Raw genomic sequence first — 288358 nt, 5'->3', positions numbered from 1 at the left:
TTTCAAAGAAAGAAAAACTGGTGTGAAGAAATGTCCCATAAAATGTAAATTTAATGGGTGGTATGCCCCCTCGAGAGATGGGCCGAAAATTTTTGAAAAATCGGGCGATCTCTCGAAAAAGAATGAAAATTGGCGAGGTGATAGAAGAGAAGAAGTTAGGTATACTGGTTAAAAATAGAAGAAATCGGGGGAAACATGGAGAAATGGGGGGCTCGGGAAGTTCACGGGGACCACGGCGATGAGCGGGGCGAAGTTACGGTGACGGCGGGGGGTATAAATGGGGTGAAAGGGGGTAAAATAGGATCATTTGTGACCGCGACCAGTTGAAAACTATAGCTCTGACAGTGACATTTGGAGGAGCAAGGAGGAGCGACGATGCCGTTTCCGATCACCGAGCACCGATTTGAGCGAGTCCGCCGGTACCAGCGCCCAGCCGACTATGGACCAGCGGTACGCAAATTCGAAAACTCACTTTTTATGCATTTTTGGTATGTTTTTAGCTAAGTCCAAGTCAAGTCGGAGCAAGAGCGCTGGAACTATGTTTTTAGCACTTTTGCTCCATAAATTAGCGCTATTGTGCCGCAATAGCGCTTTTGTAGGCTAGTTGTAGCGCTTTTGCATAAATTTAGCGCTTTTGCAAGCAAGTTTGAGCGCTTTTGATAAATTAGCGCTACGGTAGGGTCAATTGAGCGCTATTGATGTGTAATAGCGCTATTGTAGAGTGTTTTTAGCGCCTTTGTTTTTGTAGCGCTATGGTGTAGCTAATTGAGCGCTATTGTCTTTTAATAGCGCTATTGTGGAGTGGTTTTAGCGCTTTCGTTTTTGTAGCGCTATTGGAGGGTTGTTTGAGCGCTATTGATGTTGTTGTAGCGCTATTGCTTTAGGATACAAGATGCCCCAGTTTCGGACAAAATAAGATTCCGGATGCCTAACGATTGATGGATGGTGAGGTGAAGTGGGAGTTGTTTTGAACCATAGCAGCCCGATGAGACTTAGGTCATTTGTTAGGAGAAATGTCTGTTGAAGTCTAGGCGGCCATGATTGCTTACCTATTGAGACTCGAAGATACTTGATCAAAGTATCTGATGATAGTCTAGGTTTAAACTTAAGAAAGTTTGATAATAAAACAACTGATGGTGGTTTGATGAATGTCTATGTGCAGGAGGATCTACGCGTGTTGCAGTTACGCAAGCGCCACCCGGCGACACAGGGGTTGCGAGATCGTTTGACTCAGATCGAGATAGATTGTATTGCGGCTACTGGGCTCTATGAGGTGATGCATATGCCCGTGATTCGGATGAATCACGGCCTGATTACAGCTTTAGCAGAGCGATGGCATAGTGAGACATGCACGTTCCATCTAGCTCAGGGCGAGATGACGGTGACTTTGGAGGACGTGTGGCGTATTCTTCGGATTCCGATTCGAGGGCAGCTGGTGACGTATGATCGATCCTGGGGGACAGTGTCTTGCCAGAGGATTTTTGATGAGGACGTATTCATTGATGATGGGTCGATTGCCTGGGAGGATATAGCGGCACTATATGAGCCCCTTCCAGCAGTTTTGTCAGGGATCGTGGGAGGGCTTCTGTGTCCAGACAGGCGGTCACATGGATTGGCGGTCGGATGGGGACAGGTGATTGAGATGATGGTGACAGAGGGGACCCGATATGCCTGGGGGCCGTGCGTGCTAGCGCACATGTACCAGGAGCTGCACGAGGTAGTGTACCGGGGGAGAGGTTCGCTTGCAGTAGGCATGACGCTGCTGCATGTGTGGGCATGGGAGCACTTACCTGTGACTCGACCAGTGAGTCTGAGATTCCGAGCTGTAGACCAGCCCTATATGTTCATGTATAGTGGTATGATGAGCCAGCCCCACTTGGGGAAGCTAGAGTGGTGGAGGCGAGCATTAGATGACCTAGATGCAGTGATCTGGCGGCCATACTTGGAGTGTGAGCCATGGGAGGATGATGCGGAGGCACTACCTTATGTCTTCATGACCCGATTCCTCATTGGGAGGACCTCTTATCATGTAGAGAGACAGGTGCCAGGACGGGTTAGGAGGCAGTTTGGACGGCAGCAGGGTCTGCCGAGCGGATCGGGAGAGTATGCTCGAGTGATTCGAGAGCGGTATGCATGGGGTCCAGTGCTACCGTATGATCAGGCATTGGCAGAGTTCCGGACATTGCAGGCGAGGCCATGGGATCTACGACCAAGGGTTGTTGATGTAGGGGTTACAGCAGAGTATACCCAGTATCGGGCGGCGCACCCGATCCGACGGATATCAGATCCAGCGGAGCCGATCCTAGCATTTGAGGATGAGAGGGGACGGGGACGGAGAGGAGGGCGAGGAGGTGGTGGTGGTGGAGGAGGTGGAGGAGGAGGAGGAGGAGGAGGAGGTGGAGGAGGAGGAGGTGGAGGTTTGGGGATGCCGAGGCAGCGGAGAGGGAGAGGGGGATTACCACTGCAGATATCACAGGGTCCTTTGATGCAGGGAGGAGTGCAGCTGAGTGGGAGGGGGATGGAGAGAGAGATCCCGATGGATAGAGGTGCAGGAGAGGGTGGTGCAGGGGAGTGTGGTGCAGAGGAGTGTGGTGCAGAGGAGGGACCTAGTGGAGGGGGTGATACAGGTGCAGCAGCCATGGATATAGGGGAGTGTGGTGCAGGGGATCTGCGGGAGCATATGATAGGTTATTTGCAGACCCGGGTAGAGAGATTAGAGGCGGAGGTAGCAGCTAGAGATGTGCAGCTATTTGCACGTGAGTCAGAGCTGACGGTGGTGCTGCGGGAGAGAGATACTGCGGTGGAGAGTTTAGCGGAGCTGCAGGAGAGAGTCCGGACTGGTGCGCAGGGGCCTTCAGGGGAGGTTATGAGAGAGATACGGCGAGCACAGGCGGAGATAGAGTACTGGCGGGGGTTATATGAGCAGGTGGTACCGATTAGCCAGCGAGCTCTCAGTTACTCACAAATGCGGCAGGCCAGATCCGAGCGATCACAGAGGATGCAGAGCAGTGGGGGAGTGATGGGTCCTTTGCGGCAGGATAGATCAGGAGATGCAGGGGGGAGTGGGGGTTCGATGAGGCCTCCATGGAGAGATGGATCAGGTGGTGCCGGTACCAGCGGTGGAGTAGGTAGGGGTGGGGCAGGTACAGCATCTGGCCAGAGCGGCATCTGAGAGAGCATTTTTGCATACATGTGTTGTGTCATTGTCTATGTTTTGGACTGTATCTTGGATGGCTCTTGGTAGCCGATTTTGTAGACTTCATTGTACTCTGATATATGAGTTGATATATATGAGGGGATCCCATATTGTGATGATTATGCATGTGATGATGTCTGGATGTTTATGCATGTTTGTGATTTATTGCTTTGATGTGTATGTGTTTATGGATGCATTTGATGAGATGTTTCTTTTATGCATGTTTTTATGATGATTTATGATGTGAGATACTGACATATGAATGCAGGTTTGATATGATTTTATGATGAGTTATGATGTGAGATACTGACATATGAATGCAGGATGATATGTTCTTGAGTTATGTAATGCTTTATGCATGGAATGCCATGATGATAATATGTGTATGCTGGATTTTATGAACAGGATTTTGATGGTTTCTTATTGCAATGTAATGATGAGATGATTCATGTGATGATGTCAATGCAATGGTTAGATGAATGATTTTATGTATGGATATGCATCTAGATGTGTTTAGATGAATGTAATACGGATAAACAAAATGTTTTAAGTGTAAATGTTTATATGATAATGTGGTAAATGAATGCAGATGGATAGACAAATGTAAAGTACAAATGTTTATATGATGATATTAAAATGAATGTAGATGAATAAACAAATGTAAGGTACAAGTGTTTATATGATGATTTTAAAATGAATGTAGATGAAATAAATGTAAGGTACAAGTGTTTATATGATGATATGAAAATGAATGTAGATGAAATAAACAAATGTAAAGTACAAATGTTTATATGATAATGCCTAAATGAATGAGTCTAAATGTGTTTTAAATATGTTGGTAAGTGCAAATGATAATGGGATGATATGATAACTAATGGGGATAATAACTGCACCTTAATGTAATGATAATAAATGCAATGTAAATGAATCCTAAAATGAACATTTATAAGATACTTAATAATAAATGAATGCATCTTTTATCTATAAAGAAATGAATGCAAAGGATAAATGATGAAAAGTTTAATAAAATGATAATGGATAATTGATATAAGATGAATGCTTATTAAATGATTTAACACAATCAAAGACAATTTAATCCCATGAATGGATCTAATTATTGATGATTGATGCAATGATGAAAATGATTTTACTACAACTAATGTCAATAATGAACTTATATGCAATGTTTATGTGTAAAAATGACATGAATGGACGTAATGCAAGATGCACCGAAATGCAAGGATGATATGATTATGAGGAATGCAAGGTTGTTTTAAGACTTTGCATAATGCATTGATGATGTATCAGAGTACTCGGTCGTGAGTGTATCCAAGACCAGTTTTTATTAGTCATTTTTGCATGTAAAAGCCTACATATGAATGAATGAGTGGATGGGTGATATGCAACGGAATGCAAGATATAAACAGATGAGGTGAAATGATGATCCATAGTGCTCTATTTTCATCATTGAGCTTTAAAATGTTGGAAGAGAATACAAGCATCTTGACACAATGATTCAAGATGACCTGAGTATTTCTTTCATGGATTTTAATATAGCAAGTTAATACAAACGACTTGATATAAGGGTCAAGTCGACCAGAGTATTGCTTGCGGAACAGACAAGGATTATCTCCTTTCGTGCATGACTTGGATCGTCCTCCTTGATCTTAGGCTGATCAGATCCTGAGACAAGTGCATACCGTACTAAGAGATAAAACCTTTATCCAATTTGGAGGAAGAGGAATCAAAGGATGAGCATTGTACCTGCAACCAAACAGTATATATGCATAAAGAATAAAGAATATGGATCCTTGGTAATGGTTCATGTCCATATGGTCGAGGTATACGCTGTAGTCAGCAAGCCGTAGTGATCTATGACTGCATTTTGCATAAGATCACGTAGCTTAGTGAACTTCCCACGTAGACACCATTAGTACATGCCCCAGAACTTCATCGGAAATAATGCGCAAACGATACAAAACAATGCTGAAAAGATCCCGATACCGATAAACAAACGATTGTACTCACAAATCAACCAAGTATTTGATAGCTTAACAGAATTTTCTTGTCAAAGAAAACGTCGTCTTGTCTTTGTTTTGGTAAGGAAGGATGCATCCTTGGTTAAAGACAGGTTTGGATTGTTGATGTCGATTGTTTTGGTTGAGTGATAAGTGGTCATTGTGTGAGTAGTTTGTCAATGTTTGTTTTGCATCTGATCGGATGAATATGTACAAGGTGTTGCCATGTTTTTGTGTGATTTTCGATGGGTTTTTCGATGTTTTTGGATTTTGTGTAATAGTTTTTGAATGTTTTTGGATTTTGTGAGTCATTTTTGAATGTTTTTGATATTTTCTGAAGATTGCCTAAATGAAGAGCATAATGATGTATAATACAATGTAGAATCCACTTCCATCACTAGGGTAAGGGTATTGCCCCCAGTTTGTAGACCTGACTATGAAAAGGTGGGATGCTAGACGCATGGAATACTTTCTTAATTGTAGATCAAATAACGAGCCATGGTTGGGATGGATGGATGGGTGTGTGCATGAATGTGATCGCAACGAGCCTGAAAGATACTGGAGCCATTGCCTTTACGAGTGGCACCTGTTTGCCAGGTTTTCACCATCGCACTTACCCAAGGTGCCACCGGAGTGGTTGTTCACCGTTTGGATGCATGATTTTTCTTTACTTTTTGGAATGTTTTTGTATTTTCTTCAGGACATTTTCTGAATGTTTTTTGGTATTTTCTTGATATGTAGGGGAGCCTGATGCTCTGTACACCTTAGGTATAAAACCGTTTGAGGTGCATGATATTGATTGGATCTGCGAGTGGTTCTCCATCTGATGTGGCCAACTGATATGCCCCGGACCCGAATACAGCAGTGACAACATATGGGCCTAGCCAGTTTGATTCAAACTTGCCTTGATGTTCTCTGTTTGGTTGGTTGCGAGGATTCTCTCGTAGAACAAGATCACCTACCTCAAATGTACGAGATCTAACTCAGTGATTGTAGCTTCTACTCATGCGCTGCTGATAGGCTTTGAGGTGATTGTATGCAGTTTGTCGCTTCTCATCTAGTAACTCTAAGTCCTGAAGACGGGATACTCTATATGCTTCATCATCAATGAGATTGTGCAAGGAAACTCGTAGTGATGGTATCTCGACCTCAATAGGTAAGATAGCTTCTGCACCATAGACCAATGAATAAGGAGTTGCACCTGTAGGGGTTCGAATGCTAGTTCGATATGCCCATAATGCTGGATTCAATTGAACATGCCAATCACGGCCCGCATCATTGACTGTCTTCTTTAGGATTCTCAATATGTTTTTATTGGACGCTTCGGCCTGACCATTGCCTTGTGGATAATAGGGAGTGGAAAAGCGGTGTTGGATATGAAATTTCTCACAAAGCTCACGGACATCCTGATTTTTGAAAGGAAGACCGTTATCTGTGACGATGGACATGGGTACACCATACCGGCAGATGATGTAGTTGAGGATGAATGAGGCGATCTGCTTGCCGGTGACTTGGGTAAGTGGAACAGCTTCGATCCACTTGGTGAAATATTCGGTGGCGGTAATAATGAATTTATGGCCATTGGATGAAGATGGATGAATCTTACCCACAAGGTCAAGGCCCCATTGACAAAAAGGCCATGTTGTTGTGATTGGTTGCAGTTCCTGTGCTGGTGCATGTATCAGGTCACCGTGAACTTGACATTTCTTGCATTTCCTGACAAAGTAGTAGGAATCCTTTTCCATAGATGGCCAATAGTATCCAGCTCGCAGTAGTTTCTTGGCGAGTGACGGACCACTTGAGTGAGTCCCGCAAATTCCTTCATGTACCTCTTCCAAAGCCTTTGTTATCTCATCTTGTTCCAAACATCGAAGGAGAGTACCATCAAGACTACGTCGGTATAGGGTTTCGGCAATAATGGTATATCGAGCAGTTTGGCGAATGAAGGTTTTTCGTTGGTTATTTGATTGGTTGGGAGGAAGGGTGTGATCGCGGAGATAGGTGTAGAACTCACCGTACCATGGGGATTCAGAACCAACAAGGCGACATATCATTTCAGATTCAGGGATATCATAAGCGGGAATCCAAAGCTGTTCTACCAAGAACTCGTAGCGTGTTGAATTCTGTGGAAGATCTAAGAGAGATGCGATAGTAGCCATAGCGTCAGCAGCTCGATTCTGATCTCTTAGTATCTGCTCAAAGGTGATAGTAGTAAATGATGTCTTTAGAGTGTCCACCATTTGCTTGTATGGCATGAGTTTATCATCTTTGGTCTGATATTCATCAGTTGCCTTTCGAATGACCAGTTGTGAGTCGCCATATACTTGCAGTTCTTGTAATTTCCATTGTATGGCTAATCTGAGTCCTGTGATCAAGGCCTCATACTCTGCTATGTTGTTTGTGCATGGAAATGTGAGCCTGTAAGACTTCGGGATGCTATCACCTTGAGGTGTGATAAACAGAATGCCTGCCCCCGAGCCATGCCTAGTGTATGAACCATCAAAATATAGTTTCCATGGCTGTGCTGTTGTGATCATGAATATCTCTTCATCTGGAAAATTGGAAATGAGAGGATGATCGCCTATGAGAGGTGCATCGGCCAACTGATCTGCAATAACCTGACCTTTGATAGCTTTACGGTCCACATACTCAATGTCGAATTCACTTAGAATCATTACCCATTTGGCCAAACGACCTGTCAATGCTGCTTTGCTGAGTAAGTACTTGAGTGGATCAATCTTTGCAATGAGTTGTACCTTGTGTGTTAACAGATAGTGTCGCAATTTAGTGGCTGCCAAGATTACTGCTAGGCAAGCTCGCTCAATAGGTGTGTAATTGAGTTCATAGCCCACCAGTGTGCGAGAGATATAGTAAATAGCACACTCTTTACCTTCTGCATTATGTTGTGCCAGTAGCACACCCAGTGTTGTACTTGTTGCTGAGATATAGAGCAATAATGGTCTACTTGGATCTGGTGGCATCAGCAATGGTGGATTCATGAGATAGTCTTTAAGCGCCTGAAATGCTTGCTGGCATTTGTCATCCCACTGAAAGCGGATGTTCTTGTGTAGCAAGTGTGTGAATGGGTGACACTTATCGGCCAATTGTGCAATGAATCTTCGGATGGATTGAAGCCGTCCTTGTAGTGTCCTTAGCTGACTGATATTCTTTGGAGGTGGCATGTCCATGATTGCTTTTACCTTTGCTGGGTCGACCTCAATACCTTTTCTTGAGACAATGTATCCTAGAAGCTTCCCGGAGGTCACTCCAAAGACACATTTCTTTGGGTTGAGTCGAACATGGTATTGTTCCAGTCTATCAAAGATTCTCTCCAAGATGTGGAGATGTCCTTCTCTAGTAAGTGATTTTGCTAGTAAATCATCCACATAATCTTCCATCATAGTATGCATCATGTCATGGAAGATGGTGGTCATTGCTCTTTGATAGGTTGCTCCTGCATTCTTTAGACCGAAAGGCATTACATTCCAGCAGTATGTGCCCCATGGACATGTGAAGGCTGTCTTATGTTGGTCCTCTGGTGCGATCTTTATTTGATTGTATCCTGAAAAGCCATCCATGAGTGAAAGCATGGCATGTCCTGCTGTCAAATCTACTATGATGTCGATATTTGGTAGAGGGAAGTCATCCTTAGGACATGCCTTATTCAGATCTCTGAAGTCTGTACAAATGCGGATGCCCCCTTTTGGTTTGCCAACTGGTACAATGTTGGAGATCCATTCTGCATAATCAATTGGTCTAATGAAACCAACATCCAGGAGTTTCTTGAGTTCTGTTTTGACTAGCACGGCAATCTGAGGATGCATCTTACGAAGCTTTTGTTTGATAGGTTTGGCTCCTTTTGCTACTGTGAGATGATGTATGACTAAATCAGGATCAAGCCCAGGCATGTCTGCATATGACCATGCAAAGTTGATCTGGCGTTGTTGGAAGAACTCTATAAATTGAGGTTGTTCCTCTGGAGTGAGAAGAGATGCCAGATGTATGATATGAGGGTTTTTAGGAGTCCCCACATTGTATTCTTTAGTCTCCTCAATGAGAATCGTCGATCGTTCCTGTTGTGTACTAGCAGGGAGAATGTCAAACCCTTCATCCTCAGGCGCCTCAGAGAGGTTTTCACCGTTGGATACGCTCTTTCTTTTTACTTTTGTTGGATCAAACAGTGCCACAGTGTGGTTTTCACTGGAAGATCCATGTTTTAATATTATATTTTTGCAGCTGAAGGGTTTGGCATCCGCTCCGAAGTATGCTGCGCTATTAAGTTGAATGGCGAATCTAGCTTTGTGATCCCCGCTTGGTAGATTATCCCTTAATTCCAAAAATTCAATGATAGCCTCATCGTTTTGGAAGAGGTCAAGACATGGGGGATTTGGTTGGTTCCATTCGATAAGTTCAGGGTGTATAATAGGCATTACTTCATCGATTAGATTAAGTGCGGGTGATGTATCAGTGAGGGTTAAGACGGTGTGGTGAAGGTCGTTGATGGTACTCTCCCTGTCAGAATCAGGCGTAGGATGAGACGTAGGGTCTGTGGAAGATGTTTCCAGCTCAGGTACCCAAGTGGTCTTTATCTGTGCTTCTCCGTAAACAGGAATGTCTTTGCTTGGCGGAGGTGGTGATGTGTCTTCCTCATCTGAAGTGTTAAGTTGCACTGAATCGAATTCCCACTCATGTGAGTCGGTCTCTGAATCACTCTCCAGCATCCGATTGCTATACCATACTGGGATGTCTTTGGAATTAAATACGGCAGGCGTGATTGGTTTATGTACTTTTGTGGTGATCGATGCTGCAGGAACCATGATGTGGTTTAATGGATTTGTCATTGGAAGTATTGGTAGTGTTGCCTCAATGGCTTCTGTTGGAACTACTGGTGCCATAGATGCTGCCGCGGAGTCTGATACAGTTGTTGCTGCTATTGGTGTTATTGATGGGATTACTGGTGCGATTGGTGGTATGTTTGGCACTGGTGATGGTTGCGGTGGGTTTGTGAGCCTCGATGGGGCAGTGGCAATATTGCTTGATGGTGCTTTGATTATGAAAGGTGTCCTCTTTGCAGTAGGCGGGCAAAATGGTTTGCTAGGTTTTCCTTTAAATCTGAGTTTAGGAAGGATCTCTTTTTCAAAGCCTAGGCCTGTATTACCTTTGGGCTTGAACTCTGGCAGCAGCGGTTCATGTCATCCTTGTTTGCAGTATCCCAAAGCACTCTGACCATCATACCCCATTCTTTGCATAATGAGGAGGCCTTTGCCATATTGTTCCGTAGGAAGTGTAACTCGCGGTATGTCGGTGGTGATGGGATCCTTATAGATCCAGTCCGCTAGGTCCTCATCTTGTGTTTCTTCCTCTTGACTCTTTCCAAGGATGAAAGGCGTTAAGGCACATGCTGGCGTGATTAGTGGTTGCTGGAGCAACTGCTGTGGTTTACCATGTGTTCTAGGAGAAGTGGGCATTTGTCCCACACAAAAGAGCTGACTCAAGTTGTATTCTCCAGGACCTTCCTCTGCTACTTTCATTTTAAGCTTTTCTTGCTTGGGTATAGGGGTGTTCAAACTGGCAAGAGAGGCGGGATTTACATATGATGTGGAGGAAATGGCTTCCCTATTATTAGGAACAGTAATCTCTGGTTGATGGCTGATATTATGGCAAAATGCAAAAGGATTTGCATCACCCAGGATTGTGATCTCTGCACCATTATGTGGGAACTTGATACATTGATGGTAGGTAGATGGAACGGCTTGCATGGCATGTATCCAAGGTCTTCCTAATAATAGATTATATGGCAGAGGAAGGTCCAGAACCTGACAAGTGATGTGCTTTACCACGGGGCCTACTCGGATTGGTAGTACCACAGCTCCTTTAGATGAACGCTCTGCATCATCATAGGCCTTGATGGTGATCTTCTTGCGAGGATCCACTGATTCTACTGCATAGCCCAATGCTGTGACCAACTGTAGTGTGCAAATGTTTAGGCCTGCCCCATTATCAATCAAGACTCGCTTGATCCTGTGTTGGTTGACAAAGCCTTCAATGTGGAGTCAGGCGTTATGAGGTTGTTGGAAAGAAGAGTTGTCACTTTCGGAAAAAGTGAGACAAGGTGATGACTTTAGACTTCCAACCATGGCTTGAAATTGGTCCGTGTTCAGGTTTGCAGGGACTGACGCCTCTTGGAGTGCTTGATCCAAGATTGTTTTATGAGAGGGTGACAGACGTAAAAGCTCCAAGATGGATATAAGCGCAGGGGTTTTGTCTAATTGTTCCACAAGATTGTACTGCTTTGGGATGGAGGTAGTGCCTTGTGGAGCTGCCTTTATGGTGACCTTGCCACGACGTGTAACAACATTGCAATTTGAGGTGGGATTTTTGAAGGTGATAGTTGCAATTTGTTCACTGGCATCATACAGGTGATTGACAGTGTAATTATACGCAGCTTGCGTATAATCTGTGGTATCAGGACCTCGTCTGGACGTGGAAGGACCCCTTTGATCTTGTGATGGAAGTGGATTCTTGAACATTTGATGATCATTATTGGTCGTTTTCGGATCATGTCCTTCAATCTCAATTTCTCCTCGATCAATAAGATCTTGAATGAGATCTTTCAATCGGTGACAATTACTTGTCTTGTGTCCTCTTCCTTGATGAAACTCACAGTGTTCAGTATCTCGCCACCACGCTGGTTTGACCTGAGGTTCATAGTTGGATAGCTTAGGTAGAGTGATCAAATTCTGAGAAATGAGTTGTCACATCACTGTTTCAATGGGTTACCCTAAGGGAGTGTATGTGCGTTTTTGTTTTTGTGGACGAGGTCTTGGTTCATCTTGAGATGTGATGCGACCTTGATTAGGAAGCCCATTTGTGTTATTTTGAGGTGGAGGATTTTGTCCTGCAAATCGAACCACAGGTTGTGCATTTTGGACAGTCCGAGCATCCACAACTCCATCGTTAACGATATTCTTATTCTTGTTCCAGAAGTTCGGTTTATCACTATTGAAACGCGGGCGAGGACCATCTTTGGTTTCATTAAAGATTTTGATGAGTCCTTTTTTGATGAGTGCCCGTTCACATTTTATACCCTTGGTGATCATATCGTTAAAAGAATCTGTATCTTTGACATCCAGGTGAAATTCCATTTCTTCGTTTAAGTTGGAAATGAAAATTTCCACTAGTTCTCGTTCAGGTAACTGAAGAGAACGTCTGCTAGACATTTGGCGCCATCGTTGCAGGAATACTGAGAATAATTCACCTGGTTTTTGTTTGGTGTTGCATAGATCAGCCATGGTGATGTCGCGTTCAATATTATAAGAGTAATGAGATAGGAACTTCTGGATGAGTTCCTCAAATGTTCTTATGCCACCTGGTAGTCGGGAAAACCATGATGTGGTTGTTCCTCCCAAGCTTTGGGGAAAAAGGCGCATTAAGTATGTGTCCTCATAAGCTACTTCAAGACAAGCAGAATGAAATTCTCGGACATGATCGCGGGGATCTCCCTTTCCTCTATATTTTTTGAATTTTGGTGTTTCGAACCCACGTGGAAAGGGTGGCATATAAAGATTCCTGTCAAACGGATAGGGACAGATGTCGTTAAGTGAGAATTGATTGGTTTTAACACCACTATGAAGTTGCTGGGCGAGATTCTCAACTTGTTGCCGCAACATCTCTATTTCATTAGGAGGAGGAGGTGGTGGGTTACCTCGAGGGATGTTATATCTGATGTGATCTCTACGCCTTTCCTCCTCATGGCGACTTTGTCTTTCTGATGCTTGTCTTAATTGGGCAAGATCAAAGTCTGAGGGGAGTTTGGCTCCTTCTTGAGCCAGTCTTAAGAAGTGAGCATCCGCATTGCTCCTTAGTATTTCATCGAATAATCTATTAAAATGAGGGTTATGCTGAACCCTTTCGATTGTTGAAGGAGTGGGTGTACTTGGGTTTTCATCATTCCCAGTTCCTCCAAGTGCTTCTTGAAATTCATTGAGGTTGTCCTCTTCTTCCTCAATTTCCATTTCTCGTTGCCTTGATCGTGATCGGGTTTGAGCCATTTTGTTTACAAGTTTTGTTTGAAGTTGATTGAAGATGATGATGAGTGGTGATGAAATGCAAGATTGATTGGTTGGTGATTTGTGTTGTATGGGGATCTCTAGCACTTTTAAGGTAGATGTAACCGAAATTCCTTTCTTTGAATTGCTTGTTTGTTTGATAAGTTTGGATGTGATAAGGTGTAGAGAAATCTGAGATGTGTTACAGATTTTGACTACCTAGCAATGAGAGGATTCACTCATGAACTAGTTTTAACCTGCGTAGATGTGTCTCTTAGGATGAGCTTATCCTAGATGTAGAAACAATCTAAAAGTGATGTGATGTGTTTGATTTCAAGCAATATCTAAAAAGGGATCTTGGGACAAGAACCTCTGAATGTTTTGAGAGTTTTGGGATGGATTGATGATGAAGTGATGATGTATGAGTGAGATGATGGATGAAAATGTTTTCAACTTCAATAAAAACTCTGTGTCACAAATGGGACAAACTCTGTTTCTTCCCTTTCAGGCGTTGGTGGCACTTCTCGGGCTGTGTTGTAGGTGATACAGATGTTTGGGAAGAAGTTGGGATCAATCTTTCCTCCTTGATTTTTGTGATAACTCAGAGCTCTATATTGCATAAAAGCTCTGCGGTTTAATGATTCAGAATCAAATTCGTTTGTTTTACCTTGAAGGTATAGACGCATGCGATGTAGAAAGACTCTATGTGAGACAAAGATTTGTCTATTGAGATAGAAAAATTTCCTCCTTTTGATTAAAGCCTTTGAGCTTAGTGGTCTCCTTTTCAAGGTGATACTCTGATGACACTTCTTCTTTCGCAAGATGTGAAGAATGGTCATAAATTTTTGACTCTTTGTTTGTTTGCACTTTGTTTTTGGTATTTTTGGTTGTGTTGACAGATGTTGGATGAATACTTTGTTTTTGGGATTGATTTTCTGATTTTTCTTTGACAAGAAAACAAAGCAAGCACACAAACACAAAATTGTAGCCTCAAAGGCACAAATGAGTATGGGTCTAGATCAACCCAATTCTTGGACTTGTTTTTGACCCTTCCTTTAGATTTATTTTAAGATGTATTTCCAAAGCCTGAAGTCGGCTCAATTTGCACTAGGTCTGTAAAACGAACACACTTCAAACACTTTTTATCCCTATGGTCAAATGGCCAGTTGTGATAAATTTAGCCCACATCTTGATATTTCTTCGACTTTGGTACTACATACCTTATGAATCCCGCCGTGGCAGGTAAGGATGTGATATACTAAGTCTTGCACGAGCATAACAAATAGATGATCCCTATGATGGGGGAGTCACCACTTTTATCAAGCCACAAGTGACTTTTCAAAAAGCTATGTTTCTACTCAAGGAAATATGTATGGTGAGTATCTTGGGAGCAAAACCTTCTATGCTCTTGCACTAAATTATACCTCAAATATTCTCAATCAATAGAACAGGTGGGCTACTACTTAAGAGTGTTTAGTCATGTTCGATGGCTTTGGACATAAGTTCATTCTGCAATGACTCACTTAAGAGCCTTGTAACTGGTGGTGGGGCCCATTTGTCCTTTCGGCCAGTTACACTGTAGGAACAGCTATACCCAAGGCTACAGCTTTCGCTCTCACCTGATTTCTATAGCGGCTCGAAGGATTTACCGCTCGAGGTCGTTCCCAAGAGTATCGATCCCTTGGCAAGCCTCTCTTAAAAAGATAAAATTTTGAGCGTTACTAACACTTTTCTCTTGCACCTAGGACCACGAGAGCCAAGGGAGAGGATAGTGTGTGTTAGAAGTAGGACCACTCGACTGACTTTTTGTGCACAAGCGTGCCAAACACGTAAAACACTTGTTCCTTTTAATCCAGCATTTGCAAATGTGATCTAACTATTTGGAGATGTTGCTCCAACAGCCATGGTGTTCTTTTTAACTTCAAATCAATATGTTTTGTAATCTAGAAGTTGAAAGTCCTGGTCAACTTAATGAAAAACACGATTGCATGAAGGAAAATTTGTTTTTGCCAAAATGAAGACAAGTGGATTGTTCTTTTTACTGCACCAAAAATTTGAAGTGTGGATTGTGATTTTTAAGTCCCAATTGATGCAAGCAAATGGAATTGTTGGGTTTTAAGCACCAAGTAAAGTGTGTTTCCTAACTTGCAAGAAAATAAATGTTTGAATTTTGTTGTTCTTTTTACCTTGCAAATAAAGAAAGATGAATTTTGTTTTAAGCACCAAAAACAAATTTGAGGTTCATTTTATGCACTCCAAAATGAGATGTGAGGTTTATTTTAACTTATGCAATAAAGGAAAAAATGAATTCTTTTTAGCCAACTTTTTAAAGAAAGTAAAAAGAAAGATTTTTTTAGAGCATCTACTAACTCCTTTCCCTGCACACAAAAAGATTAGAACCTGCACCTGGTAAATAGTCAAAGCGTTAGTGTGGGCTTACACAAGCCTAAATGCTGGTTTTGGGTTACAAAGCGAATTGGACAACATTCTGTCGCAATAGCGCTATTCTGCTTTTTTTTACAAAAGCGCTAATTAATACAATAGCGCTAGTCTGCGGTCGCAGAAGCGCTATTTTACACAGTAGCGCTGAAATAATAGAAAAATCCGGAAAGTCAAAAGCGCTAAAATAGTTGCAATAGCGCTAGAACTGTGACAAAGGCGCCAGAATGAAATCAATAGCGCTAAAACTTTTTCATTAGCGCTATTATATGGACAATAGCGCTAAAAGAAAATGTTGCAATAGCGCTAGAACGTGTTCAATAGCGCCGAAGCGCGACCTGTGTGGCAGTTTCAACAAGCAAAAATGTTAATTTTCAAAAACAACTATCAGAAGGTTGCGTGTTCGATTCACGTCGGGTTCACCAAATGATGCCCTCCTAAATGGCACAATGTTAGTCTAAGATCAAACAACATAAAAACACACAAGATGTTAGAGTTAGTCAATCGAAAACTAATCTAAAAAGGCATACCAAAAGAGAGACTAAAAGCATGCAAGCATATTTAACTATCAAAGCAAACATGATGAGGCATCTCCAAATACCTCCTAACATACTCCTAGCTTCTTCTCCCTTGTTCCTCTCCTCTCCAAGTTCCAAAATAGTGTAGCTCTCAGCAGCTTTTTGCACTATGGATGCTTATGGAGGATTGAGATTTATAGAATAGCTCTAAACATGAAATAAAAAGCTATTTTTATGCTAAAATGATGTGTTTTAACCAAAAAGACAATATTTAGTTATGCTATGCTAAATGCTCTCTAAAATGGCTATAGTCTAAATGCTTACAAGTTTTCAGGATCTGGATTATGAAGGAATGGGCTCTATTTATAGGAAAAATGGAGCAATGGATGGTTGAGATTGAGTAATCTCAACAAGGGTCAGGATTGAATGATTTCAAATCCATGTGAGGGCTTTCAACCCAATCCCAAGATGACAAGTGTCAATGTGAGATAGGTTGAGAGGAGAGGGAATAAGCATTAAATGCCTAACATGACTCTGGGATTTTAGAGTCAAGGTTGGTTGAATGAATAAACTCTTTATTCAAAGAATAAAGCTTTTATCCAATGGATAAAATCTTGTGCAAATGTGAAATGGATGAATATGGTCAAACAATAAATGTTTGGGGAGACAAGATTGAAATAACCATAAATGGTTATGTAAGAGCCATAAATGGTCATGTAAGAGCCATTAGTGGTCTTGGAAGACTTTGGAGGTTAATTTGTTGAACACACAAAGCATTAAATGCTTTTCAAAGACTTTGGAGTCTTTGAGAAGTGACTCCATTTTGCTTAGGAATGTGACAATAATTAGGGGATGGATTAGGCTAATCAGGAAGGGGTTAGAAGAATCTAGAAGGGGATTAGATTTTGCAAGTGGATTTGGTGGGTGAGGGAAAATAAGATTTTATTAAAATAAAAATTCATTTATTTCAATAAATATGTACAAGTTGCATTTGTAGGAAAATGCAAGTGGGGTGGGGATAATGATTTAAATAAATGTTTTATTTAATTTATTTAAAAGAGGAATAGGGGGATTTAATTAAATAAATAGATTTTATTTATTTAATTGATTTGTATTTGGTTTAATGAATTAATTAAAATAAATTGAATAATTTATTTAATTAATAGAAGAATGTTTAGGGATGAATTAATTAAATATTAATTTAATTAATTGATGGCTTAGTGGATTTTTAATCAAATAAATACAAAATATTCATTTAATTAAAATGGACAGATTTATGTGACTACAAATCCTATTTTGAAAGATAAGATAATTAAATTGGAAAAAGTAATTCAATGCATACTCGAAAGGAATCCCGTATGAATTCGCTTGACTTCCTGAGGCTTTAAGCCAAATTCCGAGGCGGAATTCAAGCTTGTATTATGTTATTTAATTACTCCTAAGGACGGCGACCTCGGTGCACTTATGTTAAAAGAGTGTCATACTTAGTGAGTGGCTCAGGACCCGAATGGTCCCAATGAGTCTAAGTCTCTGGCCAGAGCACCTCCTATCCCGATTGGATAGATGCCCACCTCGTATGGGTAGATGCCTATCCCGTATTGGATAGATGAAATCTTATGTCCCGTATGGACAAATGCCTAACCCGTATGGTTAGATGCTCATCCCGGATGGATGAATGCCTAATCCAAATGGATGGATGCCCAGAGTATGCAATTGAATCAAACACAATGATTAAATTTTTTTTTAAAAAAAGAATGGTCAATTTTGTTGAGTTAATTATGGTGGGTTATTACATGTGGTATCAAAGCAAAGGTTCAACTCTAGGCCTTGTGCTCACTTCAATTTACACAACTAAGGGAATGTTTTGCAATGATAGAAATTAAATTTTAAAATCTTAAATCAAGAACTAACTACATAATTTAACTTTCAGGTAAAAACCTAGAATGGCTAGAGGAAGAGGAAGGGGTAATGGAAGACGCACTACCACTAGGAGTCAAAGGGAAGAAAACCGTGAGGAAAACCATGAAGAAACCCATGAGGAAGACCATGAAGGGGATCAACATAACCCAGGAAATAATGAAGATGGGGTCAAGGCTATAATCAACCTTCTAACCGAACAAAGAGATAAAATCAACTTCTTGGAACAATCAATTCAGAACCTTAGGGAAAGGCAGAATGACTTTGAAAATAGAATTGGTACTGAAAATGGAAACCCTGGTAGCAATCAAGGGAATATGGTGGGTAACAGAAAAGAAAATAACATATTGGAACTCTCCAAGGATCTAAAGAAAATCACCCCTCCTAAGTTCGATGGGAGGCAAATTGGTGAAGGAGCTGAGAATTGGTTAAATGAAATGGAAAAGTATTTTGAATTAAGAGATTTTAGCGAAACAACCAATTTCAATTATAATTGACACTGGGTCATCTGAATGTTTCATCTCACCTGAATTAGTAAGCAAATAAACATTAAAATTTAATCAAATGGAGTCATCATGGACGGTTCAATATGGGGATAAGGCAACTAGGGAAGTAACTAAGTGTTTGTCGAGAGCAAGGGTACAATTTCCTAAGTTTGAAACAAGGGTAGATCTCTATGTGGCACCCCTAGGATTATATGATATAATTATTGGAATGAGTTGGTTAATAGACCATCAAGCTAATGTAGATTGCTATAATAAAGTTGCTGAATATTTGGATGATGGAGGAAGAAGGGTAAAAATCCAAGGAAAGATTAATCCCATTAATATAGAAACCATATCAGCCATGCAATTAAAGAAGGAAAGAAGAAGAGGAGGCCAAATCTATATGGTTGAAATTGATGAAGGAAAAGAGGAAAATACACCAACCTTTGAAAATACCCCTTTCTTAAAAGAATTCAAGGATGTTTTTCCAGAAGAATTACCCAGCTTGCCCCCTAAAAGGAAGTTTGACTTTTCTATTGAAGTACTACCAGGAGCTGAACCAGTATCAAGAGCACCTTACCAAATGAACACAACTGAATTGCAAGAACTCAAGATGCAATTAGAGGAACTCCTAGTTAAGGGATTAATAAGACCAAGTGTATCACCATGGGGAGCGCTAGTCTTGTTTGTTAAGAAGAAGGATGGAACCTTAAGACTATGCATCGACTATAGGATGTTGAACAAGGTCACAATAAAGAATAGATATCCCTTACCTCGCATAGAGGATCTTTTTGACCAAATGAAAAGAGCAGCAGTTTTCTCAAAGATAGACCTCCGGTCAGGGTACCATCAACTCAGAATTAAGGAGGAAGACATTCTGAAGATAGCTTTGAGGACTAGATATGGGCATTATGAATTCACAGTAGTTCCTTTTGGTGTAACCAACACCCCAGCTACATTTATGAACCCAATGAATAGTGTACTCCATGACTACTTGGATAAATTTGTTTTGGTATTTCTGGATGACATATTGATTTACTCTAGGAATGAGGAGGAACATTTAGTACACCTACAAATTGTTTTGCAAAGGTTGAGAGAACATAAGTTATATGGGAAATTGTCAAAATGTGCCTTCTTCGAGGAAAAGATTCACTACCTTGGGCATATAATATCAAAGGAAGGAATAGCAGTTGATCCAGATAAGATAAAGGCAATAGTAGAATGGTCGATCCCTAAAAATGTTTCAGAGGTAAGAAGCTTTATGGGGCTACCAGATTACTATAGGAGGTTTGTGGAAGGATTCTCTAAGATAGAAAACCCCATCACCTCCTTACAAAGGAAGGGTAAAAGGTTTGTATGGACAGAACAAAGTGATAAGGCATTCCAAATCTTGAAGGGAAAACTAACTTCAGCACCCATTCTAAAAGTACCAGATCCGAATGGACACTTCACAGTCGTAACTGATGCTTCTATTGAAGGTTTAGGAGGAGTACTTGTCCAAGATGAAGGGGTAGTAGCTTACGAATCCAGAAAGCTAAAGACTCATGAAGTTAATTATGCACCCCATGACTTAGAGTTAGCAGCGATTGTGCATGCCCTACAGAAATGGAGACACTTCTTGCTAGGGAAGCCCTTTGAGTTAAAGACAGATAACCAAGGACTAAAGTACATCTTTACCCAACCCCACTTAAATGCCAGACAAAGAAGGTGGTTAGAGTTTCTAAGTGAATATGATTTTGAAATTGAATATATTAAGGGGAAGGAAAATAGGGTGGCAGATGCTTTGAGTAGGAGGAGACACTTGATGACTATAGCAACATTCAAAACTTCCTTCAAAAGGCAAGTGATGGATGAGCAAGGTCACGACCCATGGTATGAGCAGGTCAAATTGACATTAGAACACGATCCAACCGATCCTAAGATTGGAGGGTATACATTAGACAAAGATGGGTTGCTCAGATACAATAATAGAATCTATATTCCTAATTTAGGAGACTTAAGGGAAGTAGTCTTGTCGGAGGCTCACAATGCCCCTTATTCAAGGCACCCAGGAGTTAACAAACTTTATGCAGATCTAAAGAAGTTATACTTTTGGCAAGGGATGGAGAATGACATAGTCAAGTATGTGGCTAAATGTTTGGAGTGTCAAAGAGTAAAGGCAAAACATAGACATCCAGTTGGATTGTTACAATTACATGATGTACCTCAACACAAGTGGCAAGTTATTAGCATGGATTTTATGCAAGGGTTACCCACGTCACCTTCTAGACATGATACGATAATGGTGGTAATTGACAAACTCACTAAGGTGGCACACTTTATACCAGGGAACCTAACAGATGATGCACCTACCTTGGCTAGGTGTTTTGTTGAGGAAATATTTAGGTTGCATGGAATACCAGAGAAAATCATATCAGATAGAGATGCTAGATTCACTTCAAGGTTTTGGACAACTCTTCAGTCAGCTATGGGAAGTCAACTAAATTTTAGCACTGCATACCATCCGGAAACCAACAGTCAGACAGAAAGGACAAATCAGATTATGGAAGACCTACTTTGCACGTACTGCATGGACCAACAGAAGAAATGGGAAGAGTACCTACCTTTGGTAGAGTTTGCTTACAATAATACATATCAAACATCTTTGGGATTGGCACCTTTCGAAGCATTGTATGGTAGACCATGTCGAACACCATTGAGTTGGGATAGTCTTGAAGATAGAGTAATTGTTGGACCAGATATGTTGAAGGAAATGGAAAGGAAAACTAAGGAAATTAGGCAAAGATTGAAGGAAGCCTCAGATAGGCAGAAAAGTTATGCAGAGAAAAACAGGACACCAAGGGAGTTTGAGGTGGGAGAGAAAGTCTTCCTAAGGGTTAGGCCACACAAGAGTTCCATAAGATTTGTGAAAAAGACTAAGCTTGCACCTCGTTATGTTGGACCCTTTGAAATATTGGAAAGGATTAATCCAGTTGCATACCGTTTGGCCTTACCTCCCCAGTTGAGCCGAATCCATGATGTCTTCCATGTATCTCTTCTTAAAAAATATGTACCTGATGAGAAACACATTTTGAATTGGGATGCTTTACAGGTCAAGGAAATGGGAGGAATAATGATAGAGCCATTCAAAATCTTAGAGAGGCGCCAGTGCTAGTTGCACAATAGAGAGGTTGATCAATGCAAAGTACAATGGAACCAGTATGATGAAAAGAATGCCACGTGGGAGGATACTAAGGAAATACAACAGTTGTTTCTTTTTTTTGTTTTAAGCTAATCATGAACTATAGACTCTTTTGGATACATTCAATAAGTGCATTGGGAAGATGCACAAATTAAGGGGGGGAGGATGTCACAACCCTCCTTTATCACTTTTGGATTTAAAATACAATTCTACTATATTTTGGTTAAACTACTCAAAATGATTGAATAAATATTATAAAAGAATAAAATGAATATACATGCACACACTTGGAGAATATAATTCAAAAGGCATTATTTTTATTTATTTATTTTCCACTCCCAATTATGGCACATGTTGTAGGAAGAATAAGAAGCTTCTAGATGAATCTCCACCACCTTGCATGTAACTCCCGCGCTAAGTTTAATCAATTTGCATGACCTCCAATATTGGAAAAGAATCTCCTTTTTAATTAAATTTTCTAGATAGTGGAATGGAGGGATTTTTCTTATAAATGATATGAAAGTTTTCAAAAATGGGAGTTGGTTATTCTTTGAAGAAATTCTTTTCTCAAATAATTGTTTTGGTAGTCATATTTCATTTTGGAGAATAGCTAAGGTTGTTTTGGAGAAATTTTTCCAAGCTTAAAGGATCAAGGGAAGCTAATTGAAGAATTCATAGGGGATTCTACATCAATTGCAAGCATCCAGGTTATTTTAATTTAGTTTTATTTAATTTGAAATCATGCATCTTATTCTTGCTGTGAATCAGATTAGTAAAAAAAAATTGTTTCAATTCCTTGCTGAGAAATAGATTAGATCAATCTTGTTTCAATTCCTTGATGAGAATTAGATCAATTTTGTTTCAATTCCTTGCTAAGAAATAGATCAGATCAATCTTGTTTCAATTCTTAATGAGAATTAGATCAATTTTGTTTCAATTCCTTGCTGAGAAAAATATTAGATCAATCTTGTTTCAATTCCTTGATGAGAATTAGATCAATTTTGTTTCAATTCCTTGTTGGGAATTAGATTAGATCAATCTTTATTTCCTCCCTCTAATTCATTTCTCTGGTTTTTCGAATGGAAATCTGAATCTCATTCTTTGAATACAAATCTCTCTATGGATATCAGTTGAAATTGAGGAATATATTTCCCTATGAATAATCCTCTGTGTTGTTCATCCCCGTAAACAAATCCTTACTCTCATTTGGTTACATTAATCTGATTATATACATCTCTCTGTTAATAATTCTCCATGAAATTCTTTCATGTGAATAAATCCCTAATCTCATTTGTTTATTTTTATTTTCATGGTTATATGCTACTCTCTGTGAATATTAGTTGGATAAAATAAAATCCCTCTGTGTGAGCTTTGTATTTCTCAACATAAACATCTACCTACTTCCTTGATAATCTATGCATCGCTGGAGCAAATTATTTCTTTGTTATATTTTCGTCCCTGGGATTAAATTTCTTACTCTTGCATTAATATTTTTTTTCCCTTATGCACATACCTGTTTATATATTCTCCTTTTATGCAATTTAATATTCTGGAAATTTAAGCTATATATATATATATATATATATATATATATATAATTTATATCATGTGAAATGAATATAGTAAATGTTTCAAGGTGAATTTTAATATAAATATAAAAATAAAGATAAAACTTGGCATTCAGAATTTATGCCGATCACGCTTTGGGCTTCATGCAGGGGAGGCGACTAAGGTAACCGCCAAGGGGGGTAGTGGTACCCTCCAATACCCATGCGGTCATTGTCACGGCAGTGGCCGCAGGGGGAGTGGAGGGGCCCACGGCATCCCCTCACCTCTACGGACCTGCACCTGCATGACCATAGGGGTGACGGGACCCGTGGGTCCCCACTCCCCTTTTTCATTAAATAGGATTCGCATTTGTTGTATTTTTTTTTAGTTTTTGAAAATTAAAAAAAGGGAAATTCGTTTATTTAATTAGTTATATATATATATATATATATATATATATATATATATATATATATATATATATATATATATATATATATATATATATATATAATAATTTGAAATTTTAAGTTTAACTTAGAAGAATTTATCAACAGTTGAGATCATTGTGTAGTTAAATTCATAATTGAATTATGTCTAGTAATTCTACAATTAATTTATCTTTAGTGAATTTCATAATTAGAGATATTCAATCTATTTAAGATCCATTGGGGCACTTAGTTGGCATCTACCAATAAATTTATAAATACTTTTGAACCAAATGTCTAAGCTAAGTTCTATTTTTGGTACTAGTGACTTTATAAGTGATTATTCTTGCATGTAACTTACACTACCCTCGCTTCATGCAATTTCTTACACATTAATTACATTTATTGACGTTTTCGTCTCCATACAAGTTATGTGTTTAATTATTAATATGCAAGTTTCATAATTGTCATTATTATGCAAGTTATGTTTCAAGTTTCGAATAACAAATAATTTTAGTTATGATTTTTATGCCGCAAAATTCATCAAGTAGTTTTTTTAATTAATTAATTTTTGCAATGTCTAAATTTTGCATGTTCAAGTCATAATCGTTTTCAAGCATGATGTTTATCATAAGTTAGAAAATTAAACAAAGGAAGTTGGAAAACCAAAACCTAGCAGCGTTCGGTATATACAGTGCCTCTAGGTCACGCTTATAGGTAATGTCGTCGTGTTGAACTACTGCACTTAACGCCTAATAAAGCTGCATCAACAACGTCTGTGGCATTGTCCCTATAAATCGTCGGGGAGTAATAAGGGACACTTGGAAGTTAAAATCCAAGGGGTGGGTAATCCCCCTTGGATCAATAATTTAATAAGATAATTCTAAAATGATCTTTCATCCGCTGAGTTAAACTATAGTAAACCCCTATAGGGATGATGAGTGAAATGCTTTTATGAAAATTGATTTAATCTCGAAGAATTGTTGTCAATTGACAATTGGTCAAGGGTGACGCTTATGATAAGAATTAGGATCTAGTTGTTTTTAGGCCACAACCAATAGGCCAACTTGAGCCTTAGCTTAAGCGCTACCACCGTGGGTAGAAACCGCAAAGAAATTGTCTGGGACATTGACCCTAGAAAGGGTTGCGTACCCACTAATCAGTTTACATCAAACCATAGAGTAGAAAATAGAACTACATACTTTACGCCTTGATCCTATGCCGAAGTGGGTATGTAGGCAGTCTTGGGACGGAGTTGTCCCTCGTACTCAAGCGTTCATGGGTGGGGTCTAGGCTTGGTAAAAGAAAGATTGAGTAAAAATCCTATTTTGAAAGATAAGATAATTAAATTGGAAAAAGTAATTCAATGCATACTCAGAAGGAATCCCATATGGATTCGCTTGACTTCTCGAGGCTTTAAGCCAAATTCCGAGGCGGAATTCAAGCTTGTATTATGTTATTTAATTACTCCTAAGGACAGCGACCTCGGTGCACTTCTGTTAGAAGAGTGTAGTACTTAGTGAGTGGCTCAGGACCCGAATGGTCCCGATGAGTCTAAGTCTCTGGCCAAAGCACCTCCTATCCCGATTGGATAGATGCCTACCCCGTATGGGTAGATGCCTATCCCGTATTGGATAGATGAAATCTTATGTCCCGTATGGACAAATTCCTAACCTGTATGGTTAGATGCTCATCCAGGATGGATGAATGCCTAATCCAAATGGATGGATGCCCAGAGTATGCAATTGAATCAAACACAATGATTAAATTAAACAAAAAAAAAGAAAAGAATGGTCAATTTTGTTGAGTTAATTATGGTGGGTTATTACAGTTTCTCAGGCCGAAAGAGGTTTTTAGGTGTATTTAATCCTTAGTCACTCATTCTTTGTTTCTAAACTAAAATAAGTTAAGGGTTGTTTTGGTTTAAGTTTACTATCCTTTTTGTTTTGTACATTTCCTTAAACCAACCTTGGTTTGGTTATGATTCTTGTCTAATGTTTTTGTAATGGAGAAATATTATACTTGTTACTTGTTATCTTTCATCTATTTTGTTAAAACTTACTCTAACCCTGGCAATTGAAGTTTTGTAAGCTAAACAAGTTTTTGGGCTATATTTTTATTGTTTTGTCACGTACCATTTTTATTTATATTTAATTGTAATTATTAAATTAATAAAATTATTTATATTTTATGTTATATGGATGAATGGAAATAGAAATGAATTTAAATTGAACTAGATGGATAATGAAATGAAATTGAATGGAAATAGAAATTTAAATGCAAATGAATGATTTAAATTATTTTATTGTGAAAATTGGGGATTGTCATTGCTATGAACAATCGAGTGCAAGTGAATACAGGAACAGGTGAACGTGGATGAAGGCGAGAACTTGGTTCATGTAGAGTTGTTTTATCTTTTAACTCAGTATGGAGATGGAATCTCACACACCACATTAAACTTCATAGAATGCATCTTGCATAAATAAACATTTAAAATGGCTTTAAATAGAATGCTTGTTTAAATTTGACTGATGAATTCTTATATGGATTTCTCATAATTGAAGTCATAGTTTTAAAAATAGATTGATTTGAACATTTTTAAAATGACTATGCACACTTTTTGATGGTTGTTATTTACATTGTTCATGCAGATGGAGTTTTATATATTCCAAATAAATAGATGAATACTATGTTTATTTTTCGTCATTGATTTATGGATTTATATATATATATATGGGAAATTGACCTGGCAAGGAAATTAAAACACGTGGTTATCAATTTGAATAGGGAGACTGTGTGAACCGAAACTCTTACTTACCTGGTGTTTTAAACCTCCACCACTGCATTTGGTAAGTAATAAGCCTGAGAAGGAGGGCAATGTGCCTCTCCCAGGCCATTGAACATATTCAAACCACAATAAACGAGGAAAGAACAAAGAGTTTAAGCTAGGAAGTCAGGAAAAAACTAACGCCTAGCAGCATAAAGGAAAAATGTATTGTTTTAAAAACACAGTAGAAAAGGAAAGAAGGATACTCTGAAAACACTTCGCTGATTTGGGAAAAATAGCAAAAGAGAGGAGGAAGGGAGAATCGATATCATTCAACAGGTCATTTGTTCATTCAAATTCAGGAATCAAATTTAGAGGTAGGCTGAATTGTTTCTTTTTGCATTATGATTGAATGTTAGACAAATTGTTTTTTTGTCTTTAGAAGAATGAAATCTTTGGCAGATATATATGTCTCTGTCGGTTATATGAAATATTTGATTGTCAAAATTGTATCGATGTTTGTTGAAACTTACATCTTTGTTTTAGCTTAAGATTAAATCAGCACTATAGATCTTTATATATATATATATATATATATATATATATATATATATATATATATATATATATATATATATATATATATATATATGTGTGTGTGTGTGTGTGTGTGTGTGTGTGTGTGTGTGTGTGTGTGTGTGTGTGTGTGTATATATGTGTGTGTGTATGTATGTATGTATGTATGTATGTATGTATGTACATGTATATATGTACATATATGTATGTATGTATGTATATGTATGTATATGTATGTATGCATGTATGTATGTATGTATGTATGTATGTATGTACATATATATGTACACACATATGCATATGTACATATATGTGTGTGTGTGTACACATATGTATGTATGTATGTATGTATGTATGTACATACATACATATATGTGTGTGTATGTGTGTACATATACATACATACATACATATATATATATATATGTACATATATACATACATACATGCATGAATACATACATACATATGTGTGTGTGTGTGTGTACATATACATACATACATACATATATATATATGTACATATATACATACATACATGCATGAATACATACATACATATATATACATACACATGCACACACGCACACATATATGTGTGTGTACATACATACATACATACATACACACACACATGTATATGTATGTATGCATGTATGTATGTATGTATGTATGTATGTACACACATATGCATATGTACATATGTGTGTGTGTGTGTACACATATGTATGTATGTATGTATGTATGTACATACATACATATATGTGTGTGTGTGTACATATACATACATACATACATATATATATATATGTACATATATACATACATACATGCATGAATACATACATACATATATATACATACACATGCACACACGCACACAGATATGTGTGTGTGTACATACATACATACATACACACACACACACACACACACACACACACACCTACACATACATACATACATGCATACATGTCACACACACATATACATACATACATACATACATACACATACATACATACATGCATACACACACACACATACATACATACATACATACATACATACACACACACACATATGTATACATACATACATACATACATACCTACACATACATACATACATACATACATATATATATACACACACACACACACATATACATACATATAAATATAAATATATGTATGTATGTGTGTGTGTATGTATTTGTGTGTGTGTGTGTGTGTGTGTGTCTAAATATATATGTATATATACTGAATATAGCAGAAGAAGGGTTTCATTATATGTCGATATATATGTATTCTCAGATCTCAATCTGAAAAGGGATAATATGTTGATTCATACGAAACTTGTACGAACCTATAGAAAACATTTAAACAAGAAAACTTAGTTATAAATCATGAAAGTAAATATATACATGTAAACTTGAATTCTGGAAATTCATCACTGTTATTGAAACATATACTAAATCTTATTTTTGAATTGGAAAACCGAAACATAGATGATGAATAACTGAAACAATGAGATAACACATGTTTAAAGTAAACTCAAATCACATGAGATACATAGATTTATAAGAGCGTGTACACATAACTTTCATTTTTGTATTCTTTTAAATATGCAAATATGTGAATACTATTGGCATGTTTGGCATAATTGATGAAGATGAGATGATGGTGGATGATTGTACTGGTAGAGGAAGATGACATGATCGATTATTTATATTGTCATTGATGGAAAACAGGTTCAACTGATGTTTAATGATGTTTACAGTTGGTTTTCGGTGATTGACTTGTTGGCTAAGTGATTTGGTCTTCCGGAGTAAGAACTTGACAGAGTTTACCGACAAGACTGTGAATTAGGACCTTAACCGGTAAAGCAGATAAGTTTTGATGGAATTGGGTGATTGGCGATGTTTGGTGACTTGTGGTTTGATACATAAGCTTTTATGATGGATTTGAGTATGTAACCGGAACCACATCCTATGATGGTTATTGGAAGGTATTTTTTGAATTTATGATGAAGTTTTGTTAGGGTTTAAGAAGGGTTTAAGGACTGATAAAGAATTCTCTTAACAGGTAATGATTTTTGGTTTGGCGATGATCTACATCAAGTACACGTGTTGATGATAACGCGGCACAAACTGCATGATGAGTTTGAAAGATGTTTTGGCACGTTTGGAGAATGAATTTCTTGGGAATGTGTAAAGTGCTTAGCAGAATGTGCTAAGGGTTTGACTTTGTACCAGATCTACTTGATGTGACGATTTATGATCATTCAATGGTCGATATTGATTTGTAATCGATTGTAATGATCCCTATGATGATTTCTAATGAGTTGTAAAGATCTATGATAAGCTATGTAGTAAATCTTAAGGTTTTGATACCGACCTAGTTGTAAAAGTTAATTATGTCAACAAGGTTGATGTTTTGGAGTGTTAGTGATTTTGAGAAGTGTGAGAAGTCAAACCAGTGTGTGTGAGAAGATCTGCTAGAGAGATGCAGACTTAGAACTTAATTGGATCTAATCAAGCAAGCAATAGAGTGCTATACACATATCATTCACTGTTGTTCTCTAACAATTAGAGCAACTAAAATACCTTAACCGGGTAGGTCCTAACAAGCCTCACGTTGTAAAATCCCCTAACAGGGTGACTCAATATCTGAGTTCTAAATCCTCTTACGAGGTTGATCCTAATAGATCAAAGCTTCCATGACTAAGGTAAATCCCTTAACCAGGTGACTCCTAACAGGGTCTTCTCCTAACAGAGCATCATTGTAAGCTTCTAATCGGGTTTGGCTCCTAACAGGGCACATTCTGAATGAGTGCAAAATATTTGTGGGTACCAATTCCCACCGTGGTTTTTCCCTATTTGGGTTTCCACGTGAAAAACATGGTGTTCATATGTGGTATGCTTTTCTTGTGATGTTCACATTTTTATTTCTGATAACCGGTAAAGACAGTTTATGTTTGTTTATCAGAGATCTTAAAGTGGTTACTGGTATTGATAATTATATAATTGATGAAGCATTTTGTTCAGTTAATAAGTTTGTAACTGTGTTTGTTGATCTGATATTGAATTGAGGGTTGATCTGATTAATAAGTTTGCATAAGAGGAAATGATTATCTAGATCTGATAAGGAAATCTATTATGAAGATTTGGTTTAAGTGTTGAATGTTTTTCAGATCTGAGATAAGTCTGTTTTGGTGCTAAAATTTTCAGTTTTTGTTAATATTGATTCACCCCCCTCTCAGTATTAACCGGATCCTCTAGGATTATCAATTGGTATCAGAGCATTGGTCCTCCTTGTGAAGAAATCCTAACAGCTTGAGGGAAAGATTATGTGAAAGATGATGAAGAAGGAGGGTCCCAAGTTTACCAAGGACAACTATCGGATATGGAGTGATCGGATGAAGATATACATTAAAGGAATGGGTTCACAGTACTGGAATAATGTGATAAGAAAGTATGTTGCACCTACTACTAGTCCCTTGACACTAGATGAGCTCAAAGAACAACAGGAAAATATTCAGGCTCTTAAAGCAATTGTAAGTACTCTATCTGACTCTGAATATATTGATGTTCATGGATTAGAAACTGCAAATGAAGTATGGGAGAAATTAAATTTAATCTATGGAGGAGATGAACATGTGCAAAGGGTAAAGGAAGAGAGTCTACGAGGAAAATTTGATGATATGAAAATGGTTGACGGTGAGAACATAACTCAATATGGACAAAGGATTAAGGAAGTTGTAGGTAGAATAAAGAGTGTCAGAGGTAAGATTGAAGATGATACTATTGTTAGAAAAATTCTTAGAACTCTTTTACCACAGTATTCTATCAGAGTGTCTTCTATTCAAGAATTGAGATCCATTTCAAAAGATAAAGTTACTGGTGATTCTTTAATTGGAAATTTAACTGTATTTAAACTTAACAATTTTGATAATAGTGTTTCCAAACCTTTTGAATCCGCCTGTAAGGTTTCAGTAACTGATACATCAGCAAAGAAAGGAAAATATGTTTATCATTATCATGACTGCAAGTCTAGTCATGGCGGTAGCAGAGGTGATGGTGGTGATGAAGATCATTTGATGGAGCTTGAGGCATTAGTGGCTAGAAGATCCCCTAGAGGAATAGGTAAATATAAAGATAAATTACCCTTGAATTGTTTCTCTTGTAGTAAGATTGGACACATAGCTGCTAACTACCCTAACGCTGATAAGAAAGATAATTTTAGGAGATTCAAAGGAAAAAGCAAGAAACATTGTTATGTTGCAGTGGATGAAGGTGTGATCAATGATGAATCGGAAGAAGATGACAACGAGGAGATAGTATTTGTTGTTGTGAAGGAGGATTTGACTGATGAGAAGGCTTTAGTGTCTCATATGGATAACAACGACGAATGGATAATAGATAGTGGTTGCTCACACCACATGACCGGTGACAAAAATACTTTCCTATCCCTTGAAGAGTTTGATGGAGGTGTTGTAATATTTGGTAATAACTCTCCCTGCATGGTCAATGGTAAAGGATCTATTTCATTAAATGGGAAGAGCAATGCAGATGATGTCTTTTGGGTTGAAGGACTAAAACATAACCTTTTGAGTGTTGGACAACTTAATGATAAGGGATATCTACATGAATTCAAAAGCGGAGTGTGCATGATTCTTGGAAATAATGGAGAATTGATTTCTATTGGGAAGCAGACTAGAGGCAATTTATCTCATCTAAATACTAATGTAAATGATTGTTTGGTGGCGAAGATTGAAGACAGTTGTTTGTGGCACAAGAGATTTTGTCATGTCATGATCAGTTATTTATATTGTCATTGATGGAAAACAGGTTCAACTGATGTTTAATGATGTTTACAGTTGGTTTTTGGTGATTGACTTGTTGGCTAAGTGATTTGGTCTACCGGAGTAAGAGTTTGACAGTTTGACAGAGTTTACCGACAAGACTACGAATTATGATCTTAACTGGTAAAACAGATAAGTTTTGATGGAATCGGGTGATTGGCGATGTTTGGTGACTTGTGGTTTGATACATAAGCTTTTATGATGGATTTGAGTATGTAACCGAAACTGCATCCTATGATGGTTATTGGAAGGCATGTTTTGAATTTCTGATGAAGTTTTTGTTAGAGTATTCGAGTATTTACTTGATTAATTAAACAATGTTTGTTTAATTATTTAAATTCCCTTTATCTCTTTTACACTTAAGCTAACTTTAGGTGCATAATAATTAATTATTTTATTAATTATTATGTGCAAGCCTAGGTTTTCCTTTCTAGGGTTTCTTGATCTATTAAAGGTTTACTCTTTTCATTGTATTGTAAGGATTATCACATTAAACATTTTTTGTGAATATTGAGCTCTCATCTTTTTGAGCATATTTTCTATGTATTTGTTTTATCTGTTATTTTGCTTCCTTGCTTCTCCTTGTAACAGGTTTTTCAGGTTGCAGAGATCATTTGGGCTCCTATGGTGTTGTATTTCTCAACTCTCACACGGTATCAGAGCTTCAGATCTGCAACTATTTGTTCTTGTTTTGAGAATTTTTACATTGGAAGCAGATCTGGGGTTTTCTAGGAAGTTTTTTTTGTACTTAGGGATAGGCCTTTCGAGCACTTTGGACCTAAACGGATCTCACCATCATGCTCAGAAAGCCCAAAAACCCCTATAGTCATATAAAACTTGCCTAGTTTTGACTCTTGAGCCTCTGGGCTAATTTTTTCTTCAATACCAGGTCGTACGGCTCTAGCACGCAGTTCGAGAGAAAAATTCAAAAAAAAAATTTGCCTTTTTACGACATGCAGGCCAATTTTTTTATTTTTCAAAAAAAGAAGGAAAAAAATCAAAAATCAAAAAATCTTTTAAAAGGCGAAAGGTCTTTTTTTACAAAAAAAAATCAAAAAAAGTTTTTTTGGGTGGTAGCCCCACAGTACGCAGGGTACCATGGGGCCCCCTGATAGGTCGCAAACCCGCTGTCGCTATCAGAGCGGGCCCCTGCCGCCAGTCGGCCCCCGACTCCCCGCCGTTGTGCTCGCGCCTGCCTCCGGCCCCCGGCTCCTCGTCACCCGTCGGCCCTCGACCCCCATCGGTCTCCCGGCCCCTGCACCCACTATCGTCGCTCGCGCTGCGCCCGCCCCGTTGGCGCCCTTCCCGCCACCGCTGGTGCTCTCCCCACCGCCACCTTCACCGCCAGTGCTCTCCCTCGTCAGCCGCTCCCTGTGCTTCCCGACTGCCTCCTGTGCCCGCCGAAACCCACTGCCTGACCACCATCGTGCCACCCGGCCACCACCACTGCGTCGCCCATGGGCCACCTCTGCTCGACCCTGCCACCAGACTACCCCTCCCTCTTGTTTTGAAGGGGAGTTTGGTTTTTTCCTCATAACTTGGGCAAACAAAGTCATTTTTTCGAAAACAAATAAGCATCGAAAAGCTAGTTCCGAGCCGGACCTCGTGATGTTGGAATTTTTTTCCAATTTTTTTGTTTGACTGTGTTTTTTTCCAGTCAAAGTGGGGTCTCTTTTTTGCACTCTGGGAGCCATAGATTGAGCATCCGAACTCCGTTTTTAGAAAACTTTATATCGTTGGAAAGCTTGTCCTGTGTACTTTCCAACCATATGAGTTTTCATTCCAGATTCTATTTCAGGAATGTTTTCTTTAATTTTTTTCTTTTTCAGCACTCGGTGGATATCTTGGTTGTTTCAGGTCCTGAGATCTCTTCTCTGAGTAGGATGTCTCTATTTTGGTTCTCCTTTCTATTTTCAATCTTCTTATCATTGTAGCTTCTTTTATGCAAACACACTAAGATAAAGTGCCATCATGCATTGTTTACTTAGGATCTTGCACATCTTGTGTCTTATTGTACATGCACTACTTATAAAGTGCCATGAGGGGGTTGATGTTTGCCTTTTGTTTGTCATCTACCTTTGTCCAGTGAGTGTTCCTTCCACGACATTCGCCTCATGTTGTGTGTCAAGTGAGTGCTCCTTCCACGACACTATGTACTGTCTCCGCGCCTTCAATGTTCCTGGTTCTTCATCGTGTAGTTCTTGTTGGTCGTTCTTTTCAGTGTACCTGTCCCTCTCCCTCTTCATCATTATGGGGAGGTTTGTCCTGTTGGTTCTAATGCTTCCTTAGTTCGATTGATCAGCTCTTCCGGCTTTGGTTTCTCATGCCATCTATATCTTCGAGTTCAGTTGTTTGCCTTTGTTTGCCTTCTTATTCAAGTAGTGTCATTTGAGAGCACTCATACAGATTACAATCTTCTCTACCTGGTCATGTTCTATTTTAGTGGAGGTTCTTCAGATCAACAGTTACTCTTCGACAGTGTTTGCAGGTTCTTCATGCTTCAATGATTCTTCTAATTTTTTCTTGTTCCTATCCTTTTGGAACATTCTTGTTTGGAGGCTTTTTCAGTCCTTCTTCTTTCTTTTTCCATCTTTGTTTGGACTAGAGTTTTGTTCCCACGTGGTTTTCTCTATTTCTCCGGTTCATAGTGATTTGGTTGTATTTGGGTACCTGATCAGGCCTTGTTGCCAGGACCCATCTTTCTTGCTTTCAATAGTTGTTCTAGGTTTTAACTTCTCCCTAAGTCTAGCTTAAGAGGGGGTGTTAGAGTATTCGGGTATTTACTTGATTAATTAAATAATATTTGTTTAATTATTTAAGTTCCATTTATCTCTTTTACACTCAAGCTAACTTTAGTGCATAATAATTAATTCTTTTATTAATTATTAAGTGCAAGCCTAGGTTTTTCTTTTTAGGGTATCTTGACCTATTAGAGGTTTATTCTTTTCATTGTATTGTAAGGACTATCACATTACACATTTTTTGTGAATATTGAGCTCTCATCTTTTTTAACAAATTTTTTGTGTATTTGTTTTATCTGTTATTTTGCTTTCTTGCTTCTCCTTGTAACAGGTTTTTCAGCTTGTAGAAATCATTTGGGCTCCTGTGGTGTTGTATTTCTCAACTCTCACAGTTTTGCCAGGATTTAAGAAGGGTTTAAAGACTGGTAAAGAATTCTCTTAACCGGTAATGATTTTTGGTTTGGCGGTGATCTACATCAAGTTCACATGTTGATGATAACGCAACACAAACCACGTGATGAGTTTGAAAGATGTTTTGACGCGTTTGAAGAACAAATTTCTTGGGAATGTGCAAAGTGCTTAGCTAAATGTGCTAAGGGTTTGACTTTGTACCAGATCAACTTGTTGTGACGATTTATGATCATTCAATGACTGATATTGATTTTTAATTGACTGTAATGATCCATATGATGATCTATAATGAGTTGTAAAGATATGTGATGATCTATGTAATAAATCTTAGGGTTTTGATACCGACCTAGTTGTAAAAGTTATTTATGTCGGCAAGGTTGATGTTTTGGAGTGTCGGTGGTTTTGAGAAGTATGAGAAGTCAAACTAGTGTGTGTGAGAAGATCTGCTAGAGAGATGCAGACTTAGAACTTAATTGGATTTGATCAAGCAAGCAGTAGAGTGCTATACACAAATCATTCACTGTTGTTCTCTAACAATTAGAGCAGCTAAAATACCTTAACCGGGTAGGTCCTAACGGGCCTCACATTGTCAAATCCCCCAACAAGGTGACTCATTATTTGAGTTATAAATCCTCTTGCGAGGTTGATCCTAACAAATCAAAGCTTCTAATAGGGATGAGGTAAATCCCTTAAGCGGGTGACTCCTAATAGGGTCTGCTCCAACAGTGCATCATTGTAAGCTTCTAACCCGACTTGGCTCCTAACAGGGCGCATTCTGAAAGAGTGCAAAATATTTGTGGGTACCACTTCCCACTGTGGTTTTCCCTATTTGGATTTCCACGTGAAAAACATGGTGTTCATGTGTGGTATGCTTTTCTTGTGATGTTCATGTTTTATTTCTGATAACCAGTAAAGACAGTTTATATTTGTTTATCAGAGATATTAAAGTGGTTACCGGTATTGATGATTATATGATTGATGAAGCATTCTAATCAGTTAATAAGTTGGTAATTGTGTTTGTTGATCTGATATTGAATTGATGGTTCATCTGATTAATAAGTGTTGGTGTAAATAATTATTCATCTTGAATATTATTACACTTTACTTAAATTTACTTAGGAAATGCATTTCATAGTAGTTTGAGTATGAGACACTTGGGTGTTTGTGTCACATTGGGATATTGTGTGTAGGAGATTTTCCACCTTTTATGGTGTGATCTTGTTGTTACATTCTACCTCATGTGGAATATTATATTGTTTCTTCTACCTACCCACACCTATTTCCTACCTACCCTTGTTTCTTATTGAGCCACATGTCATGTTTGTGTGCTCACATATCCATTAGTTTTGCCTATATAAGCAAACTCATCTATATTGTTTGTACAGACAATCACGGGCAATCAATCTATATCTTGTAATGACCCAATTGATCATATTTTGCATCTTGATAGAATACAGCTTATTCCTATCATCTATTTTGTTCTCTCTTATTTGTGCTTTCCATTGCCTCTAGATCTTGGTAAAATCTCACATGGTATCAGAGTTGGTCTATGTCTCACATTGTATCAGAGCCATTAGAGTGTCATTGGTTTGTCAATTGAGATAAATTTGATGCTATTTGGGGTTGTATATTTTGGAGATTTTTGTTGCAGGTTATTATTGAAGCTTGACGGGTCAAATCTAAGGTTGCCATTGGATTCAGGAGGTCCAAGAAAGTCAGTTTTGCCTTTTGTTTCATCCAAATCGGACTTCGGAGGCCAAATCTAGAGGCATTTGAAGTTTGAAGTCACGGCGGAAATTTCTCAGAATTAAAATTTTGCAAGCAATTTTCAAATAGCGATATCTCACTCATCCGGACTCCTTTTTTCGAGCAATTTTTTTTGTTTTGGGGTAGAATTTCATGTTCTGTACAATGGTGTGGGATTTGTCTGATTTTTGGATACAGGTTTTTCAAAAATCATGAAATCTCAGTTTTTACAAGTTTGGAGGCTTCATTTGGGCTCATATGGACTCCTTTTCAAGTGTTGTTTTTTTTATAGTACATAATTTTTTGTCTACTTTCATAATCTGCCATTTGTTTGCAGTGATTTTGAGTAGAAATTGTACTTCCAGTATTTAGTCATTTTTTGCCTATTTAGTACTTGTATTTTGCTTGGATCTCAGTTTAGATCACTAGCAGTATATGTTGAAGTCTCTTATATCTCATTTTGAGAAGTTGTAAAGTTGAAATCAAAAGTCCACTTTGCCATTATTTGTAAGTGCCAACATGATCTTTTTATGGGGGGTCAACTATTCATTTATATCTCTTGGTGAAATTCCATTCGAAGGCATCTTCATATGTAGTATTCTACAGGGCTTCTTTGTTGGTGGCATCATTTTCATGTTTCCGCATTTGAATATTTTATCATGATGTATGCTCTTGCTTGAGCACTGTTGTAATTGCACTATCATAAAGTGCCACACCTCTTTGTATCTTGTCATTGTTGACATATTTGATGTAATCCTCTTGTACACGTAGATTAGGAATATCTTGTGAGACTTGGTGCATGGCTCCAGTTGAGACTTAGATTGTACACATTTGTGCATGGCTCCCGTGAGACTTGGATTGTACTGGTATTTTTGCTATTTCTGTGTATCCAGATGATGCTCACAACAGGTTGTCTCCATGCCTGATCTTTATTTTGTTGCAGCGAGTGATTCATCATCATCGACTTGGTACCTGGTTTTGTCACACTTTGGCATTATTGGTGTAGCATAGGCTCTATTTTTTCCTTATGGGGAGGTATTTTGGTCATCATCATTGGATCATCTTTGTAGGAGATTCAACATTGAGGGAGGGCTTCATGGTCTTTCTTCTCTCTTATGGGGGGGACATAGTTTTGTTCTTCTCATTCATCATTGAGAGCATTGTGTGCTTTCATCATCTCTCTTTTGGGGGAGGGTTTTTTCCCATTGGGTTTTTCTCCCTTTCCCTACTTTGTGAGAGATTTCATTGCATAGTTTTGCTTGCATTTGCATTTGTACATGGGTACCTAATATGGTCTCGTAGCCGGGACCCATCTTGCATTTCTTAGTTGCATTGTAGACTTTAGTGCATTCCCCTAAGTTGCACTTAAGGGGGGGTGTTGGTGTAAATAATTATTCATCTTGAATATTATTACACTTTACTTAAGTTTACTTAGGAAATGCATTTCATAATAGTTTGGGTATAAGACACTTGGGTGTTTGTGCCACATTGGGATAGTGTGTGTAGGAGATTTTCCACCTTTTATGGTGTGATCTTGTTGTTACATTCCACCTCATGTGGAATATTATATTGTTTCTTCTACCTACCCACACCTATTTCCTACCTACCCTTGTTTCTTATTGAGCCACATTTCATGTTTGTGTGCTCACATATCCATTAGTCTTGCCTATATAAGCAGGCTCATCTACATTATTTGTACAGACAATCATGAGCAATCAATCTATATTTTGTAATGATCTAGTTGATCATATTTTGCATCTTGATAGAATACAGTTTATTCTTATCATCTATTTTGCTCTCTCTTATTTGTGCTTTCCATTGCCTCTAGATCTTGGCAAAATCTCACATGGTATCAGAGCTGGTCCATGTCTCACAATAAGTTTCCATAAGAGGAAATGATTATCTAGATCTGATAAGGAAATCTGTTATGAAGATTTGGTTTAAGTGTTGAATATTTTTCAGATCTCAGATAAGTATGTTTTGGTTGTGAAAGTTTCAGTTTTTGTTAATACTGATTCACCCCCCTCTCAGTATTACTCGGATCCTCTAGGATTATCACGTACATGTGTTACACCTTTTTAATTTTAAATTTATTAAATTTATGCTAAAAATAAAAGATTGTTCTTCTTGCAAAATGAATTTACGTTTGAATTGTTTTTGAACTATATATGTATGTTTGTGAATGGAAATACTTGACATACATACTCATAGAGGTAAACTTAGAAGGTATTAGGCATGCTAGATGAATGAATATGCTAGTCATGTGATCTGGGGAAAGTATGCATTCTAGGACGGGTGCTGAATATGGAGTTTTAGAGAGTATAGTTTGTTTTTCCAAACTATTTTTATTGCTATGCATGGCATTATACTCGGTCGAGTAACTTATTGACCATTTGAATAGATGGATGTATTTATGACTCTCTTCCATATCCTTGTTTTGATCTTGTTTGTTTTTTAAATGAGTTAGAATCATAGAAAATTCATGTATCATTCTAGGCATGCACCAAGATTCCATCTTGCATGTTGAATTCTTCTTGCTAAGAAGTTCGTGTAGGGTCAGGTATTCTTATTTGATTAAGAATTCTAGGGAAGCATATGCTTCATAGTTGGGTGGGAAAAGCACCTGAATCTTGTTCTTGTCTTCAGTCTAAGGACCACATTGAAGATGGCATGTGGATTGAAGATCAAGTGAAGTATCTTATCTCATTATTGTATTTATCTTGTATCTTAGATATTGTTAACTTAAGGCTATAAAATGCTTAAGTCTTGTAATGTATCTTTGAATAATGTGTTGTATGTGGGAATACTATGACAGAGTACTCACTTTTGTAAAATTACTATTATTTACCTATTCAAATGATATAGACTTGGTAGTTTTAACTTATAAACTTGCAAATTTTATGATTTACTTGAATGGCATTATGAGTGTTTGGAATGATTCAAGACAAACAAATGAATTTATTAAAAGAATTATAGATTTGTTTGAAGTTAAAGAGTTTTCGTTCTTTTATTGAAATTAAAACGCTTACGCCTTTACATGTTTTTCCTAGTTCAAACCTGAGTCAAGTTCTATTTCTGCAACCCTAGTGTTTGTGTTTTGTTTATAACAAAAATAGTTATACGGTCCTTTTGTTATGGGTTACTATGGGTTGTGTACTATTTTCAAGGTCCTCAATTATGGGCTGGCTTAAAGAGCACACACTAAGCTTTGACCGCTTAGGTGGCTATGTGGGCCCTTCTTAACTTTCTGTTTCCGTTCTGTTTACTGTGGCACTCCTCTGACTCTCCATAGTGACAGTGACAGTGCTGCAACTGTTAAATTTGAATTTCAATTTTGAATATCTCCCGCCCAATCCATTGAAAAGCAGCAATAGGGGACTAGTACTTCTGCCGGCGGAGTTACCAAAACTTGAGGTTTATTTCACGAACCTTCCCTCTAATAATTTCAGTTGACTGTGTCTAATGTTGTCTCTGCCCAGAGAAGGCTGTATCGATGCAGATAAGAATGGAGTGGCTACTGGATCTTACCTTGCAACGGCTGTGTGTGGATCGCACTTCACACGTCTCTACTCACGGAAATGTCTGTATTTCTTTCACTATTCTGTCGGTCTCCATTGGCTTTTACAAGTGACTAACGAACAATAACTTCTCCATATATGAATATGGTATACCTAGTTGTCTATGGAAGCGAGATAATAAGATGCAAATGCAGGTGCCACAGAGTGTTCAACAAAGAAGCTCTCCTCATGTGTACGTGTCAAGTGATCGTGGGAAGGTTCTCGAAGCTGCGTATCTACCACTTCGATAGACTTCATAGCGTTTTGAAAGGCTTGGGCAGAAGAGATGTATGTTCATATCTCTGATACTTCGTAATGCAGACACTCAAATAATGGAGAACCAAGGAATGTTAGGGTGTAACGCGTTCCACATATAATATGCATTTGAAAAAACTAGTCAAGGAGGTATACATAATGCAGGCTTTGCCGAATATTATTAATTTTTAAAGTTTAATTTACCGTCTTTTATTGCACTAATGAAGTATGAGCTAAATTAGAAAATGAAATATACAGAAAGCAAGAAGAGTCAAACCATTTCAAACGGTTGTCATATAAGTAGAATATGACCATTTTAATTGATAATATGTGATAATCTATGTCTATAATTAGATACTAAGAAAATCAAATAGGAAGAAGTTATTCATAGAACGATTGTAGTCATTTTGGAGTATTTCTTCATAAAGATTTAGAATTCAGTCATGTATTAAGTATCAATATAACAAGTTAATGAATCATTTTAAGAGCACAAGAAATCATGAGATAAATGAGTAATAGAATAATCATTATAAATTTCAACATCATCATCATCTATAAAGTGAGGTAATGCATCTAGATAATAATCATAAATAGGGAGTCCCAAATATGAAAAAACCTACAATCTTTCAATGTAATGTATAATGTAGGATATCATTATGACCTATAAGAGAAATATGCAATGTCATGAATTGGAGGTGAGATTTTGTCATCAATACATTTTCTACAAGTTGTATAACCTCATTATTATCATATGTAGGCCCTATCCTATCGTCTATAGGTAAATCATGCAAATTAAAAAATATACTTAAAGGTAATATATCATTAGAAACATGCACAACATGATCACTATCACTATTCATATAGTATGGGGATTTAATCTATAAAAAAATCAAATTAAATAATTACTAACAGAGAACCATAATAATGCAATTCATAAAAGTTGAGCAACATAAACAATCATGTAATACTTCCATATTATAACCCCAATAGTGTGATAAAATATTATAAGTAGCTTAAAAACATTGGAATCACATATCACAAAACATATAAATAAATTGAATTCATTAACAGTAGCATCAAGAGAATCTAAGTATATAAAGTCAAGAGAGTTCATACTATAAAGTTATAAACAATAAAGCTTTATCAAAAGAATGAATAATTCGATATTACATTATATCATTATTTCTAGGTTAGAGCTAAAATATGTATGATTTTAAAACCCTAAGTTCTAAGCAAGGGTGGGTATAGCGGGTAATTGATAACTAGGCAATGTGATCCACAACCTTAGAAGAAGGATAGGTTAACATTATTTGGAAATTGTATTTAAAAATTATAAATCAAAGATAAATGCAAATCTAAACACCTAATTATAGTTTCAAGGTTAGCTAAGTTTGTAAAGTCCGTCAATTAATAAAAATGACAATAAGGAGTCCTTACACTAATTGGGTAAACAAGAACAACTAAGTAAAAATTAAGCTAACCATTAAATTTGGTGATGTTACTAGTTATGGGGAGTGACATATATTAGATTGAAGGTAATATTAAATAATTTTTTAATATTGATATTGTTGGTAAACGGATTTGTTGCTTTAAGAAACTTTCTTGAAAAACTCTATTTTGCCCTGTAATTAGCAACAAAGTGTTCACAACAGTTGAAGAATCACAAAAAAAAGAATGGTAATTCTTCTCTACGTTTGAGAGGGGCAGCTCCCTCATATAATGGGGGTATTTGGATTTTTCAAAAAAAAAATTTTAAGAATGAACAATAAAGAAAGATTGAACGCCATACAAGGTATGAATCTAGATTAAAATAAATTCCATATAATCAAGTTTGAGATACCACAACTTGAAATAATCTTCTTCACATTCAATGTTAAAGAGAAAGCATTAGGTAATCATCAATTAAACATAAGAACATTGATAATAACCCATGAGAATAAGTTGAACACACATCCTAATTGATCTCTATTGCTTAATTGCTTGAATAATACTATCCAAGTCTCTCATACAAAGCTTGTGAAAAAGTGGAATCCCCTTCACATTGAATAAAAATGAGGTATATATAGGTGAAGTCATAACCACCTAAGGTACATACCCTAACCACCTTTATAACTACTATATAACTTCCTCAATTACTTGAAATAACTTCCTCAACTACTTGAAATAACTTCCTCAACTTGGGAAAAAATAACTATTTAGAATAACTACCCAAAATGAGAACTTAGGATAACTACCTCATATGAAAAGAGCCAAGATTATCCTTTATTACAATAAAGAAATAGAGATGAGAGAGAGGAAACTCGATCATGAGAGTTATTTACAAAGAAAGACAAAAACATGATGCGAGTAACACAACAAAAATGAAGACTATACAAAATGCATCCCTGCACTTATTCTAAGCTAACTCCTTGTGCTGTCGATGAGGCTGTTGCTTCTGTAGGCACATTATGTTGTCTAGGTCCTTTGTCTCTGAAGATTCTGAAAAGTCAGATGGCTAAAGTGACAGATTTTCCTTTGGGAATTAGGATGTTGGCTATCCTCATTTTCCATGTCTTCAAGTTTCTATGAATGCCACTTAGTTCTGTCACCATGCTGAGTATCTGAGACATAGAGATTCTCAAGGAAGAGTAAATATCAATCAATTTTTCCATGGTATTTTCATTGAAGTTTGTCCTATTAAAAAGCTGGTGATCTACCATGTTCTGGAAGCTATTCTGTAACACCTGCAAATCTTCCATCAATGTCACATCTGGGAGAAGAGCAGTGAGTTGTCCTTGGAGTTTGGTACACACTTGATCACATAAAAGCATGAGCTTTTCTAACTCTGATGAAACTTGATCTATGATCACTAGTTTCCAGTTCATGCTTTCTATCCATATTTCTAGATAATCTTTTTCATTATTAGGCAGGATTTTCTCAGTTGCAAGGGTGTCCATTCCAATTTCTATCATTTGTTTGAAATCATTCACAATTTCCTTCCAAGCTGCTTCCTCTTTCTTGACATTCTTCAAGTCTTTCTCAATAGTATTTTTTCTTTATTAAGGCCTCATCATGGATAGATTTTGCTTGGACTAGGAAATCACATGCAAGAGTTTTGACCTTTTCTACCCAACCTTCAATTACCTTTCCATAGGCTTGGTATTTTTGAAGATTATCCATAACATTCCTTTCAATTACTCCTTCTGATGTCAATATAATTGGCTGGCGATCTACACTTAGTGGCATAGTGGAGGTATCAACTACGGATCTCAAGTAAGAAGACAAAGTGTGCACTTGTTGTTTCAATTGATCTTTGGATTGCTTATCCTTTTCACTTCTCTCCACCATTCTGGTTGCCATCACATTAAAGTTCTGAATATCAGACTCATGAGAAGAAGGTCCCATATCAATCTTTGTCACAACAAAGTCCGCAGAGGTGGCCTCATTTGTATCTTTCTCAGATATGGGTTGAGCAATCTCTAAGCACATATTCCTTGAATTTGGATCAGTCTTTATTCTTGAGGATACTTTGAGTTTCTTTGGTTTTTCAACTCTTCCAAAGAGATCAGATATGCTACTAAATTCAGGTACCACCAGCTTTTCTACCTTCCTCTTCTTCAATAGACTTTGTTCTAACCATGGGAAAGAAGAATTTTCTGTAGACTCTTGGATGATTTCTTGTCTTGCTACCAGTGTTGTTGTCACCTCTCTGATTTCTTCAAATTGATCACTTGGATCGCTTGGAAATGATGAATCCATGACTAAAGTATTTTGTTGTACTTCTTGTCGTGGGGATTCAATAGGAACTGAGGGAGATATGGAATGCATTCCATCATCAAATCTCGTGTCATCCAAGAATTCCACTGGAACTTGATCCTTTTCTTGATTTGCAATAGAATCTTCTTCTATGTCTTTTGCTCTAGATTTCTTTCTCTTTTGTCGAGGTTCATCACCACATGTGTTCTGAAGATTGTTCCTCCTTGGAGGGTCTTCATCTCCATCACTTCCTTGAGTATTCTGGTAAGAAGGAGTATCCCTAGCTGGAGTATGGGAAGAATGTAGTGACGTAGAGCTCTCAAGCTGATTTCCTTTTCTTCTTGGAGTTTCCTTTGTTGGTCTGGTAGCAGTCATTTGAGTAATCTTCTTCTTAATCCAGGCTTCAGAATTCTTGATTACAAAACTTGTTCTTTCTCTGACATCTCTCATTTCCGGATCTGCCCAATTCAAACTAGGAAGTGGCTGGGAGTGGACTTGCTCAAAATAGATAGGATCAATCAAATCAGATCCATCATCTTCAATGCCTTCTATGGTCCAATCCATCTTGAAATCTTTCATTTGCTTCAAAGTTAACCTTGTCCAATCTCTTTTTCTAACCTCAAACTCATCTTCGCAATCCTCCCAAAAGTCTTCGAGATTAGGAAAATGAAAATAGCCAGGACCTAACTTTAAGTTGTTCTTGACATAATCCTTGCTATCAAAAGGGAACCTCATCTGGTATGGATACAAGTTGATCTTAGATAAAGCTTTTTCTGCCTCATCTGCTCTTGAACTTGACTCACATCTATAGTGCCTGAGACAAATAGGAAAGGCTACCCCTTTATTCTTTCTATCTCTACATTTCTTTTGAACTGAAACCAATTGCCGACAAAGCTCAACTAAAATGAGCTTATCATCAACATATCTGGGTAACTTGTGTGGATAACCTTCAAATCCTCCTACTTGAAGATAGGTAAATCTCATAAACTGGATGAAGAAACTTCCATATTTCTTTATCAATTTAGCGACTTCCTTTGATATTCTGGTGGCAATGTCTCCTTGTAATAACCTTATTGCCCACATTGTGAAAGCATCATTCACCCGCCTGAAATACACAAAGCTTTCCTCAAGTTGCAATTGCTTGTAATAATGGTAAACTTGAGTTTCTTGATTCAGGACACCATTAGTACTTAACCCTGGCCATGACCTCAAATTAGCAATAGCATATATCAAGTAAGAGGTCATATGGAAGCGTTGACTTGTTTTGAAGTGCACTAACTGGTCATGTATGCAGTTGCTGATGAGATGGCCCCAGTCAATGAATTGCTTACCGGCAAAGATGACTGTTATGAAGTGGTACATCCACATTTCGAACTCAGTGGAATTAGGACTTCCTGTCACTCTATGGAGTAAGATAATCAAGTAACAAATCTCTTTGATGAAAAGAGAACGATGGAGTGTTTTTGGAAGCTGAGATTGTCCTCCTCATGGTGCAACCATCCATTCTTTAGCCAGATTTTTGAGGCATTTGCTTCTATTATCGCTGAAGTATTTGTAAGCTTTTTGCTTATCGATGTGAGTGAACTTTTCCTTATATGGCAAATGAAGAATAATAGCTATTGAAATTCCATCAAGTTTGGCCATTAAGGATCCATCTGCAACTCTTATCTCTCTTGCATCTGGATTATATCTTTTTGAGCATTCTATCATCAAATCTGTACATTGAATTGCTATGGGAAAACATGCTGCTTCAATCAAGCCGCTTCCTGCCACTCTACAAGACAACTTTGATCTGTCACCTTCCATGAAGAACTTTTTGATTTCCTGCAAATTAATATGCCCAATCTTGGTATCATGAACCTCCGGAAACATGGTGTTGATCATCGGGGCATACTCATACTCCTGAGCCTTGTACTTCATGATGGTATTTTTGCAGATTCTTTATTAGCTTTTATACTTCAGTGTATCAGCATGTTCATGAGAAAATAAGAATATCTGAGGTGAGAATTGGTTTCTCAGGGCAGAATACCTTTATGCTTCTATATTCGACATACAACACTACAAAATTCAAACTATAATGCTTCGTACAAAAGGGTTTTATGCCTTCATATGTTCATTTCTTGGAGTCTTTCTGTTAAAAGGAAAATCTCATGTATGTAGAATATTCTACATCATTTTCATTTTGATTGCAAACTTCTACTAAACCGCTTGCCTACTTTCCACAATCATGGCATTCTATACACAGTTTGTACCTTGTCTCTATACTGCCATACTTGTATTTCCTTAATTTTGAAACCAACTAAATAAATATGCTACACATATTGCAACTTGAAGGCTTCAGTGATGTGTTCAATAAATTATCCCAACCCCATATATTGTCTGGTTTGTATATAGGTAGGCTGACAAGACTATAATCAAAACTCTAATCTTTATGCTTTCATAAATGTCTATACCCACTTCCAAGACTTGAATTTTGCACTGGTGGAGAGAATATTGGCCTTTCATGCTCAGAACCTAGCTCAATAATGATCATATTTCTTTGAAATATTTGAACAAATCCCTCAACGCACTGTTATAAAGCCTTCATATCTACATGCAGGAGTGAGGACGCTAAGGAAGGTGGCGTATTGCTATTCATAGTTGTCCATGAGATAGTATCCTTTCTAAGAAACTCTAGAACATCTGATGACTCCATACATTGTTGCGTACTTCTTGTGCATCATCGATACATTTTGCAAGACTTTCATTTCTCCATATCCACGAGGAGGAATAGCAGGCTTAAACTCTGGATTTTACGTCTTCCACCGAGTCAGAGGATTCATGTAATGCTCACGCAGTTATTTCAGCTGCAAATAATATGTAAATAGACACGCAAAGCATATATTCTCCTTTCTTGCATATCATTCACTGACTTTTTTTAATTATTGTTATCGATAATGTTGGGAAAAATGGTGTCTCAACCTTGCATTTATGTGAGGTTACTATTTATAGTAAGTTTTCATTTGAGCACGAAATGGTGCGAAACTCTCCCTGAAGCTTCTGGTTGGTTAGATAAGCATTTCGGTAAAGTTGCGTCGCAAGGTCACATCTAGTTTTGAAGATATTAAAGTTTTCATCTTGGAGGGGTGCAATAAAATGTTTAAACTTAATTTTGGGGACTTTAGAGGCTCCGAAATGCCCTGAAAAGTGGCCGTAACCGGCGAAGCGGGTTACGAGGTGATAGAGCACTTCGCGAGCTTTCCGGTGCTTCAAACGGTTCGTCAATCGGACACCCAGTTCTCAAGTTATGGCCTCCGGAAGTTTGTACTCCTGAAATAGGAAAAAATAATTTGTATCGAATACATAAATGAGCTGTAAAAGGGAGCGACACGTGTTGATGTGTGCTTTAACATGTCATAGGGCATCTAGAAGGGAGATAAGGTCGGCTACACCTTATTGGGTGGTTTTAGCCCATGGTTTTGTAATACCGTTTGATGGTTTCTTGTATTGTATCTCCTATTTATGAGGTGTGTGAGATAGAGGTTGTGTGTAAGAGTCCTATGGCTATTGAGTTGCCTCTGAATCTCTGATTAGTGGTACTCCTGCGAAGAGCTTGCTCTGCAAGTATTTTGTAATCTGTTTTTGATTGCTGAATAAAATATTGAGCTGCTTTTGGAGGGTGGGGTTTTTCTCTCGAAAGGGTTTTCCCCACGTAAATCATTGTGTTGTGGTATGAATGCTATTATATCTATTTCTATTTTTTGTAACTGTTGTAATGATCTGAAAAAATTTTGCATTACCCTCCTCTCAAGGTTAGTGTAGGAAGTTGTTTCCGCTACTTAACTTCCTTACAAGTGGTATCAGAGCCTGATCACCTTTGGTTTCAATTGTGGGCAGTTGGGTTTTTTGAACTAATCTAGATTTGAGTGGGAGCTTGTGCAGAAGACACTTTTTGATCTTGTTGCAGGAATATTCAGATGGCGAGTTCGTCAGGGAGAATAGAGGTGGAGAAATTTAATGGAAGTAATTTTGAGATGTGGAAGTTGAAGATGGAAGATCTGCTAATAGATCGAGATCTTTGGGATGCTGTTGATGCGAATGTCCAAAGACCCTCAGATCCTACTGCAGCAGCTCAGTATGATGTTATGGACCAAAAAGCCAAGGGTCTAATCAGACTGTGCCTGACAGACTCTGTTCTAATCAATGTCCATGAAGAAAACTCTGCAAAGAAGCTATGGACTAAGCTTGGTGAGATGTATCAAGTGAAATCTTTATTAAATCAAATTTTCTTAAGAAAGAAATTGTATTCCTTGAAGATGGAAGAGGGTGGACGAATTGCAGACCACCTAGAAGCATTCAATATGATTGTGGCTCAATTAGTATCCGTCGGTGTTAAGATGGATGAGGAGGAGAAATGTCAGATCTTGCTTTGTTCTTTGCCTGATTCGTGGGATTCTCTTGTTATGGCTATCGGTAGTACTTCTGTTGTTTTGAAATCTGAAGACGTGGTGGGTGCCCTACTCGGTGAAGAGATGCGAAAGAAGGTATCCATTAGTTCAAAGGAAGCCCTAACCGTTCGTGGAAGACCTAAGGAGAAAGGCAAGAAGAATGAGAAGCGCGGCAAGTCCAAATCCAAAGGGAGATCGAAATCTCCTGGAAAGTCCAAAGTCATTTGCTGGAATTGCGGTAAACTAGGTCACATCCGTAAGGACTGCAAAGAAGAAAAGAAGAAGAAAAAGAAAAAGTTCGATTCTGATTCTGAGTCCGACAAGGAAGATGGCGATGCATTTATTGCGGCTTTGGCGACTCATGCAGGTAATGATGCCTGGCTAATTGACTTAGGTGCATCTTTTCATATGACTTCCAATAGAAATTGGTTTTTTGAATATGAAGGATTTAATGGAGGTAAGGTGTACTTGGGTGATGATTCACCTCTAGACATTGTTGGTCGAGGTAAAGTTAGAATCAGGTTTTCTGATGGTAGAATAAAAAGGATTAATGGTGTGTTGCATATCCCTGGATTAAAACGAAACCTGTTATCTGTGAGCAAACTAATAGATGCAGGTGTGCAGGTAGTCTTTTCTGAAATAGGATGTAAGATGATTAAGGGTGCTATGGTAGTTGCTAGAGGTGTCAGGTTTGGCACTTTGTATAAGCTTGAAGCATACACTGTTGAGTGTAATAGCACTTCTGTAAAAAGTAAATCTGTGGATACCTCACTGGAAGATTTGAAGGTTTAACCTTCAGCAGATGGAAATGGTTTTTGGGTACCTAAGGGTGCACTTTCGTCTGAAGCAAAGTTACCTGCAGAGAAGACTATGTTATGGCACCAGAGACTTGGCCACATTGGAGAAAAGGGTCTAAGGACCTTGAAAAATAAAAATCTTGTTGAAGGTTTGAATGATTGTAATCTTGACTTTGATTTCTGTGAGCATTGCATTTATGGAAAACAAAACCGTGTTCAGTTTTACTCGAGTTCTCATAAAACTTGTGGTGTTTTGGACCTTATCCATTCTGATGTGTTTGGTCCAGTAGATGTCTCTTCGATTGGAAAATCCACATATTATGTTTCATTTATTGATGATTTTAGTAGAAGGACATGGGTATATTTTCTAAAGAGTAAATCTGAAGTTTTTAGTCGTTTTAAAGAATTTAAAGCAATGGTTGAGTTGCAGACTGGAAAGAAAATAAAATGTTTGAGAACTGATAATGGCGGTGAGTTTTTCTCTAATGATTTTGATAGATTCTGTAAAGACTGTGGAATTAACAGGCAGAAGACAACTCCGTATTCTCCGCAGCAGAATGGAGTTGCAGAAAGAATGAACAGGACACTGATGGAGAAGGCTAGGAGTATGTTGAGTGGTGTTGGTCTCGAACAAAAGTTTTGGGCTGAAGCTGTTGCCACTGCTTGCTACCTGATTAACAGGTCTCCTACATCAGCTCTTGTTGATAAAACGCCTATGGAAGCATGGTCAGGTCACAAGCCTTCATTGAGACATCTTAGAGTTTTTGGTTGCGAGGCATATGCACATGTGCCAAAGGAGAAGCGAACAAAGTTGGAGAACAAGGCTGTGAAATGTATCTTCATCGGGTATAGTTATGGTGTGAAAGGATACAAGCTTTGGGACCCTGTTGCACAAAAGGTAATTCACAGTAGAAGTGTTGTTTTTAGAGAAATTAAGTCTCCTTCTGTTACATTGCAGCCAGAACAGACTAAAAAAGAAGATGTGATTCAACTTCCTTCTACACCTGAAAGAGTTGAATCGAGATCCCTAGATAGGCAAGAATTTGAGGAGAGCTCGTCTAGCTCTGAATCTTCAGAAGAGGAGGAAGAACCTCCAACTCAGCTTGTTCGAAGGTCTACAAGACATAGACAACCACCTGAAAGGTATTCACCTGATGATTGGAGATGTATTTTTGCTCTGAATACTAGTGTGGATGAACCAAAATCTGTAGAAGAGGCATTAGGTATGAATGATGCAGAATCCTGGAAGATTGCTATGGAGGAAGAAATGGCAGCTTTGAAAAAGAATGACACATGGGATCTTGTACCATTGCCTGAAGGACGAAAACCTGTTGGTTGTAAATGGGTGTTCAAGAAAAAGATTGGTTCAGATGGAAGCATTGAGAAGTATAAAGCAAGGTTGGTTGCAAAAGGCTACTCTCAGGTTGAGGGTGTTGATTACGGTGAGATATTTTCTCCTGTTGCAAAAATGACGTCCATTAGATTTTTGCTTTCTATTGCTACTGCTTATGATTTAGAGGTTGAGCAAATGGATGTGAAAACTGCTTTCCTTCATGGTGATTTGGAGGAAGATATTTATATGACACAGCCATAGCACTATGTGGTGAAAGGCAAAAGAAATTTGGTCTGTAAATTGAAGAAATCTTTGTATGGCCTCAAACAAAGTCCTAGGATGTGGTACCAGAAATTTGATACATATGTGTTGAGTTTGGGATTTGAACGTTCTAAATCAGATCACTGTGTTTATTATAAATCTTATGGTGATCATTTCTTATTCATTGCATTGTATGTTGATGATATGTTATTCATTGGTAAAGGGAAAGGTATGATTTCAGAACTGAAGTCTCAGCTCGCTGCTAAATTTGAAATGAAAGATCTTGGTGCAGCAAAGCACATCCTTGGGATGGAAATTAGAAGAGATAGGGTGAACAGAAAGCTATGGCTAGGCCAGAGTAAGTATGTGAATTCAGTGTTACAGAGGTTCAACATGCAGAATTGTAGACCATTGAGTGTTCCTTTTACAGTTGGAATGAAACTATCTATTTCAGATTGTCCTACATCCCCATTGGAGATGGAAGACATGAGCAGAGTGCCTTACCAAAGTGCGGTTGGAAGCTTGATGTATGCTATGGTCTGTACTAGACCAGACATTGCCCAAGCAGTGGGAGTACTTTCTAGATATATGTCTAATCCTGGTAGAGTTCATTGGGATGCAGTCAAAAGAGTCTTCAGATATTTGAAGGGTACTTCAGAGTATTCTTTGTGTTATCATGGTAATTCAGTTGGAGACATGACTTCCCTTGATATCCATGGTTATGTGGATTCAGATTGGGCAGGTGATATTGATAGAAGAAGATCCACCAGTGCTTATGTGTTTACTTTGTTTGGTGGTGCAATTAGTTGGATGAGTAAGCGACAGGCTGTGGTTGCTCTATCCACTACTGAAGCAGAGTATATGGCAGCTACTCATGCTTGTAAAGAGGCCATTTGGCTTAAGAGACTGTGTTTGGATATTGGAATAAAACAAGGTACAGTGACAATTTACTGTGACAGTCAGAGTGCAATTAGCCTAGCTAAGAACCCGACATTTCATGCCCGGACCAAACATATTGATGTTCAGTATCATTTTGTTAGAGATATGGTCGAAGATGGTAGGGTGAAGCTGGTTAAGGTGGAAACTTTGATGAATGTTGCAGATGCTTTAACTAAGGCTGTGAGCATAGAGAAGTTCAGATGGTGTTCAGAGTCTATGGGCCTTATGGCCCCTAGCAATTGATTCATTGTGTTGACATTCCCTTCCGCTCATGCAAGGTGTTCGACAAGTGGGAGATTTGTTGGGAAAAATGGTGTCTCAACCTTGCATTTATGTGAGGTTACTATTTATAGTAAGTTTTCGTTTGAGCACGAAATGGTGTGAAACTCTCCCTGAAGCTTCTGGTTGGTTAGATAAGCATTTCGGTAAAGTTGCGTCGCAAGGTCACAGCTAGTTTTGAAGATATTAAAGTTTTCATCTTGGAGGGGTGCAATAAAATGTTTAAACTTAATTTTGGGGACTTTAGAGGCTCCGAAACGCCCTGAAAAGTGGCCGTAACCGGCGAAGCGGGTTACGAGGTGATAGAGCACTTCGCGAGCTTTCCGGCGCTTCAAACGGTTCGTCAATCAGACACCCGGTTCTCAAGTTATGGCCTCCGGAAGTTTGTACTCCTGAAATAGGAAAAAATAATTTGTATCGAATACATAAATGAGCTGTAAAAGGGAGCGACACGTGTTGATGTGTGCTTTAACATGTCATAGGGCATCTAGAAGGGAGATAAGGTCGGCTACACCTTATTGGGTGGTTTTAGCCCATGGTTTTGTAATACCGTTTGATGGTTTCTTGTATTGTATCTCCTATTTATGAGGTGTGTGAGATAGAGGTTGTGTGTAAGAGTCCTATGGCTATTGAGTTGCCTCTGAATCTCTGATTAGTGGTACTCCTGCGAAGAGCTTGCTCTGCAAGTATTTTGTAATCTGTTTTTGATTGCTGAATAAAATATTGAGCTGCTTTTGGAGGGTGGGGTTTTTCTCCCGAAAGGGTTTTCCCCACGTAAATCATTGTGTTGTGGTATGAATGCTATTATATCTATTTCTATTTTCTGTAACTGTTGTAATGATCTGAAAAAGTTTTGCATTACCCTCCTCTCAAGGTTAGTGTAGGAAGTTGTTTCCGCTACTTAACTTCCTTACAGATAATCTGCAGAATACACATCTAAACACAATACTTCATCTTTGATATTTGCAGGTGGAGTTGGGTAGCACAATATGCATTGTTATCGGCATGCAAAGCAAATGGTGAAGGTAGTTACAAACCGAACTCCGCCTTCCTTCATGGCCACGTGGTAAGTTCCTTCCGCCAACTGGGGTTTCAGGCGAGCTTTATGGAGGTGCCACTTTTCAATTAGAAAGGCATCGGCATGTTGATCATCTTTGCCAAGTTGCCGATAACAACCAATTCATACTTTGCTTTAAACATGACTTAAATCTAAAAGTTGGTTGCTGATATTTGTATTCGGCTTATTTATCTTTTTGGTCAACTTACCGATATCATCTCATGCATTAGTAAGTTTGATGCAGTTATCGATTTGAGTGGAGAGAGAACTTCGAGTTTGAATGCGAATTGAATACTTAGCATACGTATCGGCAAATGTTCAACACTTTGTGAATTTGATAAGACGTAAAGTGATAAAAGAGCTATTGGCTACTTCAACTTAAACAATTTGCAGATGCTTGGGCATTATCGGCAACTTGTGTCTTTCTTCCAAATGACCGATGAAAGAATGTATCGCGGCTCACTTGCAATTTTACCAAATGTCCAAAAATAAGTTAAAATAACAAACTCTTTGATGAGCGAGAGTATGTGATCGGCCACTTAATAATTTGTTCCAACTTGTCGATTTTAACATCATAATGCCATTTTGAGTGCTTAACACTTCATTACCGACCTTACAAATATTTGCTCTATAGCAGAAAGCTGGCAGATAGAATGTTGGCGAAGGTTGCTGCATTATGGTTTTACGCCTTTGACTTTGTATTTGCATCTGATTCAAAGTTTTCAAAGTCTTTTCACCAAGTTTGTTTAGTGCATGTTCTATTTCAAGGCTTTGAATAACATCGAGTCAGATGCCTTGTCTACGCTTCCTTATTGTGCACACGACATCTAACAAGATTTCCCTTTTGTCATTTTAGTACAATACACATGGTCGTCGATTTGCATCAGCTAAATGACTTGAGCTCTCAACTCGTCCCTGCTTCATGGATGTTTGCATGTCATGAGAGAGGCAGGTGGATTTGGCTTTATACTTGCAGATTGTATTCGCTTGAAAGTCTCTGAACTCCAACATTTCTGTCACACAGTTCATGCGAGACTAATACATCTGTATTTGGAATTGTTTAAGAGATTTGAAATTTTGATTCATACATTTTGTGAGAAGCATGCAATCATTTTATTCCATTCTGCACACACATCTACAAATGATCTATTACACTTTTACACTTGGTTGCTATAGGCCGAACTCTCACGTGAATGATATGGCTTTGGGTTTGTTTAATACGAGTGATCAGAGTAAGTGTTGATATTGATAGTAATGAATATCAACGTTTGTGACAACATGAGAATGCCATAAGTCCTCTTTGTCAATACTTTTAAAACATTAGTCGTCTCTTATACGAAAAATGAATATCATTTATTACTTTTGTTCGCCAACATTTCCTCTACAAACCTAAATTTGGATCACTCTGAGGACTTCGACTAAAATGGAAGATAGCCCTCTTTCAACCATTGTACCCTCCAAAATAAATTGAAACAACCATGACCATTTGAAGATGCATGAAGACAATGAAACCACATGAAATGCATGCGAGTATCTTCCATCAACTTGTGAAAATTTTCAATGGTTAACAATATTTTAACTTTTGTCTCCCAAAGTTTGAACTTTCACTATTTCACAAATGGGACAAACAAATATGAATAATTGAATAGAGAGAGAGAGAGAGAGAGAGAGAGAGAGAGAGAGAGAGAGAGAGAGAGAGAGAGAGAGAGAGAGAGAGAGAGATTGCTTCAATTTTTAAGAAAATAACTATCCTTTGCTAAAAACCATAAGATATATGTGCTTCCAAATAAAGAAATTCTCTAGATAGTCATGCACATGGATTAGAATGTGAATATTCCATTTTATATGTGTTAGTTCAACTTCATGGTTATGAATCTCTAGTTCATGGATTTGAAATTACTCTATATCTATAAATAGTCATGCACATGGATTAGAATGTGAATATTCTATTTTCTATGTGTTGGTTCAACTTCATGGTTATGAATCTCTAGTTCATGGATGTAAAATTTCTCTATATCTATAAACTTGACATTTGATGATGTTTGGATCTTACATTATGAAGTTGTTAGAAAGTATATTGTAAGATATGATGTTGTTCTCTTACATAGGAGAATCCTAGAGGTATGATGGTTATCTTGCATCCATCTAATTATTGTTTTTCACCATGTTGTTTATTTGTAAGCCACTGGAGAGTTATACTTCATCACAAATGCTAGTTGGGCCTCATAATTTGGAGAGTATGGTGTGAAAAGATGGGGTGATGTCATATTCACATTTCAAAAGATCAAGGTCATCACAAGGGTTAGTGTGCTCTCCAAGTCTCAATAGAAATTATAAGTAGACATGGTTTTCTACTACGCCAACCTTTTGGGAGTTTGCACCAACAAAGGAGCTCTTGTAGTGGTAAATTTGGTCTAGGCAAACCTACTGTGAACATTGCATGGGGATATTCCCTTCTATTAATATCAAATTTAATTTGGAGGTTGTTTAGACTTGGTCAACTACATGAACTTCATGGGGCCTATAGCTTTGTGTCACCTTATAACTAACATAGATTAGCTTTGAGGCTTGAGATTTCTATATATAAAGTTCTTACAATTGATTGAGGATCATAGAGCAAGCCATATAAATATGTTGTCATCCTCTGATAGTATAGTCATATAAATTTAATTTAATAGATCAAGGTTAATAAAATTTTGACTTTACTAGATTATATACGGCCATCCAACTAACCTCTATCAAATTTACAACCAATATTCCCTATCCCTTTCGCTAAAAATAGATGCCTTAGCGATTGTCAGGTTTTCATCCTCCACTCTTATACAAATGTACACTAAATTGACTTTTAATTACTAGAGGAATCGATGAGATCAATAAATATTTCATTTTTTTTATTTTTCAACTAATTATATGTGGCATGAGATCAATCTCATATGCCACAAGGTTGACCTAGGATGACAATGGCTATTCTGCAAACAAAATAGTACTTGATCAAAAACACAAATTCGCATAACGTGATTTTTTTCAGCAAATTTTTTGTTTTTAAATGGCATTGAAAAGGCAAATTAAGAGAATCTAACTACTAGAAATTGTATAAAAATCCGTTGTGATTTGCATATTTTATGTTTTTGATTAGGTGTTGTTTTGTACATTAAGAATAGTCGGTCCACCTAGGACAAGGGAACCTAAATATCATTGTGGGGAACGAGTTTTTAGAAATGCGGGCAATAATGGGTATATTAAATGTTAAGCATATATGAATATGTGTTATATCTATTTTTTTAAAATGCTCAAATATATCAAAATGCCAGTAAATGGAGAGAAATGAAAGGTAGGCAAATGAGTCCAACTCAATGTAAGTTTGTCACTATGAAATTGCATTATCCATTCCTTTAAAATAGACCTAAAATTAAATATGAATGATAAAAATATAAAAATTCACAATTACAATTATAAATAAATTTAAAACAAAATGGAATATATTTTTTCATTTTTTTGTTAGAATTCCAATCTAATTATTTTTCTTCTTGACAAAATAACATCTTTATTTAAAAGTTATTTTAAAAATATGGAAAAACTATTTCCATTCTATTTAAATGCATGATTTAACCAAAAAAAAATTAGAAAGGCCAAATGTTTTATTCTCAGTGGCATAGGACTTAACTGTCTTAGGTGCCTCTTCCATGCCTTGAAACAACCATGACTGTCTTCAAAATGTCTCCCAATCAAAGTCTTTACAACGTTCACAGTATTTACAGTCTACCTTAGTAATGTCGGACTCTCATCTTGTGGCAGTCGATCTTGTGAAGTGTATGAGCATTTAGCTCACCCAACTTTTCATGACCATCCACTAAACTCCTCCAGCAAGGGAATGGTGAGTTTGAATTTCATATGGTTGTGTGTTGCGCAGCTAACTACGGTTAACTGCTGACAGCTCTGACAGGATTGAGTATGGATTTAATTTAGTTTATGTGTTGTGCAGCTAACTGCGCACTCCGCCGGAACTGCTTAGAAAATGGAAACAGACATTGTTGAACGTAACGGATCATGCGAACCCCACATCTGATCAAAGCTTAGTGTGTGATACTTAAGGCTGGCCCCTCAATTATACATATTGTTATGGGGTTAGTTCAATCTGTTATGAGTTTTGGGATGGCAACCCTAGTCTAGGTTATCATGTATTTGGTTGTGGGTTGTGTTAAAATGTTGTTTATTTTCCCTCGGGTCTACATAACACAACGTTACATTAGGCATAAGCCCGAGTACGCGCATGATGTTTTCAATTTCAAGTAAAGGCATGTTTATCATTTTGATCAAGGGAAATTGTAAAGTAGTTACACTATTGAAGGAAGTTTTCCATCTTGTTGAAGACATTCAAAATATGTACATGGATATTTCAAAAGATGCTCCAGAGGGAAGCAAATCCATAGATTCCTCGCCTTCTTCTTCGAGCCCTTTGGCCTTCCTCGTTTCCTCCAGGATGTAGAAGCTTCCAACGCTTCTGGTGATCACTCTCCATTGGGTCCCCACTTCTATACCTCCCTTTGAAGAGACCGTACCTCCACACTCTTGAAGAAAATATTGACCCCGGTCATGCCTATGTGTGCAGATAACCTGCGAGCCTCTTTATCACCAGTCACACTCCATATAAGAAAGGGTCATAATGGGGCCGTAAATTCACTCACTTGGAGCCACACTACGACTGGGTGCATACAAAGCTCTTCATTTCCAGTGCCATAGCCATGAGAGTTTCAAGCCCTTCGCGACATTCCTCTCTTATGCAGTTTTCCACCAGCCACCTCACATTCTCCTTAGTCTCTAGCTCGAAACAATAGGCGACAAACATCAATGCAATGTCTGCATTGCACCTATATTTGAATGGAGCATTTAGATACTCCTCGCCAAAGACTATTCTTACACAAGTCAAAAATTCCTTTGAATCAAACTTGAAAGTATTTGCAAGGCGATCTTCTAAGATTACTCCCCAGAAAGATACCATCGGCTTCGACGCAGTTAAGGAAAAAATTGCCTCCATTCTGCCCTACTCTGAGAAGGTTTTGCTCTCTACTATTTCACAAACTTTGGCATCTCAAACAAACTTTATCTCCGGAATCTTATGAATGCTTATTTTTTTGTACCCTTCACTAAAGAATTCAATGTCAGACATGTAAGAGTTAATTGCCAACATGAAATACTTCAAAATTCTAACTTGCTCAGGTTCATTAAATTGACATGACCACCAGAGTCATATTGTTGTTGAGTTGGCCGCCCACAATACCGCTCTACTCGCAGCATCGTACTAAGCTTGATAGACGTGACACCTAAGCATCTAGAGAAAAGAGGCTCCTCTGTCTCGCACATGCATTGGTAGATCTGAGCAAGATTTGTTGCTCTCCAAAATCACCTGCCACCAACTCTACATTTATTATGTTGTCCCTCTCCTAATGTCCCTACTGATGTCTACCCCATCACACAATTTGACATAAAACATTGTCAATTTTTAGACAGTTGGAGCCAAATAGATGAATTTGAATTTTTCCTTCTTGTAGATTGAAAGCGGAATTGGCACATCCTTGTGCTTCTCGGTTGCCTTCTCTTTCTATGTGAGACACCTAGAAATTTTGAAAAGAGGAGAGTAGTCGTCTAATATTTTGGATGTCTCGGTCTATTTTTCAATTATCTGCATTTCGTTTTGCTATTGAATGGATAATGATATGGGAATCTCCCTTCAAGTGAAGATTGGCCACATTCATCTTTTTAGCCAATTGTATAGCTAAGATCGCAACTTTGGCTTCAGCTGAGTTATTTGTGTTCTGACCAATGTTATATACACCCTTTTCTAATATGCTTCCCTTCTCATCTTGAGTAATGCAACCCACACTAGCAGGTCCAAGGTTGTCACGAGCTGCACCATCAAAGTTTTTTTTATCCAATTTGAAGTCGGTGGAGACCAGAAGACTGCCTTATCATTTGAGAGAGAAGGATGAACCCTTGAAGGCCCATTAACGATCTTTGTGAACACTAATTTTACTAACTAGTATTTGTTATTAATTAAATAATTTTAATTATTTAATTATTTTACCTTGTTCTTCTAAATTAACATTGTTCCTACATTTCAAGTTCACAATTCAAATTTCCCTTTGATTCATAATCAATTAATTTTCAATCATTTCCCTTATAACATTAATTAAATAATTTATTTAATTTGAATTATTTACTTTAATTAAGCAATCTTTATTGTTTAATTAAATAAATTTCTACTATATTCTCATAATTAAATAATTATCCCAAATTATTTAATTAGCTAACAATGTCCTCTCAAATTAAATAATTTTTTTAAATTCAAATGAATTTTATTTCTCTCTCATATTTCTTTCATTTCACATTTTTGAAAAGCTAAATTTCCTCCAAAGTCAATTTCATCTCAATTTCCTACATCAAATTATAAAAATGAGTAACTACCACTAACTCTTTGTTTCCACTAGTGAGTTAGGAATCACTTTTTCTAACTAACCAGTCAACCCACTCTTTTCAAAATCACCTTTTTTTCTATATAATCAATCAATTCTCTTTAGCAATTTAATCAAATCAGTCGTAAAATCAATCAAATTCAGTTAGGTTGAGTAATCATCTCCAACTGGAACTTATCTCATCAATCCTCAACCATTGATCAACTCTACTACCAACTCAATCTCAACCGTCTATTCAAATTCTGAAAATCTATAAATTCAGCATTCATTGTCAATATCAATAATGACATTCTTTGTATTATTGTGCTTACATTTTGCAAGTATCTTGCAACTCTGAGAGCTTGTACTATCTTATGCACAAGGAGGAGAAGAGCAATAGAAGTCTCATGTTGCAATTCAACAAGGAGTTTTTCATTGTTTCGATTCTTTGATTCTTTTTTTGTTGAATTCATTTGCATACTTTTGTTGTGTTACGATTGGATTAGTGATAGATTAAGTTAGTGGTTGCTTAATAATCTATTACATCATGATTTCCCCCAATTTTTAGTCATATACATTTTAGTGAACTTGACGCGAACTAATAGCAATTTGGTTTTTGTGAGTTTCGAACTGTGTGCAAGTTACAAATTGGGAATAATGCATTTGTGAAATCTATGCCACATTTGCACAATGTGTGTCATATATGTAAAGAGTAGTGATGCATACACAAGATAAAATGTTTCATCCACATAGCAAAGTGGTGCATTTGAGAAGCGAATTATCACATATATTTGATTATTTACTTGATATGCCTTGATTTGTACTACATGTGATACAATATGTCACACATTTGGTTGGTAAAGTTTTGAAGGTGAAGTCCCGAGTCTGGTTATTTTCTTTATGCTTTTCTTTTATTTGTTGTCTCAGATTTATTTCATTTATTTTATGTTATTAATCCTTGTTTTTAGCATATTGGCAAACATGGGCTAAAGAATGGAGGATTGAAACTACTAACTTATTTCTTGTAGGATCTTCAAGTTCATTTTCTTTATTTTTTTATATGTCTGTTCTTGGTAGTGTAAATCACACTTTCTTTTCTTAAAGTAATTAACACTTGCTTGATTGTTTGGTTCTATTGCACACTTCCTATTACCTTCCCAAAATATTATGAGAGTATCATCTCCTCTTGTCTTCGTGGAGCTTGGGTGTAAGAGAAATCATAAGATTCTTCTATAAGAGAGGCTTCCTTGGGGATTTCATCGCCCCTTAGTTTGACCTCGAGTGATAGTCTAGGCTACTATACAGAAAGGGGTGAGAGTGAAAGTTGTAGGCCAAATCTCATAATCATTTCTTCTGGTGTTGGTTGGTATGTGGACATATGGGTTATGTTGGGTTGACTAGAGGCTTGAGTGTTTCAACATTGTAGCACATGTATGTGGGTGCCTATGAACATTTACTAAGAACCATTGTGATTAGAGGCCAACCCTATGCTTTATAGTTTAGGGAGTGTAGATCATACCTCGTAGATACCCCTCATGTATCTCCCATAGTAAAGTAGGAATTCCTTGGTTCATAAGGTCTTCAGACCATCGGGGTACTAAGAAGGGAAATATTTTATAGGCTCGATTCTCTATTTGTATGTTGTGGATAGGCATTTTATTGTAGTGGGGGCTCTATCAAGTAGCATCCTTTGTAACCTTGAGTATGAAAAGTGTTTTTCTTATGAGTGCTTGATAAAATTGATATGTGCATACCGTTAAGCTAATTTAGGCCCTTAACATGAAACTCTAGATTTTAGAATTGTAGTCCGAGTCAACAACCCATTGTCTTCTTTGTTTTTTGATTCTTTGTGAAATTGGCCAAAAATGAGCCAAAAATTTAGCAAAAGACAAAGTCATGCATTAGACAAATCTTTCATGAATTTGCAAAATCAATAATGCATATGCTTCAATCACTATCGCATTTATTCAAATTTGTACTATGTTCGGTATTAATTTATCTCGCATTTGCTTATTCCAATTACGCATTCATCTGATAGAGCCTAGACATTTCTTGAGTCATACCAGAGCTGAAAATTGTGATCCAAATCACTTTTGTTACTATGATCATCAAGGCACGTCCATTCAATAGGTTCATCATTAGTTTTTGTAGATATTATTTGCATAGTTTAGAGTCTTTATTAGGAACCATTTGCATACTCTAGGAATCATTTAGTGTCTTTTTTCATGGTCTTTGAGACCAATTTTGGGAACCTAGGAATCCATCTTTGACTATTATGCCATAGTAGTGATTAGATTATCTTGACCTCTCAAATCTGTTTGATCTCCCCCCTCAACAAATTGATCCCTTCCACTCATTAAGGTAGAGAGGTTTAAATTTATATCACACCATTCCATATCAAGAACCTTTGAGATTTAGGATAAATTGTCATTTAACTCAAGTATCCTTCATAGATTTGGTTATTCCTCGTTCTTAAGATTCAAACATCTTAGAAGCTAAGGTTAGATTCATTTAGTATCTTTTAGTATTACCTTATTCCAAAATTTAAAAAAAAATAGATTTCACATAATCATTCCTTTAGTGGTGTCATCATATTAAGAGTCCCAAAAAAATTGAAGTACAAATCTGCACAATCATTGTCTTAGTTGCACAGTCATCCTAGATCTTTCCAAAAATACTAAAAACATAGTATCAATATTTTCATAGTCCCATGAATCAGACATGGCCAACACATTATCACAAAGTAAGAAAACTCAAATGGATCTTGCTATTTACCTAAACTTTAATCCTACTAGCACCATGCATATTGGGTCAAATGTATGCAAGTCATCCTCCAAAAAACTAGCTCAATTAATGGACCTTGCCATTGTCCCTGATCCTAATGACCCCTTTTCACTGCAAAAAATTGAAGCAAGATTAACCCTGGAAGAGCTAGACCAAGCCCAACAAGATCCTTAAGTGTTAGAAGTCATAAATGGGCTAAAACCATGATAATAGTCATCCGCTAGTCTTTCACTAGGTACCACCACCCAAAATCCTAACATGTCGATTTCATCATTCAATACCCAATTCAACAATCCTCTATACAACCTTCCTCCCATTAATTTGAATAACCCTATCACCACCCAAGATACATCTTCTAGCATTAATGCCCAAAATCATAGCCAAGGCATGCCAACCTTGGGCTCTCAATCAAATAGTAATGAAAGGATCAGCACAAATCTCTACATTTTTTTCATTAGGATCTGCTCCCATTCGCCAGAACGCTATTCCTCCTAATGTTGTTTCATGTTGTTTCCAACCAGAACTTTCAATGCCAAAATTTTGGATTACAATAGAACATGATTCCAACATGAACCCATCCTCAATACACCTACTTTACTCCACCAAATGTTGTGGCCAATTATCAACTTTCAATTGCTTCTACCGTCCACCATTCATCGATGTATACAAACACCAACCCTTTTGTGGGCCCAAATCAAAATTTTAACATCCAGTCACGTTAATGCAAATTGGCATACTTGCACAATAGATGCAAAATTTGCAATAGCATATGGCTAATATCTAAGGAAAGGGTACCAAAAATAATTACACCATGGAGAACTTATGTCCAAACCCCTTTGACAAAATGATGTATATACCACCTTTCCCTCAAACTTTGAAGCTCCTAAATTTGACAAATCTAAGGGAAAGGGGGATCCTCAGGACCATATCCAAGATTTTTTCACTACTTGCATAGAGGTTGCTCACAATGACACTTATCTTATGTACCTCTTCCCTCGAAGCTTAAGAGGACAAGTTATGGAATGGTTTTCACATTTACCCCAGGTATACACACATGGGGCAAGATAATTGAAAACTTTGGATCTCACTTCTCGCACAAGATAGAGAACCCAATAACAATAATAGACCTATATCATCAAAACGATTGGTGTTTCCTCTCATTACACATTTTTTTCCCAATTAGGGTTTGCATAGAATATGATGGCATCTATTTCTATCTCCATTGATTTTGTGTTAAGATTATTGTTGTACTAACCATATGACCAGTTTTAATATTTTCATACCTAAACTCTAACCGTGCCTCTTATTTTTGCTCTAGTATTGCAATGATTTTGTTTTGCTTAAAGTTGCTATCGCAGGGTAAGTGCACCAAGTTGTGGTACCAAAAAGCTGTCACTTCTTACTTTTTCATAAAAATGTGTCATTGGCATGAAAAGGTCGTCCAAACCTACAGGTTGGATGCCCAAGGAAAATCCAACCCAAAGGGTTGGTATTCTCCCAAGCAAACCATTTGGCGAGCACCAAATATGGCACTCGCCAAATGCAAAATTTTGAATTTTCACATTTGGCGCTCACCAAATGCAAAATTTGAATTTTTCACATTTGGCACACGCCAAATTTGAAAAGTCAATTTTTCACATTTGGTGAGCACCAAATTTGGCGCGCGCCAAATGTTCTACATTGTCCAATGTGAAGGTTTTGTGAGTGTGTAGATTTTTCAATCTTGGCACAAGTTAAATCCACCTCGAATCAGAATATATACATGAAATATAAAATTTAAGTATAGCTCTATAGGACTTATAATGTAGATTCTAGTTTTTAGAGGATCATATAAAATTTCAGACTTAGTCAAATTTCAATAATCGACATGTCAAATTTCAGTAATCAACATGATCCCGTTAGCATTATTTAGCTATATATCTCACTCTCTTTATCTTCCCCAAACTCTAGACCTATCTCTCTCCCTCTCTTGTCTCTCTCGCTTCTTTATCATTGACTCTCTCCATCTCTCTTCTCTCTCACTCCCTTATTATTTCTCTCCCCTTCCACTCCTTTCTCTTGGTCACTACCTATCCCTTTTATCCTCTCTCTCCCCATATCTAGGGTTGTCCCTCCCTCACTATTCACCTCATTGTCTCTCCCTCCCTATATTATTACCCACCTTTCTCTCCCCCTCTAAGTTTCTCACTTATCTAATTGTCCACCCTCTAGTTCTCTCCCTCCCTCTCCACCTTTCTCTCCCTTCTCCTTACCTCTATCTATTTATGAACTCTCTCCCTATTATCTCTCTCTCTCTCTCCAAACCTTTCTATCTCCTCATTCTCTAGGTCTCATAGTCCCTCCATGTCTACCTCTCTATCCATCTCCTCTTACTCATCTCTTTGTTCTTCTATCTCTTCTATTCTCCCTCCCTCCCCTCTCCAGGTCTCTACCTTCCTTTCTTCCTCTCTCCCTCTCTATCTCCCTCTCCCACTCTCTCGTCTTCTCTCTTCCTCTCTTATTCTCTATCTTCATTGTCTAGGTCATTGCCTCTCCATCCCACCCTATCTCCCCTCTGTATTTTTCTCCCTCCCTTCCTCTCCACCTATCTACCTCTGCATATAGTTCTCGTTACCCACCTCTCTTTATCCCCCTCTATCTATCTCACTCCTCTCTGGCCATCTAGGTCTCTCACCTATCTATATTCCACCTCTATAGTTCTCTATGTCCCTCTCTACCTCTCTCTCCCTCCTCCTTAGCCCTATCCCTTTATGAACTCCCTCATTTTCTCTTCCTCCCCTAACCTCTTTATCTCCTCTTTCCATAGGTCTCTCACTCCCTCCATGTCTACCTCTTCATCCATCCCCTCTTACTCCTCTCTTTGTTCTTCTATCTCTTCTCTTCTCCCTCCCTTCTCTAGGTCTCTCCCTTCATTTCTTCCCCTCTCCCTCTCTACCTCCCCATCCATACATACCCCCATATATATCTCACTCCCCCACTTTAATATTCTCTCTTCCTCTTTTATTCTCTCTCTCTACATTATAGGTCATCAACTCTCTCTCACCTCTCTAGGTTTACCACTTCCTTCTTCTCCACCTATCTACCTTTGCATCATGTCTCATTACTCACCTCTCTCTCCCCCCCTCTATCTATCTCATTCCTCTCTATTTTCATATAGGTCTCTCATCTCTCTTTCCCAATATAGTTATCTCCCTCTCTCTTCCCCTATATCTCTCTCCCCCTTTACCCCTATTTATTTTTGAACTCTCTTATCCTCTTCTCGCTTTCCCCCCACCTCTGCATCATCTCCTTCCCTAGGTCTTGTAGTCCCTCCATGTCTACCTCTCACTCAATCCCATCATACTCTTCTCTCTCTTTATTCTTTCATCTCTCCTCTTATCCCTCCCTCCCATTTATAGGCATCTCCATTATTTTCTTCCCCTCTCGCTCTCTATCTCCCTCTCCCTTCCCTACTAATTCTTATTCTCTCTTTACCGTCTACATCATCAGCTTTCCATCACACCCTCTCTAACCCTCTCTAGGTTTCTCCCTCGCTCCCTCTTCACCTCTCTACATCTCCATCCATATCTCATTACCAACCTCTCTCTACCCCCCTCCATCTATCTCAACCCTCTCTCTCACACACCCTATCTAGGTCTCTCATGCCTCTCTCCCCCTTTAGGTATCTTATATCTCTATATAACCCATATGGGTATGTGCGGGAGCATGGTGGGCCATATAACCCCTTAGGAAACCATTACTATCTATCTTAGGAAACCATATAACCTCTTAGGACAACATATGGTGTCATTACAAGTCATATGGTGTCCTAAGGGGTCATATGGTGTTCTATGACCCCTTAGGATACCATATGATCTCTTAGAATACCATATGAGCCCTAACGACACCATATGGTGTCCTAAGGGGTCATTTGGTGTTTTATGACCCCTATGGACATCATATGACCCGTTAGGATACCATATGACCCCTAATGACACCATATGACCCCTAACAACACCATATAGTGTCTTAAGGGGTCATATGGTATTCTATGACCCCTTATGACACCGTATGCCCCATAACGACACCATATAGTGTCATTAGGGGTCATATGGTGCCTAAGGCATCACATGGTGTCGTTAGGGGTCATATGATGTCCCAAGGGGTCATATGGTGCCCAAATGGGTCATCGAATACCATATGACCCCTTAAGACACCATATGATCCCTAGCGACACCATATGACCCCTTAAGATACCATATGACCCCTAAAGACACCATATTATGTCTTGAGGGCTCATATGGTGTCACAAGTGGTCATGTCATGTACTAGGATGTTAAAAGGGGTCATATGGTGTCCTAGGGGGTCACAGAACACCATATGACCCCTCAGGACACCATATGACCTTTTAAGACACCATATTGTGTCATTGGGGGTCATATGTTGTTTTAAGGGGTCATATGGTATTCTATGACCCATTAGGATTCCATATGACCCCTTAGGACACCATATGACACCATATGGTGTCGTTAGGGGTCATATGGTGTCCTAAGGGGTCATATGATGTCATAAGGGATCATATGGTGTTCTATGACCCCTTAGGACACCATATGACCCCTAAGACCACAATATGGTGTCTTGAGGGGTCATATGGTGTCGTTAGGGGTCATATGGTGTCATTAGGGGTCATATTGTGTCCTAAGGGGTCATATGATGTTCTATGACCCCTTAGGACACCATATGACCCCTAAAAACACCACATGGTGTCCTAAGGGGTCATATGGTGTCCTTAGGGGTCATATTGTGTTCTATGACCCCTTGAGACACCATATGAACCCTTAGGATATGTCATATGGTGTCCTAAGGGGTCATATAGTGTCCTAAGGGGTCATATGGTATTCTATGACCCCTTAGGACACCATATAACCCCTAACATCACCATATGGTGTCCTAAGGGGTCATGTGGTATTCTATGACCCCTTAGGACACCATATGACCCCATACACCATATAATTCCTAACGCCACCATATAGTGTCCTAAGAGGTCATATGGTGTTCTATGACCCCTTGGGATACCATATGACCCCTAATGACAACATATGGTGTCCTAAGGGGTCATATGGTGTTATATGACCCCTTGGGATGCCATATGAGTCCTCAGGTAACCATATGACCCCATATGACACCATATGACCCCTCACAACATCATATCATGTCCTAAGAGGTCATATGGTGTCCTAAGGGGTCATATGGTGTCCTAAGGGGTCATAGAACACCATATGACTCCTTATGACACTATATGACCCCTAATAATGTCAGATGACCCCTTAAGACACCATATGGTGTCGTTAGGGGTCATATCGCGTCCTAAGGGGTCATAGAACACCATATGACCCCTTAGGACACCATATGACCCCTAAAAATACCACATGACCCCTTGGGACACCATATAGTTTTCTTAGAGGTCATATGGTGTCCTAAGGGGTCAGATAGTGTCCTAAGGGGTCATAGAACATCATATAACCCCTTAGGACACCTTATGATCCCTTAGGAGATCATATGACCCTTAACGACACCATATGGTGTTGTTAGGGGTCATATGGTGTCCTAATGGGTCATAGAATACCATATGACCCCTTAGGACACCATATACCCCTAACGACACCATATGACATGCGCTAAGGGGTCATATGGTGTCTTAAGGGGTCATAGAACACCATATGACCCCTAAAGACACCATATGACCCCTTAGGACACAATATGACCCCTAATGACACCATATGACCCCTTATGACACCATGTGACCCCTTAAGACACCATATGACCCCTAACGACACCATATGGTGTCATTAGGGGTCATATGGTGTCCTAAGGGGTCATATGGCATCCTAATGGGTCATAGGATACTATATGACTGCTTAGGACACCATATGACCCCTAATGACACCATATGACCCCTTAGGATACTATATGACCCCTAACGACACCATATGGTGTCCTAAAGGGTCATATGGTATCCTGAGGGGTCATATGGTGTTCTATCATGCCCTAGGACACTATATGACTCATTTTAACATCCTAGTACATGACATGACCACTTGTGACACCATATGATCCCTCAAGATGCAATATGGTATTGTTAGGGGTCACATGGTGTCCTAAGGGGTCATATGGTGTCATTAGGAATCATATGGTGTCCTAAGGGGTCATATTATATTCTATTACTCATTAGGACACCATATGATCCCTTATGACACCATATGACCCTTAACGACACCATATGGTGTCATTAGGGGTCATATGGTATCCTAAGGGGTCGTATGGTGTCGTTAGGGGTCATATGGTGTTATATGACCCCTCAGGACACCATATGACCCCTAACACCATATGGTGTCCTAAGGGGTCATCTGATGTCGTTAGGGGTCATATGGTGTTCTATGACCCCTTAGGACACCATATGGTGTCGTGAGGGGTCATATGGTTTCATATGGGGTCATATGGTATCCTAAGGGGACATAGAGCACCATATGAGTGTCTCGAGGGCTCATATAGTATCCCAAAGGGTCATAGAACACCATATGACCCCTTAGGAAACCATATGTTATCATTAGGGGTCATATGGTGTCCTAAGGGGTCATAGAACACCATATGACCCCTTAGGGAACCATATGTTGTTGTTAGGGATTGTATGGTGTTGTATGGGGTCATATGGTGTCACAAGGGGTCATAGAACACCATATGACCCCTTAGGAAACCATATGGCCCCTTAGGACACCATATGATGATGTTAGGGGTCATATAGTGTCTTAAGGAGTCATAGAACACCATATGACCCTATAGGACACCATCTGACCCCTTAGGACACCATTTGGTGTTGTTTGGGGTTATATGTTGTCCTAAGGGGTTATAGGACACCATATGACCCCATGGGACACCATATAACCTCTAACAACACCATATGACCCCTTAGGACACCATATGGTGTCATTAGGGGTCATATGGTGTCATGTGGGGTCATGTGGTGTCCTAAGGGGTCATAGAACACCATATGACCCCTTAGGACATCATATGACCCCTTAGGAAACCATATGACCCGTTTGGACACCATATGGTGTAGTTAGGGGTCATATGGTGTTCTAAAGGGTCATAAAACACCATATGACTCTCTCATATATATTCCTTACTCTCTTATTGTCTCTCTCCATTCTCAAGGTCACCATTTCTCTCTCTCTATTCTTAAGGGGTCATATGGTGTCATATGACCCCTTAGGACACGATATGACCCCCTAGGACACCATATGGTGTCATTATGGGTCGTATGGTGTCCTAAGTGGTCATTTGGTGTCTCATGACCCCTTAGGAAACCATATGACCCCTTAAGTATCGTTAGGGGTCATATTGTGTCCTAAGGGGTTATATGGTGTCTTATGAACCCCTAGGACACCATATGACCCCTTAGGTGTTGTTAGGGATCATATCATGTCCTAAGGGGTCATAGGGTGTCCTATGACTCCTTAGGACACCTTATAATGACATAGGACACCATATGGTGTCTTTATGGGTCATATGGTCCTAAGGAGTCAGATGGTGTCAGATGAAGGATACCATATGGTGTCCTTTATGGGTCGTATGGTGTGCTAAGGGGTCATATGGTGTTGTATGACCCCTTAGGACACCATATTGTTTTGTTATGGGTTATATAGTGTTTTAAGGGGTCATATGGTCCTATGACCCCTTAAGGGGTCGTTAGAGGTCATATTGTCCTATGACCCTTTAGAACACCATATGACCCCTTATGATACAATATGGTGTTGTTATGAGTCGTATGGTGTTCTGAGGGGTCATATGGTGTCCAATGACCCCTTAGGGCACCATATGACCCCCTAGGATACAATATGGTGTTGTTATGGGTCATATGATGTCCTAAGGGATCATATGGTGTAGGACACTACATGAGCCCTCATATGGTGTTGTTATGGGTCGTATGGTGTCCTAAAGGGTCATATGGTGTCCTATTACCCCTTAGGACACCATATGGTTTCATTATGGGTCTTATGGTGTACTAAGGGGTCATATGGTGTTATATGACCCATTAGGACACTATATGACCCCTTAGGATACCACATGGTGTCATTATGGGTTGTATAGTGTGCTAAGGGGTCATATGGTGTCATATAACCCCCTAAGGGGTTTTTAGGGGTCATATTGTGTGCTAAGGAGTCATATTGTATCCTATGTCCCCTTAGGACACCATATGACCCCTTACGACACAATATGGTGTTGTTATGCATCATATTATGTCCTAAGGGGTCATATGGTGCCCTATGACCCCATAGGACACCATATGACCCCTTAGGTGTCATTTGGGATCATATTGTGTAATAATGGGTCATATGGTATCCTATGACCCCTTAGGACACCATATGGTGTCGTTATGGGTTGTATGGTGTCTTAAGGGGTCATATGGTGTCCTATGATCCCTTAGGACACCACGTGACCCCTTAGGATACCATATAGTGTCATTCTAGGTTATATGGTGTCCTAAGGGGTCATATAATATTCTATGACCCCTTAGGACACCATATAACCCCTTACGTGTCGTTAGAGTTCATATTGTATCCTAAGGGCTCATATGGTGTCCTATGACCCCTTAGGACACCATATGATCCCTTAGGTGTTGTTAGGGGTAATATTGTGTTCTAAAGGGTCATATGGTGTCGTATGACCCCTTAGGACACCATATGACCCCTTAGCACACCATATATTGCCAATATGGGTCATATGGTGTCCTTAGGGGTCATCTAGTGTCCTGTGACCCCTTAGGACACCATATGGTGTTGTTATGGGTCGTATGGTGTCCTAAGGGGCCACGTGGTGTCGTATAACCCCTTAGGACACCATATGGTATCGTTATGGGTTGTATGGTGTCCTAAGAGGTCATATGGTGTCCTATGATCCCTTAGGACACCATATGACCCCTTATATGTTGCTAAGGGTCATATTATGTCCTAAGGGGTCATATGGTGTCATATGACCCCTTAGGTGTCATTAGGGTTCATATTGTATCCTAAGGGGTCATATGGTGTCCTATTACCATTTAGGACACCATATGACCCCTGAGGACATCATATGGTGTCGTTATGGGTTGTATTGTGTCCTAAGGTGTCATATGGTGTGCCCTTAGGGCACCATATGACTCCTTAGGTGTTGTCAGGGGTCATATTATGTCCTAAGGGGTCATATGGTGTCTTGTGACCCCTTAGGACACCACTTGGTGTTGTTGTGGGTCGTATGTTAAGGAGGAGGGGGAGCGAGATGGAGAGGGAGAGAGAGATAACTATAGAGGGGACATATAGATAGGCAAGAGACCTAGATTTCAAGAGAGGAGAGATAGATAGAGGGGGATAAAGAGAGGTGATTAACAAGACCTATATGAAAAGGTAGATAGGTGGAGAGGAAGGGAGGGAGAAACATAGAGAGAGGAGAGAGGGTGGGTTGGAGAGTTAATGAACTAGACAATGAAGAGAGAGAATAAGAGAGGAAGAGAGATAATGAGAGAGTGGGGGAAGGATATATAAATGGAGAGGGGAAGAAAGGAAGGGAGAGATCTAGAGAGGGAAGGGAGAGATAAGATAAGAGATAGAAGAACAAAGAGATGAGTAAGAGGGGATGGATGGAGAGGTAGAAATGGAGGGAACGAGAGACCTAGAGAATGAGGAGATGGTTCTAGGTTTGGAGAGAGAGAAGAGAGGGAGAGTGTTCATAAATAGATAGGGGCAAGGGAAAGGGGGAGAAAGGTTGAGAGGGAGGGAGCTAACAAGAGGGTGGACAATTAGATAAGTGAGAAACCTAGAGGGGGAGAGAGAGGTGGGTAATAATATAGGGAGGGAGAGGTAGTGAGGTGAATAGGGAGAGAAGGAGAGCCCTAGATATGGGGAAAGAGAGGATAGAAGGGATCCATAGTGAACAAGAGAAACGAGTGGGAGGGGAGAGAAATAATAAAAGAGTGAGAGAGAAGAGAGAGGAAGGGAGTCAAGGATATAAATTAGGGTACAAGGAAGGGATGAAAGGTAGAGAGGGTGGGATGTACCTAGAGAGGGGAGAGATAAGTGAGAGAGACACGAGAGGGAGAGAGATAGGTGTAGATTTTAGGGAAGATAAAGATAGTGAGATACGGATCTAAAGAATGCTAATAGGAGAATGTTGATTACTAAAATTTGACTAAGTATGAAAGTCAATATGATCCTCTAAAAATAAGAATCTACATTATAACTCCTATAGAGTTGAAACCACTCTTAAACATCCTACCAATGTATACATGAAATATAACTTAAAGTGACTTATACTTAAATATTATATTTCATGTATATATTATCCTCTCATGATGGGTATAACTTGTGCCCAAGTTAAAAAATTTGCATCACAAAACCTTCAAATTGGATGCAGGACATTTGGCGCGTGCCAAATGAAAAAAGTTGAATTTTCTCATTTGGCACACGCCAAATGGGAAAAGTCAATTTTTTTTCATTTGGCGAGAGCCAAATAGGGCCAAATGGTATGCATTGGGAACTACCAACCCTTTGGCTTGGATTGTACTTGGGCATCCAACCCAAAGGGTTGGATGACCATTTCAAGCCTAAGACGTGTTTTTAACAGAGGATTAGAAAATTTTCACATATTTTTGGCCGTGCTCTCCATCAGATTTGCACGTGTTTCAATAAAACTGAAAAAAATACCATAGAGACCTCGATCTCTCTCTTAGTTATCCAAGCATGTAATTCTTTTCACATTTTGATTTCGTTAAGGCTTTCATCTATAATTTCTTTTGTTAGAGTGTTCGTTTTTGGTCAAAAACCAACATGCACTATTTTGGGTATAGTTTTTTACACGTTCATTAGATTTTGAAGAAACTTACATTTTTAGAAACTAGACTCCATTATACACAATTTTTTTAAAAAATGATTTTTGATTAGTTATCAATGATTTTAGGGGGGGGCACGCTCAAATTTATGTTTTTCAGAATGTGTCCACTTCAAAAATTAGTAAAAAAATCATATACTCATTAAAAAATTAGCTGAAAAATCTGGCATAAACTACAAGGTGTTAGCTAATTTCTCACCAAAGTGATTTAAAAAAAAAAAAAAAAAAGTTAACATTTGGGGGGGGCACAACACGCTATGTTATGTTTTTTGCATAAAAACATGACCACTTTTTGTGGCCCCCCTTTTTGAAGCCCTTAATGTCCACCATTTTCAAAAAAAAAATAGTAGTTTAGAAAGTAGACTCGAAGCACTCTGACTCTTGTTCTTGTTGCATCTTCAAATTTGGAGTCTAACTATGTTCAATTTATTGTTGAAGTTCAAACTTTGTTGATTTCAAAAAAAAGTGGCATCTTAAGACCCCCTTTTGGTACCACAACTTGGTGCACATACCCCGCAGATCTTTCCCTCTTCAATCCACATAATTGATCTCCCTATTTTATCACTCCTTTGAAATTCTTTTGTGTAACCTAGAATATTTCAAGAATGAACCTGTAAGATTTTGTTAGTTTCACAATAATATAAACCTACAAGAAACTCCAAAATTACCAATGAAACATATAAAAGAGAAATACTTAAAGCGGTAAACCTCCACTTGTTGTCTCAATGTGTCCTATCATCTTTGATCTTGTTGTAGATATTGTTCTTAGATTGCACTGGTTGTAGCTTCCAAGATGACAAATGATGAGTGGACTCTTGATAACTGGATGTTGTATGCAAAGCTAAATGATTATGCAACTATATGAAAATGATTAAACCTAAAGCCAAAAGCACACTATGAATTGCTTGAAATGCTTGATATTCAAAAACTCACGTGAATGCAGGATAACTACTAGACTCAAAATGATAGAGAAATGCTCTTTTATAGATTTTCATGAGCAAAATCCCATGCAGAAGAGATCAATGGTTGAGATTGAATCATGTAAGATTGATGGCTATGAAGGATTAGTTGAAATGTGAGAGAAAAAGGAGGAAGGGGAGTCCAAGTGGCAAGATTCCCACCTTGACTGAAGATGAAGACCCCAAGAATATAGGATGGTTAGAGTAGATTTAGGAAATGTAGGACAAGTGAAAGTTGATCAGGATGATGTGGAGACAACCTCCTCCAAAGATGTAGGAGTTGTGGAGAGAATATAGGGAAGTTGAGAATAGGTATATGCACTCATTCTTTTATTTAGGAAATAGAAGTTAGAGTTTAATATGGCTAATTAATAATTGAAAATAATTAATTTGTTTAGCCACATGAATATGAGTTGGCAAGATTGAGTGATGTAGAGATGAAATGAAGTGGAAAAAGGGATTTAAATAATTGTAAAATTATTTAATTGTTGAAGACTTTAGAAAAATTTGATAATGAATGATTAAATAATTAATATTTAATAAGATTGAAATGGAAGAAAGACTAAATAAATTAGATAAAATAAAATTTTCAATTTAATTTATTTAATAGAAAAATAATTATTAAATAAATAAATAAATTTATTTAATTAATCATAACCATTTTTGAATGTATACACCTTTAATCCATATTATCCTCGTATACATTGCTCTTGAATCAGTATTGTCCAGTCTTGAGAATTGTAGAAGTAGTGTGATTTTTTTGTGCACTCTATGTCGTTCTTTAAATATGCTCATCAATGTATCCCCAAAGTTTTTAATTTGCAACATGTGTTAATGTAGAATTCCCATATTTACAACTACACGATCAAACGCCTCTTGATCTAATGCACATCATTCGGCCATATTGGTGCTTGTATGCTGATAGGTGTAGACTCTTCTATGCTCCATCGATGTGGAGAAACACATCTCTCATATTTTTAGGGCATGAAAAATTGAAGACATCCAACAAATCAACTCTTACCAATGAAAGATGCATTTGCAGATAAATGATCACCTCGTGCCTAAATTGTGCTTCTTTCGTCATATCGATGGCATTTTACCTTTCTGAACATCCATTTCAATCTAGTGTGTCTTCTCAAATTCATCTGAATTTCACTTGTTTAGGATTTTAATGCCACTATATAACTGTCTAAATCAACCTTTTCGTTGTCATATGCGAGCTCTTCATCATTCAAGTTGGTTCACCCCTGCTAAATCTAAGTAATATACAATGAGATCTCTATTTGCTTCATGCTTTACCAATATGGGGTCAACGCCTCTCTTCATTTTTGTTTACACTGCCAATGTTTTCTGTGACTTACTCGGGATTATGGTTGTTATAGCATCATTGCACCCTACTTGAATGGTGTCTTTCAACTATAATGATCATTGTGCCACAATGGAATGACACGATTAAGCTCCTTTTGCACTCTATGTGACTCACCAGGCAGCAATCGTTCAATCACACCCAATTGGTGACATTTTCACACATCTAGAGCTCGTTCCTCTTTCACAATGTTGTGTTGTCTTGACCTGAATGCCCATTTAGAGCGTAGAGATGCAATGTGTTTTCTCTGTGATTCCCATCAACATTGTTACTTCTTTTGGAATGAAATGTTATTTGGCATGCGACTTTTCAAGACTTCGGGGATTGTGAGTCTTCGAGACCTTGACCACTCACTCACTTTGGGTTTTGGCAATTCAGGGACCCTGAAATATAATGCAAATGGCAACATTGCAGGCCTCAAAGCATTTTGGGTTTCAGACTTTGCAGCACTTTGGTTTTCAGGGAAACAGTCACCCTATGGTTTCGAGTGCCTGCAGGTTTTTTTTGGGTTCTCCAGTGCCTCAAAACTTGAAATTTGAAACGATAATATTTTGTGAAATATTTTGGACTTCGAGGTTTATGGATCACGAGTGTTGTTTGAAATTTGAAATGTTGATATATTTTGTGAAGTATTTCAGACTTTGAAGTTTATGGATCATGAATGTTGTTTGAAATGTTGATATATTTTGTGAAGTATTTCAGACTTTGAAGTTTATGGATCATGAATGTTGTTTGAAATGTTGATGATTAAAAATTGTTTACACAATCAAATCTTGAAATTACATACTTATTATTCTTCGAAATTTATTTTGAACCAGAATTTAAGAACTTCAACTTTGATGTATTTTGATCTGCCAAGCCTCAAGATCCAAAGTTTTGAAGAGCTTTATTTCCTTTTTGTACATTTCACACCTTTTGGACATCTGACATTGAGGCATTATGAGCTTCAGGGATGAATGAATGAATGCTTTTAATAACGTCCACGAGGCCAAGCAACCTATGGGACCCATTTGTAGCCAGCAAAAGAAGAGTATGCAAAGACCAAGGAACAATCTACTAAACCTCCTTTTCCTTTTCCTTCTGCATCTTGGATCTTAAACTGTGAAACTTGATCAATAAATCTACAACTCTTGTTATCTTATCTTCTTCAAATAAACTACTCTTGAGGTGTTTACATTTATCATGTCAATGTAGTGAATTCAAATACCATTGTAAGTTGGACATTCCATGATGTAGTGTCATTCTGTCTCCACAACCCCTTGGGTGCAATATCTACATTTTCTATCTGCCCAGTCCTCTTTAGGTATCATCCATCTCCCCGTTTCACACCTAAGTTGATGTGAACTAGTCCTGATTTGAGCAATTAACATTTTCGCTTTCCATTTTATATCCATTCCAATATAATTATTTTGTGTATAGTCATGTGCGGGATTGAAATGTCTGACATAATATTCTTTTTTTCTCCCAAGTTGTCCTATCCACATGTTTTCTCTAAACTTTCCTTGCACGTACTTTTTTATTTCCTTTTTGTTATTTGGGTAGTCACTTATGCTAATACTCTATTTATTCAACCATTTAATCTTTTGCTCCATCCATGTTTTCTTTCTTCTTTCTAGCTTCTCTTTCACTGCTATTTTTGGCCAACGATGTGTCTCCATGTTTTCTACTCTTTTTAAATAACTTAGTAACTGGGCCATAGTTGTTGCCTCGATAGAGAAAGCCCCCGCTTCTGCTAGAACAATCTCGTAGGGAACAAAGATTTAATCTTGAGGCTATTTGTGATTAAGTGTTTTTGTAATTTCTCTCTATCTATCTCCATTTACTTTCTGAAGTGTTGCTGCCCCATACCTCACAACCATATAAGACCACTTGAACCACATGAAGACCAAAGAGCCTTTTTAGTTTTCCAGTCCCATATATAGCTCAGCTCTTCTGCATCTATTTTGCAATGAGTATAAGGCTTTCCATCCTCCTTAGATCCTTGTCACTTTGCATGTTTCCCAACTGAGTTTATTGTGAAAATCAAGGCCAAGGTATTTAAATTCATTGACCATTTGTAATGGGCTGCCCTCAAAAACAAATTCCCTATGAACCTTCTTTCTCTTCAAGGTAAAGATCATGATCTTAGTTTTTCTAATGTTTACTTGCATCCCTGTCTCATGGCAAAAAAGTTCTAAAGCCTTCAAGTGTCTCCAAATCTGGTGTTGATTTTGCCATTAATATAAGATCATTAGCATATAAGAGCAGTTTTATTACATAGTTGGTCAAACGAACTCCCCCTCCACCAAACTTATCTATCGAATCCTCCAGTTTGTCAATGTATAGCCCAAATAAACTGGAAGAAAGTGGGTAACCTTGATTAAATGTTGCTTGCAAACGTTTGAGACCCAAAGTCCTGAAGGAGTTTATTCCTCCACAATTAAGGTTTAGAAACTAAAGACTTTAAATATTTAAACAATTTTAACTTTATTCATTTGATCTTTCATTTTAAAAATAATTCTAATTTTAATTCTGAAATTTAATCTTATTTAATTTGAATTTTTTTTAAATACTTAAATTAAATTTAAATCAAAATTTTAATGAAATTCAAATTTCAAAATGGTTCAAAATTAAATAAAGTTAAATTTAAACTTTTAATTTTAATTTATTGCAAACTTAATTAAAATTTACTGAAATAAATCTAACATTTCAAATCTAAATTATTTTTATATTAATATCTTAAATACATTGAAACTCAAATTAAATTCCTAATTGAAATTTAATTTAAATATAACTAAAATATTAATATAAAATTTAACCTTTAATTTTTTCTGAAATTATTATTTTTCTTTAATTTTTGATTTTCGAGGGTTTTTCAAAATTTTATTTATTTTTCAACTTTTCAATTTTTTAGGAATTTTATGATTTTTATTGATTTTTTTTCAAATGCCATTTTACACTTATTAGGGATTTTGTGGAACATCTCAACCTATGCCTAACCTACAACTACAAACAAACAGGCAAATGATGATAGAGCAGCGACAAAGAGGAAACAAGGACAAACAAAAACAACAACAAAGACACACAATGACCAAAAAGGATTAGATGACAAAGAATGCAACAATCCAATGTCTAACAACAACTAGACGCACCAACCAACGCACAAGGACACCAAAGTGATGGTGAAGATGCCACATAGAGGAAACACGAGAGTTTGAGGTTTGGGGAGCCAAAACTCCAAGAACTAAGTTCCTAAGATTCTTAGGATGCCAAAATTTGAAATACCAAAGATGACAAAATAAAATGAACAGGGAACTCAGGGTTCAGGGTTTCAGAAACTCTAGGAACTAAGTTCCTAAAACCCTTGAGATCTTGAAGTTTGAAATCTCAAAAACAATAGAAAGAGATGCGAAATTGGGGTCTAGGGAACCAAGGAACTTTAGAGAAAAACCCTTAAATTCCTTAGAGTTCGAACCCCCAAAGGAATACAAAGGAACTTGCGAACCCAAGGTTCCACAAGGAACAATCGACACATGACCATCCCTCTGAAACCCAAAGTTTCATAGTGATAGGAAACAAAAGACAAACAAGAAAACACGAAAAACCAAAAGGAAAAAAAAAAAAAAAAAGAGGAAACGAAAGCAAAGTGGAGGGGGGTGAGGGGGCAACTTGGGAAGCAAAAAGTTGGGGTGTTTTATGGAGGGCATAACAATAACCTCTTTTGAGTTATCATAAATGCTTCATGATGATGGAAAAAGGTGTTATTTTAGGTCACTTTGTGTCATATAATGGTATCCAGATTTATCTAATCTATTAGTGCCATAGAAACAAAAGGATGTGCAAAGTTTCTTTGGACATTTAGGGTACTATAGAAGGTTTATCAAGGATTATAGTAAGATAGATACTTCTTTATTTATTTATTTTTTGGATTAAGGCAAAAACAGGTTTCGAAGGGGCCTTGAAACCCTTTACAAAAAGGATTCTAAAAGATTTAGAATCAAAGTTTTCACAAAAGTAACCAAAACAAGACAAGTTGTGAAGTATAGAACATTCCAAACAACAGCCAAAAAGACATTACAAACAATTGCAAAGTTTATTTTGTTAACAAAGGATATTGAGTTTGAATGGACACCAACCTACCAATAAGCTTTCGAGACATTGAAAATATCTCTTACACAAGCACCTATGCTGCAAGGACCTAATTGGAAACTTCCCTTTCACATTCACATAGATGCCTCTGATTTTGCAATTAGGGTTGTTTTAGGATAGAAAGAAGTGATTTTAGAATATGTCATATATTAAATCTATAGGAATTTGCAGAGAGATGATCTTAATTACACAGTGACAAAGAAAGAAATTTTGACAATAATATATGCAATTAACAAGTTTAGACACTACGTTACTAAGTATTCAATTTATGTTCATGTTGACCATGCAACAATTTTTTATTTGATGAACAAACCAACTTTGTTATTTGTAGACTTGTTAGGTAGCCATAATTATTGCAAGAATTTGATATTACCATTGTTGACAAGGCAGGTAAAGTTAATGTGGTGGTTGAATTCTATCCACTTTGATAAATTCAACAAAGTATATAGTTCTTGTTGTTGTTTTTGGTTTTGATTGTGTGTGATTTTTTGCGTCAACATTTTAGATCACACTCTATGATCCATCATCAAGATAAAAGAATGCTCAAGAAGTAGAAATAATAATTAAAACCAAAAACAACAACAAGAGCTATCATGGACTGTGGAAAAATAATGCATTTAAGTATCTAGTTGTAGATGACTCTTTCCTCAATGAACATCTATTTTCTCTAACAATAAACACACCTTGGTATGCAAACATAGCTAGCTATCTAGTTTCAAGAAAAACATCTCTTCATTTATCACCAAGGAGAAGCACTACCTGGTTGAATGCAACTTTGCATATTCATGGATAGTTGGTTATTTATTTTAAATACACGAGGCTTGACAATGTTGTGTGCAGGTGTATCCTAGGGGATGAGGTGTTTGACATCCTTAAGGCTTGTCGTGATAAGCCTTGTGGTGGACACTTCACGGCTAAGAGAACATTGAAGATCCTCAACATAAGATATTATTGGCCCATAATACATAAGGATGCATCTCAATACACTAGGAGATGTGGTTGTTGCCAAAGGATGGGTAGACCAACCACAAGTGATGAAATGCCTCTATAGATGGAGTTGGCGATTGCACCATTTGGAAAATGGGGCGTCGAATTTGTTGGTCCAATAGAGCAAACATCAAAAACCAAGTCCTACATATTGCTCTATATTGATTACCTAACTAAGTGGGTAGAATTTAAAGCATTGGACATTGCTAGAGATACCAAGGTGACCATATTTCTATATGAAGAGATATTTACAATATATAGTATGCCTAGAGTAATAGTTATAGACCAAGGTCCCAAGTTCACACTAGAATTGATTTCTCAACTGGTCAAATAATATGAAATTTGACACAAAGTATACACCTTATCATCCATAGTCTAATGGATAGGTAGAGGCGACAAATAGAGAGCTTGAAGCAATACTTAAAAAGACATTTCAACTTCACCAAAGAGACTAGGCAACCAGGTTACTCAAAGTAGTTTGGTCATACAAAACCACATGGAAAACCACTACAAGGCTCACACCATATGAGTTCGTTTATGGCAAAAAGGTAGCTTTGTCATTTGAGTTTGATTATAAAACACTATCGACAATAGTTCAATTGGGTATGGATTTGAGTCAAGTTTAGAAAGATGAGTTACACCAACTAAATGTCTGAGATGAAATGAGAATGGAGGCAATTCATCATACAAAGATTATACAAAAATTAAGGAGTAAGTGGCACAACCATTTTATCAAAACTAGGAATTTCTATGTAGGAGATTGGGCCCTACTCTATGATTCTAGGTACAAGGACCATTGAGGGAAACTTCAGACACATAGGCTAGGTCCTTATAAGATTCAAAATATTTATCCAAATGTCTATGTTCAACTCGTTACTAATGATCCAATACATTTTTATTAATATTTAATGACAATTGATTTAATGTATACAAAAAGGCACATAATAAGGATGAATTCCTACACTTGTTACAATAGAAATTCATTGAACATCATCTACATAATCACCATTCACCACACCTTCTATAGACGAGCCTAATGGTTCCCTTGCAACCATTCTACTACCATGATTTCATTGCCCCATTACACACACACACAAAACTATAAATATTATCATCCATCTACTTGTCACTACTAAAGGTACATGTAGCATTACTATCAAAAGGGACCTATAGTAGTAATTGATGCTAGTTTTTAGTTAGGGTCCTGATCATGCACAATAGGTAGCGATTTCTTACTAATAGTTAGCCCATCAACTCATTTATTCACATGCAAAATGCCAAGGACCAAGATGCAGCCACACAACTCCTATGCCAACCTTACATAGTGCTTTCGATTTCCATGCATGAAATCTCTCTTTTGTCATCATTGCTACTTCATAGGACACATGTCAACATTGCAATTATTTTGGCTAATTTGAAGATTCATTCCAATCACATTAGTCACTTCTCCATCAATAAACTTTCAAATTGCCAACTCTCCATCCACTTCCCATGTGTTTTCATTTGCATTCATCGTTATCGTAGGCATTTATGTCATTTACTAACATCTTATTTAATTATCTTCTCTATATTTCACATGCACTATATTTATTACATAATTATATATTATTTGAATTCCTTCCAGATTATAATTCTCCATATCTCCTACCACCTAACTTATCATTTCAAGATAAATTAACCTTTTAGTTGGGGGCTTAGAATTTCCAAACAAATACCTTTTTGAGTGACATGATCACAAAAAGGATTAACTAGTATAGTCTAAACTTAGTTTGTAATCATCATTCCAATACAAGTTAGTTTAGAAGGTTTAGAAGTTGCCACCAAGTTGTAGATAGATATTGTGTCATTTTAGACAGAGTCTAATAGAGAAGGGAAAAAAAAATTGTACAAAGTTACCAATAATTTCGGAGAATTTAGAGTTGATTGTAATAAAGAGATATCTTCATCACAGGTAACAAAATGTTTGGCCCTACCATAGTTGTGGGTAGTAGTTAGTGTACATGTTATTAGGTACCTAACTTGTCATGTGAGACAATCACTTCTTTATATAGTGCATTTTAAATTACTAACTAATCCATTTGTGCCATTAAATATTGGTGTGTTCCTAATTATTTACACCACATACTCAAGAGGATGACTAGTAAACTTAGGAAAAAGAGAACTAATCTTCCCTATCTCATCATTGTCTAGTCGTCTTGTTGATAAAACAAAGTTTGGTTGCCCAATTTCCTAATATTTCTTGAGAAGATTTTTGTGCCTGCAATTATATTTATGATAGGTCCCTTCTACCTCCTCCATGGACAGAGGATGAGATTGACTCACCTAAGGTATGAGTAAAATGCGCTTTAGTAGGATAATTTTTTACCGAAAGAAGAGACAGAGGGCAATACACCTCCTCATCTGTCACTAGTCCACAACCCTCATGAGCTTGTAGACACATGATAACAACAAGACCAACTTGTAGCACCTACAAATCATCTCGTAGTATCTAAACTAGAGAGTCCTATCTCATAACCAAAACCTAAGTCACGAAAAATGAAGCATACCCCCTCTTCTTCCTTAACAAAGAAGAAGTTGAAAAAAAAAATACTGATAAAGGCATTCACATTGCCTTAAGGGTAAAGCGGTCATGTGAGGATAACACACCTCATAGATAGCAACTTTTACGGTAGATAAATGTATTAGGGCATCAATGGACACTCAAACTACTCGTCTCCCACTTACATTTCATCCATCACTTCTCCATCACCCAATTTCTCACGAGTCATGGAGAAAGGTTGTGGATGTAGTAACATAGATGAATAGATGGGACACGATAACAAAGAAGAAAGGATTCAACCTAAAACAAGGAGAGACTGTGACTAAGCCAAGAGACTGTGACTAAGCCATGAAACATAGGCTCATAGCATTGTAATATAATTTGAGGCCTCAGTTTACTTAAGGACAAGCAAGAACATAGTTGAGGGAGTGATGAGCTTCACTATTAGCTAGAATTAACCTTCTTTCACCCATTTTATCTCAGACTTTGCATAACATTTCATGTGCTTTAAAACATAATACCTAAACATTATCAAGCTATTTAAAGCTCAATGGATGATATATGTTATATGATAAATGCATGTGTTTTATGGGTATTTATGAGATGATATAATTTTATAAATTTTAGGAATGATATTATGCAAATGAATGTATTTTGAAGTACTAACTAGTAGTAATGGGTTCAACTGCTAACCCACATCCAAAGAAGACTACCTTTAGCATATCATTTCCTATAGTCCACAAGGCAATAGTCATGGCGATATTCTTTATAGTGCAACTATCAAGAGTATGGAGCAAATTCTTAATATTCCTTGTTGAATTTGTTAGTGAGGAAAATGCATTCATTGGACAAGGAGGAGCTAGCAAAGTAGTAAGAATATAGTTCATAATAACATTGTCTTGTTCTTATATGTTTTCCTATCTTGACTGTTATTTAATAATACGAGTTTGATGGAATTGTGACACCATTAACTCTTGTTAGTTAAGATTTGTTGTTGGTTATGACTAAAGAATATGCCATCTCCTTATTATTATGGAAGATTGACAAATGTAAGGTTTTGTTTAGTATCCTAAAGGTAGTCCACTCTTAAGCTTCATGTATAAATCATGTATCCTACTTGATTTGGGGGACCTCTTATTTATTCTAACCCATTACTATTACCAGTTACTCGACATTTGTTTGTTACTAAGGATATATGAGTTAATTAGATATTATATTCTACCATAGTTTCTTGTCAATTAGTTAAGATCATTTTTAGAGTATGTACTTCTTTTGAATAGAAATAAAGGATGGAATGTTGATGATATTTTAAGATAAGACGAAGCAATAATAGGAGAGGTTACAACACTTGAGTAAGGTCCAATTGAGGTATTGTAACTCTCTTTAGAGCATAAATTTTTAGTATTGATTGTAGTTAGGAACTAGTAATTCGATACATTAGTTATTCAACTCCCTCCCTTTTAACTTAAGTTTATATAACTAGTTGATAATATTGTAAGAATAAACTTAACGTATGTATCTTAAGTTGAAACATAGCCATACTAGGAAATCACCCGCAATGACTGTTGTGTAGTAAGCTTATTTTCAGTACTATTGTACTTTCAAATTAGTTGTTTCTTTCAGTTACTTTCTTATATGCAATTGATAGAGTAATTTAGAGAACCCTTAGTTGCACATACAATGCCAATGTCATCCAAGAAAATACGTCTGTGGTCAATAATTAAATGAACCCCCTGCAGTAATATATTACTTGATAAGGGATTTGTTAGTCCATTGAGTCGTATGCATGACTTTTTCTACATTAATCTATTATACTTAATAGGATTTAGTTAGTGATAGGCATCAAAATAAAAATCCCTACTTGACTCACCTCTCTTGATATGGCTCTATGCATCAACCATTATGGGTAATCATGCTAATTACTATTGCATTTGATGCCTCTTCTTTATTGATCTTTCCTCTCCACTAAAACTCTAATCACTTTTTGACCCATATATACTAGGATATCCTTTAGGATCATCCTTAATAAAAATGGATAATTTACTTACACTCTACCACCATCATTTCAAGCCTTGGGTTATTCCTACATCATTAACCTCCAAAATTGGGCAATTGTCCTTTCCCCTCACCATTTAGGTCACTCAAGGAAACCTAAAAAATAGTGGGTCAAGGAGATCTACTGCTTAACTACATTCCAGCGTGAGTGCACATAAGTTAGTACAATTAGTGGAACTTACTAAACTTGACCAAACTACCCCATCACCTATTGATAATAAAATGACATCACTTATGGTCATATATCCTTGTCAATAATCCACCTCTTTGCATCTTGTCCATCTATATAACAAAACATGATCATGCTCACATACTGATATAAGGATACCACATAATCCAAGTGTTTTATAGCTTGTTAAAAATTTATCTAAAAAAAAACACACTTCCTATCTCAATGTAGTGGGTAGGCTTGGTCATGTGGCACATCTAGAAAAATCTAGCATAGGTAGTTGATCAACCTTGTACAAGTGATGTAATCAAATGGAAAACTTGTAGTAATGTAAAATTCATCAAAATCAAGCTCTTGTAGTGTACAAAGTGGTTGATATCATAATACATCTGTGTGAGCATGCTCCACACCCACACAAGCATAGTTTGATGCTCCTCCATGGTCTAAATTGTATAAACAGGGCCCTTGTGAAGGTGTATGCCACATATTTCTTTGGCCACTCGAATGACTGCTATGATGATAAAAATCCTTCTAACCAATGACATGGACATTGATCCCTACTTTAGATGACACACATAAATGTGACCTATAATGTCATTAGTTACAACTCAATCAAGAGCATACCATTGGTCCTCTTGAATTGTGAGTAGTGATCATTGCTCCTTTATCATCACCCTTTGTTCATTAAATACCAAGCTTCAGTATTTTATATACATCCTCTAAAGTAATTGTCATCTCCCCTATTAGTAGAAAGAAGTTGGATGTATCAATAAACCACCTCTATATTAGGGTCATCAACATGCTTAGGTGGAAGCACACATCTAGTAGAAAAATAAACATAATAGATCTCTAGTTGTTAAAGAAGAAAACTTCAGTTTTTGATAGAGACAATAATTTATTTTACATAAGTGATAGGGGCTAGAAACAATTAACATATTCAATAACTCTTTTGCAAATTTATATTGTTGTAGCATTATTCTCTATCCAATTTTTGTTTTTTTAGCTTTTGTTTGGATGTTAGTGCTCCAATTGGACAAAAATGCATCTTCCATATGGTAGTGCACAAGTTGGATGCCTGCAATTTGGCCAAATGCTAGCATGATTGATGAATGTCAGTGCGTTATGGGGCCAATAGAGCTAAAAATGACTAAAAAATAGCATATAATTGAAAATTTTATTTCACCTTACAAAGAATTGCTCCCTACTCAACTCCATCTTGGATCTCATCCATCCTAAGTCATTGGGAATTCTATTGGTGTGGTATTTTCACTCAAGAATCTCTAGATTCTTAAGGAAAACACTGAATAGTGAAAATGAATAGTAAAAAATTGGTTTTTCTTATATATATAATCATTTTTTTCTAAGAAATAGCATACTTTTTATCACATGTGAATTAACATCCCTATTTTTGCCCCTATTAGAGGTATAAAAAATACTACGGGACACACTTTTTTCATTTTTCTTGACATTCTATCGATTATTCTTCTTCGAAATATTCTTCTCTTCATAGTAGTTTCCTTCAATTTTGGGAAACTAATTTGGTTTTTAGGTTATTGGATTTGTATCTTAATAATAAACCCTATAGGACTTTAAAATCAAGCAATGTAGACCTTCATTGAACTCAAATATAGGGGCATTGCCAATTCACTTAACACGTTTCTACCTCCTTTACAATATCCTTTTCCAAAAATATTGCTTTCATATTGTATGCATTTTATCATTTACTTTAGCATAGATCATTCCTTAATGAAAGTAACTCACTAAATGAAAACAAAAGTGTTGAAATTGCATATTTATGTAATTTCATATCTACACCCTAAACCCACCTTAATTATTGCATTAATGATAAATATTTATATTTCTATATGGAATATTTTATCTTTGCATTCAAAGAACATTAGATTTTTACTAGCATGTGTGCTTAATTTTAACATTATTATTTTGGATGTAATCATTATGTATAGACATATACATAATGCATTAGTGTCCAATATATTTATTAAAATTCAAAAGTGTGCTTTCCACATTAATCATTAATGACACATTGTAGTGCCCGAATGAGAAAGTAATGCTGCTCTTTCCGTCATGTCAAAGAAAAAAATTCTCCCATTTCACCTTTTTTGAGGATCTCTTAACTTTTTTTTTGAAGATAGCTCTCTACTTCTCTCTCTTGTAAAAACTCTATCAAAATACTTATAGCAATTACAACAATTTCTTGTTAAGTGCTTTGTTATTATTTTATTTTTTTCTGTAGTAGTTGAAGCTTCCAAAATAAGAGTTTTCACTTTCATATTATTCACGTGCATTGAGGGAATCCTTGGTTGTTGGTAACATTCTCTCATTATATTTTTATGACCTTATTTATTTGTTATAAGATACTATCTTTGGTATAGAATTATACTAGTTCACCATTGTTGGCAAATTCATTTGCATGCAATGGTGGTTCTCCTTATAGATTAAGGTTAATATTGTTATTAAATATTTTTATTATTTTCTTTTAATTCTTAATGCAAATAGGATTTAAAATCTTTCAATTATCATTTCTTTTTTATTGCATGTGGAGGTTGAAAGATCAAAATGAGCGTTTGATTGAGGCAAATCTCTAAATAGCTCCAACCGTTTTCTTGTTAGTATGTGTAGGTTAAAGTAATTTTACCATAGAAGATGAACGTTTGGGAGGATCTTTGATCTAACTAGTGAAGGACAACAATTCCATGGGACGTCACCCATGCTACATGCTAGCATCTTAGGGAGTGAGATTATGTTTCTTGTGCTAGGTTCTTCTTTCTCCATGTTTATATTTTTCAATTGAAATATAAATTTTATTATTACCATTGCTTTATGTAATTTAACACTTCCCCATTCTATTCATATTATTGTAACTTATATTAAGCCTTAAATAGTAATTTAGAGCAATGCCCATTCATTCTATCCAACAAGTCTTTTATTACTGTGTATAGATAAAAATATTTTTCTTTATTTTAGGTAATATAAGTATTTGTTCGCATGAGGTAGTTATCCTTTTTGTCATATCAAATTTATTATAATACACATATGGTATCTATTCTCACCTACATATCTATTATTGATATTATAATGGTGAAAATTAGGGTTTCACCGTAAAATGTAATAAAACCACTAATTTTGCTTAATTTACCATTACATTAGGGAAATATAGGAATTTAATAGATCTAACCTTGAGAGATTAAGATTCTGATAAGATTCCAAGCCTCCTAAATGGGGCTCTTCCTTCCCTAAGATTGAATTAAATTTTTGAATTGTTGAAGATTAGGGAAAAATAGTGAATTATTGAAGCAATTTGATAGAAACAGTAAGCTATAGTCATTGTACAAAGACACCAACCTGGATCTGAGTAGAAGAGGATGATTCAAATCTATTTCCAAAAGTTTGACTTGATTTTTTGGGATCGTGGTGGTGGTTGCCCTGGTTAGGTATGAATTTATCATCATCAAAAGGTGAACCCGTTCGTCCCTGTGAATCTTATCAATCCTCCTAAACACAACTTTGTACTTGTTCTTGCACACAGTGAAAAGGGGGAAATGCTAAGAATGAATGAAAACCTAATGATATACCTTCAATGAAGTTTTGTTTTTCTTCACAAGGAATTAGGGTTTCATGTAGATAGTCTTCATATAACATAGAACATGAGTGTATCTCCAATGTTTGAATCTTGACTTCACTTATGCTCCAATGCTTGATAGAAGACTGATTGCTTGCTCACTTGAATTTTGCTAGAGTGTATTTGAGATCTTCAATTCATTCAGTGATTGTTTAGGTTTGAAATGAGAGGGGTAGACCTCCTTTTATACTTGCTAGTTGAAAAACAAATTGAATTTCTAACACAAGCCGACATGGGATCTAGGTCCCCACCCAATTAGGTGACTGTTATGAGGCCCCAAGATGGGTCCTTTTTGAGAGGACCATGGTGCTGGGCACCATGGTCTTGGAAATTAGGGCTCTAGGATCTTGGAGAGTCAAAAAAGATAGTGAAAAGTTGTGTTTGATAGTTGGTGTGAGTAGAACCAGTACTCCAGTAAGGACTTAGAGAACGAACGCCAAAGTGAGGCCTATGTGAGGAAAAAATTGTAGGCGAGCACAATTTAGGATGCTACATATATATCATTGGACTTAGGTTATCTTATTCTCACATACCCTACGCTCTTTCATTTTTATACCCTACAAGACATGTTTTCATGTCTATGCCTAGATATTTACTTCTTACAAGACATCTATTTGTGCTTACATGCTTACACTTTACATGGCATTTGTTTGTGCTTACTTGCTTACATTTTATATGAGATTTGCTTGTGTTTACATGTTCTTATTTGTTGTTATTTGTATATTGTACTATTATTGGAGACAACATCGGGGAGAACCTTATTGCCCTATCCTGCATATATTTTTATGAAAATATCTTATTATATTATCTCATGCTTATCACATGACGATATCCATGATATTATTACACAATTCTTGAGCTTACATAATCATATATTCTTCCATATTACTTGTTCTCCTGTCTTTCAATTCCTTGCATCATCCACATGCTCTCAATTGGGGGGTGGTTCTTCCATGTATATGGTTATAATGGATTTTTAGATCATGATGATTCCTTTGTAACCCAATATCTATGATGATATTTTTGTATCCTTACAAAAATTATGACTCCATGACACCACATTGCTTTCTTTTTAATTAAATTGATTTGTTCACAATTTTACACCCACCTTTTTACATTTACACACTATTTGTTGACATTGTTAAGTAGTTGCTTATTCTTGTTTCATTTTAAATTAGAAGCTACTCATTAATTTTAAATACACAGTTATCATTATAAGGAGTACATGTGGATCATTGTCCATATTCATATCTTTTTTTATATGTGCTTGTAATTTTTATATGTTGGTTTCTTGTTTAGTTTGACATGCATTTTCATAGTATTTTGCATGAAGCCAAAGTAGTACAAAACTTTGACATGCATGATTCATAGTAGCTCACATTAAATTTAAAATGAGTGAAAAATATAAAGGATAAATGCGCATCTTTAACACTCTTCTCCATGTGTTTTGGTCTCACCTTTGACTTTTTGTTCCATTGCAACAATCTAGTGTTCAAATTATGCTTTTTTTTTTGCAAAAATATATCATTTTACTCGAGTCTTGATTGAACTAGACTCCCCATTACCAAAGGATTTTAGTTCAATCTCCACATTACCTATTTTCTATATTAGGTCAAACTAACATTTGTGGCCCAAGATTTGGTTTAGAATCAAACATGTGGTATGGGCCTTGACTTCCTAGAGTCAAGTTTAATTATGGGCCCAAGCTAACTAAGTCCCAACTAGCCATTGCCTACTGACTTAAGCACAAAATATTTAAACTTGCAAAAAGGTGTTGTATAAAAGGATAAATTGATAGGCCATTCATCACTTAGGAATAATCTAGCAAGAAGGAAGAACACACATTATATCATCGTTACAATAACACTTGAGCAATGGAGCATCAACATTTGCACTCATAATAATAGATACAGGCATCTACATTTTGTTTAACATGTTTGTAAACTTGTCAAAACCAATGAATCTCCAAGGATTTGACCAGGTCCCAAGGTGTGAAGCTAGTTAATTTTCAATTCTAAACATAATAAGCTCTATTAGTATTCTTTAGCACCACTCTGTCCAAACAATATTATAGGTTCGATACTACATCTTTTAAGTTCAACATCACACTAAAAGCTTTCTATACTTGCCTTTTTAGTATTGCAATAATAAAGTTTTCTTTTTAGAGGTAGGTTGGATAATAATTTGATATAATGTATTCTTGCAATAATTTAATAAAGAGTGTCTAGTTATAAAATTATAATAATATCTATAACTAATTCAAATCTTAACAATAACTCTAATTTTATCCTTAAAAAAAATTGTACCCTAGGCCAAATTTTTAACCTAATTCTAACTCTAAATCTAATGTTAAATGTAACCCTAATCCTATGTTTTTCTTAATTCTAACTCTAGTTCTAAACCCAACTCTAAGCCTAACTTTAATGTTAAATTAGAAATAATTTGAAACTTATTTTAACCCTAATCTTAGTCCTTATTCTAACACTAAATCTTATTATAAACTTAATTTTAATCCTAATCATTATTATAATGATTTTAAAATTATAATAATAAATAAGAATAGATTAAAATTATAATATAATTAAAAATGATAGATTAAGCTATAATAATTTATTTAAATTATAACGTTAAAATAATAATTATAATCTTAAATTCAATTAATAATTATTTAATAAAATTTTTCATATAATTACTAATAATAGATTTATTATTATATATTTTGAGTAATATTATTATTAATAAATTATTTATAATTGATATTTTAATCTTCATACAATATTTTAGATTATATTATTCTATTATATAGATTTAATATTATATGATAAGGATATATAATATTGTATTTCATTTATGTTATAAATGTGGAGTAATTATTTCTTTTAAATTTAAATTGATTAGATAATTAGCATCAAAATATTTTATATTATTTAAAGTACTAATAAGAACTTTTTTTTTGTGGATTAAACATATATTTATATACATAATTGTGTGGTGTTTTGAGAATAATTTGTATTATCTAGGTTTATTGTGAGTTGATTAATAATTGACCTCAATATTTTTTTTTTAAATTTGAAAAAGGAATCGTAATAAATCTTTTAAACCTGTGGAAAAATGACGCAAAACGCAAAAATTAGCCAAACATTTACTAGGGGAAAGGACCCAGTAGTTGAGCATGTTCCAATTGTTGTGAGGGTTGTTGATATCTTTTGTTCCAAAAATTGAACAAATAAAACCTATTGTTTGAAACAAAAAATATCAATTTTTGTTAGGAAATGTACCAACAGTTGTTAGGAAATGTACCAATAGTTGTTAAGAAATGTACTAATATTGTAAAAAGTAACCAATCAGGTGATGCCACATCGGCTGCACAACTATTGGGGTCTCTTTTGCACGCCTATTGGTCTCACTTTTTTGGGGGGCTGTTTTGGACACCTTGGCAAAAAGCATGCTGATGTGGCATCATATTTGATGATGTGGCCCTGAAACCTTAGTTATAAGCAGGGGACTTGCCAAGTAAGCTACTGTAAAAAAATCGGAGTGATTCGAAATTTCCAAGTAGGATTTTGAGAAGCGTGAAGTTAGGGTGCACGACTACTGGGTCCTTTCCCCTAATTGTCTCATTTTTTAATCTTTGGACATCCATTTCTGATGTCATGGCGGACACGCTGATCTCAACACTCCCACTCCGAGCGTGGCTGTCATCCTCTCATGCGAAGGGTATGCATTTCAATTCTTCATTTTTATTTGCAGGCATTTCATTTCAATGTCTTGAGTTGCGGTTTGTTTTGTTTTGAATATGTAGAATGCATACATAATTCGTAAATACAGTAAAAAGAACTCTTCTCTCATCACCGCCATTGGGATTTTGTTCCATGCATTTCCGCTAAGAAGATGTGTCATTGGGCTGCATTTTAAGGCCTTTCCAAATTGAATTTTAGTTCCATCCTCGTCCCCTTTTTCTTAGTGAGACAACTAGTTAGCTATTACTCATCCACTCCTCTCTTTTTCTTTAATGAGACAAGCCATTCGCTATTGCTCACCTCCTCTTCATCCTTTTCCTTCGTGGAAGAAGCCATCTTCATTTGCTCAATCTTGTGTTCTCCTTTTCTTTTGTTCATTTTTCCTTCCTTCTTTTCTATAGTGGGAGTAACTGCTTACTCCTTATTTGTGACAAAAAGTACTTAAAAACCCTGAAGTTTGACCTGGTACACTGTTACTCATCCCATCCTCTTTTTGTAATATACAATTCTGAGTTTGAAGAGGCCATGCAATAGCATTTTATTAAGGTTTTAAGTAATGCAACTAATCAAACAATTTGGTGCTTACCCTGCCCTTTACCCCTAACACTGAAATAGAAAATTAGTATCTATGATATTTATTAAAATTATTCTCGTGGGAATAGAATTTCACTCTTAAATGGCATTATAAGTTTTTAGTTTTACTGTATGCCTTAAAGAGCATGGTAAGTATAATGGTAATATAGAATATCAGTGAGAGCATGGTTTTAAAAACTTGTGACTCTGCAGAACTTGGCAGACCCAATTTTGACTGGGATTTGGCATTTTGGCAAATAAAAAAATACCTAAATTTATTAACCTAGCAAAACTTGGCAAAAAAATTAAGAAAAACTCAATGTAGGTGATTAAATATATGAGTTACTTGGCTATGATATTTTCTTGTAAGTACTTGTGATTCACACCAGTACTTGGCAAGTTTTCAATCTAGTGAGAGTACCACCCAGGTCTGAATCCTGACACTGCAATAATGGAGTTGATAAATTATGTGAACATGTGGTGAGGTTGGGCAGGCCATGTTCCTATGAACATGTGGTAAGCTTAGACAGCACATTCGTTGACTCCTATGAACATGTTAGGCAGTACGTAGCTCCAATGAACATTTCAGGAGGTTACACTGCAGTGTACTTCGGAATGTGAGACACATGTTTACAAAATATGGTCCAAGCATACCCCAAATATCCACTATCGAGTGCAATACAAAATTTCATCTAAGCATGTATACACCAAATGACATTATTTTAATGACAAAGTACATTTGAGTGTAACTCATGTCTACAAAATGTCATGTAAGCATTGTTGGTGTGAGTGTAATGCTTGTTTACAAAATGCCAGTCTAAGCATTTCCCGAAAGGCAGTGCTTTAATAAAAATTCACTTTTAAGCATGCTTCATGTTTACATGATATGGTCCAAGCACACCCAAAATGGGGTTGACTCTTTTCAGTTTCTGTCGCTTCTAAAATTTCCTCAATGGTTTGCCTGGTCCTAATATATCTGACGGATGGTCTTCTCCATGATTGGTATTATGATTCTTTCTAACGTGTAGAAGATTTTTCTTTCACTATGCTTGAGACTTTGTCAAAAGGAGCATCTGTCATCATTTCCCTTATTACCATCATTTTTAAATTTTTAATCACATCAGTGCAATTTGTTCTTGTGGCCGATTCTAAGAATGTAACTAGATAAACACATTTAACTTGGTTTTCTTCTCCTCTTTATGGTAAGATTATGGGGGATACTTTCAACATTACTCCTCTCAAGCTTTGAATTTCCTTTCCATTCCTCAAACTAAGTTGCAATTCCTGTTTGGTATTCCGTATTCATAATCCTTGTCTTCAATCTAATATGTTTCATTGAAAAAGAACAGGGTGAACTTCACGTGTTTGTTTGTAAAAGGATCCGTCACTTCTGCTTATTATTGACAGCAAGGGGATAAGCTAAAATATATCCTTCTTTAAGGTTTCCAATTTCCACTCCTCTTCTAACGAGTCTTGGTTGCGCTTAAAATCTTAGTCCTCCTTGGGGATTTGTTCATAGTTTGCATCCAAAACCTTAAAACAAATTTTCTTTCTGATTCTTGCTGTATTCCACCATCCTCCAATTTCCTTAAGTTTTTCTAGATTTTTCCACATTGGTAAGAACCTAAAAATTGTTCCTCATCTAGAAAATCTGGAACCGTTTTCTTACTGCAGTTTTGTGCATTTAATCTTAAGGGGCACATAATCACATGTTCATAAACCAACTTTTAAGTGAGAAGCCTTTTGTCAAGCTTGAGAGTGGCAGCTTCTGGAAATCCATTTTCAACACCTAGCACATTACAAATCCTAGCACAAGCAAATGTTTAATCCCATGGTTTGTCTGGGTTTCATATGCTTTCCTATCTTGTTTCTGTTTTCTATCATTATAATGCAATCATTTTTTTTATTAACTTTATATAAAACTCTTTTATAAACTTCATAGGCACCAACCCATAGGAGACACCAAGGCCCTCTTAAATGATTTGTAGGCACCAACCTATTGGAGACACTAATCCCCACAATTTGTCAGCACCAACCCCCACTATTAAGCACCAAATTAGGAGAGACACCAATCTCTTCTTTAGGAAGCACCAACCTCCAAAACAAAGTTCCACCTTGAATGTTGCTTCTTCAATGGATGATGGACAATTCAACCTTTTCAACTCATTTACTTTTTTTCACAAATCTGAATATAATATTCTTCTCTTCCTTCTTGTCTTTTGCCCCTTCAATGGATGATGATTATATATGTCCTCCTCACAAATTTGATGCAATCTCTTTGATTTACTTTTCTTCTTTAAATCTGCATGAAATCCCCTTTTCAAATCTGCCTTCTTTCGAATGATAATAATTCTTTAATAATTTCTTCATACAAATCTGCCTTATCTTCATTGGCAGAGGCGACTAAAGAGGAGGTCTCACTTGCAGGGGATGCATATTCTCAGGAGGATGTTGAGGAGGCCATCCTTTTGCACAATACTCAGTTATTGTCTTTTACTTTTTTAACTTATATATAACTCTTTTACAAACTTTGTTGGCACCAACCCACAGGAGAGACCAATCCCGTCTTAAATGATTTGTAGGCACCAACCTACTGGAGACACCAATCCCTATGATTTGTAGCACCAATCCCCACTGTTAAGCACCAAATTAGCGAGAGACACCAATCTCTTCTTTAGGAATCAGTATAATACAATCTTGCAATTTCTGTTTGGTATTCATAATCCTTGTCTTCAATGTAATATATTTCATTGAAAAAGAACAGGGTGAACTTCACGTGTTTCTTTGTTAAAGGATCCTTCACTTCTGCTTGTTATTGACAGCAAGGGGATAAGCTAAAATATATCATTCTTAAGGTTTCCAAGTTTCCGCTCGTCTTCTAAAGAGTCTTGGTTGTGCTTAGAATCTTAGTCCTTGGGGTTTTGTTCATACTTTGCATCCAAAACCTTAAAACAATTTTTCTTTCTGATTCTTGCTGTATTCCACCATCCTCCAATTTTCTCGAGTTTTTCTAGATTTTTCCACATCGGTAAGAAGCTACAAATTGTTCTTCATCTAGAAAATCCGGAACCATTTTCTTACTGTAGGCTTGTGTGCAAATTGCCCATAAAAATTACACCAGGTGTATTTAATCTTAAAGGGCACATAATCACATGTTCATAAATCAACTTATAAATGAGAAGCCTTTTGTCAAGATTGAGAGTGGTGGCTTCTGGAAATCCATTTTCAAGACCTAGCACATTACAGATCCTAGCCCAAGAAAATGTTTAATCCCATTGTTTGTCTAGTTTCATATGCTTTCCTATCTTGTTTCTGATTTCTATCATTATAATACAATCTTTTTCTTTTTCAACTTTATATTAAACTCTTTTACAAACTTCGTAGGCACCAACCCGCAGGAGATACCAAGGCCCTCTCAAATGATTTGTAGGCACCAACCTACTCGAGACACCAATCCCCACAATTTGTCGGCACCAACCCCCACTGCCTAAGTTACCGATTTGGGTACGGATTCGTCAATTTTTTTTCTTTCTTGGGTACGGGTACGGGTATGTTCGTACCTATATATATATATATATACATATGTCATATATTATATATATGTTCAAACATCAAAATTATATATGTTCAAACATACAAATATGAAACATACATTGTAACTTTCCCATACAATGATACATAGTTGTTTTTTAATTGTTTTTTTGACTTCTATGACCCGTGGGCCCTGTTTTTGAGAACCCACGGGCCTTGGTTCTTCTGGGTCCGCCTGGGTTCTCCCTGGGTTCCACCCGGGTCCTGGCCACCAGGGAGAACCAGGCTCAGACCAGGACCGGGCAAGAACCAGTATCCGGACCCAGCCTTTTTCCCCAAGAACCGGTATCTTAGCCCACTGCTAAGCACATATATATCTTCCTTACAAATCTACCTTGTCTAGACTCTATATATTAATTCTTCTCTTCATACTAGACTGCTGGTGTACATATGATTTAATCATTTCTATTCCATATCTACTAATCTCCACAAATCAATCTCACATCTTATATCTTTATGTCTTCATGAAATGATGCATCTCTTAGAACAGAGATAACCTTTTGAATGGATGTGTCCTTTATTAACAAACTTAGCTCTTATTCCAATAGATACAATTTATTTTCCTTGAATTTATGTCTTGTTAATCATAACCACTGCTTTCTATAAATCCATTGTTGCTGCCATATGTAAAAATCGCTGCTCTTTTAAACATAGTAATTACTTCTAAATCACTGCCCATGCATCATAATGTAATTGCAGCTTATATTATAATTTTAATTATAGTTTCATTTTAAACAACAAACTCCACTTTAATATATAGGAATTTCTGCATAGATTAACTTCTAATATAATCACTGCTCTTCTTTAAAATGTATTTGCTTCCTTCAATATTTATTATTTCATTCTTGGACAATCTCATATATATGTATATTTTGAAAAGGTGGTCGGCCAAGAATAAGTAAAATATTTATTTTATCCGTCTTTCATAACCATCAAAAGAAGTTGGCCAGCATGAATGGAATTTGTCCTTGTCCTTAACCATAAAGCAATCTGCTCTTGAACCGATTAATGGATTTCGGCCATTACGACCTTCATACCATTACAACCTTTGACATCAATGACAACCTTCCTGGACCAGCAATGACATCAATTCTCCTTTGACGTCAATGACAATATTTCTAACAGACTGCTCAAGCAGCTTACGCAATCTGGAAAACTAATCTAACAGACTGCTCAAGCAGCTTACGCAATCTGGAAAACTAATCATTTGCATTCACTAATATGGAGTCAAGCATTGCCAATGATTTCTGCAAAAGAAAGTAATATTGCATACACATATTGATTTTCCATCAAGGAACAAAAGGCCAATCCCAATCTACTATGAGAGATTTAGTCACCCATTGATTTCTATTAAAGAACCATTGTGAGGTAGTCTCATCCTTATTATGAACAACCTTTAAAAGAGGTGGGAATGATGCATAGAGAATCTACCCTAATGCTGAAGTTTCATGTCAACAACATTTGTAAGTTGTGCATTCCAATCAATCAACTCTGAGTGCAAGCTCCAAATGTTTCAACGTCTAAATATGTGCTCACAAAGGAAACAAATCACTAAAGGGCCATCCATCATGATGATATGAGAAATATTGAATCTAGTTTTGATCTGAATACCGTGTAGACCATCAAATCCTCCCAACCATGTGAATAAGCTCACAAAACACAAACAAACCACAAATTTATTCCGATATCTAAGCACCGAAATGCCATCCTTGGGGCCCCGGATCCAACCAAGCCTTACAACCTTAGAACACACATCATGATCGTGTCCTCAGTCTGTAAGTTCACAAGAGGCTTGAGACCAGCACAACCAGAATGGAGGGCTGGAGTCAAACCCGTTTGAATAAATGGCCTCCAACATCCTCTTGAAACAACTCATAGAAGCAAAGTTGGAGTCATAATAATGGCTCCATGGGATGGTCCACGTAAAGGACACCCATCCATAGAATGTAGTGAAAAGGTCGCAACTAATGAAAGTCAAGTGCGCTCATTCATCATCTTGATTATTGGTTTCATTTAATGGCCCCTTTTAGTTTTTGAGGAAACTCTGAGATTTTTTTTATTAAGGCAATAATAGAAAATGTGGAGCAATTATTGCAGTCAAATTCTAGGTAATTCAATTTTCTAATTTGTGGAAAGTGAGACACCCTAAACCATGGAGCTGAAATGAAACCCTATTCTGGCAATAATAAATTAACTTAATGATTTTTAGAAAATATAATTAATATGAAAAATAAAAGACATAATAATTACCAAGACATTCAATATCAACAAAGGAGCAAAAGTCTCCTTGAATAAGTGATACAAAAGATCTATCTATAAAGGATAAGATTGACAACTAATAAAGCAAAGGATAAGAATGATTACTTAAAGAATAAAGAATATACTTAAAGAATAAAGAATATTCCTTGCCTATCCTAACAACTTAATTGATCATAATAAACTATATATTGCAATATTACTTTAATAACCTCCTTAATGGTCAATCTACTAACTACACCAAGTCTATATAAAATTTTTACAAATTTGTCAGGACTCAAGGACTTGGTAAGAATGTCTCAGTTGGACATATTGCAACATTACCAATCCATCTTCTACAAGTTTCCTGATGAAATGACAATGAAGTTCCACATGTTTGGTATGCTTATGGAAGAGTGGATTCTTGGCAAGTTTTAGCACCCCTTGATTGTCACAAAACAAGGGTGAAGGCCTTGCTTGAGACATTTTTATGTTTGAAAGAATCCTTCGAAGCTATACCACCTTCACATGTTGCTTTGACTACTCCTCGATATTCTGCTCTTGTCAAGGAAAGAACTATTGCCTACTACTTCTTGCTAGTCCATGCGACTTCACCCATGGTTGAATTCATATCGAAAAAGTATTTTTTGTCATCAATAGAACCTGCCCAATCTGAATTTGTGAACCCAACCAGCCTATAATCTTTGCTTCTGTTGTATAGAATGGCGAAGTCAAATTTTCCTTTCACATATCTTAACACTCACTTCACTGCAACCCAATTTTGTCTTTCAGTGCAATCATGAAATGAGAAATGTAACTCACAACATAGCTAAATTTAGGTCTAGTGGTTGTAAGATAGATAAGGCTGCCCATTAATTGCTTGAATGCTAATTCATTTCTTGTCTTTGAGTTTGTTTTGTTTGAAAGCTTTAACCATTTTCCAAAGGTGTAGACAAGATTTTTCAATTTTTCATTCTAAACTTGTCAAGCAAACTTCCGCCATATTTAGATTGAGAAATAAAAATACCACCACTTGTTTGCTGAACTTCTACATCTATGCAATAATGTAGGAAGCTTACGTCTTTCATGTCAAAAGCCTTTCTCAAATTACATTTGATTTGTTCAGTCAAATGTGTCTCACTACTTGTAATGATGATATTATCTACGTAAATGACTAGCAGAATGATCTCTTTGTCAACGCTTTTAACGTACAAATTTGGATCCAAAGGACATCTTTGGAATCCTTTTGAACCAAATACTTGTCAATCTTAATGTACAATGCCTTGGGTGCCTGCTCTAGGCCATATATAGCTTTCCTTAGTTTGCATATCTGATGCTCCTTTCTTGCAACTTGAAAACCTTGAGGTTGAGTCATGTACACTTCTTCCTCTAAGTCACCATTGAGGTGGACACTTTTTATGTCCATTTGATGGAATTTTCAACCAAACTGTGTTGCCATGGCTAATACTAAATGGATGGTGCTCATGTTGGTTGTAGGAGAAAAGGTCTCCTCATAGTCAATACCTTCTCTTCATGAGGATTTTTTTGTGACCAACCATGCTTTGTAATTGTTAAGTGTACTATCAACTTTGTACATCCATTTGCAGCCAATGGGTTTCTTCCCTAGTGGAAGATTTGAAAGAATCCAAGTCTTATTTTTCATAAGATTCTGATATTCAGTTTTCATGGCCTTTTCCCATTCAAGTTTACCTTTTTCTTCCTCAAACACTTGTGGCTCATAAATTTCTTGAATGTTATCCATAACAGCAAAGTTAATTGTGTTCCACTTGCTCTTGCTTTTGGATAATCTATGCTCGATTATTTCATCATCCCAGACATCACCAACTAGTTTTTCCCACCATTTTGGTCTCTTTTGGGAAACTTCTTTGGCCAAATCAGCATCACCATCATGACTTGGGCTGCTTGGTTCTATGTCATTTGGATGTTGATCCAGGTTTACTTCAAGAAGATATGTTGGAATTCGTACTTGCTTGGGAGATTCCGCATGCTTAGAATGAGATTCATGTGCAAAATTATGAGAGTCCCCCCCTTTAGGTGGAGCTAATGGATGTTGGATCCCTAAATCTTTAGCCTTTAGAGGCTAATATTTAGTACTCTTGATCTCTGAAGAGTGTTGAAAAGGTCCAACTTCTTCATCGATCACAACATTCCTATTGAATGTCAAGTGGTCAATGTCAACATTAATTAGCCTGCAAGCTTTATGATTTTCACTATACCCTATAAGCATCAACTTTTGACTCCAACTTGGTTCTATTTGCATTTGGAATTTAAATTTATATAGTAGAACAAAAAACCTTAAGATGATATTGGGTCATCTCCAACTTGGTTCTATTTGCATGAAGAAGGATGGATGGAAGGAATTTGTTGATGTGTGAAGGACATACGGAATTCACCAGGTTGACAACAACATCAAGTGTTCAAATATTCAAAGGACTGCAAGGGGAAGACTTCACTAGCAAGCGCAAGGTTACAATCAGATCAACATAGCGAGGTGCACTTCATTTTATTAGGGACAACATCACAATTCCAAAGATGCAACTTGGAGAAAGGCTATGCAAAAACAATATTTACATATGCAATGGGATGATTCAACAATGTAAAATCAAGAACAAGGGCATTCTTGAAAGCCGTCTAGGGTTTTTTGGTGCAAGCACTTGCCTCTAATATGATAAGCTTGTTTGTGCATGCACCTATCTTTGATGCATCCTATATACATTGTTTAAGCACCCCCCTTTGATGCGCTCATAAGATCAACCTCATGACATACTTTGTGCAAGTATAGGTGTCATACCTGCTCTACCCCAAGAAGGAATCGGGACAAAGGAAACTCATGGAATGATGATGAGGGATGAAGCGTGTGCAACGTGAAAAGACTTCATCATTCAAAGGAAATGATCGAGCTCGAGGGATTAACATTCTAAGTAGATTGGAGGGAACTTCACAAGATGAGCAAGAGGAACACTTGAGCTTCTAAAGCAAAGATGAGGTGAACATGTGTTGGTGGCAATATTGTACACAGAAATAAAACTAGTTAATTAAGTTGTAATTGTGTTGGTTAGTTGGCAACCGAGGGGTGGCAGTTGCGGTGCTACGGTTGGCACTCGCACCCCCTCGGTATCTTTATATACTTCCGAATGTAACTTGTGACGGGAGAATGATTATGAATGGAATAACATCTCTTATATTTGACCTGATATCTATGGCATTATTATTCTGCATTACGTGCTTTATCTGTGTACTTTAAGTTATTCACCCGAGAGGGTAAACATTTGGCGCCGATGCCTAGACGTACTCGGGAACGGAAAACGCCGATGGCGCACGGACACGATGGGCCTACCCGTCGGTGAGATTGATGACGTGCAAACAGAACAATCGTTGTGGGATGGAGAGCCTGATGGCAAGAGGCGAAGGGGAAATTGAACCTTGTAATAATCTCGGCACAATGTTGAGATAAATTGTGGCCGAAAGGAAAAATAATAATTTTTTTTTTTTTTTGTGTACATGGCATGCGCTTGCTATGTACGGAAGTGATTTATGCCCAATGTATTAAATAAAGATAGAAATAAAAAAGCAGAAACGGACGAGTGGGAGGCCGCGCAGAGGGCCTTGATTCTGGAGCAGCAAGAAGAACGTAGACGGAGGCTGAGGCAACTTGCCGAAGGACGACTTGCCGAAGGGTGGCTCGAGGGGAACCAAGGACGTGTCACGGAGGGTGCAGAAGCCGACGGAAATTTCTACGTGTCGCTAGAACACCGTAGGGTGCGGAGCCACGAAGAGTTTCTGGAGGAAACAAGGTTAAGGAGAGATCTAGTCGAAGAGACCCGGGACCGGTTCAGAAACTTATCCCTTACACCACAAAGTGAGGATCACCAAAGGGAGCTAGGAGTTGGCGCGGGTGACAACGAAGGGGAGGATAACCATACGGTAGGTGCCACACTCGGTAGGCAAAACACCGTACCTCCAGTCACCCACTCAGGACACACCACCGACACCGGAGGGAGCGGCGCAGGGGCCCAGACACAGCCACAACCACCTCCAGGAAGACGACTCCCATCGATGGGGAGTAAACAGAAACTGCCGAAGTTCAATGGCAACGGGAAGGAAGATCCCGTCCGCCATTGTCGAACGTGCGAAACCATATGGTCAGCGAATGGTGTTACCGACCAAGACGAATGGGTAACACAATTCCTAGCAACCTTGAGAGGAGTGGCCATAGACTGGTACTCAAATATGGACAAGGCCAAAGTCGGCACATGGCCCGACTTGAAGAAGGAGTTTGGGATAGAGTTCCGCCTCCTGAGAGATGACAACGAAATAGTCGCCGAGATCTATGGAACGAAGCAGAACAAGAACGAGACTGTTTGAGCCTATAGTCGGCGGCTGAAGGAACTATTGGGAAAAATGGAGAGTCAACCAGCAGATGGGTTGAAAAAGCGATGGTTCGTGGAGGGACTAAAGCATTCCCTCCGAAAGAAGATGAAAATTGTTCCACCTACATCATACGAAGACACATACAATAGAGCGATGGATCTCGAGATCAAGACCAAGACATCGAAGAAAAAGAAGAAGAAGGATAGCTCGTTCGAGGAGGATGACTTGTCACAAGAAAGCAGCAGCGACAGCGAGGCTAGCAAACGGGTGCAAGCGCTCCAGAAAGACATGGAGCGAATGAGGAGGGAATTCAAAACAATGAGAAGCACCGGTTGGACCGAAGGGGACATATGGTGCACTGAGTGCAAAGAGGAGGGGCACACAAAGGGTACTTGCCCGAAGAAGGCATTCTGCGAGATTTGCCAAGTGATGGGACACTCCACCAAGGAGTGCCCATACAACATGAAAACCCGAAGTACGGCAATGAGCCAAGTGTTGTTCACGGAGCAGGCCACAACATCCGCACCAGCGGGTACGGCCCAGCAAACCAACACAATGACATCATCTGGAGGTTACCGGGACAACAAACGCGGCGGCGGAAGGAATAGCAACAATAACAATAACGGAAGCTGTATCCAGTATGACGCCAAGGACCGACCAATTATCCAATGTAGGGCCTGTAATCAGTGGGGGCACTTTGCCCGTGATTGCACGAAGGAAGCCACCCCTCAGCACCTCTGCCGATGGTGTGGGCCAGGCGACCATGAGGACGCAAATTGCCCACAGGCAGGGGTTAATCTCCTCAACATTGAGAAGGCTGAGAAGACTGGTGAGAAAGAAGTACTGGCGATCACCCATGCCCAGACGAAAAAAGCCACTTATCCCGACCCTCGTACGGAGGAGAGATTACGGGAGGCAAAGACCAATATTGAATGTGAGATGACGGCTGAACGACGGGACAACGAGGTGGCGAGTACATCATCTCGTATGGAAGCGGCAAATAACATCATTGGGCAAATACTGCAGATGGAGGTACCCGTGAGAATACAAGACCTCTTGGAGACCATGCCGTAGCTAAAAACGGCTATCTTAAACTCCGTACCCTCACAGGTGAAAATGAGGGAGGTCGTGAGCCCCACAGCTGACCCTGCGTTAAGGGAGGTCCTAAGCCCCACGGTCGATCCCATGTTGTTGGTAGTCAACAGCGGACGCCAACCAACGGTGGTAGAAATGGGCATACTGGGGACTACCTTGACAGACACTATTGTGGACGAAGGGTCAGGAGTAAATGTACTCCCAAAAGCCACATGGAAAAAATTGGGAAATCCTACGTTGTGACCCCCCACGTTCAACCTACTAGGGGCAGATCAACATGGGATTAAACCCCTTGGTACCCTCATGGGCCAGCAAGTGATGATTGGCACGCAGCCATTCGTATTGGATTTTGTAGTAATTCCCTTGAAGCAGAAAGGGTATGACGCCATTCTCGGGCGTGGGTGGCTCATTGCAGCAAAAGCAAACCATAACTGGAAACGGAATACTCTTTCCTTGGAAAAGGTGGGGAGGAAGTACGTGATCGATCTCCGTACACAGATGGTGAGTGAGGAGTTGGCATCCTCCTCCGACTCGGAATTTGAGGGAGACCAGTTGGGGGAGGGCAGAGACGGACGCCGCATGGAGCCTAGTGACAAAGGGGTGTTAGAACTGGAGGCATGCTCAGGGGACGACGGGGAATCCTTGAATGGCCTCTTCCATTGGTAAATGGGAGATTATGAATTATTTACACCCTCGTGCAATGTATTGAGCATGGAGGAAGAACCAGATGTATTTCCCCCAGAATATGGCGAGTACAAGGAAGGGAGGGCCTTGGTGAACGAGACACCGACACACCAATTCCCGAAGGGGGAGCCCATTAAATACCAAGAAGCTAATTTAAAGGAGACAAACCTCGGGGGGATGAGTGACCCCAAGATCATCCTTGTCGGAGATGACTGGAATCCAGTGCTGAAGGCTGCAGCCTTCAAAATTTTTATTAGTCTTCTTCTTCTTCTTATGTACGGGAAGGAGATCGTGGTCCCTGTAGAATTTGTGGTTCCAGGTCTTTGGATGGCCATCGAAAATAGACTTGCCACCAACGGGTCCAAATTGAAACCCTACCACAAGAAGCGCGCAGGGGACCCGAGAGGCCAGAAGGACACCTGAGAGTCCGGAGGGGGACCCGATAGGATGGAAGGGGACTCGAGAGGCCGGGCAGGCAACTTGAGAGACACGGGACCAACGCGGGAGACTCTTGGGCGAGGAAAACCGAGAAGGATGAAGGGCGATCCCAGAGACAGGGGACTCGAGCCGAAGACTCTCTAGACAACTAAATTAAACAAAAAAAAAAAAGAAAAAAAAAGAAAGAACGTGGGGCCACCGTACGGTGACTACACCGGTAGTGGGACCACCAACGGTGGTAACACCGACGGTGGACCCACCGTGCGGTGGACCATCGTACGGTGGACCACCGAAGGTGGAACCACTGACGGTGGCGACACTGACGGTGGGCCCACTGTGCGGTGGTTGCCACTGGCAGTGAATGCCACCGTGCAACGGACACCCGCACACATAAAAGCCCCGCATAAGTCCGCACACGCAAAAGAGAAGAAATAAAAACCTCGCAAGAAGAAAGACACGCAGCCCACGCCAAACAAAAAACGGACGAAGAGAAAAAAAGGAGAGACGCGCACAGCAACACAACCATAAACGCAGCACCGCACAAACAAACACAACCGTACGGTGGAGGGGTGTTGACCGCACGGGAAGGTGGCCATACGATTGGAGGTGTCAGTGCTGTTGTTGACTGTATGGGGAGAGGTTGTAGGGCCGGGGTGCCATCGGGGACATTATAGTGGAAAACGACACAAAAAAAAAAACAAAAAAAAATGATAACCAGATTTAAAATCATTTGATGGAGTCTGGAGCCAGGACACTGCAAATTTAGAGTGGAGAAGAAGGGTTTTTGCATCTTAAAATATCACTGAAATGATGTGCTGCCCCTCGACCCCGCTGGGGGCATTGCCCCCAGACCCCAGTTTATTTTTGAGCTACAGTACACTTGTTGGAGTTGGGTGAAGGGCATTAGAGATGTCACGGGAAATGTTGTGGTTGTCCATACTGTGAGAAAGAAGCCTGCAGCTAAGCATTGGCGGGGAAGCCATAAGCCGTAGAGGGAGACGGATTTGGAGGTTGGGAACAAACAGAGTTTGAGGGAAGGCATTGCAGGTCCGCGCAGTTGTATGACACCAGGGAGTTATTCAGTTCAGTTATTAGCCTTTGGGGAGTGTGATGGAGGATTTGAGGCGTCTCCTAGCCTTTGTGCCAGCGGGTTGTGGCCACCTCCAGGCAGGAATGGTACGCTTTGAGGAACTTGGAGTAGGTCTCGGTTGGACGTGAGGTTGCCTTGTTGGATGCAGAGAGGGCTCGGGAGGAGCTGACCACTAGGTTGGAGGCAGTACTAGTGTGAGATGTAGCTCAGCGTACCCAGGAGTTGGATGCCGAGAGGGCAGCATGGGTGGCTATCGAGGACAAATTGGCTAGGGAGACAGTATCATTTGAGTGGTAGTTGGTGGAGGCTGAGACTGAAACGCGTGTTTTGCAAACAAGTTTGGTTTAGGCACAGGAGGACTTTGATGTCAAAAGAAGCAATAATGGTGAAATCCGCACTTGAGCATCGGATGGTAGCAGAAAAGGGTTTTCAGGTGAGGACACAGCAGGTGTATAAGTTCTGGGCTCGACTGGTGTCAGCAGTTCTGTTTAATGTCATCTCTATTTTGTATTAAGTCGTCCGGAGACGACTTCTTTTCTTTTGGGGGGGATGATGTTGGCGGCAATATTGTACACAGAAATAAAACTAGTTAATTAAGTTGTAATTGTGTTGGTTAGTTGGCAACCGAGGGGTGGCAGTTGCGGTGCGACGGTTGGCGCTCGCACCCCCTCGGTATCTTTATATACTTCCGAATTTAACTTGTGACGGGAGAACGATTATGAATGGAATAACATCTCTTATATTTGACCTGATATCTATGGCATTATTATTTTGCATTACGTGCTTTATCTGTGTACTTTAAGTTATTCACCCGAGAGGGTAAACAACATGTACTCCTCACATCATCATCATTGTAATACAAAGGGGAGACATGTTCAAGAGAAATATGAATTCAAGGATCGCATTACAACATAAGTGAAAGATTAAGATCGCACAATGGTGATGAAGAAATTTTTTCACATTCTTGAATTTTCTTCGGAAAACCAAGAACCAATGCCAATACAACAATTAAGTCAAGATCTACATCAATGCAAATACAAGTCCAGGATATCCCAAGGATGAAATTTCTAAGCAAGAAGATGGAAAAGTGGAATGTGATCAAGGAAGCAAATAGTTTCAGAAGAGAAACAAAGTTAGAAAATTTGCTTGATCATTTAAGATGATATGATTTGGGAATATGCCTCCATCATCACAACATCGGGCTTGGAGATGTTGAGTATCAAGAGATATTGCTCAACGACATACACCTGTGATGATCCACGAGGAGTAAGCTGAGGTGGTATCCAATCATCATTCCACCAATCTGAGGATTCCAAGTCAAGATGTCCGGATGCAATGTACCTGACTAATCCAAAGGTAGAGCAAGTGACACATGGCAGTTCGTCAGATATTATTTTACATACACCTGCGATGATCCACGATGAGTAAGCTGAGGTGGTATCCAATCATCATTCCACCAATTAGAGGATTCCAAGTCAAGATGTCTGGATGCAATGTACCTAACTCATCCAAAGGTAGAGAAAGTGACACATGGCAGTTCATTAGATATTATTTTACATATCTAACCTATTTTCTCATTGGTTAAAATATCAAATATTGACATGTTTCCTATTCATTGTAATTGTCTCACTGGATAGAATGGAGTTTATTGTAACATCTCGGCTATTGATTTGAGAATCAATCTGAGCTGTTGAAATGTAATGAGTCTCCTATACAAGGCTCAAACTTCTCATTTGTCAGGGTTAATAATGAGTAGTTAAGAGTAGAGTAGAGTAGGAGAAGGCATAAATTGTTGCCAACACATGTAAATAAACATAATTTTCATTGAAGTTATGGTGAATAATGGTGTTTTTTCTACATATTGCATGGTTTCTTGTTATATCTTGAAATTGGATGAAGTTCATTGATTATGATGGAGTAATGTGTGAATGTTGATAATTCCTTGGTTCATACTATTTGTGGTTAGACGATTGCTAATTGCAGTGCATAGTTAGCCTGAACGTCAAATTGTGCTAAGTTTGATTGTGTAGATATGTTCAAGTTGTGCCATATTTGGGTATTTGAATGAATGTTCGTGATATGATGAAAACCTTTTATTATCCTAAGAAGATTGCACTAGTTTTGTAGAGGTTTTCCCAGCATGGCAAAGCAAAAATTGGTTTAAGGAATGTATTCATCCATACATCATCCATTGTTAGCATTGATCTTAGGATTAGCATAGGATTCCTATACCCTTTCTCTTTTGCCTTTTATTTTCTAAAGCAGTTAAGTAAGATCTCATGTTCAAGTAGAGTTCAAGCAAAATGTAAGTCGCCTTGTGACTCCAGCAAGCAAAACGTAAGTCGCCTTGTGATTCCAGCAAAATCACATCATATCATTGAGTCTATTTGCAACATTTAGGTCACATAGTTCACATTATAAGCCTTGGAGTTGCTTTGATTGATCACTTTGTTTAGCATTCAAAGTTTCTTTGTTCAAGAGAGGATAGAATACCTTGGTATTTTATTCTGTGTTCAAGGTGCATAAATAACACATCAACAATCTGCATGAACTAGCTGTAGGACTCTCAAGGCTCTCCAAGCTTGTCGATTCGAAAATGGAGTTGTGTTGCTTTCCTGCTTGGAAAGCTCTGCAAATACCTTGTATCTGCTATTGTGTGTTAGGTAATTTGTCTGCCAAATTCTCTTGAGCTAATTGAGAGAGCTAGGTTAAGTTGAGGTGCCCATACCATTGATGCCATAGCGTATTGACATTTGATGCACTTTTGGTTGGCAATGCATGCTCCTAAACCTCTCTAGTATCAAAAGCTGATAACAACCATGATATTCAATTCCAACAACAATGGTTGTCTTGGATTCTTGGTCAATAATATAGCATTTGTGTTTGCTAAATGACATCCAAATCGGGACAATGACACTAATTTGACTCATTGAGAACAAATTGGGCGCCATTCTTGACACATAGTACACATTGAGAAATGTTTTTCCCACGAGAAGTGATTTGCACATTCCCTTTGCCAACAACTTTGTGCTCACCACCTTCGAAGATCACTAAATTTGAGCAAGTCGTCTACCTTGTGAACCAATATTTTATGTTGGTGAATTGTTGAGATGCTCTAAAATTGATGTACCACACAAAAGATTTTGATTGATATGCTGGTCGCTTGGCCATGAAAGCATAGAAGCCTAACTCCTTTAGTTTAGAATGCTTTGCGACTTGAGCCTTGGTGGAGGACCTTTAGCTAACCTCTTTCTGCAATGCTTCTTCATATGACCAAGTTTACCATAATAGTGAGATGATATTTTTTAGACTTTTCAAAGTATCTTCATTATTTCCTTAACCTTTCTTTTTAGGCCACTTGCCTTTGCCTTTGTCCTTGGCTGCAAGGGCCTATTCCATACCTAGTGTATCACTGTTGCTACCAACTGCTTCTTCCATCTGTCTTGCTACAAGAGCTTGTTGCACAAATCTTCGAACTTTAGGTCAATAGTTGTAGATGTGATTTTGAATGCTTCAATGAAATGTTCATATGTCCGTGGTAAGAATTTCAACGTTATGACTACCATATCTTTTCGTCCATTTTGTGACCTAGGGCTTCCACTTGATTGTGAATGTCTTTGATCTTCATCAAATGATCTTGCAAAGACATCTTCTCACTGATCATGATTGAGAAAAACATATTTTTAAGGAAGAAGACCTTGCCTTTATTTGATGTCTTGTGCAAATCTTGCAGGTGCTTAAAAATTGCCATAGGGGATTTTCTTGTATGAACCTCCAGAAGCATTTCATGTATAAATGATAACTTGATCAGTATGGTGACTTCTCAACCATTCTCATCAAACTTGTCTTGGTCTTTATTGCAAGCATAGGCTGAGTGTCAATACCAAGGACGATCTTGTCAAGGCATTTCTACCTGAAAATTGTGAGCATGTGTTGTAGATTTTGCTAGTGAAGCATTGGCTGCCTTCCAACATGATGTTGGGTAGTGAAGCCATCCCTCCTACAAATTCAAAATCATGGAAAATAAAGAAACCTTAGCTGCCTTGAAAGAAAACCAGAAATTTATAGGGCAAAATTTTCAAAACCCTAGGCAGCAAACAAGGCCCATGATTTTATCAAAAAGTATCAAAAATATGCAAAAAGATTATGTAAAGGTCGGCTAAAACCATGACTGTTGTCAGAAAATATGCAACAAACTGAAAAAACAAGGGTTAAAACCTTAGGCGCTGAAACACGATGATTTTATACAAAATTCATCAAAAAACAATAAAAAAGTCACCATAAACCCAAGGAGGCAATGCAAATCTGGAAATTGCACCAAAAAAACTTCGTTTTTTTTGAAAAAATTAGGAAATTAACTTGCAAAACCCATTGGCTGCCTAGAAAACCTTGTTGCTTGACTTTCTAATGCAAAAGAATGAGGCGATTTTTGCTGATAACAGGCATGACTTTATCAAAAATAAGGATGCGTCTTTATAAAAAAAAATCACGTGCTTTGTGTAGGATATGCTGTTGCGATTTGCAAAAAAACAACACGATTTTTGCAAGAAGACCTGGTATGATTTCTAGCACAAAAAACCATGTGAATTTTACACAAAAATCCTTAGTTTTGTACAAAAAGAGGTGTGCAATACTTAGTAGAATAAATCACAAATATATATGCATGTTTTTGTAAAAAAATTTGCTAAAAAATGTAAATGATGTTCAATTTTCAATTCAATATGCAAGATGTATTCTAATTTGTATTCTCTATATCTATGTATTATCTATTTCTATTATAAATCTGACTATCTTCTTTTGTATGGCAGGTGAGATGAGTATTTATAGATTTCAATATCCTCTTCACAAATATCGATTGGTATATATATGCAAGGGGTGAGGATCAAGCAGTGCCTTGACCGGTCATGTCTTATGGACATGACCGATCAAGCCACTACTTGATCGCACCCTTTGATATATACTATCAATCGGTGTTTATATTAATCACCAGCCTAATACTAATCGGGGTCTACGTAACTTAGTGTTCATGCCAATCGGTATTCACGTGGTATGCCAATCGGGGTTTGTGTGGCATATTAACCGATGTCAATCGGTGTCTAAGTTAACCGATACGGATCACTAACTAATGGTTATATATATCAAGCGATGCATACTTTGCCACCTGATAACAATTCGATAATCATTATTTGTTTATTGCTGAGGAGATATCCGATATAAATCAGGATACATGGTTAACCCGATAATCATCGATGATCCCAGTTATAATGCAAACCAATATGCCATGCTATAATATGATTATCGATATTGATCGACTAAGTAGATTTGATATATACAAATGATGGAATGATTATCAAATGAAATAGCTTGAAGTTTTCTTGATAGTTTTATCGATAGGATGAATGATTGAATGAGAGACTTCATTTATCTCTCATTCAATCATTTATATCTTACCGAAGCTACCATGCATTAACACTCCCTCTTAGCTAGGTAAAATAAATGAGAACAGTATATCAAGCATCACAATTCAAGTGATGGTTAGCATTCTTTACACAATCTAACTTTCTAGGAAATCATATCGCCTAATCACATGATATGAAGTATCACCTAAACACGTGATACAAAATGTCTATCACGTCAATCTTGTGATGACAGGATATCACCTAAGCATGTGATATCAGTATTGTCCAAGCACGCAATACTTAAGGATAATCATATGAGAAAACATTCAATTCTCATCTTTATCCAAGTTGTGGTAGGTGCACTAACATCTTATACAAATGTTTTACCACAACACAATCATGGCTCATCCATAACACACCAGAGATCCAACATGATAACTGGTTTGGACATTATAAGATCGTCACCTTATTATGTCTACATACAAGTGTTCATTATCTTGAGAGATCGTCACATCTTAGATATGAACCCAGGGGATAAAATCCAAAATGTCCTATCATGACAAATAAGTTTACACATTAAACATCTTATTGATATGTAAATATAGATTACAAAGCAAATTACCTTTCTATCATACTGTTGATGTGTATTCTGTACACGACCAAACACAGAATAAAATACCCAAAGGTACCTTATCTTCTCTTGAATAAAGTCTTCGAATGCTGAAGATGTCGCGAAAAGGATCAATCGGGATGACTTCAAGGTTCTTTGTATGTAGGATCTCTACGTGTGGATAAGCTCTCTGTGGTATGATGTGATTTTGCTGGAATCACAAGGGGACTTACACTTGACGACCTAAACGTCTGATTTGCTTTAAATATTATTGGAACACAGGATTTCACTAGACTAGATTTGAAAAAAAAGGAAAACGGACAAGGTCGAGGAAAGGATCTAATTCTGACACTAAGAATGTAGGAGCAATGAATGATCTTTGATGAAATTCTAATTAAGTCTTGTTTTGACATCCCAGGACCATCTCCACAAGGTTAGTGCGATCTTCGGAGGACAGCTTTATGATGTTCAGATCATCACTACAGGCATAGACACCATCAGGCTGATGCATATCAATGAAGAAGCGACAATTGAAGTTAAGCTTTAAGCTGAATGATTCCAGTTGACTACACAAGGCAAGTCTGCAATCAACAAACTGCTAGTAGTATGGATATACGAATTTCACCATCAATCAAACACATTTCTTCCACTCATCTAATAACATGAAATCAAAACTGAGAAGTATAGAGACCATGCAAATTGTTGAATCGACCCATAGATTTCACCATTTCTTCAATGAAGTTTTACAAGTCTTTTACAACATCTTGGCAACAATCTTTGCCTTCTCTCTCTATTCTATTCTAAGTGCTATTCTATCAACTGACTATCCACTATTAGCTAACTATTCACCTTCTAACTACTGACTAACTATTGTTGACTCCTATTCACTAACTATTTTCCCACTATTCCACTAACTACTTTCTATTCGCCTTTACAAATGAAGAGCCGGGGCTTATATAGTGCCCTTAATACAATTCAATGGCTAAGATCAATTTGAGATCAATGGCCAAGATTCTACAATGAAAACCCTAATTAGGGTTTGTTACAACAAACTCAATTCTGACCAATGAAATAATTGTATTAATTGGACACATGTCTTCTCTGGAATATTCGACCAATGGATAGTTGGGGTAGGTACATCAAAGTTTGTGCCACCTTTAATGAGTCAGGTACATTGAATCTGGACATGCTGAGGTGGACCAACCTGACTGGAGGAGTGATGACTAGGATGCCACCTTGTCTAACACTTGCAACTTGGTAGATATCCAATTCGATGATGCTGAGAAGCTAGCTTTAATTAATTCATCTGAAACTATCTGCTTCTTCAACGAATTCTTGCTCTGACTTCTTTTGTCTTTGATGTGTAGGATGTTTGATGTACCTCGCCTTGGAATGCTGGATTGGAAGAGGTTATTCCTGATGATGCTTGACCGAAGAAGGCCGTCCTTGTCAATGCTAGACTAGAGGAGGTCGTCCTTGTCCTGACTTGATCTTCTTTGATGAGGGTCTGCCAAGTAGTTGATCTTCCGACTCCGGGGTTGCCATTTTGATGCCTACACAAAAGATTAAAGTTAGTCTTTGAGCATCAAACCTTAAAGCATAGAATTTAGGATCTTCCAAGAGAATGATTTAAGATATTAATTTGGAAATGACATGATAAATCCAGAATTCTAATTTTTCAAATTAATGGCAATGAAATCAAAATAAATCTTGAATAAGAACTTCAAAATGATTCTTCATACCTTCTCCTTTGAAAGCTTAACTATAAAACCTTGGAAAATGATGAAAGAAGACCGGATTTCGCTGGACAAGGGTTGAATTGTGGTCTTCCTTTGGATGAATTATGCCTCCATTAGCCTCCAAAAGAACTTCGCTTTCCACTAGCCTCCAAACACTTAGCAAATTCTGGAAATTATCCTCCAACTTATCAAGAAATTCGCCTCCAACTCAGCTAGGATTCGCTCTTCTAATCTGCTCCCCAAATTCGCATGTGAATAATGAATGAATGATTTGAATTTGTCCACAATACACCTCCCTTATATAGGGCGCTCACCCTAATTCTTGTTGAGGCCGACCTAGCAAACTAGCAATAAAATAAAACAAAATCCTTTTCAAAGGATGGCCGACCTACTTAAAAAGACAAAATAATAAGTTTGAGCGCTCACCTTGATTTCTTAAATTTTAAAATTAATTACAAGGCTTCCAAGGGGAATTTTTTATTTATTTCAAGGCCTAAAAATTAATTTATTAAATTGCCAATGCCTTAATTTATGCGAATTTAATTCAACCTCCCAAATGTCTTGAATTTGGCAAATTTGGCGAAATTTGGGAATATCAAGGTTTGTTTGAGGCTTAGTGAAGTTTCTTCAAGATTTCGCCCTGGACCCTCTGGAAGGGTTAGGAGTGATTTTTCAATTTAAGACTTGAATACCTCATTCCCTTCACTCCAAAATCTCTCGGAAGGCGAGCTTATGTTGGTTTTGGCCTAATCAAGGTCTCACATTTCAATTTTTTATCATTTCCCATGAGTAATTAGGTGAAAATATAAATTTCGTCCTGGACCCTCTGGAAGGGCCAGGAGCGATTTTCTCATTCTAGGCCAAAATTCACCTTAGCTTAATCATTAAACTCCTCCAAGGCAATCTCCAGGGTCCATTTCCTTCCATCACTGGGTTAGCTCATCAGAACTTGAAGGAAAAAATTGCTTTTTAGGGAATTTCGCCTTGGACCCTCTGGAAGGGTCAGGAGCGATTTTCCTTGCCTAGGTTTACTCCATCATTTTGCCTTGAATCCTTTACTCAACGCTAGGCGATGGTCTTCTTTATTCATTCCACCCAAGTTTGGCTTGTTTCTTCAAGGTAAAATAGAGGTTCTTCAAATTTTCGCCCTGGACCCTCTGGAAGGGTCAGGAGTGAATTTTCCTCTTGGCATAAAAACTTGCATCCTTAGCAATCCAACCGAACTTCAAGGCAATTCAAATGTCATTTTACACCCATGTCCAAGCTTGGCCTTGCTCAAACTTTGGAGGAAAAGATAGGTTTTAGGATTTTCGCCCTGGACCCTCTGGAAGGGTCAGGAGCTAATTTCTCAATTCATGCTTGTTCCATCATTATTTCAAGTTGATTTCACCTCTCCAAGAAAGAAGACACTATTCTTCCCTCATCCAAACCCAAGCTTGACTTGATTTTGCAAGGAAACAGGTGATTGAAGAAATTTCGCCCTGGACCCTCTGGAAGGGTCAGGAGCGATTTTCACTATTTTGACCAAAATCATTCATTTTTTCAAGTTGAAACTTCCTCAGGAGGCAAAAAGGAGTTGTCCTTGTTTCATCTATGTCCAAAACTTGACTTTTTTATTGCAAGATAAGAGATATTCAAAATTTCGCTCAGGACCCCTTGGAAGGGTCAGGAGCGAAATTGCCTTCCTTGTCCAGAATTCATCTTTTTGCATGCTTCCAAATCTTTGAATGATGTTCAATCTTCATTCCAAGAGACCCTGCACATAAAAAGTTAGCCAAAATTAGTGACAAATAAGCTCAAATAAGATTTTCGCTCTGGACCCTCTAGAAGGGTTAGGAGTGAAATCTTCATCCCAGGCTAAACTGCTCAATTTTCAAGTTTCAAATCATTTCATAGCGCAAGGTTAGATCATTTTCCAAGTTAGGAACAAGGTTTCAAGCTCAAACAAGGTGGCAAATGAAGCTTATGATGAATTTCGCTCTGGACCCTCTGGAAGGGTCAGGAGCAAAATTCCTCTTCCAAGCTAAAATCCATCATTTTTCAAGGTTTTCAAACAATTCCAAAGTCCAAACATGTCCACTTTTCCCTTCAAAATGCCTTGCAAATTCAAATTTGGTCAAATAAGGCAAGAAATGAATCCTAGGTTGATTTTCGCCCTGGACCCTCTAGAAGGGTCAGGAGCGAAATTCGCTTTGGACCCTCTGGAAGGGTCAGGAGTGAAATTTGACATTTTTAGACTCTCCGTCAGGATAATTTTATGGAATATAACATTTAAGTATAAGTGACTTATACTTTAAGTTATATTCCATATATACTTTCAGGATGTTTGAGAGTGGTTTCAGACCTCCAGGAGCTATATTGCAAAATCTAGTTTTTGGAGGATTTTTCAGTTTTCCAGACTTAGTCAAATTTCAGGATCAGGTCGTTCCAGACTTAGCCAAATTTTAGGATCAGGACTTTCAAACTTCATCACTCACCAACTTGACCTAACTCAAGCAGAACCTGCTATCCAGGTGATCCTCTTGGCGACACTCGAAAGTTAAAGGCTAACAGACAAAACCCTAAAAGACCTAAAAAACAAACCCTAGAAAGCAAAAAAAAGGGGTCCCCATTTGCAATGGGGCGATGTGTGAAAACGTCACAACACATACCTAAACCTTTTATGAAGTGATCAACCTTCACTTTGGAAAGAGGTTTGGTCAGAATATCTGCCATTTGATCTCCTGTACAAACATATTCTAATTGAATCACATTTCTGTCTACCATATCTCGCACATAGTGGTATGGAATCACAATATGCTTGGTTCTGTCATGGAACACTGGATTAGCTGAAAGTTTTATGCAGCTCTGATTGTCACAATGTATAATAGTGGGTTTCATAGGTTCTCCAAACAACCCCACAAGCAACTTCCTAAGCCATACTGCCTCTCGGGCAGCCATAGAAGCTGCAATTTATTCTGCCTCGATGGAGCTTTGAGCTACAGAGGACTGCTTCCTGCTGATCCAAGAAATCATGGTTGAACCTAGACTGAAGCAACACCCTGAAGTGCTTTTTCTATTAGTTACACTTCCTGCCCAATCTGAATTTGTAAATCCATGTAGTTCTATATCAACTTTCTCATATTTGAGACCAAGGTTTAGGGTACCTTGTAGGTATCTCATGATGTGTTTTACTGCAACCAGGTGTATCTCCTTAGGTTCACATATAAACTGACTTAAGGCATTAATTGCATAACAAATATCTGGCCTTGTATTCACCAGGTACATCAGGGACCCAATCATCTGTCTGTATTGAGTAGAGTCAGTGGGTTGTGACTCTGCTGTTGCTTCTTTAAGTTTGTGTAAATTGGTTTCCATAGGAGAGGTCATGGGCCTACAGTTTAGCATTCCGAATCTCTTCAAAATATCCAAGGTATACTTTCCTTGGTTTAGTATAATGTTGTCAGAATTCTGCCATACTTCCAATCCTAGGAAGTAATGAAGGAATCCCAAGTCCTTCATATCAAATTATTTGGATAGATCTTTCTTGCATTGATCTATAAGGCGATCATTTCCTGTGATTAATAAGTCATCAACATATAAAATCAACGTTAGCATATCACCTTTATTTCTTTTGTAGTAGAGATTAGGGTCTGCATCATTCTTAGAGAAGCCTAGTCCTGAGAGATAGGTGTCAATTCTTTCATACCAGGCCCTGGGAGCCTGTTTAAGCTCATAGAGAGCTTTCTTGAGTCTACACACATGAGACTCTGCATCATGAATTTCAAACCCTTCGGGTTGCTCTAGGTAGACTTCTTCTGAGATCTCACCATTTAGAAATGCTGTCTTAACATCCATCTGGTGTACCTTCCACCCCTTTGCTGCTGCAATGGCTAATACAACTCATACTGATGTATATCTAGCAACAGGTGCAAAAGTTTCTTCATAATCTATTCCTTCCCTTTGTGAGAAACTTCTAGCTACAAATCTAGCCTTGTGTTTTTCAATACTACCGTCTGCAGCATGTTTGATCTTAAAAAGCCATTTAGATGAAACAAAAAATTTCTTAGCTGGCCTAGGAACAATCTCCCAAACATCATTTTTCATAATGGACTGATACTCTTCAGACATGGCATCCTTCCATACTTGATGTTCAAGTGCCTCTGATACATTGTTTGGTTCGGCTTTAGAGAGATCATTCATAAGGGCAACACAGCTAGTGAATTTATTAGGCCTTTTGCTTTACCTAAAGGTCCTTGAAGGAGCAACAAACTTCTGAGCTTCTGCTACAGTCTTGGTGGCCCATAGTGGTCTTTTTTTGAGGTTTTCTCTAGGTGGACTTTGAGTTTCACTTATAGTTTCCTCAGGATTCTCCCTCTGAAGCTTAGGAGTAGGATCTTTATCTATGCTAGGGGTAGGGATATAGATTTCAGAGTCTAGAGAGCTTTGGGCTCTTTTGAAGGCTAAGTCTTCTTCAGAGATCACATCCCTACTTAGTTCAATATTCTTTTGACCAGGTATATAGATCCTGTAGGCTTTGGAGGTTTCACTATATCCTACAAGGATTCCCCTTTTTCCAGAAGGCTCTAATTTTAATCTTTTCTCCCTAGGAGCATGAATATAGACAGGGCATCCAAATATCCTAAGGTGGCTAATATCAGGTTTTGATTTAGTAAAGACTTCCTCAGGGGTCTTATCTTCAAGATGGGAGTGAGGACATCTGTTTTGAATATATACAGCAGTGCTAGTTGCTTCTGCCCAAAGATTGACATTTAGATTCTGATTAAGAATCATAGCTTTGGCAGCTTCAACGATTGTCCTATTTTTCCTCTCAGCTACCCCATTTTGTTGAGGGTTATAAGGTATTGTTAACTCCCTCTTAATCCTTGAATTTTTACAAAACTCTTTAAATAATTTTGATGTGTATTCCCCCCCATTATCAGTTCTTAGGGTTTTAATTTTGTTTCTTGAGTAGTTCTCTGTTAGTGATTTAAATTCTTTAAACCTATTAAGGATCTCTTCTAATTCTTTACATTTCAGAAAGTAGATCCAAGTTTTCCTAGAGTAGTCATCAACAAATATTACATAATACAAAAATCCCCCCAATGAAGGTATGGATTATTGTTATTAAGATCCGAAAAGGATCCGGAATTATGGTTGAATGTGTCTCTTATCATGGTTGAATCCATTTTTCGGATTTCACAACCATCACCATGAAAGACAAAATTGTATACATTTTCGCACTTCTCTCCAACACACAATAGATTATGATGCAAACCCTTCACATAGTAAATATTGTCAGTATTATGTTTTCCATCAAAAGAAATAGAACCAATTCCCACAATTGTTGTCTGATCATCTCCGAATCTAACAAAACCACCATCATATTTATCAAGTTTCACAAACTTACTTTTGTCAACAGTCATATGATTTGAACATCCACTATCAATCAACATTCATTTCTATCTCTTCTAGCATGTAAAGCAGTAGCAACAGTCCTAGGAATATCAATCTTAGGTAAATCTCTCACTGCACTTGATGAACTAATCGTCACTAAGTTGTCAAAATCGATATGCCACATCCTTTGGTGCCAAAGCCAACTATCATTGATTTGAGACAACAAACAATGCTTTGTAGCTCCTAGCAAATACATGTTTCCGCCAGTTCTTTTCCCTGCTGTAATAACAATTCCGGATCCTTTTCGGATCTCACAACCATCATCATGAAAGACAAAATTGTATCCATTTTTGCACATCTGTCCACAACACAATAGATTATGATGCAAACCCTTCACATAGTAAATATTGTCAGTATTATGTTTTCCATGTAAAGAAATAGAACCAATTCCCACAATTGTTGTCTGATCATCTTTGAACCTAACAAAACCACTGTCATATTTATCAAGTTTCACAAACTTACTTTTGTCAACAGTCATATGATTTGAACATCCATTATCAATCAGCATTCATTTCTATCTCTTCTAGCATGTAAAGTAGTAGCAACAGTCTTAGGAATATCAATGTTAGGTAAATCTCTCACTGCACTTGATGAACTAATCGTCACTAAGCTGTCAAAATTGATATGACACATCCTCTGGTGCCAAAGCCAACTATCATTGATCTGAGACAACAAACAATGCTTTGTAGCTGCTAGCAAATACATGTTTCCGCCAGTTCTTTTCCCTGCTGCAATAACAATTCCGGATCCTTTTCGGATCTCACAACCATCATTATGAAAGACAAAATTGTATCCATTTTTGCACATCTGTCCAACACACAATAGATTATGATACAAACCCTTCACATAGTAAATATTGCCAATATTATGTTTTCCATCAAAAGAAATAGAACCAATTCCCACAATTGTTGTCTGATCATCTCCGAACCTAACAAAACCATCATCATATTTATCAAGTTTCACAAACTTACTTTTGTCAACAGTCATATGATTTGAACATCCACTATCAATCAACATTCATTTCTATCTCTTCTAGCATGTAAAGCAGTAGCAACAGTCCTAGGAATATCAGTCTTAGGTAAATCTCTCACTACACTTGATGAACTAATCGTCACTAAGTTGTCAAAACTGATATGACACATCCTCTGGTGCCAAAGCCAACTATCATTGATCTGAGACAACAAACAATTCTTTGTAGCTCCTAGCAAATACATGTTTTCGCCAGTTCTTTTCCCTGCTGCAATAACAATTCCAGATCCTTTTCGGATCTCACAACCATCATCATGAAAGACAAAATTGTATCCATTTTCACACGTTTGTCCAACACACAATAGATTATGATGCAAACCCTTCACATAGTAAATATTGTCAGTATTATGTTTTCCATCAAAAGAAATAGAACCAATTCCCACAATTGTTGTCTGATCATCTCCGAACCTAACAAAACCACCATTATATTTATCAAGTTTCACAAACTTACTTTTGTCAACAGTCATATGATTTGAACATCCACTATCAATCAACATTCATTTCTATCTCTTCTAGCATGTAAAGCAGTAGCAACAGTCCTAGGAATATCAATCTTAGGTAAATCTCTCACTGCACTTGATACACTAATCATCACTAAGTTGTCAAAATTGATATGACACATCCTCTGGTGCCAAAGCCAACTATCATTGATCTGAGACAACAAACAATGCTTTGCAGCTCCTAGCAAATACATGTTTCTGCCAATTCTTTTCCCTGCTGCAATAACAATTCCAGATCCTTTTCGGATCTCACAACCATCATCATGAAAGACAAAATTGTATCCATTTTCGCACATCTGTCGAATACACAATAGATTATGATGCAAACCCTTCACATAGTAAATATTGTCAGTATTATGTTTTCCATCAAAAGAAATAGAACCAATTCCCACAATTGTTGTCTGATCATCTCCGAACCTAACAAAACCACCATCATATTTATCAAGTTTCACAAACTTACTTTTGTCAATAGTCATATGATTTGAACATCCACTATCAATCAACATTCATTTCTATCTCTTCTAGCATGTAAAGCAGTAGCAACAGTCCTAGGAATATCAATCTAAGGTATATCTCTTTCTACCAAAAACAAACAATCACCATCTTCATAATTAGATTCATCATCTGAAATTCCAGCATCATCTTTGACATAATAGGCTCTCTTATTAAACTTTCCTTTATTTTCTCTAGATTTTTGTCTTGAATTCTTTTTCGGACACCTAGTAGCAATATGACCAATCTTCCCACATCTAAAGCATTTAAGAGGTAACATACCTTTGTATTTGCTGGTGCCTTTCTTCAATCTCCTTACAAAATTTGCTTCCATCTCATCTGAACTTTCATCTTCTAGATCTTCCTCAGAGGCTTTAAATGCAGACTAAGTCTTAACTTTGTCTTTTCCAAATTTTCTTATTTCAAATGGTGATAGAGTACCATAAAATTGCTCTCTAGTGAAATTCGAATCATAGGTTTCTTCAACAGCCGAGATCTTGTCACTGTAACTTTTCGGTAGGGACATCATGATCTTCTCAATTATGTCTTTGTCTGTCAAGGTGCCTCCAAGTTCTCTGATTTCATTTATCGCACTATCAATCTTCTGAAAATAGCCAGTTATGTCCTCTCCTTCCATTTTCAAATTCTCATATCCGCGCTTAGCTGTTAGCTTCTTTGATGATTTCACTCTGTCATTCCCTTTATAGATATCTCTCAACTTTTCCCAAACCTCATAAGTTGTATTCAATGAAATAACCTTTGTCAATTTAGTTTTTAGATAAAGCACTAAAGGTAGCATACCCTGCCTTTTTCATTCTCTTCATAAGCTTGAACCTCATTAGGAGTGGTAAGACCATTTGCCGGTTGAACATACTTAGTTACCACTACTTTCCAAGTATTGTACCCCTACTTTCCAAGTATTGTACCCCAAAGATATCAGGTAGCCTCTCATCTCCACTTTCTAGAAACTATGGTCAGATCCTTCAAAGATAGGAATAGTCAATTTATGTGCCATCGGATCAGGATCTACCTCAAGCGGTTAAGCTCTTCTCCAAGGAACCAAAGCTGATAGCAATTGTTGAATATCCGGGCAACTGAGAGGGGGGGGGGGGGGGTGAATTAGTTGATAACTTAAAACAATTTCTTTTATTCTCACGTCCGGATCGAAACCAACAAAATTAATTAACACAGATATAGCATGAAAACATGAACATACAACAAATCACACAATGAACACCAGATATGATGTGGAAAACCCAAGAAGGGAAAGACCGTAAAGAATGTTAGTTCTCAATATAAAACATTGGTTAAGGTGATTTTTACAAAAGGTGGCTCACTTCTAGAATGCTCACTGCAGGTGGGCTCACTGCCCAGAAAAAGACTCCCTGTCGAAGAAGAGAGAAAGAAAGAAAGAATCCACCACTAAAACGACAATATGCACAAACCGGATTGTTTCTGGTACCTCAATACCAACACAGTCTCACATATCACCAACAGTTTGATCTTTCCTTTCCAATTTCGCATATCTTCAAAACAATGTCACATTTTTTTCTATATCCTACTCAATTAGATCATTCTCATATATATATCGTCTTCGGGAAGCATATTCTTCCAAATCGGCCAAGACAAAGATCTATTATAGGTCAACACTAAACATTCCGATGGTTGGAAGAAATGAGTAGTAGACCATTCCACAACACATCAATGGTCAGATCAACATGATACAATCATTGCATATTCTGGACCTGACACACACGCTACACCACAAGCCGTTGCACATCCTTGAATTCTGGACTTAATCCAGATCCAAACACCATTATCCAAAACAATAAAAATAAGAATGAGATCAAGATATACATGAATACCAACGATCAACACCATATCCAATACTCAAAAGAATCTGGATCACTATCAACACATCTGTTCTACCAACACATCTTCCGGAGCACCTAAGATTCCGGGAACACATTTTCTGGATCACCAATACCAAGAACATCAAGGACATCAATGCCAACCAATATGTTGACATCAATGACAACCACTCAACAACATCACCATCATATCTACAACAATCTGCAACAATCCTTTATTGAGATACAACTCCCACAATGGCAGTCTCCAGTTTGAAATGTTAACCCTTCAAAATGGACAAAAATGAGTCTTAATGTTGGGAATTAGTGTTCACATAGGTATTTAGGTTAGCTATAAAGTTGTTGACAAACAACTTAATATTATTGTTACAATATAATATTGTTAGTATTGTTTGTTAGAATGTTATAGGATAACATGTATTATTAGTTATACAAGAGATCAAAGTTTTAAAACTCGGACTCGCCACGGACTCAGCAAACCAAAAATTTGGACTCGGACTCGGACTCGGACTTGTGAAAGACTCGCGAAAGACTTGGCAAAAAAAAACCGTAGTTTTACAAAAAAAACATAAATAAATTAATGCGTTTAGAGAACATAAGAGCCATAATTGAAACATTACACGTCATATGATCTACAAACACACAATATTTTTAATTTCATCATTCATACTCATAGTTTCAACTCTAAAATGTATAATAGCAGCATAAGTTTATAAATGTTTACAAAATTACATATAACGATATGTCCAACTCCAAATGTGAAAAACAACAATGAACAAAATAAAGAGAAGACTACATCTTCCTCTTTGTATTTCTCCTAATAGAGCTCAATTTTTCTGATTTTATCTTCTTTCCTCTCCTCCTTCAACCCCTACAAACCTGTTATAACCAAGCAAAAATGCCAAATGAGGGGAAAAGATAAAAAAAAACTGAGTTTTATTGCTTGAATGGTGTGTTTTTTGGGCTACGTGAGTCCGTATGAAAGACTCGCGTGAGTCCTTGCAAAAGACTCGCGTGAGTCTTTCATATGGACTCGCTAGGACTCGCCTCGCGAGTCTTAGCAAGTCAACTCGTGGCTCCCATGGACTTGCGAGTCCGTGGCGAGTCCATGAGTCTTAAAACTATGCAAGAGATTATACGTGTGTGAGTTGTTAGAAGTTTAGAACAACTCATATAATTAGGGAGTGGTTCCTATAATGTAGGAGACTAAACTCCTATATAAGTGTTGTATTCTAAGTTACCGGTACGTCTAGGTTTTTACCTGAATCCGGGTACGATTCGAATTAGATTCGGATTCAAGCTGGAATCCCTGTGGAATCAAACAGGGTTCCTGCATTTGCCCTCTGAAACGTATCCACGTTTTCAACCATGAATGCCAACGTATTTTGAATGACGTGGTGTTTTTTTTCCGATTCCGTGGCGTTTTTCTTCAAACGAGGCACAACGCAGCAAGGCGACGCACGACGAGGGCAAACGAGGCACAACGCAGCAAGGCGACGCACGACGAGGGCAGACAAGGCACGACGAGGGCAAACTGATGCACGACGAGGGCAGACGAGGCACGACGACGGCAAACGAGGGCAGATGACGCACGACGACGGCAGACGAGGGAAGGCGACAACGCGGGCATTCACATAGGCGATGCAGCAGGCAGGCACGACGACATGCAAGAGCTCGAGGCAAGGCAAGGCAAGAGCTTGACGCAAGGCAGCCTGGCAAACACGACGGGAAGAAACAGGTTTTTTTCTTTTCATCACAAATTTAAAAAAATTGTTACAAACTATAGTATCATAATATCATTCTATAGTTTTAACTTTTAGAATTTATATTTATTTTTTTATTTGTTTGTTTATTAAATTATTTTATTTGTTTATTATTATAAAAGTTTAGTTTATTATTTATGATTTATGGTTTAGGTTTATAATTTTATTAGTTTCTTTAGCAAGTTGGAATTTAATTGTGAAATATAATTTTATTAATTAATCAATGATGTATATTTATATAATAATAAAAGATAAATATTTAAATGTAATTCTAAAGTGAAAATGAAATTATTGATAATTATGTAAGTAAATATGTTTACTTTCATAATCATTAATAATTTCATTTTCACTTTAAAATTAAATTAAATATTTAACATTTATAATTTATTGTTTAATTTCACTTATTAGACTGAATATATGTATATACTATATATTTATGATTTTTACATTTTTTTGTACAGACGTACCCAAACGTACCCAGCCCCCCCAAAATTGCCGTACCAGCGTACCGTACCCACGTACCCGTACCCGTGCCCGTACCCGTACCGGCAACTTAGGTTATATTTGATTGAAAAATTATGAAGCATTGTATTTTGTCATGTTTGATTTTTACTGCTATTATTCTGCCTAAATTCTCTTCATGGTATCAGAGTAGGGCATGAAAAAATTTCCTTCATTTTTACTGCTATTATTCTGCCTAAAATCTCTTTATGGTATCAGAGTATGGCATGCAAAAATTTCCTCCACTATCTATTCAGTAAAATTGCGATATCTTGATACTGAATGAAAATAGAAAATTCAAAATATTCGGGAAAGGTGAGAATGGGTAGAATAAAACCCACAAATTGTTTGAAATGATTCTGAATATTGTATGAGCAGTTTGAAGCGGAGGATGGATGTGATATGGCTGCAGTGTGAATGTTTCACCACTATTATCTAAAGTGATTTAAACACAGTAAGTCAATTAGAGTTGGTTGAATACTTGGAGGCAAGGTTTGGTATGTGGACATGTGCATGATTTCAATTAGAAGTTTGCTTCCAAGATCACTAGAGATTTTTTTTTTTGTAAAAATCATTTTGTTATGGTCAAATTTGATGTGCCTTGGTGTGAGCATTGCCAAGCTTTGGCTCTTGAGTGTGCTTCTGCTGGGAGTGTTCTGAAAGGATAAGTTGCTCTGTTGAAAAGTTGATGCTATAGAGGAATTAGATCTAGCAGGTAAGTATAGTGTGTAGAGGATTCCTCCAATGTATTTCTTTGTTAATGGAATTGACAAGCCATATCTTGGTGAAAGAACAAAAGGAGGAATTGTTAGCTGTTACAAAACTCTGCCAGCCATCATCAATCTCACCTCCAATCAGGCCACATAAGTTCTAGTTGAAATAGAGAGTTTAGTTGCCATTGGTTAATTTGATTCTCTTGTGGATCCTACAAATGAAGAGTTTGCAGCAACTGCAAGGTTAAAAGATAATTCTGAATTGATGCTCTTGACATTGAAATCATGGAGGTATTGCACCACTAGTGGCAGCACCATAGCCACAAAGTTTTAACCGCAACGTGGTATTTTCTGTCTGAATGAGCTGAGGCACTATGACCATCAATGGAGAGTGTTTTGATCGATAAACATCCCACATAAAGTAACAGAGTCGTTGCTGCACATTGTATTGGTTTGTTTTGGGTATTTATTAGTCTTCTAGTTTTGCTGCTGCTTTTCATTTCCCTATCAGTGGCGTTTTATTTGATCTTGAAGATAGTGCAATGAGCTACAACAACCTTAGTCATTGTCTGAATATGAGAGCCAATTAGAGGAAGTGCTCGCACTGAAGTTGTAGCAATCCTCACTTCAGATCTGTACCAAAAATTGCAGACCAGAAAAGCATAGAGGAAGGGAGCAACTCATAGTTATGGCTGGTGAAATAAAAGCTTTTGGTCATCCTATTGTGTTCAAGCAAGTCAAGTTCTCTCAGATCTTAATGTGGATGTTTTGTTTTGTTTAGTCTTTTAGAGCCTATACTCTTAGATTGAGGGTTTAAAATTGTTTTATTAGTTCTTATAGATATATTTATGTGTTATTTTAAAAGTCAAGTAGTAATATTTTAAAAATAGGGTCCATTTAAACAAGTCATTAATGGCCATGCCATCAAAAGTGTCAAAATATTAAAATCATTATTTCAATTGTAATTGGATGCACTCTTGCTTGTAAGTGGCATCCATTTTGTGGGGGGGGCATTGTAACTCTGAGCCTATGAGCCAAATTTTCTAATTAAGTAGCAACTATATTGGAGGACATTCGGTGACCTCTCGTCAGTCACTAGCAATGGAGCTATGAAATTTCATTAGTGACAAAACAATTTGTGCCAAAATGACTAAAACCAAGATTGGTTTCTATGTGGTAGTGGCAATTGTCTCTTATCATTTGTGCTCAGAGTGACAATAATCTATAATGGTGGCTACATACACAATGAGGATTTAGTTCTCAAGTGTTGTAAGTTGTGGTTGGAAGTGTATGTGCCCAATCACAATTCTTGGTTGTTTGCGACTGGATGTGTTTGTCCCCAATCACTATTGTTGGTTGTTTGTGAATGGATGTGTTTGTCCCCATTCACAAGATGATGTAAAAGATTGGATGTGTTTGTCCCCAATCACAAGAGTTGGTGGTTATGATTGGTTGTGTGTGTCTCCAATCATAATTGTTGTGATTAGAAGTGTATGTTCCTGTTCATAACTGTAATGTTGGATAGATGTGTTTGTGCCTATCCAAACTTGTTGTAAGACCTTGGATAGATGTGTTTGTCCCTATCCTTGGATGAAAGAATAATTAGCATAGTGAGGCTAGTTCCACTATTGCTTCTCACGAGTAGATGTGTATGTCCATACTCGTCGTACCTTAGGATGACCTACTGAATGTGGTCATTAAGTATTGTGATGTACTTTCTCCCCATATTCACACTAAAGGGGTGTGTTGGGAATTAGTGTTCACATAGGTATTTAAGTTAGCTATAAAGTTGTTGACAAACAACTTAATATTATTGTTAGAATATAATATTTTTAGTATGATTTGTTAGAATGTTATAGGATAACATATTTATTAATTATATGAGAGACTATAGGTGTATGAGTTGTTAGAACCATAGTTGAACTACTCGCGACTCGGCTCGACTCGCCAAGCCCCTGAGAAAAAAACTTGGCGAAAACTCGAGAAAAACTCGGAAAAACTCGGCAATGTAAAAACACGCTTAATTTTAATAAAAAATATATTTTTTTTGCAAAATTTAATGAGAAGATGCATCCAATGAGTCAATAAATGATAACACAAAAGAAACAAGCTGATTCTCATCCTCATGAGAAATGCTGATGGCTGGAAGCAAAATAGTAAATAGTTTTTGTAAAACCAAAAGTAAATACAACTTCCTCTTCCCAGCTCTAGCTAAAACTAGTTTCAAACTTTCATCATATTTGAAATTTCATCATTCATACTCATAGTTTCAAACTTTCAACTCTAAAATGTATAATACCAGGATTTCTTCAATGCTAATTATGTTGTTATATGGAGCCTAATAAGACTTGGAGGTTAATTTTTCTCTACTCCCATCAGCGCAGTTTCCCCCTATATTTTTCGACGGGGGTTTGGGGGCAGTGCCCCCAAGTTGGGATCAAGGGGCATCGCCGAAGGATCCTGAAATTTGACTAAGTCTGGAAAATTGAAGAATCCTCCAAAAACTAGATTTTGCATTATAACTCCTGGAGGTCCGAAACCACTCTCAAACATCCTAACAGTATATATGGAATATAACTTAAAGTATAAGTTTCTTATACTTAAATGTTATATTCCATATATGAATCCTGATGGACAGACCAAAAAACTCGGTGATTACTTGAGGGCATAGTGGGCTCTGAGCGTGGCCCTTCCAAGTGAGTTTCCCCCTTCTCAGCCCAAAACCATATCGAAAAACAAAAAAGACATGTATTTTTTGCCGTTTTCGGCTTTTATGCTAACGCTGGCGAGTTTTTCTTTAAAACTCGCCGAGTTTTTGGCAAAAACTCGCCAAAACCTCGGCGATTTTTTGTCACTCGCCGAGTTTTCGGCGAGTGTGTCATCTATGGTTAGAACAACGCATATAATTAGGGAGTGGTTCCTATAATGTAGGAGATTACACTCCTATATAAGTGTTGTATTTGATTGAAAAATTATGGAGCACCATATTTTCTTATGTTTGATTTTTACTGCTTCTATTATTCTACCTAAAATCTCTTCAATTAGCCCTCTAGGTTGCTAAAACTGAGTTTTTCCTAAAATGATGCTCTCACATGTGCCAAAATGGTACAAAAGCCACTTGAACAAGTGGAGTAGGTTGATAAATACCTACAGATCCAATTTCATTAGTTGGGCAAGCATTTAACCCCCCAAACTCCAAATATCCCATTAAGGCCCTAGGTAGGGTTTTGACAGGGCAGTGAAGGTAAAAAATTATTTTTGAGTTAATTTTTAGTTTCAAGACCTCTAACAAAGTGCATTAGGTTTTTTTTACCCTTGACATCTCCAGGTTTCAATTGGAGCTCTCAAAATTCCATACAATGCCTGAAATTTATATTTTATTAGTCAAAAAGTACAAAAAAATGCATTGAACGGCCCTGTTTTGAAAGAATGACTGAAATCCTCTAATTCAATGATTGAAATTAAATTTTAATTCACTTCATGACTGAAATCCTCTAATTCAATTATTGAAATTAAATTTTAATCCACTTCACCTATGGAATGATGAAAAACTAACAAATTATGCCCCATACACAAGAAAACTAAACAGCAAAGCTTCAAATCTCATTTATTTTGCAAAAATGGAGGTCTAGAACATTGGTAACACCCAGCCAGCATTCCTGCAAACAAAATTTTAATTTATTTTCTCTCCAAAAACTATACAAAAACTGATTTTTCCTTTATTTACAAATGATTAAATATCCTTAACTACCTAACTCACACCCATGTCAATCAAACTTTACAAATTAAGCATTGAAGACCCCTAATTAGGTACTTGGGGTTGAGTGAAAATATAAAAAATTTAAATTTATGACTACTTGTGTGTTCAAACTAAAAGAAACACCTCTTAACATGATTAAACATCTAACACAAGATTTAATGAAAGTTTAGAACAAGATAAAATGATGCTCCTGCATCATACTCCCAAGGAGCAATGAGCTGGCTCATGAGCTCCTGGTTATGAGAGCTGCAAGGTTACTCTCATGCTTGTTGATGCCTGATTCAGTCATCCAAGTAGCATCCTCCATTGAATGAACTTTCCACTTCACTAAGATCTGCTAGTACTCTTTACCACTTATCTGTTTAACAAATTTCTTGTCCAAAATAACTTCTAGCTCTTCCTTGTTGGCTTCTTGCAATTGGTTTGCCCATTTTCTAACTAATATTTCCTTTCTCTCAGCCGTGTCACCTTTGTCATCACCTTCTCTCTATTGATACAAGTGTGCAACATTAAATATAGGAGAGATTCCAACACTACTTGGAAATTCTATCTCATAAGCATTGTTAGAAAACTTTCTTAAAACCTTACAAGGGTCAATTTTCTTCATTTTCAGTTTGTTATACTCACCTTTAAGAAACCTTTCCTTCCTCAACTGAGCTAACACCATGTCCCCAATCTGAATATTAACCTCTCCTCTTGAGGTCTGCATGTTTCGTGTATTTACTCGTGCTTGCCTCTAATTATTTCTTGACTTGTTCATGTGCCTCTTGCATACAATGGCAAACTCCTCCCTCTTAGCACTTCTTTTCTCCATCTTTGTAGACTATTCGGGTATTTACTTGATTAATTAAACAATATTTGTTTAATTATTTAAGTTCCCTTTATCTCTTTTACACTTAAGCTAACTTTAGGTGCATAATAATTAATTCTTTTATTAATTATTATGTGCAAACCTAGGTTTTCCTTTTTAGGGTTTCTTGACCTATTAAAGGTTGAGTTCTTTCTTTTCCTTGTAAGAAGGAGGATTATTACATTACACTTTTTGTGAATATTGAGCTCTCTCTTTTTGAGCATATTTTCTGTCTATTTCTTTCTCTGTGATTTGCTTCCTTGCTTCTCCTTGTAACAGGTTTTTCAGATTGCAGAGATCATTTGGGCTCCTGTGGTGTTGTATTTTCTCAACTCCAACATGGTATCAGAGCTTCAGATTTGTAGCTATCTGTTCTTGTTTTGAGAATTTTTGCATTAGAAGCAGATCTGGGGTTTCATAAAGTTTTTTATGCATCTAGGGATTGGTTTTTTTTTTCTGAGCACTTTGGGCCTAAACGGACCTCACCATCGTGCTTAGAAGGCCCGAAAACCCCTATAGTCATATAAAATTTGACCTTTTTTGGTTATTGAGCCTCTGGGAGTATTTTTTTCTCCAGATCCAAGCCGTACGGCCCTGGCATGCAGTTCAAGAAAAAAAATAATTTTTTTTTTGCTTTTTTATGGCATGTAGGCCGAATGATTTTTGTTTGAAAAAAAATCATCAAAAAATCAACAAAAATCAAGAAGGCGTAAGTTTTTTTCAAAAAAAAAAAAAATCAAAACAAAATTGTTTTTGGGGGGGTTTCCCATGGTACGCAGGGTACCGTGGGGCCCCCTGCACTCTGCAAGACTGCCGTTGCTTTCAGTACAGCCTCGCCGCCTGCTGCCGACGCTTCCCCAGCTCCTCGCCGGCCGCTTCTTCCGACCGCTGCTCCTCGGCGGTGCGCCTTCCCGGCCCCCCACCGCCGCTCGCCTGCGGCCCTTCTCCCACCGCCGCTCCACAGCCCTGCCACGCGCAGCCCCGTCGGCCCGGCCCCTGCCGCCTCCGCTCGGCCCCGCCCCCGTTGCCGCCGCTGTAACCCCGGCCGTCAAAGCTCCCTGACCCCGCCTCCCGCAGCCTCCCTGCGGCCCCGCCAGCCCTCGCCTGCGGCCCCTTTCCGGCCCCGCCGCCGCTGCAACCTTTGGCTCGCCGGCCACCTTGGCTCCGCCACCCGGCCACCGGGGCACCACCTGGCCACCGGAGCTCCACCAGCCCGCCACCAGAGCGCCACCCACTGGCCACCTCTGCCCGTTCAGCCACCAGACTACCCCTTCCTCTTGTTTTGAAGGGGGGTTTGGTTTTTTGGTCATATCTTGGACATACGGAGTCATTTTTTCAAAAACGAATAGGCATCGAAAAGTTGGTTCTGAGCCGAACCTCGTGATGTTGGTAATTTTTTCCAATTTTGCTGTTTGACTATGTTTTTTTTCTAGTCAAAGTGGGGTCTCTTTTTTGCACTCCAGGAGACGTAGAATGAGCATCTGAACTCCGTTTTTCGAAAATTTATATTTTTGGAAAGCATGTGCTGTGTACTTTCTAGCCATATGAGTTTTATTTCCAGATTCTGCTCCATGCATATTTTATTTAGTTTTTGCTTTTCAGCACTCTGGTGGATATCTTGGTTGTTTCAGGTCTTGGGATCTCTTCTCTGAGTAGGATGTCTTGGTTTTGGCTCTTCTTTTTGTTTCTAGTCTTCTTATCATTGTAGCTTCTTTTATGCAAATGCACTGAGATAAAGTGCCATCATGCATTGTTTACTTGGGATCTTGCACATCTTGTGCTTTATTGTACATGCACTACTTATAAAGTGCCATGGGGGGTTGATGTTTGCCTTTTGTTTGCCATCCACCTTTGTCCAGTGAGTGTTCCTTCTAGGACATTCAACTCATGATGTGTGTCAAGTGAGTGTTCCTTCCACGACACTATGTACTTTCTTAGCACCTTCGATGTTCCTGGTTCTTCGTCATGCAGTTCTAGTTGGTGTTTTTTTTCAGTGTACCTATCCCTCTTCAGCATTATGGGGAGGTTTGTCCTGTTGGTTCTAATGCTTCCATGGTTCGATTGATCAGCTCTTCAGGCTTTGGTTTCACATGCCATCTGTATCTTTGATTTCAGTTGTTTGCCTTGTTTGCCTTCTGATTCGAGTAGTGTCATTTGAGGGCACTCATAGAGATTACAGTCTTCTCTACCTGGTCATGTTCTATTTCAGTGGAGGTTCTTTAGAACAGCAGTTATTCTTCGACAGAGTTTGCAGGTTCTTCATGCTTCAGTGGTGTTCTTTTCCATCTCTTTTTGGAGTAGAGTTTTTTCCCACGTGGTTTTCTCTATTTCTCCAGTTCATAGAGATTTCATTGTATTTGGGTACCTGATCAGGCCTTGTTGCCTGGACCCATCTTTCCTGCTTTCAGTAGCTGTTCTAGGTTTTAGCTTCTCCCTAAGTCTAGCTTAAGGGGGGGGTGTTAGAGTATTTACTTGATTATTTGTTTAATTATTTAAGTTCCCTTTATCTCTTTTACACTTAAGCTAACTTTAGGTGCATAATAATTAATTCTTTTATTAATTATTATGTGCAAACCTAGGTTTTCCTTTTTAGGGTTTCTTGACCTATTAAAGGTTGAGTTCTTTCTTTTCCTTGTAAGGAGGATTATTACATTACACGTTTTGTGAATATTGAGCTCTCTCTTTTTGAGCATATTTTCTGTGTATTTCTTTCTTCCGTGATTTGTTTCCTTGCTTCTCCTTGTAACAGGTTTTTCAGCTTGCAGAGATCATTTGGGCTCCTGTGGTGTTGTATTTTCTCAACTCCAACACATCTTTCCTAAATCTCTCATCTCAAAAATGCCTCTTATATGTGAACTGTTTACTCAGGTAGAGAAATATTACTTAACATATAGAGTAAACAGAATTATCACTTGTAGAACATGGAATGCCGGAACAATACAATATCAAGTACAATATAGTTTTGGAAAGATCATTTATTCCAATATGCAATGTGTACATGACAATAGTAACTAAACCCCTACACAGGCAAAATGAATACATAAATAGTAGCCCATGGTTGGTTAAGATTACCAAGCACTAGGAACTGTCAAGTAACAACTAGTCGTTGGGAACAAATAAACACCATTCATAACATAGCTTACTAATTACTACACACTTTGCACTTCGGCTAATCAATATTTATTTCAAAACAACTTGGCATAATCTGCCAACTACATCAGGCCCCCCAAAAAGAAGTCTTCTAGACAATTGGAACAAAGCGGGGAGCTGGAACACGCAACAAAACTGAAAGAAGGATCATTGAGAGGGATGAGAAGACGTCCTTGGGCATATGAAGAAAGCTGGAGCTTCTGGGAGTGTTGCTATTGAAGGTGCTGGAGGTGTTGGTTGGCCACCAATTCCCTCTCCTTGGCTGCCTTCACCATATCCGCCTCAATTAACTGCTTTTTAGTCCTCTCAAGCTCGTGGTCCTTCTCCATTAGCTTCTCATCCTTCTTTGCCAACTGCTACACAAGATGAGTAATCTTTTCCATACATAGAGATAAAAGTGAATTGATGATTGTTGTGGATGTAGTGTTTTGCCCATATGTAGATGCATGCAATTTTCATATCCACATTGTCTTCAAAAACTTGTGTGAAATAGTGGCATATCGGATGGAAGGTCCCATCTTTGTAGCTAGCTTTGAATGACCTTTTATTTTTATTTATTTGCTTCGTTGCATTACTTCTTGTCTTTACTTCTATTTTAAAGTTTTAGTTTTCATTTTCATTTTTTAATTATAAAATTTAGTATATTAAAAACAATCATTACATTTTTAATCATGAGTTTTTTGATAATCATTGTCAAATATCATCCAAATTTTTTTTTTGTTGAACATGAACATGAACCTCCGGACATAAAACACAGGTACTATTTTACTCTAAAACCTTAATAAATTTTAGTCAGAATATTGACAAAAGAATAGAGTATAGTAGCAATGTTAGAATCTTCACATGTGCAACTTAGAAGGATTGACTGCCAACAATTTTAGGGAAAAATATTTTGCTATCATTTTGTCGAGTGGATCATCATTTGCCATTTGTTTGTATATTACTAAGACCCATATATTCTGTGTAATCTTTTAATTTCTAGAATAAATTGCTCACTTTCTAAAGTTGCTGTACTTGGTCATGATGCCTTGATTAAGTTTGGATGTAGCTCTACTCATTGAAAATAAATTGTGCTATCATTTGTCAACTTAAATTAAGATTTACTAGTTTCAATATGTTGTCATTTGCGTATTTAAACTTTAAAGTTAATGTTAAACTTTACTGTTCTTGTTTTGAATGTTCAATGTCATGATATTTTCTATAAATTATTACAATATTAAAAAAAATGACATCTTTAAGTATCCCCATCTCCTATTTTCAAAAATAGACGTAACGTTATTGGTACCAGTCTCCCGTACCAGTACTAGTACTCGTATCTTAGCAACCTTGATTCTATGTATTGGGTTGCAAAGATTAGAGTTAAGTATGGTGGATTAGAAACATTTTGAAATTTGAGCTATTAAATGTACAAAGGGTGGTTCTTTTTATTTGCAAATGGTCCACCTTTTCTTTGTTTTCCAAGCTTGGATTGCATCAAGCTTTGTCCTTTATGATGAAGCTTGTACTGTTAGACTAGTCTTTAATAGTTTGGTCCTGTCATGTTTTCTTCACTTTTTTTCTTTGCATTGTATATTTCTTTCCTCTTACTGTATAGTATTTATATTATTAATTGTTATTTCTCATTAGAAAATAAGCATTTTCATTCTTCATGTGCCATTCCGTTTCAAATTTATTCACAAGTTTTCCTTTCCATAAACAAACATGTAATGTAGTGCATCGTTCCATTTGCAGGTAGGTATTTCAGATTTTCGCGTTCTTCCTTTCTAAGGGATATCAAAATGGGTTCAATACGGTGTCAAATGAAAACCTATTCTGCAGTGAACCCCTTTAATCATGATCAGGAAAAAATAGTTTGGATATGGACAGAAAACAAGCATGTCATGACTACTGCTGTTGAAAGAGGCTGGAATACATTTATTTTCTCTTCAGATAGCGAGCAACTTGCCAGTGAATGGGCCTGTAAGAAATTTTAATCTGATTATCATGATTATGTATTTTGCTTGTTAGGAAAAAAAAAAGGAATTCAGAGGACCAAGAATGACTAATTGTAATTTACTAATTTTTCGTCTGCAAGCACACAATTATCCAGGAAGATTAAATCTTTTACAGGCACGGAAACAAAATTATGTGTCTCTAAGATACTAGACATCAAATTTGATTGTGGCTGTTGGCTTTTTCAAGTAAATGTTTTAAAATCAGATGTGGGTTTGTTCAGCAATTGCAAAGATCAATCGTCTGTTCATCAGTGATGGGTATATATATGACAGTGAAAGAAAACAGATTGGTGCATTTGCTGAGGTTTCTTCTCCTAGTCAGCTTCAAGAATTAAATTTCATGGTTGGGCAGGCAGAGCATATAGTGCTAAATTGTCTTGATTGGCAGGTGCACATTTTTAATCAGCATTATGTTCTGAGCTGTTGTTTTTTCTACATTTGTAAATATTATATGTTGCCACAATAGTGATTGTGAAACCTTTCTACAAAATTTCTTTCCATGTAATTGACTTTCATTGCAGTCTATAGATAGAGTCTATATCTATTAATCACACAATTTGCAGTAGCTAGACTGTCCCTAAACATCCTAATCACAGACTTTGATTGTTGATCGAATGTCCCTGAAATTTTTGCAAATGCCAATTAGTGCGCTTTTCTTTAGCATATGATTTAATAACTGCAGGTGGGCCAAAGAACACATCACATATCTCACAATGATAAGTATATTATGCACATGTAGGTTTTAGGAATACTTTGTCACCATAAAAAAATAAATACAACATAGATGTCCTATTGTATTGGACACAGCTAATAGAACAAAAAACATTAACAATGTAACTATCCACTATATGTATCCTATGGCAACATATTTAGGCACAACAATAGTGGGTATGGAATGATCAATGAACCATAAAGTCTAATTTAACAAAGGAAATTCCATGATGGACTTTTTTTCAAGTTTAAAAAGCATAGGATAAAAGAATGTTCAAAACTGGTCCTATTTCAGAGGTTAAACTGACAACCTCCTCTTTCGCATACAACTTCTGTAAATTGTCCTCTTCTGTATCATTCAAACAATCACAATTAGCTTCCTAATGCAAAACAACCTCTTCTGCATTCTCTTTTTCTTATTCCTTCTTGTTTTGGGTTTATTTGAGAGATCTATGTTGGGGAACTTAGCATGGAGACATGGTTGATATATATCAGTACTTCTTATAGGTACTTATCTATGAATTATGGCATGCCATTGGCAAATCAGCATGTTCTTATCTTATGCAAAACTCACAAATATTCTTTAGCAATAGGTCATCGGATCCTAAAACCCTAATGGAAAGCATGAATTAATTAAAATCAGCATTGTTGACATGATCACTCAATGGGTTATGCAACCTCTTGGCAGTGGGGTGTCCACTTCCTCTCAAAGAGAGTATCTTTGTGCAAAATTCTGCCTCAAGAAGGGCTGAAAGGATGAATTGGCAGTGGTCATCATAACAGTGATCTTGAAAAAAGGTGCATAGAAGTTCTCCTATGGAATATTTTGGCATTGGAATTCAATAAGAGGAAGCTTGGGAAGTATCATCACTCATTCAGAACCAATAAAACATATAACAGTCGTTGGGAAATATCGTAACTCATTCAAAACCAAGGTCATAATTGTCTTCATAGAGGCTATTACATTTTCTGCATGATTCTTATTGGTAGTTGCTAAGAAATGTTGAAACATTTTAAGAGTGAATTCATCACATTCTAGATCCAGCATCACAACACATGAATTGACTTTTGTAACAGTTCTGGAATCGTGAGCCTCCTTGCAAATGAAGGACTTTTGATCTCATTTTAACCTCGAAAACTTTCAACAATCAACTGAAATATCTCCCTCATTGTGGCATCATTGCATGGGACTTTAGGTGCCGTTATTCTTGTAATTTCACTAATATAAGAGATAACTACAAGTTGCACATCTTTATTTGTGTGCCTCAAAAGCTAGGGCTTAACCAAATAAGTCATTGATGCAATCATAAGTTGCATCATCTCCATTCTACCATAGATAATCAATTCCACTTCCTCCAACAAGTTGAGTAATTCATCTTTCAACTGAGGCAAGTGCTAGAGCCTTTTTGTAATGTCCCCTTCCTTGTGATAATGCATTCAGTGGTCCATTGGCTTATTCCGGAGACTCGTAGGTTATGTGGAAAGGAGAATTAGGGTTTCCATATTCTATGGAGTTCTGACCAAGCTTGTCAGGGGTGGAATGTTAACTTAATATTTTTAGTAAGTTAGGGTTTGGCTGTTTGGATGGTGCAGTGTTACTAAGATCGCCAAGATCTTTATCTGGTTGCGAAGATCACGATTTTCGGAGCAATATTTCATAATTTACTATTTTTAGTAAGTGGCAATTTGGGCATTCTATTTTTGGCAGTCCTGGATTTGGTCCTGATTCAACGTAGTTCAGTGATCCTCATTGCTCAGCCTCATTCTGGATTTTGTTGATAATCAGTATTGGAGTTATAAGCGATTTAATTAAATATTATTTCCTTATCCTAAGGTTTAATATTTAATTATTTTATTACTAATTGATGATATGGGGAATTGTGCATAATGTGATTTTTGTTGTCCTCAATTTTTGATTTCAAAAATTGGACTATCACATAGAAATTTTTGTTAAAAAATGAAAAATTTTACTCTATGGCATGCTTCCCGAGGTAGAAATTCGCTCCATCCTTGGACTGGATCGATTGTTGATCCATCCCCAAGCTAGGTTTCGAATTTCGTCGCGTTTCGAGTCCGTTTGCTATGTTTTTGCGTCAATGTAGGGTAATTTTTCGATAATTACCAGTAACTGGTAATTTGTTTTCCAAAACCCCCTTGAAGCTTTTAGGCTTGTAGGGGAATTTTTCTCCAATTGAAAGTTTTTATAAAAACTTGTCATGGGGGTTTTAAAACCCCCATTACAAGTAGTTTGACTTAAAGTTAAAATAAAACTTGTAAATGGTATTTTAAAACCCCTTTGCATGTCTTTATAACTTAAAGTTATTTTTATAAAGTTAAAATAAAACTTGTAAATGGGATTTTAAAACCCCTTTACATGTTTTAAGTGAAATCACTTGTAAAAGCAATTCTATTTCCCTCTTACAAGTAATTTAACTTGTAATTTCTTTTCTAAAACCCGAAATTGGCCTTAGAGGCAAAAATATGAACATTTTGAAAAACTTGTTGTTTTGTTTCTAAAACCCGAAATTCTTCCATGCCATTGCAAGCTGATTTAGGTTCGAATTTTTTGGAGGAAATGTAGGGATTCCTTCCAAATGTGGATTTGCTGCAACTTTGAAGGATTCAAACCTATTTTCCACGCATTCATTAAACCTTTTTTTCGCCATTTGTCTTCTTCAAAGCGTTTTTTCTGAATCATGCATTCATGCGATTTGCCATGGTTTGGGGGTTTGAATCCATCTATTTCTAAGGCGTTTTTGGCTCAATCATAAATGCGTTGGATTCTAAGCATTTATTAAACCATTTTATGCACATTTTTGGTTTCGGATTTGCAAAAAGGCCCTAAAAACCAGTCACGTTTTTTGCCAAGAATGCATTCTTCGCCTATAAGGTATGCTTTCATTCCTAAATCGTTTTTGCTTTGTCTTGTATTTAATGGTGAATGAAATCAGTTTTGAACCATCTCCTTGGCATTTTTACGTGGCATTTTTATAGCAAATCGGTTTTTCTTTGGTCACCATGCGTGGCTAAGTTTCTTCCTTTGTGTAAATTCTATTTAAAGGGCATCATCTTCCATGTTGGGTTGATTCTCCAAGTTTGGATTTCTTCTCAACCTTGCAAGGTAATTTTTATTTTTTGTATCTCTTTCTTATTTCTTTCCTTGCATTTCCTTGTTTAGTTTTAGTTTTGTTCATGTTCATATTGGGTTTATGAGAGGAAATTCCCCATTTTACAAAGAAATTTGTAAAGTAAAGTTGTTCTTCCCCTTTGCAATTCTCCTTCTTTACTTGCATTCGGGTTTGTAAAACCCGATTGCAAGTAAGAGGAAAATTTGTGTTCTTCCCTTTTTGGACAAAGACTTAACCTTCTTTGATCCAAAAGATCAAGTTTCAAAACAAGAAAGATGTGTTCTTCCCAATGTGTTCTTCCCAATTTGCAATCTTCCTAATTTGCAAAGAAATTTGCAAGTGTGAAAAGTTCTACCTCAAAATGTGTTCTTCCCTTTTTGGACAAAGACTTAACCTTCTTTAGTCCAAAAATGAAGTTTCAATGACGAAAAAATCAAGTTCTTCCCAATTTCGGGTTTTGAAATCCGGATTGCAAGTTGAAAGTTCTTCCCATTTTGGCATGACAAAGTTCCAAGTGATCTTCCCAAAATTCATTTTACCTATCCGCTTCCAATTCCCTTATTCGTACTTATCGTCTTCGTCATTTCCCGCATGCCTAAATACCTTTTTTTCGTCCATTCCTTCGATTTTCAGTTTGTAAATAAGTTTGCATTTGGATTTAGGAAATCAATTGCAAATGTGTTCTTCCCAACTTCCAAACTGAAAATTCATTCTCCTTCCATTTATTCATGCTTCGTGTTTTGCAAGTATAATTGCATTCGGAATTTAAAACCCGATTGCACGTTTGTACTTCCCTCTTGTGTACTTGCAAAACATGTTTCAAAACCTGAAATAAGTCAAAAACTTATTTTTCCACCTCTTATATTTCCTCTCACAAAGCCAAAGTACGAAAGTTGAACTTTCCCATTTGGAGGAGTGAAAATGTCTAAAGATACTGACTTTGATGTTGCCTTGATACTCTTGGATTTACATTGCAGCATTCCCAGCTGTTTCCAGATGACAGATGTATCGTCATCTCCCACTCCAAAAAAGATGAAATATAGGTATGATAAATACCAAAATGAAGTTCCGCAGTCACAGGTTTCCTCCTCCCTTGATCATATCCAGGATACTGAGATAGGGCATGTTGACATGTCCGAATTCGTACAAAGGATTGAAGATCCGAAGGAGGGGGATATGCAACGGTTGTTGGACAGCCATATCCATCATGCCGCATCCTTTCCAGTTGCTGCCCTAGAACCAGAATTTATTCTAGCATGTGCTCATCATTTTGACAAAGAGACATGAGTTATTAAAAATGATGATGGAGAAGTGATCATTCGCTTGGATGCAGAAGCTATAGAGAGGGTTTTCAAAATACCTTCTGAAACCATTTATATAGAGATCTCCAAGCAAAGTGCAGCTGGATACTTTGCCAAAAGGGAGAAAGACTGTAAGCGTCATATCAACAAATGGATTCATGAACCTCGCATTGCGCTTACCAGATGGGCAAAGTTATATCGATCTGATTTCAAGAATGAGATCGGTGATACTATTACTCTTCTTAGCCGTATGATGGGATTGGAGCATTCCAATGTTTTTGAACCTTGGATGTACCAATTTATTATGTTAATAAGGCAGTCTCAGCATATCTGTTGGGGTGAGATCATTAGTGATGCTTTGTGTGAGCAACTTGCAGTCGTCTCTACTACCTTCACCTTCTACATGAATTCATATCTCGTGTATATTGCTGCGTCACTGAGACATTTCCTAGGTCTTTCCACCGAGGGTGACCGCATGCTTGTACCGGTTTGGGAATACTATGATCAGTTGCCTCTAAGATCAAGTATGTCTCATTTCAGAAGGGTTCAGGACGCTTTCTTTGGTCATTATTTGTGTCAATTTGACAAGAACCTGAAAAACAAAAGAGTCTCAGATGAAGCATGGGAAAAGGTGAAAGAATATGGTTGTTTGTTTCTCCAATTTCCAACTTTTAACTACATGAGAGTTGGATGCTATGGCGGGCAGCCTTACATGCTCCCACGATACCCAACAGATAAGATTATTCTCATGGAATTGGGAAGGCAGATCATGGCTGTGCATACATATCTGTTAGTTAAGCACAAGGTTGGCATGGGTATTTCTTCCAACAACCCATTGAAGATTGGTCAATATTCTCTAATGACTTCAATCAAGGCCCGGGCTATGGAGACTGAGTTGCAGGAAATTAGATTCAAAAGATTCAAACCTAGAGCTGATTTCGATTATTGAGGCATGAAGGAGAAGATCAAGAAGACCTTCATCCATGTACACCGGATAGAAGATATTTGGGTTGATCTCCGTACTGAAAAGGAGATTCGCAAGATGGATTACTGCCGATTCACTGCAGAACAGATTGTGGATCTAAACCTCGTGAACGTGTCACAAGGTATGATTGATGATGGCAACGTTCTTGATCCTGAGTTTGTCAATCAGAATGTTGATGAGGCTCCACTTCCTTCTATCCACTGGTCCCATAAGGAAGGCACTTCTATCTTGGATGGATTTCAGTCAGTTCTTGCCAATACCAATATCTGGCTTAAGAATAATGGTGTCAAGCTCATTAAGATTAAGGTTGGGAAAGAAGATGATTCTACAGGTCCTCTTGGGCGGAAGTCTGAAATTCAACTAGACAACAAAGAAGGTGCATCCTCTTCTAGTACGAGGATTAAATTGCGAGTCAGCCGTGCAATGGTGCTTCTTCCTTAGGAAATAACAATTCAAGGCAAGGAGAAGCCACAGTTGGAAATTCATGTGATTGATCCTGAAGCTTCAGAGGAAGAAACTCAATCTGATAATGCTCCTCAGTCGCTTTCTACGGAGTCCCCACATAATTCTCTTTCTTCACTTCCTATTGAGGTACCCATGTTTCCTCCTGTGATAGATGTGAGCTCTCAATCTGCCCCTTCAGTTTCAGAATCTTCGCAGAGCGTCCTTCCACTTTCAGCAGCAGAACCATCTCAAGGTCATTCTCAGGAAAATTTGTTGAATATCTTTTCGGAAGATCCTTCATATGTACCTGTGTCTGATATTGATACTTCTATGACCTGTTTTGATGAGTTCATGACATCTTCATCACATCCTGTCGTCACTCAACAGACTATGGTGGCTATCCAGACGGACACTTCTCCCAAGGTCACCACAGTTATTCAAACAGAAACTGCTTCTCCCTCTATCCCAGAATCAGAGTTAATGGCTTTACCTCCATGGCTCAGTTCCTTTACTGCAAAGAGGAAGAAGCAGGTGATCTCACCTGATCCCTTTGACTACCAACAGTTGAAACAATCAAAACCTAAAGCTGTTAAGAGGGCAAAGACAATTTCAAGGGTGACCGTTGATGAAAATCGGATGAGAGTGGTAGAAATTGCTGAACCAATATCGGATAAACCAGTTGAAGAAATGCAAGCAGCTGATTATCGGATCACCAAAGTGCAACTGGGTAAGCAGACTCATGAGGTTGTCAAGCATGATGCTCAACAAACAATGGCTACATTGGTACAACGGTATGATGAGGTGTTGGCCAAGAAAGATCAACTGGAAGTAGAGAATCAAAGACTCATGGCAGCCATCCAAAGTATTACTCAACCTTCAAGTGGAGAAGGCCAAGTACCTATTTCTTCCAGGGTCAGCGAACCAATCCAAGGTATCGAGAGAGCCGCCCAAAAGGTTCAAGCCTTAGACACCTGGGTTGATCAATTGCATGACTTATGTTCACAAGTCATAAGACAGGTATTTGAAACAATGGTTAAATTGGAGATCATTGAAGATAAGTTGAATCAAATCTTGGGTGCTTTCAAACTAAATTTGGAGAAGGTTGAGGGAAATTTAGTTTCTTGGCGAAAAATGCCTCAACATCAGTTGGGCGTTCTTCAGGTGCATGACGTAATTCCTTCCAGAGTCATGTACATTGAATATGAGGAACTTCTGGAGAACAAATCTCTTGTTCTCAAATCACTCATTGAAGAAATTGATGAAACCTTAAAGTTGCGTGAAGCAGTCTTTCAAGATGTTACCTCCCGTTGTAAAAAGGCATCCTATGACATTTTAAATCAGAATGATGAGCTGCTGCCCGAGGAAGAAGTTCTTGCAGATCTGCAACTCAAGATTCATGATGAATGGAGAAGTGAGCAATTCTCAATCGCTTCCATTCAAATATTGATTAAGTATCAAACTGAGTTGCAGGAAATCCAGTCAGCATTGGAAAAGGGCAATTCCACGCTATGCCAATGCCATGATGTCATCGTAAAGACTAGTGTGGTGGCTATGAACACTCATGAACCAGATCCTGATGAATTGCAGAAAGTTATTCAGAAGTTCGAATTGTTCATATCTTCAAAAGGTGCAACTTAAGTGTTTTTAACACTTGTTATAAAATTTTAAAATTGTAATTTCAGAATTGTAGTTTCCCTTTCGGCAAGTTGTCATCACTTGCATTTTTGTAATTGCAAGTTGTCATCACTTGCATTTTTTTAATTATTTGTAAGGCAACTACAAGTTGTGTCCGATTAGGACTGTAGTTGGAATAAGTCTTAGTTAGTTAATGAAGTCATAATTAGTTGTTGAATAGGTCTTGGTGGTTGAGGGAATTTCTCAAGTTAGTTAGGATCCTCCCACCTTTTTCTCAAGGCTCCTCTCCTATAAATAGAAGAGAGGGTCCTTTGTAATCTTTATCTTTTGGGAAAGCAAGCAAAAACTCTGCCAAATTTACAGCAAAAAGTCTTTGAGCTTATGTATGTGAATGGAAGGTTTTGAAGAATAATAAAGAAGGATTACTCAAGTTTTGAGTCTTTGAGCTACAAGTTTGAGTTTGATTCTTTTTGTTTACTCTATGCAAAGTGTTTCTAAAGGAGCTTAGTCCAATCTGATTTGAAGTCTTTGAGCTGCAAGTAGAGAAGATTAATTAAAATAGGAAATCTCTAGAAGGAGCAGCAAGTCTTTGAGCTTGCGTCTATTCTTGAGGAAAAATTATTGTTTGATAAGAAATAGCAGCAAGTCTTTGAGCTTGCATTAGTTCTTGTCTTTGTGTTAAAAGAATAAATTATTCCAGTCTTTGAGCTGTTGTCTTTTATTCATTGTAAAATTTAGTATAGCAAAGGGTAGATAGGACTTCCGATAGTCAAGTCTTTGAGCTTGATATTGTTGTCCCGTCCCGAAGGAAGTGACGAAAGTCTTTGCGCTTTCAGGAAACTTCATTTCCTTTTTCTCATTTTACTTAAAAGTGGTTACTACTGTTCATATTCAATCGCTATCCTTTTCTGTGAAGAGAAAAGGATATTGTCTTTCTTGAAGAAAGAAGGAAGACTGCTGTCTCATCCTGTTTTTATTTCAGTTTTAGTTAGATAGGTGGAGCCTTCCCTTAATTAGGAGAGTTTTTTACTCGTGTGCTGTGGTTGAAACCACAATTTTGTATATTTCCCCAAGTGTACAAAATTTTCAACCAACAATTTTCTTCCTAAGTTTGCCTAGGCGAATTATTTGATGATTGAAAGGAGACTTTATTTTATACATCAAAGCTATTTTATGCGAAAATCGTGGTCCTCTCTCTTAGGCGCGATTTTTGACTTAGGAAGTGGGCGCCATACTTGGGTCCACCACTTGAAACGAAATGCAATTTGGAAGAGGTGAATTTGGAGGCAATTTCATTTGAATTCCAGACTTCAAAAGCTATATATACAAGTGTTTGGCTCCTCATTTGATCATCTAGAGAAAATATATCGTTATGTTGTTGGAATGACTCCAGACTTCTTCGAGGGTGAAAACCTCGTAGATCTTTCTTTCCAGTTTCAAGTGTGAGACATCACTCCTAGCTATGGTTCGAATATGTGAACTACTTGGTGATACTTGGGATTGCATTGGGTGTGTTTTGAAGAGTTGTGTGCTGCTGCATTTTTTGGAGTTGCTGGTGTGTGTCGGCTGGAAGTGTGTTTGGTTCGTAGCTATCTGCGTGTTGGGTCCATCGTTTTGGGTGAAGGCTCATTAGAAGCCTATTGGAGAGACAATCGTTCTTCTACATTGGCGTGGCATTTGGTGAACTCCCTAATTTATGGTTGCAAATCGAAATATTTAGCTATAGCGCCATTTCCAGATTTGCATTGGGTTGCGTGCATCATTTGCGTGGCTCTCCAGTTGATGTTTTAAGGTATTGAACTGATTGCCTAAGTTATGCTATTCATTTGCATTTGGTTTGACGTGATTTCATTTAGTTTTGGGAAAGTTACGAGCATTTTAGTGGATTTGGGTGTGGCTAGTTCTGCGTATTATTGACTCTGATTTCAGAACAGCAAGTAGTGATTTTGTTGTGTGAATTTGATATTGAATACTTGAGATATGTACTTAACTCTTATCTTCTCTTGCATCTCTATCTTTGTAAGATTGTTTCAGTAGTACTGATCAATCATTCTAGTTGCATTATATGGTATTTCACACTGAACAAGTGGAAGAGGATGGCTTAGCCGCCTTCATGTTTTGTAATTCAGCTTTGTCCTCCCAGTGAGAAAGTGGTTGAGTGATATTGTCCTCCCGCTGAAATATGCAGTTGAGTGATAGTTTTTATGTATAAGTCCTCCCGTTGCATAAGCGGTAGAGTGATTTGGTTCTGGTTATGCTCTTGTTCCCTTCGCTGGTTTACCGCCAAGTTCTTGGTCTTTATCCCACTGAAAAGTGGAAGGGGCTGGCTTGCTGCCCAATATTGTACTTGCATTGTAATTTCCAGTAGATCAGTGAGCGAACAATCCCCTTATCACCATATGCTCTCACCTTCCCACATTGGGCTCTTGGTGATCAGAAAGTGGAGGGTTACTTTCAGCAGTATTGAGATTATCTTTCCTAACTTTAATGGGTGCACTGTAGTATTTGTTGTGTTTAAAACCAAAAAAATTACTGGGAATATTACGCTTTTCTCTGCTTTGTAAAGCTACATTTCCATATCTTCTTCGCTTATTAATGCCATGATTCATAGGCTATCATGTGGAACCAAGGTGTAGATCTACAATAAACTGTTAGTATTTACCTTACTGACTGGCAAGATCTAAGTTCTAATACAACTATAATGTGTCTGAATTTGGATTTACACAATGTGCAATTTTCCTTTTTTTTGTGGGGATATGCAAGCTGAAAGTAATATGAAAATGCTGATCATCTATAGTGATTTCGAGATTATTTTTATAAATGATAAAAGTAAAATATGGGATGGAACTTCTATAATATGCTTGTTGTGACGTTTTCACACATCGCCCCATTGCAAATGGGGACCCCCTACTTTTTAGGCCTTCTTGGTCTTTTGGTTTTGGTTTCTTGGGTCTTTTGGTGGCAATTTCGTTAGTCTCTTTTCTTTGCAAGTGTTTGAGGGTCATTTGGTCAAGTCTGCTTTTCGTTTGAGTGAATTTGGTGAAGTCTAGGGCTTGTTTTGGCTGTTTTAGGGTTTCTATCTTTAGTCCTAGATTTTAGGGGTTTCAATTAGGGTTTTGGAAAAACTGAATGCAAAACTGGAATCAGGACCCTTTAAGGAAGCTCCCAATAAAATTTGAGTGAAAACGGAGTAACTTTATTTTTAGAAAGTTTCTATTGTTTAGGGATTTTACTGAGTCCCGGAATGTCTTCATTTTGCCAAAAATCAACTTACTATTTTTAGTAAGTTTCTTTTTTTAGTAAGTGCTTTCCCGACTTGTTTTGTCCAAACCCTAATATTTTGAAACACTTACTATTTGGGAAAATCTATTTTTGGTAGGTTCTTCGCAGGCAAACACTGAAGACTGAACATTCCTGGAGACGCTGAAGACTAAACGTTCCTGAAGAATCGTCTAAATCTAGAAAGTTGGAAAGAGCAAGTAGAGTGATCAAAATTTGGCTAAGTATGGGAATCAGTCCAAGAATGGAAAGCTTGAAAAATCATCTAAGTCTAGAAATTCACATCAATCCACAAATGTCATCCTGATCCGAAAATGGCCTAAAATTTGACTAAGCCTGAAATTTAGAATATCTTCTAAAAACTAGAATTTGCATTATAATTCCTAGAGATCTGAAGCCACTCTCAAACATCCTGCCAATAATGAAATGCCATTTATACTTAAATGTTATATTTCATGTATACATTTTGATGAAAAGATTGTGAATTCCTTGCCTTTGGCAAAAATCCGCCCAACACCCAAGTAAGGCGCCAAAATGAACTCTCCAAGGAAAGCGTGGAAAATCATGAATTCCATGACTAAGACAAATTTGCGCCGAACCCTCAGATAGGGTGCCAAAATGAAGAATGCAAGGAGAGATGGAAAATGAATGAATTCCTTGGTCTTAGCAAAAGTCTGCCCTGTACTTAGAGAGGGTGCCAAATTAAGGTGGAGAAGGAAGAATGCAAAAATGCAAAATTCCACAACATAGTCAAAATAGCGCCCAACTCCCTGGTAGGGCGCTAAACTCAAGTGGCCTTGGAATTCATGAAAAAACAATGAATTCCTCCCTCATAAAGAAATTGTGCCCAAGTACTAGTCAAGGCACCAAAACATGGTCAACAATGAAAGTTAAAAAGAGAATGAATTCCCTGGCCAAAGTTAAAATCCACCCCAAGTCAAGGACAGGCGCCAAAATGGAATCTTCAAGGATAATGAACAAACATCCAAATTCCTTCACAAATGGAGAATTGCACCTTGGCCAAGGAAAGAATGTTGAAATGACTAAGTCAGGGGGAATCAAGGAAATGATGAAATTCCATGCAAAATGAATTCCACGCCTAAGTCAAAAATGAAATTGAAAATTTGTCCAAGGCAAAGGAGAATTCCAAGGGTCAAAGAGGAATGAAAAAGCAGAAATTGTTGCCGGGAATAATCATTATGTTATGTTGTTATATTATGTTTATGTTGTCGTCGGTAATAATGAGTTACGGCGGTCAGTTAGTTAGCCGACGGGTAGGTAGTTGGAGTCGCGATGGTTGTGTCGCACCCCTTCGGGTATTATATATTGTGTACCTTTTCTTCAAAGTATGATCATGATAGTCGTGTCAAATGTAATGTTATAAGCACTTGATGTACATGGACTGTTGAATTAATATAGAGACTGGTTATTTAATGTATTTCCATTATGTTCTGTGCATTTACTTTTTGCATTTAACCGTTTACCCGAGAGGGCAAACATTTGGCGCCGTTGCCTAGACGTACTCAGGAACGGAAGACATGGATGGCGCACAGACACAATGGGCCTACCCGTTGGTGAAATAAACCCAGAGGCCGACGACGCCCAAACAGAACTTTACACAGGAGAAGACACGACAACACGAGAATTTTCAATTTTGCTCCAGGTAGCCATTCAGACCTACATCCGACGAGAGGTGGCGGAGGCAGAAATCCCACCAAGTGCCGTGTGACAGCGCTGGAGGTTAGCCCGGCAGTAAACCGGTTGATGAACCACCTCCCTCGGTTGCTTGCACAAGCATCACTGGCACAACAGGCCTGCCTGGAGGAGATTGCCCAGGAAGAGCGACGACAACAAATCCTGCAACGCTACGAAGAGAACAGTCGACAGGAAACGGAACGAGATGGTGCCAGGCCAGGAGGAAATTGAACCTTGTAATAATCTCGACACATTGCTGATATAAATTGTGGCCGAAAGGCAAAATAAAAATAAAAATAATAAATTTTTTTTTGTGTACATGGCGTGTGTTTGCTGTGTATGGAAGTGACTTATGCCCAATAGACTAAATAAGGACAAAAATAAAAAGATACAGAGTGACGAATGGGAAGTGGCACAAACCGCGTTGAATCTCAGACAACAGATAGAACGAAGGCGTAGGCTAAAGCAGCTTGCCGAGGGACGACCGGCCGAGGGGTTGCCCGAAGGGAACCCAGGAGGTGTCACGGAGGTTGCGGAGGCAGAGATAGACGGAGAGAACTACACTGTCTACACTGTTGTAGGGCTGCCAGAAGGAGTCACGAAGGGTGCCGAAGGAGAACTCTACAGTTCGCCAGAATACCACCGTAGGGTAAGAAGCCGCGAAGAGTTGGTGGAACAAACAAGGCGAAGTCTAAACCTGATCGACGCTACCAGAGACTTGCTAAAGAATTTGTCCATTTCAGAGGACAACCGGAGGGAGACAACCAACCGGAGGGAGACACCGGAAGGTGACGGTACGACCGAAGGTGCCGAGGGAGCACAAGGGTACCGTACGGGAGGCAATTTGTTTGGTTCGGTGTTAGCAACTTTTTTCGGAGGACCCACGAGTGGAGGTTCAGTTGCAGGAGGCGGAGGATCGCCAGGTACAAGCACACAAGGAATTAGAGGAGTGAGACCCAGCGGCGGGATGGCGAGTAAACAAAAATTGCCAAAGTTCACAGGGGAGGGCAAGGAAGACCCCTTACGGCACTGCCGTACATGTGAAACCATTTGGTCCGCCAACGGAGTAATAGACCAGGATGACTGGGTACAGTAGTTCCCAGCCACGTTACGAGGAGTTGCCATAGATTGGTACTCCGATGTGGACAAGCAAAAAGTGGCCACGTGGGCCAATCTACAGAAGGAATTCACGGGGGAGTTTCGGTTGCTCCGTGATGACAATGAAATTGTAACGGAGATATACAGTACCAAACAAGGTACCAGGGAGACAGTACGGGCATACAGTCGGAGGCTGAAAGAACTCTTGGGTAAAATGGAAAGCCAACCCGCAGATGGATTGAAGAAACGATGGTTCGTTGAAGGGTTGAAATCCTCCCTACGGAGGAAGATGAAAATTGCACCCCCGACGTCATATGACAACGCTTATAATAGGGCGATGGACCTGGAGAGCGAACACAAAACATCAAAGAAGAAGAAAAGTAATAAATCCTCATCCGAGGACAATGACTCTTCACAGGAAAGCAGCAGCGACGAGGAGGTTGGCAAACGGGTGCAAGCGCTCCAGAAAGACATGGAGCGAATGAGAAAGGAATTCAAAATAATGAGAAGCACTGGTCGGAGCGAAGGGGACATATGGTGCACTGAGTGCAAAGAGGAAGGGCACACAAAGGGTACTTGCCAAAAGAAGGCATTCTGCGAGATCTGCCAAGTGATGGGACACTCCACCAAGGAGTGCCCATACAACATGAAAACCCGAGGTACGCAAATGAACCAGGTGCTGTTCACGGAGCAGGCCACAACATCTGCACCAGCAGGTACCGGCCAACATACTAACACAACGGCATCATCTGGAGGATACCGGGACAACAGACGCGGCGGCGGAAGGAATAGCAACAATAACAATAACGGAAGCCGTATCCAGTATGACGCCAAGGGCCAGCCAATTATCCAATGTAGGGCCTGTAATCAGTGGGGGCACTTCGCCCGTGATTGCACGAAGGAAGCCACCCCTCAGCACCTCTGCCGTTGGTGTGGGCCAGGCGACCATGAGGACGCAAATTGCCCGCAGGCAGGGGTTAATCTCCTCAACATTGAGAAGGCTGAGAAGACTGGTGAGAAAGAAGTACTGGCGATCACTCGCGCCCAAACAAAAAAAGCCACTTATCCCGACCCCCGTATGGAGAAGGAGAGATTACGGGAGGCAAAGGCCAATATTGAACGTGAGACGACGACCGAACGACGGGACAACGAGGTGGTGAGTACATCATTCTGTACGGAAGCGAAAAATAACATCATTGGGCAAATCTTGCAGATAGAGGTGCCGATAAAGGTAAAAGACCTTCTAGACTCTATGCCACAATTGAGGACTGCCATCCTTACCAATGTACAAAGCACCGCATTATCGAGTACACCACAGGTAGGGGTTCCCGGCATCGCATCGTCGAGTGCACCACAGGTAGGGGTTCCCGGCATCGCATCGTCGAGTGCACCACAGGTAGGGGTTCCCGCCACTACTTCAAAGAGTACACCACAGGTGGAGGTTTCCGTCAGCCCTTCGACTAACCCGATGTTACTAGCCGTGAGCAGTGGTAGACACCCAGCTGTGGTAGAAATGGGTATCTGTGGGACCATTTTGAAGGACACCATTGTGGACGGGGGATTTGGGGTGAATGTACTACCAGAAGAAACATGGAAGCGGCTGGGGAAGCCCACCCTGTGGCCACCCACATTCAACCTGGTGGGAGCGGACCAACACGGCATTAAGCCACTCGGCCTGTTGATGGCCCAGCAAGTGACAATTGGTACGCAACCATTCTTGTTAGATTTCGTGGTTATTCCCTTGAAGAAGAAAGGCTATGACGCCATCCTGGGGAGAGCGTGGTTGATCAACGCGAGGGTAAACGACAACTGGAAGAAAAATACACTTTCCATGGAGAAGGGAGGGCGGAAATATACCATTGACCTACACACCCAAGATGTTGGCGAAGAGCTCGCCTCTTCAGACTCGGACTCAGAGGACTCTAATAAAGGGGAAGGGGGTCCCGATGAAAGCAAGGGCAAGAACGCGATGGAGCCGAACAGTGAAGGGGTGTTAGATTTGGAGGGATGTTCTGAAGATGAGGTATGCTCACTTAACGGGCTCTTCCACTGGCAAATGGAGGATTATGAAATGTTCCAAAGCTACGGGCTCGAAGTAGAGGAACCGGAGCAACCAACAGAGGTGTACCTGCCGGAATACAAAGAATATTGGAAGGGAGACGCCCCAAACCCTGGTGACGTAGATAATCCGAAGAGTGTTGGCAACGATTGGAACCCTGTATGGAAGACCGCAGTCTTCAAAATCTTTATTATTCTTCTTCTTCTTATGTACGGGAAGGAGTTCGTGGTCCTTGTAGAATTTGTGGTTCCAGGTCTTCCGATGGCCATTGAAAATAGATTGGCCACCAACGTGTACAAATTGAAACCCTACCACGCGAAGCGCGCAGGGGACCCGAGAGGCCGGACAGACACCCGAGAGCCCGGAGGGGGACCCGAGAGGATGGAGGGGGACTCGAGAGGCCAGGCAGGCGACTCAAGAGGCACAGGACCACAGCAAGCGACTCTCGGGCGAGGAAAACCGAGAAGGATGAAGGGCAATCCCAGAGACAGGGGACCCGATCGTATGACAGGCGACCGTACGGTCAAAATATAAAAATGAAAAAAATGTACGGTCGTACGACAGCGACCGTACGGTCAAAAAAAATAAAAAAAAATAAAAAAAATAGGAACGGACCACCGTGCGGTGGTAACACCGGCGGTGGTAACACCGATGGCGACCACCGTGCGGTGGGCCATCGGCGATGGTAACACCGTACGGTGGACACCGGCAGTGGTAACCACCGTCGTGCGGTGGCACCTGCAACTACAAAGCCCGCACAGCCTCGCGCAGTGCCGAAAACGCACGCAAAGATTAAGACGCACAACCACGCAGCAGCTCCATCGTCATGGTCCGCCGTACGGTAAGAAGGGTGTCGACCGCATGGGAAGGTGGCCGCACGATCGGAGGTGCCAGTGGAGGTGTGTCCGTATGGTAAGAAGGGTGTCAACCGCACGGGAAGGTGGCCGCACGATTGGAGGTGCTAGTGCTATTGTTGACCGTACAGGGAGGTTGTATGGTTGGGGTGCCATCGGTGACATTACAGTGCCAAAAAAAAAAAACGACGACGACCAGATTTAAAATGATTCGTTGGAGTTTGAAGCCAGGACACTGGAAATTCAGACCCCCAATTTATTTTTGAGCTACAGAGTACCACGGGAAGTGTTGTGGTTGTTCGTACTGTGAGAAAGAAGCCTGCAGCTAAGCATTGGCAGGGAAGCCATAAGCCGTAGAGGGAGACGGATTTGGAGGTTGGGAACAAACAGAGTTTGAGGGAAGGCATTGCAGGTCCGCGTAGTTGTATGACACTAGGGAGTTATTCAGTTCAGTTTTTGGCCTTTGGGGAGTGTGATGGAGGATTTGAGGTGTCTCCTAGCATTTGTGCCAGCGGATTGTGGCCACCTCCAGGCATGACTGGTATGCTTTGAGGAACTCGGAGTATGTCTCGACTGGACGTGAGGTTGCCTTGGTGGATGCACAAAGGGCTCGGGAGGAGCTGACCACCAGGTTGGAGGCAATAGTTGCGTGAGACTTAGTTCAGCGTACCCAGGAGTTGGATGCATCAAAATCTATTTTGAGGCATCAAATCTCATCAAAATTTCAAAATTTTTGTAGATTTGGATTTGTAGGAGAATTCTCTCTCTCCTGGACTCGGGTCCTAAATTTTAGGAGATGTGAAAAATTGGTCAAAAGGCTCCCTGCGAACATGATGAATTCAAAGAGCACAAAAATTCCTTCCTCAAGGAACAAGTTTCTAGAATTTCTTCTCCAGTACCAAGATGTGCCCAAGGTTGGAAGCAAGACATAAAAATCAAGGTTCAGGAAGAAAGGTTCATGATTGAAGAAATTCCTTCCTTAAGGAAGAATTGCGCCCAAGAAGAATAAATTCCAGGAAGTGATGGAAATTCCTTCCTTCAAGATAGAATTCCAGTAAACTGAAAAAAATGACTAAGTGTTGGAAATTCCTTCCTTGAAGACAAAATTCCAAGAAAGTAAAAAAATTGACTAAGTGATGGAAATTTCTTTCCTTCAAGATGAAGAAATTTTAAGAAATGTGAAATTTGGCTAAGGCGTGAGGGAATTCCTTCCTCAAGGGTAAAGTAGAATCAAGGTCAAGATTGTGCATCAAAATGAGGTTAAGGAGGAATTTTTCCTCCACATCAAAATTCCTTCACCATGGAAAAAATGTGCTTTAGGAAAGGAATGGGCGCCAAATGAAGGTAAGGAGGGAATTTTCCTTCCAAGATGAAATTCCTCCATGACATGAAAATTTCGCCCAAGGAAGAAGTTGAAAAGAGAGGCAGGGAAATTACGTCAGGGATAAAGAAGAAAGGAAAATCCCCTTAGGAAAGAAAATAAAAAAATTCCTTCATTGCATGAATTCTACGCCTAGGATGAATTGAAGATGAAAATTCCAAGGCAAGGAAGGAATCAAAGATGAACTGAACAAGGAATTTTCCCCCAGGATAAATTTTGAAAAAATCCATCTTCGGGCATCAAATCACATCCATATTTCAAAATTCTTTCAGATTTGGATTCATGAGAGAATTTTCTCTCTCCTGGAACTTGGAACCCTATTTTTGGAAAGTTCCTAAAAAATAGGAGATGGTGGAAAATCATTACAAATTTCCTCTAGAGCAAGGAAAGTTCGAAAAACTTAAAGAAAATTCTTCATGGATCAAATTTTTCTCTCTCCAAGGGTTTCTCACCAAGTGGTAATCAAGTCAGCGCATGTTGAGTCAATGGAGCATCTTTTTACATGTAGCTGTCTCGTGAAGGCATGGTAGTGCACTTATTACAAGAATATTCTGACCAAGTGGTGGACTGGTCAATGCATGTTGAATGCATAAAGAATCTTTTGCATGCAACCGTCGTATTAAAGATTTTATGACAGATTCCTGCCACATGTAGCCGTCGCATGGAGAATGATGGACATTTATTCCTACATGGAATATTCATTGTATTTTGGGTAAATCTGATGTAATGGGGTGCATTTAATGCACTAATGGATACCATTTTGGGTTTTTTTGAATTTATTGTATATGGGCTTAATGGGTATTAAATGCTGATTCCCACCTTGTTGCATCTTGAGTGGAGAATCTTTTAGGGAAAACCATAATCAGGGTTTGCATGTAGCCAAGGCAGAAGCCTATATAAAGGGGTGACCCCCCTCATTTGTAACGAAGGGAGACTTGTATGAAATTGTTGCGATAAGTTTTGAGATAATAATAATGAAACATTGTTCTCTGATGTTGTCCACTTAAGTTATTTTTTCAAAGCTTGCATGGTTTCACCTTCCTCACTTAGAGTAGTAGTATAGTGCTTTGATTTCAATGAAGAATGTGATGGTGTTTGATGAATTTCCATGGTTCATACTTTTTGCATCTTGTTGATTGTAAGTTGCAGTCTAAAGTTAGCGTGAACCCCAAATTTGTGCTAAGTTCGATTGTGATAGTCACTTGGATTGCGTCGTGTTGGGTATTCAAGTGCACTTTCTCAATGTGAAAATCCTTCAACATCCTCAAAAGATTGCACCAGTTCTTGCAAAGTTGTAGTTAATCTTGGCGAAGCAGAGCTTGGTTTATTTGGAATTTGTCCACCAAAGTATTATCTGTTGATATCACTGCCCTTAGGAGTAGATTTAGATCTTTCTAACTCTTTCCCCTTTAAATTCTAGTTCATTCCAGTTTTGTTTAAAGCAGAACCATCGCCAAATTGCTATATCTGATGATAAAGTTCCAAGCCACAGTAAAGAAGTGAAAAAACGATCAAACCTAAGGCCCCTTGGATTACCAACATATCACATCAGGCCAACTGAGTCACGTTCATGCGTTGAAGGAACCTTGGAGTCAGCCGTTTGATCTTTTTTGCAATCTTAGCACACGGCCTAACTTTGATCAAGAGAGAGTAAGGTGACCGTTGGTAACTTTATTCTGTGTTCGACGTTGTCATAAAAACCACGTCAACAATGCTAATAATTTGTGAAAATTTAAATTTTTTAGAATATAATAGTTCGTTTAAATGCTAAAAGCAAATGCAAGCTTTAAATTTAAACCCTACGCTGACTATTATGTTCAGATCTGATCTATAACAGTTGAAGATCAGAATATTAGATATACCTTATAATATGTAATTTTATATTTATAAATTTAAAATAGCACAATACTTGAATTTTCAGAAATATTAGCAATTTACCAAAACTACCAGCAAATACCCAAAATATTATTTATACATACCAAATATTATTCAAGGGCAACATTGGAAATTAAAATATTAAATACAGTGGCTACCATATACAAATCCCAACACTACCTTATAAATCCAACTTACAAATGATATTGCAAACTTGTTTGGCTGCCGAGAAAGAGGTACGGCAGGCTTGAGGACCTCAAAAATGTTGTGATCCATTGTTAATATGATGGGGCTGTGAAAGATGCCGAATGCTGATTGGAACAATCAGGAGTCCTGAGCTTGTTGGGTTGAGCCTCCTTATTTGACTGAAATTCAATATATGCTGATGTACTAGCTTGCTAAGTGTTGAGTCAGCTCCAAATGACTTTATCGACTCTAGAATGAATTACCAAAAGCAATTGGAGAAGAACTAAGCAGACCCAGATGGAATTCTGATTTCTTGCCAGGTGAACCCTTCCAGGAATGAAGAATTTCCCTGATTTATTGAATATGCTGATCACAAATGACCTTATTTCTCCTAAATAACTGTTACAATATTGTTCTTTATTACCAACAGTGAGAATCAATGTAATTTGCAGACTTGAAACCCTTGTATCTATTTTTACCAAATTCTAGGCCAAATGGGAATGGTACGACCTAGCTGAGGAAGGTACGACTGACATATATGATGAATGTTTTGCTGTAGTTGACCACCAAACCTTCTCCAATTCACTGCATATGCAACCTGCTGCTGATTAGACCCTTAAAACTACTGAAATTGGTCCTTAATGACCTGAAAAGTAGTCTCCTATATGTCCAATTTGCAAATTTGGTGAGGGGTTACGTCTTGACACCAAAATAGTGGCGGTTTTCGTCCCCAGTACCTCTCTAAAGCGGCTTTTGCCGTGCAGATCTGAAAATTAGCTGAGAGCTCCAAAAAATGAATAACAAGAATGTCAAAAATCTTCCCGTGAAGTCTCTTTTCTTCCCAAACTCCCATGCCCAAGTTAGGGCTCCAAAATTCCATGATTCCAAATAATATTCCCTCCCAACTTAGGTGTACCTTTTTGAGGGTTAACACAACATTAAATGGGGCCATTTTAATATAAATTTTATTTTAACTTTATAATTTATCCTTCTCATTTAATTAACTTTCATTATAAAGTCACTTTATAAAATATTTCTATTTATAGAAAAAAGCGACTTATAATGAAATATTTTAAAGTTTTCACCTTATAAGCTTACCAAGGCCAAACAAATGACTAAGTATGCGTCCCCCTTGGTTAGCCAATCATCTCCTATCCTTTGATTTTGCCTACAGAGATAGCTAAACTGACATTTAATAATGTTATTTTACCTTCTTTTATTAATAATTAAATTAATTAATAATAAACCATCCTTTTGAAAAATATTTATTTTGGACAACTTAATAACAATTAATTTAATTGATTGTCACTTTTAAAAATTGGGGACATTATAGTCCTCTCAACCTAGAGATTGCTTGTCCTCAAGCAATCTGCACCCATACAATGACAATGACTTATTCCTAGATCCCATACTAATCTGAGAAACATTGCTCCACCAAGCTGCTGCGTTACTTTGATATAAACAATGTTATACCCCAAGTGAAGCAACTCATCATAGATCCACTGAAGAAGTGCACCACACATGTCAATACCAAGATCCCAAATCTTTGCCCTGTCATATCCATCCATCATGTCAATACTTATTATGCTGCTGCTGTGAACCTGTACATCATTTAACCGGCTGAGAACTTCACTCCAAATGAAGCCACAATTACTACAAACAACCAATGCTGTTAGGAATTCATGAATGAGGCAATCTTCAGCAAGGAAAGTGCAATGATTACTTCTCCAAGACCTCCAAGCAGCTGCTGCAATTTTTCCTATATTTCCACAAGTTAGTGTGCCTTCATTGGAGGTTGCTAAGTAAATGTTTTGTTTAGTCATGGAACCAGAGAAGTCCCTTACATTCTGATACTCATAACCCAATGAAATATCTAGGAAGACTGTGTTGTGCGTATTGCACACCTCGCCCCATTTTCTTCAAACAGGGGACCCCCGTCTCTGAAATCTTAGCAGTAGAAAGTCCAGGTCAAATGCCGCTAAAGTCAAATTTGGCCTCTAAGGCCAAATTGCAAACTCCAACCCCGAAAATCGCGTTAGGAGCTAAAATTGTGAGAGAAGCCAAAATCGTGAGGAATCATTTAAAAAGAAATCACGTGGGAAAGCGAAATACAAACTAAGTTTCACAAAACACGCTCATAGGCCAAAAAGAAGGTTAATGCTCTCAAACTCGCGAAGTCTCCTCACAGGGCCGAAAGTGGTTCCATGGCTCACAAATTAGTAAGAGAAGCCGAAATGTGAGCAAAGATAAATCACACAATATAAGCACTTTGGCCCGAAAGGTCACAGAGAGTCAAAATCACGAAATCCCCCTTGCAAGCCGAAATGGGAGAAGAAGATCGAATTCTTGCCAAAATCTCCTCCTGAGTCAAAAGTGATAAGAGGCTCTCGAAATCTCCCTTCTGGCCGAAAACTTTAAAAATCACGCCTTTTAGTCATTTAAGCCAAGAATAATAAGAGGCGCCCAAGTCGTGACATTCATCTTGTAAGTTAAACTCTAAAAGTCTAATATCGCACAAATACATCATTCAGACCGAAAGACATTAAGTTCTAAAGTCGCGCACAATTGGTGTACATGTTGAAAAAAGGAGGCAAAGTCCAAATCGCGTCAAAGTTTGCACAAGGGCCCTCCAGCCCGAAAATGAGCATAACTCGCGAAAAGGCCTTTAAGGCCTTTCGCACTCCAACTTCCAAAATCGCCATTTTGGCTAAAAATTCTCCCACAACTCACAAAGTAAACCAAATTCGCGAATTTACTTAGTAACCCGAAAACTTAGGCTCACAAACTTGACTTATAAGCCGAAATTGGCTAATAAATTTGAAATCGTGCATTTCTTCCATGTAGGCTGAAAAAAGTTAAATGCGTTTGAAGTCCGCAAAAGGCCCTACATGGCCAAAAAAGACATAAGTCGCGCGATTTTGGAGTTCATGAGCCAAAAAGAGAAGCTCGCCAATCTCCTCACAGGCCAAAAAGGGGTAAATATGTTTAAGGTTCGCCAAAAGGGGCTTCAAAGACCCGAAAATGTTAAAATCGCAATATTGCCAAATGCCGAAAAAGAGAAATAGGGCGATATAACTTAAAATCTCACAAAATGCCTCAATGAACCGAAAATGAAGCTCATAAATCGGCCGAATAAGCCGAAATTCGCGAAGTATGAAAAATATACAAATTGATCTTTCAAGCCGAAAATCGTAAAAACCTCCCAAATTCATCTAAATTTGTCGAAAATCTTCCAACATGAGATCGAGCAAAGAATAGTGTTTGGTGTAAGGTCTTCAAGTCGCGCGGTGATCCATCCTTTACTGAAGGTTTTCCAAGTCTTTATATTTTCGCAATAACATTCATTTGCTAAAGAAAATCTTCAAGTCACTGAGTCGTGCAAAGAGCACTCTTTGGCCGAAAATCTCCATAGTTTAAAATCGTAAAGAACAATCATGCTTTCAAAAGGTCTTGATAGCCCGAAAAACCTCACAAAGTACCCTCATAAGCCAAAAAGCAAAATTCTCCCAACGCATCTAAATGTCCCGAAGTCTTCAAGGAGTTGTTAAGACATTGAAAGCAAGTAAATCGAACATTTCCCGAAATACTCCAATTGCCCGATAAAACACCAACAACAAATAAAGTAGAAAACCAAGGCATTATAGCTTGAAAGAGGTAAATCTCTCAAAGGGGTTGAGTTGCCCAAAATTTGACTAAAGAGACATTTTAAGTTCCCAAACTTCTCACAGTTCGTTCAAACGGTCTGAAAAATCAGGAGAACAAATAAACTTAAGTCTTAACATCTCATAGTTCAGCTCGCAGGCCTGAATTTCGTTTGAAGTTAGAGAGTGAATCAAGACGAGGATCGGATTTCACGTTTGGAGAGGGAATTTAAAATATACATCTCACAAAGAGCTTCTCAAGCCCGAACTCCACCGAGACGTAGCCCGACATTGCATAAAATTTAATGTTTGTTAAATTAAATTAATTAATTTTTCAAATTGATTTATTAAAGTGGAATTGATTGTTTACAGGACGTCATCGGAAAGAACCAGGAGGAAGCCTGAAATGCAAATTCAAGAAGGATCGAGATCAAAGCCTTGATCGTGATTAAAGCTGGAGAAGAAGATGCAAGGGCGCGAGATCGGAACCAAGCATTGGGAAGTGTGCCACTGAACCACCAAACCACGGAGTTGAAGTCCACCACCAAGATCAAAGACCGAAGAACATTCAGAATGCAACAAGTCTATACATTCTCATAAATGGACAGCTGGATTTAATTCCAGGAATTCAGTTTTAAAAACTGAAATTGTTTAACGTAAAACTGCCTGTGGGCCCCACTCAAGATATTTTGAAACAGAGGGGACACAGGTCAGTTATGTTCAACTATCGGATAGACCCAAATTGAAGCCAAATAGTGATAGGTAGTTGAAAAGGTGGTTGGGTAGATAACTGAGAATTAAGTGGGTATGGGCAGCCTTATTTTGTGGAATAAATCAGGACCCTTGGATGCAGTCCATCCTGGCCACCGGTTCAAATTGTAAATCTATAAAAGGCAAAGGCCTTTCTTTTGTAAAGGTTTAGAGTTTTGTAGTTAGATTTTAGAAGTTAGAATAGGTTAGATTTTAGGAATAGCATAGAGATGCTGCAGAAATTGTTGTAATAGGTAGCTGAAGCAAATATATGAACATTGAAATATGGTGTTTGTTGTCTTTGTTTTAGTTTGTTTGCATGGTTTCTTTCAACTGGTTAATTTTAGAGTGCAGGGGTTTTAATGGTGAAGTGTGGAGGGGTATTTGATGCATTTCTGGTTCATACCATTGGGGGTCTGCTGATTGTAGGTCACCGTGCATGGTTAGTCTGAACCCAAATTGTGCTTAGTTCAACTATAGGTGTTCGTCTTAGGTTGCGCTAGAATTGGGTGCCTAAAATGAGTGTCTCCGGTCTGAAAATCCTTCATCCCTTGGAGCTTGCACCGTTCTTGTCTAGTTGTGAGGGTGTCTCTAGCAAAACAAGATCTGGTTTATCAAAATCTGTCTACCTGCTGCATCAACTGTTATCATCCTTGTCCTTAGGTCTCCTAAACCCTTCCTCTTTGCTTTTTATTTCACAATCCGAAAATCGCAGCAGACCATCTTGTTGCAAAAAACGTAAGTCCCCTTGTGCTCCCAGCTAAACACATCGACCGTTGAGCTATCTTGCAGTCAAGAACTGACATTTGGAACCTTGAGGTTGTCCCCATTGATCAACTAAAACAACATTAGGGCTTCCTTATACAAGAGAGGATAGGATACTCGGCGAGATCATTCTATTCTACGTTGGTCGTATAGAATTGTAGCAATGCAATTTTAGCCACGTCAACAGATTGAATCTCCAATCAATAAGTACATCGCTGCCCTATCATATGAAAGAGGTGACAAAATCAAAGGTGCATTGGGAACACCTTTTGTGCCAATCAAGGATAACTCATTAGTGGCTGGTCCACTATGAGCCTCTTTATCAATTCCATTACTACAATGTAGAAAATAACTAGTATCAGTTGAAAAATCAGAATTAGATAGCTCTTGTTTCTCCTTACTGATAAGGTGATGAGTATCATGAACGTGCTGAAGTTGAAGCTTGGCCTGATGAGCTATCAACTTGGATTGCCTAGCTCTTGCCAACCATCCTTCATTCATCCTATGGGATTGCTCTATATCAGCTGTCCCAAAATGCACAAAATCTGATTTATGATGGGTTGTATTATTCACATCATCATAACCCATGTTTGCACTGTGTACCCTCAAATCTAGAATGTACATCATTATTCTCTTCTTGACCAAAGGCTGCCATATCTTGAGGAAGAGAAGTTATGACACTGCTGTTATGAACTTCAAAATTATGGTCATACCCTGGTGGCAAAACTTCAATTGATACAAGCATCTTTTTCTTGTAATATTTGTCAAAAGATTCAATAGCCTTGACCTCCTCAGGTTCACTTAAAAATTCATCAAAAATTATGATAACCTCCTCATTCACAGGAATGGTCAACCTTGACAAATTTTGATATTCCTGAAATGTTAGAAGATTCTTCCTCTTTTGATATCTATTATACCACTTAGCAATTTTAGTGGTAGCAATTTCATTTTCCCATTCTTCCATTTTTGTGATCAACCTCAACATCCCACAGGCTGGCAGGATTTTCACTCTGATACCACTGAAAGATGCCGAATGTTGATTGGCACAATCAGGAGTCCTGAGCTTGCCTGGTTGAGCCTCCCTATTTGACTGAAATTCAATATATGCTGATGTACTAGCTTGCTGAGTGTGGAGTCAGCTCCAAATGGCTTTATTGACTCTAGAATGAATTACCAAAAGCAATTGGAGAAGAACTAAGAAGACCAAGATGTAATTCTGATTTCTTGCCAGGTGAACCCTTTCAGGAATAAAGAATTTCCCTAATTTATTGAATATGCTGATCACAAGTGACCTTATTTCTCCTAAATAACTGCTACAATATTGTTCTTTATTACCAACAATGAGAATCAATGTAATTTGCAGACTTGAAACCCTTGTATTTATTTTTACCAAATTCCAGGTCAAATTGGAATGGTACGACCTAGCTGAGGAAGGTACGACTGACATATATGATGAATGTTTTAATGTAGTTGACCACCAAACCTTCTCCAATTCACTGTATATGCAACTTGCTGCTGATTAGACCCTTAAAACTACTGAAATTGGTCCTTAATGACCTGAAAAGTAATCTCCTGTATGTCCAATTTGCAAATTTGGTGAGAGGGGTTACGTCTCGACACCACAATAGTGGAGGTTTTCATCCCCAATACTTCTCCAAAGTTGCTTTTGCCGTGCAGATCTGAAAATTAGCTGAGAGCTCCAAAAAATGAATAACAAGAATGCCAAAAATCTTCCCATGAAGTCTCTTTTCTTCCCAAACTCCCATGCCCAAGTTAGGGCTTCAAAATTCCATGATTCCAAATAATATTCCCTCCCAACTTAGGTGTACCTTTTTGAGGGTTAACACATCATTAAATGGGCCCATTTTAATATAAATTTTATTTTAACTTTATAATTTATCCTTCTCATTTAATTAACTTTCATTATAAAGTCACTTTATAAAATATTTCTATTTATAGAAAAAGCAACTTATAATGAAATATTATAAAGTTTTCACCTTATAAGCTTACCAAGGCCAAACAAACGACTAAGTATGGGTCCCCCTTGGTTAGCTAATCATCTCCTAGCCTCTGATTTTGCCTGCGGAGATAGCTAAAGTGACATTTCATAATATTATTTTACCTTCTTTTTTTTAATAATTAAATTAATTAATAATAAGAAAAATATTTATTTTGGACAACTTAATAAGAATTAATTTAATTAGTTGTCACTTTTAAAAATTGGGGACATTACCGGCTGTCTAATGGTATGATTGTTGTACTAATACTAGATGGTGTGGCAGTCCCAAACAAATGTGAAACCCTTGTGCTGTGACCTAAACAGAATTATTCCAACACTCTTCAAACTCCAATATGTAGCTATTCAAATATATGAAATGGTATGGCGTTTAAATGTTATGGCTAGGTCTTAGTGCTGCTATTTGATTTGTGAGGCTGCACTTCACGTTATTATTAGTATGAAAAGCTTTTAAATAATATTTGCTGCTATAACAACAGATAATATATTAAATGCCCCAGGTAATAATGATAATATTAATCCAGCAAATCAATATTAACTTCCTACACAAACAATTGGTATAACAATAAATACTGAAAACTATAGGAATAATATTGATAAACCAGCAATATATGAATGAATTCAAACTCTCAATAATGTCATTGATATGGAATTTGCTTGCAAATCTATATTGTTTTCCAATTGAAGTACAATCATGATCTTTGTATAGAATTTTCCAAAACTAGTGATGAGGGTTTTTGTCCTCAAATCTGAAGAGATTTCAAGATGGTTTTCATCCCCCAAAAATTATCAAACGAGTGTTTCTGTCCTTGAACTTGAAAATGATCATAAAGAATAAAAGATAATTTGATGTGAGCTTTGGCTTCTCTTTTATAGGCGCTTTCCTCTGGGTCCTCTATTATTTAATTTATTTTGTTTTCTCCCTCCAAGTATTTAGAATACCTTTAAATTGCAACCAAGGCTCCTTTTTTTGAAATACATCTCGAACAAAGTGTTAAAACACTTATTTAAGTTATATTAAAGTTGCCCATTTCAAAATAGAGTGTTTGGGCCCAACTTAAAATGTTATTAATTCTTTTATTTCTGAAAAGAAAACATGACAAAACTTTGGAGTTAGCACCACAGAGAAGGTGTCTTGATTGACTTTGCATTTTTCAGGGAGGTCAGGAGGTTGTTGGCTTCATGATAGCAGTGGACAAACTTATGTGTTGGAATTTCTTGGTGAACACTTTGACCTTCCTTAAAATATGATTGAGTTTCTAGCTTGGACCAGTGTCCTTCATTATTGAGATAATGATTTAGGATTCAGCTTTGATTTCCAAGGATAGGATGTGAAAATTGTGACTAACCTTAGACCTTCAACCAATGCCCATGCTTTTGCCTTGTTCATCCAATGGGGGATGAACATAGAGTATACTATTTTTAATTTATCTCTATTATCTTTGATAATATAATCCATAACCTCTCTGCTTGGGTTACCTTTGGAAGGGTAAACAAGGTCTAGCTTGCAACTGGATGAAGAGAGAGGTTGGTATTTCACCTTCTTCCTGTTGGTCTTGAGTTCGTTTTCTCTTTAATCGAGAAGCTGCCTAGTAATTTCTGTTTTCAAGGAAAGGACAACAATTTTTTGTGATACATTAGTACTTCAAAGTTTTTCTTTTTGAAATATTGCTTCAATTTTCTAGATTTATGGTTCACCTCTAATTTTTTAAAATCAAATATATGTCTGCTCTTTTTTTTTTTGTTGATATTTCTTAACTTACTAGTTAGCCATCTTCTAAGGTAATTGCTCTAGTTGTGAGATGTGAAATGTTATTGCTCGTAGTAAATAGCCTTGATCTATTATTACTATTAATTAAAGGGGGATGGTAGGAGAGGTGTTGGTTTACTTATTGTTAGCATTTAAATTCTCCCATTTTAGTGTGAATGGAACAGATATGTAGAACTGTAGAACCACTCTTGAAATTAACAAGGGAAGCTCTGTGTAAGACAAAACTAACATTCTATGGACAATATGTACTAGCTGTTCACAATGTTTATAGTTTATTCTAGGGTGGCTCACAATCATTCTAAATAAAATTAAATGTGTATCTTTTGGAAACTAACATTCTATGGACAATATGTACTAGCTGTTCACAATGTTTATAGTTTATTCTAGGGTGGCTCACAATCATTCTAAATAAAATTAAATGTGTATCTTTTGGATTCACTCAAGGCAAATGATTTTTATTCTTTTTGACTGAAAATAAATTTCACGACTACATGCTTGCATTGTTCAAAAAATTTAGAGATTGATCAATACAATTGCACATAAGACATGAATGCTTTGGAAAATTAAATTAAAGGGTTGATGCAAAGCCACATCTCTAATTTAAAGCAAACGTGCAATTCAAAGCTTGCAACTTGCTAACAGCGATTGAATCTCCCATAGAACACATATCTAACATTTCAATAGCAATTTAAAATAAAAATAAATGTATTAAATTTTATTGAACAATTATATGAATTTGGATTATCAATAACATTGAATAGCAATTTTGGCAATATGCAGGTATGCGAATTACCTTTTAGAAATCTAAGTAAATAACACTTATTTATAATGTTTGTAAAACTATTGCACAAAAATAAGTAAAAAGCTAATTGCTACTTCTACTCTAAGAATATTGGATTGCATGAAATGCAATTTTTATTACAGAATCCTATCCTTAAATACTAAAACTAAAACCGCACAATCGCTATAGATTGAATTTATTACAGATGTACAAATAGTTGGCTCTTGGCTTTAAACAGTGAACAATAAAAATGGTAGAAACTTAAAACTCATGTTAAAAATAAAAAACATTAAACGTCGTACGAGTTATAAATAGCTTTGGCTAAAAGTGGTAAATTCCATAATATGCCCTTTTCTCTAAAAATGTTGATGGCTCCTATTTTTAGCATGTTAAAAATAGACTTTTGGATGGGTGGCTCTAGACGACTTTAATGATTTAGCATATTTTCTCTAGTCACGTTTAACCCATAGATCACAAATTCAGTTGGAGAGTAGTCCATAAGCCCAAATTTTTTGACTCGGCAAAGACTTGCAAATTTGATGGAAAATGAGAAATTGATATTTGAAAATTGTGTCGATGCATGAAGTTTAAAGGGAAAAAATTGCATCAAAATTGTGTTTTTCCCTCGTAATGGTTTTGTCCTATGTTTCTCTTGGCTTTTGGCATTTTTTGGCCCCTGATTTCCCTAGCACATAATTTTCTTGGTAAGTCCTTCGCAAGTTTTGTCAAGTTTCCAATGGGTTTTTGGTGTTTTTTCAGCGAGTTTTTAGAACTAGTTGACCTACGAGTAAACTCACGAGTCACTCATAGAGCCCTAGGAATCACGAGTACACCGAGTTTGCAATCTATGGTTTAAGCTTTTGAAAGATCCACTTTGATGTTTTGAATTTCTTTGATAGGCATGCATTTCTACTTTAAACACACACACTCCAATACACTATAAAGTAGACTTTGAACTTGCACTTTTGATTTCCTTCGTATAGGTTTGCACTTCATCATCAATTGCATACTTGTGAACATAATTTTGAAATTTGAAATATCCCTTTGGTGCAGTGTGCACTTGCACCCTAGACATGTCCTTGAAAATGGTTTTCGTGAACATTTGATTTTTCCTTTATCGAGGTTCACCCTTGCCCCCTATATGTACTCCCAACAATGGGGTTTTTAAACTTTGATGCGAGCTGAAAATTTTCTTTGTTGAAGTGTGCACTTGCACCTTAGATGCACACCTAATAATTGAATTTGAAAGTTCTCTTGGTGAAGTGCCATGATCCCTTACACACATCTATATGTTAGTTTTAAATCTTTGCATTTAAAATTTGAGTTTTCCTTTAGGAGATCCACCCCTAATATTAGGCACACATGCATATACAAGTGTATCATTTTTATTTTTGAAAAATACATCTACCTTAAGAATCACACAATTGCTTGTCTCATGCACCTTGGACTGGATATTGATTTTTACTTATCTAGGTGTATCTTAGTCTCTCAAGTGTGCACCTCAACATGCACTTTGTGATTGAAATTGGTCCTTCATGCTTAGGTGCATCTTTATCCCCTGTGTGTGCACCTTTGTATAGGCTTTTATTTTTCAATGTTTCCTTTTATATTTGTCCTTTTGTTAGGCTTGTACCTAGACCTCTCATGTGCACTTGTGAATGATACTCCTATATACTTAGGTGCATCTCACGACATTGGATGTATATCTCAATATAGTTAAATGTTTTGTTTGAAAATTTGAAAGTAAGTTAATTTTGACAAATTGTGCTTTTTGTATAGACGTGCACCTTTGAATGGCATTCACTTAAGTTTCCCTCTCCATACATTGAAATGATTTCAATCCTTTGTTAGGTGCATGCAACACCTTTGGATGCACACCTAGCAATAAAGATTTAAACTTTGAGCCTTCCCCTTTTTTGGTGCATGCTTCTACTCTAGGTGTGCAATTGATCACCATACTTAGCCATTCTTTTGATTTGGATGCTTCCTTCTCAAAGGTATTCTCTTGGTGAAATTGACTTTAAACTCGATTCTATCAAATGCATATGATCTCATTACCTCTTTTTCTTTGCCACGATGAATAACTTTAAGAGCATTGTTCCATGATCTTGTGAACAATTAAGACATACAAATTTGACAAGACTTGATCACAACACATGCTTGGGAAAATAATAGACGTTTTAAGCTTGACACAACACAAAAGTTTGGTATGGGCACAACACTTATGTTCTAATTTTTTCATCATTTTTTTTATCAATTTTTTCCTAGATGGGGCTAATTCGGGGGAAGTCATCTCCTCTAAGGGTTTTTCCTTTTGTTAAGCAATGGGGGGTTTTGTTGATGCTCAAAGTTTTAGGCTCCCAAATCCGTAATGCTAGGCCATTTTTGAGTGGCAAGTTGTAAAACTCAAGGTAAAAGACCTTTAGATTATAATTAGTTAGGACAACAATGGACCAAACTGATAAGGCTGGATAATTCTTTCTTTTGTTTTTTACTCTAATAGGCCAAGGGGCTATTCTTTGAGGTGTTATATTACAGATAATTATTGAAAATGATATAACAAGTCATTGATTGTTCAATGCTAGTCATCATCCTTTAACATCAGTTATATTCCGACATGATTGGCTTCCATTTCTGGTGTCTCGACAAGTTTTCTACAAGGTGAATGGTATTATTTATTATTTGCACTTAAGTAATAAAGTGACATTTAATTATCCACTTTAGTTTTTAAATATTAAAGTGTTATGTTTTGTTGGCAAAGTTGGACGCTTAAGTGTTATGGGGGACTTAAGTTGTTTTTTAAAATGCTAACGAGGGCTTTCCAAGGGAAAACAAAATATTTGAATTTTAAAATGCCCCATTTCTCTACGATCTATAAATTGGAGTTTTGGCTCTTATTTCATTAATTTAGCGTTTGCACACATGAGGAGATGCTATCCAAATGAACAAGGGAGTTCTTCTAAGAGTTGTTGGGGACGAAAACCCTTTTCAATCTTATTAGTTTCAATGGTGAAAGACCCATCCTAGATTGTCTGGCATTCACTATGGAAATACACTAATTTGCATGAAGTTTTTGGGTTTTCAAAAAGTGAGGATTTATATGGTTTTCTGATTTCAATTTTGAAGTCCATTGTTGATGACTGCAGGGATTTCTAGTGTGTTTGCAACAGTTTTTGATGAGATTTTATACCTGTCCGTCCACCTTTTTTAGGTTGTGTTGACATGGATGAAATCGCATTGCTGCAAACTCCATACGACCAACGCAGAATAGAATAGCCGATTGATTATCCTACTCTCTCTTGAGATAAGGAAGTCTCTAATGCTGTTTTCTAAGTTTGATCAAAGGAGACTACCTCAAGGTTTCTTTTGTCAGGTCTTGATTGCGAGATCTCTCAGTGGCTTGATGTGTTTTTGCTGGAAACACAAGGGGACTTACGATTTGCAACAAGCTAGTCTGCTGTGATTCTCGAATTACGCAATAAAGAGCAAAAGGAAAGGGTTAGGAGATCTAAAACTAACAACACGGGTATGCGGGTAGACAGATTCAACATAACCAATTCCTGCTTGGCCAGAATAGCTCACAACCTTGCAGGAACGGTGCAATCTTCAAAGGAACTTGGAAGATTTTCAGATTGGAGACGCACGGCTAAGCACCCAATTCTGGCGCAGCTCAGACGGACACCTGCAATTGAACTAAGCACAATCGAAGGCTCAGGTTAACCACACAAAAGGATACACAATCAGCATATCCTCAGTGGTATGAGCCTGAATCTATCAAATACCTGCACACCCACAATAGAAAGATCTATCTAAAATACTAAAAGAAACCATGCAAACAGGATGAAAACAAGACAATAAACACCAAATCAATGTTTATATATTGATCTCATTTGCCTATTACAACAATTTCTGCAACATCTCTATGCTACTGCTAAGATCTAACCTATTCTAACTCTAAAATCTAACTATCTAACCTTCTCACTATCTAACAATCTAACTCTTTACAAAAGAAAGGCCTCTACAATTTATAGATATTACAATTTTGAACCGAAGGCTAGGATGGACTGCATCCAAGGGCCCTGATCTGTCTTCCAGAAGCTGACAGCTTTAACCCATGCCTAAGTAATTCTCAGTTATCCAACTAGCAACTATCTCAACTACCTACCACTATTTGGCTTTAATTCAGGTCTATCCAATCTTCTTGGTGGTTGAGAATAGTTATCCACAAAAATATCTTGCACGGGACCCATAGGCAGTTTACAATAAAGCAATTTCAGCTTTAAAACTGAATTTCTGGACTTAAATCCAGCTGTGTGCTTTTTTGAGAATGCATAAACTTGCAACATTCAGAGTGTTCTTTGGTTTGTGGTCCCGGTGGTGGACTTCATCTTTGTTCAGCGACACGGTTCCCAATGTTTGGTTGCTCTTGCGCTCCTGTATCTTTTCTTTTTCCAGTCTTCAGCACCTGGCCTTGAATTGCGATCCTTCCTCAATTTGCGTTTTAGGTCTTTCTCCTGGTTCTTCGATGACGTCCTGTGATCAACCAATTTCATTTCATTAAATCAATTTGAAAAATTAAATAATTTAATTTTAACAAACATTAAATTTAATTACGACGTCTGGCTTGAGAAGCTCTTTGTGAGATGTATCTTGAAAATGCTTCTCTTTCTCTTTGATTGTGAAATCTGATCCTTGGTCTTTTATTTCTGCGTGATTTTACCTTTGGAGTCTTGGACGTTTTAAATGGGTTTATAGCGCGATTCTGGAGGTTTGAAGAGCTTCCGCAAATTTTAAAACTCTAACTCTCATGCTTTTCTGGTAAATTTCGGAGAACTTAGACGTTTTGAAATTTCATCATATTCCCCAATTTAGCCCCCCAGGGTCCGAAATTGGCGTTTTAAGTGAAATTTCGGACCATTTGGGGATTTTTGCAACTCTTCCAAATATTAAATTTCGGCCCCATGATCCAAAATTGATGTTTTGGACGAAATTCGGAGCTCTTGGGGTTTCGTTCCAGCTGAAGGGTAATTTTCGGATCATTAAACACTTCTGCAAATAAAAAAACTTCGGACCTTTCAGCATATTTGGAATTTCGCGTTTTAACCTTTTTATCCCAAGGTCCGAATTTGGGAACACTTTCGTGATTTCCGAGCTTTCAAGCATTTGGCGAACTGGGAATACTTTCGGAGCTAAACGCGTTTTGGCAAATTTATAACAAACTTCGGAGCTGGGGGGGAGACTCTAGCGATTTCCTTTTATCTTTCATTGTGGAGCTAGGGTCCGAAAACAAGCTCTAAGTGCTTTTCGGAATTTTAACGCCTTTGGAAACATTTCGCGTTTTTTCACTTTGGTCCAAAGGGTCCGAAAACATAATCAGTTAGTGATTTTTGGAGGTAGGGGGCACTTTTACGATTTTCGGACCAAGTGCGTCCCTTTTTAAATACTTCGCGTTTCTTCCTTTTGCTCCCCAGGGTCCGAAAAGGAAAACTTAAGTGATTTCGGGGCTTATAGCATTTTTTGCAAAATCGTGTTTTTAAACATTTCGCCCCAGGGTCCGAAAATGGACATTTGAAGTGTTTTCGGACTTTGAGGGTCTTTTCACTTTTTCAACTTTTGGCTTCCGGGTCCGAAATTGAGCATATGGAATATAACATTTAAGTATAAGATATAACATTTAAGTATAACTTATACTTTAAGTTATAATCCATATATACTTTAAGGATGTTTGAGAGTGGTTTCAGACCTCCAGGAGTTATATTGCAAATTCTAGTTTTTGGAGGTTCCCTCAGTTTTTAGAGTTAGCCAAATTTCAGGATCAGGACATTCCAGACTTAGCCAAATTTCAGGGTCAGGAAATTCCAGACTTAGCCAAATTTCAGGGCATTTGGAGATCAAGATGACATTCTAGACTTCATCACTCACCAACTTGATCCCTCATATCCCCTCCCTCTTCCGCAAAGACAAAAAGGCACAAAACCGGGGGTCCCTGTCCAAGACGGGGATGGGTGTGCGATTCGCACAACAGGTTGGTGTAAATAAGTGTTGTACCTAGTAATGTCTTCACCTAGGTCCTAATTACACATATCAGTTAAGTTTACTTAGTGACCACTTTGGGAACATTACCATTTTCAGTGGTGTTATATATAGTGATCAGATTAGATAGATAGAAATTTACACAAAATGCACAGAGTATACCCTAGAAAAACCTTCCTCTTGAAGGTGAAAAACCCAGCAATGAAGTATATTTTATTATTTCAAGTATGACAAGTAATTTTACTATGATTCACTTCACTCTTTGAAGCAATTGCTTCACCCTTGACTGCTGTAAGCAATCTGATCTGCTGTAGAAGTGAGGACTTCTTAATGATGATCAATCCTTATTCGATTTGACTTCTAGATAGATGATTCACCTAGAAGATGAGAGCACACCACTAATGAATGAAGTTGATCTGCTTGTGGAAGAACACGAACTTTTGATTATTGCACTGCTAAAGGATAATATATGTTCGATCTGCTTGTGATGATGATTGAACAAATAGATCTATATACCCACCATGACTTGATCAACCAACACGACTTATATCAAAAGTCGACTACTTATTTAATCAACATGTCCTTTTGTTATGGATTAATTCCATCATTATAATCATGTCTGTAATGTCCCCTTCTCAGCAGTAATTAGTTTCGTTGACCGTTAGCCTATTCCAGAGACCCGTAGGCTAGTCGGAAGCAGAAATTAGGGTTTCCTACCTCTGGGAGGATGTTTCTGCATTTTCAAAGGCTTGCATGTTGGAATTTGTCAGTTTGGGTTCTGGATTCCTTCTGGGTTTTCATAAAGCTTCGCAGTGAGGGTACATGCATTACAAGTTATGGAGTTTGACTGACATACTATTTTTAGTAAGTGGAGGTAGAAGCAGTTGAGTTCTCTGGGTTTTTCTGGGTTTTTTGAGAGCTCTGTGATGGTATAACCTGCAAACCAATCTAAGAACCTTTTCGAGACTTACAATTTTTAGTAAGTTTGGCAACTGCTCAGAATGTGGTAAAAATCACTTTGGAAACACTTACTATTTTTAGCAGTATGCTATTTATAGTAAGTACTATTTTTTGCAGGGATACTGCAGGTCAGCTTAGTGGCTATTTTTGACAGTATTATTTTGGTAGGATCCTATGTTCACTCAGTTGACTATTTTTAGCAGTTCAATTTTGTTGATGTGTATTTTGTACACAACCAAACACAGAATAAAATACCCAAAGGTACCTTATCCTCTCTTGATTAAAGTCTCCGAACGCTGAAGATGTCGCGAAAAGGATCAATCGGGATGACTTCAAGGTTCTTTTTTGTAGGATCTCTACGTGTGGATAAGCACCAGTGGTCGTTGTGTTTGCTGTTTCTTCAAGGGGCCTTACGTACTTTCAGAGAAAGCTTGTCCATGTTACTTTCTTTCCAAATGCAGGAACAGGATTTTCCTAACACTAACAGATTTCAAAAAATGTCAAAAGATAAGGGTTTCAAAGAAGGAATTCTTGAACTAATCCTAAGAATGACTCAATGAAGACTAGACTTGATAAGATTCTACCAATTTCGGTTTCGCCAAGAAATTACAACTCTATTGGAATTGATGTGATCTTCTAAGGGGATTCAATAACTTTCAAATCATCAGGAATATAGATACTATCATAGAGATACATATCAATACTTCCAAGAATGATTAAATTCTTAATCAATCTCAATGTTTCTAGTTGACCACACAAGGCGTCCTTACAATCAGTAAGAAGCTAGTGGTTTGGAATGTGAATCTTATCAAAGATCAAGCACAACACTTCGTCCTTCAAACTTAGAACTCAAATGCTATTTCAACTGAGAGCGATTCAAGAAGATAAACAATCATGAAGGTAGCCACAAGTATTGCAATAAAACACCATAACTTCAATATTTTATTGATCTCATAGCCAAATGGACAACAATTGTTCGAAATTCTTTCTTCACTACTAAATCTTTCTACAAACAATGACTAATTTCTCTCTAACTTTCTCTCTCTTTTTTCTAACTTTTCTAACTCTTTTAAAATGAAATGAGTGAGGGTATATGTAGCATCCTCAAATACAATGAATGGCCTGGATCAAAAGAAGATCAACGATTGAGATTTTGACACCTAAACCCTAATTAGGGTTTGTTACAAAAAAGTCTCCATTTAGATAAACATTACTAATCCATAGCCCATAAAGAATTGGCACAAATACCGAGGACACATAGACCAATAGGAATTAAGTTGCCACATCATCCTATAACAACTTTTCATCTAGAATTTTGTTCCCTTTCTTATGCTCTTTCTTAGCATATTCAATGAATCTGGACACAATTCTCTCAATCTCAGTAATGGGAATCTCAGGAAGATTCTTCATTCGTTCTTCCAAGTGAAGGACTTGATCAAAAGCAGTGAGAAGAGTCGTCTCCCATCCAGGTTCAAGTTCTTTGGTCTTCTCAATCAGGAACATAGTAGTGTACATTTGATCTCGTTGCTTATCTGTGATGATGTTCTCCTCTTTGCAAAAGATGATCTTGATTCTATCCTCCAACTCTTGGATGTCCACATCTGTCTCGATCTCGATCCGCCTGTCAAGAATGGTACACAACACCTCAAACACCTTATCTTGAATTGGATGAATGATGCCTTCAACTCGGCTGCATCTGGTGTTGATGTCTTCAAAAAGGACTTCCTTCATCTAGAGCAGAGCTGACCATTGTAGGAGGCTATGGGTTCCTCCATCCATTATCTTTTCCTGCGTCAGAATCCATCTTGGTGTTTCTCTTATCACTTGTAGGACTGGGATGATAACATCTCTAGTGTGAGTGAATGCAGCTACAGTTATCATTAGATTATGAATAATCTCAAGGACCTGGATAGCTCGATGAACTGTCTTCATCATTCTTGTTGCAAATTCAACGGCTACCTTGTGAGATTTATCAATCCAAGAACTCATAAGTTGAACCAAGCTCTTCACCTTTTCTGCCTCACCTACTGATTCAAGAGGGAGTGCTTGTAAAGGAGATACTGCTGGATCCTGACGTCTCAAGGGCTGATTAAGATGACTAAAATAGTTCCTCCAAGCACTGACCTCCCTCTCGAGCTTCTTATTCTTTTCCATTTCTTCTTTAAGTTTGTCTTTAAGTGCTTCAAATGAATCAGTTGCTTCTTCCATCGCTTGCTCGGAGGTAAGTGGACCAAGCTCAAATGTTTCTAAGTCATACTTTTCTGCAAGAATCTCATCCTCATATTTGTCTACCACTGGTGTAGCTACCTGCACTTTCCTGGATCCTGTCTCATCTCTAATTACCTTAGACATCTTTGTGGCCTTCTTCTTCTCCATTACTTCATGATAATTTCCTATAAGGCTTTCCAAGTCAAACACATCTTCTTCTTCTTCAACCACAACTACCCTTGTCAGTCTCTCTTTCAGCCAATCAAGAATGGCAGATCTTGTTTCCCTCACTTGTATTTCTTTAGGTAGTGGTCTATCTTCCCGAAAAGGAGATGTTGCTTCATCATCATTCTTTTCTTCATGTTGCTCATTAGCACCAACTTGGGGAGATTGACTTGATGAATGCTGAGGTGTCTGTCCTTTCTCCTGTTTATCATTCTGTACCGTGGATTCCATAGACTCATCAATTTCATATACTATCTGCCTCCGATCTTCCCCTTGACTTGCTTCCTTTTCATGCCTAGAAGATGTGCTTGGTGGGCGATCAGGATTTGTTTTCTGCTTCTTCTTGGACGGTTCTCTCTTTTCAGGTCCTTCTTTCCTCTTTGAGCCTTTGGAATGAGAAGTATTCTCACTCACACTTGCTTCTCCTTCTTCTGGTCTTGCCTCCAAAGTGAATGTCATAGATACATTCTGCTCCTTCAACTTTTGATGTTGTACATCCACTCATCTGCGAGTGCAGGATAAAACAGGAGCCATCAAAGCTCTCAAGTCTAAAACCTCGGGTTCATTCCAATCTATCTTTACTTCTTTGTCTTCTTTCTCATAGGATGACTGGAGGTATCTACCATTATCCTGGGCTTGATCGGCTACTCTATAAACTTTGCATTTCTTGATGAGATCTAAGGGTAGCCTGGAATGCATCTTTCTTTTGACTTCTAAATCGCCTGGGACATTCATCCAAAAGTCCTCCACTTGAAACTCATGCTTGTACTTCTTGCCGACTGTCTCCTCCATATAACCATGAGGGTCAAAATTCTCTCTTGAGGCAAAGGATGTAAATGAGTATAGAGATAATTCCTTTTCTGCATCTTCCGCGGCTTGAGTGTTAGGACACACTTCGACTGAATTTCCTAGTATGATGGGCACGAGAATTCCATTTCCATGCTTGTGTCTGGATGCCTTCGCATAAGCTACCAACTGTCTAGTCACCTCAAGTAGTACTATCCTGTCTGTTGGATATCTTGGCAACATGTAGGGAGGTGAAGGACACCCATGAACTCCGATGTATGTGAATTTTTGAAATTGAATGAACCATGCACCATGCTTCTTCACAAGCTCTTGTGCATCCAGAGACAGTCGATTGTGAATCCCACCTTACAATATCCTGGTAATGTTCATCGTGAAGGTGTCATTGACTAACTTGTAGTCACTTCTAGGCGGATGATGCAATTGAACATAAGAATCACAAACTCTTATTTCTCCGGGTCCTCTTGCAATCACTCCTTTGTGAGGTAGCCCTGCATACTCGAAACTCCTAACCAAGGCATATATGACATATGAGCTCATGTGGAATGATTTGGTGGGTCTTAGCCTTCTCAACTGTACGTCCAGACAATTGCTAATGATTCTGGCCCAATGAAGCATTCCTTTTCCTTGGATGATCACTTGTATGAAGAAGAACATCCACTTGTCGAAGAAGAAGGCTTGAGAAGCACCTGTAACTCGATTAAGCAAAGTTATCAAGTCCCTGTAGTCCTCCTGGAAGTCAATCCTATGTGGTGTATTGGGAATCTTGTTCAGGCGAGGCCGACTTTTGAGCAACCAATTCTTATTGATGAAATTCAAGCAAGACTCAGGATCATCTTCATAAATCGACCTTGCTCTTTCCAAGCTCTTGTAGATCATGTCTTTATGGTCCGGAAGATGAAGAGCTTCGCCTATAGCTTCCTCTGAAAGGTAGGCTAAGATGTTCCTGTCCTTGGTTACGATCGTCCTTGATTGTGAGTCATAGTGGCGGGCACACTCGATCATCAACTCATGACACTTGACTGCGGGAGGGAAACCTGCAGCCTTGATGATGCCACTCTCAATTATCCTCCTTGCAACAGGTGATGGCTTGCCAATGTAGGGGACCTCTCGAAAATTCTTCACATTGAAGTTTCCTAAGTTGGTGTCTCCGATATTATTCCACTTGGACACAATCCTGGTCTCCAATTCGTCACTCCTCTGATCTTCCTTGATGAGAGCCTGCCGACTAGTAGATCCTCTGGCTTTGGGGGTCATCATTTGACGCCTACACAAAAATTTAAAATTAGAATTTAAGCATCATACCTTAAAGCATAGAATTTAAGACCTTTCAAGGGAATAATTCAAAGCATTAATTTGAGAATGACAAATCCAAGATTTATAAACTTTCAAATTAATTATGAATGGAAATTTGATTTTTCAAGACTTAGACTTTAAAAGATTGCTATGAAATCAAAATAAGTCTTGAATGAGAACTTCAAAAATTTGATTCCTCATACCTCCTTCTTTGAAAGCTTAACTATGAACCTTGGAAAATGGAAGAAAGAAGATCAGATCTTGCTCGATAATGATTGGATTTTGGTCTCCCTTTGGATGAATTATGTCTTGATTAACCTTCAAAAGAAGTTCGCCTTCCACTAACCTCCAACCACTTAGCAAATTCTGGAATTTTAGCCTCCAAATTCTCGAATTTTAGCCTCCAACTTAGTAAGAAACTCGCCTCCAATCTGCTAGATTTCGCTCCTCCAATCTGCTCCTCAAAATCGCATTTAGAACAATGAATGAATGATTTGCATTTTGAAACAATACTCCTCTCTTATATAGGGCGCTCACCCTAATCCTCATGAGGCCGACTTAGGTATTTAGCAATAAAATACGATAAAATCCCACTTAAAAGGAGGCCGACTTGCTTGCAAAAGCAAATAAATGTATTTTAAGCGCTCTCCTTAATTTTTTGTTAAATCAAAATGAATTTTAAGGCCTCCAAGGTGGATTTTATATTTGCTTTAAGGCTTTAAAAATTAATTAATTCAATTATAAAGGCCTCAAATTATGCAAACTTAATTTAACCTCCCCAAATGTCTTAATTTTGGCAAATTTAGTGAAAATTGAGGAATATTGAGGTTTGATTGAGGCTTAATGAAGCTTCCTTTCTCTTTAGGCTTTGAAATATTCAAAGTGATGAAGGTCTAGATTCACTTCAAGACTTGTTTGAACCCCTTATCCAGGCTTGTTCACTTGATAAAATTGAAATTTTCTCAACCTACGTTTGCAAATTTCCATATCTTTGTCTTCACAATCTTGCAATTTGCCTTAAGATTTAATCAAACGAGGTTGAATGATAGGTTTTTTGATGATTTCGCCCTAGACCCCTCTGGAAGGGTCAATAGTGATTTTTCCAATTAGGTGCTGAATACCTCATTCCCTTCACTCCAAAATCTCTCGGAAGGCGAGTTCATGTTTGTTTTGCCCTGATCAAAGTCTTGCATTTCAATTTTTAGTCTTTCACGAGGAAATTAGGTGAAAATGTGAATTTCGCCCTGGACCCTCTGGAAGGGTCAGGAGCGATTTTTACATTTTAGGCCAAAATTCACCTTAGTTTGATCATTAACCTTTTTCAAGGCAATCTCCAGGGTATATTTATCTCCATCACTGAGTTGGTTCATCAAAACTTTGAAGGAAATATTGCATTTTTGGGAATTTCGCCCTGGACCCTTTGGAAGGGTCAGGAGCGAAATTCTCTCCTGAGCTCAAAATTCTTATTTTTGAAGGTCCAAAACCTCTTCAAGGCATTCCAAATAGGTTCTTTCATTGTAGTCCAAGCCTAGTCTCACTCAAATCTGCAAGAAAAAGGTGATTTTAGGGTTTTTCGCCCTGGACCCTTTGGAAGGGTCAGGAGCGATTTTTCTTGCTTAGGCTTACTCCTCATCATCTTGTCTTCAATCCACCCCTCAAGGCTAGGCAATGGTTTTCTTCATTCACTCCACCCAAGCTTGGTTTGTTTTTGCAAGGCAAAATAGGGGATTTTGAGATTTTCGCCCTAGACCCTCTGGAAGGGTCAGGAGCGATTTTCTTTTTCTGACCTAGAATCATCATTTTTTGGAACAAACACCCACTCAAAGGTGGTCTCAAAGGTCTTTCCTACCTTGGTCTAGTCTTGCCCTAGCACAAACTTGAAAGGAACATGTTTGTTTTAGGATTTTCGCCCTGGACCCTCTGGAAGGGTTAGGAGCGATTTTTAGGTTTTAGGGCAATTCCTTCATCCTTTCAACTTCAAATCATTTCCAAGGCATAGAACATCATGCCTCACTCCTCTTTGAGTCTTGAAAACCAAAATCTTATCTTGAATTGCAAGGAAAATAGGAGATTTTGGAAATTTTGCCCTAGACCCTTTGGAAGGGTCAGGAGCGAATTTCCGTCTTGGCTTTAAAATTTGCATTCTTAGCAATCCAATTCCACTTCAAGGCAATTCAAATGCCTTCTCACACCCATGTCTAAGCTTAGCTCTGCCCAAAATTTGGAAGAAAGGATAGTTTTGAGGATTTTCGCTTTGGACCCTTTGGAAGGGTCAGGAGCGAAAATCATGTTCTAGGCTTAATTGCTTCCTCTTGACAATCTCAATCATCTTCAAAAGGCAAAACACACTTCCTCACACCCATGCAAGCCATAAAAACTAAAAAGTTGTCTCGACCTTGCAAGAAAACAGGTGTTTTTAGGAATTTCGCTCTGGACCCTTTGGAAGGGTCAGGAGCGAAATTCACCATTTGGCTCAATTCCTTCACTTTTTGATGATTTCTTGCAACCTCAAGTCACTCCCAGGGGCAATTCCTTCTATGTTTCACCTTATCCCATACTTGACTTAGCAAAATTTGATAGCAAAAGGTGATTTTGAGAAAATTCGCTCTGGACCCTCTGGAAAGGTCAGGAGCGAAATTCTCAATCTTGACCAAAATCCTTCATTTTTTCACCTTGAAACTTCTTTGCCAAGTGGGATTTCATCTTTCATTGTGCTAGGAATAGAATTTCATGTCCAATAAAGGCTAAAAAATGTGTTTATAAGGAATTTCGCTCTGGACCCTTTGGAAGGGTCAGGAGCGAAATTGCCTTTCCTGGCTAGAATCCTTCATTTTCATCATTTCTAAACAGGCCCAAGGGTTTCAACATGCTCATTCTTCCCTTCATCATGCCTTTGACACCTCAATTTGACCAAACAAGACAAGAAATACCTCCTATAGAGATTTTCGCTCTGGACCCTTTGGAAGGGTTAGGAGCGATTTTTTCATTTTAGGCCTATTCCATCATCAGTTCAAGTTGAATTCACCTCTCAAAGGAAGAAAACACTACTCCTCTCTCATCCAAGCCATAAAAATCAAAGCTTGACTTGATTTTGCAAGAAAAATAGATGATTGAGGAATTTTCGCCCTGGACCCTCTGGAAGGGTCAGGAGCGAAAATTCTCCTTTTGGGCAAAATCCTTCATTTTTCCAAGTCAAAACAACCTCAATAGGTAAAAGAAAGTTATTCTTGTTTCATTAATCCAAAATCTTGACCTTTTTCATTGCAAAATAAGAGCATTTGGGAATTTCGTTCTGGACCCTTTGGAAGGGTCAGGAGCGAAATTCACCATTTTGTCCAAATTTCTCCATTTTTTCATGCTTCCAAATCTCAAGGATGTCCAATCTTTCTCCCAAGATACCCTGCACATCACAATTCAGCCAAAGTTAGTGAGAAATAAGCTCAAATAAGATTTTCGCTCTGGACCCTCTGGAAGGGTTAGGAGCGAAATCTCCATTCCAGGCCAAATTGCTCAGTTTTCATGTTTCAAACCACCTCATAAGGCAAAGTTAGGTCATTTTCTAAGCTAGGAACAAAATTGCAAGTCTATCCAAGGCAAGAAATAGTGTTTAGGATGAAATTCGCTCTGGACCCTTTGGAAGGGTCAGGAGCGAAATTCCCCTTTCAGGCATCATCTTGCTCTTCAGAAATCAATCAAATCCCTCTCTAGGCAAGAACATATCAATTCACCTCCAAACATGCCCTAGGAAGTATCACTTAGTCAAAAATGAGGAGAAAAAGAGGTTTACAATGATTTTCGCCCTGGACCCTCTAGAAGGGTCGGGCGAAATTTCCCTTTAAAACTAGATGTTACCTTGATTCGCTTCATCCTCCATCAAACTTGATCAAACCAACTCCTTTTCTCCACTGGCTCTGCTCAACTGACTTAGACAGGGAAACAAACAGGACCCTGACAAGAAAAACCCTCTTTCAATCTAGACCTGACCTGAGACCTGTTCTCCCTGCCCCTTGATCTAACCAACTTGACTCTCCTGAAAGGCATGCTTCATTCTGACAATCTTGAGGCTTTAGGCAGACGACTAACAACCTCCCAAAACAAGACTAGACTTAGCTTGAAAGAAACCCTAAAACGAGCTTCCAAGGTTTAGCCCTAATCTAGCCAGCCCAGGCAAACCACTCACTCACTCAAAACCCTAAAAAGCAGAGAGAAAAACAAGCAAAGAGAAAGCAAAACCTAAAGCAAAAAGAGGGGGTCCCCATTCTAATGGGGCGATGTGTGAAATGGTCACAACAAGTTCAGAGCTCCAACTCAATTCAGTTTCGGTGATTTCTAGCACTTCAGTCTCCAACTCAATTTGGCAATAATTTGTATTTGAGAAGGTATTTTTAATATATTAATACCTTAGGCATAAGGTTTTCATATTTGATTGTTTTATGGATGGATGACTTAGGAAAGGAGAAAATAATAATTTTATCCTAAGTCTACTAGGGCGATTTTCTAAGTAAGTTTGTCTAAGTCATTTTATTATTGTTGCGTGCCCACTTTACACATTATTTTATGAGTCTTATATTTATCAAAAACGGCAATTAAAGGGGAATATGAGTTGGGCGAACTTTGCTAAGGAAATGAAATGAAATGCAACGCCTAATGAGGGTGAAATGAAAGTGCATTTGATTTGGGTGTGATTTGAGTGGAATTTGAATTTGAATTTGGCTGGGCAAAAGTTATAAATAAGAACCTTGGGCTCTCATTTTGGTATCCATTTGCTATGATAACGAAGTGTTGTCGAAGTACTGTCAGATTCTTGCTTCGAGGGATGCATAGCTCCTAGTGCCTTCAGTTTCATGCTTGAAAGATAGCGCCTAGCTGAACTTGTGACTGTTTCTCATCTAGAGGAGTAGATTAAGCTCAACGAAGATGAAGATTTTTGTGGTTTTCTGATTTTGGAGTGCTGTTAGTGTGCTTTCAAGTTGCTGGTTTGGTGTGGCTGTAGCATGTTTTCACTAATAGCTCTTTGTTTGTGTGTCATCTCATTCTAGGTAATGGCTCGTTCTTTTCCTATGCCCTAGGCAATTATGTTTGTAAGTTGGTAGTGCTTTAGGTTGAGTATTTATTTTTAAAATGCAAATTGAACTTCTGCCTAGGTCATACTATGCTGGGTTGCTTGGGAATGCGTGCATAAATTAATCTAGGGGTTTTGGGTGTAGTTTGTTGGTTCTATCCTTATCGCCTACCTTGTATCTTTCATTTGCATCCGTTTTGGGGTTATTCTGTTGAGTGTGGGTGGAGTTGTGAGTAAATTTGTGAGCTTTGTAGTTGCGGGTCTACGTTTTCCCAGCTAGCTGTTTGCATATTAGTTTGCTGAAGTTGTTGGTGTGGAGTGCTTTTTAGTTGAGGTTGGTCTATGCTGGTTTGGGAGTGAATATCTTATTAGTGGCAGCTGTTAGACTTGATATCAGTTCTTGATTTATCATTCATATTCATCTTGTAATGTGGTTAGTAGTACTAACAACAAACAATTCTCTTGATCACTCTTAGTCCCACTGCGTAAATGGAAGAGGGTGGCTTTGCCGCCTATCTTTGGACAGTGATATCTATTAATCTGAAATCCATATTGTGCATTGTAAAGCTGATTAGTAGTACTAACAACTATCTATTTTGGATTGTTGCTCATGACCCACTGAATAAGTGGAAGAGGTTGGCTTGCCGCCTATCTTTATTAGTGTAACACTGTCCTCCCGCTGAATAAGAGGTTGAGTTGATTGCGATTTCATTTTCAGTCCTCCCACTGGATAAGTGGTCGAGTGATTGTTGTTATTTTTCAATTCCTTGGAATCTTGTAAATTGGCTAGTTGCACCGCCAAACTGCTGTATAAGTTCTTTCACCCGTTGGACAAGCGGAAGGGGTTGGCTTGCCGCCCACTATTGTACTTGCATTGTAATTTCCAGCAGTTTATTGTGCTAATGATCCCCTTGGCACCGTATGCTCTCACCTTCCCACATTGGGCTCTTGGTGATTAGAAAGTGGAAGGGTTATTTTTAGGAGTGTTTGATTATTATTATCTATCCCTAACGGGAGTTTGTGTTGATTGTAATTCGGAAAAATTGGGAAAAAATTTAAGGGGAATATTACAGTGGAAATTTAAGTTCTCCCTGCTATCCTATTGGGTTGGGGTTCTTTTGGTTGCATATCAGAGTTTGGAAGAATGTCTACCACAGATAAGTCTATGTGTGAGTTAATTGAAGGATTGATTAATTTGATGAAGGATCTAGATATTAGAAGGGGGTTGGTAAAGGTTTTTGCAAAATCCAAACATAAGGAAGAGTTTGAAAATAATATCTCTAACACAAAGAGAAATGATGGAGTTGGTGATTCGACATATGACTTTGAGACAGTGCTTCATGAAGACTCTTTGGTGATGCATGCAACTACTATGGTTGAGGATTTGCATGAAGAAAAGAACAAAACAACAGCCTTGAGTTTGAGAGTAGACATTTCCAATGATGTCGGTCTAGATGGATTCAAAATGGATGTCCATACAGAACTTCTGAAGAGTGATGCTTATGATGACATGAGTGCTAATGAGTTTGGGGATGACTCTTTCACAGAGCCTACCGCTCATGGGGAGTTCGGTTAGTACATTTCCTCTAAACAAGGTGATCAACTCGTTGAAATGTGGGATCTAAGTGTGTTAGCTCCTAAATATGATGACCCTATATTGGATGAATTTCGTTTTGCTGAAGATCAAGATACAAAGTCTAATTTATCTTTGCATGGGCTTGACTCCGAGAAGGAGTTTAGGGATTTAAAAAAATTGGATTCACAACATACTGCTAAAAATAATAATGAAGATGCACAGGAGATTTTGGACAGCTATGAAATCATTAATGACAGGAATGATAGTTTTGATTTTGGTGATAGTTTTGATTTTGGTATTCATCATACCAGCAGTTCACTTTCCTTGCAAAATCAGTTTGTGGTTCCTATTGAAAACCCATCATTTGACATGGATGTTGAGAAGATAATTGACAATCCTCTTTTTGAGTTGGATGATGGAACAACTCATGATTGTAGCATTGAACTTGGAGAAAACAGCAAGGTGTGGGATCCAGGACTTCAGCTGGAGTGTGCTTCGCAGCTTGGTTTTGATTCATGTTCACTTTATGGGGTGATTGGCCACCCTCTTGGGAAGCCATTGGATATGACATATGCAAAAGAAGAGACTTATGGGGGATGCATTCGGAGTGATATGAAATTATGAGGCATCATTGTTCCTTACAACATGATGAGTTGTAAGTGTGGTCTTGAGTTTTGGAATTGGCCAACAAGTGGGACATTTCATACCAAATCAGAATTGATGAGTAGTCTTGCATGCCTTTCATATGAAATTGGAGATGTTTCTTTTTCATGGGATGAATTGATTCATAAAGACTTTTGTACTTTATGTTTTGAAAGGTTTCCAAACATTGTTCTTAAGCTTGTTGGAATTTTCAGAACAGCAGTAAGGAAAGGTAGTTCCCAGCTTGTTTCTCATGTAGCTTTGAAGAAAGGATATAAATATGAAATTTATATACTTGACAATCCATCCCTCAAATTGAGTAATGTTTTAGCATATACTAGTCCCTCTTTGGGGTTGGTTTTGAAGTCAACAATTACTCCTTGTACCTTAGTCCTTAAGGCTTTCATGGATGACTTATATGAGGTTACACAAGAAGTCACATATTTCATTAATGTGCATGATGATTTGGATGGCATTTGGAGTTCTAGTGTGCACCTTTATAGGTATGCAAGAGATTATTCTTGGTTGGATATCCTTGCTTGGGATTTTCAACAAGAATTGATAGAGATTACAGGGAGTCATAGGAGTGACCTTTGGAGTGATAAGGATCAAGATTTCAGACTTAAAGGTGTTGTTCCTTTCTTTACCAGCCACCGTGTGTTTCCTTTGTTTCACCTACAAGTGGATCGGAGAGAAATCTTAAGTAAGGGTTGGAACATTGATCAAATGCATACTCTTGGGCACCTTCTTTGGGAAAGAATGGATCAGATTTTTAGAATGGGGCTTGCGGATTGGTTGCAGATTAGTCACTTCACTTTATGGTTTTCTCTCATTTAGGGGAGATGGTGCTATTTCTTTGGTCATGTAAGTAATGGTTGTCAATTGAAGATTTCTTGGAGGTGTTTTCCAGCCACTTTTGATTTATTTTTGAGCATTGGAATGCTCAACTTTCATGCTTATACTTGGAAATTTCATTGGTACTACTGTTGTACTCTATGTAGAGCACTTCAATCAGATTGCACCTCATTGGTTTCATTCATTTACAGCAGTAGTTATTGTTTATTTCAGACCTTCCAAACTCAAGAAGTTCTCTTTATGAAGGTTTGTGTTGTAAACTTTAATAGTTTACCTCCAAAGTGGGTCCAAGACAGTGAGCTTCTTTATGTTTTGGCTCATATTTCAGAGAGCCTTGGAGTTGTGACAATGACCGTTAGCACTACTGTCCACAATCTAATCAGCTCAAAATCTGATCAGCAGATGTGTTGGGTGGTTCCTACAGGGCAGCAGATGAGTTGTTCATGGTTGAGGATTGATGGTAGAAATGAATTGATTAGAAGAGTTGGCTTTTTAGCTACTCCCACACTCATGTCTCCTATGCATTTAGTGAGATTTCAGATTGTTTATAGCTGTCCGAGTTGTTCCACACTGTTTATGGTGACCTCTGACTTTGGGCAGTTTGATTTTGAGCACTTGCAGACGATTATGCAACCAGCTGTAGGGGATCCTCTAGGTATGGTTCTGTTAATCCCCACTTCCACATGGGGAAGTTTGGGTCAATGCAGTAACTTCATAATGATAGTATGCATACTTCTCGATGACGGTTGGTTGACTACAGTGAGTTTGGCTTGTTGGGGTACTTGAGTTTCTTCCCTTGAGACATGGAGATTAAGGGTTGGTGATATGATTTCGATTGATGACAGTAGAGTCATTCCTTGGTTGGTAGATTTTAGAGTAGTAACAATGATTGATCTTCTTTGTTTGCTTGGGTTATGTTTTATGGTTGAGTGGATTATTCTTTCTTTTACCCAAGATCGTGATTGCTAGTGAGTTTGCTGATGTGGATTTTATAGAGTTGCCTTGGCATGATATGTTACATGGCATTGATTCCAGTTGTCTCAGGATTTTTAGTATGGTTGATGTTTGTTGCTTAGTTGGGCAAATGGAGATTGTGAATAAGTGGTTGGAGGGCTATTCTGCAAAATGTGTTTCAGAGCAGCAGAAGGCACTTGGACACAATGTTGTGGTCTCTTCAGATTTACCTCCCTTGGATGAGAAAGGACAGTTGGTATTGATTCTAGACGAGATCATTGATTCACGAGAATGCTCTTTGACGAGAAGGACAATCAAAGAGTATTTGGTGAAGTGGAAGAACTTACCTGTGGAGAATGCTACTTGGGAGAATGAGGACATTTTGCAGCATTCCGGCTTGTGATTGCTTAAGGACAAACAATCTTGGGGAGGGCAGACTGTAATGTCCCCTTCTCAGCAGTAATCAATTTAGCTGACTGTTAGCCTATTCCGGAGACCCGTAGGCTAGTCGGAAGCAGAAATTAGAGTTTCCTACCTCTAGGAGGATGTTTCTCCATTTTCAAAGGCTTGCATGTCGAAATTCATTAGTTTGGGTTTTGGATTCCTTCTGTGTTTTCATAAAGCTTCACAGTGAGGGTACATGCATAGCAACTTATGGAGTTTGACTGACTTACTATTTTTAGTAAGTGGAGGCAGAAGCAGTTGAATTCTCTCGGTTTTTTTGGGTTTTTTGAGAGCTCTAGGATGGTATAACATGCAAACCAATCTAAAAACCTTTTTAGGACTTACTATTTTTAATAAGTTTGGCAGTTGCTCAGAATGTGGTAAAAATCACTTTGGAAACACTTACTATTTTTAGCAGTATGCTATTTATAGTAAGTACTATTTTTGGCTATTTCTGACAGTATTACTTTGGCAGGATCCCGTGTTCACTCAGTTGACTATTTTTAGTAGTTCCGTTCAAAACTCCAACTCAGTTCAGTTTTGGTGATTTCTAGCACTTTAGTCTTTGACTCAATTTGACAATAATCAGTATTTGAGGAGAAGGTATTTTTAATATATTAATACTTTAGGCATAAGGTTTTAATATTTGATTGTTTTATGGATGGACGACTTAGGAAAGGAGAAAATAATAATTTTATCCTAAGTCTACTTGGGCGATTTTCTAAGTTAGTTTGTCTAAGTCATTTTATTATTGTTGAGTGCCCACTTTACACATTATTTTATGAGTCTATATTTATCAAAAACGGCAATTAAAGGGGAATATGAGTTGGGCGAACTTTGCTAAGGAAATGAAATGAAATACAACACCTAATGAGGGTGAAATGAAAGTGCATTTGATTTGGGCGCCATTTGAGTGGAATTTGAATTTGAATTTGGCTGGGCAAAAGTTATAAATAAGAACCTTGGGCTCTCATTTTGGTATCCATTTGCTATGATAATGAAGTGTTGTCGAAATACTGTAAAATTCTTTGCTTCGAGGGATGCATAGCTCCTAGTGCCTTTAGTTTCGTGCTTGAAAGATTGCGCCTAGCTGAATTTGTGACTGTTTCTCATCTAGAGGAGTAGATTGAGCTCAACGAAGATGAAGATTTTTGTGGTTTTCTGATTTTGGAGTGCTGTTAGTGTGCTTTTAGGTTGCTGGTTTGGTGTGGCTGTAGCATGTTTTCACTCTTAGCTCTTTGTTCGTGTGTCATCTCATTCTGGGTAATGGCTCGTTCTTTTCCTATGCCCCAAGCGATTATGTTTGTAAGTTGGTAGTGCTTAATGTTGAGAATTTATTTTTAAAATGCAAATTGAATTTTTGCCTAGGTCGTACTATGCTGGGCTACCTGGGAATGCGTGCATAAATTAATCTAGGGGTTTGGGGTGCAGTTTGTTGGTTCTATCCTTATCGCCTACCTTGTATCTTTCATTTGCATCCATTTTGGGGTTAATGAGTTGTGAGTAAATTTTTGAGTTTTGTAGTTGCTGGTCTGCATTTTCCCAACAAGTTGTTTGCATATCAATTTACTGAAGTTGTTGGTGTGGAGTGCTTTTTAGGTGAGGTTGGTCTATGCTGGTTTGGGACTGAATATCTTATTAGTTGCTGCTGTTAGACTTGATATCAGTTCTTGATTTATCATTCATATTCATCTTGTAATGCGGTTAGTAGTACTAACAACAATTATCTTGATCACTCTTAGTCCCACGATGTAAGTGGAAGAGGGTGGCTTTGCTGCCTATCTTTGGACAGTGATATCTATTAATCTAAAATCCATATTGTGCATTGTAAAGCTGATTAGTAGTACTAACAACTATCTATTTTGGATTGTTGCTCAAGACCCACTAAATAAGTGGAAGAGGCTGTTTTGCCGCCTATCTTTATTATTGTAACACTGTCCTCCCGATGAATAAACGGTTGAGTTGATTGCAATTTCATTTGCAGTCCTCCCACTGGATAAGTGGTCAAGTGATTGTTGTTATTTTTCAGTTCCTTGGAATGTTGTAAATTGGCTGGTTGCACCGCCAAACTGCTGTATAAGTTCTTTCACCCACTGGACAAGTGGAAGGGGTTGGCTTGCCACCCACTATTGTACTTGCATTGTAATTTCCAACAATTTATTGTGCTAACGATCCCCTTAGCATCGTATGCTCTCACCTTCCCACATTGGGCTCTTGGTGATCAAAAAGTGGAAGGGTTACTTTCAAAAGTGTTTGATTATTATTATCTAGCCCTAATGGGTGTTTTTGTTGATTGTAAAATGGAAAAATTGGGAAAAAATTTAAGGGGAATATTACACCCTCTTATTCAAGGATGGTGGGATTTATATGTTACACATAATCGGTACATTAATAAATAGAAGAAAATCGGTATAACTAAATTGTCTAAGGTCGATAGGCCAATTAGACCATAGTTTTAAAACTCGTGGACTCGCCACAAACTTGTGAGTCCAGTGGCGCCACGAGTTGACTTGCCATGGACTCGTGAGGCGAGTCCTAGCGAGTCTTTCAAAAAGACTCGTGAGTCTTTCTAATTGACTCGCGCAAGTCTTTCGCTTGGACTCGCCAGTCTTTTGACTAGACTCGTGCAACCCAGAAAACACGTCAAAAAATTATCTAAATATTTTTTTTTCAAGTCAGTCTCATTCTCTTCATCAGAATATATACATGAAATATAACATTTAAGCATAAGTTCTTATACTTTAAGTTATATTTCATGTATATATTGGTAGGATGTTTGAGAGTGGTTTTAGATCTCTAGGAATTATAATGCAAATTGTAGGTTTTAGAAGATCTTTTAAATTTTCAGACAGTCAAATTTCAGTAATCATTAAGCTCCTATTAGCATTCTCTCACCCTCTCTATCTTACTCACTTTATCTGCCATGAATTTGAGACCTATCTATCTCCCTATCACTTTTCCTCTATCCCCTCTCTCTACCACTCTCTATCTCAGTCTCTCTTCTCTCCCCCAAGATCTAGACCTATCATTGTATGTGATTTTGTAAACATTTATAAACTTATGCTGCTATAGCCTATCATAGATTTTAAAGTTTGAAACTATGAGTATGAATGATTAAATTTCAAATATTGAGTGTTTGGATATCATATGACATGTGTAATGTTTCAATTATGGCTCATATGTTCTCTAAATCCATTAATTTCTTTATGTTTTTATAATAAAACTATGGTTTTTTTTTGCCAAGTTTTTCACGAGTACGAGTCCGAGTCCAATTTTTTGGTTTGCCGAGTCCGAGTTTTTAAAATTTGAATTAGACAATTTAGTTGTCTATGTCGGCTCTGAAGGATACTGACCAAAGCTATCACATTAACAGGTGGTATTATCACATTATTGCTTTTCCACCTTGTTGTGACGTATTCACACATCGCCCCATTGCAAATGGGGACCCCTGCTTTTTGCTTTCTAGGGTTTGTTTTTTAGGTCTTTTAGGGTTTTGTCTGTTAGCCTTTAGCTTTCAAGTGTCGCCAAGGGGATCACCTAGATAGCAGGTTCTGCTTGAGTTAGGTCAAGTTGGTGAGTGATGAAGTCTGGATTGTCCTGATCCTGAAATTTGGCTAAGTCTGGAATGTCCTGATCCTGAAATTTGGCTAAGTCTGGAATGTCCTGATCCTGAAATTTGACTAAGTTTGGAAAACTTAAAATCCTCCAAAAACTAGATTTTGCAATATAGCTCCTGGAGGTCTGAAACCACTCTCAAACATCCTGAAAGTATAAATGGAATATAACTTAAAGTATAAGATTATACTTAAATGTTATATTCCATAAAATTATCCTGACGGAGAGTCTAAAAAAAATGTCAAATTTCGCTCCTGACCCTTCCAAAGGGTCCAAAGCGAATTTCGCTCCTAACCCTTCCAGAGGTTCCAAAGCGAATTTCGCCCCTGACCCTTCCAGAGGGTCCAGAGCGAAAATCAACCTAGGACTCATTTCTTGCCTTATTTGACCAAATTTTGATTTGCAAGGCATTTTGAAGGGAAAAGTGGACATGTTTTGGAAATGTTTGAAAACCTTGGAAAAATGATGGATTCTAGCTTGGAAGAGGAATTTCGCTCCCGACCCTTCCAAAGGGTCTAGAGCGAAGTTCATCATAAACTTCATTTGCCACCTTGTTTGAGCTTGAAACCTTGTTCCTAACTTGGAAAACCATCTAATTTTGCCTTGTGAAGTGGTTTGAAACTTGAACATTGAGCAGTTTAGCTTGGGATGAAGATTTCGCTCCTGACCCTTGCTGAGGGTCCAAGGCGAAAATTTTATATGAGCTTATTTTTCACAAATTTTGGCTAACTTGTTTTGTGTAGGGTCTCTTGGAATGAAAGTTGAACATCATTCAAAGGTTTGGAAGCATGCAAAATGATGAATTCTGGACAAGGAAGGCAATTTCGCTCCTGACCCTTCCAGAGGGTCCAGAGCGAAATTCCCAATAGCTCTCATCTTGCAATGAAAAAAGTCAAGTTTTAGGCATGAGTGAAACAAGAACAACTTCCTTTTGCCTCCTGAAGAAGTTTTAACTTTGAAGAATGAAGGATTTTGCTTAAAATTCAAAATTCGCTCCTGACCCTCTCAGGAGGCCCAGGGCGAAGATTTTATGGGGGATGTTTTTGCTTAGTTTTGGAATGTCAAAGAGGTTTCAAGGTGAAAAATGAAACATTTTGAGTCTAGATTGCAAAATTCGCTCCTGACCCTTGCTGAGGGTCCAGGGCGAAAAGGCTTAGAAGGAGGCTTTCTTGCTTGGTTTCGTTGAAATGAAGTGTCAAAAGCATGATGAAAGATGAGAACCTACCTTGCAAAGGAGTTTCAAGTTGGAAAAATGAAGATTTTTAGTCAAAATTGCAAAAATTGCTCCTGACCTTTGCTGAGGGCCCAGGGCGAAATTTTGCAAAATTAAGACAAGATCTTGCTATTCGATTTGGATGGGAGGGAGGCATGATGTTCTTTGCCTTAGAAGTGATTTCAAGTTAAAATCATGAAGAAATATGCCTAGAACCCAAAATTCGCTCCTGACCCTTGCTGAGGGCCCAAGGCGAAAATCCTAAAATCTCCCATTTTGCCTTGCAGAACGAAATCAAACTTGGATTGGGAGAAAGAAGAAAGATATTTCCTAGCATTGTGAGGTGGATTGAAGTTGGAATGATAAAAAATGAGCTACAAAAAGCAAAAATCGCTCCTGACCCTTCCAGAGGGTCCAGGGCGAAATTCACATGTTCACCTAATTTCCTCATAAAAAATTGAAATGCAAGACTTGATTAGGTCAAAACAAGCATAAGCTCGCCTTCCGGGAAATTTTGGAGTGAAAGAAATGAGATATTCAAGACCTAATTGGAAAAATCTCTCTTGACCCTCTCAGGAGGCCCAGGGCGAAAATATCAAAAAATCTATCATTCAACCTTGTTTGATTGAGTCTAAGGCAAATTACAAGATTGAGAATACAAAGGCATGGAAATTTGCAAATATTGGTTGAGAAAATTTCAATTTTATCTAGTGAGCAAGTCTAGACAAGGGGTTCAAACCATCACTATGGATATCTTGATGCTTAAGGAGTCTTGATCAAGCTTTAACATTCCTAAGCTAGCCTATAGCCTTTCATCAAATTTGCCTATTTCAAGACATTTGGAAAACTCGCATAAATTAAGGCATTCATAATTTGATTAATTAGATTCTAAGCCTTAAAACAAATGAAAAAACCCACCTTTGAAGCCTTGAAATTAATTTTCAAATTTTAAATGAAGGTGAGCACTCAAAACACATTTATTGGCTAAATAAACATGTTGGCCTCCTTTTAAATGGGATTTTATCCTATTTTGCTACTAAATACTTAAGTCGGCCTCCTTCTAAAAGGGATTTTATTTTATTTTTTGTTTATTTGCTAGGTCGGCCTCATGGTAAATCAAGATGAGCGCTCTATATAATGGGAGAGGTTCTTTAGCAAATTCAAATCATTCTTGCATTATCTCTCATGCGAACTTGAAGAGCATATTTGGAGGTGCGAAATTGAGCAAGCTGGAGGATAATTTCCAGATTTTTGGAAGGTGTTTGAAGGCGAAATTTTGCTAAGTGTGGAGACTAAAGAAGCTGAAATTCATTTTGAAGGCTAATGGAGGCGTAATTCATCCAAGGGAGGACTATAATCTAAGCCTTGTCCATCAAAATCCGGTCTTCTTTCATCATTTTTCAAGGTTTTGTAGTTAAGCATTCAAGGAGGTATGAAGAATCATTTTTTTTGAAGTTCTTATTCAAGACTTATTGTGATTTCATAGCAATTTTGTAAAATCTAAGTCTTGAGAATCCAATTTCCATTCATAATTAATTTGAAAATGTATAATTCTTGATTTATCATGTTTTTTTTCAAATTAATATCTTAAGTTATACCCTTGGAAGGCCTTAAATTTCATGCTTTAAGGTGTTATGCTCAAAGACTAATTTTGAAGTTTTTGTGTAGGTTTCAAATAACCACCCAAAGTCGGAGGATCTATTACTTAGCAGACTTTCATCAAAGAAGATCAAGCAAGGACAAGGGCGACCTCCTCCAGTCCAGCATCGACAAGGACGACCTTCTTCGGTCAAGCATCGTCAGGAATAACCTCTTCCAATCCAGCATTCCATGGCGAGGTACATCATCATCCTGCACATCAAAAACAAAAGGAGTCAGAGCAAGGGTTCATTGAAGAAGCCGATGGTTTCAGATGAATTAATTAAAGCTAGCTTCTCAGCATCATCGAATTGGATATCTACCAAGTTGCAAGTGTTAGACGAGGTGGCATCCTAGTCATCACTCCTCCAGTCGGATTGGTCCACCTCGGCATGTCCAGATTCAATGTACCTAACTCATGGGAGGTGGCACAAACTTCGATGTACCTACCCCGGCTATCCATTGGTCGAATTTTCCAGAGAAGACATGTGTCCAATTAATACAATTATTTCATTGGTCAGAATTGAGTTTGTTGTAACAAACCCTAATTAGGGTTTTCATTGTAGAATCTTGGCCATTGATCTCAAATTGATCTTAGCCATTGAATTGTATTAAGGGCACTATATAAGCCCCGACTCTTCATTTGTAAAGACGAATAGAAAGCCAATAGTTAGTGAATAGTTAGAAGGTGAGTAGTCAGTTGATAGAATAGCAATTAGAGTAGAATAGGAGGACAAGGCAAGAAATTGTTGCCATTGATTGTAAATAAACTCCATTTTCATTGAAGTAATGGTGAAGTGTGTCGTTTCTTGCAATATGCATGGTTTTTTGTTGAATCTTCAATTCTAGATGGTAGATGATTAGATCGAATGAAGGAAATTGTTGAATGCACCTGTGTGGAATCCATCTAATTCAAACCACTAGCCTCTTGCTGATGGTAAGTGTGCCTTGCGTGGTCAATTGGAATAAAATGAGCTTAATCTTAAGTCGTTACACGTCTATTGTTTCATGCATTATCTTGAATGGTGATCAGTGTCAGATGGTGTACGATTTGAACATATTGGAAGCATCCCTTAGAAGATCGCACTGAGTTGGTGTTGAATTGTTCAGCCTGATGGTGAGACCTAGCCTAGTAGGACTCCACCTAGTCATTCATCCATCTTCTCGCATTCTAGGTAGTAGAGTAGACTTCCTGAACCTTGCATCTTTTGCCATTTGTTTGTCTTCCAGTTAGAAAATAGGACTCGTGATTCCAGCAAATCAGACGTTTAGTCATCAAGTGTAAGTCCCCTTGTGATTCCAGCAAATCACATCATACCACTGGTGCTTATCCACACGTAGAGATCCTACAACGAAGAACCTTGAAGTCATCCCAATTGATCCTTTTCGCGACATCTTCAGCATTCGGAGGCTTTATTCAAGAGAGGATAAGGTACCCTTTAGGTATTTTATTCTGTGTTTGGTTGTGTACAAAATACACATCAACACACCTTAAGTTGAACTTCCACCTTTCATGGACTTATCACACTATCACTTATCCACCTTATGTGGATGATAGGTTATCAGTTGCATAGGATTAAGACACTTGTCAACATCTTGTCTAATCCTCCATACTCACCTTGCCTTTATATGTGAAGTTTCATTATGTAGATTTTCATGTCCATTAGCAATATTATCAATCTTGCATTTTGAAATAATTTTTCTTGTCATTCTCTCTTGTGGAAGTTATTTTGTTCTTTCATAGATCCTGGGGGTGTTGTAGAGTCATCTAATACTCTAACATGGTGTCAAAGTGATCTAGATTTGAAGATTCCTCTTGAAAGGTATATTTTAGCTTGAATTTTCATTGGGTTCAGTTTGAGGCTGAATGTGCATCTCCATTGCATCCGAGAGGTCATTATGGCAAATTTTGATTGCAAATATGCCTATGTTCGGTAAAGTTGTTTCCGAAGCATTTTTTTTTTTTGGCTTGGAGAGACTTTATGGCCTCTCCAAGCATGCAGAATACAAAAAAATTATTTTCAGATATTATTTTACTTCTACACATTATTGTTTATTTGGGCAAAAATATATGCTTCCATTCCTGCATGGAGTGTGATCAAGGTTTTCATGTGGTTTGTGCATTTTCATTGGACACTTATATTGTCTTTTGTTTGTTGGCAATTTCTGTATTTGTAGGCATCTTTAATCCTCCAATAGGGTTTCTTATAGAATTTGTCCCACATATCACATCCGTTGGAGGTACTCACAAGGAAAGGAGTGACATTCACATGGTTAGAGGATCAAGAAAAAGCTTTCAGTGAACTAAAGGTATGACTTATCAATTCTCCCCTTTTAGCATATTTGGATTGGAATAAAGAATTTCATGTTCATGTGGATGTATCTAACTTTTCTAGTAGAGCCACACTAGCAAAAGTCACGCCTCAAAGTTTTGATCATCTAGTATTCTTTGCAAGTTAGTTGTAGTCATGTGCAAAATCTACTTAGTGCATAAGTTTTGGCACTATCTACTGGCAACTCCATTCACATATTATATGGACCATCAGACGTTGATGCACAAGGTAGGGCTGGGTAAGTAGATGGCTGCTATTACTTTAGGAATTTACTTTCATAATTGTAATTTGACCAAGGAAAAGTCATGTCATTGCAGATTAGCTCTCAATAACCAATAATAGAGAAACCCTCAAAGGTATAGATGAAGATTTCATTGATGTCCACTTATTCTAGCTAGCAACACTGCCACCATGGTACAAGAACATCAGGTAATACCTTTCAACATCATTATTTTTTAAGCATATGCCACTAGGATAAAGAAGGAAATCAACACTCAAACCCAAAACATTTCAATTGATCAATCAACTACTATAGTTAATGGGCCCAAAACACATCCCAAGAAGATGTGTGATGTGAGAAGAGGTAATGGGTGTGTTGGAAGAGGCACATGAAGGATTGGTTGGTGGATATATGGACTTGGATTCTGGTACAAGGAAAATTCTCCTAGTCGGTTTATGGTGGCAACCACTCCATACGAAGGCAAGGAAGTGGGTAGTTGGATGTGATACATGCTAGAGAGTAGGGAAGCCGCTAAAAAGGGATTTCATGCCACTCTCACCATCCCGACCACAAGAATTGTTCGAAAGGTGGGGACTAGATTCATAGGTCTTCTCAAGGGCAGTAAAATACATAGATTTAAATACATCATAATGGCAATAGAGTACCTAATGAAGTGGGCAGAAGGAAGAGGATTACTAGACAATATGACATTAAGTACAACAAGTTTATCTATGAATAGATAGTTACAAGTTTTGGATCCCATTATAGGTAATGAGTAATAGAGGGGACATTTTGTGAGTCATGTGATCTAATAATGATGAGTGAATTTTGGATCTTCCATACCCTCTCTAGCTCATACTACTTGAGAGCAAACAACCAAGTAGAGTCAACAAATAAAGTACATATCTCAGTTATCCACAAATATTGTGGGATTGAAGGTATCAATTGGGAAGAAAAGATGTTTGTAGCATAGTTGAAAAACTTGGACTTAACAAGGCCTATAAATGTGACTCGACAAAAATTCATCAAAAACTCAGTAGAAATTTCAGCAACTTGAAAAATTGCTTAAATTTCATTAGAAACACTTTTTTTCCGCAAAATTCAATGAGGAGATGCTTGTAATGAGTCAATAAATGAGTACATTAAAGAAGCAAGATAACTCTAGTTATATTTGATTAATTTAAATGCAAATTAGGTACAAAATGGCCTCCTCATGTGGAATGCTAATGGTTGATAGTTTGAAGCAAAATGAAAATAGCAAATTGTTTTTTGTAAAACTAAAAGCATATACTATATCAAAATATTTTACATCTTCCTCTTCCCAACTCTAGTGAAAACTAGGTGTGAGGTAGAACTAAAGGCTCTAGTCCTAGAAGTTTGTTGTGGCTCCTCCACCTCGCCAAAACGAGGTTGAGGGTAGCATCCCTCGTGGGGGTTTGATGGAGAGAGAGAGAGAGAGGTCTAGATTATAGGGGAGAGAGGAGAGAGAGATAGAGCAGTAGAGAGATAGTTTTGAGGAAGAGTGATAGGGAGAGAGACAGGTCTAGAATTTAGGGCAGATAAAGTGAGTAAGATAGAGAGAGCAAGAGAATGCTAATAATTACTAAAATTTGACTTTAAGTCTGAAAATTTATAAGATCTTCTAAAACCTAGAACTTGCATTATAATTCCTAGAGATCTGAAACCACTATCAAACATCCTACCAATATGTACATGAAATTCATGTATATATTCTAATAAAGAGAATGGGATTGAGTTGAAGAAATTTGAGGTGTTATGTAGTCAAGTTTTTGCTAAAGACTAGTTGATTCGCCAAAAGGTTGTTAAGTTTTCTCTGCGAGTTTTTAGCTGAAAAACTCACAGAGCAAAAAAATCTCGCAAGTTTTTAAAAACTTTGTGAGTCTTGGATCTATGGATTACTATGGGCCTATTGAACAATATTTAAAGTAACTATCAAACATATTGTTTTCCAACTAATGTATGGTCAAGAGGTGATGGTAATTATGGAATATGTGGTTCCCAATTTAAGGATTGCTATAGAAAATAGATTGGGTGATAACGAAAGTCTCAAAGAATGACTCTTCACATAAACAAGTTGGATAGACAGAATTATGACACAATGGTCAACAAAAGTAATGCAAAGAGGAGAAAATATTGGCATGACAAACATCTTTGAAGAATGATCTTCAAGCCCAGACAATTAGCATTAGAATATAATGGGCATAACAAAATTAAACAAGGTAAGTTTAAAGCCATTTGGATAGGACCATTCAAAATTAGAGAAATATTAGTAAATGGGTCCATAAGATTAGAAAACTTAGATTGAAACTTGATAAAGGACATTGTAAACAGTTCCAAAAGGTTAGGAAATTTAGATGGACCTTGATAAAGGATGTTGTAAACGGTTCCAAATTGAAAACATATAAGGTGAAACAAGAAGCCCAAATAGCATTCAATATGATTGACTGTGAGGAGATGGAAGAGAAAGAATTGAACAAAAAAATTATGGACAAGGACGAAGAAATTGCAATACCAAGAACACTCCTACACTTAATCCAATGTTTTTTTGGTCCACCTACAAGATGGATTAAGTTATATGACAAATTATGGATACATTTGCCATACTTTGGTGTATATATTGGGTATATCAACTTTGACCTCTCTTCGAGAAATGTTAACCTTGGTTGACTTCCTAGGGATGAGAAACTTGAAGATTTAGAGGAACTTATGGAAGAATACCAAAAATTCTTTGATAGACACCCATTCCTATATCCAAAAGGAAAGGTTGCTTTGGGATTTTTCTCGATGGTTATTGTAAAATCCTCACTTGTGGTGGAGCAATCAAGATATGACCATACAGTTCAAAAGTTCAAAGAAAGACTTAAACTAACGAGTTTTGGTACCAACAACGAGAAATTCCAAGTATAATACACTCTCGGTGGACAAGGGAAGCCAACAAAAACAATCAAGGTTTGACTCAACTTATATTGCTGAAGGAATTTTTAAATTGGAATTCGCAAGTATTTGTTGTACTAATGAGTTTTACAAAGGACCATATGTGTGTTGTATGAGTTGAAATGAAATGGAGGTAAAATTAGACAATAAATTGAATTTGTGTGAAAAGATAAGAAGAGAAAAAGAAAAATACTAGATAAAGATGTTAAGATAAAAATTAAAAAGCAAAAAATTGTAGAAAATTATGTAATTGTTGTAAGTTATAGTTTTTTCCTATCTACTAATCTTGCTACTATACAACTTTTTGCACCTTCTTCTACCGTATGCCCCTTGATCACCAATGTTGTTGGACTTGCACTATCTTCCTCCACTGTATGGCCCACATTAATTTCTAACATCCTACGATCTGTTCCTTCAATCATTGTACATCCTTCCTTTGGACAATCTAAATTCTTTGATCTAAAATCCTTGTTGTATGTTGTACCATTGCTTTCAAAAGTTAAACAACCACCATACAGTTCTCTATTTATTCTTATTTAATGAACACTATTATCTGTTGCAACCTGCTCAAAGGCTTTAAGTGCCCTATTGTTTGTTGCAACCTAGCCCTCTTGTAGCTATGCAAAATGATCTCCTTGTACTTTGTGATTGTTCCTTGCAATTGAATTCTAGATCTATACAGTTTCTAATTCCTATTGTGCAAAGATATTGCTATACAGTTGCATGATTTACATACTCCACACATTCTTTGTGCCATATAAACCAGCTTATTCATCTCAACTGTATGATTCAAATTCTGCATAATTATAGGATAGCATGAATTGTTTGGAGTTGAAAATTGTTGGTGTATAGTACCAACCTTGTTGCATGCCACCAAACAACTTCCTATAGGGCCCTAGTTCGGAAAAAAATTGGTTTGTGTTTAGAGTTTGGCTGGAAGGGATTGGTCTTTTGTTCACCAACTTCAATTTCTTGTTGAAAGGTCAAATAAATTATTATTTCATAGTATCACAATTGTTTGGCATATATTTTTTGAAGTTAGCTTCAGTGGTATGATATAAGGAGAAATAATAAAAATCAATTGGAATAATTGCTAATTTGAGTCCCAGGAATTTAAATTTAATTGTGGTTATAAGAAGTTTGCAAAATAGTTACCCCAATACTTTGCAGTTAAAGAAGTTCAACAACTACAAGTAGAGAGCATGCTAGGAAAATGGAATAAGAGAGTTTTAGACAATGAAGTAATACTTAGCTCTTTTGTGCATAGACCAAAAATCTTGAAAAAAACTATAGACAAGGCCAAAAAGAAAATATTGGCACAATAGGGAAATGATCAACGCAAAGAATGAAAGGAAAGGGGAAAACATAGAGAACCACAAGTGAAGGGAATCAATATTTTAGAATCTATCATTTGGGAGAGTCTGACAACCATGGAATGTCGGTCATGGCGGGAAAATAGTCTTGAAGATCACTCACTCAAAGTTGTACTAATGGCTGCTTGGGTAGACAAAGCAATGCATGTTCTTGATTTTAATTTTTGAGAGTTTGAGCCTTAATAAGCATAATAACTAACTATAATAGAGGAGAAAAAAATCTATTGTTCAAAACTTCAATCGATGGACTTAGTAGTGATTATCACACATACTCCTAATGATTTTTGTCCTGTATTTGGTGTCCCATGCTCGAGAATCTTGGCATTGAAACCTACAACACATGTTAATCAAAGCCAAAAAGAAGAAGCTATAAAAATAATTTTTAGGTACAACTTCACAAAACAGGAATACACAAACATCTAGAGTAAGGGAAATAGAGGCACGCGAAAAGATTATCCTACAAATAATGAATGGAAGTGTATCCTAGATCTTTTTAAGAGGAGATTAATGGGGGCTATATGGGATCCAGACATTGTTTCCATGATGACTGAATAAATGGTTGAGATGAGAAAGGGGGAAATATATAATTGGTGGAGTTACTATTAGTAAGAATACAATAGTTTCTATCTTTAAAGTCCATTATTTACATGACACGTGATTCCATTATTTTTTAATGCAATTTTTACTCAGATACCATTAGTTGTAGCTAGCAAATTTCAATTGAGTATAGAGTATTATCCTTCCTATCCATCTATGACTGTATTTAATTGCTTAAATCCAGAGAATTGGTTGATTTTGTCGAATTTTGATCCCTCTAAAATCGAAAAAACTTCTCAATTTCAACATTACAAGTTTTAAGGAAACATTTAAAATTAAGTGGTTAATTATAATCTTCCCTAATTTTAAGATCTTAATTTGTCAATTTGTCAATTATAATCTTCCCTAATTTTAAGATCTTAATTTGTCAATTTGAAATTTGAAATTAAGTGGTATCCCATTGGCCCTAATTTTAAATTTCAATCTCTTTTTATTAATTATAAATCTTTCTTGGAGATTGTGTCATTTCTTCTTTCCACAAAGTTCAAATCGTATAATCATCATTTTCTTGAATTTTGCAAACTTTGTTCCCAAAATTCAAAATTCAAATTTTCGCTCTAGTGCATGAGTTTACAACTATTAGTCCTACCTATACTATCCTTGTTAGACGAAGCATTAGAATTAAGGCTTCCCAAGATTTAATTCACGAAGAGATGGAGCCTAATTTGGGTGACTTCTACAATGAGGATATTGCTAATTCTTCCCATCGTAATAACATCTCTACTTACCCAATTGATGATTCCCATGATTAAGAAGAAGCTTTGACTAGAGTTTCCATAGATCAACTTTCAAAATTGGACAATCAATTTGACAATTTTCAACAATGGATGTCCCAAGTATATCCTAATAGTGAAGCTCTTCCATTAATTGAAGGTCTAAAATGCATAATTCAAAGTGATAAGAATGGAATTGATTTATTGCGTGGTATGGGTCACAATTCCATTGTTGATTCTAATATTATGCCCATGAAGAGTTGTGTTGAGAACTTAGGTTATTCACAACCTCATACACAAATCAATCATTTTATTCCTTTGACCACTTCTATGGCTAGTATTCCTACTTTCACTTCAAACATCATGGCTACTTCAACTCAAAATGTCATACCTACAACCATTAGTCATGGGGGCAATCCCTATTCTTCATTCAATCCTCCATCTTTATCTATGTGTTCAATGAGTATTCCTATTGTCTCTCAACCAATCAATGTGACACAAGGGGGCAATTCATTCAATCATTTTACTCCTCCTTTTATTGTCCCATTCCCTACTCAATCATCACCTATGCTTAATTACCATAGTGTCCCACCACCTTATTCTCAATCAATGCCTTCTTTCAATAACCTCACACCACCTTCTCAATCAAACATGTCTAACATAAATTCTTCAACTGAAGCAACCATTAATAACCTTGCTCAAACTATGTCTTCTTTGCAACAACAAATTGCTACAATGAGTCAATCCAAGTTTAGTGTGCCCACATTTGATGTTGCGAGCCCACTTTCTCTTGATATTGTTAGAGCTGTCCCTCCTAAACCTGTTGAAGTCCCTCAATTGGAACTCTATAATGGAAAAGGTGATCCTTTAACACATGTCAAAACATTCCAAACTTTTTGTACTGACTTTGCTCATGATCAAAGATTGCTTGCCAAATTGTTTACTAGAACATTAAGAGATAAGGCTTTACAATGGTATTGCTCTTTGCCTTCTTATTCTATTACTTCTTTTGAACAATTAGCAAATGCTTTTATTCAACAATTTCAAAACAACATAGGCCCTAAAATGACTTTGATTGATTTAATGCATTGTAAACAAGGTGTTAAAGAAAAAGTGACTGATTTCATTGGTAGATACAAGCATTTGTGTTCTCAAATCTCTTTTCCAGTGCCTGATAATGATATTCAAAGAATTTTCATTTCTAATTTGCAAAAAGACATTAGGGAAAAACTTCTCTTTTTTGAGTTTACTTCCTTTCCGCAGTTGTGCGCAACACTTCACAATTATCAACTGACTATGAGTCAAATGGAGCAATCTACTCCTATGGCTCTGAGTGATAAGGGTGAGAGTGCTCAACAACCGTTTGCGAAGTTCAAACCAAACAAAGGCTTCATCAAATTCAATGACACCATCAACAACAAGAATGTGAATGCTACAATAGGTGTGCCTCCTATTTCTAAATTTTTCAAAAGAGAGAGAATTTAGTCCTTTGAATGAATCTTTGTATAGCATTATGTCTCAATTGTTACAAAGAAATGTGATTAAACTTCCTACAATAAAACCAGTTGACCCCTCTAAGGCAACTTCACCTCACTTTGATAATAATTCTTTTTGTCAATTTCATCGTCAACCTGGTCATGATACTGAAAAATGTTTTGCATTAAGATGTAAGATTCAAGAGTTGATTGATAATAATATTATATCTGTGGCAGGTGTGAATGATAAGGGAAACAAATTAGTAGCTCCTCCTAGTCAAAATCTTAAGATTTTCATTGATCCTTTACCCTCTCATACCTTTAACGTGATTGAGACTGAACATACCTCTTTCTCCCCCACTGATGTCACTTTCATAGCTCAAAATGTGCTTAATTTAGTAGAGAAACAAGAAACACCTAAGGATCCATGTATCACATTTTATCCTAGTGAGACCATTAGGGCACTTGATGGCCCTTTATACATAGTTGCGAAGATCCAAGGCAAACCTTGTCATGGTGTTCTTATTGATCCCTCTTGCATGGTTAATGTCATCACTGAAGAATATCTTTATACTTTACATTTGCATCAACCAATCTATGATGATGCTAATGTGGTTAAGTTATTTGATGGATTTTCTTGTCCTACTATTGGTTCTATCACACTTCCTATTGAGGTTGATACTAAATCTATAGATGTCAACTTTGTTATCATTCTTTCATCTGAACAATTCCGTGTGAAGTTAGGCTACCCTTGGCTATCTTCCATGAAGGCTATTGCTTCTCAATCCATAAGTGTTTGAAATTCCCCCACAATGGAGAAATCATAACTGTTAACCATAGCTTATTTCGACCAACCGAAAGAAGCCCAGGTGTTCCTATTGATTACTTTTGGCCTCAACAATTTGAATCTCTTCCACCAAGAAGTGATGCTCTCTTTCAATCTTATCAAAAATGGAAGAAAGATATGATTTTATCCTTAAGCCAACCTAGAACTCCAAAACTTGATATTCCCATCATTCTTGAAGATGACGTTCTTCCCCTAACGGATAGAACTAATCTTCCTCCTACGGAAGATTCCCAACCTATTGCTATGGATGAGACTATGCCTTCTCCTAAGAAGAACAATAATATTCCTCCTAAGGTTAGACCTATACCTCCTCCTCATGATGGACCTGGTCTCCTTCCTAAACCAAACATTCCTCCTTTATATGGTGCAGTTCCACCTCCTTCCTCTTATAGAGAGAAGAGACCTACCTCTCCTCTTGTCCAACCTAAAAGACTTCAACTTAAACATCCAACTGCCAAAGATGAGAATATTCCTCCTTCAACAACTATACCTCAGTCTTCTCAGCCTTCCGCTAAAACTAGACGGAATTGTTGTGCGAGAGAACGCCGACGAAATCGTCGTGCGAGAGCTTGTGAAGTTGTTTCTCAAACTATTCAATCTCCCAAAACACCAACAGTTGACATGATTCCATTTTCTCCTAAGCAAGATGTTGAACCTAAATCTCCAAATTATAAGATGCAAAAAACATGTGATGATTTTACTTCTATTCATGTTAGAGATCCTCTTTTTATAAATTTTGATGAAGAAATGGGTGAAAATGTTATTCATGATGGCAATACAACTCCTAATGCTTCTGATAGTGAATATGAAATGTTGATGTTGACAATCATTTATCTACAAAATTTTCAAAAGTCTTAATCCTAGCTCCTAGAAACGAACAAAGTGACTTAGCACATGAGCATAGTCCTTGTTTGGATCTTGTGATAGCTCCATCTGTTGTGCTCGATGTCGTTCCTCTGGCGTGTTTCCCGCCTTTCCGAAATAATGATCAGCAAGATCGGGAGGTGGATGTCGTGCTAGACTAGCTACATTAGTACCGTAGATCCTCTACCTCTTTCCTTTCTTGCTCTTTTGTGACCATTCTTCTATGTGTATCCCTATTCTTCTATTTGTTGTCCCTAGTGATGTCTACTTGAGGACGATGCAAAGCATTGAGATCTCTTTTGGTCTCTTTCATGTTGACTCAAAAGACACACGTGTTCCCTTTCTTCCAAGGTGGTTTCCTTTCTTTGGGGAATGAGGACTATTCTATGCATATATATACATGAGTTATCATACATCATACTAACCCCGAGGAAAGCGAAGCCACCTCGTGCTTTGTGTTTTGTGTCCATTATCCTTGGGTTTATTCCTCGAATGGGGGCTAAATCCTTGCTATAACGTGCTCCCTCTCTCTCTCTCTTAGGTGTATCCTACCTCAAAGCAATTGCTCTCGATAAGGCGTGCGTGATCGCTTTAACGTGGGGGCATACACTCCACTCATATTTTCCTTCTTCATACTTGGAGTTACTTAGCAGACTTTGGCTTTGCTTTGTAATTTTTGGTATTTTTCTTTTCATGACTCATAGTGAGGGGAACCTTACTACTTGCAATCATGGTTCTCTCTCTCTTGATCTTCCCTTTTACTTTGTCAATCGAAGATGTAAGATCCTTAGTCCACTAGGGGCTTGGTGTATCTTGCCTCCTTGACGTGGTGAAAGTCTTTCAATCTTGCCTCCTTGTATTTTACTAGTAGTATTGGCATACGCTTATACTCCCACTAAAGTGGGGGCTAAATGTAGCGTCATAAAATTGCGACCCTTGCAATTTTCGACCGCATTTGGGTCTTTGCATTAGTTGATGAATCCCTAAGCCTGATCAAAGGCCCGAAACATGCTCATGACATCAAAAACTTGCATTTTTAGTCATTCTGCACTATCTGTCCTAAGTTAGGGAAGGACAGGGGCGTGGCGCCCTTGTCCTGGCCCTATTTTGGGCGCCCTTTGGTCCCCCCTTGCATTGGGCTTATCAATTTGTGAGCGGGAAAAGGTTTTCCTATGTCGGCCTAAGACGGGAATTACCTAAACACCCCTAATTGGCAAGTATATAAGGAGCACTTCCCCTCCTATTTGCATAAGCGAAAATAAGCGGAAAATAAGCGAAATCAAGTGCAAGCGAAAGTAAGGCAAACAAGCAAGAGGTCTCCATTATCGTCATCAAGCATTCAAGCATTCATACAAGCATTGAGCATTTCAATTCTCCTTTCAAGGCTAGGTGTTGCATTCAAGACAAGGATTCAACCATTGAAGAGGAGATTTCTATCAACATTCAAGACATCCTATTTCACATATCCATTCAAGCAAATTCATCTACAAAGGTATCAACATTTCAGTTACATCCCCTTCTTGATGTAGATTTTACTTCAGACATTTCCTTTCATTTACTTGCAGCATTTTACAACCACTTGGTTAATTCCAAAACGGGGTTTGACCTAAAGGCCCCAATCCCAACAACATTTCCTTCTCTTTTCTGTGTGCAGGTTGCAGGTGCGCGACTGTACTTGTAGGTTTAGGCTTCATTTTCAGAGACGAAAAAACCCTTTTCGGGGCACGGATTTTTCGGAGGACCGTGCATAACTTACGTACGGTCCTTGCAACTTTTTCTTAGATTTGCAGGGAAGCTTCGTCTCGACATTCTACTGCTAATTCCAGGCGCACAACTTCATCCTGCATCTCTATCTTAAGCTATAATCGTTTCTTTGTCATTTCTACACTTAGTCTCAATTTGCTTAATTCAACTAGTTTACTACAAAAGTGGGTTAATTTACTCTCCTAATACTTTCCAAATTTACTGCAATTCACTTAGTATTCAATCTCTTACCATTGGGGATTGGATCTAGTGAATTCAACCCCTCTTTTGAACTAGTCTACTACAAAAGTGGGTTAATTTACTCTCCTAATACTTTCCAAATTTACTGCAATTCACTTAGTATTCAATCTCTTACCATTGGGGATTGGATCTAGTGAATTCAACCCCTCTTTTGAATGTAATGTGTGAAAATTTGAAGGGAATCCTTTGTGAAACTTTCATTCCTCTTTTGAGGGGAGTAAAGCTTTCCACTTGATCTCCCCTCATCATTTTTCACCTATTACAATAGTCTAGTCCATAGTAATGATCATGAGAACATCATTCAACCATCCAAACCAAATTCTAGTGATCCACTTGGAATTTATCTAGTAGTATATACAAGACTTGGAACTGATGGCACACATAATGAGCAAAGTTGCTGAGATTGCATGGAAGTTGGATAATACTCCTCATTTAGTCCTACAAGAGGCTGGGTGGATTCAACACTTCACTGAGGGTGAGTCCCATGAAGAGTTTGTTAAAGTCTTTCTTTGATGGATGGCCTACCATAGAAATGCTTGACACGAAGCATCAATGGATTCTTGTTCGAATGCCTTCTTTTTTTGATGATTCAGATGGCAAAGTTCTAGAAGCATTATATTCTTTTGAGTATAGATTTCACTATTTGTACCTCATGTTGTAGATTGAAATGGTAGCACAATGCACTATTGGAGCACAAATTGATGATTTGGTGCATATTTCCAAGAAATTAAAAGAAGAATATGATGATAAAACACTCAGTAGTTTCTATTCAGAATTTTAAAATTCTAGCCTAGAAGACAAGTTCTGCAAGTCGGATTCTGAGGCATAAACTGAAACCTGGCACGGTTTTCAAGGCAATTTTTTTCAGAAGACCCAGAAAAATCAGACGATGATCCAGAAAAACTCTCGAAAAACCCACCAAGAATCTGCAATTAGAATAAAATTCTGCCTTGAAACGGAGGGTCAAAACCCTAGGCAAAGTTGTAGAAACCCTAGGCCATTAAAAAATAAACGTGCAGATTGCAGAAATTTGTAGACCCAGAAATATTAATGGTTTTTAATTTTGGGTGCCGAAAATAGACTAAGGTTTCAAAAAAAACCTAGGCACGGAAGTCCCAAAATCGCGAAAAAAATGCGAAAATGCAGAAGATCGTGGGTTGAAATGGCAGGCCGCACACAGAAAATCGCGAAAAAATGGAACCCTTTTTTTTTCTTTTCTGCAAAAATCATGAATATTATTTTTCTAAACTCTGTGTTTTCTCCCCGCGACCCATGATTTTTTCGGCACCTTCCGCGACCTCTCTCTACTCGCGCGACCTGCATTTTATGACGATATTTTTGGTGACGCGATCTGCATTTTCGCGGTTTTTTTCCAACTCGCGACGGTATTTTTCGCTCCCTCTGTCTTTTTCTGTCGGCGGCACTAGTTTTTTTTGTCGCGCGAAAAAAAAAGAACCGCACGGGTAAGAAAAACCCACGAACAAACCCCAGATGACAGTTAAGGGTTTTAATTTTTTATGAGAGAGACTCACAAAAAATCAGGAAACAAAAACCCTCGATATTTCCTTAGAAGAAATCCACGATTTGCAGGGTTAGACGAACGCGAAAACCCTATGCTCTGATACCATGTTCAGAAAATGAACTGGTAAAAATCTTGGTTATTTATTAACTGAAGGAAAGATTACATCTATAGAAATGTAAAATACTGTAGCTATTAATGAAACCAACTACTGCTACTGTAGACATCTAATATTCCAACTACTACATATATGATTGACCATTGACTATTAACTATTATCCTAACAGTTTCAAGCACAGCTTGTACAACAGACCCAATTCACAAAATTGAAAAAAGGCTAAGGTTGCTGACAATGTCAGATAAATTGCTGACAAGGACAAAAAAATTGCCAAAACTGTGACTTGCCAATTAAAGGCAAAACCTCAACTCATGGAGGCAGTCCAAATAGTTAAATTTCTTGGGAAAAGGTTACTATTGGCAACTCATCATTTGAAGCAAAGAACAAATCAAGTCTACAAATTGTGGATAGGTGCTTCTAAATATCCAATCCTTCCTCTTTAGTGTCTACACTACGAGGGACATCTTCTCACACCCAACCTCTTAGTGATTGTTTTGTCTACTTTCTATTGTCTGGAAGACTTCTTGTCTTTTGAGGGAGCTGATGTAGACAGAATAAAACATATATTAGTTATTATTTATTTGTAATTTTAGTTAGTCTGTGAGGATAGCTATGTCGCAGTGGCTGATTGAAGTAGTTTTGGGTTGTTATCAACTGTTGGAATTTCTTGGCAACTGTCAACAAGTTTATATACTTGTTTTATAGTTGGGAAAAGGGATCATGTTGTTGCAAAATCATTCGCTACCCCATTTTTGTATAAGAGCATTGAAGCATTGAATGAAATAAGAAACGACTTTTATATCTTCTGAAAAATGTTTATATTCTGATATGAGTCACTCATGAATGTAGGAACCAGATTACTTTGCTTAAGTAATTGCATGTCTAGATAGGCGAGCAAACACTTTAGATTAATAATAACCATGACATCTCCAAGGATACAGACTAACTGAACAAAAACAAGGAAATTAGAACAATACTCAGTCTGAGATTTGGCATGAGTGAAGTCTATGAATCTTGATCATATGGAAAAATGTGCTGAAGTTGATCTCAAGCTAGAATTACTAGAGAGGGTCAATATTCAATAAATATTTCTCTTATGGCAAAGAGCTACATCCAAAAATGCTGAAAGATCGGTGAACCATTAATCAATTACTTGACCTTAACATATGAGAGTTTGACAGATTGGCAAGCCTTGGGCTGATATGCATGATGTGTTGAAGGACGAGTTTAAATTTCCAAGCTAAGTGAGGCAATTACTGGATGGCAACAAATTAGTCTCCTTCCACCTGGGAGTCAATAAAATCATCCTACAGCACTAAGTGAAAACTATTCTAGAACAGAAAGCAATTTAACTACATTATATTTTTGGTCAACGTTATTTGCTTATATGAAGATTACAAACCTTGGGAATCACAATTTACTACTGGTTATACCTTGATTCTTCTTATCATCACAAGTAGCCAGTAAGTTGGCTAAAAACATCTATTGTACAGCAAGTGTTGGGCAGGAAAAAATGGAGGGAAGTCTCTAAAATTGTAGTATGTCTGAATTAACTGTATTAAAGTTGAAATAATAGCAGTAGTTTGACAAATTCTAGGCATAGCTTTAACGCTATCTGGAAGCTTCTGCACTTTGTGCTCAATAATGTCTAATGATTCTGCTTAAGCCAAATGTTCCATAGAAAAAATAATGATAGAGTCCAGACAAGTGTACATTTTAAACATTAGGATTTGAACAATTGCTGTGTTTATTGAATATTCTAGAACAAGATCAGACAAGTGAAGCAAGTGTGAACATAAAATATTAAAAAATGCATCCAGCTTGATACTGGAAGAAAACTTTGTTGAGTGTAAAAAAAGTTAAGCAAATGATGAGTTATTGTTTCAGAATTTTGATTACCTAATATCCATTGAGTTGGTCATCCCAAGAAAAGGAAAGCAAAAGCCCAAAACCCTAAACCAAACAGCGGGGTTATTGTTAATTGAAGAAGCAGATCAAGACCTTGATCAAAATACTGACAAAGAGAGAAGTGGCTTAGAAGAGAGGAGGTCAGAAAGGCTGAAACGAAAGGATAAAGGTAAGAAAAAAGCCAAACAGGTGAAGGTAACTGTTGTCATTTTATGACACCCTTGGTCCATCAGTGAGAACCGATTAGAGATATGTTCCATGGACCAATGCGGCCCCAGTTGATCAAGGAGAGAAGAATCATGAAGTGTGAAGTGTTGCCTTGACCGGAGGAAGTTTCTCCCTTGGCCTTTTCTTCTTCCACGGAACTCCGGAACCCCGAGGTTCCGAAGTTCTTTTCTCTTTGCCCTTGTCTCTTTCCTTCTTCCTTTTTCGGAACTCTGGAACCTCGAGGTTCCGAAGTTCTTTGCCTTAGCCGCTTTCTTTCCTACTCCGAAACTCCGAAACCCCAAGGTTCCGAAGTTCTTCTCCCTTCCCCTTCCCTTCTCCGGAACTTCAAAACCCTCCTTCCCTAGCTAAGCCCTCCTCTCCTTAGCCTTTCTCCCTCCTCCTCCAGAACTCCGGAACACCAAGGTTCCGAAGATCCTTCTTTTCTTCTCCCCTTTCCCGAAACTCCAGAACCCCGAGGTTCCGAAGTTCCCTTCCCTTGCTTTCCCCAGAACCCCGAAACCCCGAGGTTCCAAGGTTCCCTCCTATCCCTTCTTCCTTCTTTTCTTCAAAACTTCGGAACCCTGAGGTTCCAAAGTCCTCTTCCTCGCTACCACTTCTCTTCGGAACTCCGGAACCCCAAGGTTCCGAAGTTCTTGCCTTAAGCCTTTTGAAGTTCCCCGGAACTCCGAAACCCTGAGTTTTCGAAGTTCTTGTCTTAGCCTTTTGAAGTTCCCTGGAACTCCGGAACCCCGAGGTTCCGAAGTTCTTGCCTTAGCCTTTTGAAGTTCTCCGGAACCCCGAGGTTCCAAAGTTCCTTGCTCCTTCCCTTGTCTTCCTCACTTCGGGAGTTCGAGCTTCTGAAGTCTCCGAGCTTCCTTCCGATTGGCAACACTTCCGGATGGCGTGATCGACACTCAAGGCTTTTAATGCTTCGACAACTTTGGTGACTTGTGCACTTTCTTTTGTGGAGCCACAAGGGTGCATTAAATGTTTTGGCAGGGTTTCCATCAAGGAGGTACGGGGCCATGCTTGGTGACTTATGTCATGTCTGACATTGGAAGGTTAGTCAGTCCACCTTCTCAGGATTGCTCTTTATGGGTATGGCTAGGTTGCTTACATGTGCAAGTCAAGTGCATGCACTTCCCTACACTTCCAGACTGACATGCAGGGGTCATGATCAACCTTGTAACCATTTTTCTATATAAAGGTTGTTAAGCCTCATTGTAAAGGGTTCTCTCCTTGCTACCTTGACCTTTCCTATGCTCTTTCTCTTCTCTTGAAGACTTGTAGTTATTCTTGCATTTCTGCAACTGTAAGATTGGCTTTTGGCATTTATGATTAATTAAAAATCACCATTCTTGCCTCCTCCTAACCTATGTATGCTTTTCTTATCTTCATCATAGGTGTATGTCTTGTGGCTTTTCTCTCCATATATGCTGTGTTAACTTGTTTTCTGAGTGTGACTTGTGGGAATCCTTCTCCCCTCTTGACACTTAGCAAACTCTAACCTCCATACATGCGTTGTTAATGCATGATAGCTTCGGTAAGATAAATGATTGAATGACAGATAAATGAAGTCTCTCATTCAATCATGCATGCATTTGGGTAACTTATGCAATTGAATTTGTGCATCTCTTAGGTTTTTTAGTTGGTTCCTTGTGCCATTTCGGTAGGGAGAGAAACAATCTCTTCTTGGTGCATCACCTCCTTTTATTTCAAGCAATATTCTCTTCCCTTTACCTCTGCAAGTTGTTAGGATAGGCTTAGGAGTTAGTTTTAAAGTGTTGAGTTGGTTCAACACCTGCACCTATTTGAAGAAGGAAGCCGCCCTTCTTTGGAGATTCAACCCCTTGCGCAAGGTCCCACACTTCAGGGTTGTTTCCATGTTTCACAAGGTTGCTGAGTTGATAGCTTAGCAAGGGTGCCAGCTTTTGTGATAACAGTTTTTAGCATGCTCGGTGGAACTTTATTCAATTCACATGCTAAGAATTTAGTGTTGTTCTTGGCATTTCAGCCTTTAGAGGCAGTCATCTTCAAGCACTTGGCGACTTTGTTCACAAGACCGGTCTGTTGCACGCTATTATTCCTCACTGCGGAACCCCAGAACCCCCAGGTTCCGAAGTCAGTGAAGCCATCTTACCTCGGAACCCCGGAAGCCCGAGGTTCCAAGGTGCGTAGGCTCGGAAACTTGGGACCCCCAGGTTTCGAACTCTCGAACTTCCTTATCCCAGAACCCGAGGTCCCGAGGTGGTCATACTCCGCAACTCTAGACCTCCGAACTTCCGAGGTCGGTTGCGGATTTCATGCCCAGAATTCATACAAGGGCGTCTTCTAGAGGCAGTTTCCAATTCGTAGAGCTCCCATCTGCAGGTTGTGGAAGGTGGAGAGGTAGACCTTCATTGTCACCAGTTAGGGGTGTCAAGGTTGTAAACACTCCATCTCCCAGGTCTCATTCTACTCCTCCATTTACAAGACCATTACTATCAAGGGCTCCCACCACTCATATCAATAGACCATTGTTCTACATGCCAAGAAATCAGGGTTTTGTTATCTTAAATGGAGGGAGTCCCCTTATTTTGACTCAATGGAGTGACATACTAGTGGCTGCGTTGAAGAGTATACCATACTTCACTAGTGAAACATCTACTACCCCCATTGAGCACATTCAAGACATTGCAAACATCTGCTCCGTCCATAATATCACTTAGGATAATGTTCCTGTTAGACTCTTAGCCACATCTTTGAAAGGCAAAGCTTTGTAGTGGTATAAAGGGTTGCTGCCTAGCTCCATTCACAATTGGGACGAATTGGGGGAGAGGTTGTGCAACCATTTCGAAGACAAAAGTGACCACCTATCACTTGTGGAGCAGTTGACTACGGTCAAGAGGGCACCCCACGAGTTCATGGGAGATTTCAATTTCAGATTCCATAAGACATGGAATAGAATTCCTACTCTAGTGAAGCCATCTCCAAATCATGCCTTCTTGTATTATCTTAGAGCTCTCAACAACGATATAGCTCTTATGATCCAATCAATGTGTGGAGCCTCTCTACCGGGTGCATATGACATAGCCATAAGAGCAGAAAATTGTTTGATTCAGGCTGGGAATATAGCTCCAAGGCCTCCAATGCCTCTCTTCCCAGAAGCTCCTACTCAACAACCCACTTTGGCTCCTATTCCCATGGTTCCCGCAAGACAATCATCCACACCCTCTACATCCTCCAATGAGCTCCATGAGGTCAAGGCTCTATTGCAAAACTTTGGCAATGAATTGGTGGCACTAAAAAGATAGCAAACTTAGTGTAGCAGACCTTACCAAGCACAAAATCAGAATTATCAGCAAAATAGGCCACCCTTTCAAGGGCAAAACCAATGGAGCAATGCCAGGCCGTTGAATAGTGTGAACCCCACAACTGCAAGCAACTCAAAGGCGATAGTTCCAATGAAAAATAACCTCGCCCAAGAGCAATATTGGTGTCAACCATGTAATCAACCACACAACCAAGGTGCATGCCAAAATGGAGGGTTTGTCCAAACTTTAGTAGTGCAAGATGAGCCAACCACCTCTGGCCAGCAATATGACCCAAATCAGCCTAGTGTTGGCCCCTAGGCTCACTTACAAGGGGATTCTACCTTTGTCAATTGGCAGGAGGCAGAATTTTGTGGTTTGAACCAAACAAATGGTGAGTCCATGCTGCAATATACAAGGTCAAAGAAGAGAGCCATGGAGGCTGCCTCACCTTCAACATCAGCCCAAGCCCCAACACCTAATGTAGCCGTCCATGATACAAGCCAAAGTACCATGCAAGGGAACAAGAGGCAGGAGGAGGCCCAAGTCGTCCAAAGAGCAAAGGCAGACCTTGTAGCCGTGAAGGGGCCTCCAAAGTCAACTGGTGTTTCTTTCAACATAGTTGATCAGATGAAGAAGGCCAACCTCAACGTCACTATGTGGGAGGCCCTTTCAATCCCATCTCAAAGGAATTTGCTTAAGGAGGCACTAAAGGATGTCAATCAGTCAGGTGATGAGGCAGCAGTCAGAGAAAAGGCAGTCTCCACCAGTTTGGTGCAACCCAAGGAGGAGGAAGATTCAAGCAAGATCAACAAGCCTCCCCCCTTCTATCTCTCCTTGATCATAGGAGATAGCTTGGTTCACAATTGCATCATAGATTCAGGAGCTAGTAGCTCAGTCATGCCTAAGAAGGTAGATGATCTTCTTGGCATTGAATACGAACCTGTGACCAAAGGGGTGTTCCAATTAGATGGCACTTCTATTAAGACAGTAGGGGTGGTAAGAAATTTGAAGTGAACCTTGCATGCATGCCCTGGTTGCACTGTCTTGCAAGACATATCCATCATCGACCTCCCTGCCTTCTTTGCCATCTGCCTGTCTAGAGAATTCACAGCCAAGATAGGTGGTTACCTGTCTTCTAACTGGTCCCATATGCTATTTCGAACAAGTTATGGTACCAAGGTCACCATAAGGGCAAAACCCATTGCCCAAAACCACATTGAGCCCTACACCCCCAACCCTATAAACATGAATTGCACTTTGCATGAAGAGGGGGAGGAGTGTGCTGTCGGTGAGCTTGCTACTCTTTTGCAAGAGGTCCCTGATTTCTTGTTGGACGAATGGGCCAATGTTTTTCAGTTTGATCCATTAGCTGAGACTGAAGAGATTGGGCTTGGCACCTATTGTATCCATGAAGAGGATACTCCTATCCTTAATCTCATCAAGACACAAGGAGACTCTGAGGGGTTATGGAACATGTTTTTTGATGGTTCAAGAAACAAGAATGGTGCAGGTGCCACGGTGATGCTTGTTTGTCCTGAGCAGGAAAAATATTTCTTCTCTTTTAGGCTTCAATTTGGTTGCACCAACAATGTCGCTGAGTATGAAGCCTTGATCCAAGGTCTCCAACTTGCACAAAGCAGAAAGATCAGATCTTTGCAAGTATTTTGAGATAGTGAGTTGGTTGTTAACCACATTTGAGCCCAAAGTATAGCAAAGAACAACCTACTCAAATCATACAAACACGGGGTTTGGGATTTGATTGAAGGATTTGAGGCCTTCAATATCCAGAGCATTCCTAGAGGTCAGAACAAGCATGCTGATAGGCTTGCAGCGGTTGGTGATCAGTTCGACATACCAGCGCATGTTGCAAATGAGGAGCAACACATCAGGCTTGTTGTGAGGCCTGCTGTCCCAGACAATCAAGTGAATTGGCAAGTGTTCGAAAGCGATCAGCAGATCGTCAACTTCTTGCAAAATGAAGTAGAGTTTTCGCTAAAAATCAATCTAAGCTGCAAGACCAGTATGGAGATCAAATCATGCAGCTCAACTCCAACAAGCAAGGTCTAGTTACCTTGGAAGGCATTTTGAACTCGGATGATCAGTTGAAGAAGAAAATGAACTTGGCTGCAAAGAGGGGTGATTACAAGCCAGTTGTTGTTGTTGAGGGTAGGTCTTTGAACTTGGGTAAGGTGTGTTCCTCAACCGAGCAAGAGGCCTTTGTTGAGCTTTGCCAACAATATGATGACATAGTTGCTTGGACCTATGAAGACTTGAAGGGTTTTGACCCTAGCTTAGCCCAACATACTATAGAGCTAAACCTAGATGCAAAGCCAGTTAGACAAAAACAAAGGCCAATAAACCCCAAGATTGAGCCACTAATGAGGAAGGAGTTGACCAAGCTTATAGAAGCCAATATCATCTTTCCTATCAAGCACTCCTCCTGGGTGGCCAACCTTGTTCTTGTAAGGAAGAAGAATGGGGAAATCAGGCTATGTGTAGACTTTAGGGATCTCAATAGAGCCTCCCTCAAGGATCACTACCCCCTCCCCTATATGGAGCAGATTCTCCAAAAGGTCAGTGGCTCAGAAAGATTTTCATTCTTGGATGGATATTCAGGCTACAATCAGATCTTGGTCCAAGAATCAGACCAATACAAGACTGCATTTACTACTAAGTGGGGTACCTATGCTTATTGTAAAATGCCCTTTGGGCTAACCAATGCAAGTGCCACGTTCCAAAGAGCAATGGACATGGCTTTCAGGGGTGTATTAGCAAAGTTTGTGCTTGTATACCTTGATGACATAACTGTTTATTCGAAGCATGCAACCAACCATCTTGGTCATCTTGAGCAGGTGTTCATGAAATGCAGGGAGTATGGTGTGTCCTTGAACCCTAGCAAGTGTGTATTTGCTACTGATCAAGGAAAATTGCTAGGACACATCGTATCCAAGGAGGGTTTGACCATTGATCCAGAGCGAGTGGAGGCTATTCTTTCTCTTCCACTCCCCAGTCACAAGAAAGCATTGCAGAGTTTCCTTGGTAGGATCAACTTTGTGAGGAGGTTCATTCTCAACCTTGCTACCATGGTAAAACCCCTCACTTCCATGTTGAAGAAAAGGTTGGCTTTCAGTTGGACCAAGGAGGGAAGGGTCGGTTTCTAAGAGATCAAACAAGCAATTGCTCAAGCCCCTACCCTTGTCAATCCTAATTACGAAAGGGATTTTATCCTCTATACCTTCAAAGGAGAATACAGCATCTCAACTGTCCTAACACAGTTGAACGATGACAATTTGGAGCAACCTATTGCTTTCTTTAGTGAAGGGCTAAAGGACTATGAGCTTAAGTATAGCTATGTAGAAAAGCATGTCCTCACTGTTGTAAGGGCATTAAAAAAGTTTAGACACATAGACACATGTTGTCCAACAACAAGATCCAACTCTTAGTTCCGCATGCAAGTATCAAGGATTTCCTTCTAAACAAGGACATCAGTGAGAAGAGGGCTGGGTGGATAACCAAGGTCATGGAGTATGACATCAACATCAAGATCACCAAGCTTGTAAGAGGCAGGGGCCTATGTGAATGACTTGTCTCATCTTTTGAGACTACTTCAGAGGTCGCCCTTGTGTTACAAGAGGATCAACCAATTGGAAACAACACTCAATTCAGTTGGGTAAGTGACATGACCACCTTCTTAACGGAAGGTAAATACCCCCAAGATCTGAACCGGACCAAGAGAAGGCATTTCAGGTTGCAGTCCATTCCCTATGTCTTAGTGAATGGCACTCTTTTCCGAAAAGACTCCAATGGAGTCTTACTAAGATGCATCGAGCAAAACTAAGTCAGCAGATTGTTAGAGGAATTTCATGATGGCTCTTCAGGGGGCCTTTTCTCTGCAAGGACTACGACTATCAAAATAATGAGGGCTGGTTATTACTGGCCATCCTTATTCAGTGACTCACATAGATGGGTGAAGAATTGCAAGAAATGTGCTCTCTTCTTTGGGAAGCAAAGACTAGCTGCCCTACCTCTTCATCCCATCCAAGCAAATCAACCATTCGCCCAGTGGGGTTTAGACTTCTTTGGCACGATAAATCCACCTTCGAGTGCTGGCCATAAGTGGATCTTGGCCGCAACGGATTACTTCACTAGGTGGACAGAAGCATATGCATTGAGGGATGCCACTGAAGCCTCAATGCTGGAATTCCTTGAGGGAATTGTGACAAGATTCGGTATCCCCTCCACCATAATATCAGACAATGCTAGGGCATTTGTTGGAACCCAAATCAGTTCTTGGGCAGTTAAGCATGGTGTATACTTGAAGACATCATCCAACTATTACCCTCAGGGTAACGGCTTAGCTGAATCCTCCAACAAGAACCTCATCAGAATAGTTAAAAGGACAATTGAAGACAATCAGAGGGCATGGCATACTAAGTTGAGGACAGCCTTATGGGCTGATAGGATCACACCCAAGAGGGCGATTGGTAACTCCCCTTTCATGCTAGTATATGGGAAGGAAGCAAGACTCCCAACTCTCCTGGAGCTACCCTCTCTTGAACTAGTACATCAGCTGGAATTAACAGAGAATGATACCATGACAGTAAGGCTAGCAGAGTTGATGGAGCTAGAGGAGGTTAGAAGTAAGCCTGTGTATACACTTGAGACTCATCAAAAGCAGGTCAAGAAGGTTTTTGACAAAAAGGCGACTAATAGGGTCTTCAAAGAAGGAGATCTAGTTCTCAAGTGGGATGCAGACAGAGCCAAAGCTGGGCGACACTCTAAGTTTGATGCTATCTGGAGTGGCCCATATGTCATCACTAGTTGCAAGGAGGCCAATGCATTTCATCTCTCCAAGTTTGATGGCGAAGTTCTTCCAATCGCAGTGAATGGGATTCATCTCAAGCCTTGCTTTTGAAGAGGGTGTTGATGACTATGTAAATATTAGACTAGAAGTTGATTTGCTTTCATAAGTGCTTATGCACATGCCGCATTCCCCTTAAGAGGGTGTGCGCTCTAGTTTTCAGTTTTCCTCTAAGTGATGGCACACACATGTTTTGGTCTTTCAACGACTCAGTGCCCAATGGATGCTTAAGGCTTTTGGACTTCATGCTTAGCAGGCAAGCATCCTGCAGAAATTGCCAAAAATGTTGTCATTTTGTGACACCCTTGGTCCATCAGTGAGAACCAATCAGAGATATGTTCCATGGACTAGCGTGGCCCCAGTTGATCAAGGAGAGAAGAATCATGAAGTGTGAAGTGTTGCCTTGACCGGAGGAAGTTCCTCCCTTGGCCTTTTCTTCTTCCCCGGAACTCCGGAACCCCGTGGTTGTGAAGTTCTTTTGTCTTTGCCCTTGTCTCTTTCCTTCTTCCTTTTTCGGAACTCCGGAACCTCGAGGTTCCGAAGTTCTAATCCCTTCCCCTTCCCTTCTCTGGAACTCCGGAACCTCAAGGTTCCAAAGTTCCTTCCCTAGCTTAGCCCTCCTCTCCTTAGCCTTTCTCCCTCCTCCTCCGAAACTCCGGAACACTGAGGTTCCGAAGATCCTTCTTTTCTTCTCCCCTTTCCTGGAACTCCGGAACCCTAAGGTTCCGAAGTTCCCTTCCCTTGCCTTCCTCGGAACCCCGAGGTTCCAAGGTTCCCTCCTAGCCCTTCTTCCTTCTTTTCTTCGGAACTCCGGAACCTCGAGGTTCTGAAGTCCTCTTCCTCGCTTCCCCTTCTTCGGAACTCTGGAACTCCGAGGTTCCGAAGTTTCTTCCCCTTTTGCCTTCTCTCTCTAGTTCCGCCGGAACTCTGGAACCCCGAGGTTCCGAAGTTCCTTTTCTTCTCTTCCTCTCTCTACCCCGGAACTCCGGAACCCCGAGGCTCCGAAGTTCTTGCCTTAGCCTTTTGAAGTTCCTCGGAACTCCGAAACCTTGAGGTTTCGAAGTTCTTGCCTTAGCCTTTTGAAGTTCTCCGGAACTCTGGAACCCTGATGTTCTAAAATTCCTTGCTCCTTTCCTTGTCTTCCTCACTTCGAGAGTCCGAGCTTCCGAAGTCTCCGAGCTTCCTTCCGACTGGCGACACTTCCGAATGGCGTGATCGACACTCAAGGTTTTTAATGCTCCGACAACTTTGGTGACTTGTGTACTTTCTTTTGTGGATCCACAAGGGTGCATTAAATGTTTTCTCAGGGTTTCCATCAAGGAGATACAGGGCCATGCTTGGTGACTTATGTCATGTCTGACTTTGGAAGGTTAGTCAGTCCACCTTCTCAGGATTGCTCTTTATGGGTATGGCTACGTTGCTTGCATGTGCAAGTCAAGTGCATGCACTTCCCTGCTCTTCCAAACTGACATGCAGGGGTCATGATCAACCTTGTAACCATTTTTCTATATAAAGGTTGTTAAGCCTCATTGTAAAGGGTTCTCTCCCTGCTGCCTTGAGCTTTCCTATGCCCTTTCTCTTCTCTTGAAGACTTGTAGTTATTTTTGCATTTCTGCAACTGTAAGATTGGCTTTTGGCCTTATGATTAATTAAAAATCACCATTCTTGCCTCCTAACCTATGTATGCTGTATATGCTTTTCTTACCTTCCATCATAGGTGTATGTCTTGTGGCTTTTCTCTCCATATATATGCTGTGTTAACTTGTTTTCTGAGTGTGACTTGTGGGAATCCTTCTCCCCTCTTGACACTCAGCAAACTCTAACCTCCATACATGCGTTGTTAATGCATGGTAGCTTCGGTAAGATAAATGATTGAATGAGAGATAAATGAAGTCTCTCATTCAATCATTTGTCCTATTGATAATTATGATGAAAAACTTCAAGCTATTAATCCTTCATTTGATAAACCATTCTTCATTTGTATATGATCAATCTAATTAGTTCGATCAAATGCTTAATAGTCGATTATCATCCTATAGCATAGAATCCCGATTTAATATCGGTTACATTATTTGTGTTCGCCGATTATTAAATCGGGTTAACCAATGCAATCCGATTTATATTGGTTAACTTATTTAATAATAAACAAATGATTATCGGGTCAACCAAACACCGATTAGTATCGATGTTAATATAAGTTTGCACCGATTGATATCGGGTGATACACCGATTAATATCGGGTGGCAAAGTAAACATACACCGATTGTTATCGGGTGTTAATGTAAGCATACACCGATTGGTATCGGTTGGTAATTAAACCCCGTGTATTATTATTGTGATTAGCAAAGGGGCATGATCAAGTAATGTCTTGATCGGCCATGTCTAAAAGACATGACCGGTCAAGGCATTGCTTGATCGTACCCATCTTGCTATATATATCAAATGGCATTTGTAAGAAAGGACATTGAAATTAATAAATGCTCCTCTCACCTGCCATACAAAAGAAGATAGTCAGATTTATATTTTAAATCAGTAATACATAGAACAAGATAATATCAACTAGAATATAACTTGCATATTGAATGTAAATTGAACATCATTTACATGCGTTTGGGTCACTTATGCAATTGAAGTTGTGCATCTCTTGGGTTTTTTAGTTGGTTCCTTGTGCCATTTCGGTAGGGAGAGAAACAATCTCTTCTTGGTGCATCACCTCCTTTTATTTCAAGCAATTCTTTTTTCCCTTTACCTTTGCAAGTTGTTAGGATAGGCTTAGGAGTTAGTTTTAATGTGTTGAGTTGGTTCAACACCTGCACCTATTTGAAGAAGGAAGTTGGCCTTCTCCGGAGATTCAACCCCTTGCGCAAGGTCCCACACTTCGGGGTTGTTTCCATGTTTCACAAGGTTGCTGAGTTGATAGCTTAGCAAGGGTGCAAATTTTTTTTATAACAGTAACAAAGCTGGAATCAGATGAGGAAGAGGACTCTGAAAAAACAAAGGAAGATGTTGAAGCAGAATTTGAACAAGGTGATGAAGTAGAAAGCAGAGAAAATGTAATGGCCGATGAAGATATGGAAGAAGAAGATTACTAGAAAGACCAACCAATATGCTAGCATGGTTAATGAGGATAATGTAGAGGTGGGATATAGGATAGGAACTGGACAAGAGAAATGAGGAAAGAGACAAAAGCCTGGAGAATCAGATTAGAGAGATGCAACGTTGCATTATGGATTTGGAGGCTCGAGAAGAGAAATCTAAAGAAGACAACAATGAAATTGTAAATGCCATTAATTCCCTTATTCGCACAACTGATGTTATAATGCAAAATTCGGTTATGGGAGTGGTCTCAGGCAAATCCATGTTGTTGAAGATACTCAAGAAAAAGAACTAGAAAGATAATAGGAAAGAAGAAGACTATGCCCTGCAGGAGGACGACTGGAAAGATAACATACAGAAGCTGGCTGATGCCTAGGACAAGATCTCAGGAAAGAATGATTAATGTTGTTTCTTTTATTATGCTTAAACTTAGTGTTTATTTAGAATTAGTTGCTACTCTCTATAATATTTCTAGCCTTCCTGGCTTATGTTATGTTATTTTGATCTGTTACTCCCATTGCCTGGACCAAACTATGCTTTTTTTGATGTGGACTATAGATAAGTTTTGATTATGGGTATGCTATAGGGTGTTTCTGTTATTGTGTAGTTTGCTGTTTTCTGTCCCTCTTCTGGGTTTTGTTCTGATGTTGTAAGGGATCGGGGCCCTTTCCTTGCTTACTCAATCAAAAACATTGTTTTGTTTACGAAGCAAGCTATACACTTGCATTGTTTGTAATTTCTCATACAGTTATTCTACCTATCATTGAACATTTTATTTATGTTAAATTTAATATTTTTCTTTTATCCAAACAGCAATAGCTCCAGTAATAATGGTTTAAAGATTTACCATAATTGGTGTTTGCTTAACTATCAACCATTCGTGTCCCTTATGTATACATGTTCTTATATTGAATATATTATATGAGTCTCTTAAGTATAGCTGTTCTTATTTTGAATAGATTATACCAGCGGAAAATATGGTTGCTGCTTTCCAGGGTAGTGGGACATCTATATTTACTGTTGCAAAGACATTTCAAGATGCTCAAGTGTTTCTGGAGGTAGAGTAAAAAATTCTATACTCCAAAAGAAATTATGCTGATCCATTGTTCCAGCGTCCAGGAGAATAATAGCATTTGTCATGTTTAACTGAAATTGCCTTGTGATTCAGACGTATCTCCTTAAAGTTGACATTGATATTATCAAATATGTTGCACACAATAAATTAGTCTCTTAGTATTTCCCATCTTTTGCAGGCATTGGAAAAGGGTATGGATGGTGTTGTATTACATACAGATGATATTAATGATATTCTTAAGCTTAAGGTCTAGCATTTTCTCATGCATTCCTATTTTCTGTTATTTTGAGTCATATAGTGCTGTTTCATATTTGTATATCTTGTTTATATTAACTTAGAGAAGTGAACTTGAATTCTAGTCATCATTTTGGTAGATAATCAAACTTTTGCATGAGTAATATTCCTATAATGTTTTTCTTGAATATTTTTAGGGCTATCTTGATAGGAAGGTTGATTCAAAGAATGTAACAAAATTGAGTACAGCAACTGTGACTCGTTTGGAAATGATGGGCATGGGTGACCGAGTCTGTGTTGATCTCTGCAGTCTCTTAAGACCTGGTGAAGGAGTTCTGGTATGGGGTTTTTATTTGAGCTTTTTATTCTCATTTAAAGATATTTTTAACATAAATTCTTGATTACTCATTTGCAGGTTGGTTCTTTTGCAAGGGGCCTTTTTCTTGTCCATTCAGAATGTTTGGAATCCAGCTACATTTCTAGTAGGCCCTTCCGTGTGAATGCCGTGAGCTTTCTCTTCCATTCCATCACCTGAGATCCAACAAAAGTTAAAACGATTTATTTATATAAAGATAGCAAACACTTAATGATATGTTATCACAGACTCCCATGAAATTTAAATGGCTTAGATTTCCATATGTTTTCCATCTGATATTTTAGTTCAATCAGCAAATTTTGTTTCATATTGTTGTTCAAAATAAGCACATCATTATTCAAAAATTGATTGTCTGTCTTGTGGTCATATTTACTTATGATGATATGATAATGAAACCTACTTGAAAAAATTCCAATATTGTGTTTTCAAGTTCAAATTGCTTTTGGGATTTTCCTTTTGTAGGGTCCCGTGCATGCATACATTGCAGTTCCTGGTGGGAAGACCTCGTATCTTTCTGAGCTAGAATCTGGCAAAGAGGTGATTGTCATGGACATGCATGGTAGGCAGCGGACAGCAATAGTTGGCCGTGTCAAGATAGAATCCAGACCTCTTATTCTAGTTGAGGCAAAGGTGTGAGTTGCATCTTGTGCCTCTTAAATTCCAAATCATTTGCAACTTATTTTAGCAATCTATATTTGTTACCATAAGCTAACATTTATGTGGTGGGCCGAACTTTGCCTTTTATTTTAATTGCAGTTTCATCTATCCTAAATGATATGGATTTTTTCCAGCAAATGGTTAATTTTTTAAATAATAATAACTGCTAAATTCAAAGTAAAATTAGTGTGGTTCCTTTAAATATTGAGAAATCAATCATCATAACAAGAATAGCTACCAAAATTATTTTCAAACAAGTGGCTTCTGACCTTTTTAACACCCAAAATTATTTTCAAAACAGGCGGCTTCCAAACTTTTTCCCATCATGATGAGATTTTTCTATAGTATGTTTCAGAATATTTGAACATTGGTAATGAGCAAAAAATTCTTTACAGACTATTTTTGTGAAATAATTGTTGCATTCTATTCTGTAAATACCCCTAGTTTATTTTGCATCTGGTTGGATGCCCAACTAGGTCTTCGACATTTTGGCCTTCGACATGGTGGTCCTTGATATGTCAGCAGGTTATTTTAAATGTCCTTTGTCAATGCTGATAAGTAGTACTTTTTGTAGATCTGAAGGTCTAATCTAAGTTTAGTCACAGGCAGTCTCTTAAAGTCAGTTATGGAGGCAACCTTCATGGTTGGGTTTCAATCACCTCAGAGTCTAAAATATATCTCAGATACGAATGAGTAAGAAGACTGATTGCAAAGTTCTTATTTCTATAGAATAGATGGATAGGAGTTGCAAAACACAATGCCTTCAATGTTCATTTTTTATTTTCATTATATAATATAAGAACAGCATGGATTAGCTCTAGATATTCCTATGTTACTTATGTGGATGTTTACAGTATGCTACATTTGATTCTATTCAATGGTATAACTAGGATAGAATGATAAACTTACCTCTTCTGCCCGTGCTATCTAAGATATCTCCTAGTGTAATACATTTCAGTATGCAAGTGATGATTTAAAATATATTCTGAGCATAACCAATTTGTAGATGAGAATAATCTCATTTCACGTTTATGCGTTGTTTATCTTTGTAACTAGATATTTATGCATGTTTCCTGGTTTATGCCCATGCAAGTGAGCAGTTAGCTGCACATGCTCATAGCTTAGATGTATAGTCTCAATTCACCTATCCCATGCACGCAAAGCCTAGTAAATAAAATAGTCAACATCTTTGTAAAGTATTTGGGAAGTCTGAGTTATCCACTTGTAGGGTACTGTTGACGTGTATTTTGTACACAATCAAACACAGAATAAAATACCCAAGGGTACCTTATCCTCTCTTGAGTAAAGCCTCTGATTGCGGAAGATATCGCGAAAAAGGATCAATCAGGATGACTCCAAGGTTCTTGTATGTAGGGTCTCTACGTGTGGATAAGCTCTCTGTGGTATGATGTGATTTGCTGGAATCACAAGGGGACTTACACTTGATGATTGAACTTCTGATTTGCTTTGAATATTGCTGGAACACAGGATTTCACTAGCTTTGATTGAAAAAAAGGAAAAAGGACGAGGGCGAGGAAAGGATCTAATCCTAACACTAAGAATGTAGGAGCAATGATTGATCTTTGATGAAATTCTTACTAAGTCTTGTTTTGACATCACAGGAACATCTCCACAAGGTTAGTGCGATCTTCGAAGGAAAGCTTTATGATGTTCAAATCATCACTGCAGACATAGACACCATCAGGTTGATGCATATCAATGAAGAAGCGACAATTGAAGTTAAGCTTAAGCTGAATGATTCCAGTTGACTACGCAAGGCAAGTCTGCAATCAACAAACTGCTAGTAGTATGGATATACGAATTCCACCATCAATCAAGCACATTTCTTCCATTCATCTAATAACACGAAATCAAATATGAGAAGTATAAAGACCATGCAAATTGTCGAATCGACCCATAAATTTCACCATTTCTTCAATAAAGTTACAAGTCTCTTACAACAACATCTTGGCAACAATCTTTGCCTTCTCTCTCTACTCTACTCTAATTGCTATTCTCTCTCTATCTTCTAACTGCTTCCAACTATTCCTAACTATATTCTAACTCTCACTATCCCTTTACAAAATGAAATGCCAGGGCTTATATAGTGCCCACAATACAATTCGATGGCTTAGATCGATTTGAGATCAATGGCCAAGATTCAACAATGAAAACCCTAATTAGGGTTTGTTACAACCATTACATAACATTTAATGCTTGACCAATGATAAAATTGTATTGCTTGGACACATGTCCTCTCTGGAAAATTCCATCAATGAATAACCAGGGTAGGTACATCGGAGTTTGTGCCACCTTCCATGAGTTAGGTACATTGAATCTGGACATGCGGAGGTGGAACAATCTGACTGGATGAGCGATGACTAGGATGCCACCTCGTCTGACACTTGTAACTTGGTAGATATTCAACTTGATGTTGTTGGGAAGCCAGCTTTAATTAATTCATCTGGAACTATCTGCTTCTTCAATGAACCCTTGTTCTAACTTCTTGTGTCCTTGATGTGCAGGATGATTGTTGTACCTCGCCTTGGAATACTGGATTGGAGAAGTCGCCCTTGATGACGTTAGGCTGGATCGAAGAAGGTTGTCCTTGTTGATGCTAGACTGGAGGAGGTTGCCCTTGTCCTTGCTTGATCGTCCTTGGAGGAGACCGTCCTTGTTCTTGCTTGATCGTCCTTGGAGGAGACCGTCCTTGTCCTTGCTTGATTTTCCAACTCCGGGATCTCCATTTGATGTCTACACAACATTTCAAAATTAGTAATATATCTTGAAATCTAAAAATTAAACTTTAAAAGGAAGATTCAAGATTTTAATTAGGAAATTTCATGATAAATCTTGAGTTATCATTTCCTAATTTAGGATTTTCAAAGCAAAATTTAAATCTTCAAAAATGGTGCCAAGGTGATTACGCCATACCTCCACTTGAGAATTAATTCTAGAAAAAGATGCAAAAATAAGGTGAATTCGCTAGGTAAAATGTAGATCAAGACTCCCTTTAGCAAAATGCGCCTCCTTTAGCTTGGAAAAGAACTCCATCTTCCTCTTCAAAAATCTGGAAATTCGCCTTCAAATGTCTTCAAAAATCTGGAAATTATCCTCCAAATGTCTTTAAAAATCTGGAAATTATCCTCCAAACTAGCAAGAAATATGCCTCTCCAATAGCCTTCAAGATGAATTTCGCCGTCAACTAGCTTCTCCACACTTGGTAGAAATTCGCTCCACACTTGCTAGATTTCGCACCTCCTCTTTGCCCTTCCAAATTGCATTTGAAAGGATGATTGAATGATTTGAATTGTGAAACAACACCTCCAATATATAGAGCGCTCACCTTCTACATCTCCCATAGGCCGACTTGGTGAAAATAGGCCAAAATAAACAAAAATTAATAAAAGAATAAGGCCGACTTAATTAAGCAATAAAAAGGATAACTCAAGCGCTCTTCTTTTAACTTTAATTTAATAATAATTAATTTCGAAATGCCTCAATTAATTTAAAAAAACGATTTTCCAAGGCTCCAAAATTAATTATTAAATGTTATGTGCCTTTCATTAAATGCCAATTTAATTAAAAAAATTTAAAATATTTCGAAGTTTTGGGCGAACTTGGCATCTAGTGCGATTTGCTAAAATAAGGCAAAAAAATAATGAATTTTGATAACTTCGCTATGGTCCCTTGGAGAGGGACAGGAGCGTTTTGCCTTGGTCCCTTGGAGAGGGACAGGAGTGATTTTGCAAATCCAAGCTTATCTGTCCTTTGCTAGCCTTCCAAACTATATTCAATGGATAAATGATGTTTTCCTTGGTCTCTTCAAATCATAAAATTGTCTTGATCCTGCAAGAACAGTGCAAATTTGAAATTCAAGCTCCGGTCCTTCAGTGAGGGACAGGAGCGAATTTTGTCCTCTAGGCCAAATCTTTTCACTTTTTATCTCGAAATTCCTTTGCTAGGGAAGATTTCACCTTACTTCATGCTATGAATAAAAGTTAATGTCCGAGAAAGGTCTTAAAAGGTGTGTGTATAAAGAAAATCGCTCTGGTCCTTCAGGGAGGGACAAGGGCGAATTTATCAAAAGCTTCATCATTTCATTGTCTTTGATCAAGTCTGGATGGTCTATAATGTTCATTTCGTCCTTCACCATGCCTTTGATGTTTCAATCTGACCAAACAAGGCCAGGAATGACTCAAATAAGCCTTTTCGCCCTAGACCCTTGGTGAGGGATAGGAGCGCTTCGCCTTGGTCCCTTGGAGAGGGACAGGAGGGAAATTCGCTCTGGATCCTCAGTGAAGGACAGGAGCGAAAATTGACTTTTCGAACTTTCTATCAGGATAATTTTTATGGAATATAACATTTAAGTATAAGTGACATTGAAAGATAGAAGGAAATGTCACTTATACTTTAAGTTATATTCCATATATACTTTCAGGATGTTTGAGAGTGGTTTTAGACCTCCAGGAGTTATATTGCAAAATCTAGTTTTTTGAGGTTTTTTAGTTTCCAGACTTAGTCAAATTCAGGATCAGGACATTCCAGACTTAGCCAAATTTCAGGATCAGGACTTTCAGACTTAGCCAAATTTCAGGATCAGGACTTTCAGACTTAGCCAAATTTTCAGGATCAGGACTTCACTCCAGCAAGACTTGCTATCCTATTGATCTCCCCGACAGCACTCAAAAATGCAAAAGCCAACTAACAAAACCCTAAAAGACCCAAAAACAAACCCTAAAAAGCAAAAAAAAAGCAAGGTTCCCCATTTGCAATGGGGCGATGTGTGAAAACGTCACAACAGGTACCTAGGAAGTAATGAATTACCTTTGTCAAGTACTTGGGAATTAAAGAAATATCTTTGTAAATTACTTGGAAAATTGGTGTTTTAAACACCGAACAGTGCTTTGTCTCTACTTTTTTCTTCATTTGAGGAATTGTTTATCTTTGTTCCCATGATTGCCCAAATGATAAATCCAAGAGTAAGGAGAGCCATGCATTTTAAGGTTGGCATTTCTATGCCTATGGATATCCATGTTTGAAGAGCTTGAGAAATACAACTATTGGTAATGGATGAAGAAAATAGAAAATAGATTGAGTAAAGAATGTGGGACTGCACGATGTATGTTGGCCCATTTATTTATTATATCAAATGAGGGTTACAAAAATAGTTATAATGAGATGTTTATGAACGTAAACATATATTAAATGGAAATATATATTTAATAAATCCCTTAATGATTAAACTGGAAACAATCCCAACTTTGTCCTAAAATTTGATAAAGAAATAGGACTAAAAGGTTTAGTCATTGCCCTTGAGATCTGTAGTAATGAAGAGAAATGTCTTCAATATCAACTGATTGTTGAATGCAGTGATGATGATTCTCAATATGTTTGGTGTGAGTCTGATACATTGGATTTTTCACCAATTTCAATAAACCTTGATTAATATAGAAAAGTGGAGTAGGTTTATATTGAGTGTTGAGTCTTATAATTCCAATTGAGATTGGAATATGAATTTGCAACTCAGGGATACTTGTCCATGCTGAGCAATCCTTCATGGGTTAAAAGACTACATTTACTTTGTCAACCAAGGGATGTACAACTTGAAATGGTGCAGCACTATATGTGCATTACAATCCTATCCAATGTTGTTATCCTACATTAATTGCAAAAAATACAGTAAAGGAGAAAGCTGGAAAATAACCACTAATGAGAACTATTGCTAAAATGGAAATGTCAAAGAACGAACAAGAGCAGTGTAAACTAAACATTATTCTATAACATCCTAGTCTACAGAACAAAGAAATAAATGATTTAATTCCTATTGAAACTAACTTGCATTAACCATTGTCTACACACTATCTGACTGCTACAGGAACGGTGAGCAATAAAACTGTTACGCTATTGAAGCTCAAAAAGATTAATTTAATGTGAGATATCTAAAACAACACTTAAAGAAATTACACTACTCCTATGATTAGCTTTACCTTAAGTGAGGCCCCTTGGGTAAACACTCGCCATAGATTCACAAGATTCTATGCTGGTTTAAGAAATCATCATATTCTTATTTATCAAAGTTACATGCTTTCTGAAACATAACTTGCTAGAAAAGATACAGAGTCGTTAACCTTTTCAGGTCAAACATAAGGTTTATTTATAACATTATCCTTATGACTTATTCCATAACTAACTACATGTCAATCCCAAGATCTAGGGAGAGATTTATTAATTGAAATATAAGAACCATAAATTGAAGAGTCCCGTTAGGACTACAATTCTTAACAACCACTTGAAACATAATTATCCATTCAAATCAACTCAACGGACTCGATAAAGGCATGTGCTTAGGAAGTTTGGATCATAATGAAGGGCGTCCACGTATGAGTGTTGCCCCTAGATCATTTAATCCATCTACAATTGTTTTTGACCAATTCAACGTTGACTCTGCCCATGGCTGCAAGAGCTGACACAATGTTCGGCTACAGGAATAGTCACTTATAACCCAAAGAAAGTGCTGCACAACAGGATAGTATATACAACATTGCAAACTATAGCGATTAACCATTTCCATCCATAACAAATACATATATATATATATATATATATATATATATATATATATATATATATATATATATATATATATATATATATATATATATATATATATATATATATATATATATATATCAAAGTTCCCAGACTCGGACTCGGCTCGGACTCGGCAAGGCCGACTCGACTCGTGACTCGGCAATGACTCGGCAAAATAAAAAAACCCTCGAAATCAAGAGATTTTTAGCAATTTAAAACTTGTTTCATGCACCCATTATTGAATAAAGCCCAATTATAATGTGTGCTAGCTTGTTATGCCATGAAAGGCATGTTGGTAGAGTATCTACTTGTTTGGGGCTTCTGTTTAGTATTTTCTTTGGCCAAATTGAAATTTTGTGAGCACCAACATGAGACATCATGAACATCTTCACTTGGAAACTGTAAGGAGTGCTTGTGTATGCTAGCATTAAATAGTGTGCTCGTTGAACTTAGGTTTTACCTTGGGACTATAGTTGACCTTGGTCTTTCTTAGACCTCTTAGTTTTTAGGCTATATATATGTTGGATGGAAGGGAGAATTGTGAGGTCAAAAGGGTTTGAAAATATGCTCCTTAGAGACATGTCCCTTGCCAAAAATAACCTTGTGCCCCATGGGGGGATTTTTGGGATGTGGGGACAAGTAGGAAATGTCCCCAACTCACCCCCTTTTTTCAAAATTTTAAGAAACATCCCTATTGTGAGGTACTCACACATTGCCCCATTGCAAATGAAGACCCCCACTTTTTCCTTTCTAGGGTTAGCTCTTTTAGTTTTGTTGTTGGTCGTTTTAGTGTATTAGCCTTTGCATTGAAGGGATTGAGTTTCTCAAAGGTCATCAAATCAGGTGGATCTCCTCAAGGTGGAGTGAAGGAGGTTAGATCAGTTGAGTGATTAGGGATTATTTAGATCATTCCTAGGGTTTTTGTGTACTATTTGGTCACGCTTCAAGTTGCTAAATCAAATCTTGGTTGAATGCATAGTGTCCTCCTAGGTCTCGTCCCTTACATCAAGGTTAGAGTGAACTTGCCTTAAAAGTCTGGAATGTCATCCTAATCCTAAAATGGCCTGAAATTTGACTAAGTCTGGAAATTTGAAGGATCCTCCAAAAACTAGATTTTGCATTATAACTCATGGAGGTCCGAAACCACTCTCAAACATCCTGATATACTTAAATGTTATATTCCATATATGAATCCTGGCGGAGAAACTGACTTGTCAAACAAGTGAAAACATTGACCTGTCGTGGCCGAGTCTTGGAGCCTGGACTCGGAGAGTTTTGCCATAACTCGCCTGACTCGCGAGTCAGGCAAGTTTTGGTCAAAACTCGCCGAGTCCGAGTCCCAAGTCAACAAAACTTGCCGAGCTTGGCTCGACTCGCCAACTCGGCGAACTTGCCTGACTCGCGGTGAGTTTGGGAACTCTGATATATATATATATATATATATATTACATTAGAGTCATTAACTGATCATATTGGAAGTGCTCAAATAAAATCTAAATACCATAATAAACCATACTTAGGACTGAGGTTCATGATGCATAGACCATAAAACATAAATAAAGTCTGCAGTACAACTAACAAAAAGAAAGGCAAATAAGAGACCTATCATTGAGGAAGTTGGAATTCAATCAAAATTTGGTGTAGCCAAATTTCTTCACAATCAGTATTGAAAACTAATTTGTATTCTACTTCAATGGAAGATAAAGCCACACTGTGTTGCAGCTTACTTTGCCACAAAAAACTCTTGAACTGAAGGAAAAGATTTACTGGTAGTAGAATTCAACACCTTGGCAATACTATAGGATGATTCATTGATTAGCGACGAATCATCTTTGGTTGACAACTTTAGGCCAACCTCCATAGGTCTAGAAAATGGATTGCAATCTACGATCCAAAACCTCTACAATAGATTCCTACCTATTTGATCTAAACCAAGAAAATAAGATGGTTATGTTGTGGGAATTCAACGCCTAGGAATACTGGAGGCCTTGATCAATCATGTCAATAGCCGCACACAAACCTGATTTCATATGCTAAAGTATAGGAATCTCACTACTTCTAATGCCAAGATTGTCAACTGAGACAATAAGAATCACAAGTCCATCACCATTGCTTTTGACATAAAGGTTCAAATTATAAATATTTCTAAATTTAGAATCTTGGACATTGGTCAATTTTTGTTACAGCTACAAGATTTGTGCTCAACAAGTTGATTTTTACAGATTCGCACCATTAAGTATTGCTTCATTATATTGAGTACCCAAGCATGGTCATATATATATTTTATATTTACAATTATTTTCACCATGCTCCACATATTCTTTGATTCATGGTATTCTTCAACGATCCTTTTGTATGAGGTCAAGGCAATGAGAAAAGATTTCAAAATAAAGATGCGTGCCTATCCATAATAAGTCTGCCAACAACAACTTAATTTTTTGTATTGTTTTTAACTATTTGTACAACATTTTCCTCACCTACTTCAGCTAATACTTCCTTTAAAACCCCACAAAGGAAATCAAAATTTTCTGTTTTTATCGAAACATCAATGAATCGCAAGAAAACTAACCCACTTGAGGAAGAAACAAGGAAATTATCAAAATGCTAATATTAATCACTAAAACAAAAGTTTGAAATTATAATCACTATATCAGTTGATTTCATAGACAACCACTTGAGGAAGAAACATGAGAACTCAAAAGTGGTTTGTTACTCCTTTTTGTCTAACCATCAATCATGATTGTGCAACCCTTCCTCTTCCATATCTCACTTTGTTTGATTTTGGCCTTCACATTGACTACCTTTTTTAGTCAAAATGGAGCCCTTTATTCCTTCATAATTTGGGACTTTGAGTCCCGTGCCACAAATGGTAATGGCATCTACTAGATTTTCCCAATAAGGAGACTTAAAACAAAGAAAACAAACATAAGTATTCTAGAATTCATAGTTTAAATTCTGCAATCCCCTAAATTTAAAAACTCAAGAGACAAAGAAATCAAACAACATATTTATAAAATAAATTGATTACTCGGCTATGTGAAATGGAATGGAGCTATAGTTACACAAATCTCTAGTTGCATTCCGTGTTGTATCATGCTTGTCCTTATTCCAACCCATGCTCTTAAGTGATAGTTGGGAACTTGGAGTAGTGTGTTGTAAATATATGAATTCAATTTGGATTTGTGAACTCTTGACCCAACACTAGCACTGCCATTGGCATTGCTACTAGTGCTTGAAGATTTAGACAACAGTGGAATCAAAGAATAAGAGTCTCCATGAATGGTTACCATCTCTTTTTGTTTCTTTTTTAGTTCATTTTGTTGGTCAAAAGTCTCTAATTGAGTTTTTACCTTGCACACAATATCAATAGGCTCTGGCAGCCACAAAGTAACAATTCCATATGATAGTTGTATGAGGTGATATTAGAATTGATTAATGTCTACCCCACTAAATTTTGAATTACAAATTTTGTGAATCAACACTCATTTCTTAGCCCTTGGGATGACATGTTTGTAGAAAAAGGCCCTTTCTAATTGGGCTCGACATTAGATCAAGTTGTAATTTTGAAGTATTTGCAGTAATAAATATATGAAAAACTAATTACCATTTAGGCTTTCTACATAAAATAAGATAAAAATTAGGAAAAAGTAAAAACAATTAGTATTTGCAGCTAAAAATTCGATTGAAAATTAGAAAAAGACGTCAGGCTTTGTTAATAAAAAAGGATTCAAAATTAAAAAATTCTTTATGGATCAAGACAAAAAAGGAAAAACAAGTTCTCTTCATTTTTCCCTCTCTTATTTTCATTCTATCATTATAAAATGAAAAATTAAACAAATGAAAACATTGAGAAAGAAAAAATAAAACAAAATGAAAAAGATTCAAAATAGGATAATACCTCTTTAAATTAGCTCCAACTTAATGGCCAGTTGTTTCAAATCAACTGTAGGCTCTTCCAAATGCACTTGTAGCCTACTTTGATGCGGTAAGGGCTGTGACAAACTTTCTCGAATTGCATTCAATAAATGTTTGCTAATTTCTGGTTTAGTGGATTTTGATTTTTATCTCCAATGATTTTTTTTCCCTCTTCCTTATGATTGCAAATGAAATGAATGCATTTTGAGAGTGTTTGTGGTCATTTTAGAGTGCTAGTTTGAGTATTTTTTTCTTTCTATTATTTTCTGACTTTTACAAATGATGACCAAGTTTCAGTGATGGGATTTGTTAGGTTTGGAGAGTCTAGTTAGACTCACTAAGTACTTGAGTCATGCTTTTGCAAGCCTTGGATAGATTGAATTGGTTTGGGACTCACCAAGTCTAGGGGAGTTGTGGTAATACTTGTAATATGATTTCTATCTACTAGGCTTGTGGAGCTTGGTTAAGCCTTTACATAGATGTAATCAACCTACAGAATAGATGATCACGACTAAGTTCCTATTAACCCTCAAGTTGTAGTATTCAAACCTCATCAACCCAATTTCTGTTCAAGATAATCTTGATGTAGATGTCATACACCTTCTAACCAAATTGAAATTCTATGGAGAGAGAACCAAAACGTGACCATCTTAGCCATAGGGGTAAAAGTCTCTTCATAGTTTATATCCTCCACTTTCAAATCTCCTCTTGCAACAAGGCAAGCCTTGTACTTATCCGAAGTGCTATTGTCTTTGCACTTGACCTTATATACCATTTGCATCCAATGTGTTGTTTATCGAGAGGTAGCTCCAATTCCTAGGTATGATTCTTCATTGAGGCATAATACTCAACCTCCATGGCAATTTTCCATTCAAGTTGTATTTGTGCCTCTAAATATTGTTGTTGTATAGGCACAAGAAAAAGATCTGATGAAAGAGCAAAGTGAACATGCTCAATTGCTTTGCATGCGATTTACTTCGTATCATTTGAGGTCATGCATTTGATTGAGGAAGTTCATCTTTGTATATACCATCCAAAGTGGAATAAAACCACTTGGGCCTTTGATGCACCTTAGGCAAAATTTTGTGAAGGTGGAACCTAAGACAAAATGAGAACTTCTTTAGGTGTGTGTCTTTGATAGACTAGTGGTGTAATATTAGCCAAAGATTGATGTTTGGAGTACAAGATGAACTAGAGGATTCTATTATTGGTAAAATTTGATGTAGCACTACTATGCACAAATGAGAGGTTACATGTCACATGTGTTGCCACTATGTGTTTGGCGAATGGGAAAGTCACTCTTGCTTGTGTGACTATAACTAGTGAAGCATGGGACCAATGGCTTGACTATCCTCTTCTTAGGGGAGAATGATCCTATGAGTGACAATGGAGTTTAGGCATGGATAGCCTTGAGTAGGAGTTCGAGTGTTATTGTTGGTAATATTGATGTGATGGAGTGTTTCTATTAGCTCTTGTAGTAAATTGATGTTTGTGGTTGCAACTGCTCGGATAATGTTTAATCTTGTTGAATGTTTGTGAAAAAGTGGTTCACACATTGATATTGTGTTTGAAATACCCTTGCTACATGAACTCTAATTCTATTTCTCTCTGGATTTGAGCTTGCTCTTGAAATTGGGATTGGTCTATAGCCTCACGAATTGGTTGATTGCCTCCAATTTCTCTCAAAATGGATCCAACCCAATCCTCTTGAACTCTAGAACACATTGGTGTGAAATTCCTAGTGGGGGCCCACAAAAGAGATTCACAAGTGAGTTAATCTTGAGGAATTTGGCTTGTTTTGATTTCTGTTTGAATGTTGAATTGCATTGACTTGTTTTGTTTAAATGTTCTCGTGTTGAACTTGTTCAGTTGTTGTGTGCCTCCTAATATTATCAAGGGCTTATGCTTTCTTTGTTTTCAGTGTTTTCATGGGTTTAAATGATGTCTTTTAATGCAATTTAATCTAAATAATGCAGAAGTAGTCTACTCTATTTTTTTGTTTTTCTCCCACAATTAAATGTTTTCTAATTAATCTACTTTGAAAAATAAACCCTTTCTTTATATGAATGCAACTATACTGCTTTTGTAAGAGTTGGTATAGAATGTTCTATATGATTTGGTTGAAGATGTAGCCACTTAAGAACTAGGAGTTTCAATTAAAGCACAAGAGAGATCAAATATGAGAGAATAGTACTATTCTATTAAAGGATGCAAATGATATATTACAATGTATTAGAATAATTGATTTAGAATATAAAGAGAACTCCTTGGTTATATAGACCAAGGTGAAACATAGGATTACATAAGATTATGATGTGTGTCTTGATTTTATGAATTGAGACATAAAGTGATTATCCTATGTGTACCCTAAGTAAAATTAAGTAACTAGTGTGACCAATAAGTTTAAACTTCTTGACATCAATATCCTCCCTAAGTGCAACTTAGAATGTACTAGATGCAAAGATGGAAGGATGGGTCTTGACTACAAGGTTATGTTAGGCACCCATGTACAAAACAATCTCTCACAAAAAGAGAAAAGGAGAAAACCTGGTGGGACAAAACACCTCCCCAAAAGAAAGAATGTACATATTGCTCTCAAGAAGAATGAGAAGAACAAAACTCCTTATCCTCTTCCTTATCCTTTCAAACACCTTTGTTGCTTTCCATGTTGCGCTAGGCATTAAATGCTACCTTATACAAACATGAGGCCACATAAACATTTCTGTGCAAATTATTCCTATTAACATTTTGTTGCCATTTGCTTCTTGTATGTGGTCATTCCTTTTGCCTTCTTGCAACCTCTCAAGCTCTTTTGCAGTTCATTGTATATTTCAGTAGCTGGCAACCAGCTTAACATCTTACACACTCAGGCAACCAATAACCAATTTCTGCAGCAGTATCATATACCTGTAGCCAAATTTCATCCACATTAGTAACCCAAATTAACTATCTATATTGCATTGATCCTTGAATTAACTATATAATAAGTGCATTGATCCTTGAATTATCTATATTGCCTCCTATCCATGGATAGTTAAATATTGTTGCTTGTGATTATAATTCGTAAGTAGAAATAATCAAGTTCAATTGCTGATTTCAAATCGTAATGTACAAAACTCCTATTTTCTAAGTTACTGGGTTTAGCACTTTCACTCTGAGACTGCGTAGTTGTTGGGTCCAGTTCAGATCCTCAGATATTTCTTCTACGCAAGGTAATGTTGTGAGGTACAATTGTAGTGGAAACGACGCAGTATAAGTTTAGAGAAATTTCGTCAACTTCCAGCCCACCTTAGCAAAGCCTTCCATAAAGGACAGTTCAATATTAATGGAAGGCACACATTTGTTTAATTTATATTGCATCAAATTTTCATATGAAAATCTACAACATCCACCATGAGTGTGGAATTAGGAAAATTGTAGCATGGATTAAACCCATCCCTATTAATTTTGGCTGTAGCAAAAGCCCAAGGAGCTTCTGGCCTTCCTCATATAACTAGAACACCTCTGCTTATCTCTGTATCTTCTGCAGTTACCATCATCGATTAGTAATATGTATTGCAACATCTTTTTCCAGGTACAGTTTGCAGGCATAATGCTCTTAAATTAATAAAATTCAAAACAAGAAACTAGTTGGTTTTCATTTAATTAGGTTGCTTTATAAGCTTTGGCAATATAACAGAATTGCAGATCGATGATGAACATCCTAGAGAAGTTCGCATGAAAATTATTGACTAGAGCAAAAGTTTTTCTTTTCTTCGTTTTTCTTTCTAGGCTTACATCAGTTGCCCCTGAAGTTGAGGAACAGTTACAAATCTTTTTCCTGATATTTGCAGATTGAATCTGCTGAAGTTCCAAGGTGCAGTATTCTCTTGCAAAATGCAGAAACAGTCAATTTAGTTCGTCCCCCATCTCCTGGTATTTTATTGGAACTGATTAACCAAATTGTATTCCTATTTATTTGCGATAATCTTCAGAGATCAAATTCATGAGCGCTATCTAATCCAAACATTTGATTGTAGATGGGGAAGTGCAACAGTTAACAATACCTGTTTCAGCCTTGAAGGTTGGTGATCAAGTTCTTTTGAGTATACAGGCAAGTGCGCGTCACACAGGTATAAAAATTGAGGAGTTTATCATCGAAAAATAACTCCTTAAGAAATATTATACAGTTGAAACTCCTAGTAACTATATTGCCAGATATCTACCCATACATTCTTTTTTATGGATCATATGATGGCATTTGTAATCTCCGAACAAATCTTACTGATTCCTCAAATGTTTATTATCTGTGGTTCTGATTTATTAATTAGCATTAGTTCTTGCTGTGATTGGTTGTCTTTGGCAGTCTAATTCATGATTAATTAATGAACGTAATATCCATATGAGTTCCCGGAACTTTACAAGAATTACCATCGTTTCTACATGTTAATAAAATTACATGTCATGTGCCAGGACCATCGCTTACTATTTGTTTACCCAACAGATTCTTCTGATGGTCTGCTATTAGGAAAATGATATTTAGATACCTAGATATCAGACTTTTTTAACCGTCAAGCTGAAAACCAAATGAAGTGAATAGTAAAACTATCAACTTTTATAAACTAATGCTTATTGAACAAATTTTCCAAAATTTATTGTGTGAAACTGAATCTTCTTGTCCTAATTGCATGAATGATTAACCAGTTCAAATGCTTATATCTATTAAAGCTCTTCTTTAGTGAATTGTTTTTTGTGAAATTAACCACAAATACATAGTGATGCATATAAGAAGTGCCAAATTAAAACATATTTCAATATTGCAGATGGGCTGAAATCAGTTCCAACTTTGAGAATGTGACAATAAAGCCTTTTAACATGATTGTACCATGGTTCAATCACAAGTGTGCACAGAGCCTCAAGCAGTTTTATACTTTGGAGGGTAATGTAGTTGAAGTAGATTTGATGGTAATGTGGCTATTGTTATCATGGATCTTCCTTCATCCGAACTTCCCTTCTTGCTCTGTTGTGTATGCCCATGGACTATTTTCATCTAGTGGACAGAAGACATAGCTAAAGTCTTGTCTTACAAGAAAACAGATGCACAGCATGAAAATGTCTGAAGGATGCTGGAACATGGTTCTAGTGAGAGACAGCAGATACACTGACCAAGAGTCAGCATTCTCAAACCACACAAATAATGGCATGATGAAGATGATGCATTCTAATGTCTGTTAGGTTGAGTTGGTCTGTATTGCTGTAGTACCCAACAAAGTGTGTAAACAGTGCATTTTCTTAAATCCTCTGTATTAAAGGTGATTTTGTTGTTAATCTTGAATATTCATGTGTTATTTCTCTAATTGATGTATTATTTAGATACAACCTTGCCAAACAACTAGTAATGAGATGTAATTTAAAAAACAAAAAACATTTTTGAATGGAGATGTGAAAATAGTTTTTGATTTGTTTATGGGATATTCTTTTAAACAATAATATTCACTCAAAAAAACTGATGATAGTATTTATCCAAGATTACAAATGTGATATATTTTCAGGTCAATAGATCATAGCACCATACCCAAATTTGATCAAATTGTGAATTCTCTGAAATACTTTGCAAAACTGCAAAACTGTTGAATTGAAGGAACCTGTCCCTAACTCAACAGTGTCAATAACAAGGACCCTGTCCCTAGCTTGTCAAGGGCATGGAAACACACCGTCCTTCCAACCCTTAGCCCTGCCCATGAGCCTGAAGGGATTTCGGATTTCGTCCTTCCAATTTACAAGTACTACCTAGAATTCAAAACCAATATCCTGATGTATTTGTTAGACTGATTTGCCTTCTCAAATTAATATTTCTTGATGGATTGACAATTTAATCTTCAAATAATATTTGAAAGCTTTATAAAGGATTGCTACTTGAATTGATTATATTTACTGCTGATTGTGTTTCTGATTTGCTGTTCTAAATTGATGATCTGAATTGATTGACGTTTGAATGATTGATATTCAATTTTTAAACGATGGATATTTGAATGGTTGATGTTTGAATAATTGATATTTAAATGATTGATATTTGAATGATGGATATTTGAATGATGGATATTTGAATGATTGATGGTTTAATGGTTGAATTGATAAATATCTTTTGCTGCTTGTTGGTTTGTTTTCTCAAATGAATCGATTTTTTTCAATGATTCTCTCAATGACATGGTTTACCCTTTATATCCATTTCTTGGAGGAGTCGCCACCTTTCACAAGTAATGAGTCACCACCCTTCACAAGAAATGAGTCTTCACTCTTGATTGCTGCCTTTGAGAATAACAATTCATTTTCAAATTATTTTTTTTCATTCTCAATTCGTGATTGATGGATGTCCTCCTCAAATGAAATGATCTCCCTTTATATCTCATGTTTGAGGGAGTCAAAACTCTTCATTTCATGCCTTTTGACCATTCATTAAACTTAATTAAATTTTAATTATATTATATTATATTTTTATTTATTATTAAATCCCATTTCAAAAAGAGGACATTTCATTTTATGTTAATTGCAAAATGTTATTTTGTGAAAGGAAAAGAAAAAGAAAAAGGAAAGTAGAGATAGAATATGAGAAAGAGGAAGAAAATATTTGTATTTTCATTCATTCCTTCATTTTGCCACAAAAAAAAATCTTATTTCATCGAAACCCCTCTTGAAAAAATAATAAAAAAAATTTATTGGAAGGATTGGTTAGTTTTGGAATTGCATTGGAACAAGTGCATTATGGTGTATATTAAATTGCACTTGGTTTTTTTCTCTCCAAGCCTCATTAAGTTGGTTAAATTCCAAGGATTGAAGGTATGTTTCTTTATTTGCTTAGTTTTTGAAGGTCTCATTTCATGTTTTGTCATCCCACTCTAGTGGATGCACATGGCTTACAATTATAGATTGATTTATTAAATTTATTGTGAGTTTAATTAATTTGTTGAAATTTTGAAAAAGTTTATTTTGAGCCATGATTATGGATTTTTTTTGGATTCATGGAATGTGAAAATTTATTTGAAAAGGGTGAACCAAATGGTACTCTTAATTTTTCAAATATTTTTTAGAATTATGGGGAACTTTTAAGGGTTTATTGCTTTGAAGTTAATGGTGAAATTTATTTCTTTTTCTATAGAAACTTTTAAGACTCTCCAAAAACGATATCCTATTTTTGTTGCATTGGTTTTTATGTCATACTTAATAGTGATTTGGCTTGATGAACCTATAATTTGAGGCATTAAGAGTAGGAAAGGAGTGACTCTTGACATTGCTCAAAATCTAAAATAATTTCAATGTTACAACAAAGTGTTAGTAATTAAGTGAAAATTAAAATTGATATGTTTGAACTTTGAAGTACATGCCACACTCTAGGAGTTTTTAAATGTTAGTAGTTACTCACCTTTTGACTGTGATGCATAGTCAATATGACTTATCACTTTGAGCTATTGTGATGACACTCCATGTCTTATCTCTAGGATTGTTGTCCTTATTGCTAGATTTTGTATTCGAAGTGAGGATTGACTCTCAATATGTATGTGTATGTTTGGTTGAGATCTTGGTTGTGTATGTTCATAGTTGTGTTATCTTCAAAGTGTTAGGTGTGTGAGAGCCATACTTACCTTAGTTTACATGTGTTTTTTTGTTTTTGTTTTCATACAACTATCTCCTAGCATAATGAGATGGACCTATTGATGCTACATGGTTAAGTGACACTCAAATACCATTGAGGACTAGTGGATTTATTAGTGGCACATTATCACACAAAATATGGAAAAAGGTTTCATTTTCTTATTGTTATGTTATTTGCAAGAACATTATAAAATGTATAATTTAGGATGTTGATGTCCTCATATTTAATTCTATTATGTATATTATAATCTCCTATTGGATGGATTATAAACCATCTATATAAGTGGTGAGATGCATATCATTACTTTTTTTACATCTCAAAGTTAGTATTGAATGTGCATGTTGTTTCTTATGATTTTCATCATTCTTGACATGATAGTAAAATAAATTAATATCATCATCGAATCAAGGATTAAAAAAACTTAATAGCATGCGTTTAATTTTGGCATCATAGCTATGTTCGATAGATTTATTCCCTAATCCGTGTGTTGGTGTATGTGAACTTGCCATTGGGTGGTGTTGTGTTATCATTTTGATTTCTCTTTATGAGAGGAGTGATCTACCTTTGAAATGATAATCAATTGACTGTTGTTAATATTATTTCGGGATTGCTCATTGGCGGCATTTTGGTCAAGTGGTAGTGACTTCTTTTGATTTTCGGCTCGTTTTCCCGTTCATCAGCATACATGCCAAGTGGTGTCTCAACATTGTCTTGAGTGGCTCACTTTTCTCGCTCAAAGTTGAGAGAATGTGGAGTTGCCGCGTGGCTCAAGTCTTTTTCTCGGTGTATGCTTCTTGGCCCCACCATCCATCGTGTAAAGGTGGTGACACTTGGTGTCCCCGCGTTGCACGATCCGGTTCTCTTTTCGCGCTCGACTTTGGGTCTCCCTCAAGTCGCTACGTGTCTTCCATGGTGGTTCGTGAACCGGAATGCGGTTTGCATCGCGATTTTCTTGTTGGATAGGTGCAGGGGTTGCCATGATGTGGTTGGGATAACAACTTTGAAGGTCGTTTTGCTAGGTAGCGTCTCGTGGAGTGCCACATTGAGAGTTTCCTGTCAGAAGTGGTTACTAGGATGTTGCCGATGCTGCATATTGTTGGTTAAGAGTCAGGGGCTCTATATATGCTTTCTTTTTCCCGCTTTTAAGGGGTTCAGACTTTAGAGAGATTTTTAGACTTTGGCTCATTGAAGATGCCTTTATGTTAATTAAATTTGGTGAATGATAGACATGTCAGATTGTGCCTATGGCCTTTGTGATTGTTTTATTTGAAGCTTAATAGACTGACTTTTGTGTTGTTTTCAAAATCTATAACTTCTATGATATATGTTGTAAGACTCCATGGATTAAACTATGTTTTGAGACTTGTTATCTATTGGATGAATGGTGAATGTAATTTATGTTGAATGAGTTTTGTTGAGTTACTCTCTCAAATGGTTCTAAGCATGTAGATTGTTGAATGAGCTTTAAAGATGCATGTATCTGGGTTTTATAGGTTGTTAATACTTTTCCAAAATATTTTGGTGTATCACCCAAGTAGTGTAGATTGTTTGTTTTAAGTTTTCTTCTTCCCCTTTTCTCCCCCGATTGTATGAAAAGCCAACTTCTTCAACCCGGAGGTCATTCAGTGAGTTCTGTGCAAAAGGTCCCCCATCACTGAATTTCCCATAAGGTTGTTAGCGTTTAAGACAAAATTAAGAGTCAACAGTTCTTTTTTTGGCACGCCTGGTGGGATCGTAATTTTGAACAAGCCTAAGCAAGTTTATGAGCCGTAGACTTGTTACCAAGAGCCAAACAACTTTAAATCCCAGTTTGCTTCTCCCACACCTGGTAAGCGTCCATTCGCCTGCAACTACTTCTTTCCGGAATCCACCTATTTTCCCTGCGATTACTCTCGTAATAATGGCTCAGATTCCTCCTAGAAATTTTGTGACTTGGAATGCGGGAGCCCTCTCATTCCTAATGTTTCGCCTGCAGTATGGGGGCCGATTCCCACTTCCGCTCTAAAGGTTGTCCCTAAATTCATTGGAGAATGTCACAAGACACCTGGGGAACACCTACAAGATGTGGTCGATGTCTGCATCGTCCATAACATTACAGAGAAAAATGTAGCTTTGAGATTGCTTGTGGCTTCATTCAAAGGGAAAGCTTTAGATTGGTACAGATCTCTCGGCCCAAACTCTGTAGGCGATTGGGACCAACTGGGTGACCACTTCTTTGAGAGATTTTTCGACAAGGCTGATAGGTCGTCCCTAATGTAGCAATTGATTACCATAAAAAGAGCCCCTCAAAAAGCGGTGATGAAATTCAATATGAGATTTCAGAGGACCTAGAAAAGAATACCGTTGTCTGCTCATCCACCTGCGGATATGGCATTTGTTTTTTATTTGAAAGCCTTCAATTCAGATATATCCGTGATGATCCAATCTCTCGAAGGCAATACTCTCCTAGATGCGTTTGATTTGGCGGTCAGAGCAGAAAACAATCTAATTGATGCTAGAAAGATTGCGCCACGATTGCTCATGCCGATCTTTCTTGAGTTATCAAATCAAGCCCCTGAGCCAGCCAAGCGTAGCATGCACCCCAATCTATGTATGTGTACCCCAGATCCCAACAAGCAAATATGCCTTCCCCCTCCTCCCTGGCTGCGGAGGTCAACAATATAAAATTTTTGTTGAGATCTTTCTCAAATGAAATCGATAATTTGAAAAGGGCCCCAATCCCACCCACTAGACCTCCTTTCCAACAAAATTTCCAAGGGAATAGACCCGCATATCAATAAAACCAATATGCAAATAACCGAACTTCCTCAAGTCAGCCAAATGGCTAGATAGTTTCAGTACCCAATTCTTTGCAAACTATTTATCCCAGCACCAGTAAAGAGTTGACCGTAGGACAAAATAATCAAGTGGATGACACCAATTCTTGGTGTTTTCCATGTAACAATGCCCACGCCCCAAGAAATTGCCCAAAAGGCAATTTGCAACAAAAAATTGCAGATCAGTGGAGCCTAGGCGTGGCTTCAAATGATTTGGTTTACGCATCCCCTGCCATGGACAATGTGTCTCTCATCGCACAGATGCAAGGTATGTCAATAGAGCAGGAAACGAAGATAGCTTCAGACCATGCATTATTCCCTTAGATGGAGGACGAAGACATCGTACTCACAAATGGCGCAGCCGCATCAAGCTCGGGGGCTCCTCAAGTGCAGTTGGATTACGACCTCCTATCAAAAAGATGTTTCACAAGAGAGAATGTAGGCACGTAGGGGAGGTTCATCTCAGATAAAGTTCCTGAACAACCCATGGTTTCTACCACATATCTAAGAAAGGAGTTTATCCCCTATAAGCCAAGAGAGGCAAGGACATCAGTACCATCAGTGTTGGACGTGGTGGAGCAGCTAAAGAAAGCCTCGACCAACGTCTCCTTATGGGATCTCCTTAGTATCCCAAAGCAGAAGAATCGGTTGAAAGAAGCTCTATTAGAGGTGGAGAAACCTGCTGGTAGGAATGTTGTCAGTTCTTCGCAAGCCAACGAAGAAAGATTTCAGCCCCCCGCAGAACAACCACGCTCGCCGACGGTGTTGACAAATGAGGTCGTACCTCCTAAATCCCAAGTGGAAGGTAAGCCTAAACCAAATCCTTTCTATTTGACCCTCATAATAGGAGACTAACTTTTACACAGTTCTATGATAGATTTCGGTGCCAACACCATCGTCATGCCTAAGCAAATTGCTGAGGTTTTGAATATTAAATATGAGCCTTTAAATAGGGGTGTTATGCAACTAGATGGAAATAAGGTCCAGACTGTGGGTCTTATTAAAAGCCTTCCACTGACATTGTTTGCGTGTCCTAGTGTCACCGTGTCTCAAGAAGTAGTAGCTATTGACATACCACCCGTTTTTGGCCTCTACCTTTCTCGAGACTTTACCACCAAAATAGGAGGTTACCTATCTTTAGACTGGTCTCACCTCATCCTTTGAACCCAACATGGTGCTAAGCTCAAAATTCTTTCGGAACCCCTACACACCGAGCATGTAGCGGATCAGGCTATGCTTAACTTTGAGCTAACTCATATCTCCATCTCTAATGAAGAGAGAAAAATGGTAGAGCTTCTAGAAGATGAAGAGGTGACCGGGGATATTACACCAGAGTAGGAAGTTTTTCTCAATGAATTCATAAATTGTGATCCATATTCCAACTATCATGCCACAGGTCTTGGTACCTACTGTATTTTTGATGAGGATCAAGTCATCCCAAAACTAACTAAGGATCCGCTAACTAAGGAAGAGTTGACTTTTGTGCCCTGGATCTTACACTTCGATGGCGCAAGATGCAAGGTAGGTTCAGGCATTGGAATTTGCCTTACTTCGCCTTCAGGTGAACAAATCCTAAGGTCTTTCCGCCTATAGTTTGCTTGCTCCAACAATGAAGCATAATATGAAGGGCTGATCCAAGGCCTAAGTTTGGCAGAAAGGATGGGCATAAAGAAGTTGAAAGTTTTGGGTGATTTTGAGCTGATTGTACACCAGGTTTGAGGAATCTCTAGTGCCAAGCACGTCTGCATGAGATCCTACCATCAGAGGACATGGGATCTGATCGAAAGATTCGATGCTTTCATCAACCAGAGGGTTCCTCGAAAGACAAATGCATTCGTTGATCGGATGGCTACTATTGGGTCGCAATTCAACCTTGTTGTGGACCTGCTCGCCAATCCCCAGGCAGTCTGTGTGATCAACCAGCTATTCCAGACAATGACACCCACTGGTAAGTTTTGAGAGTGATGAGCAAATTGATTTGTTCATTCAAAACTCCGGAGAGTTTGTTGACCAATTGCAGCCTAAAGCAAAGGAGGCTTACATGGATCAAATCATTCAATTGAAATCCAACAAGCTCCCAAATGGATTGATCACTCTGGAGAATTTGTTTGACCATGATGATGTCAAAAATGACAAGCGAAAACTCACGACTGATAAAGGTGACTATGCCGAAATGTCAGTAGGGAATGGGAGAATACTTAAGGTCAGAAAGGATGTTGCCCCAGAAGACCGAGAGAGATTGGCTCAATATTGTGATGAATACGTGGGCATGCTAGCATGGTCATATTAGGATTTGAAAGGATACAATTCTAGCATCATTCAACACACCATTGAGCTCGTTGATGGGGCCAAGCTGGTTCGACAGAAGCAGAGACCTGTCAATCCGAAGATTGAGTTTCTTATGGCGCAGGAATTGAAGAAATTGATAGAATCAAAGATCGTCTACCCCATCAGTACATGGGTATCAAATTTGGTGCCAATCAGAAAGAAGAATGGGGATACTCGACTCTATGTAGACTTCTGTGACTTGAACCAAGCCTCTAAAAGACCATTACCCTTTGCCACCCATGGAACAATTGTTAATCACTGTAGCGGGGTCGAAGATGTTTTCGATGTTGGATGGATTCTCGGGTTATAACCAGGTATTGGTAAAGCCAGAAGATCGACATAAGACAACCTTCACAACCAAATGGGGAGCATTTGCTTATCAAAAAATATCGTTTGGGTTGTCAAATGTTGGCGCCACTTTTCAGAGAGCTATGGATCTGGCTTTCAAGGAGCTCATTAACAAAATCATCCTCATCTACTTGGATGACTTGACCGTGTTTTCAAAGCATAAAGAAGATCACTTCGATCATCTTGAGCTAGTGTTCCTGAAGTGTTTGGAATTTGGCATCTCATTAAACCCAAAGAAATGCATCTTTGGGGCCCCGCAAGGAAAATTACTGGGACACGTAGTGTCAAAAGAAGGGGTCTCCATCGATCCCGATCGAGTGAAGGAAATAAAGGATCTTCCTCTTCCTGTCAACAAGAAGGGCGTTCAGTCCTTCCTAGGTAAAGTTAACTTTGTTAGCCACTTTATCTCAGACTTTGTTGGGATGGTAAGGTGCATCACTCTAATGCTTAAAAGGGAAATGCATTTTAAATGGACTCTTGAGGCTAAAGAGGCATTCGAGAAGATCAAAGATGTCATATCCTCAACTCCCGTACTCTCCAACCTTGATATGTCCAAGGATTTTATAATGCATGTTTTCTCTAGCAATTATAGCATTGTCGTGGTTCTAACCCAGAAAGATGCAGACAAAAGAGGTGAGCATCCCATAGCTTTCCATTCCAAAACTCTGAAAGCATATGAGGCCAAATATAATTTTGTTGAAAAGCAAGCTTTGGCCATTTTCAAGGGCCTAAAAAAGATCAGGCATTTTATCACCTATAATAAAACTATTGTGTATGTTGCCCACCCTTCAGTCAGGGAATATATAATGGAAGGTGACATTAAAGAGAAGAGAGCAAACTGGATTACCAAAATCCTAGAATATGACATTGATGTCAGACCCACCAAGGTAATTTGCGGCAAAGGCTTGTGTGAATATATAGCCCAAGAGACTGACCCTCAAGAGGCCAAGACTACTACAGAGGAAGTTGTAATGGTCGCCTCTGAACCAACATAAGCATGTTGGATGGAGAATCAGAAACATTTTATGAAGACTGGAATTTTCCCTATGGACCTACCTCCCAAAAAGAAGAGATTCTACAGGATGCAAAACAACAGCTTCTACCTGGTGGAAGGAGTTCTTCTTAAGAGAAATTTTGATGGAATCCTACTTTGCTGTGTGGACCAAGGCCAAGCTGGTAAGATTCTACATGAATTCCACTATGGATGATCGAGAGGCCACTATTCAGCGCAAACCACCATCATTAAGATCACCCGCGCTGGGTACTTTTGGCCCTCTATGTTTAAAGATGCACATTCTCTGGTAAGAGAATGCAAAGAATGCCATTACTACAGTGGTAGGTACAGAAAGGCGACAATGCCGTTTAGGCCCATAATGGTGGAAGAACCCTTTGCTCAATGGGGTCTCAATTGAATAGGAATGATCAACCCTCCAAGCTCAATCAGACACAAGTGGATTTTGACTGCTACTGACTACTTCACCAGATGGTCTGTGGTTGTCCCCTTGAGGAATTCATTAGAGGCAAAGATAATAGCATTTATGGAAGAATTAGTGTGCCGGTATGGTCCTCCAAAGACCATAATATCGGACAATGCGCGAGCATTCACAGGCTCACGAGTCACTCAGTTTGCTCTCAGTCAAGGTATCTACCTGAGGACCTCCTCAAACTACTATCCACAAGGAAATGGCCTAGTTGAGTCCACTAACAAGAATCTCATAAGACTCATTAAAAGGATGGGCTCTAAGCACAAAAGGGAGTGGCATCACCACTTGAGAAGCACATTATGGGCGGACCGGATCACGCCCAAGCAAATTCTAAAGAACTCCCCATACAAGTTGGTCGACGACAAGGATGCCTTATTCCCCGTGTCGTTGGAGATCCTCGCCTTACAGTTACTCAAATCTATCGAGGTGGTCGAAAATGATCCCATGGAGGTGAGATTGGAAGAGCTTATGGAGCTAGATGAAGCAAGGGAAGCGGCATTTTTATCCCTTCAAAATCGCCAGCAAACCGTCAAGAGGTGGTTTGATAATAAGAAAAGTTTTGTCCTGGGATTCAAACAAGGCGACCTTGTTTTGAAGTATAATGAGAGGGTAGCCAAGTCCGGTCAACATGCTAAATTTGATGGTTTATGGGAGGGACCCTTCCGCATTACGAATTGCAAGGGTTTTAATGCTTTTGATCTCCAAAATATGCAAGGGGAATCTCTCGGAATCCCGGTCAATGGGTTTCATCTTAAACCCTTTCACTAGCAGCAAATTTCCTAATGTAAAATAATGTAAATAATGTATTTTAGCGTGCCTTATTTATTTAATTATGTTTCTTCATGCTTTCCCAAAAAGAAAATGTGAGCCACAAGATACACCTTGAGCAAGCTAAAGGAAATCATTATATTATAAGTATCTTGGTACAATACATGCAGAAGGCCTGCGACCTATTTTTGAAAAATAAAGAGACAAACTTTTGAAACAGGGTGGCAGTATCTCAGCGATCTTCTTCATCCTCCTCCTCATCCATCCGGAATTCGGATTTGTCATCTTCATCTTCGACATCATCTCCCTCCGACCACTCGTGGCCAAAGTCGTCATCTTCATCTTTAGCATCATCTCCCTCCGACCACTCGTGGCCAGAGTCGTCGCCGAGCTCCTGAGCTATTGACACAAGCACCAAGTTAGGGAGAACATGCAGTGTCAAGATCCGCGGGAAGATGTATTCTCTGAATTCAGTGTATCACTCGGTGCCAACCGGAACAAGCACTATCAGATGAACTCAGAAGAGGAACTCCGCGGCAAGCTCCGCTCGAAAGCGATGGGAGGACAACAACATGGTCTTTAGGCTACCTATTAGCAGATACCAAGTCACCTCCTCACCGAGGGTGATGAAACGCTGCAGATCTGAGGCCAGAGGTAAACCTCTGAAAGGAACTTAGTACGCCACAATGTCCTCTAGACCACCTAGATACTCTAGAGGGAACAATGCTTTAGCTAGCTCTTAGGTTAGATAACCAGTCATCCCGACATCTAATAATGAAGCCACAAAATGTGAGCACATATCTGTGTTGACACGGTTTCTATCCACGTCGTCAATGAAGTCCTCCCCAAGCACCCATTTGATGGCAGCAATGATCAGAGGATTTTTACGTCATGTCACCCCCTGTAACCTTCGGTTTGAGATATTGCCTAAGAAAGCGACTTGAACCTTGATATTGGTAAGCCTGACAGGAGTATGCATTTTTTAGGAAACTTCGTTGTTGAGCTGGATATTGTGCAAAAGAATGTTTGAAAAGACATTTATAGTGGATTTTCAGCTCCATGTAATGAATGAAATGGAAAGCCAATGCTCCCGATTTGTTACGCAATTGTCTTTTCTCATAAAATCACACAAGTAGACGAAGTCGAGCTCGAAGGTTGCATATGCCTTGTCTAGTACCTCGAAAAGAGAAGCGGTGTCCTTAGACGCCACACGTATATATAGGTACATCGTATATAAGGCAGAATACCCACAGGTCTGTTATGATTCATGCGAGCCTCGCTAGCTTCAGATACTCTCCTTAATGGGGAGATTTGTTCGGACAAACAGATCGCCTCAAGTGGCTCGAAGTAACGATGGACTGAATAAGCATCTTCTTGGGAAACACAGATGGTGGTGCTTATCTTTTTTTAGAATTAATTGCAACTTGGAAAATGAAGTGGCATACGTGTGGATAGGCGCTTGTCATTAAATGCCCTTTTCGCACAAATCTAGACATGCGACGCATTTAAGGAAGAAGGTCTCCAAAAGTGCATATCATATTGTTCATTTTACACCCCCAAATGTCGAAAATCTTCAGAGGTGTCAGAAAGAGAAGGTTTCTTGCAGAAGATGGAGATGGAAGCAGCCTCCTCAGGTTCTTTCCAAGGAAAAATGTGGGTAGATATATTCGGGGAACTCTCGTATTCCTCTCATGTTGTGCCCCCAAAGCCGGAATATCAAAGAACCAAACCTAAATCAAAGTCGGTCACCCGCAACCCTGCAGCGGTGATAGATTATTTGGAGAATGTCATTGAGTCCGAACTTCACAGGCAGCCAAAGAACCTCAGAGAGGCTGCTTGCGGTAGGATGGTAAATCACAAGAATGAGCCGCAATCTAGACAGTCAAATTCTGGAATAGTGGTGCTCCTCGGTTCGTGGTTCCCATGGTTCCGCATTGTCCAGAGTTTGTAGTTGTGTGCGGGGTAAGTGCACAAAGTTGTGTCCACTTAGTGTGGAAGTTTTACACTTAGAAAAAAAAGGCAAATCTCATGGACCGCATGAGAAACGAAACAGGATCCCGTTTCCCGTTGGGATCCCGAGCCAAAATTTGAAATGGGATCCCGTTTAGCTCCGGGATCCCGAGCCTAGATCTAAAAACGGGATCAACACTAAAACGAGATCCCGTTTCAAAAACAAAACGGGATCCCCTTTTTTATTTTTTTTAAAAATAAAATAAAAAAATTAATAAAAAATACAAGCTATATATACATGAAATATAAAATTTATATATAAGTCACATTTCTATTTGTCTTTTTTTTCCTTTCTATCTCACTTTGTGGGATCCCGTTTTTTTTTTTTTTTTTTTTTTTTGTTTTTTTAATATATATATATATAAGCTATATATACATGAAATATAAAATTTATATATAAGTCACATTTCTCTTTGTCTTTTTTTTCCTTTCTATCTCACTTTGTCCCCTCTCTCCCAAAATCTAAAACTATGTCTCTACCTCTCTCTCACGTCCTCTCACGTCCTCTTTACTCTTTATCTTCGCTATCTCTATACACCTCCCCTTACCCCCTACCTACATAACATAGGTCCTATTATGTCACAATAGGTTCTATTATGACATAATACCCCTTAACAAGTCCTAGTAAGGGGTATAAAGTCATAATAGGTCTTCTTAAGGGGTTTTATGATATAATATGACCTATGATGTCATAATAAGACCTATGATGACATAATAGGACCTATTACATCATCATAGGTCTTATTATGTCATTATTAGTCCTATTATGACATAATACCCTTTAACGGATCCTACAAAGGGGTATAATGTTAGGTCCTCTTAAGGGGTCTTATGACATTATAGGACCTATTATGACATAGTAGGTCATAATATGTGATAATTGATCTTATTATGTCATAATAGATCCTATTAAGGGGTCTTATGTCATAATAGGTCCTATTAAGGGGTCTTTTGATATAATAAGACACTATTATGACATAATAGGTCGTATTATGTCACAATAGGTCCTATTATGTCACAATGTGAACTATTATGACATAACATGTCGTATTATGACATTATAGGTCATATTATGTCACAATAGGTCCTGTTATGACATAATACCCCTTAACTCTCTCTAAAAGTACCATATCTCTCTCTCAACCAACTTATCTTTCTCTACATATGTCATAATAGGTCCTACTAAGGGGTCTTATGTCATAATATGTCCTAGTAAGAGGTATAATGTCATAATAGGTCCTCTTAAGAGGGTCTTGTGACATAATAAGTCGTATTATGACATAATAGGTCGTATTATGTCATAATGAGACCTATTATGTTACAATGGGACCTATTACAACATAATAAGTCATATTATGACATTATAGGTCCTATTATGACATAATACCCATTAACAAGTCCTAGTAAGGGGTATAAAGCCATAATAGGTCCTCTTAAGGGGTTTTATGACATAATATGACCTATGATGTCATAATAGAACCTATGATGACATAATAGGACCTATTATATCATCATAGATCCTATTATGTCATTATTAGTCATATTATGACATAATACCCTTTAACGGGTCCTAGTAAGGGGTATAATGTCATAATAGGTCCTAGTAAGAGGTATAATGCCATAATAAGTCTTCTTAAGGGGTCTTATGACATAATAGGACCTATTATGACATAATAGGTCGTATTATGTCACAATAGGACCTATTATGACATAATAGGTCGTATTATGTCACAATAGGACCTATTATGACATAATAGGTCGTATTATGTCACAATAGGACCTATTATGTCACAATAGGTCATATTATGACATTATAGGTCCTATTATGTCACAATAGGTCCTCTTGTGACATAATACCCCTCAACTCTATCTAAACATACCATCTCTCTCTTCCAACCAACTTATTTCTCTACATATGTCATAATAGGTCCTACTAAAGGGTCTTATGTCATAATAGGTCCTCTTAAGGGGTCTTATGATATAATAGGTCGTATTATGACATAATAAGTCGTATTATGTCATAATAGGACCTATTATGTCACAATGAGACCTATTATGACATAATAGGTTGTATTATGACATTATAGGTCCTATTATATCAAAATAGGTCCTATTATGACATAATACCCCTTAACATGTCCTAGTAAGGGGTATAAAGTCATAATAGGTTCTCTTAAGGGATTTTATGACATAATACGACCTATGATGTCATAATAGGACCTACGATGACATAATAGGACCTATTACATCATCATAGATCATATTATGTCATAATTGGTCCTTTTATGACATAATACCCTTTAACAGGTCCTACTGAGGGGCATAATGTTATAATAGGTCCTCTTAAGGGGTCTTATAACATAATAGGACCAATTATGACATAACATATTCTCTTAAGGGGTCTTATGACATTATAGGACTTATATGACATAACAGGTCCTATTATATGATAATCGATCCTATTATGTCATAATAGGTCCTACTATGGAGTCTTATGTCATAATAGGTCCTAGTAAGAGATATAATGTCATAATAGGTCCTCTTAAGGGGCATTATGACACAAAAGGACCTATTATGTCACAAAGGGACCTATTATGACATTATAGGTCGTATTATGACATTATAGGTCTTGTTATGACATAATACCTCTTAACAAGTCCTACTAAGGGGTATAAAGTCATAATAGTTGATCTTAAGGGATTTTATGACATAATATGACCTATGATGTCATAATAGGACCTATGATGTCATAATAGGACCTATTATGTCATCATAGGTCCTATTATGTCATAATCAGTCCTATTATGACATAATACCCTTCAATAGGTCCTACTAAGGGGTATAATATAATAATACATCCTCTTAAGGGGTCTTATGACATAATAGGACCTATTATGACATGACATGTCCTCTTAAGGGGTCTTATGACATTATATGACCTATTATGACATAATAGGTCTTACTAAGAGGTCTTAAGTCATAATAGTTCCTATTAAGAGGTATAATGTCATAATATGTCCTTTTGAGGGGTCTTATGACATAATAGGACCTATTATGACGTAATAGGTTGTATTATGTCACAATAAGACCTATTATGACACAATATGACCTATTATGACACATTAGGACCTATTATGTACCAATGGGACTTATTATGACATAATAGGTTGTATTATGACATTATAGGTCCTATTACATCACAATTTATAAGATCTTCTAAAATCTAGAATCTGTATATTATAACTCCTAGAGATCTGAAACCATTCTCAAACATCCAGCTAATATATACATAAAATATAACTTAAAGTATAAGAAAGGAAAAAGACAAAGGGAAATATGACTTAAACTTAAATTTAATATTTCATGTATATATAGTTTGTTTGTTTTTGTTTTGTTTTTTTAAATTTAAAAAAAATTAGAAAAAAAGAAAATTTAAAAAGGGAAACGGGATCCCGTTTTGTTTTTGAAACGGGATCCCGTTTGCTAAACATTTTTTAATTATTTTAAAAAATGAAACGGGATCCCATTTCTAAAAAATTCAACTTTGGTTTGGTTGTAGCTTCGGTTTTGGCTTGGGAAATGGCTTGGAGAGCCGACCCTTAGGCTTGGACCTGGTTTGACCTGCAACTTGAAGGCCAAATCAATCTTCATATAAAATAATGACTTCAAAAATATATCTGAACACCAAATTTTCAAAAAAAATTTAAACAATAAAAACCCATTTTAGTAGAGACTGTCTAGATTCTAAATATGTAATTTTTTAAAAAAATTGATCAATATTTTTATTTTAAAATAATTACTAGTGAAAGAGGTCTATAAACTCGAAATAACATGGTTTTTTTGTTTTTTAATAACTTTTTTGTTTCTAAGTTTTTTGAAATTTTTTTTTATATGGCATCAAACTAGAGACAATTCTATACTGTTTAAAAAAAAAAATCAAAAAATGTTAAGTTTAGGTCAAATTATGTTTGCCGTACACAAATTTTTTTTAAAACAATGATTATGCCCAATAAAAATTTAACAAAAAAAAAATATGCAGAAAAAAATTACAAAAAAATATTCTCATCAAAGGTGAGTGAGTTATAGATCTTTTCCCAAAAGGATTTATAAAAACAATTTCATTTAGGTCAAATTATGCTTGCCATGCACAAGCATGGTATGGTCCTGAAAAGTGACTTTTAAACTATAGGTTTTAGTAATGCCTATTCAAACTTCATTTTAAAGATTTGGGTATTAAAATAAATTACATATTTGGAAAGTAGACTTCGAGCACTACATATTCTATTATTGAATTTTTTCAAGATTCATTCTTTAAGTGCCTCAAATATTTAAGTCAAACAGGACAAAATTGAAAAAAAAAGGAAAAAACTTCCACTTTTTGGCCAAAAAGTGGACACAACTTCTTGCACTTACCCTGCGCCAACAGGTTCGAGCCTGGTTCTTCTTCAATTCAGGGCTCTCTTCTGAGAGTAGTTATAACACCTGAGGTTGTTAGGGATATGTTATGTTGTCCCATATTTGACAACACAGAGGTGTTCGGTGAGAGCTCCATGGAGGAATATTGGGACACTAGAAGAGATATCGTCCCATTCTGTCACGACGCACTAAATTGGAGTCCAACAGTTGGTCCTCCAAGATTCCCTCTGTCCTACAATGATTTGAGGCATGATGACTTCAAAGATATCTCCTTGACCCTTGCGTAGCTATGTGGTCGCGATAATGACCGAGAGATCACTGCCCCTATGATGGGTTTCATGTTCAAATGCCAGAAGTAGAAAGGGTCATTTCATTTCGACTTCTCTATCTTAATAGCTAGAGAAATGGTGAAGCAATTAGCTGAATTCCAACATTTTCAGCGGTTCAAGTTTGCCTCATTCCTAGTTCACCTTTTCCTGCACCAGAATGACGCTTTTTCCAGCCAATTCATGCGATTGGCTACTCATGATAAGCTAGGAAACAAAATGCATGTGTTGCCCTGGATGCCCATCCTGCTAGCTTTATATGATGCCTACCAGTTTTCAGATTATTTCCTGACTCTCGTCCTTCAAGATCTTGGTTTGATCCCCAAAGAGTCTCTTGCTCGCTTTTCCCAGATACAAATGAATTGGATGTACAATGAACGCCCCCCTTGTGACTAGTTTCTAGGTAGTGACTTTTCCTTTATCCGGGTGCATGACTTTTCTGAAGAGCCCTTCCGCCTACCTACCTATGTCACAGAGAGAACCCTCGCCCTTCAAAAAATTTTGGCAGTTGGTAGAGATTGACAGAGCTATAGGGGTGGGAAAACATGATACCTCCATAACAGAGGACCACGAGGGGACCACGAGGCTATTGGCCCCATTACTCTCGTACAGAGGAGCATTGCTGAAAATGTCCTGACCTCCAAGCTGGTGCAACTTGGCTTGGTAGTAATTGATGATGTGTGGAGTTATGACCCGGATGGGTGCCTGTCTAAGAGAAAAAATGCGGTTAAGCATGAACTGCAGAGTTCATGGGAAGGACGCACCAACCCGCCAGTGAATAACCCAAATCTCTATGTGGGTCCCATTGATTTTCCTATTTTGAAATGTCCCTCGTGGTTGAATTTTTACTCTATCCTACAAAAGTACAATCCAGCGAAGCCCATTCCTCGGAGCATGCTAGAAGCCATGAGATTGGATTTGTGGCCTAAGAAAAAGAGGGAGGATTTTTGGATCTACCGTCAGGAAGTGAATCAGCCTAGGGCTAACATCGGGAATGCTCCTTTCGACGAGCGTTTTGAGACTAAATGGCGACAACACAACAAATTAGATGAAGAAACAGTCGATGAGTCCCCACGTGGCGACTCATCCCTTGAGGAGGCCCAATAGTAGGGGGTAGAAGTTATAAATGTATAAGAGCAAGAGACTAGGTCTAGTATTCCTCTTCCTCTCACCAATTCAATCCAGAGACCCCGTTCCCAAACTGCCAAAAGATCAATTGAGAAGCAGGCACCTGATTCCCCTTCCAGTAAAAAGCAATATTTGGGTTCTGCCAAGAAGGGTTCGTCTTCTCGGGTCCCTGTGGTTCCTTTAGCCTCTCAGTGGCCGATGACTTCTACGGCTCAAATACGCCCTTCTTTTCCCTTTCTCTCTACTCAATCTGTATCTTATGTAGCCTCCCAAGTCACGTTTATGCCTATCCAAATCCCCACTACCCTCACATTAGCACTCGTTGGGGTGTCGGTCGACCCTCAAGTTGTGTTATCGCAGGTCTCTATTTCGCTCCCTGCCCCCGATTTTCTTCTTGCAGTGTTTTCCCCACAGATGCCTGATATAACCACTATCTCGTGTAGGCTTGGTTTCGAAGAGTCCACTCCCCCAAATGTCGGGGTAGTGTCCGTTGATCCATTTTCTTCAGGAGCCTCTCCTTGCGTCCCGTTGTTTTCCCCAACCACGCTTGCACATCCCATTCAGACCTCTTTCGGTGGCCCTATTTTCCAATTCCCCTTTTCAATCCCTCCTGGTGCAACGTTTGCAGGCCAAGCTATTGCAATCCCGGATGCTTATCAGCAACAGGTTACCTACTCCAAGACTGCACGTATTGGTAGGACCGGTAAGAGAAAGGAGAAGGATGGTGCGAAGCCAACCTGTCCGCATGTACAAATGCATTTCAGCGAGGAAAAGGATAGTCTCTTATTTGCGACCATGTTCCCAAAGGTCGACAAGCCAGAGGCCCAAATGAGACCCAATGATTACACCTTGCATGTTGTCAGGGTCAATCTCTTGAATGCTACGACATCTGATAAAATATAAATGATGGAAGAAACCTCAAAGGTTGTGTCTTTAGATTTCATGAAAAAGAGTCGTCGTCTGGAGAAAATGCAAGCAGAGAATGTGAGCCTTCGAGAATCCTTGGACCAACAGAAAAAGGAAGACAAAGCTAGAAATGTTGAAATCAACCGCTTGCAAGGATTGTTAACCCAGGCCAACTCTGAAAAAGGAAAGTTGCAGTATGCCCTGAACAACGTGAGCTCTCAATTGAAAGGACAAGAGGCAACAAAGAATGTGGCCTTGAAAGAATTGCAGGAGAGGGAGCAAGGAATACAGTAGCTAAAAGCAGTTTCCAGAGATGCTACCCAAATTTATACACAATTGCGTGAGGAGATTTGCCTAAAAGAAGAATACGCTCAGCAGCTGAGTGATACACAAGTCACATTTTCGGAGGAAAGAGCAAGGTTTGAAACAGATGCGTGTGAGAAACAGAGTAGTGTGGAGCAAGCTGAAAAGAAATTCCTGGATGTGGAAGGTTTGTTGCAGCAAGAACGAAATCGCATGTCGTGACTTCAACAAGCTTTACAGGATGGAAACACCAAGATCCTCGCTCTGGAAAGTCAAGTGGTCCATGAACAAGACACGTGCAGGGAGCTGCAAGACGAGATAAGAGAAAAAGATGAGGAAGTCTCGCTATTATCAAACCCTCCTCCCCCTCTGGAGGTTCTTCAATATTTCTATCAAATTTTAGTAGAATTGTATGTTTCTCATTGGGAGAGAATTAAGTAGTGTTGCCCTTCGCTGCAACCCGTACTGAGATTCTTAGAAGAAGCACAATCTCTCAGTGTCGAAGCGGGCGCTCTCATTAACAGCTCTATGCTTTTCATTGGTCCTAAGCTCCTCGTAGCCCAGAGCTTAATTCAGTTTTTGTATGTCACTCCAGATGAAGAATTGAGAGCAAAAGGAATTACAGACTGGAAGCAATTAATCAGGAAAACTAATGTTTTCATTAACCAGCATAGGGTGATCATGCATGTATCAGCAACGCTTAAGCCTTTGAAGATTTTGGTTCCAGATATCAAGCAGCGCGTAGAGAGGTTTGTTTTCCTGGGTCCGCCTTCTCCTTTTCCCATAGATGGCTCTGTCCTAGGGATTGAAGAAGTGATGAGCCAGATAGAGAAATTACAGTAAGATTGGACCTTCCTACAGCGCCTGAGCAATCCTATTTCGGCGAAGGAATTCAAGCGTCTCTTGCATCCCCTGGCCCAACTCTACACACTCTTGAAACTGGTCCATGATGAACCAGCGAACATGCCATTTGATGAATTAATCTATTTAGATCAACACTACCAGAATCTCGAAGCACAGGTGCTACCCTCCAAGGATGAATGGTTTCCTTTGCAGTAGGTCTTCAATTTGTTTTTCCCCGTTCTGGCATGAAGTCTAGTCTTCGAACTAGCAGTTTTGGGTTCTAGCATTCCGCAGGCAAAATTCCCCATTTAATCACCAAGAAATGTTAATATTATTTTGGGATTGCTCGTAGGCGGCATTTTGGTCAAGTGGCAGCGACTTCTTTTGATTTTCGGCCCGTTTTCTCGTTCGTCAGCATGCATGCCAAGTGGTGTCTCAACGTTGACCTAAGTGGCTTGCTTTTCAAGCTCAAAGTTGAGAGAACGTGGAGCTGCCATGTGGCTCAACTCTTTTTCTTGGTGTATGCTTCTCAGCCCCACCATCTATCGTGTAAAGGTGGTGACACTTGGTGTCCCCGCGTTGCACGATCCGGTTCTCTTTTCGTGCTCAACTTTAGGGTCTCCCTCGAGTCGCCTCGTGTCTTCCATGGTCGTTCGTGAACCAAAATGCAGTTTGCATCGTGATTTTCTTGTTGGGCAGGAGAAGAAGGATTGCAGATTTGATATGAGAAGATAGATTCCAGAATTGTTGAGAAGTATGAATAGAATGTATGCAAAATTTGAAGAGAGATTGTGATCATCTTGTGGTAGACTTGTGACTAGACTTACAACATATTCAAGAAGGAACCATTACAGATTGAGTAGAGATTTTTGGGGCGGACTTGTGATCAATTAGAGAAGGTGATTATAGCACAATTTGAGAAGGTAATTATGGCATAATTTGATATCATAATTTGTGAAGAATATCTGTTGTAGAAGCAACATTGACAAGGTGGAAATTTGAACTAGTGAAGTTGGTGCTTCAAATTGGTGAGGTCGGTACCTCATATTGGTGAAATTGGTACTTCATAATTGGTGAGGGGTTAGTGCCTACAAATTTAGAAGTGAGAATTGGTGCTCACAAACTAAGTTAGGGTTTGGTGCCTACAAATATTGTGAAAGAAGAATTATATAAAAGCATCGATTTGCCATGGTTTTCTCCCATTAGGGTTTCCATGTAAACATTGTGTCGTTGTGTTCTTACGTGTAAAATTATTGAGTATTGTGGTTGATAAAGTTTAAATTGGTTAAATTTGTTGTTTACTTATCCAACCCCTCCCCCTCTCACTATAATTGTGTGCTCTTCAATATCAACATTGGTAGAGGTGATGTTGAGAGTTTTGATGAAGTGCTCATAGGATGGTGGTAAGCTTTTCAGCGTGATAACCACCATATCGTCTTCTTCGATCTTGCAACCTATGACCTTTAATTGATTATCAATGTCTTTGATCTTCATTAAACGATCCTGCAAAGACATCTTGTCATCCATCATAATCAAGAACAATATATTTTTAAGGAAGAAGGCTTTGCCTTTATTTGATGTTTCGTGTAGAGATTTCAATGGACTCTAAAATTTTGCAAAGGTCTTGGTAGATGACACTTTTGGAAGCATCTCATTGGTGATAAATAACTTGAGCAACATAACCACATCATGATTATGCTCATGAAACTTGTCCTAGTCTTTGCCTATAGCAATGGAATGTGTGTATGTAGCAAGGAAAATTTGGTCAAGGCACTGGTATTCAAAAATGATGAGCATGCATTGTTCCAAGCATTATAATTCTTGTTGTTGAACCTTTGGCTGCCTTCCAATATGATATTGGGTAACAAATCCATAAGAAAATATGAAAAATCAACTAGCAAACAATACACATAATTTTATTAAAAATTATCTAAAGAAATTTTTTGTAGACCCCAAGTCAAGAAAAAACCCTAGGTGTGACCAAGCATAAATCACACATGATTTTTGTAAAAATAAATCGTAAAAAAATAAAAAGCCTCGGAATGGTAGGAAAGTCTTGATCTTTGTCGAAAACTAGGCGTGGGTGGAAATTACTAGGTGCAAGCAATAAAAAAATGCCCACAATTTAAAAAAAAATCATTCAAAACAAATGTTGTGATAGAAGATAAAATCTGAGCCGACACAGTTTGCAGTGAGAAAGAGCTGAAAGAACTATGATTTTTATTGAAAAAATAATGCAAAGATCAATGATATAGAGGTCGCACAATCACGATTTTCCCAGAAGAAAACCCACAATTTTAATGAAGGGAGCCCTCAATTTTCATTAGAGAAAATCTACAAATTTGCAAACAAAAGAACCTCAAATTTTTTAACTAAAAATTGATGTGTGTTTCAGCAAAACAAATCCACGATTTTTATAAATAAAGAAATCGTTCAAAAACTTTTTTTTTAAAATTCCCAAAATTTTTAGGTAAAAAAATACCACAAACTTTTATTAAAAAAATTCCCAAAAATACCTCTACCTTAATACCATAAATTGATAATCAATTGATTACAAAGGGGAAGAAGACTCCTTAAATAAAAATTACAAATAGATGTTTCTAAAATGGAAATGACTGAGAATTAAAGAAAGAAAAGAAAGTTTTTGACGACTAATTGACTTACATGATCATTATAAGATAAATATAACAATATTAATTTAATAAGCTTCCTCTCTCATGTCCTTGATTTTATTTTAGATTCTCTTGTAGAATGCCCCACACTTTGCAAAGTGTCTTTTTTCCCTTGTGTTTTAAAGATTAAGTGTGATCTTCTAGTTTCCCATATTGGCCTTCTAATCATTTGTAGGTGTTTTTTGGGGTTTGTTCTGAGTTGAATTTGTTTTTGTGTGTCAAAGGCATTATTTCTAAGTATAATGCTTGGAAAAAATCCTTCATTCAATCGCTAGTTAGGACTATAATGTTCGAAAAGGACTACAATACTAAACTAGACTTCAACACTAAAAGTGGACTCTACAGGGATGTGTTAGTAGCTTAGAGTCCTTCATGAGCATTGTAGTCCCTTGGATCCTCAAAAATAAAGAATTTAAATTCCTTTTTATAAGAATTTTGTAGATGAAATTTGTTCCCCTATGTCTAGTGAGTCTTCCCATGTCAACAATTGGTTGATAGATGTCCATTGCAATATACTCCATATATGTAATTGGGAAGTGTGACTTTACATCAAAACGACTACTTCTCATTGCTTGATTTTTTTCACCTCTTCATGCAATAACATATTTTGAAGGGTTCCCTTATGTTTTAGCATTGTTGAGTGTCATGAAATAGATTGGAGGTAGTTTTCACCATCATCCTACATTTTTAGGAAACCAATTTGGTCATCTGGACTATTTGGTGTATGGTATCTCTTAGTTTTTCACCTTTGGTATAGGTTTCCTTTGGTGATGTGAGAGTTGTTGGGTGTGTTTAGGTAGTGGATTGAGGTAGATGATTCTCTCATCATACCATTGTGTTGTGTTCATGAGAGAATACAATTGTAAGTTTGGATAAAATTGTCATCATGGTAAGCTCCACTCTCTTGTAGGATAATCATGCTAATCTCATCGCATTATTTCTTTTTTATTGAAAAAGAAGCAAAACAAGGGTGTTAACCCTTTACAAAGACAAGCTAAAGAGGCAACAAACAACTGGTCAAGAACAAACCTCTAACAACAAAGCCCAGAACAACCCATTTGCAACACACTAGTAGAGTAACTAGTAACCCATATTAAGGGTGGGTAGAAGTTTCACCCACAACTTAGTGAAGAGTTTGGGAAGAAGAGGAAGAACGATCTTTCCTCCATCGACAAATAACAATCCATGCAACACTATCATTTGGAGCACCAACACAAGGGAGAGGAATCTCCTTTGTGGGACTACCAGCACCACGAGTAGGATTTCAATGAGGCAGAAATCCATCACCAAAGGCTGGAGGAAAATAGGAACAACACGTGGAGAAGGATCTAGAGGTCCAGACTAGAGCACACTAGTAGCATGAGGTGAAGGAGGATCAACCAATCTTGAGGAGGCCACACTAGTAGCAGAAGGATCATCCTATGAGGAATCATCACCATATTGTGAAGAGTCATTAGAGGAATAATCAGAAGCCAAGATAGTTAGGTGGTCACCATGAGCGTCCTTCCACAAAGTGGTAGCACCTTTACGATGTGAAAGAGAATAATCCATGGTCAAGTGGCGAGTCGAGAAGCGACAACGACAACAAAAAGGAAAGCCCCCATAATCCAACAATTGAGTCCATGGCCTATCCCCAACCATAAGCACCACATCCCCAAGAAGAGGTATGGATATGTCAATATCGATCAATATGTATGTCACTGTAGAAAGACCCATGAAGGAAGTGGTATCATCAACCTTTAGGAAGCGGTTGATAGAGTTGCCAATGACCTCAAAACAAGAATTCTCCCAAAAATTAAGGGGGAGCTTGGGAAGACGAATCTGCGTTGGATGCACACTAAGTGGCTCATTAAGAGGGTTGAAGGAGGTTGTCCATGGTTTGGTTGAGAGAAAATGGACACCCCAAGCCCATAGCTTGCTTGAAACCAAATCATCAATAGTAGAAGACAAATAAGAAGCAACAAAAAAACCCTTAACACGAGAAAAACTCAATGTTACCACCAACTAAAGGCTTCACATTATTTGTTATTATTATTTGTTACAATTTTATTAGAGCAATGGTGACTTTTGGTGACACATTGGACAAGTACCTTGGTGAAAATGTGTGTGCAAATGTCATGTGTTATAAACTAAACTATGCCATCTTACAAGTCTCCATCTACCACTTATCTATAACTCTACTCCATCCACCTATCTATATCACCATCTTCCACTAATCCATCCATAATATTCCATCTCTTATTTTGCACTAGGGATAGGCGATTATCTTTGGCTTTGTAATAAATCTTGAGACATGTCATTTGGCTCAATATGAGATTTGAATCCCTTCCATAATAAATGAGTTTCATGTATTTATTTATTATCCTACAAACACACTTTCATCTCCCATGCCATCAACAAATTTTTATCTCTCCCATGATCCCCTTTCCATTTTTCCATCAATAAGATCTCACATAGCAATATTTTCTTTAGACATAAATATACACACTCCAAACATTGCACTTTAATGGAAAATCATGAACTAAACTTCAACCTGGATAATATACAATTGGCACATTATTGTACATCATCCAAATTTACTATTTCATCTCTCATTTTCCTTTTTGGGATGCATTATTTCTCCTATTAGGCATAATAATAATCCATTTATCCTCTTCGCACCTTGGCAAGAGGCTATATTATTGTATGTTTGTTGATAGTTGATTGTTTAATTCTTTGATTTATCTTTTGATCTTTGATTAATTTCTTTGATCTTTTTATTTCTCTTTCAAGTATCATTTGATAAATATCTTGAACCATACTATGCCTACTCACAATTCCTTCAATCAATGTATATCATGGTTTTCTTTCATTGGTATACATTTAGAGCATGGTCTATTATTCCTATGCGCCATTTCAGTTGAATGTTCTCTCATAGGACCAACCAAGGTCAATCACCTTGATGTGTAATTGGAACTCCCCTCCATGTTTGATTATTGTCTCACCGTGTACCTAACAAGTGCATCAAATTCCGTGAGAGTGTTAGGGCATCCTATTCTTTGTTGTTTTCTCAATTTTTAGTCCATGCACTGGATACATTGTCAGCATTCTCTTTTATATCTTGGTGCATAACATCCATTACTCTATTAAATTAAGGTTTGTCTTCATATACTAGCATAATGTCCCATTCCTTAATAACATTCATCCATTGTCTTCGTTTCCTCAAGCTTCATATTCTCTCATTATTTTTCTTCTCTTCATTATTATTTCAAGAGCCCACTCATGTCTTTTTCTACACAAAATTACCTTTAGAGGGAGCATCATCATCTCATCAATCAATCTTTAATCATTTCTTCCAAATGATTAGGGCATGTCATCACTTTCTTCAACAACTACTTTGAACATTGTCTCAAAGATAGGGTAATATGTAGACACCTAAATAATATTACCTTTAGATCATCATCATTATATCATATCCAATCAAGTACACCTGATTGCCTTATCATCCATTCATTAACTAGGATTCCTAATTTGCTTAATATTTTAATTAAAGATGTCTTAGTTATTTAGTTGAAATTAGGCTATTATTTAATTAGTTATTATCCATTAATTGCTAAGTTATTCATCCATATTTATTTATTTATTTTACATATTATTTATTCATTATAAATTAAATTAATATCAATTTCTATTTCATGTGCACCAATAATTTATCCAATTAATTATTAAATTATTAAATTCCATCTCACTTTGTTGACAACTTTATTTAATCAATTCACTCAAACTTCTAGTCCCACTCATCAATCAAGTAAACTTCATTCATTCATGCAATCAATTAACTATTTTATTCAATTAGTCAACTCAACCTAATTCTCTCATGCATTCAATTAACTTCATGTATTGACTTAACTCATCAATAGATATATTATCTCCCTAGTCAAATTGAGTTGAGAAATAAAAATTATTTTAATTAAAAATTGAAATAATGTGCAACTCTTCCATATTGGCCACATCTCCTTATCGATTCCACCAATTATGCATCATATTAAAGATTCTAGATTGAACCATTCTTTAAAATTTCCTAAAATTCTATAAATCAAACCCATTTTTCATCAATTTACAAGAATTCATTTTTACAACCAAATTATATTAGTTTTCTATTTAAGGAATGATAATGTCATGTTGGGAATTGAGCACTGACATCCCAAAATGAGAAAAGCTTCACAACATGTCAAATATGAGGTTTGGAATCGCAAAATTTGAATGTTAATTGATTTAATTTTTACTCTTATTTCATTTATTCTATTTGCATGCATTCAATTGACACTAATTGAACATTAAAAAAAAATATTTAAAAATTATATGTATAAATCTACAAATGGGCATTTTTAGATCTATTAAAAAAAGTCATTTATATGAGTAGGAGTTGTAAGAACATCAATTTTTCTAAATAATTTTCTTTTAAATTATCCTAAAAAATGATGCTACATATGTATTTATTAGACACTTCAAGTTGAAAAATTGTGGCTTAGATCTAATTTAACTAGAATGAATCTAACTAGAGCATATGCTTGACCAAACTTGACTTTCAACAGTAAATAATTAAATCTATTTGTGTCAATAAGTTAGGTTGTAGAGGAACACAACTTTGAACTTTCACTCTACTTCTCTTATTGATCCTTGGTGTCTTTCTTAAATCGCAATGATTTACCTATTCCTTCTAAGGACAATTTTAGTGATTAATGACGAAATTTCTTTTCTTCCCCACCTCTTCTATTTACTTTCCTATTGCATGCTTTAGAAAAAATTTCCTTTTTCCCTTATCTATTTCCTCTAATTGGATGAGATGCTCCTCTTTTATTAATCAATTTAAGGGGGAGGGGGAGTGATGTATTCTATAGCTATATCTATACGATCATTTTAGAACTTCATTTGGCCTATCTTGGCATCCTTTGATGTTTGGATGCCAACCATGCATATATTTTGGTGACAACCACATCACCATTTTTATATTTAGACCTAGGACAATTCCCTTGGTGGTAACAACATATAGTTGGGTGGAAACTTCATCACGATTTTTTTTTAATGATTTTTACCTTTTTGGATAATTCTAACCCCTTAATTTAGTGATAATGGCATCAATAATCTTTCTTTCTTATATCTTAGTGGTTACAACGTAAATTATCATTTACCAAAGTGCTTGATCTCCTTGACCAATTCCATATGGCTAATTGTAAACCTCAAGCGTCTTGCTTTCTATTAGGAGTCAAACTTGAGGCCAAAAGTTCCACTACCTTGGTTGATGTTACTGTAGATACCTAAATTTGGTTAATTAATGTAATCAAATTTAAATCCTTTTCTTCTAATTAATTAATCTAATCAATTAATTCCCTATCCCATTCCTCCTAATTAATTAATTAACCCCCAATCCATTTCCTCCTAGTTAATTAACTTAGTTAATTAATCCCCTTTTTGCCATTCCATTTGATTAATTACCTTTAATTAATTAAATGTCCCTTTTCCCAAAACCCCCATGGATTAATTAATCGAATTAATTAATTAAACTCAAAATCTTATTTGAGCACATGGCTCCTACCTTTTCTCCCTAACCTCCTTCCAACCCTATCCAATCCAAGTCACCCCCAAACCTAGTCACCTTATCCTCTCAACCAACCTTATCCTATCCTCTAACCTCCCACACGTGTGTGCATCCTAACCAATTTTCCCCATTTTGAGGAAAATATCCTATTTTGGGTGGCCTTGCCCAAAATAGACATGTGTCCTTTGAGACACATGTCTTTCCCTCCATTTCTGGATGGCTTTTCCCAAAATGGGCATGTGTCCTCTTGGACACACGTCTTCCCTCTCTCTCCTAGTTGAGACACTTGTCCCTTTTTGGAGGACATGTGTCTCCTCTTCACCTCCCCTTCCCTTCCTCCTCAAGCCTATTTAATCCCCCTCATTTTAGACCAAATCATCCACTTTTCCACTATCATATTGTCACTCTGCCAAAATTATCACTCAACTTACACTTCATCATTTTCATCCATCAAATCCATTTATCATCACATCAACATCACGGAGCAATATTGAGCATCTGGATCAACGTCATGAGCACACATCCAATCACGAAATAATCAAATTGAAGCAAAGATTTGGGGTTTGCATAGCTTTTCTTTGTGTTTTTTCTCTGATTTTACCATTTCGATCTTGAGGTGTATTGATATATTTTGTTTGATTGGTTATTTAGCTTTCCTTTTTAGCCCTTAGTTTAGCACGCACATTTTTCATCGCACAGTTACCTTGTATTTCCATCTTGTTGGTGGTCTCATCTAATTGATTCATACTCACCCTAAAATGTCATTTTTCATTGGTACTATCAAAATATGAAAACAGTTGATTATACTATCAAATTTAATTTAAAACCATACTATTTCAATCGTATATGTTAATTATAGAAGAAGAAATGGTGACAAATTAGTCAAGCAGTGATTATAATTCCTCAAAACTATAAAAAGTGTATTTTTATGTTGGAAATTTTTCAGTTTGTATGGTAAAACAAATCTTGTTGGTCCAACATTACAAGACACACATGCTTTTTGATATTTTTTATTTTTTATATTTTTACATACAAATAAATGTGATCACATTGTAGCAAGATCACTTCATAATGCAAACCCATTAGAAAATGTGCTTACATTTTAACTTGGCTTAGATATTTTCAACCCTCAGGATTATATTTTCATAGGGCATCCAATCCAAAGGGTTTGACTTGCGTGTTAATGTACAATGATGTCTTTTCTACAAAAAATATAGAAAAACAACTAAATGTCAGTTATGCTCTCCATCAAGTGTGCATATTTTTTGATGTCGATCTACAAAAGTATAATAATAATGTCAAGATCCCTCTCAATGTTTTAACCATGTAATTTTTTCTTCATTTTGAATATGTTGAGGTTTTAATATTTAATTTATCTTTCTAGTCCCTTCCTTTCTTGTCAAAAACCTATATACTATTTTTAGTGTAATTTTTTTCCATTCATCCAAATTTGAAGAAAATTACATATTTACATTTTATACTCTATTCTATACACATTAAAAAAAAATTGACTTTCAATTAGTTCAAAAAAAATAGGGAGGAGCACACTCAACTTTTTCTTTTTTAGAATGTCTTCACTTTGAAAATAGTAAAAAATGACAAGTTCATTTAAAATTGGCAAAAAAATCAAGCTTAAACTAAATCATATTAGCTTATTTTCACTGCAATAATTTGTAAAATACTTAAATAATCAATATATTAGGGGGAGTACATTAGATGCTATGCTATCTTTTTTTGACAAAAATAAAAGCATTTCATGTGCTCCCCCTATTTTAACCTCTTAATCTCTAGCATTTTTATATTAAAAATAGTAGTTTAGAAATAAGATCCTAAGCAATACAAACATTGTTCTTGTCACATCTTAAAATTTTGATTGTGGCTATCTTTAATCACTCACCCAAGAACAATTTTTACTAATTTTAGAAAAAAAAATGGTCACATTTGACCCCCTTTTAGTCTCTCATTTTCATTTACATACCCACCTATTAAACCAAATTATTGTCAAAGGATTAATCGATTGTTTAAAGAATGTCTTATTTCCAAAGGCTTCTCTTAGGTTCCTAGTAATATTGATACCTTTTCTAGGCTACCTACCAAGATGAACTCAATTCACTTGACTATTACCATTCTCGTAGCTTCTAGTTTGGTTAACATTAAATTGATGTAAAGAGTAGGTAATTTATACATATCTATAGGAGGATATTTACATGGAGTAACCACAAGAAATCATTTAAAATTAATCTTTGGTTTGTAGGTTGTAGAAGTTTTTTATGACATATGCCAAGATGGACTCCTTTCTTCTCTCTGCTAGATTCTCTTGATGTCATTTTAATTTGAATGTTTGTATATTTTGAGGTATGTGAATGCTCTTCTCTTTTTGGTTCTCTAACGTTGATGGTTTAATTATCATACGGAGTACCTCATCTTTCCTTAGAAAAGCCAAGACTAACTTGTGTGATAAATTCTTTGTGATTGACTAAGATGTGCTACACTAGTTTTGTAGGATCAAGATTACTCGATCTCTTTTGGGATTGCTCTTGTACACATCAAATATGTTCTTGATCTCCTTAGTTCCATATGAATTATTATAAACCTAAATTGACTCCCTTTCTATTATAAGCTAAACTTGAGGCCATGCATTCCACTTTCTTTCTTAATGCTACCTTGTATAGCTAACTTGATGGCAACCTTATCTAGTTGACTCATACTCACCCTAAAATTTCATTAAAATTTGTGATGATTTTCACAGTTAATACAAAAGTTCACAAGCTTCATTAAGAAGTAGCCAAACACATTCTAGACCACATACAAGGCACTCATAGATATGAGATCGATGTAGTAGGCACACGTTCAAATTTAACTAGATATACAAACTCTAATTGGCTTGGTAATATTAATGATTATTGTAGTGTCGTAAATTGTACACCCTTGCTAGGGTGGTACAATTTCACACTTAGGTTAGCACCCGCCTTAGTGTGTCTTGCATCTTGCATTTCTAATTTCCCTTTAAGAATTTAATTAATTAATTTAATTAAATCTAAAGTCCTATTTCATCACTTCATACATCATAAAATTGGGCCCTTTACCCTAAGTGTGCCCCTTTTTATTTTATTTCTCCAATAAATTATTTAATCATAAACCCTAATTATGTCCTAGTTCGACCTTTAAGGCCTGATTTCGCATATCAAAACACCTCAAAATCAACTGTAACTTTGGGATTCACTCTAATATCATCATATCTAATGACCCTGAAAATTTGGTGAGAAGTTGGTCGGACCGTGGCGGGAGTGCACATGGTCCTCGACTTTTTTCCTAAAATTTCGGGAGCATAATTCTATGATATTATAATTCTTAACCCCAAAATATTAGCGGTAAATTCAATTCCTAGGTTGGCCTGAAGACATAATTATGTTGAAATTAAGATCTAGGGTTTCATACATAAGAGCTCTCTTTCTTCATTTGAAGGCAACTAAGATCTATCTAATCTAAGGGAGTTTTTAGAAAAACAAGCATAAGGAGCCTTCTATGTAGTGAAAGAGAAGACTATGTGGAGTCTTCAACAACATTCATCAAGCATTTGTCAATCATTCATCATCAATGAGGAGCCTTGAAGACATTGAAGAATAATAGGAGATCTAGTGGCAATATTTCTTCCTTGGGGATTGGTATGATTTCATGTTATTTTCATGTCTTTGTATGAGCTTCTTTACATCAATTTGCATATTTACATTCATGATTTAGATCATTTAGCATATTTGTTTTGAATCATTTTTATATACATTCACATTTACATTTAGGGTTTACTCTCATGTGTAGGGTAGCTCTAGTTTGTTTCATTTTAGGATCTTTCATACACACAAGGTTCTAGCACACACATTTTCAGTACATTATCGACTATTTGTGGAGGTGGAAATCACCAACACAGGGGTTTGAATAAGGAAAAACCCTATATAGACACCCAAACCTTCCCTTTTCAATTGCAGATGCAGGAACAGGTACTCAGAGGCAGTTTTGGATCAAGAAAATGCATCAACACCACCCAAAAGTTTCAAAAGTACAGAAAAATGTCAAGGATAGGGGCATGGTGCCCCGGTCTTTCCCAAGACAAGGGTGTGGTGCCCTGATCCCTCCACTTTGCAGTGAAATTTGATAGGTTGCGGCTTCAAGATCTTAGATTTGCAGTTTCTCAGTTACAGCTCTCTGTCAGTCCATCAGGGACAGTGGCGTGGCACCCTGGTCCTAGTAAATTTTGTTTAATTTGAGGCATCAAGTACACATCCATAATCCTCCCCCTTTCATGCTTTCAGTATCTCAGTTTCAGATATGCAAGTTTGTTCAATTTCAAGTTCATTTATGCTTCATTCTTTATCTCCTAGTCTAGTTGATCATTCAAACCCTAGTTTTTCTCATCATTTGCAACAAGAGGAATAGAAACCCTAAGAGATAATCCTTGGCTCTCTCTTTCCCACAATAAGTAGCCAAATTGATCTATCTCCCTAGTCTCTTCTGTATTCCCATTGTGTTGGCAAAAGTGGGATTAGGACCTAGTCACCCAATCTTGCTTTTCCCACCACCACATTTTGGTGAACCCGACGTGAATCCAACCTTCTTCAATTCTGATTTATGTTCTAAAATCTGAGTGTTTTTTCTATTTCAAATTCAAATTTACATTTACAAGTTCCAATTCCTTGCAAATTTCAAAATTTAGAGGTTAATTTTGTTGAAACCGTAATTTTTCAATTCAAAATTGAACTTGTGGATAGCTTAATTTGGATCATTAATTTCAAATCAGATTTAGGAACACATTTCACTCATAAATTTAATTTTCTAATTCAACATTAAATTTCTTGCATTGGTTAAAATTGAACATTTTCTTCTATTTTGCATATGTTATCATTTGAAAGAGGAAAATTGTTGTCATGATGCATTCGTTTCATAAATGTGATAATGGGTTAGCTTCTCTTTCTTAAATTTTTCCATCTCTTAAAGAACCTACTCCTATCTATGCCAACATTTTAGTTCCTAAAAGAGTTGTTACCAATCCCTACAAAACCCTCCCATGCTCTAAGGATGAAGATTTGAAGAGTGATCTTGACAATTCTTCTAAAATGTGCCCTTCTCATCTAGCCATCTTAGAGGAAGAGGATGATATCATAAACACATTTATTAGTGTTACTTTACCTTCCCTACGTTATGCCTCTCTAAGTGAAAAGGTATTGATGGACATTGATTTATCTTCTCCTAAATTTGGTCTTACCAATGGGGGCATGTTAGTACAACAAGAGGTTATGAGCACTTCTTCCAAAGATCTCCTTACTAAGAATGAACCTTTGGAGAAAGATGTTCATCTCCCTCCTAAAGAATACTCCCCTCACGAGGTTCATTTTTTGTAAGAAAATGGTATTATCCTTACTTTTCCTAGTAAGGGAATTTCCTCTTTTGATTCCAACAAAATTCCCACTAGAGAAAATGCAATAATGAGAAATGCTTCTCCTTGCCCTGAAGCTTGTCTTACCCATAAAGATGCCTTAGGAAAACAAGATGAAATCATATTCAATTTCCTTAATTCTCTCTCCCCTAAAGATCCTATTGAACCTATTTTGAGGCAAGAGGATGATTTTAACACATGTAGTGATGCTCTCCCTCTTAAGGATGAAGAATTAATGAGCAATGTTATCCCTTCTCCCAAAATTGGCAATAAGGACATCTTTGTGCAACATATTTATAAAAAAAAATTCAATGATCTCACTATTTGGGATGAGCCATTAGAAGAAGGTGTTGATTATTCTCTACCCCATGAGAGAAACCTAGCCAAAGGGGATGAAATCATGATTGATAACGCCCTTGATAGAATCTCACCTTCCATGAATCTCAATCATTCTCCCTCTAAAAATAAAGCATCTCCCTCTCCTCAACTTGGTTTTACTCATAAGGATATCCTAGTTCAAGGTAAGATTGTTGACATATCTTTCAAAGATTTCCCTTTCAAAGGTGAGACTTTAGAGATTAATGTTGATCTTTTCCCTAGAGAGTCTATTCCCCATATAGATCCTTTGATGATATGACCTTTCCTAGTAATACTCTTTCTTCTAAAACATCAATTCCTACCCCTAGTCTCCCTCCTAAAATTGGTCTTATCCATGATAATATTTTAGTGCAAGAAGACTATCAACAATTCTTCCAACAATCTTGTTCATTCTTCTTCTAAGGACACCTTTGACATTCCTAAACCATCCTCAATCAATTTGATACATGTGAATGAAAGACCTAATTAACCCCTCTTCATAGTTCAAGGTGCTTGTCCTTCTCAAAGTTCTCAACATAATCCTAGCTTAGTGGTTCAAGGTGGTTATGTTAATGATTATTTTTGCACTCCTAAGAAACCTATTATTATTGTGCAAGGGGGTTATCCTACGAAGAGCCCTTATGAGTATGCTAAGAAAATTACTGGAGAGATTTATAATACAGTTGCTCATACCTACAACACAAGAAACAATAGGCAACCTAGTCCTCCTCCATTTATCCCAACTTCACTTCCTCCCTCTCAACCTATTCTTCCACAAGCACCTAGTATTTCAACCCTTAGTAAGGAGTATGATCTCATTGAACAACTTAAAGCTACTCTTGCCAAGATTTCTATTTGGGATTTGGTTCAAACTTCACCTTCTTATCATGGGATGTTACAAGATGCTTTGAAAAACTTATATGTACCACCTACTAACATGACTACTTTGATTGATCCTACGAACAAATCCAAAGCTCAAATTGTATTCACACAAGATGAGTTTCCTTCTCCTAAAATTCAAAATCAATATGATCCTCTTATGATTGTGGTTATTATCCATGATAGTGTTATAAGATGAACCCTTGTGGACAATGGATTTGGCCTTAATGTTTGTGGTGTGGACTTATTGGATAATATTAATGTGGATCGTTCTCTCATCGAACCTTCTTCTCTTACTATTCGAGGTTTTTATAATATTGCTAAACAATGTCTAGGTGTCATAACCTTGCCTGTTATGGTAGGTCTTGTTGTGTTACCTACACCTATTCATGTTATGCTTGGTAATTTGACATAACCTTCTATGAGGGAGACCTTGGATTCATAGCATGCAAGTTGTCCCCTCAACTTTGCAAAAGCAAGTCAAATTAATTTATAACAATACGACATAGACCTTTTTTGTTGTCAAACCTCAAGAACCATTAAAATCTAGATATTCTTGTTCAAGTACTTCCCATTCTTATTCTAATCCTTCTACTTCTTCAAATACATCTATTTCCTCTAATGATGTTGTTCCTTCTAGTACTCCTGATTCTTCTACTCAGTTGGAATATCCTCCCAAGGATATCTTTTCTCTCGAAGGAGTGCTCTCAGATGATGATTGGGGATCTCTAGACTTTACCCCTACTTTTGTAGGAGAATATAGAGTATCTTGGAAAGGATCTAAGGCTGAAAATGAGACATGTAAGGAGGAACCTAAAGAGAAAGCTACTTTGTCTAAACAACTAAGTAACCACTTTGTGTTTTCTTCTAATTCAAATAATTATTCAAATCCTTCATCTAATTCATATAGCACTGAGACCTATGGGGCATCACCATCTCCTTCTGATTTGGCATCCCTTTATGGTCCTGGTTTTCACATTTTAGCTAAGAGTGGCTATGATGGCAGTTGTGGCGCAAATGAACAAGGAATTAAAGTTCCTTTAGAACATAATACACATGAATCTTCATTTGGACTTGGATATAATCCTTCTAAGCCCACCAAAGCATCTAAAAGACCATCTCTCAATGTGAATGCTATATTTAGTAGTGATGATAACCCCACCTCAATTAAATCATCTCATACTTCTTTCAACATTCATTCCCCTCATAAGGAAATCTTGGTGATGAATAAATCTCTTTATGAATCTCCTCAAGAGATTTCTAATCCCACTTATGAGACTTTATCTTCTACTCATTCTAAAATCCCTTCTTCTAGGAATAAGGCTCTAATGAATTATACTTATCCCTCTCCTAAGATTTCTTTTGTGCAAGAAAAATATGACTTAGTGGCCTATTCTTCTCTTGTAAAATTCTCTCTTTCTAAAGACATTTTCAAATTCATGATCTTATACATGTTTTTAATCTCACTTATATTAGAGCATTTAACATGTCATATTCAAATGCCTCATTCAATCTATCATGTCTTTAAATAACATTAATGGCTATTATGTTGCTCATCATTATGTGGCATTGGTAGCTCATTTACTTGGAGCTCATTGTCATTCATGATGGTATAGTTTCACGTGAAATCGTACTTTTGGAAGAAACATAATAGCCTATTTCTATCTCATCTCTTCTCCCTATACATATATAGGGGGCAAGAGTGATTTCAAACATCTCTCCTTCTTAAGATTAAAATTTCCCCTTTGTGAAGTAGTGTCTTCTATAAGGATTTCTTATTGATTGTAGAGGTGTATTCATACTTGAATTCCTTCTCTCATATTGGAAAAAGCATCCCTAATGGGGATCTTAAGTACATATCATTAATTGGGACCTCCTCCTTGGTGTTGGAAGTCTTTGGATCATTCATCAATTTCTTTTCTTCATTGAGTAGTGGGTGAACTCACAATACTGGTTCCCACTTTTTGGTACATCCTGGTTTTTGCTAAAATCATACTGTAGACACCTAAAATTAATATTTAATTAATTTAAGCCTGTCAACATAATTAATTGACTTAATTGTGTTATCCTTATTCTTCTCAGTGTTAATTACATTTAATTTAATTAATTCCATCACTATTGTCCAATAATTAATTATTCCCCTATTCTTCTAAAGTCCCCTCCAATAATTATTTCCTCTAAACCCACTCAGTTAATTAATTCTAATTAATTAACCTAGTCTTGTGATTCCTACAAATCACTTTTCCTAATCCCACTCAACCTAATTAATCCTTCTAGAACCTCTCATAATCATGCTTATCATTATCCCTCAATTTTTAATTCCCACTCATGTCACATCAACATTGAGCCTTTCAAAGAAATTCAAATTTTTTTGAATCCCTCAATGCATCCTTATTTTGGAATTTTTAATTCCTCATGTTTGAAATTCAAATTTCTCCCCCCTTTTCCCAAGGAATTTTATATTCCTATTTATTTTCCCAAGGCACCCTTGATCCATGCCTTCTATCTCAAATCAATCTCAGCCCTTCATGATCAAATCAATCTTGGCCCTCCATTGGCCTCCTCCAATCTATAAATTGGAGCCTCTTCTCCTCACAAAGAAATCATCATCTTCTATGGCATTCTTATGCTACTCTTTTCTCCTCTCATCCTCTTCTAATCATCCCTCTATCATGTCCTCATAATCTTCCATTAGCAAATCCATCCATCCATTTCCATTTAATCCAAATCAAATTCTATCCTAATCCACTTACCTTGTTGAGCATTTGGAGAGCATTCCACATCCATCAAGAAGGAGCCCATCCAATCAAGTTGAAGAGAGGCACTATTCAATTTCATTGAAGGCTCAATCCGAGGGACAGATCAAATAGCAAGGTATAAATGATATTTTGATGTTTTAGTGTTTTCTTGCTCATTTCATTGTGTTTTTTTATCATTTAACCTCTTATTCCATTCGCCCCTCTTCACATACATTTTTAAGAAAATCTAATGATTTAAGCTTTAAGAGGTCCAATTTGAAGTAATTAATTGAAGAGAGTTAGATCAAAGGCTCTTAGATCAAAATTTCTTGGATAGAACCTCTCTACTTATAAATCATATTTGCAATGGAGTCTCCTTTGCATCTATCAAATGTTGATTAAAAACCAATTTTACATTAGGTTTTGGGGGGTCAAATGATTTCATTTAGAAGTTTTGTTTTTTTAAGTATTTAGTCCTTATTATAAGCTTTCCAAACAGTAAATTTTTTAATATATTTAATTTCATTAATATATTTTTGTTTTATTTCTTATGAATGTAGGTTTTTAACTAAACATGAACTTCTTTGTTCAATGCATTGAGAAAAATAGTAAACTAATTCAAAAAAATCCTGAAAAATATCTATGCCTTAGGTATTGATGTCTTCTTTCTAACAAAAAAAAATATTGAATTTTGGTATATATAGAACAAGTTATGTGTTCAAACGTACACCTATATCTAAATTATAATTAGTCAGACTTCAAAACTAAATAAAATGAAAAATATTCAACATATCACTATCAAATCAACTGCATGCCCTAGGTGTTGCAAACCAAAATTCAAAAGAATTAAGTTTTTATCATTTATAGAAAAAAATTATGTGTTTCAGGATGCAAATCACTCTTAAAAAATGTTGTTTGCTGTAAAAAAACTACTTTTCGAGGGAGATGAAAAAATCAATAAAATTTAATTAAAAAAAAATATTTAGAATCTACAAACAAGATGTTACAAAATACTAGTTTACGTCATCTTCAAATTCTTTACAATTTAAAAGTTATAGGTGTCGAAAAGAGAAGGTTTTTTTCAAAATATTCATCTGAGTGTTAAAGTTGGTCAAAAAGTGGGAGCTAGTATTGTGAGTTCACCCTAGTATCTTTTATAATAAATCCTTGTATTTTATGCACATGCATATCCTTGATGAGGATCTCTTGCCTTGTTTTAGAAGAGTGTTGTTATAAATAATCTCTCTTTGATATTATCTCAATTGTCTGCTCTTTTCAAAACTCTTTCATTCATTCGTTAGAGAAGATGTTATATTTGTCTAAGACAACTCCTCTTGAAGATAGATGTATTTTGAACAAAGATCTCTTCTCCTTCAAGGATCTCCTTTACAGTTATATAGCAAGATATCTCTTTTCAACTATCTTAACCTTACTTGGATTTATGACATTGTTGCATGATGGATATCTTCTTGGTGTCAAAGGTAGGTATCCTTGTTCTACTTGCACACACATGCATGAGGTTGAGTGGACTAACAGTGTTCTCACTCTCCTCCCTTACATGGATCACCCAGACAGACTCTAGGGGCTAGTTTTCCATGTCCTTCTCTCCATGGATCACCTAGTTTAGGGGTGAGATGTCCATGGTTCATTTTCTCTTCTCATGGATCACCAAAGTGTGTATTCATGCTTTCTATCTCTTCTTCCTTCTCTTTGCATTTGTTTCCATTTAAATATTTCATTTTGTGTTAGAGAGCTCTCAAATCCTCACACTCTTTGTTTTGTTGGAATTAAGGCTTAGTTCTTTTTCTTACCAAATGATTCTCCATTAGTTTTTGATATTGTATCAAATCTTCTTGTGAGCATTTATCATCAATCTTCTTTCACAATTCGATGTGGTAAACATGATACCCTGTTTCAACTCACTAAAATTAGATAGCAAGCCAAAACAGGGGGGAATATAGCTACCCTTGACAGAGCGAATTTTCATCACCTTCCTTAGTAAGCATTTAGGTGATTTTATCTAACATGCATTTTTGTAGGGTGCATATCCTAACTGTGTACAGCAGATACCGTTGGGGGCTTCATCCGACAACTTGTGGATATGTCCTTTTTCATGAATGTCTACTTTTCTTTACTTTAGCTTGCATATGACCACTAAAGTGGGGGCTAAATGTAGTGCCGTAAATTGTACACCCTTGCTAGGGTGGTACAATTTCACACTTAGGTTAGCACCCACCTTAGTGTGTCTTGCATCTTGCATTTCTAATTTCCCTTTAAGCATTTAATTAATTAATTAAATTAAATCCAAAGTCCTATTTCATCACTTCATACATCATAAAATTGGGCCCTTTACCCTAAGTGTGTCCCTTTTTATTTTATTCCTTCAATAAATCATTTATTCATAAACCCTAATTATGTCCTATTTCGACCTTTAAGGCCCGATTTCACATATTAGAACACCTCGAAATCAGTTGTAACTTTGGGATTCGCTCTCATATCATCATATCTAATGACCCTGAAAATTTGGTGAAAAGTTGGTTGGACCGTGGCGAGAGTGCACATGGTCCTCAGCTTTTTTCCCGAAATTTTGGGAGCATAATTCTATGATATTATAATGCTTAACCCCAAAATATTGGCAGGAAATTCAATTCCTAGGTCAACCTTGTTAGCACATATTTTTGCAAAATATTTTGTGCTATTTATTGATGCTTTATATGTATACTTTCATCATAAGAGCATTTACTACTGGATTGCATGTGTAGGAGATATGTTGTTGTGTCAGAAAAATCCAATTGTAGCCTGAATCTGCATGAACAAGTATCACCTGGGCATATTAAGGGATGACATTAAATATGGTGACATTTTGATAACCTCCATCATGACAGTCTTTACATTGCAAGAGCACATTTTAGGGTTCATCACAGAAGCAGGGTCATGAGTGCATTCAAAGATGTTTTTCAGTGCTTTAGAAGTCCATTAGCATGGTTGTGGAAAGTTACATTTGCGAAAGAAAGCCTTCTCTTCATAAAATATAAAATTATGTTTATCGACGTAAGTCACCCTGATAAGATTGCCTAAGGAGAAAAAGGTGTGTGTCGATCGGCAAAACTCACACCGATGAGTCCGATGGCGTTTTCTTAGGGTGTGATCGACAGGAAGAAGTTTGGCGAGTTAGTAATCCATCGGGAAGAGCTACATCGATAGCATAACAAGGAGGTGGAGTCATCGACATAGCGTTCACTATTGGAAGCATGGGAAAAAGTTACCTCGATACTCGATGAGGTTATCGGCATAAATTATGTTGATGTCAGATGGAGCAGAACACTTGTTGGCAATGTCATCGGGTCATCGGAAAGTGTCATCTTACGCTACCCCGATACCCGATGAGGAAGACAAGTCGGGCACAGAGAAGGAGATTTGATCGGGATAAGTTACACTGATTGAAGTCAAAGTCATCGGGATATCATTGGCTCAATGGGAGGAAACATTTTTTCATTACATCGATACCCGATGAGAAAGTAGAGATGGGTGCGAGCAAGGAGATCTCATTGGGGAAATGTATGCCGATAGACCGGAGAAAGTAAAAAGATACACAAGTGTGAAGGCGATGGCATTGGGTCATCGGAGAAACATAAAATGAGTTGTTCCAATACCTGATAAGGTGACCCGATGTAACAAACAAGATGCGGACTACAAAGGAGGACTCATTAGGATAACTTCTAACCATCAGAGGAACATATTTGGAGCTATAATGATACCTGATGGGCAAAATGCCACAGAGGAATAGAAGGAGGGTACATCGGAATGACCTACGCCAATGTGACATAAAGTTGAAAGTAAAACCTAGCCAGAAGGTGGAGCCATCGGGAAAGCTATAACCATCAAAATGAGGGAAAATGAGCTACGTCGATGCACGATGGAGTGATTGGGGAGACCTATTCCGATCAAAAAGACGGGTGGCGCCAAGTGATTGAATCATCAGGAGGAGTTGTGCCGACTAGCTGTTGCAAAATTTGATTTTAATGAATCCACCCGCCATTATTAAATGTAGGCAACGGATACGTCTGTGTTTGCACGAAGAAAATCATAGCATGATTACAATTGAGTAAATGCTCCTGATGTATTAAATCTATATATGAAATTTTGTATAAGGAATTTGCATAATAGATTGAAGTGAACGGAGATTGAAGCGAAACTAAATTGTAGAAAATTGAATTTTAGAAAAATTGAAGGATTCAAATATGGAGGGTTCTAGTTCCAAAGGCAAGAGGAAGGTCACTGAAGTTTATGATAGTTCCTCAAAGAAGTCTAAAGGTGGAGAAGTGTACAGAAGCAGAAGTTAAATTAGGACATGATTGATCAAATGAGCTCACTAGGAGCCAAGTCCCGAAGGTCTAAGGCTAATTTGCCTATTCGTGACCAACTAGAAGATGATTTTAAGGACATTGGTGATGTCTAGACCAGGGTAAGAGGCCACAAATTGTTCTTATATCATTACTCACGAAGGGGCAAGCCGACCCCAGTCTCAAACCCATGGACGACTGGATTGGGTAAGCTAGTGGTCCCTAATGTCTTTGTAAATATTCAATTATTGAAAACCCTGGCTAGGGCTTATAATTCCACGAAAAGATGTATCCAATTACCAAATGGAGATGTATTCATCCGTCTTTCAGTAAATACCATTCATGAGGTTTTTGGTCTTGGTTTCGAATCCAATGTGCCTCAATGTCTTTTGAGAAGCTCGAAGAAGAATATGCAAAGATGGATACTGTATACAATGGGTGGAATTTGGCCATACACAAGGCTAAGAAAGGGAAGTTGATAGATGAAGACGGGGCCCTGCTTGACATCAACATTTTCAGATAGTATTTACAATATACATACATGGCATGCAGTCAAGTGGGAGGAGTTGAGGTTCCAGATTTGGCTCGAGTAGGACCTTTAGTACTTGCTGCAGATACACAAATGCATGAGCCAAGATAATTTGATTATGTTACCTACATTGTGGAAAAAATGCATGAGGGATTCTTAAATCTTCAGAATAACCCTGATAAATCTTTTAAGTTTTATTCATTTTTGATGCATATTATCTTGTTTTATGGATAACCTAGGGGGTTGTGGCCTGAAGAATTGAAATTAAATGTTCATGATAAAGATGGGCAAGAGCAGCCAATACAATTGCGGGTATCATTGTGCGATTCTCAGTTTATGAGATCCCATTATGTCAAGTTTGAAGAGTTTTTGGTTCAACCACTATACAAAGATTTTGGGGTTTCTTGTGATGGATCATTCTCAGAAGAAATTAAAAAATTTCTTAGACCCCATGAGCATGGAGATACAAGGGTGAATCATAATTGGGGTGATTGGTACGTATGCCAAGACTAATCATATGTTAGGGTTTTTGGATTCGAAGGTGCTCCCTATGTGCTACCAAAGCTTGTGCCTAACCGAATTGCTTACTTGGAGATTGTGAGACAAATGAGTGTCTCTAATGCACATCACTTTGGGGGTGCCCACAAGCAAGTCTTCTTATCTGGAACTCTGCATTTTGGTGATTTCACCATTGTATCAACAAAGTCTTATGAAGTTATTGACAGGAGCTTAATAGAAGATTATAATTTGTATGAGCACACAAGCAGGGAAAATTATGATCTTGAGGACTATATACACCAGTGCAAAAAAAAGCAGAATTTGGGTGATTACTTTCATGAGATTATTGAAGCTTTGGATATCTTTAGAAACAAGGAGTCTGAAGAAGCTATATGAATTTTTCAGGATCTAAATCAGAAATTAGAAGAAAAAAGATAGAGACTGTAGGAAATGGAGGAAGAAGAAGTTGCAAGTGAATCAGGTGAAAATGAGGTTGTATCGGTATTTAGAATGCCTAAAAGAGAAGAGGAACCTGAAGCACAGGATCAAACTGTTGCAAGGATAAATGTTGATGTTGATTCCACATTGGAGGAGCATAATGCCTTTGTGTCTGATGATGGTTTTGTTAAGTCTAAAGAGTTTAGGACCCTTTTGTATCAGTTCAAAGGCAAGAGATTGAGTGATGTCATTACTGATATCACCCTGGATAATGAGGCGGAGTTAAAAGGGAGGCTGAAAGATGAGATTGATGTGGAGATGGCTCTGATGACCCCTCAAAGAGGGAGACAATTTCTTTCAGAGGCAGGGATTATTCTTTTTCCTGGCTGGGATTTGAGTGCCTCATACATTTTTGACAGTTTGTTAAATTCAGAAAATTAAGAATTCAAATTGGATATTCAGGGAGTGGATGATATTTTCATCGGGTCAAGGTATGACCAAGATGAGGAAGCTATGTTGCTATGGGCCCTTTATCCTTCTAATAAGAGGCCAAAGATTATAGATTTGGTCGAGGCCTTTGGCCACATGATGAAGTTAAAGGTTGGTGAAGTGGATCCCATGGTCACAACGGATATGGGAATTGATATTTCCAAATTAAATAAGGCACAAATGAAGATGTTGGCAAAAGAAGCAAGGAAATACAAGTCATTGTATGAAGAGATTTTGAGAAGTAGAGGTCAACCTCTACCCCAAATAATAGATGAGTCAAAATTGAAGAAGTGCAAGGAATTGAATAAAGAAAACAAGAAGTTGAAAGACAAAATGCAGAACATAAGGGCAGACACAACATGTGTCTTATTGTCAAAGAGATTTGAAAAGTTAAATGGAGTTCTTGAAGACTTCTGGATAGTTTACCAGAAGAATATGGATAATAATATGTCACATAAAAGAATCTTTGATAGATTGCATATGCTCCTGCAGGATAAGAAGGCTAGTCAGACAAACAATGCAATTATTGAGAAAATCCAGATATTGGTGAAAAAGCATGAGAAGTTTGATGCAGAATTGAAGGTTGAATATGATGATTGTTAGGGAATTGTGCAGCATGGTATTCCAAAAGTGATAGATGAAATAGGGCATTTTAAGGATAAGAATGTATGGATTATAGAATGTCAATCATTACTTAATGCTTCCCTATGTATTGCATGGGCTGACACTTAAGACATGGTAGAGACAGTGGACCAGTTGGAAAACTTTGTGACTATAGAGATGGTAGTGTGGGATATCATCTTCAACTCCAACACTTACAAGGATGATGCCTACCTTTGACATATTAAAAAATGTGGCTTGGTCCTGGATGGCTAGGGTTATCTTGTGTCCATTGTAATGTGTTTTGTATTATTGTTAGTTGTTATAGCAGTTAGGGAGTTATTAGTTAGGCTTTTGTCAGTTTTCAGTTTGTACTAATGAAAGGGTGTGTCCTTTCATTTGTGTCTTTTGAGTCGCATATGTATAGGGAGTCATTTTTGTATACAGGAAAAGGGGAGTACAAAATTTACAAGATCTTATCTTTCAAATTTTTTGTTGGGACTAATAGTGTTATGTTAAAGCAAGTCTATAGAAATGAAAAGTCATTTTTGTGCAAGAAAGAATATCATGAAGTACCTGTGAGTTTGTAGCTTTTGTATATCTTTTTATTCCAGAATTAATATATAAGATTTGTTGTCTTTATGTTCAGATCATTTTATGTTACATGGTGTTGATGAATCAAGTTCTTTGGATAAATCTAATTAAGATTTGCTGCAGTGTGCCATCACATGTTGTTGTGTAGGAAACAAAGTTGTTTTTGTTATTCTTGCAACCATAATGAAACCATTGCATTGATAGTCTTGCATATTTGTAATTTTTAAAACTGTCTCCAAAGTTGATTGCAAATATTCGTCCACTATATAACATATAAATTGCTAGATAAGGTACTGGTCTATTGTTAGTTTTTGTGAGTAAATTAGGTGTGCATAAGGTCCTCATCAGGGAAACATACTTCTTATTCCTATTAGTGTTTTTTTTTTCATAATTACTTAAGGTTCCAACAACATTCTTTTATAAGCATTCATCCACTATTAATTACGTTCAAGTTTTCAGATTAAAGTAAAGTTGAAAGAACATAATAAAGCACAGTTGCAGGAAATATTTTGCCATTCTTGCAAACAACTAATTTGACAAGTTTAAATTCACTATAACGAAGTCTCTTTGTGCTTTGGAGATTAAGGTATACCCGCCTAGGTCTAGTGGAGCCTAAAGTGTAGAGGAATTTGGTCTTCGACCATTCCTGTTCATTGTCCAAGGCTAATTGAGAAATTAGTAAGAGATTTGGCAAAGCTCTAGGATTTCCAATCTGTGGTTTTGGGAACAAACAGATTGGCGACTCTGTTGGGGAGTTGTCATAGGAAGTGTTCAGAATATTTGGTGGTTTGTTTCAGACTCTACTGGAGGAAGGAGCCCAGAAGATTAATAAAAATATTGTTCCTCTTAGGAGGTGGCGACTCTACATCTAATACATGAATAATAATTGGTATTTTGAGAAAGTAAGAGAAACCCCTAGGAATTTATCAATAACATTAATGCAAGGGAGAATGTCTTTGCACAAGGGAAAATATAACCTTGTTCAGTTGAGCCCAAAGAAAAGATGCAAAGAAAAGAAATCAGCACCAATAATGGAATTTGGGGATTATAAGAAGTTTCCTAGTAGAGAGGATGGCTCTTCATCTGGTGATAAATTTGAAAAATATAGAGGAAAATCCTTTCTATACCTTAAATGCAAAACATAATAATGGCGGCCATGATGAAACCTTGACTGCTGAGGAACAGGAGGAGAGGCAGTGGGATGCAATCATACTTAAAATGGTTGACTTAAATGGAGATGAATCCAAAATGGCAAAGGTTCTTAAGAGACAACCAGATTGGATATTGCAGAAGCTCGAATTAGAAAGAGATACCATTCAAAGCCCTAAGTCAAACAGGGTTGAAGAAGAAAAGGGAAGAGATGAGGGAAGTAGACTAACAACCCCTAGGCATAGTCCCCCTCACACGAGGAACATGGAACGACCATTTAGGATCTATAATAATCCATTGTCTGATGTTTTGGATAATAATTATAAAAGAAGGGATAAATGGAAAAATATACCCTACAATGAGAATAAAAGCCAGTATAATAATAGACAATGCAATAATCATAATGATGAAAGAAGAACTAGCCATGGAGGAATTATTGGTAACTAGAATAATAGAGATAGGACCAACAATGTAAGTAATAATAGAGGTAACAGTGGTAA

General features: G+C 37.7%; 2 protein-coding genes across 8 annotated transcripts; one reads left to right on the top strand and one right to left on the bottom strand.

Annotated features, from left to right (window-relative positions):
* Positions 1-33123: 33123 nt before the first annotated feature.
* On the bottom strand, positions 33124-33543 carry LOC131858054 (uncharacterized). Its single transcript, XM_059210943.1, has one exon. It carries the CDS (start codon positions 33541-33543, stop codon positions 33124-33126), a length of 420 nt encoding a protein of 139 aa, XP_059066926.1.
* A 59565-nt stretch (positions 33544-93108) lies between these two features.
* LOC131044943 (uncharacterized) lies at positions 93109-241655 on the top strand. 7 transcript variants are annotated; one of them, XM_057978432.2, is made up of 12 exons: positions 93109-93217; positions 111842-111894; positions 136883-137110; positions 137367-137533; positions 166108-166170; positions 224369-224467; positions 224663-224731; positions 224916-225056; positions 225134-225223; positions 225557-225724; positions 240094-240175; positions 240280-240597. In XM_057978432.2, exons 3-12 carry the CDS (start codon positions 136930-136932, stop codon positions 240405-240407), a joined length of 1188 nt encoding a protein of 395 aa, XP_057834415.1. In that variant the 5' UTR covers positions 93109-93217; positions 111842-111894; positions 136883-136929; the 3' UTR covers positions 240408-240597. The 7 variants fall into 7 exon arrangements, with proteins under 7 accessions (XP_057834415.1, XP_057834412.1, XP_057834411.1 ...); XM_057978429.2 differs by lacking the exon at positions 111842-111894 and adding an exon at positions 241063-241655 and having other exon boundaries at positions 93115-93217; positions 240280-240372; XM_057978428.2 differs by lacking the exon at positions 111842-111894 and having other exon boundaries at positions 93115-93217.
* The last annotated feature ends 46703 nt before the right edge of the window (positions 241656-288358 follow it).

The sequence above is a fragment of the Cryptomeria japonica genome, chromosome 1 (genome assembly GCF_030272615.1).
Source record: "Cryptomeria japonica chromosome 1, Sugi_1.0, whole genome shotgun sequence".
Classification (NCBI taxonomy): domain Eukaryota; kingdom Viridiplantae; phylum Streptophyta; class Pinopsida; order Cupressales; family Cupressaceae; genus Cryptomeria; species Cryptomeria japonica.
The sequence above is the reverse complement of the archived record's forward strand: the minus strand, read 5'-3'. Positions and strand labels throughout refer to the sequence as shown.

What these genes read in the sequence shown, in the direction of transcription:
- LOC131858054 (XM_059210943.1), bottom strand. Translation starts at nt 33,543, where the DNA reads ATGACTTTGTTTGCCCAAGTTATGAGGAAAAAACCAAACTCCCCTTCA.
- LOC131044943 (XM_057978429.2), top strand. Translation starts at nt 93,154, where the DNA reads ATGGCGGACACGCTGATCTCAACACTCCCACTCCGAGCGTGGCTGTCA. An exon ending in GTCATCCTCTCATGCGAAGG is followed by an intron (nt 93,218 to 136,882) that starts GTATGCATTTCA and finishes TTCCATTTGCAG; the next exon opens with GTAGGTATTTCAGATTTTCG. An exon ending in AGTTCGTCCCCCATCTCCTG is followed by an intron (nt 240,176 to 240,279) that starts GTATTTTATTGG and finishes ATTTGATTGTAG; the next exon opens with ATGGGGAAGTGCAACAGTTA.